This window comes from Elephas maximus, chromosome 7 (assembly GCF_024166365.1).
Source record: "Elephas maximus indicus isolate mEleMax1 chromosome 7, mEleMax1 primary haplotype, whole genome shotgun sequence".
Classification (NCBI taxonomy): Eukaryota; Metazoa; Chordata; class Mammalia; order Proboscidea; family Elephantidae; genus Elephas; species Elephas maximus.
The window spans coordinates 136,916,657-137,152,386 of record NC_064825.1 but is presented as its reverse complement, the minus strand read 5'-3'; the positions used below and the strand labels follow the sequence as shown (position 1 = coordinate 137,152,386).

Sequence of the window (235,730 nt, the reverse complement as noted above, 5' to 3'; positions counted from 1 at the left end):
GCCTCCACCCCCCATCTCTGGTCCCCATGTCCCTGTCTCCATCCTCCATCTCTGGTCCCCCACCTCCCTGTCTCCATCCTCCATCTCTGGTTCCCTGCCTCCCTGTCTCCACCCCCCATCTCTGGTCCCCCACGTCCCTGTCTCCATCCTCCATCTCTGGTCCCCCACCTCCCTGTCTCCATCCTCCATCTTTGGTCCCCCACCTCCCTGTCTCCATCCTCCATCTTTGGTCCCCCATGTCCCTGTCTCCATCCTCCATCTCTGGTTCCCTACCTCCCTGTCTCCACCCCCCATCTCTGGTCCCCCACCTCCCTGTCTCCATCCTCCATCTCTGGTCCCCCACCTCCCTGTCTCCACCCCCCATCTCTGGTCCCGCACCTCCCTGTCTCCATCCTCCATCTCTGGTCCCCCACCTCCCTGTCTCCATCCTCCATCTCTGGTTCCCTACCTCCCTGTCTCCATCCTCCATCTCTGGTCCCCCACCTCCCTGTCTCCACCCTCCATCTCTGGTCCCCCACCTCCCTGTCTCCATCCTCCATCTCTGGTCCCCCACCTCCCTGTCTCCACCCCCCATCTCTGGTCCCCCACGTCCCTGTCTCCATCCTCCACCTCTGGTCCCCTACCTCCCTGTCTCCATCCTCCATCTCTGGTCCCCCACCTCCCTGTCTCCATCCTCCATCTTTGGTCCCCCATGTCCCTGTCTCCATCCTCTATCTCTGGTTCCCTACCTCCCTGTCTCCACCCCCCATCTCTGGTCCCCCACCATCTCTGGTTCCCTACCTCCCTGTCTCAACCCCCCATCTCTGGTCCCCCACCTCCCTGTCTCCATCCTCCATCTCTGGTCCCCCATGTCTCTGTTTCCACCCCCCATCGCTGGTCCCCCACCTCCCTGTCTCCATTCTCCGTCTCTGGTTGTCTCCCTGATGTGGATGCTGAGTCTGGCCTTGGGGATGCTCTCACAGTGCCCCTGCCCTTGTCCTCACAGGGGGCCCTCACCCCTGCAGCTCAGCTCTATTTCTCCCCAACTAGCATCCCCTTGCGGTGTCTCCAGCTCCCTGTGCCCAAAGGACAAGGAGGTCACAGTCCCCAATCTGCCTGAGGGTCTGGGGGGTCCAGGGTGGGCAGGCCCTGAGATCCCCCAGAAGAGGGCTGTCCGCCTGTGATGCGGGTGGGTAACTCCCAGGGGGCTCACGAGCCGTGGGGCATCTGACACCCTGAAAGCTGCACTGTAGTCTCATCTGCCTTCCTGGCCCATGTCCAGGGTCCTGCCCTCTGTGTCCCCCTGTAGCTGTGTGCCATGGCCCCTGTCTCATGACTGACCTCTGACCCTGAGCCTCAGGCTGCGCCCCTTGTACCCCACCATCTTCTCTGCAAACTTCCCAGATGCCCTCCAACCTCACCTGATTCCCATCCCAGACAGGACGTCCTGTCACTCCTCACACCCATGAAATCACCAGGATCTCAAGAACCTGCCACGTGGTGCCCAGATGCAGCAGGTGCAGGGTCCACGGGAGCCCAAATGACTGTGTGCCATGGCCAGCACCAGAGAGGAGCTGACAGCCCCACCGACGGGGGCCAGCCTCCCTTCCATGCTATGCTGAAGGACCCTGGGTGGTGATGGGCCAACTACCCACGGTGACAGGCCATCTCTGCTCTGCTGCTCACTGGGGGCTTCACAGTGATGTGTGGGGAGGGAGGTTGGGCCCAAGGGGCTGCTGGAGGAACCGAGCCTGTGCCTGCAACCCTGCCTACAGCCAGGGCAACCGGGAGACCCACCACTCTGAGGTCCCTGGCCCATGGGCCACGCTCGGGAGGTGGGCAGGTCCAGGTGGCCCGTGACAGGGATTGGTGTCTGCCAGGTCCCTCTGCTCTGCCACGGGCACCCAGGTCCTCACACAGCCCCACAGAGCGGAACCGATGAGGGGTGGAGGTCACCCCTGCCTGGCACCTGCAGCGAGTCAGGACAAACACGGCCCCCAGGCTCTGGGGAATCGCACAGCTTGCCGACGGCACGAGAGGTTACACAACACATCAGGCTGGTGCCAGAGGGCAGCGACCAGGAGGCCTCGGATCAGCACGGATTACCAGGTTTATCTGCTTCAAGCAGCAGGCTACCGGGTGCCCCTGAGATTAATTACGGAGGAGTGGAAGCCGAAGGCTGGATCTGCTGAGCCTTGGCCACAACCTTGCAATTCCCAGAGGTTTTCCACCAGCTGCGTGCTGGGCCTGGGTGGGATCTGGCTGTGTGCGGCAGGGCAGGGACCAGACTGCGTGCAGCCCTGTGGCTTGGCCACTCTCCTTTTGTTACCCGTGGTGGTCACAGGGTACACATGTGGCCCAGTGAGCCTCGCCTGCCCCTACCCCAAGGCCACGCTCAGCGTAAGGCACAGTTGGCCGGTCCAGGGCCTGCTCACGCCCCAGCCACTGCTTCTGCTGTGGGGTGGGGGTCCCTGCGCCCCGGTTCCCGATGGCAGCCCCACACCTAGCTGGGCTGGTTTGGTGGTGAGCTCTGCACGAGTCTGCTGTGGGCATCTGGCACGTGAGCCCGTGTGCCCCCACAGCCTGGTGTGAGTGTGGCACGGACATCTCACAAAACTCACACCCCACCCCAGGCTGCATGTGGGAAAAGCCCATGCCAGACACCTTCTGGGCCTCACGGGCGAGGAGGCCGGGTCCCTGGGGCAGCCCTGTGTGAGCTGCCACCATGCTCCCAGCAGGTGTTGTGGCAGACAGAACAGATGTAGGCATCACGTGGCCATCCAATCACTCTTTAACTTAGAAAAGGAGTCTAGATCCACGCTGTGCACTCCGGACGTGGAGCCCCAGTGCAGCTCACAGCAAGTCGTAGAAGTAGTCTAGGCCCTGGCCCAGCTCCCAGATGGAGATCCCGACACCCAGCTCCTGGGCAAGGTCCAGCCGCACCTGAATAGACTAGGTGGAGAGGGGGCGTTAGCACCCACCTGCCCCCCCACCATCCACCCTCCTGAACCGAACCCATGTTCCTGGGAACCCCCTGTAAGGGCATAGGGCGCTGGCCAAGAACTCGGGGATGGTGGGGTCAGGGTCCTCACTGGTTCCCACTGCCGACCACGGCCTCGACTGAGGGCAAGGGCCACAGTGGGGAGAGTGTGGGGACGGAACTCTGAGGCTGGTAGTCAACCATGTCTCTGCCACTGGCCACAGCTGCACCCAGCCCCAATGCCCACCGGCCACAGCCACACCTAGCCCCAATGCCCAGTGACCGTGGGTGCACCCAGCCCCAATGCCCAGTGACCACAGCACACCCAGCCCCAGTACCCACCGGCTACAGCTGCACCCAGCCCTAATGGCCAGTGACCACAGCGCACCCAGCCCCACTGCCCACTGGCCACAGCTGCACCCAGCCCCAATGCCCAGTGACCACAGCCCAGGCATGGCGCACCTTTAGTGTTGGGTAGAAGACAATGTGCCTCCCGCCACGGCTCCTGGAAAAGACAAGTGGACCCATGTACTCCTGTCCCCGCTGCACCCCCAGCCCAGGACAGGGTGCCTGCCCCTCCAGCCCAGGTCTCGTGACTGGGAGGAATCACCCCTCCTGCAGTCCTCAGGGCAGCCACCTGCTGCCAGTGTGCTCAGGTGGGGCAGAGGTGAACTGCTGCCTGGCCAGAGACTGCCATCCCCGCCCCCGCCTGGCCCAGGAGGCTCACTTCTTGTACTCGAAGACGTGCTCCGAGGCCTGGCTGTCCCACAAGAGCTGCGGCCGGTGCTCCTTCAGCATCTGGACGTACCTGTGGGCAGCTGGGTGTCAGTGCCAGAGCTCCTTCACCCCCCTGGTGCCCCGAGCTGTCCCAGGAGGGGTGGGGCCCCTGGGAGGCCATCTGCTCTGAGGGCCCACTGAGCACCAGCAAGACGTGCGCACCTGCTCCATGGCCAGCAGACACCCCGCCCCAGCGGATCCTTGAGCCCCACAGGCTGTGCTCTTACCCTGCTGATGGAACCTGAGCGATGGCAGGTTTGGAACCCAGAAAGCAGACCCAGGCGGAGCCACGACCCTGGACACAGCCACTGTCCATGTGTTGTGGCTGGAACAAGCCTGTCCTCACCCCTTAAAGCCCTGAGCGAGTCAGACCCTGGCCCCAGAAGCCCCCCACTGTCCCACACGGCCCCAAGGCGAGCACCCAGGGGCAGTAGCCCCTGGACTCTCCCAGGGTACGGGTCTCCCACAGCCCTGCCTCTCCCTCCAGTGGAGAGCAGCTGTGCTCAGGGCTGTGGTGGACCCTTCCAGGGCCTCAGGGGCCAGTGGTTTGAGACCTTTCCCCCTACACAGAGAACAGGCTGTTCTCAAGATGCTGTGGGGTGGACAACCAGGATTTCCAGAACCTTGTGGAGGGGTGAACTGCACGCCGCATCACGGGAAGCATATCCAGGGAGATGGAGGACGTGCAGCCCCCAGCAGACCAGAGCACCACGAGCCACCGCTACCCGCGGCCAACGACTGTACACGTTAGTGCCTGCCACGTGGAGACGGCGCCCACACGCACCTGAGCTGCCACCTGAGGGCACAGGCAAGGCCCTGCCCATGGCCTGAGTCTGAAGGAGACCCGAGGGTGTGGTGCCTGGGGCAATATGGCAGGGACATCTGTGGGGCCCAGGAAGGTTGGGGTGGCTGAAGGGACGGCGGCTGCGGGGCAGAGGGGGATGTCTGTGGCATGCTGAGCCGCAAGTCCTAGGCCCCTTCCATACCAGAGGGCCACCTAGCGATGCATAGACGAGAACCAGACCCTGCAGACAGCCCGGGCAGGAGGTGGCTGGACAGGGCTGGCCTCCACAGTGAGCGGGGGGGGGGGGGGGGGGGGACACGGGAAGGGAGGAGGGACCAAGACAGGACCAGGGTGAGAGCTGGGGCTGCAAGCTGGCGAGTCGTGGACAGTGGGCGGGAGGGTCAGTGCAGCCAGGCGCTGTCACACAGCCACATGGGCTTCTGGCTATGCCCACCACCTCCGTAGGAGCAACGCCATGAATTAAACATGCTAGAAACATGACCCGGGGGTCCCTGCAGCCTTCCTGTCCCTGATGACGTGTCCCTACAAATATCTGCAATAAGAGTGTGAGGTGGGTGTGGCCCAGGTGCTGGCCTTCTGGGGGCTGGGGACTTGACTGGCTGGGGCCTGGGGGTTGGCCCTGATGCATCCTGTCCCCAGTGAGCCCAGCCAGAGGGGCCTGGCCAGCACCACCGAAGAGAGAGGCCTTCTAGTCCTCACGGGTCCCTTCCAGAAGTCCTCCAGGCTGGTGCCTGGTGCTTTTGGGGACACATCGGCTGCGTCAAATTCACTTGTTAAGCGTCTACATGGCACCACTCCGTATCGGGCCTAAACCCCCAAACCGTTTGATTATCTGTCATTAAAATACCGCCTCAGGTGCTGCAGCTTTCCATCTAAGGTCTGCTAAGTGGCTTTCTGTGAACAGGCTCTGGATGAGCAGGCTGGCAGATGGGGGCGCTGTGCCTCACAAGCTGAGACTGGGGCCCAGGACCCACGGGGGGCATGGCTGAGAGGAGGGACTGTGCCCCCCCGCTGGCCGGCTCCACAAGGACAGTGAGGGTCATAAGCAGCTTCCGTGGGGCCCAGTGGGGCTGCCCCTGGAGCAGGCCACACAGGTCAGAGGCCCAAGGGTTGGGGAGCCTGTGGGCCATCGTAGAGAACCGGAGCAGACAGCGAACAGCGAGGGGCAGCTACAAGGACAGAGAGGGGCAGAGGGAACAGAGTGGTGGAGCGGGAGTGTACCAAAGACCATGGAATTGTGCACTTTAAAATGACAAATTCTATCTCAAAACAGAAAGTCACAGTCCTCAGAAGGAAGGGTTTGTGACGCCAAACAGAATGTACAAGACACACCTGAGACATCAGAGAAACCAATATACCAACAACAGCCATGCGCTTGTTTCCGGGAAACATGGGTCAAGTGCGCTGGGGCACCTGGTCCCAGGGGCTGGCCCCATGGATGCCTGACTGAGAGAATGGACCCCACGGGAAGAGAAATGACATCTGGATGCCCAGACACGTGGATGCAGGGCTGGTCCACGATCTGAAGATCAGGGACAAGGAAAGATATGAGGAAGGGGCACATGAGGGAAAAGAGGACAGGACAGACCGATGACGGACGTACGAAGGCAGCTCCCTATCTGGCCTCTGCTGCCTGGGGGTTGCACGATACGTGAACACAGCCGAACAGTGGCTTCTTCCCAGGCACTGAGTAACCCATGGCAGCACCCCCACCACCAGAAAAGCAGTACAGGGAAGAAAAGAAAACCGAGTGCTGAGGTGAGCCCCCTTCAGGACACACGGACCTGAGAAACGAGAGCAAAGCTGCGAAGAGCCCGCTGAGACCTGGAGAGCCTGGGAGATGACAGTGCCACGGCAGAGGTGCCATGTGCCACAGAGGGATAATGGATGAACCAGCCCAGAAAAAAGGACAAAAGGGGGTGGAGATGGGAGCAGGCAGTGGGTGGTGCAAGGGGTGCATCAGCATGGGGGCAGAGTGGCTGCGGAGAGCCCACCAGGTGCTGGCCAGGCCAGGCAGAATAAAGGCACCTCAGGTCTGCGAGGTCTCAGAAGCTTCCTGAAGGGTGTCCCAGCTGTGGCGGGAGATCTGAGGAGGGTGCTGTTGGAAGGGATAAGGGGCCGCCAGGAAGGTGAGTGGGTGCAGCCTGGCTGCCTCTGGACAAGCTACAGGAAGTAAATGCCACCAGGAAGGTGAGCGGGTACAGCCCGGCTGCCTCTGGACAGGCCACAGGAGGCAAACGCCACCCTATGCCAAGTCAGCCAGGCACTGGGCGGGGACAGGTGTGCTAAGCACTGGTTTCCTCTTACAACAGGGTCAGCCATGCCGGCCACACCCACATGTGCTGCTGAAAGAAAAAGCCTATTTGCTGGAAACAGTGGAGCCAATAAGAGGAGCCGTCTGGGGCCAAGGCCAGGCCCCCTGCAGGCCAACACCTGGCAGAGGAGCAGGTGGAGGCTGAGGGGCAGGCAAATGGGCAGGGATGGACCAACAGAGGTGTTGTCTCGCCAAGCGCCCTGCTGGGTGGATGCTGCCTCCTGGCAGCTCACTGACCTCAAGGGAGACTCCTCTCCACGCTGCTTCAAGGCTTCAGGCCAGGAGATGGGGACACGGGGGAGGGGTGGGCCGGCCTGGGGGCAGCAGTCACTGGGGACGTGGCTTGAGGAATGGGTGCTGCTAACGGGCCTCAGGTGCAGGGCCAGGCCTGGAGGAGGGGGCCAAGGAGTGCCCTCCTGAGGTCTGCAGCCTGTGCTTTGGCCAGCAGGGCACTGTCCTCTCTAGCTCGTCCCCACCAGACACACCGAGGCCACCCTTTGGGAACCCAGCTGGGCTGAGCCCCACAGGGGGACAGGGCTGGGGCAGAGAGGCCATGGAACGGTGGGTCCCAAGGGCAGGGGAACAGGCATCACTGGATGGGGAGCTGTGCGCTCGGCTGCCCCTGCTGCTGTGGGGCCACCAGTCCCTCCAGGCACACATGGACCCACGGGATCTGCACACAGACCCACCCTGTTGGGGGACACATGTCCCTTGTGGAGGAAACCCCGGTCATCATCCTAGGGCAGACGTGGCCCATGACATCTCCCAAGCTGCTAGGAGGGTGGTTGGGCTGCTCCCTGGGTTACGGGGACCCCCGGCATGAACCTGTGTGTGGGTGTCATCCAGGAACGGCCAGCAGATGCCAAGCAGGACCTCGGGGGAATGATTAAAGGTATGTACTTGGCTGCACAGCGCCCTATAGCCATGCTGCATCCTGCAGGCTGAGGCCCAGGGTGGGTGCCACTGGTGGCAGGAGGCCAAGCTGGCCAGCGACACACCCCACCTGGGTCCTGGCTGTCTGCGGCCAAGCAGGCGGTGAGGCAGTGAGCCCCTGCTACTCTCTGGGTGACTGGACACGGGTCACCATGGCAGACCCTGTGCTCAGGGGGCAGAGACGGGGAGGGCACGTGAACCACAGAGGCTGTCAAGCTGTCACCACCATGAAATCAGATTTTAAAGAAGTGGAGACGGTCTGCGTGGCTGGTCTCCTCATGCCCTCACACCTGGGCTCTCAAACCTGGGTCTCGACCAGGACAGGGGAGGGGTGATCAGTCCAGATAGAGGGTTGGTCAGCCTGGACTGGGGAGGGGTGGTTAGCAGGGGCTGCGTCCTGGGGAGCTCACTTCTGGGGGTGTAAACATCCTCTGCAGAGGCTGTGCCCCTCCCGTTGACACCTCGGGGCCTGCAGAGAAAACCCTCTGCTCTCAGACACAGACGCTAACCAAGAGTCTCCCGCCAACACCTCTGCTGGACTTGCCTCCCTCAGGCAGTCCGCCTGAGGGGGCAAAGGTGCTGCCGGGCGGCCAGAGAGGCCCCAGTGCACGACTCCCAGCATCCCACACTCCATTCCACGCACGCTGCATCCCAGAGAGCCTGAGCCCTGGGCTCTGCTAGCCTGTTGGGGGAATGCCAGGAAGGATCGGGCTGCTGGCACGCAGTGAGCTCCAGGCACCTGGGGGAGCAGGGCAGGTGGGGAGGAAGCTAGGATAGACAGTGCTGGGGGCCAGCCCTGGGAAGGAGCAGCCCCTTGCCCCTCCCTGGCTGTGCTGCAAGGATCCCGACTGGGCTGAGTGCTGATGGGGGTGCCACCTTCCCTGAGCCCCACGAAGGGCCCAGGGTCTCGCAGCCAACTCTGAGCAAGCAGACTCAGCAGATACAGCCCTGCATGGGAGAGGAGGGAGCTCCTGCCCTCTAAGCCGTTGCTCTTCACAGGTTTAAGTTACATCTTGGAGCTTGGAGACCACCCTCTGGGGTCCCATATGCAGGCCCTCCCCTGCATTTCTTATTTCTGAGGAGGGGGGAAGAAACCACCCTTCAACTGACTCTGCAGTGTGCCCGCCCCTCCCACTGGGAGCCCCAGCCAAACCCCTCGGTGGCCCTGGGTGGGGAGAACTGACACTACTCCCCTCCCCCACCCACCTGGCACTTGACTCCTCTGCACCTAGAGCTCCTAGTCGCTCTCGACCCCTCTGCACCTAGAGCTCCTAGTCACTCCAGGCCTGGCTCACGTCTGGGGTACCGGGCTCTCTGGGGTGGTGACACAGGGCACCTGCTCTGTTGAAGCCCCTACAGCCCCTCTCGCCACAGGAGAGAGAGCTGTCAGATGACAGTGCGAGACCCCTGCCCCCCAGCTACCCTGTATGCCCTGGAGGTGTGGGAGCCTCGGCCTGCTGCCATCAGTGCTCTGCTGTCTCCACACACACACAGACACGCTGAGTCCTTGTGGCCACAACTGATCCCAGCTGCCTCACGGCCACCTGCTGACCTAGCATCTGTGTCACCCCTCAAGGTGAGGACGGTGGGCACGTCCTTCAGTGGGGCCAGCTCTCGTCCTGAAGTGATGTCAGCTATGGTATCCCTGCCCCCACGCTGCCTGGCCATGCTGTTCCCGCCCCCAAACCGCCTGGCCACGCCACCTCCACCCCACACCGTCTGGCCACGCTGTTCCTGGCCCCACCTCCATTCCGCCTGGCCACGTTGTCCCTGCCCTCACGTCAACACACCGCTGGCCTGCCCCACCCCGTGATACCCGGCCACACTGTCTCTGTCCCTGTGCCAAAAAACTGCTGTCCATCCCCACCCCCACACCGACACACCATCCTGGCCACGCCTCTGGCTGTCCCTGTCCCCATGCCAACAGGCCGCTGGCCACCTGGCCCCAGGAGAGTATAGCCAGGGCCAGGCTCCAACGCACAGTCCCACAAGCCCAGTGGGTGGAACCCTGCCCACCCTTCACCTGGTCCCAACAACAGGCTCCCGGGAGTCCTTGGAGGCCGAGTAGTCCATGCCATAGAAGTTCAGCCCCAGGAGGATCTTATTTCGCCACTTGGACTTGGGGTCCAGGACCTGGACACAGGCTCGGACCCAGGACAGAGGTGCATTGGGGCCGGGCCTGCAGAGTGAGAGGGTGGGTTCAGCAGGAGCTGCAACAGCCTGACCTCATGCCTCAGGCTGGGCAGTTCATCACGGGGGCAGTCCCCTGTGCCAGACGGGAGCCAGCGTCACCGTTCCCAGCCCGTCCCCAAGGCCACTGGAGGGGGTCCCCCGCCTGCTCACTGCTGCGCCGTGGAGTAGTCATAGGTCATGAGGCTGAAGCCATCCAGCACCGGGGCCAGCTGCTCCAATTCCTTGTGGGTGAACATGCCCACCTGGTGGGTCCTGCAACAAGGTGCACACACACGTCACGCCAGCCTCCCAGCCCCCCACCTGACACAGCATGGTGGAGAATAGGAAGAACCTGCAAGGGCCTCCTGCCCGTGTCCCCACCGTTACCTCAGCCAGAGGGACTGCCCACAGCTGAGACAGGCCCCAGAGGCATGGAGGTAGGGTGCTGGGAAGGCCTGCTGCTTCCTCCCTGAGTGGGGCCCAGGGGCAGAGCAGGCGACCCCACCCAAAAGTCCTGCTGCTTCCTCAGGGCTGGCCCTGCTGCACCCACTTGGGGGACTCAGTGGTCACCTGCCTCGCACTGCCCTGACCCCACCTGGCCCTGGCCCTTGGCACCAGGTTTCGGTCCTTATCCCCCTAGCCCCGCTGCTCACAGCAGACGCTCTGTGGGCAGGATGGACACAGGCTTGCCAGGATCCGGAGGGGTGTGGCCTGCAGGGCCTGTGGAGCACCCCCCAAGTGGGGATGGCCACCCACCTTGGCCGTGGCTTGTCCCTGCACTAAGGGAGATGACGTGCAGCTGTGCCTAATGGTGTGCCACCTGCTCTTGGGGTGACCAGAGGCGAGTCCAAAGGCTTCGGGTGGAGAGTTTCTCAATGTGCTCCCCATGTCAGGCTCAGGAGCGACCGCCACCACCGTCACCTCGCAGGCAGAGCCTGTGGCCATCGTGGGGGTCCCCTCACCTGCCTCACGCCCACACGGATGGCAGTGACAGTGTCTGCCTTGGGAGGCTGGGCTGCAGCCTGGGCTGGTCACAGGGGGCCCAGAGCCTTTGCAGCGAACCCCCTACACTGGCCTCCTCTGATCCTTGTTGCCCCGATACCCCTGCTCCGCCTGAGGCACTCACCCTGGGGTGACAGAGGGTGGGATGACCAGCACGACCAGCAGCCGGGTCTGGTGCAGGGCCTCGGCGATGTGAGTCAGCATGTGGACCAGGTCCCTGTGAACAGGAGGAGGCAGGTCAGGGTGGCCCCAGCCCCTCCCAGCCACCTGCACTGGGGACTTCTGCCCAAGGAAGCGTCTGAGGCCGGAGGCGGGGGTTTGAGGCTGGGGCAGGTATAGGGGTCCAAGGCTGGGGACGGGTGTGAGGATCCTAGGCTGGGGGTGGGCGTGGGGGTCTGAGGCCAGGGTCATGACTGGGGGTGGTTGTGGGGGGTCCTAGGCTGGGGCACGTATGGGGGTCCGAGGCTGGAGGCAGGCGTGGGGTCTGAGGCTGGGAAAGCCTGCTGTTCTTTCCGGACCTGGAAGTGCATTGGGGCAGAGCTGTACAGCCCCGTGACCCCTGCCGCCCCCAGCCCTGGCCTCACTTATGCAGGGCACATGGTGGGAGCTGCCCCCCCTCCCCCGCCCCCAGTCCTCAGCCCAGGTTGGGTGTGAAGCTGCAGCTAGGGTCAGCAAGTCCGCACACATGGGCAGGCACCTGGGCCCTCCCCACCCAGGGCAGGAGGTGAGCTGGCTCCAGTTTGGGGGCAGACCTTCCTCTGGGCCTGGTGTGAGTTCTCCCTCTTATCACCCCAGCCCTGCATACTCAGCAATGTCCCCTGCCCCCGTCTGCACCGTGATTTCCCGCCTGTGGGACACAGACCCAGAGTCACTACACTGCCCGAATGGCCAGAGCGGAGACGTAGGGCAGCCCCTGCCCATGGCTGCAGGAGTGGACGTCAGGGAGGGGGCTGCCCTTGGCCACCTGCTCCGCCACAGGAGGAGCTGCACTGGGCACAGCGCTCCCCCAGGGCAGGCACCAGAGGGAGGCTCAGACCTAGCCTTGACTCAGGCCTTAATACGTAGCTGAAAAGGGAGGAGCAGCTGATTCCAGAGCCATCCACCCAATCTGCACCCTGAGACAGGGCCAGCTAGCTCAGGTGTCTGCTGCCCGGCAGAGCCCTCCCACCCAGCGCCGGAGAGGCCGAGCCCAGCGCTGCGGTGCCACTGTGTGCAGAACCAGCTCCTCTTCCGCGTCTGGGGGCACAGCTCTGCCACCCTGGGGAGGTGAGGGGCCCTCTGGGCCTGACTCTGCTCTCTGGTGGCCTGTGGTGGCAGGCAGGGGCCAGTTCCTCTGGGCGGGGCCACCTCACTGCCAAGACCAGGGCAAGTAGCTCCCTGTGAACCTCCTTTCCTCGTCCCTCTGGCCGAGGACAGTACACGGAGAACATGCGCACGCTGACCACCTGGGGGCTGGGGCAGAGCCTGCAGGCTGGACAGCAACTTCCAAAGGACGCCGTGGTCTCCGCTGGAGGCTCCCAACTGTGCCCACCCTCATCCCCACCTCCCAGGACACTGTGTCTCCTCACTTGGTGGGACACTCCTTCTGTGTCCAAGCTCAAGTCTGCTGACACGGTCTAAGCCACCTTCCTCCCATTGAGCCCTCGTGAATCACCCGCATCACTGCCTGGGCCAGCCACGCCCCCCACCCCACCCATTCATAAGCCCCACTCACGCCTGCTTCTGGCTGAACAGCTGGCTCCAGACTTCCACCACAAAGCCGTCAAAATGCTGGTTCTGAAAGGGCAGGCGTAGGTAGGGAGGTATCACAGAGGAAAGTGCAGAGCCATGGAGCCAGCGTTGCTGCCCGGAGCCCTTGGCCTTCCACCGCCCTGGACCACCCTGGAGAGCCCTCCCCTACCTGGCTCCCCCGACCCTGCCCCTACCGCAGCCCAGACCCAGCAGCCAGCTGGAAAAGCAGGGCCCCTCTCCAGAGGGCAGCCCCCAGTCTAGCAGACAAGATGGCTCTCAGTCCTCAGCCCCAGAGGCCTGTGGCCAGATGGCTCACGCCAGCTCAGAGCTCTGGCCCCCTAGCACGTGCTGGCCCTCACCTTTGCAACTTGGACCATGGTCTTGCTGAGCTCTTCAATCTCGTCTTCACTGTCTAAGACACTTCTGAAGTCATCGTACGTCCAGTCCTCGAACAAAAGCCGAGGCACTGGGGGAGACAGACAGGCACGGCGCCAGTCACATGCAGGAAAGGGAACATGGTGAGCGACACCTGTGTGAATGACCTCTCCCCACTGCAGTGCTCCCTGACCTTTAGAAAAGTCAGGCCCACAGGTAGGGTAGCCCATCTGGAGCAGCCATGCACCGCAGCGCCTCTCTCCCTGAGGGTGAACTGGTCTGGGAATGGGGTTGGGAGCGATCACAGAGACTGGCCCCTTCTCCCCACCACAGCCCCACCAAGTCCCCAGCTCAGGGAGTGGCCCGTCTCCAGGACAGTGGCTGGGTCAGACCCCAGCTCATCCGGTTTCCAGCTGGACCACTCGCCACTGTCACCTTCAACATCGACCTGGCCGCCATGGCTCCATCGCCTGGTGCCACGGCCCCACCTGGCTCCCCCAGACCCATGGCTTGTCCAGCTGGCTGGCCCACCTCTGCTCTGCTCCATGGCCACTCCAAGGAGTGTCTCTTGACCCCGCCCTGCCCCCTCCCCAGTCTGTCATCTGGGACACTGGCATCCCCCACTAGGCTGAGGGCCACAGGGGAGTGGGGGGCTAGACTGTGGGCTGGTGCTGGCTTCCCACCTGAGCAGAACCACCTGGGTGCCATGAAGACCCCCCCAGGTGCACGCATCCCCCCCAGGGTCATGCCAGCAAGGAAGTGCTGCCCCAACCGCCCCGGCCCACTGACTCACTGATGCGCAGGCCCTTGGCATTCTTCCGGACTGCTCGCATCCACCCTATGGACAAGCAAGAGTCACAATGGGGACAGCGCAGCCATGCACAGAGCATGAGGGCTGAGGCCTCACACCCCCTCCTCCCAGCTCCTTCTGACTCTGTACCCCCGACCCCAGCCCCAAAGAGGTGTCCCGAGCTTGCCCTCCGCGCGCTGGCCGACACAGATGCCGCTGGCCGAAGACAGGCTACACTTGAGGCCGTCACCTCCTGAGAGGCCTTGGAATCTTGGCCTGTCTGGGTCTGAGGCCAGCAGTCCCCAAGAGGTCAGAGCTCCCACCTGCGGTCTCTGACGTGGTTACTTCCTAACAGTGCTCAAGCATCAGAAAAAACCGCTCCTGTCTCTGGGGCTCCAAAATGGCTGCCTTCCTGCCTTCCAGGAGTTTGCTCTTCTCAGCAGGCACCACGCCAGCCACACTCCCCGAGGTGTGCCTCAGGTATGAATGTCGTCACACTCGAGACAGGCGCTTTAGAGGACAGCAGCCCCTCACCAGACCTCCCACCTCCTGGTGCCCCCATGGTATTTCACCTGAAGCACACACTGTGAAGGGGCCAGGGGCACAGGCCGAATGCCTGACTCCACACAGCAGCTCAGATGCGCGAGGGAACGACACCCACAGACTACCCGACTGCTGGGGCTGGGCAGACCATTCTGAGAGGGTCCCAGGGGGTCAGGCCTCACTGTCTACAGCCATGACCTCTTGGGGCCGCACTTGTACACCCGGCCTCATCCAGGCTGGTGTGTCAGGCTCAGCCTTCATCGTACTCACATGCATACGCCCACCCACCACACATTCACGTGCTCTCCCACACTCAATGCCCACACACACAGCAGACCCAGCACCCCACCCATGGCACACACTGCGCACACTCACACTTTCCTCAACCTCAGCACAAACTCAGCTGAACAGGGCAGGCCAGGACCTTGGTCCACGTCGTGGAGACCTGTGATCTCAAACATCTCCCGGCCACGCCTCTTCAGCTGCAGCCAGACAGGCGACACCTGCGTGAACTTGCTCCCAAACGTCTTGGCAACGTCGTAGCCATGGCTGTTCCACTGGAGGAAAGATGCAGGACGAGGGGTGAGGTCAGCATCACCCTGCCCTCTGCGATGAGGCATTCACAACCCAGGACAGGCTCCGAGCACTGACGGCCCACACGGAGCTAATGTCGCCCGCCCGCCTACGAGATGCCCCTGCTTGGGACAGCTGCTGGACCACCACCACCACCGTGGCCTCGAGCTACGGCCACAGCATCCTGCTTCACTGGAGGGACAGGCACCTGGACATGGGCCCTATGAGCTGGGGGTGTCTGCAACATCGGCCTCTAGGGGCCCGAGGGGCAGCCCCTGAGGACCCCTCAGTGCTGTCCACCTGCTTCCTCCAAGAAGGACTCCACTGCTGTATCCCACAGCGGATGCAGCCGGCAGAGACGGAAATGCACACCTGTTGCCTCGCCTTGCCAGGCAGAGGCAGCCCCTTGCAGAGGCAACACATCTAAGCCCTGGTCCCCTGCCCCACTGGGCCCTGCCTCGTTGGGTAACGTAGTGCAGGACGTTCCCCTTGCAGAGGCCTTAAACTCATCTGAGCCCCGGCCACCCCCCGCCCCGGGCCCTGCCTCACTGGGGTGATGTAGCCCAGGATGGTCCCCTCACAGAGGCGTGCACACATCTGAGCCCTGACCCCCTACCCTCTGGGCCCTGCCTCACCGGGGTGACGTAGCCCAGGACAGCCCCATCGAAGTGCCTCTCCCGGGCCCTGGCTGAGCAGTAGCTGCGGTACTCCAGAACCACGTCCTCAGCCCGGACGTCCGTCACCACCAGGCCCCGCTCCTGCACAGGCCTGTCTGCAAGCTGTGTCTGCAGCCAGAAGACGGTGCCATGAGTCCCCTGTGCCCGGGCAGAGAGCACAGCCCCCTCCTCTGGTCCAGGGACATGTCTCTGTCAGCATAGCTGGCCAGAGGTCTCCTCAGACGTGGCTCAAAAGGGGCTCTGGCTATCGGCCCCTCCTCGACTGCCCAGGCTACCTCCCACTGCTGCTGCAGCACCTGCCCCTCCATCGGTGCCCAGGGCTGGCAATGGGCGGAGGGCAGCTTCACAGGACCACTGGGGACCAACCAACCAGGGTTGAGGAACAGGCTCACAGGGGCCTCCTTGAGGAGCTGACAACACCTGGAGGACACGTGTTTGCTCTCATAGGGAGCCTCCCAGAAGAACAGCACAAAGATCAACGCTCTCAGCCCCCACGGATGTAAAAGACCTCACCAATGGTGGGGCAGGGACTCGGAGGGGTGGGGATGCAGGTGGGGTGGGGGTACAGATGAAGTGGGGACAGGGTGGGGTGGGGTGCAGGTGAAATGGGGTACAGTTAGGGTGCAGATGCAGGTGGGATGGGGGTGCAGGTGAAGTGGGGTACAGGTGAAGTGGGGTACAGGTAGGGTGCACATGTAGGTGGGATGGGGGTGCAGGTGAAGTGGGGTACAGGTGGGGTGGGGGTACAGGTGAAGTGGGATGCAGGCAGAGTGGGGGTGAAGTTGGCACAGGAAACGTGCCATGGGTACAGAAGATGCTCACTCAGCAGCCATCCCACGTGAGGCTGCCTTGGCCTGCCCACCCAGGCCAGCATCTGTGTGACAGGTCTGTCAATGGATTTGCATCATGGTCAGCCAAGGAGCCGATAGCCCAGCCAGCCCCCTCCCCATTGGGGCCACACTCTGAGGAGGCTTCTCGCCCCCAAGCTCTGCAGGCAGGTGAAGGGTGGGAGAGTCAGGCCCCTCTGCCAGGATTCACCTTCTCCAGCAGTGTTTTTGAGGCGGCCTTCTTGGTGTCCGACTTGGACAGGGTTGCGTGAATGAAGCCACAGGCCAGGGCCAGCCCCAGCACATCCAGGAGCACCCTCATGACGGGATGTCACAGCGGAGTCCTGCCTTAGCATCCAGGGCGCTGCAAAGAGAGCAGAGCGTCTGGAAATCTCGCCCTGGAAACGCGGGCGGGGACAGTCCCTTCTCTGATGCGGGCACGTGGTCTGCCTGGCACTTGGCTTGGCCTGGGCTCCCTGGGCCAGCCCTGAGGATCGCACACAGCCAGCTGGGGAAGAAGCAGAGCCCCAGCCTGCCTGAGGGCCCTCGTCCCACCACCTCAGGGCTGCACCAACCACAACCACCCTATTCAGAAGTACGTCGGCTCCCTACCTCCCACCTCAAACCCAGAGAAATCCCGGCCAGGAGGATTTTAGTGTATAAGGACGAAGTCACTGAAGGTGCTGGAGGCTGTGGAGGCCTGAGTGTGTGTGACCTCATGGTGGAGAAGGTTCCCTAGTTTGTCAGCAATAACAGAGATCGTAAAAGAAAACACAAGTATTTATTACATGGAAACGTTAAACTTCCATTCACAGAAAAAAAAAATAAAAACAAGTAATAAACCAGGACAAAGACATGCTTGGCAACAGGTTACTATCTATAACGCACCCAGGCATGGAAAAAGCTCTTCCCAATTAGGAATAAAGACACCCCAACGAAAAACGCCCCACTAGAAAAAGAAGAGCAGGGTGTGAAGAGACGCAGTACAGAGACACCCACGGCCCAGGAAGCAGATGGCTCAGCTTCAGCAGTAAGTTGAAGTGAACACTGAGGTAGGATACCATTTCCACCCAACACCTGCAAGGGGGACAGAATGATGACAACCAGCATCACGAGAATACGGGACCACAAGCGCGTCCCTCCGCTGTTGGCGGAGGGCAGAATTCTGTGCAGGCCCCCAAGGTCTCCACCCGCGGCCACGTTCTGTATGACCCCACGCCTTCCGGGGGGGGGCCGAGCTGCTGGCGGGAATCTGCTGGGAAAGCCCTTCTGGGGGAACGTCTGGTGGAGGATACTACACTTGCCAACACCCAGCCCCCTGCCAAGTACCACCTGTCCGGATGTCATGCAGACATACGCGCACAGATATTCATTGAAGCCTTGTTTAAATTGTGAATAAACAGGAAGCATATTCCAAGACATTTATGTCACAAATATGTCTTGGATGAAGTACAATCAGAATGCTCCTTAGAAGCAAGGGTGGTGAGACTACGTCTCACATACTTTGGGCATGTTATCAGGAGAGGTCAGTCTCTGGAGAAGGACATCATGCTTGGTAAAGCAGAGGGTCAGCAAAAAAGAGGAAGACCCTCGAGGAGGTGGATTGACACAGTGGCTGCAACCATGTGCTCGAGCATAGCAATAACTGTGACAATGGTGCAGAACCAGGCAGTGTTTCGTTCTGTTGTGCCTGACTAGACGACACCTAACAACAACGTGTTCCCATCAATAGGGACACCCAGCATTCCACCCTCTGGAAACCAGACGGAATACGAGATAACACGCTGGTGACAGCAAAGGGCCCACAAGACTAGACTCAGCACGATCCCGCTGCGGTGAAGGATGCGTGCGTGCGGACATACAGAACCATGGACGAGGTGTGTGCCAGAGAGCGAGTGGGGTGGGCCATCTGGAATTACTGGCAATTTTGTTCTGCTTTGTGTGCATTTTTTTATTTTCTCACAATGAACTTTCATTAGTTACAATTTATTTTTAGGTCAGAAGAGCGTCCTGTCCCCCAACCCCATGCAATTCTGCCTTCTCTTGACTTTTGATCTTGAGAACAAGGTGACAAGTGAACAAGCATGGCCCCCTCCCCCTAGCTGTCCACACCTTCTCCACACGGCTCTAACACACAGAGGTGTGCAGAGGGGGTCCGTCAAGGGATTCACATCCTGACCAGCCAAGGAGCTGACAGCCCAGGCAGAGCCATTGTACAGGGAGAGGAGGCTGGCCAGCTCCCTCCCCACTGGGCCTGCACTCTGTGGAGGCTCAGGAGCCTGGGCCAGGCAGGACGTGCCCCTCAGCAAGAGCTGCCAAAGCCAGACCCACACGTGGTGCCACCTGGCCAGAAGTCTGCCTGCCCTCACCCCTCCAAGCCTCCCATACCTCTACTTGTGGCAGAGATGCACAGGCCGCCCCACTCTGCCCTGCTGGTTCCTGGGCAGGTGGGGGGCTCCCAGCAGACTGAGGGCACACGGTGGCCACCCCGGGGCTCCACTCGGGCACAGCCCAACACTCCTACATGGAGCAGTAAAGCACCAGCTTCGAAGACAAGCGGGAGCGCCCTCTCTACGGAGCAGGGCAGAGTGGGTTATGGGGCAGGGACAAAACACCCAGGCTGAGATGGCCCCTGCACATGTCACTGTGGCCTCCTAGCCCTTTCCCGGCCACCTCCCTCTCTGTCCCTGGGGACACATCCCAGTATCACAATCCTCATCTACCTAAGTATTAACCTTATCATCCCCACCATCACCACGCCCTGCTCCTATAGCTGGCAACTTGGGCTCAGCAGGCTGTAGCCTGGGGCTGGGGAGGGTCCTCTGGATTCCAGTTCCAGGGGAGGTGCATTCGCCCACCTGGCACAGGTGGGCAGGGCTGCTGGGTCAGCCTAGAGCTTGCCTGGTCAGGCTGTGGGCCCAAGTTGGGCAACGTGGTCAAGGAAGAAACAGTGGCTGGAACAAAGGAGCCCCCACAACACAGGGCTTCATGGGAGGAAGGGAAACGGCAGACCCAGCAGTCCAGGGCTTGCCTGCCAGCACCCCGCCCAAGCTCCGGGCTCTCTGCACCAACTCTGACCTCCATGCTGCCCTGTGACCAGCCCAGGGCTCTCATGCCCATGTCCAGTGCTCTCATGCCCACATCTGCTGTCCCACCCACTCCCTTCCTGGCTCATTTTCCTCTTGCTCCAGGACACAGAAATCTGGGTCACTGACAGGGAAGGGAGGAGAGACCAACAGGAAGGACGCCTCTGGGGAGAGTGGGCTGGCAGGAAGTGGCAGGTACCCCTCTCCTCCTGCCCACGGCCTGCCGCCCACCACACTGTTCCCACAAGTCACTGCAGGGGTGCTGCCTGCGGCCCCCTGACCTTGATCTGTGATGTCTTACCAAAGGGCAGGGAGTAAGGAAGACTGGCTGCGGGCAACCAGAGAACCAGACGAAGTATGAGGCCCGGGTGGCTGCACTGACTGCCTGCACCCACGGGCTGGCTCCAGGGTGAACTTGGACGCGGGGCTGCACACAGGTGCTTGGCCGCTCCCTCATCTGCTGCTTAACCCTGCAGACTGACTACACACATGATGGGAGCAGAGAGAACACGTGGGTCTGTGCAGGATGTGTGCAGGGGGGTGAAGTGTGTACAGGGTGTCTGCATGGGAGCCTCCCACAGCCCCTTGCCAGGACTCAACCTCCTTGGAGGGGACGGGCCTGCACAGAGCGACAAGGTGTGCTCTGACCAGTCATGGGCACGGCCTCCACCTGGCCACCCGGAGGAGTCATTTCAGATGCAAACCAGAGGACTGTCCTGACTGCTTGGCTGGGCTTGTGTCAGTGGGTTGTCTGCTTCCTGACAAGCTCAGCACCGAGAGCCCCGCTGTTCAGGCTCCACATCCCTGTGTACTGAGAGGCTCAGTTTCAGCACCACATTGGTGCAATGACAGCTAATGCTAGCGGCAACTTCAGTCTGAGGTGGCCCTCAGACGTTTGTGATCAAGACTCAGAGTAGAAATGTGGTCCACGACCTAGCCTGGCATAGGCGTGCTGCACATTTGTGACACATGGGATGTGCACGTGTGCCATGCTGCACTGTTGTGGGCGTGTTCCCGGTACAGGTCTGCATGTGTGTATGCATACAGTGTAGCACACACATGCCTGTGCGTGCATGTGTGGTACATCGTGTGCAGATGTGTGGTGCGTGTACAGTGTGCATGTGTGGTACATCATGTGCAGACGTGTGGTGTGTGTACAGTGTGCATGTGTGTGCATGTGGTACATCGTGTACAGACGTGTGGTGCGTGTACAGTGTGCATGTGGGTGTGTGTGTGGTACATCGTGTGCAGACGTGTGGTGTGTGTACACAGTGTGCATGAGATGTGTGCGCACATGTGGTACATCGTGTGCAGATGCGTGGTGCGTGTACACAGTGCATGTGTGTGCACGTGTGGTACATCGTGTGCAGACATGTGGTGCGTGTACAGTGTGCATGAGACGTGTGTGCATGTGGTACATAGTGTGCAGATGTGTGGTGCATGTACAGTGTGCATGAGATATGTGTGTGCGTGTGGTACATTGTGTGCAGACGTGTGGTGCGTGTACAGTGTGCATGATGTGTGTGCGTGTGGTACATCATGTGCAGACATGTGGTGCGTGTACACAGTGTGCATGAGATATGTGTGTGCGTGTGTGCTACATCGTGTGCAGATGTGTGCTGCGTGTACAGTGTGCATGAGATATGTGTGTGCATGTGTGGTATACCGTGTGGAGATGTGTGGTGCGTGTACACCTGTACAGTCAAACAATCCAACTGAGTCTAACTCAGCAAGATAAACTGTGAGTTTCTTTTCTATTCCGTTTAATTTAAAAAAAATTTTTAAATTGACCTTGGCATTCCGTAACTCACATGGAGAAGAGGGACCTGCATGCCCTGTCTGTTGCCATCGTTACTGGTTGGACCTGGCTGACCTTGCCATTAACAGAAACGCTGTTTTACAGCAAGTGTCACGGTCAGCTCCTGTATTTTCATCTTAGAGCCCGCAGTGTAGGAGAGTAAGGCTCAGAAGCAAGGGTGGCACAACAGCCCAGTGACGTTTACTGACCATGTACGGCGTGCCAGCCCAGCACGTTACCCATTTCTCCCCATGGCTGCAGGGCACAGGTGCTATCGTATCTCCACTCACAGGCAAGGCAACCGAGGCAAGATAGCAGCTGGTGTGCTGAGCTGAGACCTGAACCCAGGAAGCCGCCCTACACAAGGGCTTGGGGCCAACATGACCCCGACTCCACAAAACAAGGGAAAGAAATGGGTTTGAGGTCTGTCACCAACCTGCTGTCCCCTAACCTCGCTGGGCCCGTCTAGTGACCTGTGAAGGGAGGGGAGGGCAGGTCACCTTCTAACCCAGAACATCTACAACTCTGGCTGAGGAGAGGGTGGGACCTATCCTAGTGAACCCTGCCTTCTGCTGAGCCCATGGGTCACTTGCCCCACAGCCGGGGTACAACCTTGGCCAGCCTGGCCTCTTGCAGTCCAGGGACCAGGTGGCCACCACATCCAACACCACACTGACTATGGGCTCACATGCTGCACCCAGTCACTTCAGTCACACTTGCTGGCATGTTCACGCTCAGGCTTCTTCTCTCACACCCAATTCCTCACACTCCCAGGCACACACACACTCACACTTGCACACTCACCCCACGCTCCACTCACATCCTGTCCATGCCCATCCTTTCCTGCTCTCGCAGGTTCACTTATTGTCACGGATTGAATTGTGTCCCCAAAAAATACGTGTCAACTTGGTTAGGCCACATGTGGTTGTCCTCCATTTCGTGATTTTCCTATGTGTTATATATTATAATCCCTGCCTGTGGTTAATGAGGATTAGGGTGGGATGTAACACCCTTGCTCAGGCTACATCCCTGATCCAAGGTAAAGGGAGTTTCACTGTGGTGTGGCCTGCACCACCTTTTCTCTCTCAAGAGATAAAAAGAAAGGGCAGCAAGCAGAGAGCTGGGGACCTCATACCACCAAGAAAGCAAGAGGCGCAGAGCACGTCCTTTGGACTTGGGGTCCCTGCACCTCAGAAGCTTCTCAACCAGGGGAAGATTGAAGACAAAGACCTTCCTCCAGACCCAACAGAGAGAGAAAGCCTTCCCCTGGAGATGACGCTGTGAATTTGGACTTGTAACCTCTAGACCATAAGAAAATAAATTTTTCTTTGTTAAAACCATGCACTTGTGGTATTTGTTGTGGCAGCATCGGATGACTAAACAGTTATCCACACTCGCTCTTGGCCAGACCCACTCGTCCACATGCACACTCACTCGCTCTCATCTGTATTCTCACATGTAATGAACAATATCATTAACATCGCACGCTGGCAAAATCTGCTGAAGATCATTCAAAAGCAGCTGTAGCAGTGTATCGACAGGGAACTGCCAGAAGTTCAGGCTGGCTTCAGAAGAGGACGTGGAACCAGGGATATCATTGCTGATGTCAGATGGGTCCTGGCTGAAAGCAGAGAATATCAGAAGGGTGTTTGCCTGTGTTTTATTGACTATGCAAAGGCATTCGACTGTGTGGATCATAACAAATTATGGATAACACTGCGAAGAATGGGAATTCCAGAACACTTAATTGTGCTCATGAGGAACCTGTACGTAAATCGAGAGGCAGTCGTTCGAAAAGAACAAGGGGATACTGAGTAGTTGAAAGTCAGAAAAGGTGTGTGTTAGGGCTGTATTCTTTCACCATACCCACTCCATCTGTACGCTGAGCAAATAATCCAAGAAGCTGGACTATATGAAGAACGGGGCATCAGGATTGGAGGAAGACTCATTAACAACCTGCGTTATGCAGATGACACAACCTTGCTTGCTGAAAGTGAAGAGGACTTGAAGCACTTACTAATGAAGATCAGAGACCACAGCTTTCAGTATGGATTACACCTCAACATAAAGAAAACAAAAATCCTCACAACTGGACCAATGAGCAACATCATGATAAACGGAGAAAAGACTGATGTCGTCAAGGGTTTCATCTTACTTGGATCCACAAGCAACAATGAGAGAAGTAGCAGTCAGGAAATCAAACAACGCGTTGCGCTCGGAAGATGTGCTGCAAAGGACCTCTTTAAAGTGTTAAAAAAACAAAGATGTCACCTTGAGGACTAAGGTGCTCTGACCCAAGCCATGGTGTTTTCAGTCGCCTGATATGCATGTGAAAGCTGGACAATGAATAAAGAAGAGCGAAAAAGAATCGATACCTTTACAATTGTGGTGTTGGCAAAGAATACTGAACATACCCACGGACTGCGAAAATAAGGAACAAATCTGTCTCGGAAGAAGTGCAACCAGGATGCTCCTTAGAAGCAAGGGTGGAGAGACTGTGTCTCACATACTTTGCTGTGTCATCAGGAGTGATCAGTCCCTGGAGAAAAACAACATCCTTAGCGAAACACAAGGTCAGTGCAAAAGAGGAAGACCCTCAACGAGATGGACTGACACAGTGGCTGCAACAATAGGCTTAAGCGTAACAACGACTATGAGGATGGCGCAGGGGCAGGCAGGGTTTCCTTCTCTTGTATGGGGTCGCTATGGGTCAGAAATGACTTGACAGCACCTAACAACATACTGCCACACATGCTCTCCATCACACGCTTACTGATCGACGCTCGCTGGTGTCCAAAGGCACACACTCACTTGCCCACACTGTGGTCCACTCTCACTGGTGTCCACACACACACAAACACACACACACACTGACTCGCCCACACTGTGGTCCACACTCACTGGTGTCCACACACACACTCACACATACACACACACACTGTGGTCCACTCTCACTGGTGTCCACACACACACACACACACACACTTGTCCACACTGTGGTCCACTCTCACTGGTGTCCACACAAACACACACACACACACACTTGCCCACACTGTGGTCCACTCTCACTGGTGTCCACACACACACACACTCACTTGCCCACACTGTGGTCCACTCTCACTGGTGTCCACACACACACATACTCACTTGCCCACACTGTGGTCCACTCTCACTGGTGTCCACACACACACACACACACACATTTGCCCACACTGTGGTCCACTCTCACTGGTGTCCACACACACACAACTTGCCCACACTGTGGTCCACACTCACTGGTGTCCACACACACACCCACCCACACTGTGGTCCACTCTCACTGGTGTCCACACACACACACACACACACTTGCCCACACTGTGGTCCACTCTCACTGGTGTCCACACACACACACATACACACACACACTTGCCCACACTGTGGTCCACTCTCACTGGTGTCCACACACACACACACACACACACACTTGCCCACACTGTGGTCCACTCTCACTGGTGTCCACACACACACACACACACACACACTTGCCCACACTGTGGTCCACTCTCACTGGTGTCCACACACACACACACACACACACACTTGCCCACACTGTGGTCCACTCTCACTGGTGTCCACACACACACACACACACACACACACTTGCCCACACTGTGGTCCACTCTCACTGGTGTCCACACACATTTGCCCACACTGTGGTCCACTCTCACTGGTGTCCACACACACACCCACCCACACTGTGGTCCACTCTCACTGGTGTCCACACACACACACACACACACACACACACACACTTACCCACACTGTGGTCCACTCTCACTGGTGTCCACACACACACACACACACACACACTTGCCCACACTGTGGTCCACTCTTACTGGTGTCCACACACACACACACACACACTTGCCCACACTGTGGTCCACTCTCACTGGTGTCCACACACACACACACACACACACACACTTGCCCACACTGTGGTCCACTCTCACTGGTGTCCACACACACACACACACTCACTTGCCCACACTGTGGTCCACTCTCACTGGTGTCCACACACACACACACACTTACCCACACTGTGGTCCACTCCCACTGGTGTCCACACACACACACACATACACACACACACTTGCCCACACTGTGGTCCACTCCCACTGGTGTCCACACACACACACACTTGCCCACACTGTGGTCCACTCTCACTGGTGTCCACACACACAAACACACACACACACACACACTTGCCCACACTGTGGTCCACTCTCACTGGTGTTCACACACACACCCACCCACACTGTGGTCCACTCTCACTGGTGTCCACACACACACACTTGCCCACACTGTGGTCCACTCTCACTGGTGTCCACACACACACCCACCCACACTGTGGTCCACTCTCACTGGTGTCCACACACACACACACACTTGCCCACACTGTGGTCCACTCCCACTGGTGTCCACACACACACACACACACACACACACACACTTGCCCACACTGTGGTCCACTCTCACTGGTGTCCACACACACAAACACACACACACACACTTGCCCACACTGTGGTCCACTCTCACTGGTGTCCACACACACACCCACCCACACTGTGGTCCACTCTCACTGGTGTCCACACACACACACTTGCCCACACTGTGGTCCACTCTCACTGGTGTCCACACACACACACACACATACACACACACACACTTGCCCACACTGTGGTCCACTCTCACTGGTGTCCACACACACACACACATACACACTTGCCCACACTGTGGTCCACTCCCACTGGTGTCCACACACACACACACACACACACACACACACACTTGCCCACACTGTGGTCCACTCTCACTGGTGTCCACACACACACACACACACACACACACACTTGCCCACACTGTGGTCCACTCCCACTGGTGTCCACACACACACACACACACACACTTGCCCACACTGTGGTCCACTCTCACTGGTGTCCACACACACACACACATACACACTTGCCCACACTGTGGTCCACTCCCACTGGTGTCCACACACACACACACACACACACACACACTTGCCCACACTGTGGTCCACTCTCACTGGTGTCCACACACACACACACACACACACACACACTTGCCCACACTGTGGTCCACTCCCACTGGTGTCCACACACACACACACACACACACTTGCCCACACTGTGGTCCACTCTCACTGGTGTCCACACACACACACACACACACACACACACACACTTGCCCACACTGTGGTCCACTCTCACTGGTGTCCACACACACACACACACACTTGCCCACACTGTGGTCCACTCTCACTGGTGTCCACACACACACACACACACACACACACACACACACACACACACACACACACACACTTGCCCACACTGTGGTCCACTCTCACTGGTGTCCACACACACACACACACACACACACACACACACACACACACTTGCCCACACTGTGGTCCACTCTCACTGGTGTCCACACACACACACACACACACACACACTTGCCCACACTGTGGTCCACTCTCACTGGTGTCCACACACACACACACACACACACACACACACACACACACACTCGCACACACTCACTCGTCCACGCTCGCCCGCTCGCTCTCACAAGCCGCCCCGCGTCGCCCGCGCCCTCGCGCCGCTCTGTCCCAGGCGGAGCCTCGCTGCCTGACGCGCTCTCTTCGCGGAGGGGAAACTGCGGCCGGGCGAGGATGCCACGGCGCTGTGACGCGGGACTCGGACGCCTACCGGCCGGCCACCGCGGGGCTCACCTTCATGTCCGGGAGGCGGGCCAAACAGGCCTCGGCAACGGCCGGAAGACGCGCGCAAGCGCGGCCGGAAGTCCCTCCCACACACCGCCTCTCGCAGCGCCACGCCAGCCTCCTGGCGCTGCACGCTCGAGGCGGGGCGGGCCTTCCGGGGTGTGGTCTCGCCGAGGGGCGGGGCCGGGCCGCGCTGGGGGCGGGGCGGAGCCTTCCTGGAGGCGGGGCCGGGCTGGGGGCGGGGCCTGGAGGGGCGGGGCCGAGAGGCGGAGCCGGGCCGGGGGCGCCCTGGGGACCCGGGGACCCCGGGAAGCGCCGCGGCGGGACCGAGGGGCGGCTCCCCGCGCGGCTCCTGAGAAGGCCTGGCGCGGGTTCGGACGTCTGCGCCTAGCCACGTGCTGACCAGCAGGGAGCGCCCGGCCACGCTGGGTGGGCCTGCAGGCCTGCGCCCCGGCCGCGCCTCGCCTGCCCGCTGGACGGCCCTGCCCCGACTCGGGTCCCTGTCCCGCCGCGCAGCCCCACGCCGCCTGCGTTACCCCTCACCCCGCCGGAGAGCCCATCTCGGCCGGCGCCTGCAGCGGGACGCCCCGCGCTCCACCGAAACCCACGTGCCCGGGACCAGGCCCCTCGTCCTCGCCTCCGGAAACAGCGGCGCCTTTCTGTGCATTTCACCAGCTGGAACCCCGGAGGGAGACAGAACCCTCCGCCTCGGCCCCAGCAAGGCGGGGTGGCACCCCTGCTAAGGACTGAGGCACGCAAGGCCAGAGTCTTTAGGCAGGAGGCCTGTCGCGCTTAGTGAGAGCTGACAACCCCACTGTCCACAGCAGCTTCCTGCAGAAACTGCAGAGCCGTCCCCACCCTGCGCCTGCCCCTGCCCTGCACCGCCCCCAGCCCAGGACCCACAACCTGCCATTTCCCCATTTCTCCTGCCTACAAGGTTTCTCCCTGAGTTTAGCAGGTTCTTCTTTTTAGACATGTTTCCCTCTTTCTCATATTTCCTGCCAGCTGACCCCACCTTCCAGTCGCGTCCTGTACCAGCTGCATGTGCCGCTGGGCAGGTATGTTTTTCTGTCACCCATCCTCAGCAACTGCCCACAACGTAGCTTGGGGCCTGACCTGCAGGAGGTGACCCAGGTCAGGCAGAAGTCTGGCGAGGGTCCAGTTCAATAGGTAACCTGGGTCCCCGGAGGGTTGCATGGGAATCCCAGCAAGATCAAAGTCCATTGAAATGGAAAAGGGAATTAGTCCCCCTGGCATCTCTTTAAGTCAGAGGTCTTTGGAGCCAAAGAGTTGGAAAATCCACTCAGAGCCGGCCGGGGGAACAAGAGTAGGCAAAAAGGAGAGATGGGGAACTCAGTGCCAGCCCCTTTGCAGAGCCCCCGCTGGGCAGTCTTAAGGGTCCTGCTGGGTCACCAGCACAAATCAGTCAGCCTCCCAGCTGGCCTGGTTGTTGCTGTCAGTTGTCATTGAGTGGGCTCCAATGCATGGCGACTCTGCAGCAGAATAAAATGTTGGCCGTCCTGCCACCATCTTGATGACATTTATTATGTTCCTGCCCATTGCTGAGGCTGTTGTGTCAATCAATCTCATAAAGTGTTTCCCTCGTTTTCACTGGCCCTTTACTTTACCAAACACAATGTCCTTCTCTAGGGATTGCTCTTTCCTGATGCCGTGTGCAAAGTAAGCAAGACTAACTGGATTGATTGGATAAGTACGGTGAAAGGGTACGACCCTGACCCACACCTTTCCTGACTTTCAAACATGAAGTATCTCCTTGTTTTGTTCGAATGACTGCCTCTTAATCTATGTACAGGTTCCTCATGAATGCAATTAAGTGTTCTGGGATTCCCATTCTTTGCAATGTTATCCATAATTTGTTATGATCCACAAAGTCCATTGATTTTGCATAGTCAATACAATACTGGGAAACATCTTTCTGGTATTCTTTGCTTTTAGCCAGGATCCATCTGACATCAGCAATGATAACCCTTGTTCCACATCCTCTTCTGAATCTGGCTTGAATTGCTGGCAGTTCCCTGTTGATGTACTGCTGCAACAACTTTCGAGTGATCTTCAGCAAAATTTTACTTGCGTCTGATATTAATGATATTGTTTGATAATTTCTGTGTTCTGTTGGATCACCTTTCTTTGGAACAGGCATAAATATGGATCTCTTCCAGTCAGTGGGCTAGCTAGCTGTCTTCCAAATTTCATGGCACAGATGAGTGAGCACTTCCAGCGCTGCATCCATTTGTTGAAACATCACAGTTGATATTCCATCAATTCCTGGAGCCTTCTTTTTTGCCAATGAGTTCAGTGCAGCTTGGACTCCTTCCTTCAGTACCATCGGTTCCTGATCATGTGCCACCTCTTGAAATGGTTGAACCTTGACCAATTCTTTGTGGTACAGTGACTCTGTGTATTCCTTCCATCTCCTTTTGATGCTTCCTGTGTCATTTAATATTTTTCTCATAGAATCCTTCAGTATTGCAACTCAAGGCTTGAATTTTTTCTTCAGTTCTTTCATCTTGAGAAATGCTGAGCGTGTTCTTCCCTTTTGGTTTTCTAACTCTAGGTCTTTGCATGTGTCATTATAATACTTTACTTTGTCTTCTCGAGCCACCCTTTGAAATCTTCTCTTCAGCTCTTTTACTTCATCATTTCTTCTGTTTAATTTAGTCTCTCCTGACATTCATTTTTGTCTTTTCTTTTTTCATTTCTTTTTAATAACCTCTTGCTTTCTTCATGTTTGATGTCATTCCATAGCTCGTCTGGTCTTTGGTTATTAGTGCTCAATGCATCAAATCTATTCTTGAGATGATCTCTAAATTCAGGTGGTACATATTCAAGGTTGTACTTTGGATCAATCTGTATGCTGAGCAAATAATCTGAGAAGCTAAACTATATGAAGAAGAATTGGGCATCAGGATTGGAGCAGGACTCATTAACAACCTGCAACATGCAGATGACACAACCTTACTTGCTGGAAGTGAAGAGGACTTTAAACATTTACTGATGAAGATCAAAGACTACAGCTTTCAGTATAGATTAAACCTCAACATAAAGAAAACAAAAATCCTCACAACTGGACCAATAAGCAACACCATGATAAACAGAGAAAAGATTGAAGTTGTCATGGGATTTCGTTTTACTTGGACCCACAGTCAACGCCCATGGAAGCAGCAGTCAGGAAATCAATGTATTGCACTGGGCAAATCTGCTGCAAAAGACCTCTTTAAAGTGTTGATGTCACGTTGAAGACTAAGGTGCCCCTGACCCAAGCCGTGGTGTTTTCAGTCACCTCATATGCATGCGGAAAGCTGGAAAATGAATAAGGAATACCGAAGAAGAATTGATGCCTTTGAATTGTGGCATTGGTGAAGAATACTGAATGTATCATGGACTGCCAAAAGAATGAACAAACCTGTCTTGGAAGAAGTACAACCAGAATGTTCCTTAGAAGCAAGGATGGTGAAACTTCATCTTACATACTTTGGACGTGCTATCAAGAGGGATCAATCTCTGGAGAAGGACATCATGCTTGGTAAAGCAGAGGGTTGGCAAAAAAGAGGAAGACCCTCAACTAGATGGATTGACAGTGGCTGTAACGATGGGCTCAAGCATAACATGGATTATGAGGATGGTGCAGGACTGGGCAATGTTTCCTTCTGTTGTACATAGGGTCACTGTGAGTCGGAGCTGACTCAATGGCACCTAACAACAACGACTTCCCTAATAAACCCAATAATCATGAGTAGTGTTGTCTGTGAGCTCTGTGTGGCCACTGTAACAAATTGTTGAACTCAGCAAAGAAGTAGAGTGGCCCTGGGAGGGACAGATGGTGTCAGAATTGGTAGAAAGAGAAGGTGAAGAGAGGAGGCATGTCTGACCTCTGCCTTATAGGAATCAGTCTTGGGTTGTTGATCTTGATTCTCCTTCCTCCTTGTGAAGTTAGACCAGGAGGTCGGATGCCACCTCCACACCATTTTTATACCAAGTTTGCAGATGGAGCCAAACATTAAGGAGAGACTATTTAAAATGATCACTCCTTAGAAGCAAGGATGGTGAGACTTGGCTTGCTTACTTTGGACATGTCACCAGGAAAGACCAATCACTTAAGGACATCACTGCATTGTTCTTAGGCACCGTTGAGTTGGTTCTGACTCATAACGACCCCATGTACAACAGAATGAAAAATCGCTGGTCCTGCGCCATCCTCACAATTCTCATTATGCCTGAGCCCATTGTTACATCACTGTGTCAGTCCATCTCCTTGAGGGTCTTCTTCTTTTTTGCTGACCCTCTACTTCACCAAGCATGATGTCCCTCTCCAGGAACTGATCCCTCCTGATAACATGTCCCAAGTATATGAGATGAAGTCTTGCCATCCTTGCTTCTAAGGAGCATTCTGGCTGTATTTCTTCCAAGACAGATTTGTTCGTTCCTTTGGCAGTCCATGGGACATTCAATATTCTTCACCAACACCATAATTCAAAGGTTTCAATTCTTCTTTGGTCTTCCTTATCCACTGTCCAGCTTTTGCATGCACACAAGGCGATTGAAATGACCATGGCTTCGGTCAGGCATACTGTAGTCCTTAAAGTGATGTCTTTACTTTTTAACACTTTATAGAGGTCTTTTGCAGCAAAATTGCCCAATGCAATGTGTCTTTTGATGTCTTGACAGCTGCTTCTATGGGTGTTGATTGTGGATCCAAGCAAAATGAAATCCTTGACAACTTCAATCTTTTCCCCATTTATTATGATGTTGCTTATTGGTCCAGGTGTGAGGATTTTTGTTTTCTTTATGGTTGGGTTTATGTTGAGGTGTAATCCATATTGAATGTTGTGGTCTTTGATCTTCATTAGTAAGTGCTTCAAGTCCTCTTCACTTTCAGCAAGCAAGGTTGTGTCATCTGCAAAATGCAGGTTATTGAGTACTCCTCCAATCCCGATGCCCCGTTCTTCTTCATATAGTCCAGCTTCTCGGATTATTTGCTCAGCATACAGATTGAATAAGTATGTTGGAAGGATACAACCCTGACATACATTTTTCCTGACTTTAAACCACACAGTATTCCCTTTTTCTCTTTGAACACCTGCCTCTTGATCTATGTACAGGTTCCTCGTTAAGTGTTCTGGGATTCCCATTCTTCAAAATGTTATCCGTAATTTGTTATAATCCACATAGTTGAATGCCTTAGCATAGTCGATAAAACACAGGTACACATCTTTCTGGTAATCTCTGCTTTTGGCCACAATCCAAATGACATCGGCAGTGATATCCCTGGTTCCACGTCCTCTTCTGAATCTGGCTTGAATTTCGAGCAGTTCCCTATTGATATTGCTGCAGCCACTTTTGAATGATCTTCATCAAAATTTACTTGCACGTAGTATTAATGATATTGTTCGATAATTTCTTCATTCAGTTGGACTACCTTTCTTTGGAATAGGCATAAATATAGATCTCTTCTAGTCGGTTGGCCAGGTAGCTGCCTTCCAAGTTTCTTGGCAAAGATGAGTGAGCGCTTCCAGCACTGCATCTGTTTTTTGAAATATCTCAATGGGTATCCTGTCAAGTCCTGGAGGCTTCTTTTTCTTCAATGCCTTCAATGCACCTTGGGCTTCTTCCTTCAGTGCTGTTGATTCCTGATCATATGTTACCTCCTGAAATGGTTGGACGTTACCAATTCTTTTTGGTATAGTGACTCTGTGTATTTCATCGTCTTTTGATGCTTCCTGAGTCATTAAATATTTTCCCCATAGAATCCTTCAATATTGCAACTCAAGGCTTGAATTTTTTCTTCATTTCTTTCATCTTGAGAAATGCTGAGTGTGTTCTTCCCTTTTGGTTTTCTATCTCCAGCTCTTTGCATATGTCATTACAATACTTTACTTTGTATCTTTGAGGTGCCCTTTGAAATCTTTTGTTCAGTTCTTTTACTTCATCAATTCTTCCTTTTGCTTTAGCTGCTCGACGTTCGAGAGCAAGTTTCAGAGTCTCCTCTGACAGCTATCTTGGTCTTTTTTTTCTTTCCTGTCTTTTCAGTGCCCCCTTGCCTTCTTCATGTATGATGTCCTTGATGCCATTCCACAACTCTTCTGGTCTTCAGTCATTAGTGTTCAATGCATCAAATCTATTCTTGAGATGGTCTCTAAATTCAGGTGGGATACACTCAAGGTCATACTTTAGCCCTCATGGACTTCTTCTAATTTTCTTCAGTTTCAACTTGCACTTGCTTATGAGTGATTGATGGTCTGATCTGTGGTCAGTACTTGGCCTTGTTCTGACTGATGATATTGAGCTCTTCTATCATCCCTTTCTACAGAAGTAGTTGATTTGATTCTTGTGCTTTCCATCCGGTGAGTTCAATGTGTACAGTTGCTGTTTTTGTTGTTGAAAAAAGGTATTTGCAATGAAGAAGTCATTGGTCTTGCGAAATTCTATTTTGTGATCCCTGGCATCATTTCTATCACCAAGGCCATATTTTCCAGCCACCAATCCTTCTTCTTTGTTTCCAACTTTTGTGTTCAATTCACCAGTAATTATCAATGCATCCTGATTGCACGTTTGATCAATTTCAGACTGCTGAAGTTGGTAAAAATCTTCAGTTTCTTCATCTTTGGTCTTAGTGGTTGGTGTGGAAATTTTAATAATAGTCATATTAGCTGGTCTTCCTTGTAGGCGTAGGGATATTATTCTATCACGGAGGGCATTGTGCTTCAGGATAGATCTTGAAATATTCTTTTTGACCATGAATGCGACACCATTCCTCTTCAAGTTTTCATTCCTTGCGTAGCAAGCCATATGACTGTCTGATTCAAAATGGCTTATACCAGTCCATTTCAGCTCACGAATGCCTAAGGTATCAATGCTTATGGGTTCTATTTCAGTTATAATGATTTCCAATTTTCCTAGATTCATACTTCGTGCATTCCACGTTCTGATTTAGTGGGTGTTTGCAGCTGTTTCTTCTCGTTTTGAGTAGTGCCGCATCAGCGAATGAATGTCCTGAAAGCTTGATTTCATCTACATCATTAAAGTTGACTTTACTTTGAGGAGGCAGCTCTTCCCCAGTCATATTGTGGGTGCCTTCCAACCTGAGGGGCTCATTTTCTGTCACTGTATCAGACAATGTTCTGCTGCTAGTCGTAAGGTTTTCACTGGCTAATCTTTTTCAAAAGCAGACTGGCAGGTCCTCTTTCCTAGTCTGTCTGTGTGGAAGCTCAGCTGAAACCTGTCGGTCATGGGTGACCCTGCTGGTATTTGAATACCTGTGGCATAGCTTCCAGCATCACAGAAACACGCCAGCTCCCACAGTAAACTGACAGATACTTGGGGGAGAAAAAGACATCATGGTTGGTACAGTCAAGGGTAAGGGGATACGAGGGAAACACTTCCTGAGCTGGATTGATCCAATAACCACAATAATGGACTCAAACATACCCATGATCATGAAGATGGCACAGGACCGGGCAACATTTTCTTCTGTTGCATATAAGGTTAGGCCTCTCTGCCAGAGGCAAGCAATGGGTGGCCAGGCAGAGGCTCAAGCTCTGAGTGGTATGGGGCTGAGCCCTCCTCCTTGTCCCTGCCTGCCTGGGGGCACATGGGGGACAGAGAAGGGCACGGCAGTCCAGTGCGGAGTGAGTGTCTGCAGAGACAGCTCTCCTGTGCCAGCTGAGCCCCCCACCCAAGCTGTGGCAACATCTGCAAGGCCAGGTAGCCCCTCCCTGGTGCCCCTGCTCAGATGAGGGTCCCAGTCTGGGGTCATCCTCCCGACACTCATCTTAGGTTCCTGAGGGGAGCCCAGTGTGTGGCTGGCACCCCGAGAACACATGTACCAGATTGGTGAGGTGCCCGGTGAGTGTGAGGCCTCCTGGGAGCCAGATTTGTGTTCTCCTAGGGCTGATGAGGTCTCCTGGGGTGGGGGAAGGTGGAGTCTCTTCATTTGCTGAATCAGCACAAGGTCCAGCCCTTCCCAGCAGTGGCAGCCCCATGACTCCATTCTGTGTTAACGGGAGCCTTGGACAGAGGTCACCCCTAGGACAGAGACCAGGCCACTATTGCTGACTATGTCCTGTCTCTCTTGGGCCTCCAAACACTCCTGCTCGGAGGCCGGAAGCCCAGGAAGAGGGACCCACGTCAGGATTTCCTGCTGCTGGGCCCACCCCCACTTGTGGACAGAGACATCCTCCATGGGTGCTGGGATAAGCAAAGTCAAGAGAGAGAACAAGGGGGAGTGGGGCTCCCTTGTGTGCCTCGGGAACTTCCGGAAAGAACTCCAGAGTCAGCACAGCAGATTTTCTGCCTGCGGTTACGCACGTGTCCCACGTGTGACCAGGACGTGTGTGCAGGGATCTGCTCAGCTGTTGGGTGCAGCTAGAGGTGCGTTTGTGCTTTAGACAGGGCTTAATGGCATCAGCTGTGACTATTACGCTGCTCAAAATCCCGAATCCGACCCTAGAGCACCCCGATGACAAAAGGGAGAGGCAGCATGAGTGGTGTCGATAAACCCAAAGAGGGAGCATTTCTTGGTGGTACCAAAAGGCCTGATTTTCTCTTTTTTTTTTTAAATTGTGCTTTAGGTGAAAGTTTACGGCTCAGGTTATTTTCTCATTCAAAAATTTATATACACATTGTTTTGCGACAAGGGCCTGATTTTCTAGGTCAGTATGTTTTTCTTGTGAAAGGCATTCAGTGGTATAATTCTTGCCTTCCATGTGGAAGAGACAGGCTCAACTCCGGGCCTATGCACCTCACATGCAGCCGTCAACCATCTGCCAGTAAAAAGAATAAAACAAAACAACCCATTGCTGTCGGGTGAATTCCAACTCATAGTGACCCTATAGGACGGAGTAGAACTACCCCAGAGGGTTTCCAAGGAGCACCTGGTGGTGGAGGCTTCCATGTTGCTGTGATGCTGGACAGGTTTCAGTGGAGCTTTCAGAATAACGTGAACTAGGAAGAAAGGCCTGGGGACCTACTTCCAGACATCAGCCAGTGAAAACCCTATGGATCTCAGTGGTCCAATCCACAACTAGTCACGGGGACAGCGCAGGACCAGGAAGCATTTCGTTCCATTATGCTTGAGGTCTCCATGAGTAGGGGTCTAACCTGATAGCAGCTAACAACATGTTTTCCCTCCTGAAACTTTTGCTTCGGCCAACCTTAAAGCTAATCTATAATTGTAAAAATGGCATGGGGGCAGTGTCTGACCTTCTCTAACTTCACAAGGGGAAAGAAGAATTAAAATCAACAGCCCAAGGCTGATTCCTGTGAGGCGAGAGTCAGGCATGCCTCCCCTCTCCACCATCTGTACCAATTCTGACACCAACCATCCCTCCTACGGCACTCTCTACTTCTCTGCTGGGTTCGATAATTCATTGCAATGTCTACCCAGAACTCGCAGACCTTATGGGGTTTATTAGGGAAGTAATGTCTACCCAGAACTCGCAGACCTTATGGGGTTTATTAGGGAAGTAAAAAAAAAAAAGGGAAGTAACAGGTTATAATTCCATCAGGACATCCTCTTCCCAGCCGTGCTTACAGGCATGCCTCTCCCTGGCCCTTGGTCTCTGCCCAAAGGCACTCAGCTTTCTCGCTCTGTGGGCCGGGAAGCCTACTGTGCTGTCTCCTGTGGGTCTCTCCTGCCAGTCTGTCCCTCCTTGGTGGCGGTAGGCTCTCTTTCCTGCCTCTGGGGTGGCTTATTTAAAAACCAGTAGGATGGCAAAACTGACCAATCCCTTTGGTGGGCCACAATTACCCTATGACACAGTCCTGCCCAATCACTTGGGTGGGAGTTACAAGACCGTGCCGAGAAAGGCCATGAAAAAGCCATCCACCAGACTGCAATATTCTATCAGCTCACCCTGTAGGGGCCCTTAGAAGATGGAGTCAGAGCTGGGCCACATGGTGTGTGGATGCTGGGTTGGGATGTACACCCTTGCCACAACACACCCTGTTGTAAATTGAATTGTGTCCCCCTAAAGATATGTTTAAGTCCTAACCCTGTACCTGTGAATGTGACCTTGTGTTATGGATTGAATGTGTCCCCCTAAAATGTATGTCAACTTGACTAGGCCATGATTCCCAGTATTGTGTAATTATTCTCCATTTTGTCATTTTGTCCTGAGTTGTAAATCCTGCCTCTATGATGTTAATGAGGCAGGATTAGAGGCAGTTATGTTAATAGGCAGAACACAGTCTATAAGATTAGGTTGTATCTTGAGTCAATCCCTTCCGAGATATAAAAGAGAGAAGTAAGCAGAGAGATAGGAGGACCTCGTGCCACCAAGAATGAAGAACCAGGAGGAGATTGCATACTTTGGACCTGAGGCCCCTGTGCTGAGAAGCTCCTAGACCAGGGGAAGATTGATGACAAGGACCTTCCTCCAGAGCCAACAGAGAAAGCCTTCCCCTGGAGCTGGTGTCCTGAATTTGGACTTGTAGCCTCCTAGACTGAGAGAGAATAAATTTCTCTTTGTTAAAGCCATCCACTTTAGTATTTCTGTTATATCAGCACTAGATAATTAAGACACTTTGAGGAAATAGGGTCTTTCTTTGAAGTCATACCAGAGCGGGTGGGTCCTAGTCCTTGCTGAGTGGTGTTTGAAAAGGGGAGGACAGACATGCAAACAGTCACACACCAGGAGATGCCAGGGGAAGATGCATCTACAAGCTGCAAAGGAATGCCAAGGATTGCTGACAGCAGCCAGAAACCAGGAGAGGCTCACAGAAGTAACTGACACAGCTGAGACCCTGACTTGGACATCTAGCCTCCGGACTGTGAGAAAATTAATTTCTGTTCCTTAAAGCTACCCGCTTTGTGGTATTTCTTAAATACCTAAGAAACTAAGACATTAGCCTTCACCTTGCAGCCTAGGCCTGATGTTAGGTATGAATGGGGAGCCCACTTTGGCTGGTGTAACAGAGCCCAACAGCTGTGGTATACATACACACAGGAGCTTCCAGGCCAGTGTGGATGAGGGCGTGTGGTCATCCTCCAAGTCCAGGATGGAGCTCCAGCTATCAAAACCGTGTTCCAAGTAGTAGGATGGATGAGTGGTGGGGACTGGAAACCATGTCCCCAAATGCGAGTCAGCAGCAACTAACAACACCCATAGTGGAAGAAGGGTTTCCTCAGTGGTGTGTCTTAGTCATCTAGTGCTGCCATAACAGAAATACCACAAGTGGATGGCTTTAACAAAGAAAAATTTATTTTCTCACAGTCTAGTAGGTTACAAGTCCAAATTCAGGGCGTCAGCTTCTCTCTCTCTGTCAGCTCTGGTGAAGGTCCTTGTCCTCAATCTTCCCCTAGTTGAGGAGCTTCTCAGGCACAGGGACCCCATGTCCAAAGGACATGCTCTGCTCCTGGCGCTGCTTTCTTGGTGGTACAAGGTCCCAAACTCTCTGCTTGCTTCTCTTTCCTTTTATCTCTTGAGAGATAAAAGGTGGCGCAGGCCACACCCCAGGGAAACTCCCCTTACCTTGGATCAGGGAGGTGACCAGAGTGAGGGTGGTGTTACAATCCCACCCTAATCTTCTTAACATAAAATTACAATCACAAAATGGAGGACAACCACGTATGTCCTAACCAAGTTGATACACACATTTCTGGGGGGACATAATTCAACCCATGACAGGTGGCTAGGCAGGTTAAATCATTGTGAGGCCTTCGGTTCCTTTATTTACATTATATCAAAGAGTTCCTGGCATCCTGTGGTGTTAACATGGGTCACCCTGAGTCCAGGTTCCAGGTAGGCAGCCCAGTAGTGACAAGAAGGACACTTGGCAGTGTGAGCTAGCCGGCTCTGGGAATCTATCCTGCACACATTCTGCAGAGCTTTACCCACATCCACGGCAGCTCCTGCTGTGCTCGGTAGCTGAGCTGCCCCACTGGGCACGACTTTTTGTTGGGACCCTACTCCCTGGTCTTGGGAAGGGGGTGCTAGGGAATTTGAGGGGAACTGACTTTTCACTCACAAAGTAACTCCTTCAACTAATGTCATTACCAGGTCTTCTAGCACAGGGACAACTTCCTATGAGAGGGAAGAGGACTCCTCGGGAATGGGGTCCCCGGATTATCCCACTTAACCCATTCCAGTTCTCTGGGCCCTGTTGCCCCGACAAGGCTCTGGCTTTCCCGTAAGACATTGGTGAGGCAGCACATTTGTCTTCTGTGGCTATTTCGCAACTGTCAGAACCCAGCTGTGTGTGTGGCTACAAGAGGCGGGGTCTGTACAGTCCTGGACAGCTTCCCCCACGGAGTTCTTGAATTCTTCCTGCTTGTACAGCGTCCACGGCAGGAACGCTTAGTCCCCAGGTTCTTGCCTTTCCCAAGCATGTCACTCATGGAGACCATGAGTGATGGTGTGATCCCAGGGGTAGCCACTGGGTGCCAAGGACTGCCACATCCCTGTCCCCCCACACTCATGGCTGCTCAAGACCTCTAGCCACGCTTGGGTCAGACCTTCAACCTTCAGGTTGCCATCTTCCAAAAGGTTCCTTGTCTTCCACCCATTCCAGGAACACGTTCTTCATTCACCTGCCATCTTCGTGGGCACAATGGAAGCCAACTCCGGAAACCAACTCTGGCTCATTTAAGCAGGAGCCAGGTTATGGGGAGGAAACTGGGTCACTCACAAAGCAGGTGGGAGGCCCAAGCAAGAGTCCTGACATATCAAACACCACAGACATGGTCTGTTTGGGATGCCGGGGTTGGCTTTCGGTCCTGGGGCCATGGCACAAGGCTTGGGCTTGCATCTGTGGGCAGCTCCCATGCCCTCAACCTCCATGGGTCACAGGTCCAAGAAAGGGACTTATGGCTCATCCTACCCCTGGGAACAGTGTCATGACCACAGATGGCTAAAATGTGGCAGATGTCCAGTTTAGACGACATGAGGAATGAAACTGCTTCCAAGCACTGCACTCACTGAGGAGTGACAGAAGTTGGGGAGGTCCCCTTCTTCCTGGGAGCCCTTTGCTCTTCACCTGTCTGTCTTGGGAGGTTGGGACTTTGCCGCCTTGGAAGTGTCCTGTGATAGGTCCCTTGCATCAGAGTGGCCCTTGGTGGTCATCCAAGTGGCCCAGACAGCCCTCGCCCGGACAGGTCCAGGGTCTTGGTTTCCCCTGGGGGTACGGGAGGCCCAGAACCACAGTGAGATGGTCTGAGGGAGCCCCGTCTGGCTGTGCCCCCAGGATCTACCCCGATTAGCTCTCACAGGGACTGGGGAAGTGAGCCAGAGCGGGGACAAAGGTCTAGCTCCTGGTCTGGGCTGGTTCGAGGTACAGGGCTGGACAAGTCTGCTGAGGAGGCAGCCGCCTCTTCAAAGCCATCCTGCTTTGGAAGGAGAGCTGTGGGTGCCCTCTCCTCTGCAGACACACTTTCTGGCCGTCAGTGGAGGCCAGGCCCCCCCTGCAGCGCCTGCCCACTCTGGATGAGCCTACGTGGCCAGGGCCACAGGGCAGACCTGGGAGCCGTGGGGATGGCGGCAGCAACCACCGGGCGCAGGTTGGGGTATTGAGGGACAGACCCGGGACAGCAGTCACGTGGTGCTGGCATGGGTGGGGGCGGTGGGCGAGGCCAATCCTCCTCAGGCTTCAGTCTCCCAATTTGCCCGGAGGAAGGGGCTGGCTGTGGGCAGGTCCACCGAGCTCCCCGCAGACCTGGTCCCCGAGAGTACAGCATGAGTTCCAGACCCTGGGTGCCCCCGGGTCCCCCGAGCTCAGAGGCTGCAAGAGCCTTTGGCCGTGCTCCCTCTAAGTCCTGAGGTGGGGGAGGGGTACTCCTCAGACCTGGGGATCCTGGGTCGCGGGAGGATTTCCTCACTGGGGTCAGGAAGGCAAAGGTCGCCTCCTGAGGCGGCTGTCCCCGCCCGCCTGCCTGCCTCTGCCCCGCGCCCCTCCCGGCTCTGCCCTGCGCGCGTGGGGGCTCCACGCCCGGGGTCGCCTGTGCATTGCACACGACCCGGAATCGTGCAGGAGCTATCCATTCGCTCCAACTAGAAAAATAGGACATCTGGAGAACGCAGTGAAGAAAAGTCCACGTCCAGGGCCATCCCGGCAATGACGCCCGCTCTGCTGAGATCTGAGCTGACGTGCGCCGGCCGCTCACCGGTTTCGGCCGCTCTGCAGCACACGCTGGCCTGAATAATAGTAATAACAACAACAAAAGCAGCCACGCGTCGGGCTCAGTCTGCAGCTTCGCCTTCCACGGATAACGGCGGCCCCGGGACGCGAACCCGTGGTTCCAGACCACTCAGCCGCCGCGCTCTGCCCCCAGGGGGCGCCCACGCACCTCCCTCCATGCGCTTTCCGCGGCGTGCTCGTCCCCGCGCCGCCGGCCGCGCGCGCGCCGTCCACGGGGTGCCCGCCCCGGCCGTCGTCCGTCGCCGCGTGCGTGCGCGTGCGTGCGTGCGGCGCGAGCTGCGTGCGTGCGCGTGCGCGGCCCAGAAAGCGCCGCTCGGAGGCTGAGGCGGCTCCTGCTGAGGCGGGTCCTGCTGAGGCGGCTCCTGCTGAGGCGGCTCCTCCTCGGGCGGCGGCGGCGGCGGTGGTGGTGACGGCGGCGACGGCGGCCCGCGCTCCGCGCTCCCCGCTCCCCGCTGCCCGCACTCCTCCTCCCGGGCCCGCCGGCTGAGGCCGCCACCCGGGCCCGAAGATGCCGGCCGTGTCGAAGGGGGACGGGATGCGGGGCCTGGCGGTCTTCATCTCGGACATCCGCAACTGTGAGCGGCCCCGGGCGCCGTCTGGGGGCGCAGGCCCGGGGGGGGCGCCGTCTGGGGGCGCAGGCCCGGGGGGGCGCCGTCTGGGGGCGCAGGCCCGGGGGGGGCGCCGTCTGGGGGCGCAGGCCCGGGGGGGGCGCCGTCTGGGGGCGCAGGCCCGGGGGGGGCGCCGTCTGGGGGCGCAGGCCCGGGGGGGGCGCCGTCTGGGGGCGCAGGCCCGGGGGGGGCCTGGGGGTGCGAGTCTGGCGGGTGGGGGCAGGGGTCCGGGAACGCGGGGCCCGGAGGCGCAGGCTCGGGGTCTGGAATGGGGGCTGGTGGGATTGCGGGGGCTCCAGCCGGGGTGCGGCGGGCGAAGTCGAGTGTTTGGAGTTGCAAAGCTAATGGGTCCAGGCTGGGGTGCGGGTGTCAGGGATGCAGGGTGCAGATCAGGCTGTCCGGGTGCCAGCGTGTGTCCGGGGATGCAGACCTGGGGGGTGGGTAGGTGGGGGTGCAGCCCGGGGCCTGGGATGGAGCCCCCAAAAATGCAGGGGGCTTAGGCCTGGGGTGCGGGTGGGGGACGGTAGGGCCTCGGCCTGCACCCCCTCCAGCGCCCCGTCGCCTTCCCCAGTGGCCCCCTCCGCGTTGTCACCCCCGCGGGGGGCTGTGGCACCGCCGAGGGGGTTCCAGCGAAGACACCCGTCCCCAGGATGATGTCATCTCAAATGGTGTCTGCTCAGCCTTTCTAGTAACGGAGCATTTAACCCAGCGTTCCCCAAAATATTGTGGATTTTCGTTTTGGGAGTGCAGCTAGTGAAACGGGAAACAGCTATGGGACCCGGCTTCTAGAAGGCGCTTGTTACACCCTGATTAGATCTAAGCTTAAAATGATTCACTCCCTGAGGGAGCCAGAACACCAGAGCCATCAGGCCGTTACTCCAGGGGACTGCTCTGCCTGCTGCCTCCAACCAGACCCGTTCTTGCGACAGCGGGCCTCTCAGGGTGGAAAAAATCCACACCAAAGAGCCAAGGAGCCAGGAAGGCAGCCCTGCTGAGAGGATGCGGGGTGGGTGTGCCCTCCGCCACTGAAGTGTGTGTATAGAAACTCCTTTGACTCACAGGGCATCCCCTTTTATTAACTGTAGAAGCCAGTCTCTTGCCCGGTGTTTTGTTTTTTCCTTGTTATCCACCAAATAGTTGACCTTGTGATTTTTATTACCTGAGGTTTAACGTACATTTTGTGGAATTTTTATAATCTCATTTACTGGTAAGTCCATTCTCATCTCAGGCTAGAGTTGGAGACCGGGCTGGTTACCTTGGAAGGTTAGCAGACCGTCTGTTCCTCCCCCTGCCCTGCAGAAATAGGTGTGGAAACACACCTCAGATCAGTGCTTTTACAAGTAGGGCACTTTTCTGTTTTTTTGTCCAAGACAATATTATTCGTAATCATAAGATGTTTTGTAAAACTAAGTGTATGTGTGTGTGTGTGTGTGTTACTATTGAGAGGACCCCGCAGGCAAAGGCTTATCAGTTGCTGTCAGGTCAACTCCAAGTCATAGCTGCCCCACGTGTGTCAGAGTAGAGCTATGCTCCACAGGGTTTTCGATGGCTGATTTTTCAGAAGTAGACCACCAGGCCTTTTTTCTGAGGTGTATCTGGGTGGACTCAGACTTTCAGCCTCTCAGTTAGCAGCGAGCGCGTTAACCATTTATGCCACCCAGGTACTCCTAGCAGCCTTAAATAAGCTATGACTTCTGCCCCCAATTCTTGAAGATCGCGCTGCACGTGGCCTACTGCAGGACTGGGACGGTGAGCTTCAGAGTTGTTTTCCTACAGCAGATCACACGCTCATTGGATACACGTTTGTGCCAGGTCTTATCTTTGACTAGATGGTCCCTGCCACACGTGAAGTGCTTGGTACGCTTTGGTTGACTGACAGTATGTAGACCAGGCTTCCTCTACCTCAGCACTGTTGACGTTTGGGTCACCCTTTGTTGTAGGGACTGTCCTGTGGATTGTAGGATGTTCAGCAGCTCCCTGGCGTCTACACACTAGATGCCAGTGGCATTCCCTACCCAAGTGTGATAACCAAAAATGTCTGCAGATATTGACAAGTATGTTCTGGGGAGCAAAATTGCCCCTGATTGAGAACCACTAGTGTAGACCAATGAGTAAAACGATTCCTACCCTGAAGGAGCTTGAATAAGAAGGGTTGTCTGATCCTGGGGGAGCCAGGTCCCTGCTCAGCATGGCCCTTTCCTCAGAAACACTGCTGCCATCTCTCATTTCAATTACCCTGTCATAGCCATAGCACTTGTACTGAACTGCTCTCCATAGCAGTTGCCGTCAGCTCATGGGGCTACATGTCTGAGTTTGTGTCTCCTAGACTGTAAATGCCATGAGGGCAGGGACCATCTGTCTCCTGTGCCTGTCACGATGCCTGGCATATAGTGTGCACTTCTCATGGTGCCTGGCACGTGGTGTGTGCTGAGTAAATCAATAGATGAGTGAGCCAGAGAACACCCCCTTGGAGGTGACTCTGAGGTTGATTTTTGGAAACGTTTAAAGGACACTTCAGGCAGAGAGGTGGCAGGGGTAAAGGCCAGGATGTGCGTGGACAAGCAGGGAGTTAATGTTCTTGGCAAAGTGTTGGCCGGTGGCTGGAGGTGGGGCCAGAGAGTGAGGCCGGGCAGAGTTGGTGTGACTTGGTTCCTGATGCAGGGAGAGGGGTCACTCTTCCCCACCTGGGCCCCTGATTTTGTGTGCACACTGTTCAGTGATGTGGGTGAGCGAGGAATAGCCAGGCTCGCTGTGGAGAGGGCAGTGAGCTGGCCATCCAGGGGCTTGACCTTGACTCACCAGCTCCATGACCGGAAGCCAACAGCTACTGAGCCTCAGTTTCCTCAACTGACATACGAGAGGGTGGAGTTTGAGCTCAGGTATCAGTAAAGTCTGCTTCAGGTATAAAATTGCAACTCCTTTTTACCTTCCTGAACTGTTGTTGTTGTCAGGTGCCGTCGAGTCGGTTCTGACTCACAGTGACCCCACGTACAACAGAATGAAACACCGTCCAGTTCCGCACCATCCTCGCAGTCCTTACTATGGTTGAGCCCGTTGTTGCAACGATCGTATCAGTCAGTCTCTTTGAGGGTCTTCCTCTTTTTCGCTAACACTCTACTTAACCGAGCATGGTGCCCTTCTCTAGGGACTGGTCCCTCCTGATGACATGTCCAAAGTCTAGCCTTCCTTGCTTCTAAGGAGCATTATGGCTGTACTTCTTCCAAGACAGATTGGTTCATTTTTCTGGCGGTCCATAGTGTATTCAGTGTTCTCCGCCAACACCTTAATTCAAAGACGTCAATTCTTCCTTGGCCTGCCTTATTCATTGTCCACTTTTCACATGCATATGAGGTGATTAGAAATACCATGGCTTGGGTCAGGCGCACCTTAGTCCTCAAAGTGATATCTTTGCTTTTCAACACTTTAAAGAGGTCTTTTGCACCAGATTTGTCCAACGTGGTGTGTTTGATTTCTTGATTACTGCTTCCATGGGTGTTGATTGTGGATCCGGGTAAAATGAAATCCTTGACAACTTCGGTCTTCTCCATTTATCATGATGTGGCTTGTTAGTCTAGTCATGAGGATTTTTGTTTTCTTTATGTTGAGGTGTAGTCTTTCATCTTCAGTAAGTGCTTCAAGTCCTCCTCACTTTCATGGGGTTGTGTCATCTGCGTATTGCAGGTCATTAATGAGTCTTCCTCTGAGCCTGTTGCCATGTTCTTCATACAGTCCAGTTTCTTGAATTATTTGCTCAGCATACAGATTGAATAAGTATGGTGAAATGATACAATCCTGGTGGACACCTTTCCTGATTTCTAACCACGCAGTCTCTCCTTGTTCTGTTCTAACAACTGCCTCTTGGTTTATGTACAGGTTCCTCATGAGCACAGTTAAGTGTTCTGGAATTCCCATTCTTCTCAGTGTTATCCCGTAGCATGAGCAGAAGTGAACACGCCCTAGGTTTGCAAAGGTGCTCCCTGCTGGGCCATGTGGGCCTGTGGCCCTGTGGATTCCTTAGCTCAACAGTTCACTTCCTATTTAACTGACGTCAATCCAGGGGCCGCTCGCGTGAGCTCAGCGTGTGGGAGTTACTGAGGTGTCCGTTTCTTTGTTTTTAATTGACATTAAAGAAAGTTCTAGTCCTTTTATTTCTTTACAGTTTCCAACAAGAAAACCTGTATTTTGAAATAGTCATGAATTCACAGGAAGTTGCAGAGAAACGTACGGGGGGCCCCACAGCACCCTTCGTCCCGCCTCCCCCAGCGCCAGCACCTTCGGTAGCCAGCACCTTCGGTAACGACTACAGCGCCGTTTCATCGCCGGGAAGCTGACGCTGGTGCACGTACTGCGCGTAGTCGGATTTCACCAGTGTTACCTGTGCTCATTTGTTTGCGTATTTCTGGGCAGTTTCATCGTGGGTGTAGCTTGGTGTTAGCCCCACTGCGGTCAGGGTACACAACTGTTCCATCAACACGAAGCCCCTGTGCCACCCCTTTATAGCCAGCCCATCCGTGGCAACTGCTGATCTGTTTTCCCTCTGTGTAATTTTGTGATTTCAGGACATTCTGTAGGTGGAAGCATACTGTACATGACCTGTTGAGATTGGCTCTTTTCACTCAGCGTAATTCCCTTGAGGTCCATCCGGAGTATTGCGTTAATTGGGTTATATTGAAGCAATGAATTCCAAGAAAAACAACTGCTGAAAAGGGGCAATGAGGTGACCGTTACTTGTACTTATCCAGTTATTTTGGAACTCACTGTCTTGTGCTCATGTGGTCTGTCAGCGAATGGGAGGTACACATCTTTGTGCATCACTATTGATGCCACAACACTTGCGCATTAGTGAGTGTGGAGCACTGCTGAGAGTGTAGTGAGACTGAAAATCGACTGCCACAGTGTCAGGGACTTCAACGAAGGGGAGAAATTATGGGTTGTTGCGAGACACTCAAGTGGCTGGTGGGTAGGAATTGCCGTTTATCCTTCCTGTCAGTGCAGCACTGGGAGCTGGGTGTGCAGATGAGAGGATGAATTCTGAGACTTCCATCTCACGGAGGCGTTTACTTAATCCCTCCAGGAACTCAGACAAGGAAAACAAGTGGAGGGAGAGATGTAACAACCCAGCTGGCAAAAACAAATTATCCGTGTTCTCAAGAGTGCAATGCAGTTTGCTGCAGGCACAAAGATGAACCAGCAGAATGGTCACTGTGCTTTTTTCATTGTGGGTTATAGAACTTGATCCCTTCCATTTCTGTTAATTTTGTTGAATTTAGGCACTCCTCGAATTGTTCTTTAGCATGACTAAAGTTTAAAAAATGTTATTTGTTCATAAAATTCTGGTTATGAGTCATAAGTTGGACACGGAGAAATGATGAACATAGAAATTTAAATTCTGCTTGAACTTTAGTGTAAAAATTAAATATAAAATCTATACTTAATTTTCCTGACTAGTGGTAAAGGAGCCCTGGTGGCGCAGTGGTTAAAGTGCTTGGCTGCTAACCAAAAGGTCGGCAGTTCGAACCCACCAGCTGCTCTGCGGGAGAAAGTTGTGGCAATCTTCTGTAAAGATTTACAGCTTTGCAGCCCCTATGGGGCAGTTCTGCTCTGTCCTGTAGGGTTGCTATGAGTTGGAATTGACTTGATGGTGATGATTTTTTTTTTTTTTTTAGTAGTAAAGACCAGAATCAGAGTTTGTCTGTTGTGTTTTAACTTGCAAGGCTCTTGACTATGTTTTTAAAGTGCTGACTTTTTAAAAAAGAATGCTCTTCTTGCGTATCTTTTTTTGCAGTCTTATGCATTATTTATATTCCTGAGAAACTGGTTCAGGAAGCGTTTGATGAAGGGAGAGTGACGAGAGTAACCAGCCCCGGTGCCAGAGGGGAACTTGGTCTTGGCTCCAGATGCGGCCTTTGTGCCGAGTTGGTGGTTGCTTGCTTCTAGGAACTGGACACTGGCCCTGGGCTGTGCTCTCCTCTGAAGGGGGTGTTGGTCTGCTTCCCATGGGACAAGTTGCAGAGTCCCAGAGAGTGTGTTCCCATGCAGGTGCTTAGCATTCCTTCTCCTTCCTCCTACCGTGGTTTTCGTTGTTTAACAGGCTTCTGGCAACAGCATGTGTCAGAAGTTTGTAGTCACAGTTATATAGAAATGAGGCTTGGAAAGGCTATCTTTGTGGGATTAAATGGCACTTCCTTGGCTTTATAACAATCAAATAGATCCAAGCAGAGGGGAAGGTTAGCGTCCAATGTAGGAAGTGATGTTTTGGGTGTAAGATTTTACACTAATAGGAATAAGACCCAAAAAACTAAATCTGTTGTTGCTGAGTCAATTCCGACTCATAGCAACTCTATAGGACAGAGTAGAACTGCCCCATAGGGTTTCCAAGGAGTGCCTGGTGGATTTGAACTGCCAACCTTTTGGTTAGCAGCCGTAGCTCTTAACCACTGTGCCACCAGGGTTTCCACTAAATAGGAATAGAGAAGTTCAAGTAAATGGTTGTGGGCTGTGGGCGGAGATGCTCTCCTTCATGATGGCTCCTCAGAATAGACTCCATGCACTTAGTAGGTTCTTGAGCAAGGGGTCACCTTCCCTCATCTCAAATTGCAAAACTTAGAAAGCTTTGAGAACCAAAAGTCCTTTTTGCAAATCTGTGGTTACCTCATTTGGCAAAAAAGGTGTATGCAAACTGCCAGGAGGCTCCCCATGTCCCCTCCTGCGGACGCAGGTCTCACCACAGACCTGTCAGGACGCTGGCCGGTGCTGCCTAGCCCACGGTGGGTAGATGACAGGCAGCATTCCCCAGTCTGAGCACGTTGAACCCTGAAGAGATTCAGCCTGGGCTTTGGAAAAGGGGTCAGAGTAGGCTTGGTCTGGTTATGTGTGGTGCTGTGTGCAGTTAGGAGCAGTGGGCACATGGTTCCCATGGGCGTCAGAGCGAGCAGACCAGTGGGAGGTGGTCCTGTCTGTGCCTGCACCTCCTTTACTCAGGCTCCAGGTGTGGGTGGTGAGAGTCCATCAAGAGGGACCAGACAGGTCTTGGCCTGAGGAGTTCTCTGAATTGGAGGTGGGGAGACCCTAGAGGGAGAGGGCAGAGAAGGAGCAATAGTGGCCTCAGTATGCTGTGGACATCCAAAAAAAAGGAACTCCACGTTAATACTGGGGATGCTTTGTATTCTGTGTTCCTTTTCCTGTTAAAGCCTGTCTGCTCCTGCTCCGCCACACCCTGCCCGCCCCCATCCACTGTGCTAGAAAGAACGAAGAAAGGTAGGACTGTCCTCCCTCCTTCCCCTCTCACGTCTTGGGTCAGCACAGCGACCGGCCTGATTTTAAGCAGTGTCAAAGATTTGGTACTGAAATCACACGTTTGAGGCTTCTATTACCTTTGGGTGCTGTGTTTAAGTGAATAACTTTCCCCCAGTTTAAAAAATAAATGAGCTTACATAGGAAAACAGAAGTGAGCAGTTTTCACCAGCTCATGGGATGCCCGAGGTACCTAAGCTGCAAATTGTGAACCGATGTTACGCTGACTCCATCTTGACTTTGCTGTTGCTGAGTGCTGCGAGGAGCTCCGCGTGCGGGTTTATGGTGAGAAGCAGCTCAGGCAGATAGTTGCCATGGCGTCCTGTGTGGAGGTGGGAGCTGAGGCCGTGAGACGGGGTGCTCACGGAGAGGCACAGCGCAAGTAGTATGTGATGGATGCAGACCAGCTTAAACGGTGCCCTGGAGACTAGAGCTGGGATGTGGACTAGGGAGACTGTGGGGCAGCGGGGTGCCCAGCGTCAAAGGAAGAGGCTGCCCAGTAGCAACCCCTTGCTTGGAGGCTGCTGGCTTCTGATGGTCCAGGAGATAACAGTGTGCTCTCTGAGTAGCACCGTGGTCTTGCTTGCCTTCCAGACATCACTTCTCAGTTCTTCATGCTCTTTCCTCCAGCACTGTTGGCACAGAGGAACAGCGCAGGGGCCCAGTCAGCTCATAATGATGGTGTGGAAAATGGGTCATCAGGGCTTCTGTGGGAGCCCAGGGAGCCACAGGGTGGGAGGTAGGAGAGCATGGGGTACAGGGTGGGGAGGAAGGTGCTGGTCCCTGTTATTTCTCGCTGTGGTAGCAGGAAGCTACAGAGTTTTGAGAAGGGCAGTGTTGTGCTCACCTTGTTTATGGGCTCTAGGAGAGCCGGTGATTCTCCTCCCTTATGGGGTTCTTTGGGCCCGGAGTTCTTTGGGCCTGTGCGTTCACTCAGCCTCCCGGTACTGCAGTGAACCCTTGGCTGAATGGTTGACTTTCTGCTGGATGTTTGTTTAGGAAAAACTCTTGTAACTGGTGGTTTGGGTCGGACCCTGATTCTGCTCCCTTTTCTTTCCACTTCTGCAAATTGTGGCCATGAGCAGAGCCTGGACTCTTCATTTTTGCCCAAAATTCAAGCCCAGTGAGAGCTGCGGTGTTTTTGGAACATCCCTCTCCTGTGTTCAAAATGTTTCCTGTTTACCTTTCTTTCCACCTACCCCAAGATTTGATGTTCTCTGTGTACAGGATTGCTTAACAGTCTGCAGACCAACATCCGAGTTGAAATTGCCTGGTTTTTGTTTTGCATCCTGGGGCATTTTTCTAACCCTTAAAGTCTTATCTGATGACAGCACCAGAGTGTAGTGAGGATTAGTTAATTACTAGGTCTAAAGCACCCTGAGCTCCTTAGGGCCAGCGGTGCCACGCTAGGATTTCCGTTCTTTCTGTGGGCAGCTGTCCGGGATGTGATGTGGCTGAGGTAGCAATTATGTTTTCTATACAGGCATTTCAGGAGGTGGCATACGATCAGGAACCAATGGTGCTGAAGGAAGGAGTCCAAGCTGCTCTGAAGGCATTGGTGAAAAACAAGGCTCCAGGAATTGATGGAATATTAATTGAGATGTTTCAACAAACAGATGCAGCACTGGGGGTGCTCACTCGTCTATGCCAAGAAATATGGAAGACAGCTTCCTGGCCAACTGACTGAAGGAGATCCATATTTATCCCTATTCCCAACAAAGGTGATCCAATCGAATGTGGGGATTAGAAAACAACCATTAATATCGCATGCAAGCAAAATTTTGCTGAAGATCATTTAAAAACGGCTGCAACAGTGTATCGACAGGGAGCTGCCAGAAATTCAGGCCAGTTTCAGAAGAGGATGTGGAACCAAGGATATCATTGCTGATGTCAGATGGATCCTGGCTGAGAGCAGAGAATATCAGAAGGATGTTTACCTGTGTTTTATTGACTATGCAAACGTATTTGAGTGTGTGGATCATAACAAACTATGGATAACACTGCGAACAATGGGAATTCCAGAACACTTAATTGTGCTCATGAGGAACCTTTACATAGATCAAGAGGCAGTTGTTCGGACAGAACAGGGAGATTCTGATTGGCTTAAAGTCAGGAAAGGTATGTGTCAGGGTTGTATTCTTTCACCATACCTATTTAATCTGTATGCTGAGCAAATAATATGAGAAGCTGGACTATATGAAGAAGAACGGGGCATCAGGATTGGAGGAAAACTCATTAACAACCTGCGTTATGCAGATGACACAACCTTTCTTACTGAAAGTGAAGAGGACTTGAAGCACTTACTAACGAAGATCAAAGACCACAGCCTTCAGTATGGATTGCACCTCAACATAAAGAAAACAAAAATCCTCACAACTGGACCAATAAGCAACATCATGATAAACGGAGAAAAGATTGAAGTTGTCAAAGATTTCATTTTACTTGGATCCACAATCAACAGCCATGGAAGCAGCAGTCAGGAAATCAAAAGATGCATTGCATTGGGTAAATCTGCTGCAAAGGACCTCTTCAAAGTGTTGAAGAGCAAAGATGTGACCTGGAAGACTAAGGTGTGCCTGACCCAAGCCATGGTATTTTCAATTGTATCATATGCGTGTGAAAGCTGGACAGTGAATAAAGAAGACTGAAGAAGAATTGATGCCTTTGAATTGTGGTGTTGGCAAAGAATATTGCATTTACCATGGACTGCCAAAAGTACGAACAAATCTGTATTGGAAGAAGTACGACCAGAATGCTCCATAGAAGCAAGGATGGCGGACTGCGTCTTACATACTTTGGACATGTTGTCAGGAGGGATCAATCTCTATAGAAGGACATCATGCTTGGCAGATTACAGGGTCAGCGGAAAAGAGGAAGACCCTCAACGAGCCCAGGACTTAGACTCAGGTGGTCCAGCTCCAGAGGCCTCTCTCTGAACCACACTGTTGGACCAGCTCCCCGGAGAAGACCGCTCTGCAGACGGCTGCAGGCATGCTGGCCTGAAGGGGTGAAAGGGTGAGGGTATGTGGGGGTTTAGCCGAGGGGACCAGAGGAGCCACAGCTGAGGTAGGAGGAGCCCTGGCGAGATGCTGTCCTGGAAGCCAAGTGTCGCACCTTTTTGGGGGCGGGGGAGTGGGCAGGCGCACGTGCTGCTGGCAGGTCACCTGAGACAGCATTTGGTAGGAGAGAGGAATAACTGGAAAAAGTAAGTCTAACCACGGAAAAGGGAGAGAAATGGGATGGTGACTGCAGAGGGCAGCTCCATTTTCTGTTGCGGCTGCAACAACTTACCTCTCAACTCTGTCCATCAGAAGCCCTGTGTGGCCCTGCCTAGGGTCTCCCAGGACCGAAATTAGGGTGTCAGCAGGCGCGCTCCTTCCTGGGGGCTGTGGGGCTGAGTCTGAGCCCGCTCATGCTGTTTGCTGAGTGCAGTTGGTGTGGCTCTGGGAGGGAGGGGGCCCGTTTCCCTGTTGGCTGTTTGCTGCCTGTAAAGCTAGTGATGTCAGAGGTCCTCTAACTTCAGGAAGAAGTAGGAGAAGAGCCCAGATCAGCCCCAAACCGGCTGCTGTGAGGTGAAACACACTGTTTACATCTCTCCTCTGGCCAGCTCCTTTACCAGTTCTGACACTAGCCATCCTCCCCACAGCGCTTTCTACTGCTCTGCTGGGTTTGATAATTCGTTGTAGTGGCCACCCAGAACTCCCAGACCATACTCACTGTCGTGGGCTTATTAGGGAAGTGACAGGTTACAGTCTGGGATCAGGATCAAATTGGAAGTACTAGGAACAACACAGGGCAAGATCAGTTTCGTCAACCAGAACAGCTTCCAACCAGGACAGCTCTTGCTTCCTCTTGGCTGTGCTCACAGGCAGGCCTCCTCTCGGCCTCTGCCCTGCTTGGGCAAGTGTTACAGCTCTTTAGCCAGGAGACATGCCACTCTGCCAGCAAGCCTCCTGCCCAAATGTGCTCAGTTCCCTCACTCTGTGGGTTGGCAAGCCCCACCGCAGCTGACTTGCTTCAGTCTCCTGGTTCCCACCGTCTCACACCGCTGCTGCTCCTGCTACTGCTGTGCCGTTTCGTGCCATCTTCAGTGTCAGAGCGTTCTCTTTCTCCTGTGGGCTACGGGCTGATTGTTCGTAGGATAGCAGCCATCACCCCAAAGCACATAGTTAACGTTATTTTGGACCCAGTTCAAGGACCCTGGGTCTAAAGGACACGCTCCACTCCTAGCTCTTCTCGATGATAGTGAGGCCCCCCTCAAACTCTGTGGGATTGGCACTTTCCTAAGCGTACTCCTTCCATCAAGACCACGAACTGACCAATTCTCTCAGCAGGTTACAGTCACCTAACTTTCTTAGTAATCGACCAACTGTTGAAAGGGTTTTATGCTCCTTGCTTGCATAGTAAACTGTCCAATCCCATTGCAAGATGGTGGCCTAGCGAATCATTTTGGCAGAACTATAAACCCAGGGCCAGAAAGGCTCCATATAAAGAGAAACCCGCTGCCCTATAGTCTGGAGGCTGCTGCATTCCCTTGTTGCCCCATAGTCTGGAGACCGCCGGAGTCCCTCTGCACTTGCACAGCCCCTTTTGCATATCCCTGCAGATTAGAGTCTCTCCAGCATCCTCTTCTGTCTCAAATCCTGCCTCCAGGTGAGACAGATCTCACTTTTAAGGGCTTGTGTGACTAGATGGGGCTGACCTGGAGGATCCATTATGGCTTCCCTTAGTCATGTCTACAAAGTCCTTGTGCCTCATCAGGTCATATTCTCGGGACCTGGGGCCAGGTGTGGACATCTGTGGGCCAGTCTGCCTGCCACGGTAGGCCAGGAAAGTACCTTTTTTTTTTTTTTTTTAGGCTAATTCATTTGTTAAATTTACTGAGTGCCCATCTTGTGCAGTGAACAAAACGCCTGCCATCACGTGGCTTTCATTCTAGTGAGATAGACATAAAATGAATAAACATTTTATATAGTACTTTGCATACTATGTCAGGGAGAAAAATAAGCCAGCAACGGGGATAAGCTTGTTGGAGGGATCACAGTTTAGATCCTGTAGCTGAGGGGTATACCCTGAGGGCCGAGGACCATAGGGGACCCATGTGGCTGGAGGGCGTGGAGGGGCCGGGAGGGCCACGAGGAGGAAGAGAGGAAGATGGCTTATGTGGGAACCCTGGCTTCACCCCAATGGGACTTCAGTTTGAAGTCTTGCTGCTGCTGTGCAGAGAAGGGGGAGGAGCAGGAAGCCTGCCCTAAAACCAGGTGAGAGGTGGGGGCTCCCGGAGAGATGGACAAGGCTGCGAATGGCCATCAGAGGGAGGTGGCATGAGGGCCAGCTGTCCCAAGACAGGGATGGCTCAGTCACAGCATCAGGGGAAGCCGGCGCCAGGCAGATGCAGGCAGAGGAGGCGTTGTGGGACACTTGACTGACAGAGTTCTTTCCTTTTTGTTTTTTGAGATTGCCTTGATTTTTGTCTGTAAACTCTATAGCCAGATGGTTGGTGGAGATGGGGAGGGGGGCGAAGGTGGGAGGAGAATGTGAGAATATCAACTTGGCACAGGTTCAGGGCCGGGCTGGCAAAGAGCTGGCTTTAACTGAATCTGAATTGAATTCAAGGGCACGGTGGAAAGGGATGATCAGTGATCAGTATAAGCGTTTGGCAACCAGTGGTGTGCTGGGAGCATCACGCCCTCATCCCTGGAGTCATCAGGAGCCTAACTCTGCTGGGGGCGAGTGCTGTGTAGTGGTGGCTGGATGAGAAAGCAGCCCCAGTGGAGGAATATGGTTTAGTCTGCTAGTGAGCTGCTGTGCCACAGGGAGTCAGATGGGAGGTGGTGGGGAGTGTGTGGAGGTGGGCTTGAAGGTCGGACCTAGAGAAGGTAGAACAAGGGTCACTCTGGGTGGGAGGGGCAGCAAATGCGAACAGTGGAAAAGTTGGCCTGGGAGGTCATAGGGTGCAGTGGGAGGAGTCTACAGTAAGGTTGGTGGGTGGCCTGGCTGGCTGGCGGAACACACAGACAGCAGCCCTAGTCAGTTCTTGGGATCACTTGTGTAATTGGCTTCCCGAGCTAGTGGGTGAGGTGGGGAGAGCATGGGTGCTGCCTCTGGGGGTGCGCCATTGTCAGCCCAGGCACAGCCCTCCCCCGTTGGGGCTGAGGGCTGATTGTTAGTAGGGTAACAGCCATCACCCTGTAGCACAGACTTTACGTCATTTTTATAAAGTCGACTTTTAGATATTTTTGTGAAAGTAGGTATTCAACAAAATGAGCATGTGTGTGTTTTGTTTTTCATTTTTGTTAAAAAGTAGCATCTAGGTAAATGTCAGAAAAGTACAATTATATTGCTGTCTTTGACTTCTTTCTGTTTTCGTCAGGTGAATCTTTTTGATTTATATTTTTCTCCCAAGTAATTTTAAGACATAGAACCATGTAATTCTAAGCGATCCCATTTCAAAATCTGTGGGAGACCCCTGCAAAAATGGCAGTGATTAAAACACACATACCCACACACACACACAGAGAAAACAACAAATGCTGGCAAGGTTGTAAAATGGTACAACCACTATGGAAAACAGTATGGCACTTCCTCAGAAAGCTAGAAATAGAAATACCTTGGTGGTTATTTCAGCAACCCTGTTACCAGGTGTATACCCTGGAGATATAAGACCAGTGACACAAATGGACATGCACACCTGTGTTCATTGCAGCATACTTTAAAATAGCAAAAAGCTGGAAAAAACCTAAGTGCCCATCAGTGGATAAATGGATAAACAAATGTGGTACATACATGCAATGGAATAATATGCAAGGGAGCCCATGAAACATCTTATAACGTGGATGAATCTGGAGGACATTATGTTGAGTGAAATAAGTCAATCACAAAAAAGACAAATATCGTACGGTCCCACTATTATAAAAAAATCAATAATAGATACACACTGTAAAAATGGTATGGGGGGAAGCGGAGCCAAGATGGCGGACTAGATACACTTCCGGCGAGCCCTCTTTACAACAAAGAGCCGAAAAAGCAAGTGAAACGAGTATATTTGTGACAAGCTGGGAGCCCTGAGCTTCAAAGGCAAGCTTGGAAGACGAACTGAGGGGCAGGGGGAGGAAGAGAGCGTTCAGAAGCAGAGAGGGGTTACCAGACCCGAATCGTGGGGAGCCCTCAGGCACCATTCCCAGAGTGGTGGCGATGGGCTGGTACTAGCATTCGGCTGCAGTTTCCTCAGGGAGAAGCAGCCAGCCACACAGTCTACTCACAGCTCTGGAACTTGAGGAGAATGGTGCTCTTGGCAAAAGCTAAGTGCTTGCGTATATTTTAACGTCCCCTCCCCAACCGCAAACCAGCTTCAGTGGCTGAATTCCGTGGGCCTGAGATAGGCACTGTTGAGCACCTAGAGCCATCCTCCCGGCCTTGCGGAAGGAAAAAATTTGTATTTGGGGAAAAGATAATTTGCTAGCTACACTAACCAGGGGAACTCAGGACAGAAGCAGCTCCTGTCTAGGCATAAACTGTCCGTGGACTTTGAGCACCTTCCCTTCTGCATGGTCCTGTGTGAGACTATCTTGGGAGAATAGGTCCTTGTTGGCAGACTCCAACCATTTCAGCTGTGCAGTGGAGAGGTGGGTGTTTGATGTTTGACATTGCTTTGCCTATTAAACAAGGTCCTCGCCTACCCACGTCAGGGACCTAAGGACTGGTAACTCCACTCAGGTCACCCAGCCACCCGTGACAGGGGTCCAAAGATAACTGGTACCTCCCAGTCCTTGCAACCAAAAACTTTGGGTGCCCATGGTCCGTCTGCAGAACCCATCCACCTGCACGCTCTAGGGAACAGGGACGTGCTTTCCTCAGAGACACTTGGGGGTCGGTTCTCAGCCCCCTGCCTTGCTCAGAGCGTGACCGCCTGCTGCAATCACATACCAGTACATACAGCGATCACCCCTGCCCCTCTAAGACTGTTGGACAGAGCCTGTACCACATACTTGATGACCAGCTACCTGGAAACCTGAGCTGAATTCATACAAGAAAAGTGAATGGACTCCTAGACTGGTATACCTGATAACAGCTCTAGCCATCTGGAGACAGGACATCAGAGCTCCAAAGGCGAAAACAATCAAGCTAGCTCACTCAAGCAACCCATAGGGGTATACCAAAACAAAACAAAGCAAGCAGCTACGACACAGCAAGCAAGCATAAACTAATACAATAACTTATAGGTGGCATGGAAACAACAGTCAATATCAAGTCACAGAAAGAAACGGACCATGATCACCTCAACAGGCTCTCAAAACAAAGAATCCAGGGATCTTCTAGATGAAAGAGCATTCCTGGAATTAGCACATGCAGAATACAAAAGTTTAATATACAGAAATGAGATGACACGCAGAACAAGCCAAGGAACACACAGATAAAGCAACTGAAGAACTGAGAAAGATTATTCAGGAACATAATGAACAGTTTAATAAGCTGGAAAAATCCATAGAAGGCAGCAATCAGAAATTCAGAAGATTAACAATAAAATTGCAGAAGTAGACAACTCAATAGAAAGTCAGAGGAGCAGAATTGAGCAAGTAGAAGCTAGAATTTCTGAACTTGAAGATAGATCAATTGGCACTAATATATTTGAAGAAAAGTCAGATAAAAGAATTAAAAAAAAAAGATGAAGAAATCTTAAGAATCATGTGGGACTCTACCAAGAGAAATAACCTTAGAGTGATTGGAGTACCAGAACAGGCAGGGGTAACCGAAAATACAGAGAGAATTGTTGAAGATTTGTTGGCAGAAAACTTCCTTTTAATCGTGAAAGATGAGAAGATATCGATCCAAGATGCTCATCAAACTCTACATAAGGTAGATCTTAAAAGAAAGTCACCAAGACATATTATAATCAAACTTGCCAAAACCAAAGAAAAAGAGAATTATAAGAGCAGCGAGGGATAAACGAAAAGTCACCTACAAAGGAGAACCAATAAGAATAAGCTTATGAACAGTGACGGCTCTGTGAAACATTTCATAGCATGGAGGAACCTGGAAGGCATTATGCTGAGCGAAATTAGTCAGAGGCAAAAGGACAAATTTTGTATAAGACCACTATCATAAGATCTTGAGAAATAGTATAAACTGAGAAAAACACATACTTTTGTGGTTACGAGGGGGGGGAGGGAGGGAGGGTGGGAGAGGGTTATTTACCTACTAGTTAGTAGATAAGAACTACTTTAGGTGAAGGGAAGGACAATACTCAATATATGGAAGGTCAGCTCAACTGGACTGGACCAAAAGCAAAGAAGTTTCCGGGATAAACTGAATGCTTCAAAGGTCAGCAGAGCAAGGGTCAGGGTTTGGGGACTATGGCTTAAGGGGACTTCTAAGTCAATTGGCAAAATAATTCTATTCTGAAAACATTCTGCATCCCACTTTGAAATTTGCCGTCTGGGGTCTTAAATGCTAACAAGCAGCCATCTAAGATGCATCAATTTGTCTCAACCCACCTGGATCAAAGGAGAATGAAGAACACCGAGGTCACACGATAACTGTGAGCCCAAGAGACAGAAAGGGCCACATGAACCAGAGACTTACATCATCCTGAGACCAGAAGAACTAGATGGTGCCCGACCACAACCGATGACTGCCCTGATAGGGAGCACAACAGAGAACCCCTGAGGGAGCAGGAGATCAGTGGGCTGCAGACCCCAAATTCTCATAAAAAGACCAGACTTAGAGGTCTGACTGAGACTAGAGGAATCCCGGCGGTCATGGTCTCCAAACCTTCTGTTGGCCCAGGACAGGAACCATTCCCGAAGACAACTCATCAGACATGGAAGGGACTGGACAATGGGTTGGAGAGAGATGCTGACGAAGAGTGAACTACTTGTATCAGGTGGACACTTGAGACTGTGTTGGCATCTCCTGTCTGGAGGGGAGATAGGAGGGTAGAGAGGGTTAGAAACTGGCAAAATTGTCACAAAAGGAGAGACTGGAAGGGCTGACACATTAGGGGGAGAGTAAGTGAGAGTATGGAGTAAGGTGTATATAAGCTTATATGTGACAGACTGACTTGATTTATAAACGTTCACTTAAAGCTCAATAAAAACTATTAAAAAAAAAAAAAAAGAATAAGCTCAGACTACTCGGCAGAAACCAAGAAACCACACAGGCAAGAAGGCAATGGGATGACATATTTAAAGAATGAAGGAAAAAAATTGCCTGCCAAGAATCTTATATCCAGCAAAACTGTCTCTTAAATGTGAAGGTGAAATTAAGACATTTCCAGATAAACACAAGTTGAGGGAATTCATAAAAACCAAACCAAAACTACAAGAAATACTAAAGGGAGTTCTTTGGTTAAAAAATCAATAATATCAGGTATTAACCCAAGACCAGAACACTGGACAGAACAGCCAGAAGTCAATCCAGACAGGGAAATCCATAAAACCCAAGCAAGATCATAAAGAAAAATAAATAAATAAATAAGCTCAAACAGAGGTAACAGCCATGTTATTATATAAAAGAAAACAACATTAGAATAATAAAAAGGGACTGAGTAATGTAAACATATACCTTCCATATGGAGAGGAAGATGTGGTGATATAAAGAAATAAAATTAGGTTTAAATTTAGAAAAAATAGGGGTAAATAATAAGGTAACCACAAAGGAGACAAAGTATTCTACTCATCAAAATAAAATACAAGAAAAAAATAGAGATTCAGCAGAAACAAAATCAACAACAACAAATATGAAGAAAGGGCAATATATAAAGATAATCTACTCAGCACATAAAATTAAGTGGGAAAAAGAAGCTGTCGACAACACACACACAAAAAAAAGACATCAAAATGATAGCACTAAATTCATACCTATCCATAATTACCCTGAGGGTAAATGGACTAAATGCACCAATAAAGAGACAGAGAGTGGCAGAATGGATTAAAAAACAAGATCCGTCTATATGCTGCCTACAATAGACACACCTTAGACTTAAAGACACAAACTAAAAGTCAAAGGATGGACAAAAATATATCAAGCAAACAACAATCAAAAAAGAGCAGGAGTGGCAATATTAATTTCTGACAAAATAGACTTTAAAGTTAAATCCATCATAAAGGATAAGGAAGGACACTATATAATGATTAAAGAGACAATACACCAAGAAGATATAACCATATTAAATATTTATGCAGCCAGTGACAGGGCTGCAAGATACATAAAACAAACTCTAACAGCATTCAAAAGTGAGATAGACAACTCCACAATAATAATAGGAGACTTCAACACACCACTTTCGGTGAAGGACAGGACATCTAGAAAGAAGCTCAATAAAGACACGGAAGATCTAAATGCCACAATCAACCAACTTGACCTCGTAGACATATACAGAACCCTCCACCCAACAGCAACCAACTATACTTTCTTTTCTAGTGCACATGGAACATTCTCTAGAATAGACCACGTATTAGGTTATAAAGCAAGCCTTAGCAGAATCCAAAACATTGAAATATTACAAAGCATCTTCTCTGACCATAAGGCCTTAAAAGTGGAAATCAATAACAGGAGAAGCAGGGAAAAGAAATCAAACACTTGGTAACTGAACAATACCCTGCTCAGAAAAGACTGGATTATAGAAGACGTTAAGGATGGAATAAAGAAATTCATAGAATCCAATGAGAATGAAAACACTTCCTATCAGAACCTTTGGGACGCGGCAAAAGCAGTGCTCAGAGGTGAATTTATATCAATAAATGCACACATCCAAAAAGAAGAAAGGCCCCAAATCAAAGAATTATCCCTACAACTTGAATAGAAAGAGAGCGATAAAGGAAACCTACAGGCACCAGAAGAAAATAAATAATAAAAATTAGAGATGAACTAAATGAAATAGAAAACAGAAAAACAATCACAAGAATTAACAAGACCAAAAGCTGGTTTTTCGAAAAAATCAACAAAATTGATAACCACTGGCCAAACTGACAAAAGAAAAATAGGAGACAAAGCAAATAACCTGAATAAGAAATGAGATGGGCGATATTACAACAGACCCAACTGAAATTAAAAGTATCATATCAGATTACTATGAAAAATTGTACTCTAACAAATTTGAAAACCTAGAAGAAACGGATGAATTCCTAGAAACACACTACCTACCTAAACTAACACAAACAGAGGTAGAACAACTAAATAGAACCATAACAAAAGAAGAGATTGAAAAGGTAATCAAAAAATTCCCAACAAAAAAAGCCCTGGTCCGGACAGCTTCACTGCAGAGTTCTACCAAACTTTCAGAGAAGGGTTAACACCACTACTACTAAAGGTATTTCAGAGTGTAGAAAAGGATGGAATACTATCAAACTCATTCTGTGAAGCCACCATATCCCTGATACCAAAACCAGGTAAAGATACCACAAGAAAAGAAAATTATAGACGTATATCCCTCATGAACGTAAATGCAAAAATCCTCGCCAAAATTCTAGTCAATAGAATTCAATAACATATCAAAAAAAAAATTCACCATGACCAAGTGGAATTCATACCAGGTATGCAGGGATGGTTCAACATTAGAAAAACAATTAATGTAATTGATCACATAAATAAAACAAAAGACAAGAATCACATGATTTTATCAATTGATGCAGAAAAGGCGTTTGACAAAGTTCAACACCCAGTCATGATAACTCTCAGCAAAATAGGAATAGAAGGAAAATTCCTCAACATAATAAAGGGCATTTATACAAAGCCAACAGCCAACATCACCCTAAATGGAGAGAGCCTGAAAGCACTCCCCTTGAGAGCTGGAACCAGACAAGGATGCTCTTTATCACCGCTGTTATTCAGCATTGTGTTGGAGGTCCTATCCCGAGCAATTAGGCTAGATAAAGAAATAAAGTGCATCCAGATTGGCAAGGAAGAAGTAAAAGTATCTCTATTTGCAGATGACATGATTTTATACACAGAAAACCCTAAGTAATCCTCAAGAAAACTACTGAGACTAATAGAAGAGTTCAGCAGAGTATCGAGAGACAAGATAAACATACACAAATCAATTGGATTCCTCTACACCAACAAAAAGAACAATGAAGAGGAAATCACCAAATCAATGCCATTTACAGTAGCCCCTAAGAAAATAAAATACTTAGGAATAAATCTTACCAGAGGTGTAAAAGACTTATACAAAGAAAACTACAGTACACTTCTGCAAGAAACCAAAAGAGACTTAGGTAAGGGGAAAAACATACCTGGCTCATGGTTAGGAAGACTTAACATTATAAAAATGTCTATTCTACCAAAAGCGATCTATACATTTAATGCAATTCTTATCCAAATCCCAACGACATTCTTTAATGAGATGGAGAAACAAATCACCAACTTCATATGGAAGGGAAAGAGGCCCCGGATAAATAAGGCATTACTGAAAAAGAAGAACAAAGTGGGAGGCCTTACTTTACCTGATTTTAGAACCTATTATACCGCCACGGTAGTCAAAGCAGCCTGGTACTGGTAAAACAACAGATACATAGACCAGTGGGACAGAATTGAGAATCCAGACATAAATGTATCCACATATGAGCAGTTGATATTTGACAAAGGCCCCAAAACAGTTAAATGGGGGAAAAGACAGTCTTTTTAACAAATGGTGCTGGCACAACTGGATATCCATCTGCAAAAAAGTGAAACAGGACCGAGCACAAAAACGAGCTCAAAATGGATCAAAGACCTAAATATAAAATCTAAAACGATAAAGATCATGGAAGGAAAAATAGGGACGTTAGGAGCCCTAATACATGGCATAAACAGTATACAGAACCGTATTAAGAATGCAGAAGAAAAACTAGATAACTGGGAGCTCCTAAAAATCAAACACCTATACTCATCCAAAGACCTCACCATAAGAGTAAAAGACTAGTACAGACTGGGAAAAAGTTTTTAGCTATGACATTTCCGATAAGTGCCTGATCTCTAAAATCTACATGATACTGCAAAAACTCAACTATAAAAAGACAAATAACCGAATTAAAAAATGGGCAAAAGATATGAATAGACACTTTACTAAAGAAGACATTCAGGTAGCTAACAGATACATGAGGACATGTTCACAATCATTAGCTGTTAGAGAAATGCAGATCAAAACTACAATGAGATTTCATCTCATTCCAGCAAGGCTGGCACTAATCCAAAAAACACAAAATAATAAATGTTGGAGAGGCTGTGGAGGAAATGAATGTTAAATGGTACAACCACTTTGGAAATTGATTTGGCGCTTCCTTAAAAAGCTAGAAATAGAACTACCATACGATCCAGCAATCCTCCTCGGAATATATCCTAGAGAAATAAGAGCCTTTACACCAACAGATATATGCACACCCATGTTTATTGCAGCACTGTTTACAATAGCAAAAAGATGGAAGCAACCAAGGTGCCCATAAGCAGATGAATGGATAAAAATAAATTATGGTATATTCACACAATGGAATACTACGTATCGATAAAGAACAGTGAGGAATCTGTGAAACATTTCATAACATGGAGGGACCTGGAAGGCATTATGCTGAGTGAAATTAGTTGCCAAAGGACAAATATTGTATTAGACCACTATTATAAGAACTTGAGAAATAGTTTAAACTGAGAAGAAAACGTTCTTTTGTGGTTTCGAGAGGAGGGAAGGAGGAAGGGTGGGAGAGGGGTATTCACTAATTAGATAGTAGATAAGAACTACTTTAGGTGAAGGGAAAGACAACACACAGTACAGGAGAGGTCAGTACAACCGGACTAAACCAAAAGCAAAGAAATTTCCTGAATAAAGGTAGTGTAGCAGCGGCAGGGTTTTGGGGATAATGATTTCGGGGGACATCTAAGTCAATTGGCATAATAAAATTTATTAAGGAAACATTCTGCATCCCACTTTGAGGAGTGGCGTCTGGGGTCTTAAACGCTAGCAAGCAGCCATCTAAGATGCATCAATTGGTCTCAACCCACCTGGATCAAGGGAGAATGAGGAACACCAAGGACACAAGGTAATTACGAGCCCAAGAGACAGAAAGGGCCACATGAATCAGAGACTACATCATCCTAAGACCAGAAGAACTAGATGGTGCCCAGCTACAACCAATGACTCCCCTGACAGGGAACACAACAGAGAACCCCTGAGGGAGTAGGAGAGCAGTGGGCTGCAGACCCCAAATTCTCATAAAAAGGCCATACTTAATGGTCTGACTTAGACTAGAAGGACCCTGGTGGTCATGGCCCCCAGACCTTCTGTTGGCCCAGGACAGGAACCATTCCTGAAGCCAGCTCTTCATACGGGGATTGGACTGGACAATGGGTTGGAGAGGGATGCTGGTGAGGAGTGAGCTTCTTGGATCAGGCCGACACTTGAGACTATGTTGGCATCTCCTGCCTGGAGGGTAGGTGAGAGGGTGGAGGGGGTCAGAAGCTGGTGAAATGGACATGAAAAGAGAGAGTGGAGGGGAAGAGTGGGCTGTCTCATTAGGGGGAGAGTAATTGGGAGTAAGGTAGCAAGGTGTATGTAAGTTTTTATGTGAGAGTCTGACTTGATTTGTAAACTTAAAGCACAATAAAAATTATTAAAAAAAAAAAGGTGTGGGGTGCTGTCTGACTGTCTCTAAGCGCACAGGGGGGAAGGAGAATCAAGATCAGCAGCCCAAGGCTGATTCTTGTGAGGCGGTGCTCACACATGGCTCCTCTGTGCACCATCTTTACCAACTCTGACACCAACCGTCCCTCCCATGATGCTCTCTGCTTTTCTTCTGGGTTCAGTAATTCATTCCAATGGCTGCACAGAACTCACAGACAATATTCACAATTATGGGTTTATTAGGGAAGTAACAGGTTACAATTCAGTCTCAGGAACACTCAAGGGTACAGTTCTTCCCTCAAGACAGCCTCTTCCCAGCTGTGCTCGCAGGCACGCCTCTCTCTGTCCCTTCGGCCTCTGCCCTGCTAGAGCAAGTGTTACTCTCTTACCTCTGCCGATAGGTGTCCCAGAGCACCCCACTCCACCAGTAAGCCTTGGCCCGAAGGTGCTCAGCTTTAGCTCCGTGAGTCAGCAAACCTAGCCCTGCCAAGTGCCCGGAGGTGCCGTACGCTGCCAGCAAGCCTTCTGCCCAAAGGCACTCAGCTCTCTTGCTTAGTGGGCAGGGAAGCCCACCATGCTTTCTTCTGCTGCTTTCTCCTTCTGCTGTTTCTCTCTCTGCCACTGCTTCTCACCATCTTCAGTGTTAGAGCTCCCTCTTCCTCTCTCTCTCTCTCATTCTCCTGGTTCCAGGAGCTTCTCAGCACAAGGATCCCAGGTGCAAAGGATACACCCTGCTCTTGGCTCTCCTGTCTTGGTTGTGGTGGTATCCTTTCTCTGCTCTGGAATTGGATATCCTTTAAGCCTGGTGAGATGGCAAAACTGACCAATTCCATTGGTGGGCCACAATTACTCTATTTGTTACACACTCCCACCCAGTCACTTGGGTGGGAGTTACAAGGTCGTGGTGAGAAAGGCCACACAGAAGTGATCCATCGCATCACACACACAGAAAGCAAAATTCTTTGATGGTTACCAGGGATGAGAGGGAAGGGAGGGGGAATCACTTTCTAGATAGTAGAAACTTGTTACTTTTGGTGATGGGAAAGGCAGTCCCAAATATGGGTGAAGTCAGTACGATTCAACCAGGGTAAATAAAGACACTAAAAAGTACATGAGAAAAAGGGACAGTTTTGGTAAATGCTATAACATATACAATTTTGCAACAGTAATAAAAACAACCAAAAAATGTGGGTGTGGTTATATAGGCAGATATGGATATATATGTATGTTTATAGGAAGGTCTATGCGAGTAAATGCATGTCCATCTCTCGGCTGTAGGGTTGCTGTGAGGCGGGATTGACTCCACGGCGTGGGCTGGGCTTTGGTTTGGTAGGCATATGTGTACACGCGCTTGTGTGTGCTGCATACGTATCCACATATGTAACAAAACTACATAGTGGGCACAGTTACAGCGGCTTCCTAGACTTACCCAGACAACTCATGGGTTGGTTTACTGGGTCAAGGGGCTTGGGACCGTAGTCTTGGAGGAAAACTTAGTCAATTTGCCTAACAGTTTATAAGGTAATGTTCTGCATCCCAGTTTGGTGAGTCGTTCTGGGATTTCGAAAGCTTATGAGCAACCATCTAGGGTATAACTGTTGGTCCCTACTTGTATGGAGCAAAAGAGAATAAAGGAAATGAAAGGCTCAAAGAAGAAATTAGACCAGAGGACTAATAGCCCACATGAACCACAACCTCTTTAAAGCTGAGACCAGAAAAACCGGATAATGCCTGGCTACCGCTACCAACCATTCTGACCAGAGACAGTAGAAGGTCCCGGAGAGAATGAGAGACAAAGGGAGAGCAAAACTGAGATTCCTAAAAAAAGGCCAGACCTATTGGACCAATACAGACTAGAGGAACCCCTAAGGCTATCGCCCTATGATACCCTTTGAACTTGGAACTGAAGCTGTTTCCACAGGTCACCTTTGAGCCAAATAGTAGATTGGCTTATAAAGTGAACAGTATCACCCGTGAGTAATGTGCGGCCTTAAACAATTAGCTCTATGAGACCAAATGGTCAACATTTACCCAGAAGCAAAGATGAGAAGGTAAGGAGGGGAAGGGAAATTAATCAATGGAAAAAGAACGAACAGAATGGAAATAATGAGAATTCTGACACATTGTAAAAATTGTAACCAATGGCACAGAACAACTTGTATAAAAATTATTAAAGGGGAACCTAATTTGCTGTATAAACTTTCATGTAAAACACAGTAAAATATTATTTAAAAAAATGATATAGGTGAGAAATGGAAAAATGTTTGGAATGTCTTATTAACTAAAAAAATGGTTATAACAGCATATATGGCGTGATCTAATTTTTGTAGAAAAATAATGTATCGATTCCTTTTTCTAAAAACTGCTGGGAGAATAAGAACTAAAATCCTAAAACAAAACCAAAACCTGTGGGAGATTCTGCTTTGAGGAGATGGAATAGCTCTTTGGTAGGCTCCCCACTTTTAGATGCACTGAGGAGGAGGAGGAGGCAGAGGAAGCTGCATTGGCAGCGTGTGGATGACCCACCTTGACTTTCTGATTTGCTCCTGTCCCCCTGCCACCCTCATCTCCCACTACAGAATGTACTTCCTCCCTCAGCTCCCAGCTCCTCTTCTCTGCTTGAAAATTCAGGAGTCATACAGGGAGCCTGGCCTCTCGCCTCTCCTTTGTGAAGCCTCACCTCTTTAAAGTGTTGAAGGGCAAAGATGTCACCCTGAAGACTAAGGTGCGCCTGACCCAAGCCATGGTATTTTCAGTCGCATCATGTGCATGTGAAAGCTGGACAATGAATAAGGAAGACGAAAGAAGAGTTGACGCCTTTGAATTGTGGTGTTGGTGAAGAATACTGAATATACCATGGACTGCCAAAAGAACGAACAAATGTGTCTTAGAAGAAGTGCAGCCCGAATGCTCCTTAGAAGCAAGGATGGCGAGACTGCGTCTTACATACTTTGGACATGTTGTCAGGAGGGAACAGTCCCTGGAGAAGGACATCATGCTTGGCAGAGTACAGGGTCAGCGGAAAAGAGGAAGACCCTCAATGAGGTGGGTTGACACAGTGGCTGCAACAATGAGCTCAAGCATAACAACGATTGTAAGGATGGCGCAGGACCGGGCAGTGTTTTGTTCTATTGTGCATACATTCGCTACGAGTCGGAAGCGACTCGACAGCACCTCACAACAGCAACAATGATCTCACATCATTTGCCCAGTAGACAGATTGAATAAATATGGCAAAAGGATACAACCCTGATGCGCACCTTTCCTGACTTTGAACCACTCAGTATCCCCTTGTTCTGTGTGAACGACTGCCTCTTGATCTATGTAGAGGTTCCTCAGGAGCACAATTAAGTGTTCTCGAATTCCCATTTTTCACAGTATTATCCATAATTTGTTATGATCCACACAGTCGAATGCCTTTGCACAGTCAGTAAAACGTCTTTCTGGTGTTCTTTCAGCCAGGCTCCGTCTGGTATCAGCGGTGATGTTCCTGGTCGCACGTCCTCTCCTGAATCTGCCTGGGTTTCTGGCAGCCCCTGTCGATGTACTACTGCAGTTGCTTCTGAATGATTTTCAGCACAATTTTACTGCATGTGATACTAAGGATATTGTTTGATAACTTCTGTGTTCTGTTGGATCGCCTTTCTTTGATACAGGCATAAATATGGATCTCTTTCAGTTGGTTGGCTAGGTAGCTGTCTTCCAAATTACTTGGCATAGATGAGTGAGCACTTCCAGCGCTGCATCTGTTTGTTGAGGCATCTCAGTTGGTGTTCCCTCCGTTCCTGGAGCCTTGTTTTTCACCAGTGCCTTCAGTGCAGCTTGGACTTCTTCCTTCAGTGGCATCGGTTCCTGATCATGTGCTGTCTCCTGAAATGGCCGAACATCTGTCAATTCCTTTTGGTATAATGACTCTGTGTATTCCTTCCATCTTCTTTTGATGCTTCCTGCGTCGTTTAATATTTTCCCGGTAGAATCCTTCAGAATTGGAAGTCGAGGCTTGAATTTTTTCCTTCAGTGCTTTCATCTTGAGAAATGCCAAGTGCGTTCTTCCCTTTTGGTTTTCCATTTCCAGCTTTTTGCGCATGTGATTATAATGTCTTACTTTGTCTTCTCGAGACGCCCTTTGAAATCTTTAGTTCAGTGCTTTTACTTCGTCATTTCTTCCTTTTGCTTTAGCTACTCGACGTTCAAGAGCAACTTTCAGAGTCTCTTCTGACGTCGATTTTGGTCTCCTTTCTCTCCTGTCTTTTTAATGACCTCTTGCTTTCTTCATGTATGATGTCCTTGATGGCATTCCACAACTCGTCTATTCTTTGGTCTTTAGTGTTGAAAGCATAAAATTTATTCTTGCAATGGTCTGTAAATTCAAATGGTTTGTACTCAAGGTTGTACTTTGGCTCTTGTTTACTTGGTCTGTTTTTCTTCAGCTTCAACTTGAAGTTTTGTATGAGCAACTGATGGTCTGTTCTTGCTATATTAAGTGGGAAAAGGAGAAAAAAGTAAGACGTGGATTAAAAAACTTGTGGTTAAAATATACGTGATCAAAACAAGTATGTAAATTCTTGTTTTTGTTTTTATTTTATTTATGTAAAGAGTATCAGTTTTTGTTTACAGTTTTAGTAAGACTTGTTTTTCAAAGTATTTTTGAGTTCATTGGTATAAATTCCTCCCTAATCTTCCTTTATTACTCGTTTTGTGTCGTGAGGTCTATAATGGCAGACTTCAGTTCCCTCCTGGTGCTGACAGATTGTGTACTTTTTTTGTTTCTTGATCAGCTTTGCTAGAGGTTTATAAGCATATTTTAAAACTAAGGAATCACCCAGGGTGTTACTGCTGTGTAGTTTTTGCTTGTCTATATTTGCTGGGTTTTCTACGATGAACATGTATAACTTTTGAAGAAGGAAAAGTAGTTTTAACATGTTCATGGTGTTTTTACCAAAAATTCTTATAAACATTAGAAACCACTAAAAGAAATGAAAGATTTAAAAATTTATAGTGTTGTTTTCAAACCATTGTATACTATCAACATTCGCCAGGTGAGCGATTTGGCAGTTTAGGTGTTGAGAGATGCCAGTGTTTTTTTAAAATGCGTATCTGGAGTTGGTTTTGCTCTGTGCATCTGGCAGGGGTCTCACTTCACTCTTGTTGCCAGGCCGCCACCCTGTTGGACAGCTGTGCCTGAGGCCAGCCACAGTGTCTTGTTGATTCCTGAGGAATCTGTCCCAGGGCTCAGCATAGCACTGGGCCTACGGTGGCCCTCAAGAAACATTTGTAAGAGAAGGAGTGTTCACCTGGTTGGTTTCCACCCTAGTGCAGTCTTATGTTAGCTGTTGGCATAATTTAAGTTATCCCATTTCAAAGCACACGCGTTGGTTCTCAAAGAGAGCCCCACGCCTGTTCTTTGTGGGGGTGGAAGGGTCTTCACTTGAAATATAATCCTGCCTTCACCAGCAGGGTCTCCTTTTTATAGGATTGAGACCACTTACCAAGTTTAAGACTTGATGGAGGCATCTTCAGTTACCTCTCCTCCCCTTGAGGAGCCCTGGCGGTGCAGGGGTTAAAGCGCTTGGCTACTAACTAAAATGTAGGTGGTTTGAGCCCACCACCTGCTCCGCAGGAGAAAGATGTGGCAGTCTTCTTCTGTAACGATTTACAACCTTGGAAACCCTATGGGGCAGTTCTACTCTGTCATGTAGGCTCGCTATGAGTAGGAATTGACTTGACGGCAGTGGGTTTGGTTTCTTAGGTAAAATTTTGCTGAAGATAAGTCAGATACAGTTGTAGCAGTACATAGACAGGGAACTGCCAGAAATCCAAGCTGGATTCAGAATAGGATGTGGAACAAGGGATATCCTTGCTGATGTCAGACGGCTCTTGGCCGAAAGCAGAAAATACCAGAAAGGCGTTTACCTGTGTTTCATCGACTGTGCAGAGGCATTTGACTGTGTAGATCGTAACAAATTATGTATAACATTGTGAAGAATGGGAATTCCAGAACACTTAATTCTGCTCACGCGGAACCTGTACGTAGACTAAGAGGCAGTCGTTCGAACAGAACTAGGGGATATTGTGTAGTTTAAAATCAGGAAAGGTGTGTGTCCGGGTTGTATCCTTTCACTTATTCAATCTGTATGCTGAGCAAACAGTCTGAGAAACTGGACTATATGAAGAAGAATGGGGCATCAGAACTGGATTGGGGGAAGACTCACATTAAAAACCTGTGTATGCAGATGACACAGCCTTGCTTGCTGAAAGTGAGGGGGTCTTGAAGCACTTACTGATGAGGATCAAAGACTACAGCCTTCGGTATGGATTACATTTCAACATGAAACAAAAATCTTCACAATTGGACCAGTAAGCAACATCATGATAAATGGAGAGAAGATTGCAGTTGTCAGGATTTCCTTTCACTTGGATTCACAGTCAACAGCCATGGAAGCAGCAGCCAAGAAATCAAACGGTGTATTGCATTTTTTTTTTTTTTTTTTTTTTATTGCATTGGGCAAATCTGGTGCAACAGACCTCTTTAAAGTGTTGGAAAGTAAAGATGTCGCTTTGAGGACTAAGGTGTGCCTGACCCAAGCCATAGTATTTTCAGTCACCTTATATACATGTGAAAGCTAGACAGTGAATAAAGAACAAAGAAGAATTGATGCCTTTGAATTAGAGTGTTGGTGAAGAATACTGAATATACCACAGATTGCAAAAGAATGAACAAATCTGTCTTGGAAGAAGTACAACCAGAGTGCTTCTTGGAAGTGAATATGGTGAGACTTTATCTCATGTGCTTTGGACACGTTATCAGGAGAAACCAGTCCCTGGAGAAGGACGTCATGTCCGGCAAGGTAGAGGGTCAGAGAAAAAGAGGAAAACCCTCGATGGGATGGATTGACACAGTAGCTGCAACAATGTGCTCAAACAACAAAGATTGTGAGGATGGCACAGGACTGGGTGGTGTTTCACTTTGTCGTACATTGGGTGGCAATGAGTTGGAACCAACTTGGCGTCACCCGATAAAGCAAACATGAATTGGAATTCGCTTGATGACAACGGATTTTGGTTACATGTTTAAGTGTCTTTTGACTGTCTTTTGCTTTTTTAACTGAGCAAAATTTCTTCTTTATGAAGCTCTGAAAGTTTACGCTTCAGTAAACTTGAGTTTTGTTCTATGGAGCTGATAAAGTAGGAAACTCTTGCTTTGTGAAATTTGAAATCTGGTCGGTGTAGGGGTTTTATAAGCTCCTGGCCCCTGTGGCTGTGGAAAGCCACAACGGGGTGTTCTGTCCTTCCTCGTGGAGCCACAGTGCGTGAAGCACAGCTTGCTTTGGGTGTTCTTTTAGGTTCAGTTTTGGGCGTTTGTGACTTGTCAGTCTTCTAGGTTCCTCACCTCTTCTGTTTTACTTGGTTATCCCACTGATTCTTGCAGACACCTCTGTTTTTTCTGGAGTACCTGCTGCTGCCCTGGCTTCGTGCTAGGGTGCTATGGTGGGGAAGTGGGACACGCCCGCAGGCAGCTCGTAGTCATTGGAGACAGACCCAGGGCACAGGCTTTTAGAGCGACTACTGAGCGATGTGACCTGGTGTTGGCTTTGAGTGCCCCAGTGAGGACTTTATTTACTTTTGAATTTATTTTGTAGTTGTTGAGAATATACACAGCAAAATATATGTATACCGGTTCCCCAGTTTCTACATGTGTAATTCAGTGGCACTGGTTACGTTCTCCGAGTTGTGCAACCATTGTCACTCTCCTTTTCTGGGTTGTTCCTCCCTCATTGACATAAACTCCTAGGCGAGAACCTTTGCCTGAACCTGGGCCTCCTCGGTCCTCGTGGCAGGCCTGATGGTAGCGCTCTGTGCCATTGGTACCTGTCAAGGGCCTGCTGATGAGGCTGGCCTCAGACTTCCTACTCATCTGTCCACTGTGGAGCGCTTTACAGTTACAATGCGCTGTCACATTTATCCTGTTCAGCTTTGTATCTTGGTAGAGTGCTGTCATGTCATGTCAGGTGAGGAGCCTAAGGCTACCTGTCCTAGTAGTGGATTCCAAGGATAATGAGCTCCAGGGCAGCTCAGGTGCTGGACTGCTGCTCCTTTGACAGCCTGGGGCATGAGCATGGGCGCCCATAGTGTATTGAAAGGTCCCTTGTGTTGGATACTATTTCTGGCTTTGAAATTATAAATACGTAATACGTAATAGTTGCTGTTGTTGTTCGGTGCCATCGAGTCGGTCCCGACTCATAGCGATCTTATAATAATAGCTAGCACTTATATATATATTTTTTGGTTACTGTATGCTTTTACATATATTAACTCATTTAATTCTCAACACTCTGTAAGTTCCTCACTTTCGGTTGAGGAAACTGGAGCACAGAGAAGGTAAAAGTGATTCACCCGAAGTCATCTGACTGATAAGAGCCTGCCAGTCTGCCTGCAGTGTGTATCTGCTGCACTGCCTGTCTTTCTGGCCACACTGCCCACAGCCGGGCACCAGTGTAAACTCCCACCTGGAGGAAAGCAGAGCATGTGCTGGTCGCCATTGTGCTCGTCCTGTGAATGGGGTGCTCCTTGGCCATTTGAGAAACTGGGGGGATACTGCTTTATGGTTAGGTTGAAGGAGCTGTGTCTTTTGCTGTCAGAAACCTGTCCTTGTCTCTGTGTGCTGAGGCTCCCCCACAGGCTCACCATCACCGTCACCTCCTGTGCACAGACTCTCGCCTGCGTGGCTCTCCCACTGCTTCTGGTCCCCCACCCACATGACCTGTCAGTATGTAGGTTTTCAGTGGCCTCTTGCCTTTTGCTGGGATGTGGGGATTCTTCCTGGCTGTAGGGTCTGGCGGAAGGGGTCTATTGCTTCTCATACAGACTTTCAGCTCACCTCCTGACATTTGCTGCTCCCTGTGCCCCACCTCCTGGGAGACCCGGCACTTTGAATTCCTGGGCCTCTTCCAGGCTGTTTGAAGCTTGCTTCTGACTGCTCCTCCCTTCTTGCAGACAGGTGGGCCCCAATGGCTTTGCTGGGCTGAGTCAGTCACCACTTGGCCATTGCTTTCCAGCAGCCAAGATTGTGTTGACCTCTCAAGTCATACCATTCTCTCCTTCTTTATTAAGTTTTTGTCTACTTTTTCTGTGTATGGGGTTGTATGGCTTTTATTTACATTTTTTGGTTAATCATTCTTTGAGAGAAGGCCTTGAGGAAGAGTAATTTGACTTCAGTAGTTTTACTTTCTTATTATTAAATAAGATAATAATACCTGTTTTTCATTGTTAGTAAATCAGCTTTGGCTGGTGGTTATATGACACTTGTTTGGCATGTGTTTCTAAGTGGAATTTTGAGGAGAATGTGACTGACGTTTATTCTGATTCTTATCTGAAGCAAGTAAGCAGGACAGGAACCTTGTTCTCCACTAAACAGAACAGTACAGTATGTATTTTTGCAAACCTATATCTTATGGGTTTAGTTTGCAGTGCTTTGAAACCCAGAAATCAAAGCAAGGGAGACAGGTGGCTGTGTAATGGCTTTTGTTCCATAGAAATGGCCTGTGTTGTTGAGTCAGTTCTTGACAGTGATGTAATACGGTGAATGGAAATTCTCTGTAGTTCAGTCAGTAGATCCTGTTACTGGTACTGATGAGTCAATCCACAGGAGTTTGGATACCTGAATTTTCCGAAGAGTTATGTCTAAATCTTGAACTCAAACTTTTAAAAATAGAAATAATTTTTAGAATATACTTCAACATGGCAAAGAATAAAAGGGAGAGGAGCCCTGGTGGCACAGCGGTGAAGCACTCAGCTGCTAACCGAAAGGTCTATTCGAACCCACCACAGGCTTTGTGGGAGGAAGCTTTGGCAGTCTGCTTCCATAAAAATTACAGCCTTGGAAACCCTGTGGAGCAGTTTTTCACTGTCCTGTAAGGTCATTATGAGTTGGAATTCACTTGGTGGCAACAAGTTTGGTATTTTCGGTTTGGTACCTAATGTACAGTGTTCATAAAAGGCCTCTCTGAGGAGGTGACATTTAAGCTGAGTCCTGATGCTGCATGGGGCCCAGGTGGTAAAGAACTTGTTCTGTTTCAAGACCCGAAGCATAGTCTAGAGCATAGTCAGTGAGGGCGTAGTGTGAAATGAAGCCAGATTGCCAGGTGGTGGCTGGAGAGTGCTGTGGTTTGAAGGCCCTGGTAACCGTTCTGAATTTATCCTGGGGCCTATGAAGGAAGCCGCTGCAGATAAGTAAGTGAATGGCACTTGTATTAGAAAGGTTATACTGGCTTCTCTGTAGAAAATAGCTTATAGGAGGCCAGGCTTAGAAAGTCGAAGCTGTTATGGTCCAGACAAGAGATGTTGGTGGCAACGGAGATAACGAGAATTGAGCGTTCATCTGGAAGAAAAACGAACAAGACTCCCTGTAAGGAGAGGAAAAGCCCAGGTCCAGATGGCTTCGCTGGTGAATTCTGCCAAACATTTCAGGAAGAACTACTACCAGCCTTTTACAAACTCTGCCAAAAAATGTAAGAGGAAGGAACACTTAAAAGATACAAATAAAGGATGGAAAAAGCTATACCATGCAAATAGTAATCAAAGAGAGCTGGAAGGCTATACTAATATCAGTTAAAATATACTCGAAGACAAAAATTGTTGCTAGAGACAAAGGAGGACATTTTATAACGATGAAACGGTCGATCCATCAAGAAGATATAACAAATACAAACATATGTGCATCTAGCAACCAAGCCCCAAATACAAGAAACGAAAACTGATAATTGGATATCCACATGCGAAAGAATGAAGTTGGACCCCCTACTTCACACCATGTACAGACATTAACTAAAAATGAATCATGAACCTAAATGTAAGAGCTAAAACTCTTAGAAGAAAATATAGGAGTAGATCTTTGTGACTTTGGGTTAGGCAGAAGTTTCTTAGATATGACAGCAAAAGTTACAAGTGACCAAAAAAGATAAATTGGTCTTCATAAAAATTAAAAACTTTTATCCTACAAGCAATACTACCAAGAAACTGAAAAGACAACCCAAGAATGGGAGAAAATATTTAGAAATTATGAATCTGATAATTAACTTGTATCCAGAATATATAAAGAACTCAGTGATAAAAAGACAACCCAATTAAAAGTGGGCAAATTATTTGAATTGACATTTCTCCAGAGAAGACATACATGTCCAATAAGCACATTAAAAGATGCTCAACATCATTAGCCTGATATCAGGGAAATGCAAATCAAAACCACAGTGAGCTACCACTCCTCATCCGCTAGGACGGCTGTAATAAAAAGATGAATAACAAGTGTTTGTTAGGTTGGGGAGAAATTGGAAACCTCATTCATTGCTGAAGGGAATGTAAAATGGTGTTGCTGCTGTGGAAAGCAGCCTGTCACTTCCTCAAATGTTAAACATAGCATTACCACATGATCCAGCAATTCCACTTCTAGATATTTACTAAAGAGAAATGAAAACCTATGTCTGCGTTACAACTTGCACGTGAATGTTCATAGCAACGTTATTCATAATAGCCAAAATGCGGAAACAACCCAAATGTCTATCACCTGATGAATGGATAACAAAATATGGTGTATCCGTATAATGGAATATTGTTGTTGTTGTTAGGTGCCGTCGAGTTGGTTCCGACTCATAGCGACCCTGTGCTCAACAGAATGAAATACTGCCTGGTCCTGCGCCATCCTTACAATCGTTGTTATGCTTGAGCTCATTGTTGCAGCCACAGTGTCAGTCCACCTCTTTGAGGGGCTTCCTCTTTTCCGCTAACCCTGTACTCTGCCAAGCATGATGTCCTTCTCCAGGGACTGACCCCTCCTGACAGCACGTCCAAAGTATGTAAGACGTAGTCTCGCTATGCTTGCTTCTAAGGACCATTCTCACTGTACTTCTAATACAGATCTGTTCGTTCTTTTGGCAGCCCGTGGTATATTCAATATTCTTTGCCAGCATAACAATTCAAAGGTGTCAATTCTTCAGTCTTCCTTATTCATTGTCCAGCTTTCACGTGCATATGATGCGACTGCAAACACCATGGCTTGGGTCAGGTGCACCTTAGTCTCCAAGGTAACGTCTTTGCTCTTCAACACTTTGAAGAGGTCCTTTGCAGCAGATTTACCCAATGCAGTGCGTCTTTTGATTTCTTGACTGCTGCTTCCGTGGCTGTTGATTGTGGATCCAAGTAAAATGAAATCCTTGACAACTTCAATCTTTTCTCCATTTATCATGATGTTGCTCAGTGGTCCAGTTGTGAGGATTTTTGTTTTCTTTATGTTGAGGTGCAATCCATACTGAAGGCTGTGGTCTTTGACCTTCACTAGTAAGTGCTTCAAGTCCTCTTCACTTTCAGAAGCAAGGTTGTGTCATCTGCATAACACAGGTTGTTAATGAGTCTTCCTCCAATCCTGATGCCCCGTTCTTCTTCATATAGTCCAGCTTCTCGTATTATTTGCTTAGCATACAGATTGAATAGGTATGGTGAAAGAATACAATCCTGACGCACAACTTTTCTGACTTTACCCCATTTAGTATCCCCTTGTTCTGTCCGAACAACTGCCTCTTGATCTATGTAAAGGTTCCTCATGAGCACATTTAAGTCTTCTGGAATTCCCATTCTTTGCAGTGTTATCCATAGTTTGTTATGATCCACACAGTTGAACGCCTTTGCATAGTCAATAAAACACAGGTAAACATCCTTCTGGTATTCTCTGCTTTCAGCCAGGATCCGTTTGACATCAGCAATGATATCCCTGGTTCCACGTCCTCTTCTGAAACCGGCCTGAATTTCTGGCAGTTCCCTGTCGATATACTGCTGCAGCCGTTTTTGAATGATCTTCAGCAAAATTTTGCTTGTGTGAGATATTAATGATATTGTTCTATAATTTCCCCATTCAGTTGGATCACCTTTCTTGGCAATAGGCATAGATATCGATCTTCTCCAGTCAGTTGGCCAGGAAGCTGTCTTCCATATTTCTTGGCATAGATGAGTGAGCACCTCCAGTGCTGCATCGGTTTGTTGAAACATCTCAATTGATAGTCCATCAATTCCTGGAGCTTTGTTTTTCGCCAATGTCTTCAGAGCAGCTTGGACTCCTTCCTTCAGTACCATCGGTTCCTGATCGTATGCCACCTCTTGAAATGGGTGAACATCGACTAATTCTTTTTGGTATAATGACTCCGTGTATTCCTTCCATCTTCTTTTGATGCTTCCTGCGTCGTTTAATAGTTTCCCCATGGAATCCTTCACTGTTGCAACTCGAGGCTTGAATTTTTCCTTCAGTTCTTTCAGCTTGAGAAACGCCGAGCGTGTTCTTCCCTTTTGGTTTTCCATCTCCAACTCTTTGAACTGTCATTATAATACTTTGTCTTCTTGAGATGCCCTTTGAAATCTTCTTTTCAGTCCTTTTACTTCATCAATTCTTCCTTCTGCTTTATCTGCTCGACACTCAAGAGCAAGTTTCAGAGTCTCCTGTGACATCCATCTTGGTCTTTTCTTTCTTTCCTGTCTTTTCAGTGACCTCTTGCTTTCTTCATGTATGATGATATGGTGATAGAAACAATGCCAGAGATCGAATGATAGAATTTTGCAAGACCAATGACTTCTTCGTTGCCAGTACTTTCTTTCACCGATATAAACGGTGACTGTACACATGGACCTCGCCAGATGGAACACACAGAAATCAAATTGACTATATCTGTGGAAAGAGATGTTGGAAAAGCCCAATATCATCAGTCAGAACAAGGCCAGGGACCGACTGTGGAACAGACCATCAATTGCTCATATGCAAGTTCAAGCTGAAACTGAAGAAAATCAGAGCAAGTCCATGAGAGCCAAAATATGACCTTGAGTATATCCCACCTGAATTTAGAGACCATCTCAAGAACAGATTTGACACATTGAACACTGGTGACCAAAGACTGGACGAGTTATGGAATGACATGGGGGACACCGTCCATGAAGAAAGCATGAAGTCATTGAAAAGACAGGAAAATGGAATATTAGTTGGCAATAAAAAGGAATGAAGTAGATCACTGGTTGCCAGAGAGGGGTTGTGAGTGACTGCTAATGGATAAGACATTTCTTTTTAGCTTGTGGTGGTGGCTGCACAGCTCTGTGAATAGGCTAAAAGCCATTGAATTGCACAGTTCAAAGGGGCAAATTGTATGGTTTGTAAATTATGTCTTAAGCCACATTTAAAAAATCATATGCCAACTAACATTTGTAAGAGCCAATTGGGCTTGTCTTCAGTGACTTGTGAGAGTAAAAGTTTTAATATTCTGTGATGTTTTTTATCCCAATCTGCTGTTGCTGTGAATTTCTGTCCTGGGGTCCATTATTCCAATCTGTTAATTAAGAGAACATGTAGAAGACCTCTCTGATGACCTGGTAGCCACCCACGCCCCAGATGCTCTGCATCTCGAGTGCTTTCCGAATGTTGCCATGTGCGGTCCTCGTTAAAACCCTTTGATTGCTGACACTTCCATTTCAGGAAGGAGAAACTGAGGCTGAAAGAAGCCAAACCAGTCCTCAAGGTTCCGGGCTAGTAAGCCATGGAGTGGAATTGCAGCCCCGGCTTGATCTCAGAAATACCTTCAGTACAGTTTTAACGATAGTACCTTTCTCCAAAAAAAATAGGCTTTTCTTGTCAATTTTAGGCTTTTGAGTTACCTAATAAAATCATTTTGTACCAAGACTAACCCCAGGTGGCACAGATGGTTAAGCGTGTGGCTGCTGGCTGAAGAGTTGATGGTTTGAACCCATCCAGAGGCACCTGGGAAGAAAGACCAAGAGATCTGCATCTGAAAGTTAACGGCCTTGGAAACCCTGTGGCACAGTTCTACTCTGCAACACATGGGTTCACTGTGAGTGGAAATTAACTTGACAGCAGCTGGTGGTTGGTTTTAACGGTCTTTGTTTCGACCAAGTTTTATTGTCATTTCAAAGACTTAGACGGTTAAGATTTTGGAATTTTATAGCACGGTGCAATCTGTTCCCCAAACCTGTATTGTTTGTTTGGGAACTTGGACTGCTTCTGGAATAGTAACACGGTCAGTTGATGAGTTCAGCTTGCAAGCGAGAGGAAATAATTAACCGTGCTATGATTTTTTTTTTTAATTTATTTATTGTGCTTTAGGTGAAAGTTTACAGATCAAGTCAGTCTCTCATTCAAAAAGCCACACACACCCTGCCGCGCGCTCCCAGCTGCTCTCCCCTTAACGAGACAGCACCTTCCTCCTCTCCACCTGTGTTCCCTGTCCCCCTCGTCCTTCTCCTCTCACCACCAGACAGGGGTCACCTGCATAGTCTCACGAACATGCTCTTCTTGAAGAATGACCAGGGGCAGTAGTTCTCACAACCTGAGATCCTTTATCAAATGCTGGCCCCACAGAACACATTCTTTGCTACTAGTTGTTGTCGTTAGTTGCCTTGAGTCAGCTCTGACTCAGGACGACCGCATGTACAATAGAACCAAATGTTACCCAGTTCTGTGCCATCCTCATGATCATTGCTATGTTTGAGCCTATTGTTGGGGCTGTTGTGTCAGTCCGTCTCATCGAGGGTTTCCTTCGTTTACACTGACCCTCCGCTTTGCCAAACGTGATGTCCTTTTCTTGCAATTGATCTTCCCTCATGGCGTGTCCAAAATAAGTGAGTCAAAGTCTCACCATTCTCGCGTCTAAGGAACATTCTGGTTGTATTTCTTCTAAGACTGATTTGTTCCTTCTTTTGGCAGTCCACTTGTTGCTACTTGTTCTGTGCCATCGAGTTGATTCTGACTCATAGCGACCCTATAAGGTGGCAAATCTTCACGGGAGCAGATTGCCAGGTCTTTTTTTCCATGGAGCCGCTGCTGGGTTCAAACCACCAGCCTTTTCGTTAGCAGCAAGTGCTTAGCCATTGCGCCATCAGGACTCCTTTGTTGCTACTTAAAAAAACCAAACCCCTTGCTGTTGAGTCAATTCAGACTCCTAGCGACCCTATATGAAAAAAAAAAAAAAAACCCGTCGTCGTCGAATATAGCGACCCTGTACTTGGTGTAAATTGTAGCTTGCTTTTGCGAAGTGGCTATGGGCTGGTCTAGATTACTTATTAGCCAACAGAGCTCCTAAATCCGTTGTAGGAATTACCTGCTATAAGTATGGTGACCCAGTGCCTGAAGACTTGCTGTGTCTAGAGACAACTTAGAGGCAAAGACCAGGACCTTTTTACTGTGGAGCAAAGATTGGATTCCAGGAGGGCAGGGCTGACCCCTGCAGCTCCTTCCCCTCCCCAGACTTCGCCCTTTACCATCCACTTTTCAGGTCAGGGCAGGTCAGCCTTGCTTTCTCCCCATAGAGAATTCTTTATCTAAAAAGAGATAAGATTTTTTTGTTAGACCTGTTCCTAGCAATGTGGGAGGTTAAAATCCTCCCTGCGTGCTCTTGCAGGAGACCCTCGACAGGGGGCGCCAGTGTACACAGACGGCTGCTACTGGGCCACGCAGCGGGAACGCCTCTACCGCAGCATCTTAGTCAATGCAGTGTGCCCGTCTGTGTCTAGATAACCAAAAAAAAAAAAAAAACCAGTCACCCACAATTGGACCAGATTTTCTTTAAAATTTTCACTTTGATCGGCACCGTGTACCAAGAGAAGCAGATTGTTTCCTCGCGTTTTCTTTTAGACGTCGGCAGGGCATGATACTTAGTGATAGCTTTGGTCAGCTAGATAGAAAACAATAGTTGGTTCAGGGCTCTTGTTTCGGGCTGTGTTCAGGGTGCCATTCTGGTGCTTTATGCTCCTTGATCCCCCTCTCCATGTTCACACAAGGACTCTGAGGGTGAGAGGCTCCTTCCTGAATAGCTCCCGTCACAGCCTTCACAGCGGTCCCGGCAGGCTCTATCCCTCTGTAGTCTTGTCAGTGCTGGAACACATGGGTCTCCTGGAGTGGTGCCTCTGCCGTCCACACCTGTGTCTGCACGGTTTCCTGATTGCCCTTGCTGCGGGAGGGAGGGTGCAGGCCAGGGACGCCCCTCATCCCGTCCAGCCTCCAGCCAGGGCAGAGCCCTCCTGCCACCACTCAGCCCTGGTCTGTGTTGATTGGCAGCCATCCCATGGGAAATGTGCCTATGACGAGGTGCTGGTCCCAGCTCTTAAGGGCCGGGTGGCTTAGTCGGGTAGTCAAGCGGGGACAGTGAAGCAAACGCGCATGAGATTGCTGTCCCGCTCACTGTGGTGAGGTTGAGCATGGTGCTCTGGAGCACCCAACCCAGCCAGTGGGTGGAAGAGGATTTCTCAGAGTAGAGACAGTCTGATGGCTCAGCTGAAGGTGCAAAGGGAAGTGTACCAGACAGAGGAGGCAGAATGCCTGAGGATTGGGCCCGGGGGTGTTCTAGTCCATCCCTCCAAGCTTGGCCCTTAGGGAGGGGCGAACAGGTGGGCAGGGCCCAGAAAATGCAGGACCTCATACACAGGCCACACCAGGCATGGATGTCACCACTGCACTTGGAAGAGACTCAGGTTTTAAGCAGGGGAAGCCATGGTCAGATGGATGGGAGGAACCAGCAGAAGGCAGGGAGTTGGAAATCCATTGCCTCACAAGGCAGTTTACTCTTATTTTTCCTTTTTATTGTAAAATAAAACAGAGGTATAGAAAATCACAGAGTTATTATAAGGCAGACGCCCTTGTAACTACCACCCAGTCAGAAACAGAGCTCTGCCCACCACCCAGAAGCCCTTCCTTGTGGTTCTCTTCTTTTTCTAACTCTTGGAGATGTACCTGTCTTTTACAGCTGTAAATCTACCCCAGCATGGCTTTCGCTGCACCCCATAAGTTTTGGTATGTTGTGTTTTTGTTTTCATTCATTTCACGGTATTTTCTAATTTCCCTTGCTGTGTCTTAATTCCTTGTTTTTTTAATGCAGCACCTTTTAAAGACATGTTGTTGTTGTTGTCAGGTGCCATCGAGTAAGCACCAATTCATAGCGGCCCTATGTACAACAGAACGAAACTTTGCCTGGTTCTGCACTATCCTCATGTTCTTTTTTATGCCTGAACCCATTGTTGCAGCCACTGTGTCAGTCCATCTCATTGAGGGCCTCCCTCTTTTTCAGTGATCCTCTACTTTACCAAGCATGATATCTGTCACAGATTGAATTGTGTCCTCCAAAAATATCTGTCAGCTTGGCTAGGTTATGATATCCAGTATTGTATGTTTTGTCATCTGATGTGACTTCCCTGTGTGTTGTAAAATCCTATCACAATGATCTAATGAGATGGATTAGCAGCAGTTACATTGATGAGATCTACAAGATCAGATACTGTCTTAAGCCAATCTCTTTTGAGATGTAAAAGAGAGAAGTGAGCAGAGAGACAGGGGACTTCATACCACCAAGAAAGCAGTGCCAGGAACAGAGAGTGTCCCTTGGACACGGCATTCCTGGGCAGAGAAGCTTCTGTTGTCATCACGTGCCCTCAAGTTGGCTCCGACTCATAGTGACCCTATGCACAACAGAACGAAACACTGCCCGGTCCTGAGCCATCATTAAAATTCTTGCTAAGCCTGAGCTCATTGTTGCAGCCACTGTGTCAGTCCACCTCGTTGAGGGTCTTCCTCTTTTCCGCTGACCCTGTACTCTGCCAAGCATGATGTCCTTCTCCAGGGACTGATCCTTCCTGACAGCATGTCCAAAGTATGTAAGACGTAGTCTCGCCATCCTTGCTTCTAAGGACCATTCTGGTTATACTTCTTCTAACACAGATTTGTTCCTTCTTTTGGCAGTCCATTGTATATTCAACATTCTTTGCCAACACCACAATTCAAAGGTGTCAATTCTTCTCCTGTCTTCCTTACTCATTGTCCAGCTTTCACATGCATATGATGTTGAAAATACCATGGCTTGGGTCAGGGGCACCTTAGTCTTCAAGGTGACATCTTTGCTTTTCAAAACTTTAAGGAGTTCCTTTGCAGCAGATTTACCCAATGCAATGGGTCTTTTGATTTCTTGACTGCTGCTTCCATGGCTGTTGATTGTGGACACAAATAAAATGAAATCCTTGATAACTTCAGTCTTTTTTCTGTTTATCATGATGTTGCTCATTGGTCCAATTGTGAGGATTTTTGTTTTCTTTATGTTGAATTGTAATCCATACTGAAGGCTGTGGTCTTTGATCTTCATTAGCAAGTGCTTCAAGTCCTCTTCACTTTCAGCAAGCAAGGATGTGTCATCTGCATAACACAGGTTGTTAATGAGTCTTCCTCCAACCCTGATGCCCCGTTCTTCATATAGTCCAGCTTCTTGGATTATTTGCTCAGCGTACAGATTGAATAGGTATGGTGAAAGAATACAACCCTAACACACACCTTTCCTGACTTTAAACCAATCAGTATCCCCTTGTTCTGTCCGAACAGCTGCCTCTTGATCTATGTAAAGGTTCCTCATGAGCACAATTAAGTGTTCTGGAATTCCGATTCTTCGCAGTGTTATCCATAGTTTATTATGATCCACACAGTCAAATGCCTTTGCATACTAAACAAAACACAGGTAGACATCCTTCTGGTATTCTCTACTTTCAACCAGGATCCATCTGACATCAGCAATAATATCCCTGGTTCCACGTCCCCTTCTGAAACCAGCCTGAATTTCTGGCAGTTCCCAGTCGATATACTGCTTCAGCTGTTTTTGAATGATGTTCAGCAAAATTTTGATTTTGTTCTATGGTTTCCACATTCAGTTGGATCACCTTTCTTGGGAATAGTTATAAATACGGATCTCTTCCTGTCAGTTGGCCAGGAAGCTGTCTTCCATATTTCTTGGCATAGATGAGTGAGCACCTCCAGCGCTACATCTGTCTGTTGAAAGATCTCTATTGATATGCCATCAATTCCTGGAGCCTTGTTTTTCGCCAGTGCCTTCAGAGCAGCTTGGACTTCTTCCTTCAGTACCATCGGTTCCTGATCACATGCCACCTCTTGAAATGGTTGAACATTGACTAATTCCTTTTGGTATAATGACTTTGTGTATTCCTTCCATCTTCTTTTGATGCTTCCTGCGTCATTTAATATTTTCCCCACGGAATCCTTCACTACTGTAACTTGAGGCTTGAATTTTTCCTTCAGTTCTTTCAGCTTGAGAAACGCCGAGCGTGTTCTTCCCTTTTGGTTTTCCATCTCCAGTTCTTTGCACATGTCATTATAATACTTTACTTTGTCTTCTCGAGACGCTCTTTGAAATCTTCTTTTTAGTTATTTTACTTCATCAATTCTTCCTTTTGCTTTAGCTGCTCGACGTTCGAGAGCAAGTTTCAGAGTCTCCTGTGACATCCATCTTGGTCTTCTCTTTCTTTCCTGTCTTTTCAATGACCTCTTGAAGCTCCTAGTCCACGGGGAGATTGATGAGGACCTTCCTCCAGAGCCAACAGAGAGAGAAAGCCTTCCCCGGAGCTGACACCCTGAATTTAGACTTCTAACCTACTAGGTCATGAGACTCTTGCGTGTCAGTCAGTTTGTCATACTGTGGAGGCTCACGTGTTGCTGTGATGCTGGAAGCTGTACCACCAGTATTCAGATACCAGCAGGGTCACCCATGAAGGACAGGTTTCAGCTGAGCTTCTAGACTAAGACAGACTAGGAAGAAGGACCTGGCAGTCTACTTCTGAAAAGCGTTAGGCAGTAAAAACCTTATGAATAGCAGCAGAATATTGTCTGATATAGTGCTGGAAGATGAGCCCCCCAGTTTGGAAAGCACTCAAAAGATGACTGAGGAAGAGCTGCCTCCTCAATGTAGAGTCGACCTTAATGATGTGGATGGAGTAAAGGTTTTGGGACCTTCATTTGCTAATATGGCACAACTAAAAATGAGAAGACACAGCTGCAAACATCCATTAGTAATTGGAACCTGGAATGTATGAAGTATGAATCTAGGAAAATTGGAAATCGTCAAAAATGAAATGGAATGCATAAACATTCATATCCTAGGCATTAGTGAGCTGAAATGGGCTGGTATTGGCCATTTTGAGTCGGACAATTATATAGTCTACTATGCTGGGAATGACAACTCGAAGAAGAATGGTGTTGCATTCATCGTCAAAAAGAACGTTTCAAGATCTATCTGGAAGTACAGCGCTGTCAGTGATAGGATAATATCCATACGCCTACAAGGAAGACCAGTTATATGACTATTATTCAAATGTACACACCAACCACTAAGGCCAAAAATGAGGAAATAGAAGATTTTTATCAGCTGCTGCAGTCTGAAATTGATGGAACATGCAATCAAGATGCATTGATAATTACTGGTGATTGGAATGTGAAAGTTGGAAACAAAGAAGAAGGATCAGTAGTTGGATAATATGACCTTGGTGATAGAAGCAATGCCGGAGATCGAATGATAGAATTTTGCAAGACCAATGAGTTCTTCATTGCAAATACCTTCTTTCACCAACATAAACGGTGACTATACACATGGACCTCGCCAGATGGAACACACAGGAATCAAATTGACTGCATATATGGAAGGAGACAATGGAAGCGCTCAATATCATCAGTCAGAAAAAGGCCAGGGGCCGACTGTGGAACAGACCATCAATTGCTCATATGCAAGTTCAAGCTGAAACTGAAGAAAACCAGGGTAAGTCCACGAGAGCCAAAATATGACCTTGAATATATCCCACCTGAATTGAGAGACCATATCAAGAATAGATTTGACGCATTGAACACTAGTGACCGAAGACCAGACGGGTTGTGGAATGACATCAAGGACATCATCCATGAAGAAAGCAAGAGGTCAGTGAAAATACAGGAAAAAAAGAAAAGACCAAGATGGTTGTCAGAGGAGACTCTGAAACTTGTTCTTGAGCATCGAGCAGCTAAAGGAAAAGGAAGAATTGATGAAGTAAAAGGACTAAACAGAAGATTTCAAAGGGCGTCTCGAGAAGACAAAGTGAAGTATTATAATGACATGTGCAAAGAATTGGAGATGGAAAACCAAAAGGGAAGAAAATGCCCGGTGTTTCTCAAGCTGAAAGAACTGAAGGAAAAATTCAAGCCTCGAGTTGCAATAGTGAAGGATTCCATGGGGAAAATATTAATTGACGCAGGAAGCATCAAAAGAAGATGGAAGGAATACACAGAGTCATTATACCAAAAGGAATTAGTCAGTGTTCAACCATTTCAAGAGGTGGCATATGATCAGGAACCAATGGTACTGAAGGAAGAAGTCCAAGCTGCTCTGAAGGCATTGGTGAGAAACAAAGCTCCAGGAATTGATGGACTATCAACTGAGATGTTTCAACAAACAGATGCAGCACTGGAGGTACTCACTCATCTACGTGAAGAAATGTGGAAGACAGCTTCCTGGCCAACTGACTGGAAGAGATCCATATTTATGCCTATTCCCAAGAAAGGTGATCCAACTGAATGTGGAAGTTATAGAACAATATCATTAATAGCACATGGAAGCAAAATTTTGCTGAAGGTCATTCAAAAACAGCTGCAGCAGTATATTGACAGGGAAGTGCCAGAAATTCAGGCTGGTTTCAGAAGGGGACGTGGAACCAGGGATATCATTGCTGATGTCAGATGGATCCTGGTTGAAAGCAGCAAATACCAGAAGGATGTTTACCTGTGTTTTATTGAGTATGCAAAGGCATTTGACTGTGTGGATCATAACAAACTATGGATAACACTGCGAAGAATGGGAATTCTAGAACACTTAGCTGTGCTCGTGAGGAACCTTTATATAGATCAAGAGGCAGTTGTTCGGACAGAACAAGGGGATACTGATTGGTTTAAAGTCAGGAGAGGTGTGCATCAGGGTTTTATTCTTTCACCATGCCTATTTAATCTGTATGCTGAACAAATAATCTGAGAAGCTGGAGTATATGAAGAAGAACGGGGCATCAGGGTTGGAGGAAGACTCATTAACAACCTGTGTTATACAGATGACACAACCTTGCTTGCTGAAAGCGAAGAGTACTTGAAGCACTTAGTAATGAAGATCAAAGATCACAGCCTTCAGTATGGATTACAACTCAACATAAAGAAAACAAAAATCCTCACAACTGGACCAATGAGCAACATCATGATAAATGGAGAAAAGATCGAAGTTGTCTAAGATTTCATTTTACTTGGATCCACAATTAACAGCCATGGAAGCAGCAGTCAGGAAATCAAAAGACGCATTGCAGTGGGCAAGTCTGCTGCAAAGGACCTCTTCAAAGTGTTGAAGAGCAAAGATGTCACCCTGAAGACTAAGGTGCTCCTTACCGAAGCCATCATATTTTCAATCACATCATATGCATCTGAAAGCTGGACAATGATTAAAGAAGACGGAAGAAGAGTTGACTCCTTCGAATTGTGGTGTTGGCGAAGAATATTGAATATACCATGGATTGCCAAAAGAACAAACAAATCTATCTTGGAAGAAGTGCGGCCAGAATGCTCCTTAGAGGGAAGGATGGCGAGACTGTGTCTTACATACTTTGGACATGCTGTCAGGAGAGATCAGTTCCTGGAGAAGGACATCGTGCTTGGCAGAGTACAGGGTCAGTGGGAGAGAAGAAGACCCTCAACGAGGTGGATTGACACAGTGGCTGCAACAATGAGCTCAAGCAGAACAACGATTGTGAGGATGGCGCAGGACCGGGCAGCGTTTCATTCTGTTGTGCACAGGGCTGCTATGAGTTGGAACCAACTTGACGGCACCTAACAACAGCAACAGGTCATGAGAAAATAAATTTTTCTGCTTGTTAAAGCCATGCACTTGTGGTATTTCTGTTATAGAAGCACTAGATGACTAAGGTAATGTCCTTCTCCAGGGACTGATCTCTCCTGACATGTCCAAAGTATGTGAGACGTCTCTCCATCCTTGCCTCCAAGGAGCATTCTGGGTGTACTTCTTCCAAGACAGATTTGTTCATTCTTTTTGCAGTCCATGGTATATTCAGTATTGTTCATCGACACCATAATTCTAAGGCATCAGTTCTTCTTCAGTCTTCTTTATTCATTGTCCATCTTTCACATGCATATGAGGCGATTGAAAACACCTTGGCTTGGGTCAGGTGCATCTCAGTCTTCAAGGTGATGTCTTTGCTTTTTAACACTTTAAAGAGGGTCTTTTGCAGCAGATCTGCTCAGTGCAGTGCATCTTTTGATTTATTTTTTTCCCGTTTTTTAAAATTTTTATTGTGCTTTAAGTGAAAGTTTACAAATCAAGTTCGACTCTCCTACAAAAATTTAGAAACACCTTACTATATACTCCTAATTGCTCTCCCTCTAATGAGACAGCACACTCTTTCCCTGCACTCTCTTTTTTCGTGTTCATTTGGCCAGCTTCTGACTCCCTCTACCCTCTCATCTCCCCTTCAGACAGGAGATGCCAACATAGTCTCGTGGGTCTACTTGATCCAAAAAGCTGATTCTTCACCAGTGTCATTTTCTATCCCATAGTCCCGTCCAACCCCTGTCTGAAAAGTTGGCTTTGGGAATGGTTCCTGTCTTGGGCTCACAGAAGGCCTGGGGACCATGACCTCCAGGGTCCTTGTAGTCTCAGTCAGACCATTAAATCTGGTCTTTTTACGAGAATTTGGGGTCTGCATCCCACTATTCTCCTGCTCCCTCAGGGGTTCTCTGTTGTGTTCCCTGTCAGGGCAGTGATCAGTTATAGCCGGGTACCATCTAGTTCTTCTGGTCTCAGGTTGATGTAGTCTCTTCTTTATATGGCCCTTTCTGCCTCTTAGGCACATAATTACGTTGTGTCCTTTGTGTTCTTCATTCTCCTTTGCTCCACGTCGGTTGAGACCAATTGATGCATCTTAGATGGCCGCTTGTTAGCGTTTAAGACCCTGCGTCTTTTGATTTCTTGAGTGCAGCAGCTTCCATGGGCGTTGATTGTGGATCCCAGTGAACTGAAATCCTTGGTGACTTCACGTAGCTCTTGTAAAATTGCCCATGCTGTCTGTCTAGGCCTCAGTTTGCACAGCTAGTCACGATGGAGTGAAACTCAATATGGCTTAGTCTCCACCCCGTGCTGGACACATGAATGCAAATGTTTATTGACTTCATGCAAGGTTAGCGGTAGATTCAGTAGGTCGTGAACACTGACCTATGTCTTGGTCATCTAGTGCTGCTGTAACAGAACTACCACGAGTGGCTGGCTTTAACAAAGAGAAATTTATTTCCTCCCAGTAAAGTAGGCTAAAAGTCCAAATTCAAGGCATCAGCTTCAAGTGTCTGGAAGAAGGTCTTTGTCCTCAATCTTCATGTGGTTGAGGACCTTCTCAGGCCCAGGGACCCATGTCTGAAGGGCACACTCTGCTTCTGGTGCTGCTTTCTTGGTGGTATGAGGTCCCTAACTCTCTGCTTGCTTCCCTTTCCTCTTATCTCTTGAGAGATATAAGGTGGTTCAGGCCACACCCCAGGGAAACTCCCTTTACCTTGGATCAGGGAGGTGACCTGGTAAGGGTGTTTCAGTCCCGCCCCAATCCTTTTTAACATAAAATTACAATGACAAAATGGAGGACAACCACAGAATACTGGGAATCATGGCCTAACCAAGTCAGCACATATTTTTGGGGGGACATAATTCAATCCATGACAACCTGTAACATGTATAATTTATTTTCTATACCGTTTTCATACAATGGAGAATTCCCAAACTTCATTGGATAGTATAAAAGTAGACTTACCAGCTTTTGCAGGTTGGTGAGTTGCATAAGGAAAGAAAATTGGATGCATACAGTAGTTAGAACTTTATACTTCTGTTATCTGTGGCACTGAAAATCAATTTTCAGAGTAAACTGTTATCGGCTGGTAATGATTACTGTGGAAAACATTTAGCAGGTATTTTGAGGGCCTTCTCAGCCCAGAAACGTGGCAGAAAGTCATAATTAGAAGCTGTGCGGCCGAGCATCACATCCAGCCACACCTGTGGAGACAGCTGCTTTCCTGGGGAGATGCTCACAGATGTGCCCCGTCCTGACTGTCCCGTCATATGGATGGATGCTCCCGTGCTGGGCCCGTGGAGGCTGGGCCAGGGTGCGGGTCAGGGCCTCTGGGCTCTGTCATGGGCACTCCCGCCTGGCTTATATTTGGGCAGAGGGCTTCTCTCCTTTTGCTCTTCCGTAAAAGGCACTGAACCGGAGGCGTCCGGGGTCTCATTTCACCCTTAAAGCAGTGGCTGTGCCTTTAGTTCTCAGAATGTGGGCCATATCCCGAAACAGGTATTGCTGTTAGAAATCAGTTAAAGTAAGAACGTGTTTCCTTCTTTTTTAGGCAAAAGTAAAGAAGCAGAAATAAAGAGGATAAATAAAGAACTGGCAAACATTAGATCAAAATTTAAAGGTAAGTGTGTTTAACTTATTCCACGAAATGGTCTACTGTAAATTTTATATAGTAAGGACTAACCTTTTAATATTATTTTTTTAATCTCAAACCAAAGTTCAGCTGTCAGTACACAGTTACCGTTGTGGCTTTGTAGGATTAGAAAGTGTTTAAAGTCAAGCCATGGGTTATTCTTGAGTTGTTTGGTGTACATTTAATTGAGTAGCTGGCATGCCCCCACTCCCCCCCGCCCCAGGATCCCTTCTTTTCCTGGACTGATGGGTGCAGCTGTCTCCCTCCGCAGACATGCCGGGGTGGAGGCAGCTCGGACCTGATGCCTCAGAGCTCCAAGTGTGACGGAGCTGTCAGAGCGGGTGCTGCTGTGCTTTTCACTGCATTAATGCACAGCCTCTCGGCATCTGTCCGCAGGGACCTGACTGACACACAGAGGAAGACACCCCAAGAGCAGTTGTGGTGTGCTCACCTGCCCCATCTTCCTTATGTTGGAGAGGTGTAAAGGCTTTAGGGACATTTTCACAGGTTTGAGGCCTGGTTCCAGTCTCATATTCTAACCACCCGGGGGCAGAGATTGCCAGGAACGCTGTGTTGAGGGGAAGGCGAGGACAGAACCCTGGGGAACCACAGGGACAGGCAGAAGACAGCCCGTTTTAACATTTTTAAGCCAGGCCCCAGGATCCACTAGGAGGACTTACAGGTAGGTTGTTGGCTACAAGACCTGGCTGCAGCCCTGCACTGTGCCCTGAAGCCTGGGTCAGCCAGGGGACTGTCAGGAGGTAGAAGCCATGCGGCTGGTTAAGGAGGGACAGTTACTACAAAGGACTATTTGTCTCTGATCGGAGGGACTGACTACAAGCTGTAAGGAAATCCCAGGACCCCTAGGGCTGAGGGAAGCATCCCCAAGGCAGGCAGCTTGGGGCTCAGACCCTTTGGCTGTAGTTGCCAGGCAAGCTGGAAGTGGGCAAGTGCAGGCTGATGGTGTCGGCACTGGGGAGGTTTGGGGCCTCTAGGCTGCAGGTGAGCTGCAGAGTGCGAGGCTGCTGCTGCTGGCAGGAGCCCTCTGGGGCCGGCTCACGTGGTGAGGGCCACAGGAATACCATGGCCAGGCCGAGGCTACGTGGCTGGGAGCATTCCCACATCCACAGCAGCAGGCGTCACCCTGAAACTCACAGGAAGAAGACCAGGCCTTTGGTTGGCCACTCAGCATCCGGCTGAGGGTTGAATCTAAGGACTTTTCTACACTTCTCAAGTGAAAGAACCCCTGGTGTGGAAAGGAACAATGCTGGGATCTGTGTTTAGTTTTTATGGAACTTGGTTTTTTTTTTTTTTTTTTGTGGCTAGGCAATTTGTTCTGAAGCTGTTGTGAAATGGAAGTTAATTTATTTAGAGTACGTTCATCTGCCTGAGTTAGTAATAAAAGATTGACGGGCAAGTTTCAGGTAGGTGTTGTGGAATTCCATCACCTTCAGGGCTGAGGAGGGTTGAGACAGATGGCTGAGACCCAGTGAGGCATGCCTGCCCTCAGCTACGATAGCGTGGCTCTCGTTGCTGGTGTTCTCGGTTTTATCTCGGGACTGCATGGGTCTGACTGCCTCAAAGTAAGGAAATGAGAAGCATGAAGCAGAGAGTCCCCAGTGAAAGGGCAGCGGCAGCCGGGCCTCGATGGGCACTGCCTGGTGAGGGTGCTGCTCGTGCTCCGCTTAAAGGTTGCTGTGCCCACAGGTGGTCCTGCTCCTGCGGGGAGTGTTCCCCCTTGCCCAGGGTAAGCCCTCCCCCTTCTCTTCTGTAGGTGACAAGGCTCTTGATGGCTATAGCAAAAAAAAATACGTCTGCAAGTTGCTTTTCATCTTTCTTCTGGGCCACGACATTGACTTTGGACACATGGAGGCGGTGAACCTGCTGAGTTCTAACAGATACACGGAGAAGCAGATCGTGAGTACTGTGCACAGTCCTGGGGGCTGATGGTGTTGGAGGCCCCGCACTAGCTCACGGTTTCCTTCTGTTTCCTTTCCTTCTTAGTCCCATCTTTTAACACAGTGTGGGCATGGTGCAAAACACGGCACACGTAGACTGCAGGGCTTTGCGTGTGAACCCCAGGCGCCTGCACTTGGAGCTGTGGTTCCATGGCATGTGTCTGAGTAGGCCTCCCCTTCCTCACCCCTCCCCTAGCACCACAAACCAACTCATCTGAATGGCCGCCCTCAGGAAAGCCTCAGTAGTCCTGGAGGTGTTCTTTTTCCGAAAGGCTCTTAGTAAGGTAGCTGCTGCTTTTCTGGCTGCTCTCTTTGTGTACTTTGCCTTCACTGCTGGCTAGGGGAGCGTTTACCTGATGCTGCCTGGAGCCCAGCGTGTGGTGCGGTGGGTCCCTTGGGCACCCGTGGGTCAAGCTGTCCTGAGGTCAGCCTCTAAAGGGAGGGCTGGGGGGGGTCACTCCTGGGTTTCCTTCCCCACGATGCATGTTAATGCGCTGTCACAGGTAAGTGTGCCTGGCCGCCCTGTACAGCCTTTGTTTGTGGAGAGGCACTCCATTCACGTGGTTTAAAAGTCACTCGGTGCCCCAGGAAACCCTGGTGGCGTAGTGGTTAAGAGCTACCGCTGCTAACCAAAAGGTCAGCAGTTCTAATCCACCAGGTGCTCCTTGGAAACTCTATGGGGCAGTTGTACTCTGTCCTTTAGGGTTGCTATGACTCAGAATTGGCTCGATGGCAATAGATTTGGCTTTTTGTGGTTTTTTTTTTTTTTGGTGCCCCAGACACACTGGGCCCCTGGTCCCAGAGCTGGCTCCAGCTTTTTAGTGTCCTCGCTCTCTTGGAGTAATGTTATTCCTGTGTGTTTTACCCAGTGTTATAAAGTAACATTTTCTTCCATTTGTCAGAAAGTTACATAAAGTAAGAAGAAAACCCTAGGTGTTCTAGGGTTATTGGTGCCTGTTCAACTAGAGTTCATGGAGAGCTTGCTCTGGGTCAGGCAGGGTGCCGGGGACCCCTGGGGACTCAGCTCCAGAGAGAGACAGGCCTGCCCTGCCCAGTGGAGAAGGACAAGGGCATCAGACAACCCCCAGAGACGATAGCTGTGGAGTGCAGAATTCCCTGGGAGTCTGGGAGGGAGGGAGGGGACTGGGTTGGGGGAGGCTCTTGGAGGGGGTATTGAGGTGGAACCTGAAGGGTGAGCAGGAGCCTGTAGGGGAAGGAGGACGGGAGGCATGCGGAACAGAGCAGGTAGCGTACGGTGGAAGGCATGTGGCAAGAGGGCAGCTGTGTCTGGGCTGGAGGAAGGAAGGTATGGCTCTGTGGTCGGGCCAGGCTGCTCAGGCCTTCCCTCTAAGAAGACTGGGAAGCTGTGCTGGGCTCTCACCTGGGTAGTGGTAGTGAGGCTGGAGAAATACAGATTCAAGAAAGGGGGGGAAGAGAACCTGCAGGCCGGGTTGTTGGTGACATTGGATGCTCAGCTGTGTAAGCTGCGGATCAGTGAGTGGGACCGTGGGGAGGAAGGGACTGAGGGGTCTGATCCCAGTGAGACACGTGAGCAGCTTCTCGGGCTTGTCCCTGTGACAGCACTTGGTGAGTGCGTTTGCCTGTCCTGTGGTGGAATTGTGCACACAGACGTTCTTTACTCCCACGGCAGGATTAACACCTTTGTCCACGTGAAGATGAGTCTCCCCTGTCGTGCTCGTGGGCTGGTGGGTTAGTGCTGGAGGCCTCCTGCAGACAGAAGTGTTGGTGTGCTGTCGTGTGGTAGATGCTGTGGCTTATTGTGAGCTCTGTTTTCTTCTCTCTTTGGCGCACAGGGCTATCTTTTCATCTCTGTGTTGGTGAACTCCAACAGTGAGCTGATCCGCTTGATCAATAATGCCATCAAGAATGACCTGGCGAGCCGGAACCCCACCTTCATGGGCCTGGCGCTACACTGCATCGCCAATGTGGGCAGCCGCGAGATGGCTGAGGCGTTTGCCGGGGAGATTCCCAAGATCCTGGTGGCCGGGTATGTGTCTCATGGTGTGTCTCAGGTTAAAACAGTTACGATTGTGTAACTATTTAAAGAACCCGTAGAATGTACTAATTTCTTCACCTTACGTCCTAAGGAGACATGAACGGTGTACTGTTGGATGAAGAAGTACAAGTTTAGACTCCAGGTGAAGTCCAGCTGGAGTTTCTATCCTCAGGACCTTTGAGGTTTAGAAAAGATCAAGGAAAGCCAGCCCAACCTTGCCAGCCACAGCTGCCAAGAGAGGTTCACCCGCGTGCTGCTGAGGAGCATGGGCAAACAGTCCCTCTGGTGGGGTGCAGCACAGCACCCAGACTCTCAGAATTCTTAGTACCCCCTCCCCAATAATTTTAAGAGAAACTGAGTGAGGGAACAAGCAATGGCTCGGAAAGGAGTTGAGAAGCACCTGTGCCGTCCGTGCGTTTTCCAGGTGTCCTGACGGCTGGGAAGCTCATAGGTGCATGGCCTGCGAGTGGGGTGGCCTCAGATAGAGGACCTGGGTGCTCCAGAAGGACCTGTGAAGAGACCAGGCAGCATCCAGCAAGCTTCCAGCCCCTCGGGCCCAGGAAAGTGGGTGGAACACAGCCTGTAGCCTCACAGTGAAAGGGGGAGTCAGAGCAAACAGGGTTCTCAGTGGGGATGATTTTGCTTTGAGGGGACATCTGGCAGCATCTCAGGACATCCTTGTCACAGTGGGGTTGGGGTTCTGCTGCCGTCTAGTGGGTGGAGAGCTGGTCAAGGATGGCCCCAGGGCGACCAGCCCTGAGTGCCTGCAGTGCAGCAGTGGGGGAACCTGACCACACACGAGCAGCACCAAGAGCAGCAACACATCAGCCGAGCAAGCCCTGGGGCATGTCATACAGGAGACCTGACAGAGCCCCGGCTTGGGACATACCTGCAGACTGACCTATTGAGCATGGGTTCCACACATAGGAGCTCAGAGACAGGTGGACACAACGGAACTAAGGAAGCAAGTGGAGAGCCAGAAGATGGCATTACGTAATGCATAGATTAGAAAAACAAAGAGCTCCGGAGATGCCCTAGAATAAAACTGCCAGGATGGAAGAGAAGCTCTAGCTGACCCACGTGTGTGAGTGAGCGTGCAGGTGTGTCTGTGTGTGTGTGTGTGCGCATGCGCAGGTATGAGGGCGAGCGTTTGAGCGTATGTGTGTGTGCATGTGTGCGAGTGTGCATGCATACATGCTTGCATGTGTGCAAATGTGAGCGTGCGAGTGTGCATGCGTGAGTGCACTGTGCAAGTGCATGCCCGTGTACGTGCACGAGTGTGCGTGCATGTGTGGTTGCACATACGTGTGCATGTGTATAAGTGCGTGCACATGGGTGTTGTGCACGTGTGTGAGTGCACGTGCAAGCACGTGTGTGCGAGTGCATGCATGTGTGAATGTGTGTGCAAGTGTGCACACATGTGTGCAAGTGTGCACACATGCGAGTGTGTGAGCACATGTGTGAGTGTGCGCGTGTGTGGGGAGATTAAAAGCAATAAGAAGGAATGTCAGTAGCCTTGTCTCGGGGCCTCGCACTCCTGCCGCCTCCACTGAGAGTGCCTTCCCTCGATGGCCGCGCGTGCCCTCGGTCCCACCTGTGTGTCTTGCCACAGAGGTCCCTCCTGGTCTTCCTGGCCCCTCCTCGCTTACACGCTGGCATTCTCTGCCCTTTCACCACATGTATGTTACCGTCTCTGCCCTCAGGATGCAGGCTTTCTGGTCCAGAGGTAGCTGTCTCTGACTGCTGCTTTGTCTCTAGCATCTGGAGCAGTACTTGGTGCGTAGAAATGCTTGAGTAAATGAACACGAAAGCAGACCAAGGTGGTCTCTGAGATGGAGAACCCAGTAAGTGAGCCAAAGTATTCAGAAGGAGAGAGGACATTCCCTGAAACAGAAGACGCACCGCACCTGTGGGCAGAAAGGAACAGGAAGGTCAGGTCGCGGCACAGCCTGGATGAGCTGTTGGAATGGGAGGATGAGGCAGGCCATGGGGGCAGTGCTTCCAGGATATGGGGAAACCAAGTCTGGGCTGGTGCTGCTGGCCCCAGCTGAGCTGTCCTGTGAGAAAAAGGGAACAGGCGGGCTCTCCTGCGTCAGAAAGCTCAGGAACACAGCGTCCGTGAGCCTGTTTGAAGAAAACCAGCAACTTGAAATCCAGCTGGGCGATGGACGACTTGGAACTGAGGTCTCAGGAATGGAGGCCGTGGTCCGGGGCTGGCGTGGGTGCAGGTGGGAGACAGGATGGTGGACAGAGGAGCAGCGAGTGATGCAGACGGAGACACAGTGGACGTCATGTTTCAGAAATGGGGATGTTTGTTGGAGGGATGGGATATCCACTTCCCAGTCGATAGCTCTTGGGAAGCGTGGTCTTGGGTGGCCAAGAGCGCATCAGGCAGATGCCCTGCTGGCATTCTGGCTGCCCGTCAAACCACCAACATGAAGTGGGGGGGCAAAAAGTGGGGCAGGTATCCTTGCACTCCCTAGGATCTTTGCATCCAAAAGAAGACTGTCATCCAAATAAGTCTTTCCTTGGAATAGTGTGTGTGTGGCGGAGATGAGGAATAAGAAACCAGAAGGGGGCGGGCAAGTGGGAAGACAGCCCCCAAACCCTTTCTTTTTTCTAAACGGGCAGCAGTTCCGACCTAATCTCACTGAGGCCTCCGAGTGGAGTGCTGGCTATTGTTCCGGCTGTGCTGACCTCACTGGAGAGCTCCGGGGCTGTTCCTCGACCGCGCCTCGGCCACCTGTTCCCAGCTGTTAACGACTTGGCTGGCGGCGCTCCTCGGCCATCTGTTCCCAGCTGTTAGCAACTTGGCCAGGGACGCGCCTTGGCCACCTGTTCCCAGATGTTAGCGACTTGGTCAGGAATGCACCTCGGCCAGCTGTTAGCAACTTGGCCAGGAGCATGCCTTGGCCACCTGTTCCCAGGTGTTAGCGACTTGGCCGGGAGCGCTCCTCAGCCACCTGTTCGCAGCTGTTAATGACTTAGCCAGGGGCGCGCCTCGGCCGCCTGTTCCTGGCTGTTAGCGACTTGGCCAGGGCAGGGGAGGCGGACAAAGCACAGGATGTTCTCTGCACCCCACCCCCCCGCCACATATTCAAACCAGAGAGGACAACCTGACAAACGCCGCCCATCCCACGGGGCCTGGGCTGGCCCATAACCTCCATCTGTCTAGAGAGAGAGAGCATCCACCTCCAGCTCCAGGCCCTGGGCTTCTGGGTCCTGAGTGCTGCTTTTCCCCACCAGCCCAGGAACATGACCCAGCCTGGTTTGGAAGGCAGGGCGTGCACGGATGAAGGGCAGAGGGAGCAGTCACAGCTGTGTGACATCGTCATGGTGTGGCTGTGGGGAGGATTTGAGCCCCTGGCCCTTTCTGGGCACAGTAGTAGTGCCAGTGCTTTCAATGCTGTTACGTTCTCGCCCTCGTCACTGGCAGGCAAGAGGTACCTTAGCTGGAAGTGCGCATGCAGGGGGTGAGGAGAGGGCGAGGCCAGGAAGAAGGCTGCCAGGGGACCCCGGGAGGTCTGTGGTGTGCGGGTCTCTGTGCTTACAGTGATGACTGTGTGTTCAGTGAGCTGATAAAGAACAAACCAACTCGAGTTCACACGTGGTGTGCGGGTCTCTGCGCTTACAGTGCTGGTTGTATGTTCAGTGAGCTGATAAAGAACACACAAACTCGAGTTCACACACTTAATGAGGAACGTCGGTTGAATAGCATTCAGGCTGCATAGCCAAAGTTGTATTCAGCAGTCGAGAAGGATTTGAGAAATGCATTTGGAGGCAAGAATGTTAACACTTGAGACTTCTGTTGGCAAGTCCACTGTGGGCCCTGCACTGTTGGCCCTTCAGGGAAGATGGTGCCATCGCCATGGTCATGGGCAGTGAGCATGGGTGTGAGTGCACCAGACCGTTCTGATGTGGTTCAAGCCTACGAGTCCCGAGCCCGCCAAACTCAGAGCCCTGGCCCCTCTTGCCCTGACGACTCTGGGGGTCTGCGAGCAGCTCTGATGGAGGGCAGTGTGCTGGGCCTGTGTGGCAGCAGTGGGTGGTCCGCGAGCAGCTCTGATGGAGGGTTGTGTGCTGGGCCTATGTGGCAGGAGTGGGTGGTCTGTGAGCAGCTCTGATGGAGGGTTGTGGGCTGGGCCTGTGTGGCAGCAGTGGGTGGTCTGCGAGCAGCTCTGATGGAGGGCAGTGTGCTGGGCCTGTGTGGCAGCAGTGGGTGGTCCGCGAGCAGCTCTGATGGAGGGCAGTGTGCTGGGCCTGTGTGGTAGCAGTGGGTGGTCCGTGAGCAGCTCTGATGGAGGGCAGCCTGCTGGGCCTGTGTGGCAACAGTGGGTGGTCTTCAAGCAGCTCTGATGGAGGGCAGCCTGCTGGGCCTGTGTGGCAGCAGTGGGTGGTCTGCGAGCAGCTCTGATGGAGGGCTGTGGGCTGGGCCGGTGTGGCTGCTGTGAGTGGTTTGCATGCCAGTGGCGCTCATCAGGGCTGTCTCTCTCAGGGACACCATGGACAGCGTGAAGCAGAGCGCCGCCCTGTGCCTCCTGCGCCTCTACCGGACGTCCCCTGACCTGGTGCCCATGGGTGACTGGACGTCCCGAGTGGTGCACCTCCTCAATGACCAGCACCTGGTGAGTGTTGGGGTCGGGCTCCTTGCCTGTGGAGTAAGCTGACCAGCATCTGGTCAGTGTCGGGGTCGGGCTCCTTGTCCCCGGAGTAAGCTGACCAGCATCTGGTGAGTGTTGGGGCCAGGCTCTGCGTCGCCCACTGAGTAGGCTGTCTTGAAGTGGCGCTTGTGAAAGCAGCCAGTGCACTTTCTTACGATGCCCAGGGACAATGCAGGGATGTTTAAGCAAGTCTTTTGTTACACCTGCATGCTTGCTGAGCTAGGTCGTTCACATCTTCAGAGTCGATAAGTATCGTTCCTTTATCTCAGTCTTTTATATTTGTGAAAGAATTTCCATGCTTAACCAGAACCTCTTTCCAGAGATAGGTTTACACCGTGAATGGCTTTAGTTGTCCTGGGACTCTAGCAGGACCTCCCCTATGCTTCGAGTAAGACTGTGTGTACCCTGGGGTTTTCGTCTGTCTCCCCATGGCTGGCAGCGTGCAGAGGCCCCACAGGGAGGGGGCTGTGCTGCTTTGGCTTGGTGCATGTCACCCCACGGGTTCTCAGCTAGATTGCAGAGACACGACCTGGACCACATCTCAAAAAGGGGAAGGAGGATCTTTTTAAGGTACCTTTTCTACAATCTTAGTTTTGGGTAGTAAAGACTCAAATGAGTCTAAAGATAAAAATGTCATCCTCTGTAAACTGCCCCATAGGGTTTCCAAGGAGCAGCTGGTGGATATCAACTGCCAGCCTTTTGGTTAGTAGCCAGATGCTTAACCACTCTGGCACCAGAGCCCCGTAATCAGCATAGAATGACTTAAAGCAGGTGGCAAAGGCAAAGAGACAGAGGACAGACAGGTGAGAGGTGAAGAACAGTGAGAAGATAGAGAGGGCAGCACTGTAGCCATACAGGCCTCCCGGGGCCCAGAAGGGGGCTGCTGCCAGCTGCCTTACCACGCAGGGCCAGGCTAATACTGGGAGGTCCCAGTTCCAAGGAGGAGCTGGAGAGAAGAGAGCAGCCTGTCTGATCCCTCTCACCTTTGAGGACGCGGTGAGCCGGCCAGTGCCATGTGTTGGGGCCTGAGACGGCCTGTGGGCTGCCTGCCAACTTGTTGCTCTTGTTTGGAAAGTGAGTTTAAAACAGTCAGCTCCAAGTGTTTTGTTTGGAATCAAAATACGTACTGTTGTGTGTGTGTGCTACTGTTGTGTGCATGTGTTACTGTTGTGCACCTGTCTTTCCTTCAGGGCGTGGTGACTGCTGCCACAAGTCTGATCACCACACTAGCACAGAAGAATCCGGAAGAGTTCAAAACCTCTGTCTCCTTGGCTGTCTCCAGACTAAGCAGAGTAAGTGTGTTGATGGGGAGACGCAATCAGGGCTGCGTTTCTGCTGTACTTATTTAATTAGTACATTTGTTTACTCCTTTTAGAATGCAGGGTGTTTGGCCAGATTTGTAAAGGATGAAAGCTCTCTCAGCTGCGAGTTGATTGGCTTTCTTTCTAAGCTTTTGTAAACTGTGAGATGTCGTGTCCACATGGAAACGTGTACAGATCAGGGACGTCCTGACGGTGGCGTCCTCGTGTGAGCCACCTGTATCCACTGTCCAGATCTAGCAGGAGTACCTGGAAGGCCCTCCTATCCCCCAGGCCTTTTTCCTCACTCCTCACCAGAGGGCATCGCTGCCCTCACCTGGGCACCTTCACTTCCTGCTCTCCTTGCTGTGACCACCCGAGCACGCACCCCCAGCCTGCAGTTTCGCTTTGCCTGTGTTCTGAATTTTATGTAAGTGGAAATGCAGTGTGCGTTCTTTTGCGTTTGACTTGTTTAGCTCAGCATTGTTTGTGAGTCTCCTGTTTACTTTGTGTAGCTGTTGTCCCCTCAGTTCTGGTGCTGTGTGGAGTGCCATCAGACAGCCGTGCCGCAGTGTATTTGTCCATCGTGGTGTTGGACATTCAGCTCGTTTCCACTGGAGGCAGTTATGGATGACCCACCGTGAGCGTTCTCGGGGCATCTCTTGGTGTCCATGTGCCTGGATTGATGGTGGGCATAGGGAACCAGCCCTCCGACTTCAGGAAGGTGCTGACCATCTGCCTGGCGGTGGGACCCGTCGGCTCCCCAACATGCCCGAGTTCCTGTTGCTGTGCGCCGCGGCCAGCAGCTGGTTGTTGGTTTTGGAGACCCTAACCACTCTAGCGAGTGTGCAGCAGGCTTTCATGTGGTGTAAACACACACTGGTCTGCCTGTCAGTGAGCTTGAGTAGCTTTTGTCCTTGCTGGCCGTTTGGATGTCTTCTTGTCTGAAGTGCCTGTTTAAGTCTTTTCCCCATTTTTCTACTGGGATGCCTTCTCTGTTGCTTTATACCAGTTCTTTATATATTTTAGATACGAGCACTTTGTTGGTTATATTAGGTTGGTTGTTGTTGTTGTTAGGTGCTGTTGAGTTGGTTTGGACCCATAGCGACCCTGTGTAGCACAGAACGAAACCCTGCCTGGTCCTGCGCCATCCTTACAATCGTTGTTATGCTTGAGCTCGTCGTTGCAGCCACTGTGTCAATCCATCTTGTTGAGGGTCTTCCTCTTTTCCACTGACCCTCTACTTTACCAAGCATGATGTCCTTCTCCAGGGACTGATCCCTCCTTACAACATGTCCAAAGTATGTAAGATGCAATCTTGCAACCCTTGCTTCTAAGGAGCATTCTGGTTGTGCTTCCTGCAAGACAGATTTATTCGTTCTTCTGGCAGTCCGTGGTATATTCAATATTCTTCGCCAGCACCACAATTCAAAGGCATCAACTCTTCTTTGGTCTTCCTTATTCATTGTCCAGCTTTCACATGCATACAATGCTGCTGAAGATACCATGGCTTGGGTCAGGCGCACCTTAGCCTTCAAGGTGACATCTTTGCTTTTCAGCGCTTTAAAGAGGTCCGTTGCCCAATGCAATGCGTCTTTTGATTTCTTGACTGCTTCTTTGGGTGTTGATTGTGGATCCAAGTAAAATGAAATCCTTGACAACTTCAATTCTCCATTTAACATGATGTTGCTTATTGGTCCAGTTGTGAGGATCTTTGTTTTCTTTATGTTGAGGTGTAATCCATACTGAAGGCTGTGGTCTTTGATCTTCGTTACTAAGTGCTTCAAGTCCTCTTCACTTTCAGCAAGTAAGGTTGTGTCCTTTGCATAACGCAGGTTGTTAATGAGTCTTTCTCCAATCCTGATGCTCCGTTCTTCTTCATATAGTCCAGCTTCTTGGATTATTTGCTCAGCATTCAGATTGAATAGGTATGGTGAAAGGATACAACCCTGACACACACCGTTCAGTATCCCCTTGTTCTGTCTAAACAACTGCCTCTTGATATATGTACAGGTTCCTCACGAGCACAACTAAGTTTTCTGGAATTCCCATTCTTTGCAGTGTTATCCATAGTTTATTATGATCCACACAGTCAAATGCCTTTGCATACTCAATAAAACACAGGTAAACATCCTTCTGGTATTCGCTGCTTTCAGCCAGGATCCATCTGACATCAGCAATGATATCCCTGGTTCCACGTCCTCTTCTGAAGCCGGCCTGAATTTCTGGCAGTTCCCTGTCGATATACTGCTACAGCCGCTATTGAATGGTCTTCAGCAAAATTTTGCTTCCGTGTGATATTAATGATATTGTTTGATAATTTCTGCATTTGGTTGGATCACCTTTCTTGGGAATAGGCATAAATATGGATCTCTTCCAGTCAGTAGGCCAGGTAGCTGTCTTCCAAATTTCTTGGCATAGACAAGTGAGCGCTTCCAGTGCTGTATCCGTTTCTGGAAACATCTCAATTGATATTCCATCAATTTCTGAAGCCTTGTTTTTCACCAGTGCCTTCAGGGCAGCTTGGACTTCTTCCTTCCTGAACATACGCTACCTCTTGAAATGGTTGAATGTCGACTAATTCTTTCTGGCATAAAGACTCTGTGTATTCCTTCCATCTTCTTTTGATGCTTCCTGCATCGTTTAATATTTTCCCCAGGGAATCCTTCACTATTGCAACTCGAGGCTTGAATTTTTTCTTCAGTTCTCTCCGCTTGAGAAACGCCGAGCGTGTTCTTCCCTTTTGGTTTTCCATCTCCGGGTCTTTGCATGTGTCATTATAATACTTTACTTTGTCTTCTTGAGCTACCCTTTGAAATCTTGTGTTTGGTTCTTTTATGTCATCATTTTTTCCTTTTGCTTTAGCTGCTCAATGTTCATAAGCAAGTTTCAGAGTCTCCTCTGACATCCGTCTTGGTCTTTTCTTTCTTTCCTGTCTTTTCAGTGGCCTCTTGCTTTCTTCATGTATGAAGTCCTTGATGTCATTCTATAGCTCGCCTGGACTTTGGTCACTAGTGTTCAGTGCGTCAAATCTATTCTTGAGATGGTCTCTCAATTCAGGTGGCATATACTCAAGGCCATATTTTGGCTCTCGTGGACTTGCTCTGATTTTCTTCAGTTTCAGCTTGAACTTGCACATGAGCAGTTGATGGTCTGTTCCACAGTCGGCCCCTGGCCTTGTCCTGACTGATGATGTTGAGCTTTTCCATCGTCTCTTTCCATAGATGTACTCGATTTGATTTCTGCATGTTCCATCTGGCGAGGTCCATGTGTATAGTCGCCGTTTATGTGGTTGAAAAAAGGTATTTGCAGTGAAGAAGTCGTTGGTCTTGCAAAATTCTGTTATTTGATCTCTGGCATTGTTTCTATCACCAAGGCCATATTTTCCAACTACTGGTCCTTCTTCTTTTTTTCCAACTCTCGCATTCCAGTCACCAGTAATTGTTAATGCATCCTAACTGCATGTTCAATCAATTTCAGACTGCAGAAGCTGATAAAAATCTTCAATTTCATTATCTTTGGCCTTAGTGGTTGGCATGTGAATTTGAATAATAGTCCTATTAACTGGTCTTCCTTGTAGGCGTATGGATATTATCCTATCACTGACAGCGTTGTACTTCAGGATAGATCTTGAAACGCTCTTTTTGACAATGAGCGCAACACCATTCCTCTTGAAGCTGTCATTCCCAGCATAGTAGACTATATGACTGTCCGATTCAAAGTGGCCAATACCAGTCCATTTCAGCTCACTAATGCCTAGGATATCGATGTCTATGTGTTCCATTTCATTTTTGATGATTTCCAGTTTTCCTAGATTCATACTTCGTACATTCATGTTCCGATTATTAATGGATATTTGCAGCTGTTCCTTCTCATTTTGAGTCGTGCCACATCAGCATACGAAGGTCCCGAAAGCTTTACTCCATCCACGTCATTAAGGTCGACTCTACTTTGAGGAGGCAGCTCTTCCCCAGTTATCTTTTGAGTGCCTTCCAACCTGGGGGGCTCACCTTCCAGCACTGTATCAGACAGTGTTCCGCTGCTATTCATAAGGTTTTCAAGGGATGATTCTTTTCAGAAGTAGACTGCTAGGTCCTTCTTCCTAGTCTGTCTTAGTCTGGAAGCCCAGCTGAAACCTGTCCTTCATGGGTGACCCTGCTGGTATCTGAATACTGGTGGCTTAGCTTCCAGCATCACAGCAACACGCAAGCCCCCACAGTACGACAAACTGACAGACACATGGAGGATTTATTATTTATTAGGTTTATTTATTTTTTAATAGGTTGGTGGTGGTGGTTGTTAGGTGCCGTCGAGTCGGTTCTGACTCATAGCGACCCTATGCACAACAGAAGGAAACACTGTCCAGTCCCATGCCATCCATACAATCGTTGTTATGCTTGAGCTCATCGTTGCAGCCACTGTGTCAGTCCACCTCGTTGAGGGTCTTCCTCTTTTCCACTGACCCTGTACTTTGATAAGCATGATGTTCTTCTCCAGAGCCTGATCCCTCCTGACATGTCCAAAGTATGTAACGCGCAGTCTTGCCATCCTTGCTTCTAAGGAGCATTCTGGTTGTACTTCTTCCAAGACAAATTTATTTGTTCTTCTGGCAGTCCATGGTATATTCAATATTCTTCGCCAACACCACAATTCAAAGGCATCAATTCTTCTTCATTCTTCCTTATCATTATCCAGCTTTCACATGAATATGACGCGATTGAAAATACCATGGCTTGGGTCAGGTGCACCATAGTCTTCAAGGTGATATCTTTGCTCTTCAACACTTTAAAGAGGTCCTTTGCAGCAGATTTACCCAATGCAATGCGTCTTTTGATTTCTTGACTGCTGCTTCCATGGCTGTTGATTGTGGATCCAAGTAAAATGAAATCCTTGACAACTTTAATCTTTTCTCCCTTTATCAGGATGTTGCTCATTGGCCCAGTTGTGGGGATTTTTGTTTTCTTTATGTTGAGATGCAGTCCATACTGAAGGCTGTGGTCTTTGACCTTCACTAGTAAGTGCTTCAAGTCCTCTTCACTTTCAGCAAGCAAGGTTGTGTCATCTGCATAACGCAGGTTGTTAATGAGTCTTCCTCCAATCCTGATGCCCCATTCTTCTTCATATACTCCAGCTTCTCGGATTGTTTGCTCAGCATACAGATTGAATAGGTATGGTGAAAGGATACAACCCTGACGCACACCTTTCCTGACTTTAAACCAATCAGTATCACCTTGTTCTGTCAGAACAACCGCCTCTTGATCCATGTAAAGATTCCTCATGAGCACGATTAAGTGTTCTGGCATTCGCATTCTTCACCATGTTATCCATAGTTGGTTATGATCCACACAGTCGAATGCCTTTGCATCGTCAGTTTGTCATACTGTGGGGGCTTTTGTGTTGTGGAAGCTATGCCACTGGTGTTCAGATACCAGCAGGGTCACCCATGGAGGACAGATTTCAGCTGAGCTTCCAGACTAAGACGAGGAAGAAGGATCCAGCAGTCTACTTTTGAAAAGCATTAGCCAGTGAAAAGCTTATGAATAGCAGCAGAACACTGTCTGATATAGTGTTGGAAGGTGAGCCCCCTAGGCTGGAAGGCACTCAAAAGATGACTGGGGAAGAGCTGCCTCCTCAAGGTAGAGTCTACCGTAATGACGTGGATGGAGTCAAGCTTTTGGGACCTTGATTTGCTGATGTGGCACGACTCAAAATAGAAGAAGCAGCTGCAAACATCCATTAATAATCGGAACCTGGAGTGTACAATGTATGAATCTAGGAAAATTGGAAATGGTCAAAAATGATATGGAACACATAAACATTGATATCCTAGGCATTAGTGAGCTGAAATGGACTGGTATTGGTCATTTTGAATCAGACAATCATATAGTCTACCGTGCTGGGAATGACAGCTCAAAGAGGAATGGTGTTGCATTCAACGTCTAAAAGAACGTTTCAAGATCTATCCTGATGATTATGCATTAGTACAGTTAAAAAAACCAAACCAAATTCCTTTGCCGTCCAGTCAGTTCCAACTCACGGCAACCCTGTATTATAGAGAAGAACTGCCCCATAGAGTTTCCACGGAGCAGCTGGTGGATTTGAACTGCTGACCTTTTGGTTAGTGGCTCTAGCGTTAACCACTACGCCATCAAGATTTCCTTTATGTACATATAATACTTATAAACGTGTAATTTTTTTTCCATTTAAAATTTTTTTATTTTGTTGAGAATATACAGAGCAAAATATACGCCACTTCAGCCGTTTCTGCATGTACAGTTCAGTGATACCGATTACATTCTTTGAGTTGTACAGCCATCTTCACCCTAAGTTTTGAATTGTTCCTCCCCCATTTGCATAAACTCACTGCCTCCCAGGGTTCCTGTCCAATCTTTTGAGTTGCTGTTGTCGCTTCAATCTCATATATGTAGTCGTAAAAGAGCACAGTGCTCAAGGCAGACATTTTTTTTACTGGTTAAGTTAAACTATTGTTTGGTTGTAAGAAGATATTTTTGGTTTAAGTTTTAAAGACTATCTAGGAGTAATAGTTTCAGGGGTGCATCCAACCCCCTTGGCTTCAGAAAGTCTGGCGTCCATGAAAATTTGAAATTCTGTTCTATATTCCCCCTCCTTTTGATCAGGATCCTTCTATAGAATCTTCGATCAAAATGTTTAGTAATGGTAGCTGGGCACCTTCCAGTTCTTCTCGTCTCATGGCAAAGGGGGCAGTTGTTCTTGGAGGCAATTAGCCACACATTCCATATCCTATTCCTGACTCTCCTGTTGCTCCAAGCAAATAGAGACCAGTTGTCATGCCTTGGATGGCTGCTTGTAAACATTTAAGATCCCAGGCCTTATGCAACGAACTAGGAGGTAGAGCAGAAGCACTAAACGTGTTATTAGACCAATTAACTGGGACGTTCCATGAAACCATGACCCTAAACCTCCAAACCAAGGAACCAAATCTCATGAGGTTTTTGGTCGTTCATAAACAGACTCAGCAGCTCCTCTTTTTTTGTTGTTGTTGTAAATCTATCTACCACACAACTTTTGCCAATTCAGGTTTTTACAGATATACAACTTAGTGACAGCAATTACAGTAATCATCTGTGCAATTCTCCCCCTAATCAACGAGATTTCTCCGTCGCTGTTAACCTCCCTTTTCCCCTCCCTCCTGTCCCTGGTAACCACTAATAAAGTTTGGTTTCTATACGTTTGCCATTTCTCGTATTTTATATGAGTAAGATCATAGAATATTTGTCCTTCTGTGACTGATTTATTTTCCTCAGCGTAATGTCTGCAAGTTCTCGTCATACTGTAGCTTGTGTCAAGACTTCATTTCTTCTGCTGGCTCAGTAGTGTTGCGTTGTATCTGTGGACCACAGTTGTTTGTCTGTTCATCTCTTGACGGGCATTTAGATGGTATCCCCCTGTTGGCTGTTGTGAACGCTGCTGCAGTGAACGTTGGTGTACAGGGCTCTGGTGGAGACTCTTGCTTTCGAGTATTGGGTGCGTACCTGGGAGTGGAGTGGCTGGGTCCTGTGGTGGTCTATGTTTCGTTTTTTGAGGAACTGCCACACTGTTTTCTGCAATGGTTGCACCATTTTGCATTCCTAGCAGCAGTGGCTAAGGGTTTCAGTTTATCCCCACATCCTCGTGAACACTGGTTATTCTGTTTTTTTAATCTTAGCCATCCTAGTGGGAGTGAAATGGTATCTCATTGTGGTTTTGATTTGCATTTCTCTGATGGCTAATGACGCTGAGCGTCTTTCCATGTGTTTGGTGGCCATTTCAGTGTCCTCTTTAGGGAAATGTCTGTTCGAGTTCTTTGCCCATTTTATGATTGTGTTACTTGTCTTTTTGTTGTTAAGTTGTCAATGCTTTATATATATTTTGGTTATTAGATTCTTATCAGATGTATGGCTTCTAAAGATATTCTCCCATTTGGTCCACTGTACTCTCTTAGTGATGTCTTCTATGACCAGAAATTCTACATTTTAGTCAATGTATTAATCTTTTCCTTTATGGTTGTGCTCTTGTGTCCTAGTTAAGAAGTTGTTCCATCTTCTGAGTTTTCATGTTTAGATTGACGTCCACCTGGAACTGCTTTCTGTGTGTGGTGATGGCTTTTCTCATATGAGATCCAGTTCTCCCAGTACCACTGTTGAAGCCCTCCTGCCCTGCTACCTTGCCCCAAATCAAGTGGGTCTGTTTCTGTGTTCTCCACTCCCATCAGTCTGTCTGTCTGCCTGTCTTTGCACTAGTAATGTGCTGCCTTAGCTACTGAAGCTTTGCCATAAGCCTTGCCGTCTAGTAGAGCGAGTCCTCCCACCTGTTCCCCTCCCCCTCAAAAACCCTAGTGGGACTTTGATTGGAATTGGATTTAATCTAGAGGTCAGTTTCAAGAGAATTGAAATCTTTACAGTATCAAGCCTTTAAATCCATGAACATTATGTATCCCTCCACTTATTATCTGTAATTTCGTAGTGTTTCATAATCTTTTGAGTTACCTTTTGTTAGATTTATTGCTATATACTTTATTTTTTAAATGCTATTGCCAATACCTTTAAGTATTTCTTGTTTTTAATTATATGTTGGTTTATAGAGATGCAAAGGGTTTTTTAAAATGGTGGTAAATACATATGTAAGAACAATTGCCACGTCAGCATCGTTCCCACGTCAACTCAGTGACGTTAGCTGTGTTTATCGTGGTGTTCAGCCATCACCATTATCTGTTTTCAAATTTTGCAACTGATTTTTGTGTATCTTGAAATTGGAAATTCGCTAAGCTAACTTACTAATTTTAGTAATTTATACATAGATTTCTTTATGTTCAGCCATACCATCTATGAATAATGGCAGTTTAATTTTTCTCTTTTTTAATCCATATGATGGTTGTTTATATTTCCCACTTCCTGTCTGACCTGGGCCTCCACTATGACACTTGACTCTAAGAGATGACTGATGTCTTGCTTCTCATCTCAGAGGGAAAGCTTTCAGTATTTCACCATTAAGTGTGATGCTTACTGTAGAATTTCTGTTGTTGTTGGCTCTCTTTATCACATTAAGGAAGTTCCTTTCTATAATTGTTTGCTAAATGTTTTTATCATTCATTAACTGGCAAAGCCATTTGAACTTGGAGTTTTCTTTGTGGGAAAGTTTCTAATTATGGATTCAATTTATTTAATAAGTTATAAGACTACTTGTATTTTCTGTTTCTTCTTTAATCAGTAAGGTGCATTTTCTTAACATTTGCTAATTTATCTAAATATTTAAATATATTGGTGTCTTGGTCATCTAGTGCTGCTGTAACAGAAATACCACAAGTGAATGGCTAAAACAGAGTAATTTATTTCCTCACAGTAAAGTAGGTTAAAAGTCCAAATTTAGTCTAGAAGGCATTATGCTGAGTGAAATTAGTCAGTTGCAAAAGAAAAATTTTGTATGAGACCACTATTGTAAGAACTCACGAAATAGTTTGAACAGAGAAGAAAATACTTTCGATGGTTACGAGAGTGGGAGGGAGGGAACGAGAGGGATATTCACTAATAAGATAGTAGATAAGAACTACTTTAGGTAATGGGAAAGACAACACACAATACAGGTGAGGTCAGCACAACTGGACTAAACCAAAAGCAAAGAAGTTGCCTGAATAAACTGAATGCTTCGAAGGCCAGTGTAGCATGGGCAGGGGCCGGGGACCATGGTTTCAGGGGACATCTAGGTCAATTGGCACAATAAAATCTATTAAGAAAACATTCTGCATCCCACTCTGGAGAGTGGTGTCTGGGATCTTAAACTCTAGCAAGCGGCCATCTGAGATGCATCAATTGGTCTCAGCCCACCTGGAGCAAAGGAGAATGAAGAACACCAAAGACACAAGGTAATTATGAACCCAAGAGACAGAAAGGGCCACATAAAGCAGAGGCTACATCAGCCTGAGACCAGAAGAACTAGATGGTGCCCGGCTACAACCGATGACTGCCCTGACAGGGAACACAACAGAGAACCCCTGAGGGAGCAGGAGAGCAGTGGGATGCAGACCTCAAATTCTTATGAAAAGACCAGACTTAATAGTTTGACTGAGACTAGAAGAACCCTGGAGGTCATGGTCCCCAGACCTGCTGTTAGCCCAAGACAGGAACCATTCCCAAAGCCAACTCCTCAGACAGGGATTGGACTGGGCTATAGGATAGAAAATGGTACTGGTGAAGAGTGAGTTTTTGGATCCAGTAGACGCATGAGACTATGTGGATAGCTCCTGTCTGGAGATGAGAAGGCAGAGGGGGACAGAAGCTGGTTGAATGGACATGAAAATAGATAGTGGAGAGAAGGGGTGTGCTGTCTCATTAGGGGGAGAGCAACTAGGAGTATATAGCAAGGTGTATATAAATTTTTGTATGAGAGACTGACTTGATTTGTAAACTTTCACTTAAAGCACACACACAAAAAAAGTCCACATTTAGGGTGTCAGCTCCAGAGGAAGTCTCTCTCTCTCTGTCGGCTCTGGAGGAAGGTCCTTGTCCTCAATCTTACTCTGGTCGAGGAACTTCTCAGGTGCAGGGACCCTGGTTCTAAAGGACACACTCTGTTCCTGGTACTGCTTTCTTCGTGGTATGAGGTCCCCAACTCTCTGCTTGCTTCTCTTTCCTTTCATTTCTTGTAAGATAAAAGGTGGTGCAGGCCACATCCCAGGGAAACTCCCTTTATATTGAATAAGGGCTGTGACCTTAGTAAGGTTATCACATCCCACCCATATCATCTTTAATATAAAATTACAATCACAAAACGGAGGACAGTCACAGAATACTGGGAATCATTAAAAAAAAAAAAAAATCATAGCCCAGTCAAATCGATACACACATTTTTGGGTGGACACAATTCAATCCATGACAATTGGTAAAGATAGTTCTATGGGTAGGATTTGTAGTGATGTCCCCCCTTTGATTTTTGACACTGGATTTTTTTATACCTTGTCATTTTTCTTAGTCTCATCAAGTGTGTAATAATTTCCTTTCACAGTTAATTTTTGTCTTTGTTGGTTCTCTCTGTTGCAATTTTTGTATTTCATTACTTTCTGTTTTTATCTTTTTATTTTATTTCCTCTGCTTTCTTTGGATTAATTTGCTAGCCTCTTTCTAACTCTTGAAGTGAATTATTCCTTGCTTTTGAAGACACCTCGCACTGGCTGTGTCTCTGCTATGTGGAGATGGTGCGCCATGTCCCTTCTGCTTGGCACACAGTTGTTTGGGTCTCACTACTGCTGTTTGTCCCACTCAGTCTTTTCTCTGGCCAGCAGCGGAGCCCAGCTCACTGCAGGAGCTGGCTGGTGCCTTGCAGCTTAGGCCAGGTCACGGTGAGCCTCCTGATGTGTGCAGTATGTCCGGAAAAGTTGCACACGTGAGATTTGTGGGAGAAGCTGCTCTGGCCTCCCTGCCGCAGGAGACAGTGGGGGATAGGGGACCAGGTATATGCTGTGTGAGGCTGTAAGAGGTGGGGCTGCACCTGAGGATGATGTCAGCGTGCTGTCTGAGGAGCTCGGCGAGGCTGCTCACAGGTCTGCATTTGGGTGTGGAGGGAGGCAGCAGAGAATGCCAGCTTCCCCTTCTGAGGGGCGAGAGCCCTCCCTGCTGCGTTTCATTGTTTCCAGCCCAGAGAGGGCTGCAGCTCCAATCCCATTTTGTCCCAGAAGATAATTGCTATCTAGCTCATGTTCATAGTGAGCAACAAGTGGCCAGTTTGGACGCCATCAAAGCAGGCACATGAGCAGCATACAAGTGGAGCAGCTGGTGGCGCCTTCCTTGCACACAGGCTCCTGGTTGGGAAGCACAGTTGCCCTGGGGGTAGGCTGTGACGCTGTCCTTTAAAGTGTAGAAGGTGATATTGAGTACTCTTAGCATGTTGGATGTTCACGTGTGTCCGGAGCGGTGACCGCCTGTGTTGCTTTTCAGATCGTGACGTCTGCATCGACGGACCTTCAGGACTACACCTACTACTTTGTCCCGGCCCCTTGGCTGTCGGTGAAGCTCCTAAGGTTGCTGCAGTGCTACCCGCCCCCAGGTAATGGCAAGGCAGCAGAGGTGGACCTCATGCCCTGCCACTCAGGCCTGGTCATTGTCTGTCTCGGGTTTCTGAAGCCGACACTGGTGCTTGTTTGATGGGCCCTCCCTTGGTCACGTGTCTCGGCTTTTAGGGTTTTGGATCCTCAGAGCAGTACTAGACAGTCATAGTTTGGTTAAGATGTGGGGTTGTTCATGCTTTGAGATAGATCAGAAAAAACCCTTCCTAAATAAAACCTGAAGCTTTTAGAAGCTTTGTGCCTGTAAAACGGCGGCAGTAGCATTGGGACCTGTTCCAGCAGCAGCTATAATGGGAATCACTGTCAGCCCAAGGCTGGTCCCTGTGAGGCAGAAGTCAGACGTACCTCCGCTCTCTGACCATTTCGTCAATTCTGACACCATGGCACTCTCTACTTCTCTTCTGTGTTTGATAGTCCATTGCGATGGCCACACAGAACTCACAGACCATACTTATAGTTAAGTGGTTTATTGAGGAAGTTACAGGGTGCAGCTGGGGATCAACAGGCAGCCACTCAGTATCAGGATCAGGAAGCGTGTAGGCAAAGTCTCCCTTCTTTAGTACAGGACAGCTCTTTTAGCTCTTCCCTGCTGGGCGGGCCTCCTCTCGGCCCCCTGAGGGCAGGCCTCCTCTCGGCCCCCTGAGGGCAGGCCTCCTCTTGGCCCTGCAATCTGGCATTGCTCTGCCATCGGACACCTGGGCCTGTTGCTGCTGGCTCTGCCACTGGGTCCCTTCTGGGCCTCTCGCGGTCTTCAGCGTTACAGCCCCTGACCCATGTTATGCCTCTTTTAAGAGGTTCCTTGCCTCCTCCTCTCTCTCTCTCTTTCTCTTTCTCTCTATCTCTATCTCTCACTGCTTCCTTTCTATTCTTTCTTCTGTCTGCTTCCATTTCTGCATCTTTCTGTCTGAAAAACCTCTCGGGGGTTGGCTGTGTATATATACAAACTCTTTGTCAATTTCAAGGCATGGCTTATTCCAGTGGGGGCCACAAACTGACCAATCCCCTCTTGGTAGGCCACGGATACGTCATTTGCATAGTAGGTGCAGCTGAGCTACAACTAACCTCATCTGCATTGTTTGTTGGCCAATCCCTGTAAGGTGCATGCTAATCACAGGGCCTGCTGCAGCCTAGGGCTGGAGAAAAGCATCCAACCAGGTTGTGTACAGCTTACCAAGGAAATGTCAATCAACCTGGACAAAAGCGACAGACCCTCTGGAGTAGAAAAGTAGGGCAAAGGTGACTCCTCAGGGCTCGGGGGAAAGTCCCTCAAGATGTCTTTCCAAAGAACCAGAGACCACATAAAGGGAAGCATTTTACTACCCACCACTCCACCACTGCAGTCGAGTCGATTCCGACTCATAGCAACCCTATAGGACAGAGTAGAACTGCCCCACAGAGTTTCCGAGGAGCGTTTTACCGCAGCACCCTCAATTTTAACGGTCTGGGGAACCTTTATGTGTACATCAGGGTTGTCGTCTTAGGCTCCTGTCTCATTCTAAAGCATTGATGTGACTCAAAGGTAAGTCTCTGGAAATAGGATTTCTCGGTTGAAGAATGTACATTAATAGTTTCGTTAGATGCTTCCAAACTACCCTCTTAAAAAGATTGCTTTGTTGTTGTAACCTTTAAGTTTTAATCGGAGTCATTTTTCATACAGGATATTCCTTTGTTAAATTTGAGTAACTTTCTATGCTAAATACCTTTTTATACTAAAGCGCAAACACCCGTCTTACTAAACTTGCAGCTGCAGAGCCTTGAATAGGGGAGGGACATACCCATGTGGCCCCTCTGAGCCCAAGAGCAGGGCCTGCTTAGGGCCCCTCCCCCTTCATTCTTTTTGAGCCCTGGGGCTACACGGGTCGAGCCCACTCCCCATCAGGCCCAGGCCCATCAATTTGGTCATTCTGTTCCCCCTTCAGGCCAGTGTTTAGGATTCTCTCGATGGGGTCTGCGGAATCTCCTCCCTTCTCAGACTGGTGTCTCTGTCTGTAACACCGCAACGAGGCTTCCCAGCTCGGGACTAAGCCCTTCCTAGGTTCTTGCCTTCTTCTGACAAAGAATGACCAGGAGAGGCTCAGAGGTTCTGCACAAAGGTTTATTAGCGACAGAAAGAGAGTAAAGGCTTGCGAGGGAGAGACGGAGAGGGGCTTCCACCTACGCTAGCCTCCAGTCTCTCTCCGAACAAAGGGTTTCCCTGGGGTTTATGAAAGTTTTTAGGCAGGAAAAAGGCATTATCTTTATTCATTAGATGGGTGGAGATTTCCAGAAGGGGAGGGATTATGAAAATCAAATACACATGCAGTTAGAATTCAAGATGGATTTCCTCGCAGAGGTTGCTGGAACCAAGATGGAGTCTGTCACAAAGGCTTCCGGGATGTTGAACAGGACTTATTCTGGGATGTTGTGCATGCGTGATGCCTCTGGATCTTGGTTCGAGCCCTGGCGAGGGGTCCCTGTTCATGTTCGTGTCACGCGGAAGGTCATTCATAGGCCATGTTGATCTTTACTGCGCGGGTTCTGCACCTGATGGGGCCTTGAAAAACAGCTCGGGAGTCTTGAAAAAGGATTATCGGTAATTTATAGCTGGTCAAGCACGCAGGGCCTTGAAATGTAGCCCCTTATCTTATCTGAGCACCTAGTCTGTTAATCACGAGTAGTTCTCGGGTGCCAGCAGCAAAAGTTATGTGGTGGTCTGCACTTAGGTTTAGATTCCAGGAATGCTGAGTCAGAGGCTGGGTGATTCAGCCAGCCCGCCCTCCCGCCTGTCTCGGGTGGAGCTCAACTCCAGGCCGGCAGCTGCAGCACCGTCTCTGTCTCGATGCCATGTCTGCCTCAGGCTGATGCACCGCACTAGTCGGCTGGTGTCCTGGTGCTCGTGTCGCTTTCTTATTCCTTTTGGTCCGTTGTTTCCTTTCTTCTGGTTCAGATGGAACTTTTTTATTTTCCTCTGTCTTTTTATTGCTGTTTACGTTTTTCGGTTTCTGTTGGTAAAAAATCTTTTGCCCACTTGTCCCAAATTTTGTGTCGTGTGTTTTGTCCATGTCTCTGAGATTTATTTTTTCTCTGTCTGTATCCTATATCTCGGCGAAAGTGTTCTCTGTGTAGCGTGTGTTGAACAGCTTGTGTATTTACTGTGGCTGCTAATCCCCTGATTTATAAAAGCTACAAAATCCAACCATTTTCTCACACGTTTCTGTGAAGACGCCTGCCCTGTACACAAATGTGGATAAACTGTACTAAAAGTTTCCGCCAGACGTGCAGAGTGTCAGAATAAGCGGCTTGTCCCCAAGGGTAGCATGAACTGTGGTGGGGCAGGTGTACTGGGCACAGCCCGCCCTCTGACACTTCCTGTCTCGCCCAGAAGAGCCCGCAGTGCGAGGCCGCCTGACAGAGTGCTTGGAGACGATCCTTAACAAGGCCCAGGAGCCACCAAAGTCAAAGAAAGTCCAACATTCAAACGCCAAGAATGCTGTGCTGTTCGAGGCGATAAGTTTAATCATTCACCATGACAGGTGAGTCGGTGGCTGCGGCGCCCCTTCAGCTTGCCTTCTCCCCAGGGGAGCTTGGGAGATAGCTGCCTCAGACTCAAGCATGTGTGCTTCCTTGCTGGCTTTACGCCTGGCAGGTGGTGCTTGGCATCCATCCAGCAGACACTTGTGACGTTCCTCCATCTTCCACGCCGACCAGTGCATGCTCCTGTGAGACCCTTCCCTCCTTTCTCTCCCACTTTCTCTCCCTCTTTCCTTCCAGTGTTTCACACCCTTCCCTCCTTTCTCTTCGGTACCTTTCTCAGTGGTACTTTACTCTCTCCTATCCCTTCTCTTTGGTGTTTCACGCTCTCCTTTCCTTTCTCACCTTATCCCTTTTCTTTGGTGCCTCAAGCTCTCCTTTCCTTTTTCACCTTATCCCTTTTCTTTGGTGCCTCAAGCTCTCCTTTCCTTTCTCACCGGTACCTATGCTCTTTCTTCCCTTTTCTTCAGTATTTCACATTCTGTCTAGCCTCGAAGCTCTGCTGCTGTGGTCTCACTTTCTCTTGTCTCTCTCCCTCACCCAAGCTTTCCTGCTTCTGACTGACATCTCCCATTATTGTACAGAGATTAAGAGGAGTGTGCCCACATGTGTACATGTGTGTGGATATGAAAACAGGTGTGCACTCGTGTTTGCATGTGTGCACACATCTGTAGGTATGTGTGTGAGAGTGCACGTGTGTCCCGTTAGCTTTGCTGGGGCACCAGGCAGCACTTGGATGTATCCCAGGCCGTCGTGGGCAGTGGTGGGTGACCGTCTCTTACCAGGATAGCATAGTCGGAGATGTTGGGCTGGCGGAGTTTACACTCTTCCTTTTCTGCTTGGCTCTCGCAGTTGCATTCCTGTGCGTGTCCATCCTGGTGTGGGGTGGCGTTGGGTGTTGTAGAATCCAATCTCTGCGGCAGGCTGGCGCAGGCTGACTGCAGCAGGAACCTCAGTATCCTGGCTGTGCCAGGCCCGCGTCAGGGTTGTCGGCCAGCAGCGTGCTTCGTGGCATGTTCTACAGGTGCAGCCACGACCACCGCTCTCTACCACAGCACTTTGGACGAGTATGAGTCCCTGTGTCAAAACCAGTCTCAGAGTTACATGCCAGCAGTTTTGGGAACTGTTAAAATCTTCAAAGAAAACAACTCACAAAAAACCCAGATTTTCAATATCAGAGGAAACCTCTTCTCATTAAATAAAGAGAAACAGGAATTATGAGGACAAAGGAAAGCATAAGTATAGATTTAATCTAGATTTTATGGTAGCTGGCAGGTAAATATTCACTAACTTTTAGATATGTGCCAAGGGGATGAATCTGAGTCCAGCTACCTGACTCTTCCTCACAGCTCCTCTCTCTCGAGAGCCTTCCTAAGTCCTAGCTTCCTTACTGAACTGCCCCGAGGCTTCAGCTGCGTCTGTTCAGGGTCTGGTAGCTGGCTGGTGGCCTTCTCCTGTGTGGCCGGGCAGGGTGTTCCGTGGTTGCTTGGCTCTGATGGTGCTTCCATTGTCCGTGGCTCCTGGAGTGGATGGAATTCTGCAGTGTGCGTGGAATCAGTGGGCATAGGGGTTGCTGATGTGACCGTGGGTAGAACAGGCAAGAGAGAGTTCAGGACTTCAGCCTTTAGGGTAGGGCTTTCAGGCCTAGAGGCCCCTTGAGGTGTTCCCTTTGCCTACGTGATGGTGACTCAGTGTGACACAACTGTCTGCCATCCTGGCATATGGCCAGGGCTGGCCATGCTGCCTGTCTGTGGGACGTGCTGAGGACTCCTGCCCCGTCTTCCCCCAGTGAGCCCAACCTGCTTGTCCGCGCCTGCAACCAGCTGGGCCAGTTCCTGCAGCACCGCGAGACCAACCTGCGCTACCTGGCACTGGAGAGCATGTGCACGCTGGCCAGCTCCGAATTCTCCCACGAGGCCGTCAAGACACACATCGAGACCGTCATCAATGCCCTGAAGGCAAGTATGAATGCTCCCAAGTGCATGGTCTATCTGCGGGGTCTGTGCCAGCGTGGGTGCCATGGCCCACCTGTGGGGGTCTGTGCCAGCGTGGGCACCACGGCATATCTGTGGGGTCTGTGGCGGCATGGGTTCCATGGCCCACCTGTGGGGGTGTGTGCCGGTGTGGGTGCCATGGCCCACCAGTGGGGGTTTGTGCCAGCGTGGGCACCACGGCCTATCTGTGGGGACTGTGCCAGTGTGGGCACCATGGCCAACCTGCAGGTGTCTGTGCTGGTGTGGGTGCCACGGTTCACCTGCCTGGTAAACACGGGAAAGCAGCTGGTGTCCTTTTGGTGACTCGGTGGCCTGTGGCGTGTATGCTGTGATGGGTGGTGATGGCCCAGTGGGCCACGGTCTCCAGGAGCAGCTGTTGACGTGGCCGCCTTGTTTCCGTAGACGGAGCGGGATGTGAGCGTGCGGCAGAGGGCCGTGGACCTGCTGTATGCCATGTGTGACCGCAGCAATGCCCAGCAGATCGTGGCAGAGATGCTGAGCTACCTGGAGACGGCCGACTACTCCATCCGCGAGGAGATTGTGAGTCTGCAGACTAGCCGTGGGCTTCAGGGCTTTGCGCAGCCTTGGGTTGGGGGTCTGCTAGGTTCTGGACAAGAGGCCGTGTGTGTGCTTCCTGTCAACATTTGGGCAGTGTCTGTCAGCCTGTCAGCACAGTTCTGAGGAGCTCGGTGCCGGCCCATCTGCGTGAGGGGCATGCTGGCTGAGAGGACCTGAGCCGTACCTTACCTGCTGGGACCTGAGGCAGTTCCCTCACGGATGCACAGTGGAGGGTTACTGCCATGGGGAGGACAGCGCTGCAGTGTGTTGTGACTTACAAAGGAGCCAGCCCGTGTTCGCCAGCATCCCTGTCTTCCACTGAGGCTGAGACAGGACTTGACCTTATGAAAAGCTTTTTTCTTAGTTGTCTTTTGTGGGGAGCAGAATGGGATCTGAAGCTAATCGGGAGTTCTGTGGGGTGAGTGTCGCTGTCACAGTCTCCAGTGTCAGGGCTGTTCCTGAGCTGGGTCTTGAGGAGAGGAAGGACCCTGAGCACGTGCTGCACCCACGGTGAGACGGCCCAATGTCCAGGTGGTGCTCACTTCACAGGTGTGTTTCCACCCCTGTGTGTGTGTGTTCGTCACCCTTGAGACAGCATTTCGTGAGGAACAGCATGGGGCCTTCCCTTGCAGGGGGTCAGCCAGGAATGGGCCTGGGGGGGCAAGGGGGCAGCGGCACCTGGAGAAGAGGGCGGAATAGGGTGCAGTGGGCAGGCTGGGACGGTCCTGGTGGGAAGCTGCGGGAAGGCGACCTGTGGAGGGGTAGAGTTCGGGGCGGGAGGCCTGCTCTCGGCGTCTGTGGCCCGCTCTCGGCGTCTGTGGCCCGCTCTCGGCGTCTGTGGCCCGGTGGGGCCCAGGGCTGTGGTCCCCGTGATGTCCTCCTCGCTAGGGGGCAGAGACAGCAGCAGCGCACTTTTCTGTGCATTGTGGGGCTTCTGAGGTTTGCAGAGTTTGCTTGTGCTTCCCTTTAAATGTTGAGGAATGACCTCTGGTCAGGTCTAGTTGTACCAAGAGGGAGGCAGGGACAGTCTCTGAACCCCAGGATAAGTGCTCCATCCATCCATCCAGCGAGTGGGAGTGTCAGAGCCTGGGACTCACTCGGCCCGCTCAGCCCTGCACACTGCAAGGTGGGGAGGGAGGAGGCAGCCCTGTGCAGGGAGCTCTGGAGTCTCACAGGGCGTCTCATCCCACGGGAGCCAGGGAGGCTTTGGCTGGAGCCAGGAGACTTGCCAAGAGGGGACAATGGAGGTTGCTGCCAGGATGGCAGGGAGGGGCCCCAGCACGAGGCGAGACCAGGAGGGGCAGAGTGTTGAGGCCCCCAGCAGCTGGGCAGCGCTGGGAGATGGGCCAGCAGGGGTGCGGGGAGGCAGCAGTGGGAACTGGGCAGCGTGCCATGAAAGGTTCAGGCATGCAACTGTGGGCGCTGAGGGTGGTGAGGAGACATGTTTTGCGGTGTTGCTGTGGCATCGTGGAGGGTAGATTTGGGGGTGACGGCAGGCAGACTGATGGGGCAGAGGGTGTGGGCTTGAGCGGAGCTGGGCGTACTGGCCTGAAGGGCACCGGGAGGGGGCACCAGTGAGCTGGGCAGGGTGCCTGTGTGAGGGTGGGAGCGTGTCGGGGGGTGGGGAGTGGCTGATAGCTGCTCTCCTCAACACAGGAACGGGTGTCCGGCATGTGGGGAGCCCTCTGGGCTGGAACGCCAGGGCACGTGGAAGCGAGTAGATGGCATGTCCCATGGGCAGAGCAGAGGGGTGTGTGGGGCCCAGGGGTGCCCACGTTGGGAGGGGCACTGAGGAGACAGTGAGAAAGAAAGGCCTGGGAGCGCAGGTACTCTGCTGAAGCCAAGGTGGATGGTGGGCGGCGGCCATTGCTGGGTGGTACCCACATGGTCTGTGGCAGTGCAGCTGAGGAGGCAACGCCCTGCCCAGGTACAAGGGAGGGCCGGGAGCGCCCCTGCTCTCTCATGGGTCTGTGCAGCCTTCCCCATCGTCCCCCGGACTGACTTATTGTCTGTGTGTCTGGCTCTGCTTGGATGTCTTCCGTTAGTCGTGAGTCCTGAGACTCCTGCGTTGCGGGCCCTTCAGGGATCTGGAGAGCTGTGCAGTGCGTGGGTGACGCGCTAACGAGGACCTGTCTGCAGGTGCTCAAGGTGGCCATCCTGGCAGAGAAGTACGCTGTGGACTACACGTGGTACGTGGACACCATCTTGAACCTCATCCGTATCGCGGGCGATTATGTCAGCGAGGAGGTGTGGTACCGCGTCATCCAGATTGTCATCAACAGGGACGATGTGCAGGGCTATGCTGCCAAGACCGTGTTTGAGGTGGGCGCCTCGGAGGGCGGGCTGTGCCGGCACAGGGTGCTGATGAGAGCAGAGGCTGTGGGCTGGGCCACTGGGGGGCCACTCTGCTGGATAAGGGGTTCTGCAGTGGGGATTACCAGTGCCCCCCATGTCTCATTCTCTGAGCTCCTTCTCTTCCTAATTTCCGAGCCACAGGCCACGAGTGAGATACTGCCCCAGGGAGCTGCCTGGGCTTCTCGCCTTGGCTCGACACTGTGTGGGTACACGGTCAGGGCCATCCTGTTGGCGGAAGAAGGAGCGGCCATTGGGCCCTGGGTGCCCGTGAGGATGTGACGCCTACCTGCCCCACCTGGGATGTTAGCCTTGTTCCTAACATCCACTCTCAGGCTGTCCTATGCCAGGGCTGGAATTGACCAGTTGCCACCTGGAGGCCTCATGTCTCTTGACATGTGTGCTGAGGAGAGAAGGGGCCGACTGGAGTCGGGGCGTGCGGGAAGTTCTGGGGGGAAGGGTGGCGCTGACGTACAAAGTAAACTCCAGAAGAAAGTGGTCTGACCCTTTTCTTGGGCCCGTAATGACAATTCAGCCACATTCCTTAGAAGCAGGTGCCCAGGTCCCCTGGTTCTGAAGCTTGTGGGCCAGCTCTCTGCCTCCCTTGTGGCTTTGCAGGCTCTCCAAGCACCAGCGTGCCATGAAAATCTGGTGAAAGTGGGCGGCTACATCTTAGGGGAGTTCGGAAACTTGATAGCTGGGGACCCAAGATCCAGGTAAGAACCCTTGTGGAAACTGGTGTCGGAGTTTGCATTCCAATCACATCACTACGCCCCAGCCCCGAGCCTGTGCTGAAGGTCCCAGTGGAGGTGGGCAGTGTCCTCATGGGGTTGTCAGACTGCTGGGAGGTAGGAATTTGGCTCTGTTGGGAAGGAGAGCAGAACCCCGCCAACCTGAGATACATCTTTTTTTTAATTTATTTTTTGTCCATGTCACTGAGAACATACACAGCAGAATATACGGCAGTTCAGGAGTTTCTACATGTACAGTTTAGTGACGTCGATTACATTCTTCAATTTGTGCAGCCGTTCTCACCTTCTTTTTCTGAGTTGTTCTTCCCCATTAACATAAACTCACTGCTCATTCTTCTCTGATCTTTTGAGTTGCTGTTGTCAATTTGATCTAGTATAGTTAGTTCTTAAAAGAGCTTGATGCTCAGGGCACTCTTTGTTGATTAAGCTAAACGCAGTTTCATGTTTTTATTTCTTTTAATCAACACACAAAGTGAGGATTCTGAGTGAAAATGTAGAGGAGTGGTCGTAGGTAACAAGGCAGGGTTTGCAGTGCCATGTGAGAGCCTCACCTGACACACACCCTTCCTCCTTACAGGAGTAGCCCTGGTTCAGGCGTGGTGGTGGCCCCGAGCTTGTGCCTTCTACTCCCTGCCTCCTTACAGTGGAGGCTTGGGTGCTTTTGGGAGTGGAGAGTGGAGGAGGGCAGGGAGCTGGGCGTATGGATGTGCGGGGCTGTAAAGGTAAGGGGTGCCAGTGGAGGGCTGCTGCCGACCACCTGCCTGTCTCCACCCCACAGCCCCCTGATCCAGTTCAGCCTGCTCCACTCCAAGTTCCATCTGTGCAGCGTCCCCACCAGGGCACTTCTCCTGTCCACCTACATCAAGTTCGTCAACCTCTTCCCAGAGGTGAAGGCCACTATCCAGGACGTACTGCGCAGTGATAGCCAACTCAAGAATGCTGACGTGGAGCTGCAGCAGCGTGCCGTGGAGTACCTGCGGCTCAGCACCATTGCCAGCACTGACATCTTGGTAGGGAGACCTGTGCGGGGACCGTGGCCCTCTCGCCCCATCCCCTGCCCCCTGCCCCCTGCCCCGTTGGCATTGTCACTTGTCTGGGTGTTGAGTAGAGCTGAGCCTTTCCTGCTTCCTGCTCAGGCCACTGTCCTGGAAGAGATGCCTCCGTTCCCAGAGCGCGAGTCCTCCATCCTGGCGAAGCTCAAGAAGAAGAAGGGCCCAGGCACAGTGACAGACCTGGAGGAGACCAAGCGGGAGCGGAGCACCGATGTGAACGGGGGTGCCGAGCCCGCCCCTGCCAGCGCCAGCACTGCGGTGGGTCCCCATGGCCACGCTGCCGCACGGCACTGCTCCACTCCCGGCCTGAGACACAGGGCCAACCGAGCACGGCCTGTGCGGGGGCGCGTCGTCCTCGGTGGATTGTGTATACCTGGGGCCTTTGGTGGCAGCTTGCAGTCTGTACTCCCACTTCCCAGCAGTGAGCCCCCTTGAGGATGCGGTTGGCCCCCAGCTCATGTTAAGACTCTCTTCCCAGGGCTGCACGTCCTGACTTGGGATTGGAGAGAGTAGCTACTCACCCTCTTGCAGGACAGCCCTGGGTGGCTGCCCCACGCTGAGTTGGGGCATTCTGCCTGCCCACTCGCCCCCAAAGCTCTCTGTGGTGAATTGTAGCAGATTCTTTGTTGGTGTGAGGTGGTGAGAATGCACACATAATGAAAGTGTAGCCCCTGGTACGTGTTGAAAGTCGTGTTTATCTGCTTTCTTTCTCCCACTAGAGCATGAACTCCTCGAGAGCAGGGTCCTGCCACCCTGCTGAGCCCAGGTAACCCTGGTGTTGCTGGTGACCCTGCAGCCCTGACAAGATTGTGAGGGTGCTCTGTGGCTTTGCTGTGCACATTTTCTGTTTTTCCAGTGAGAGGAGTGCTGTGGGGAGGGTTTTCTTTCCAGGACGCTAGTTCAGGGAGAGGAATAAGGCTGTCCACTGGTACCTGGGTGCGTGGCCAGAATGAGGCTGGAGTGCTGTGGCCTGTGTACAGGAAGATGGCCTTGGCAGCCTGGCCCAGCTGGGTGCTTGCCGTGCGGGCCCTGACACTCCTCAGCAGCTAGCCTCTCAACAGACATCCCGTTCTACCCTTCCCCTGATGTGGTGTCCGCTCACTGTCTTCATCTGAGCCTCAGGCCTTCTCCCCAGGGACTCTTTCAGTCCTGACGCCATGCTTGAACCTCTGGAGCCTCCCCAGCGGCTGCTGGCACTATACTTTGTGGTGCGTTTTCTCTGATATTTGATGACTGTGCTTCCTGGTGTGTTGACTCAGGTAGATAGATGATGGCTGCACTTCCTGAGGTGTTGACTCAGATAGGTGATGGCTGCACTTCCTGGTGTGTTGACTCGGGTAGGTGATGGCTGCACTTCCTGGTGTGTTGACTCGGGTAGGTGGATGATGGCTGTACTTCCTGGTGTGTTGACTCAGGTAGATGATGGCTGTGCTTCCTGGTGTGTTGACTCAGGTAGGTGATGGCTGCACTTCCTGGTGTGTTGACTCGGGTAGGCAGATGATGGCTGCACTTCCTGGTGTGTTGACTGAGGTAGATGATGGCTGTACTTCCTGGTGTGTTGACTCAGGTAGGTGATGGCTGTACTTCCTGGTGTGTTGACTCAGGTAGGTGATGGCTGCACTTCCTGGTGTGTTGACTCGGGTAGGTAGATGATGGCTGCACTTCCTGGTGTGTTGACTCAGGTAGATGATGGCTGTACTTCCTGGTGTGTTGACTCAGGTAGGTGATGGCTGCGCTTCCTGGTGTGTTGACTCGGGTAGGCAGATGATGGCTGCACTTCCTGGTGTGTTGACTGAGGTAGATGATGGCTGTACTTCCTGGTGTGTTGACTCAGGTAGGTGATGGCTGTACTTCCTGGTGTGTTGACTCAGGTAGGTGATGGCTGCACTTCCTGGTGTGCTGACTCAGGTAGATAGATGAGACTTCCCTTCCTGGTGTATTGACTTGGGTAGATAGATGATGGCTGCACTTCCTGGTGTGCTGACTCAGGTAGATAGATGAGACTTCCCTTCCTGGTGTGTTGACTCGGGTAGATAGATGATGGCTGCACTTCCTGATGTGTTGACTCAGGTAGGTGATGGCTGTACTTCTCTCCAGGTGGTCTGTTCCCTACTGAGCCCTCTTAAATGGGGTTGCTTTTCAAACGCTGCCAGTGCTTTTGACCTTGCTCTATGGGTCCCGTGCCGCACCTCTGAACTGGAGCTGAAGGGTCAGGACACTGGGCATGGCCTTACAGGGCAGGCATCCAGCAGACCCCTCTCACCATCTCTCAGCGTCACTGTGTCCTGGAAGGCCATTCTAGCTCCAGAGATGAGATTGTGCTGGTAGATTGGAGCAGCAGAGAGGTAGTCTTCTGGGTGGATGGAGTGGGGTGATTTGTCTTAAACCTGCCCGTGTGCTGCACCATATGATCCCACGAGGTGGCTCAGCTTTGGAAGGAAGACACTCACTGCAAGGTGACAAGGGCATCATGCATGCTGGGCTCCTGGTTGCTGGTGTCAGTAACAGCCATGGGTTAACCTTCAGAGAAAGCCGTGACCTGCTCGTCTCTGCCGCAGAGGGACCTTGGGCCCTCTCCGTCCTCTTTCGGAGCTCTTTAAAAGGAGCAAGCTTGATGTTCAGGCCAGTGTGCCTCATCATCTACTTGGAAAGTGTTGTTGCCTCTGTATTTGTGTGTGACTTGTTTTCCTTTCTGAGTTGACCCTGAAGAGTGAGGAGCACGGTCAGAATGCAGTGCACCTGAGGGTCACATGACTCCAGGTGAACTGCGGCCCTGGTTTTGGGGCTCGCTCAGGCACTTGGTAGACAGCAAATGCACCGTCCCTGACCTCCAGCGCACGTAGAGCGGCTTGCTCTGAGAAGGCCCGTGAGGCTAAGGTGGAGCTTTGACAAGAGTTTGCATTTTGAGAAACCTCCCGTTCTTGGTGTGGGGAGGGCAGGGCCCTTCCAGAAGGCTGACTCAGTACACCTTCTCACTTCAGGTGGAAGACTCTTCTCCTTTGCAGAACTTGGATCTGGTGGACACAGTGTCTGGGAAGAGCCCCTCAGGTGCATGGGCCATCAGAGCCCTTTGAGTTTATTGGGAATATGGTTTCAGCTGCTTGGAGAAGTGCCCTGTTGTCCCAAGAGACTGCCCATGGCTCTGAGGAAAATGCTCTGAGAGGCTGTCCCACGGCTCTGAGGAAAACACCCCCCCACGAGGCTGTCCTGTGGCTCTTGAGGAAAACACCCTGAGAAGTTGTCTGTTCCATGGGTCCAAGGAAACCGTCCCTGTGAGGCTGTCATTTACTTGTTCTTGGGGCGAGTGGAGGAGTCCATTTGTTGCACTTGAACAGTCACACAGGTTGGTTCTCGTGTTTGATTACCATGCCATTGCTGTCAGAGAGGACGAGCAAGCTGTGCCATCTGGGCTCCAGGGAGGTATTGGTGGGCTAGGAGGTGTCGCCCCTGAAGAGTGGCCTGTGGCAGCTCGTGGTGGGGAGAAGACGAAAGTGTGTTCCAACTCGTGATACAGAGGGACGGCGACCACAAGGGGGTGCGCTCCATAACCTTGGCGATAGTCCAGACCCCACACACGGTGCCTCCGCATTGACAGTGTGGGTGTGGCAGTGGCTGGCGCCTGGCGAGTGGGCAGAGCGGAGCTCGGGGCACCTAGTGAGCGTGTGGCCAGGAGCGGGGAGGAAGGTAGCTCTGTTTGAAGAGTGAGCAGGAGATGGGTGAGCTACCAGTGTTTCGTGCCTCGTCATGAGGTTCGGTCGTGGATTTCATTGTGGCTTTTTTTGTGTCTTAGGCCCAAAATCTAAAAGCATCTATTATTCTTTTTTTAAAAGTCTGGTCTGCAGACTTTCCATTTGCTTTTTCTGTATGGCTAAATAAACCCTAACGATTAAATAAGGGTACACTTAATAGTTGCTTTCTTACTTTTCACCTTTCTAAAAGCTTAATCTCGGACAGCGGACAGTGGAGTGCACAGTCTTATTTTTTAAACATATGTTTCTTTTTTATTTCTTTCAGGGCAAAGGGTTTTTCAGAACTGTATTTTTCATTCAAATAACATTTGTGAAAAAAATATCGGCTGTTTTTTGAGTTGTGTGAAATTGTGACTTATGGTTTAAGCTTTAGTTTAGGCTTGACTCTGAGGTGCGATTCTGAGAAATAGTTTTCTAGGAAATGCCCGTTCACCCTGGCTGATCAGGACATCTAAAACCTTGAGGCAGCTGTCATGAGGGAGATGGCCGTGGGGGCCATGGGACGTGTCCGGGGGCCCGCGTGTGTGCTGGAGTGTGTTTGGAGTCGGCTCATGCCAGGGAGGTTCGGTGCTAATGCTTTCCTTCCTTCTTTTCCAGTCTACTCCATCGCCGTCGGCAGACCTCCTGGGTCTCGGGGCAGTGCCCCCTACTCCCGCAGGCCCCCCACCCTCCTCCGGCGGTGGTGGGCTACTCGTGGACGTGTTCTCGGACTCAGCTTCGGCGGTCGCACCTCTGGCTCCTGGCTCCGAAGATAACTTCGCCAGGTAGTCGGGTCAGCTTTGTCAGGCGGGAGGGCCGCCTCTCTCTCACATTTTGCTCTGTGATCTTCTGCTCCTGCCCCTACCTTTGTAGACTGTTGGTTTCCATTAGATAAAGACGATTTCTCAAGAAGGAAAACGAGGTCAGAGAAGCCAGCAGGTGGATGTTGGTTGTGTCTGTTTGTAGTGATGTTCTGTCGTGTTGTGTCAACTGGTTTTCTTGGAGCGTGTGATACTATCTGTAGCGGGATTTCGTCAGCCCCTTGCCCTCCCCTAGTCAGGCTGCTCTCCCTCTGTGACTGCACACTCTGGGCACTGTCCTTTCTTAAGGGAATTGTGCTCCTGTTGCTTCACCGCCAGCCCAGGCCACTAGGCCTCCGTTCTCTGCCCGCGTGCTGTCTCCTGCCCCTCTGCCCCTCCCCCAAGTGAAACCGAGGCATCAGCTGTCCTCCCAGCGCTATTCTTTCTCACTTCATTTCGTCACGTTGGTCTTGTACCCTCCTGCTTGCTGTCCATCCCCATCTGGTCTGCTTATTCATGTCCTGTGGGCCCTCCTCCAGGCCCCTTGGCGGGGAGTATGTGCAAGGTTTTGGCCCAAATTGAGACTATAAAGTCTTTAGGAAATGATCTTTTGTCTCCATTTTGTTTTTGAGATTATAGCATTCTTGTGGTTTTGAATTTTTCCTGTTTGTATTCACATTACACAGAAATTCTTACCTCGTTACTTAGAGAAAACTGAATTCGAAAGGCAGTTTGGATTGGTGTCAGTTCTCTGTGGCTGAATACAGGTGTCTCACTGGCCTTAAGCTGCTGAGTGGGGACTTGAAAGGACTGCAGGGATGCAGTCAGGCCCCTGGGTTGGAGCAGCTGTGCATCACAGGAGGGCTTGAGTCAGAGTTGGCCGGGTCCAGCCCCTGGGAGCTTGACACCCTCGGATGCGTAGCTCCAGGTAGGCCTCTGAGGCCTTGGTCTGGCTGGGCTCAGGGTGTTTCCAAGGCTTCCCAGGTGATGCAGGTGCAGCAGGTGATGCTGGCAGCTCTTGGTGTCTGTGGGAGCTGCAGCCTGGCTGAGCAGGGCCACACAGAGGTAGGACAGTGAGCAGGGGAGGCTGCTGCAGTGGTGAGGCCCGCGGAGGCACCTTCCCTTCTGGGCGCACGGTCCAGCACCTGCCCCTCCATGAGACCGTCTGAAGCTGGCATGCTCCTTGCTTGCTCCCTGTGCTGGGCAGCGTCTCCAGGTAGCTCTTGTCCTGTGTTGTGAAGCTTCCGGCAGGTGGGCTGGAGCTGGTTAGTACAGTGTCCATTTGGCAGCTGGGGCATTCCGTGTGTGTTTACAGAAGGTGGAAGGCCATAGGCACTTTCTTCACACGCAGGTCACCTGCTGCCATGCAGCCTGTGGCATAGGGAGGTCTGTGTGCTCCACGGGACCTCTAACCTGGTTCCATTTGCTCTGTGGGATGACCCAGCGTCATGTGGATGTGGGGCTGCTCCTGTCCCTGAGCAGATGGAAAACCAGTGCCCTCCCCCACCCTGTCCGTAAATGTCAGCCTCAGGGGCTGAGCCAGAACCTGTGGGCACCCACAGCCTTGCCCTGTACAGCGTGCTGGCTGCTGCTGCGGAGGCTGGATCGAACGTTGGCGGTGCTGGGGGCCGTGGCAGTGCTCAGCGTACAGCCTGGGCCTCTCGTGCAACCCTTCCTTCCTGGGCCGTGGCTGTTGTGGCGAATGCCAAGGCAGTGGCTGCACATGTTCTGTCCTGGAGTGTTCTGGAAAAGCAGTGTTTGCACTAGAGGCTTAGTGTTTTACTGTGAAAAGCATTAACCATAGCTGAGAGGATGGCGAGCTGTCGAGTGTTGTCGGAGGACGTGGAGTGAACCGGCCGTGGCCTGGCAGGGCGTGCGCTCACATGACGGCCACTGCCCCGCATGTGCCAGGCTGCTGCAGCTGTGCTTGCAGTCCCCCATGGGTGGGCCCTCCATGTGTGGGCCCGCTGAGGTCTGTGTCCACATGGAGTGAGCAGTGAGCCGGACGCCGAGGTGAACGTGAGCAAAGCTGTCCTCTCTGTACTAACTGTTCCTCTTGCGTCTCTGTTGCTGCTCCCTCTGTCTTCTTTCTGTGCTGCTTGAATTAGCCCTGACCCGGCTTCCACTGAGGTAGTTTCTGAGGAGCCCGCTGAAACTGTGCACGATGCCGATGAACTTATATGCAAGTAAGCACCACTCGCATCTGTCAGGGCGGGCCCTCGAGCAGCGTGACAGCAAAGTCGGAGGACCGAGGCAGCACCCTTGACTTGCAGTCTCAGGGTGGGGCAGCCTGCCTCAGGCGTGCGTCCTGGTGCTCCTCGGTGCCACGCAGAGCAGCCGGGCCGCGTATCGCTATCACTGTGTCCTCCACACACTGCCCTGGCTCCCCCACCTCCCAACCCCAAGCCCACCCTGAGGAGGGTCAGGGTGCCCAGCGCCCCAGCAGGACCACACACGGCATGGGGACCAGCAGGCATAGAGGCAGCCTTGTGCGTGTGTGTCCACGTGAGCCCAGAGCAGGCGGGTGCTGAGGGACAGCCCAGGACGGGCCCAGAGTGTCCCACTGGAGCACATGCAGGCCTCACACACCTGTCCAGGGTCCAAGAGGGGCCTGAGGTTCACAGTCCCGGTCCACCCGCTGCTCTCCATCAGTTCCCATCCCCAGTGCGGGCGCACCACAGATGCCTCAGGAACGCTTCTCTGCTGTACCTCCCCTTGTGCCCCCAACAGGCTTCTCTGGCCTCAGTTAAGCCCCTTTCTGGCTGATCCTTGTGTTTTCAGGGGGTGACTTCAAGTAACACATGCTGTCTCCTGTCTCCTAGGTTCGTCTGTAAAAATAATGGTGTGCTATTTGAGAACCAGCTGCTTCAAATAGGACTTAAATCGGAATTCCGGCAGAATTTAGGTACGTGTTAACTCCTTAATGGAATGGTACCTGCTTGGCTGCCCAGCCTGCCCTGTCGGGGTTGGGAGGGGCACAGGGAGTGAGGGAAAGTAGAGCGTGGTCCATCTGCCCCAGGCTCTGCGAGCAATGACGTGCGAGCTCGCAGAGTCTGTCTCCCCAGAAATCCTACTGTGAAAACACACTTGCGGTGTTTGTTCCTGATTGGGCCAAGTTCCAGAACCCTGGGTCCTGGTGGCAAAACGCTGTGCTTTGGTTTAGTTTGGAATTGTGGGAGAGGGGATGCCAAGCTGCTCGTCCTTTTCGGAATGTGAGGCTCACCCTCTACTCTGAAGTCAAGGGTTTGTTTGATGGTTCAGCGTCGTGTGAGCATGGGGAAGCCAGGCGCCCTGTGTGTACGCTGGTGCCGAGTGAGGGGCGTGCTTGCAGTGGGCAGGGGTTCCGGAGTGGACTGCGGTCCCCTGTGTGACGAGTGGGATTGGGAGGACCCTGGGGTGCCGAGTAGACATGGGGAAGCAGCGCAGTGTGGAGCTCCAGGTGCTTATTCCTGCCTAGATGTATGAGTGCACCTGTGCACCCTTGTGTACACCACATGCATGCATGTAGGTGGGTGTGTGCAAGCCCACAGTGTAAAGAGTAGGGAGGGCAGCAGCTACCTCTGAGGTAGAAGGGTGGGTGATCGTCCAACTTAGGCATGCTATCTGCAAAGCTAGACAAGTTGGTTGTTAATTTTAACGAGAGTTGTAGATTACAACCGTTTAAATTCCATGAGGGCTGGGGGGCTCTTGAGTTTTCCACTGTTGGTGTTTAGGTCAAGTGGGAAATGGTGTGTATGAAATAAACTGTTTCTTATTGTTTCCCTCTAGGTCGGATGTTTATATTTTATGGTAACAAGACCTCCACACAGTTCTTAAATTTTACTCCAACGCTGATCTGTTCAGATGGCCTCCAGTCCAATATCCTTTCCATTTCCCTCGTGCCCACAACTAGACAGAAGCTTGGGGTCCAGAGGAGGCTTTTGAAGCCGTGTTCTCGGTCTGCGTAGCATGGAGTTTCCTGGTGCTGCGGTGACGCCAGGCCCTCGTCCGTCTGTAGTGAGGTCAGCCTTCCAAGTCTGGATGAGCGACAGTGGATGAGGTGGTGGTACGTCCTGTCCACACCCACGGTGCTTCCCTAGTGGCGGGCTAGTTTGCGTCACTTTGTTCAGCTCATTTCATTCTCCTTTGAGGTTATCTCCCTTCGCTCTGAGCTCTGGTTCCCTTTTCTATGTGCACATCAGGTGCATGGGGTGGAGGGCCTTGCTGATGGGGGCAGACTGGGGTTCGCCTTGTGCTTCTGGGGCTCTTTATTCAGACCAAGTTCTTGTCATTTCATGAATATTAAAATGTTGTCAGAACATTTTCCAGCTAAAGAAAGGAGAAACTGATACCATTTTGGTTATCCAGATACCTCTTAGAGGATCCAGCATCCAGGTGCCCTTGAGTTGACTCTGGCTTGTGGTGACTCCATCTGCGTGTGTCAGAGCAGAACTGTGCCCTATGGGGTTTTCAGTGGCTGGTTTTTCAGACGTGGATCGTCAGGCCATTTTTCCGAGGCCCTTCTGGGTGAACTTGAGCCGCCAGTCTTTTGATCAGCAGCCAAGCGCTTAACTGTTTGCGCCACCCAAGGACTCTTCTCTAAGGATAGGTCCACCCGATAAAATTAGGGTGAAAAAGAGCCCCGGTGTGGCAAGGGAAGCCTGCTACATCTTCCTTCAAGCCCTTGGTTGTGGAAAAGACGTGTGTGACTGTAACCGCCTTTCCAAGCGGCCAGACCCATTTCCTCTTTTGAGATGAGGACGTTTTAAACTCTTAGACCATTAAAGCTAAGTGTTTCAGAACACTCATGTAAAACACACATGTGTAGGATTGACTATACTGAAAGTCTTGTCTGAGATCAGGAGCGGAAACCCTGACTCCTACAGAGTCCCCATTCTTGGGAGTCTCTGGGCTCTGCGGAGACAGCAGAGCTCAGCAGCTGTTGGCATGGGCACAGGGCAGGGGGTGTGCAGGGCCCTCTCTGGACCTGGCATTGGTCACTTCGACTGTTCTCCACGAAGGGTCATAGAGAAGCCCTTCTGGCGCCAGCATGAAAACAAGCCTAGTGGAACGGTGGTGAATTCTCTGTGACTCACGCATGACTCAGAGGCCTGTTCCTAGAATTCTTCCCTTTAGGTTCTCTCCCTGTGACACCTCAGGCTGCTGTCTGCTAACAACAGCTATCTGTACCTCAGTACCAATACGTAATTGAAGTGACTTTAGAAAAATGAACAGTTAATTTAGGAATGTTGTTAGCTGTCACTGAGTTGGCTCCAACTCCTGGTCTGTGAGGTCCCCTTGGTGTGGAGGCTTGCGTGCTCTTCTTGGAGGCGTGACTGATCCTGTGGAGAGTCAGCATCTCCTGGGTCACTGCCAGCTGTCCTCTGCTGTTGGTGTGGCATTGGGCATGGGCCCACACTTCTCTGGGGCCTGAATTCCTTAACGCGCACCTACATCTGAACCTTCAGACCAAGCCCGTGGACCCAACCGTGGACGGGGGCGCGCAGGTGCAGCAGGTGGTCAACATAGAGTGCCTCTCTGACTTCTCCGAGGCACCGGTCCTCAACATTCAGTTCAGGTGAGGAGCTGTCACCAGAGTGTTGGAACTTTCTGCTTCCTGCCCAGCTCCTGGTGTCTCAGGTGCAGGCGAGGAGGGTGGTCGGCGGTGGGGGTGGGGCACCATGGGACACGATGGGCCCTCAGCTTGTCCTCCAGGTCTCTGCCACTGCTCGCATGTCCAGCTCCTGGGGTTTGAGAGCGATTCTCCGTCTGCCCTGCCTGTGGGCTGTATGACCAGGACACAGACATTGAAAATAGCGGGGAACTCCAGGTTGTGTACCTTGCTGAGTTTGGGAAAATAGACCCACAAATTCTTGTTTGTTCTGTGGGTAGACTCTAATTTTTTTCAGTCTTTTCATGGGGAAAAAAAACCCAACTTAAATGATTTGGAGTTTTAGGATCTGGGTTAATGGGGAGTGAGGTGGCGGTGAAGGCTCTGAAGGAGTGACCACCAGAGGCATGTGCACGCGTGGGCTGGCAGTCATCTGGGCTGGCAGTCACCTGGGCTGGCAGTCACCTGGGCTGGCAGTCACCTCGGCTGGCAGTCACTTGAACGGGCTCGGGCCTGGTGTGCACCTGGTCCTTGGTGATACCGACCTGGAGCCGTGAGCAGTGGGCACGCTCACGCCCATGACTCCCCCATACACCTGGTCAGCCCGCCCACTTGGTCACAGGCAGAGCCTCAGTCTTTGTTTCCAGGATAGCCCCCGAGCCCCAAGTCAGTGGGATGTGTGTACCTGCGTGCACCCGCGTGCACCCTGTCCTGTTCTGTGTCGCTTTGCCAGCTTGGAGCTTGGCTGTTTGAGTTCCAGATTTCCTAACTTTGTATTTAGGTACGGGGGAACCTTCCAGAACGTGTCTGTAAAGCTGCCCATCACACTCAACAAGTTTTTCCAGCCCACGGAGATGGCGTCTCAGGATTTCTTCCAGCGCTGGAAGCAGCTGAGCAAGTGAGAGGCCTGGCATGCCTGGTGGGCAGGGCTGGGGGACAGGATGTGGCCCTGATCACGCTCACTGTCGCTGGAGGGGCAGGGGACAGGACGTGGCCCTGCTTACACTCACTGTCGCTGGAGGGGCTGGGGGACAGGACGTGGCCCTGCTCACACTCACTGTCGCTGGAGGGGCGGGGGACAGGACGTGGCCCTGCTCACGCTCACTGTCGCTGGAGGGGCTGGGGGACAGGACGTGGCCCTGCTCACGCTCACTGTCGCTGGAGGGGCGGGGGACAGGACGTGGCCCTGCTCATGCTCACTGTCGCTGGAGGGGCTGGGGGACAGGACGTGGCCCTGCTCACGCTCACTGTCGCTGGAGGGGCGGGGGACAGGACGTGGCCCTGCTCACGCTCACTGTCGCTGGAGGGGCTGGGGGACAGGACGTGGCCCTGCTCACGCTCACCGTCGCTGGAGGGGCTGGGGGACAGGACGTGGCCCTGCTCACACTCACTGTCGCTGGAGGGGCGGGGGACAGGACGTGGCCCTGCTCATGCTCACGCTCGGTGCTGTTCTACACAGTCCGCAGCAAGAAGTGCAGAACATCTTCAAAGCCAAGCACCCGATGGACACGGAGATCACCAAAGCCAAGGCGAGTGCTGGTTCCGGGCCTTTGCAGAGACAGCTCTGTCCTCACCTTAGAATGGTTCTGGGTCTCCACCATCTGCTGCCCTGGTACTCAGGTCCCGGTTTCCTTATTTCTTCTGGGCAGATTATCGGGTTTGGTTCTGCACTCCTCGAAGAAGTTGATCCTAATCCTGCAAATTTTGTGGGTGCTGGTATTATCCACACCAAAACCACCCAGATTGGATGCTTGCTGCGCCTGGAGCCCAACCTGCAAGCCCAGGTCAGGCTGCGAGAGGCGCTTCTGAGCGCACACCGGGGCCCGTCTTGGTGTGGGTGATGCACAGGGAGGCACAAGGGCTCAGTGTGCCGTGGGATGCGCTCTGTCACTGTGTGTGCCGTGGGGCCCCACCCCAGCTGTGCACAGAGCACCCTGTCCCTGTGCCCTGGGCAGTGACTGCCGGTGCCACTTGCTCGGATGTCACGTGACTGTGCTCCGTGTGCTGGCATTTGTGACCGGCACGCTTTGCTCAGTGTTGTGCTTACTTACGACATCCCCTCCCTGCTCCTCAGTGCCACGGGCTGTTCAGTCCTCCTGTGGTTTATGGCCATCTCTGGACAAGTCTTGTGGGTGTCAGTTTTCCTCCCTTGGGTGATCCCAGCCGTGGGCAGCCCACTGTGCAAGGCTGCCGGCCATCCTCCTGGCCAGGCATCCTCCTGGGCTGCCCGCCGCCCCACCCCAACAGCGTGGGCACCGTCGCCCCGCCTCCTGTGGCCTTGGGTAGTGTTGGATAATTTTGCTTCAGCTACCGACAGCATGTTAGATGCTCAGGCCCCTGTGAGGAGGGCCTCCTCTGAGGGGGGCTGCACAAGGCTTCGGGGGAGCCAGCGCTGCCCTCTGGGGCTCTCACAAAGCCATGCCTGACCTACCGTGCCCTCTTTTCCAGATGTACCGGCTCACCGTGCGGACCAGCAAAGACACTGTCTCCCAGCGACTGTGCGGGCTGCTGTCAGAGCAGTTCTAGGCCCCGGGCGTGGGCTGGCTTGTCCCTGTGCGTCCCCATCCTGACCGTCATCTCCATCACCACCCTAAAAACCAGCGTCCCGGTCTGGGCACCTCCTGCCCTCTCCAGCCCTGTCCCGGGGGCCGTGGACAGAAGGACAGGTGTGCATCTGGGAAGAGTGGCCCAACCGCAGTGCCACACGCAGGGCAGCCGTGTGTCCTGGGTCCACTTCTGCAGAAACTCAGGACACGTCCCTGGCTAAGTCTGCATATTAAAGGGAATCAGACATGTGACTAGAACTGGAATTTTCTTGCAGTTTTATAGAGCTGCCCTGCTCTGTGGTGACCATCAGCTCTGGACCTGGAGGAACAGCGCGTTTGTGGGTGGGGAGCTGGAGCCTCAGTCAGGCTGTAGCTGTTTGGGTGGCTGAGAGACCACAGGCTGGGCGTGCCGAGGTGTGGAGAGCACCGCGTGGCTAGGCATGGTCCTTGACCTTGAGTGGGAGCAGCTGCCTACAATGTTCTGTGGCAGCCAGCACCCATGGGGCAGTTTCTCTGGGGCAAGTTTTAAAATCTCTAAATCAGAAACGTTTGTGTTTTTAATGACTCTGTTAGCAAAAATGTTTATCCCGGCTAGATTTACTCCTGTGGTTTCCTCTTCCTAATACCACTGTTCTGAAAGGGCTGTGTGTTGTGTTGTTCTGACTGCTCGTTGAGTCCGTGAACTCACAGGCTAGGGGAGAGGCCTCGTGTGTGTCCTGAAGTCACGTCTTCTTTGCTGTTGATATTTGCTTGGCGGCAGCCGTGTGTGATGGGAGTCCCACGAGGGTGGCGGAGCAAGGCTATCAAAGGAATCCTGCGTCTCTCCGAGGTCGGCAGAGGCTGGTTTTCCCTTGGAGCAACTGTCCTGTCAGTTGGCAGTGCTGCAGGCCTGCCCCTGCTGGGCCTTGTGGCCCAGCTGTACGGGTAGGGGGCACACATGGCAGGCATCCTGGGCATGGGACCTACACGGACCGTAGCCAGTGGACGGCCCGAGAGACAGGGATGTGCTGAGGAAGCACGGGCACTGTCACTGCATGTGAGCCTGCTGAAGCCCAGCCCTCAACACGCGGTCTCTGGCACAGGTCGCCAAGGCTGACGCCTCAGTGACACCAAGATGGGGGGGCGGTGGGGAGCAGGGTTTAGAGGCTAAGGGTGCTAATCGTGGTGTCCGATACCGTGCTAAGGGGACCCTCCTGGAGGTGCTTAGTGTGGCGTCCAACACCGCGCTGAGAGGACTCTCCAGGAGGGGCTCAGTGTGGCGTCCAACACCGCACTGAGAGGACACTCCAGGAGGGGCTCAGCGGCGAGGAAGTGGGTGGCAGGTGTGTCTTGAAGAGCACTCTGTCGTCTTGCCACATGGAGGAGATGCCAACTGAGTGGGGCCTCTGCCACCACCTACTGCTGGTGCTTTGGAGCGCTTGTCCTGTTGCCCAGGTTACTGAGGGTACACGTGCAGACCCACAGTGGACAGCCCCTCACTGGGGCTGAGTCTCATCTGTGCCATCTGTGTGCTGGCTGTGATGTCATAGGGAATTGTGGGAGACCTAGGCACTCGGCAGAAGCTTGCGGTCCGCAGTGGGCCCTGGTCTTGCCAGGCTGTCTAGAAGCCTTTGGGAAGCACGTCCCACCTGTGCGAGTCAGCACCGCCTTGTAGTCTGTGCTGGGCTCAACGTATGGCTCAGTGATGGCGCCGGAGCGACTAGGCCCCATGCTCGCCCTGTGTCCCGTGGCAATGCTGCAATGGATGGCCGTTCTGCCCTGACACTCCGACGGGTGTGTTGGTGCATGGGTTAACTCCCTCCAGGGGAGTGCTGGCCAGCCAGGTGAGTGCCACTCTTCCATGTCCAGCTCTGCCTTCGTGTTGCAAATACTTCATGTCTGCAATATGTTTCCTCTGAAGAGAAAAATAAATGCTAGAACCATGACCCAGACACATGTGTGGTCTTTGGGGAAGAAACAGCAATGTAAATGCGAGATCCCTGGGTGTGCCAGTGGTGCAACTGTGATGACACGAGACAGGGCCAGCCCAGCTTTAAGTGCTCAGTGCCACTCAAGGTCAGGGGTCACGAAACCAAGGTGCGTTCTAAGGCAGCGTGGCTTGTGCTTGACCAAGCGAGCACTGACTGGTCGAATGCTGCAGTGTTGACTAGGGGATATGTTCTTGTGGCAGACCCTTCACACGGTCTGGCCACCCCCCATAGTGCCTGGCAGGACCGTGGTACTGGGCGGCCTTGCCCCTTGGAGCCTCTGCTCTGAGGCGCATGCAGCTGACAGCCCCTGGACCTGGGCACCAGCTGCTGCACTGCCACAGCAGGTGTCCCTGCCTCCAGCCATGAGCAGGCAGGCAGGGGGCTGGCTCAGAGGCCTGGACCCCGTTAGAGGCGAGGACAGCTATAGAGAGAGGGGCCCTGGGGTGGGCTGCCTGGAATGCTCTGGGCAGACTGGGTGCTTGGTGGCCACAGGTGCTGGTCTGCGGGCTGGGAGTGTTGAAGGGGCTTGGGCAAGACCGGAGGCAAGCCCTCATGAAGAAACTTCTCTGCGTGGACATGACTGACTGACTTTATTAGTTGTTTGTTTCTTAGTTTACACAGACAGCCCTTAGAACACAGTGCCTGGCGATGCAGGAGCTCTCCCGCGAAATGCACTCGATGGGCGCAGGCTGGGGCAGGCAGGTGGGTGGTGGGCTGGAAGCCGTTCTGTGGGTGCAGCCTGGGAGGGTGGGGACTAGGAGCTGCTGCCTTGGCCCCTGCCTTCTTTGATGTTCCCTGGTTGGGGAGCACCTCTCTGGTCTTTGGTGCTTACCTGTGCCTCTTGCCCCCCCCACACCCCCCCACACAGGTGCACTGGCCCCTTCCTCCTCCCTAGGCACAAGGTGCTGTCCTGCCACACTCCCTGCCCCCAGCCTCCCCGCTGCCGGCTCTGTGGTCTTCTCGGTTGTCTGCCCACAGAGCTTGGCTGGCTGCGTCTGAAGGTCAGGAGAGTGGACAGATGCAAGTGCCTCAGGTCATCTTCCGCACAGTCCAGCAGAGCCTGTGGTCAGGGCCCCTGATGCGTGCTCTGCTTCCGGCAGGTCTGTGGAGCGCCTCTGGGGTGAGCCATGGCCCAGGGCCATCCGAATGGTCAGGAAAGGGGTTGCAGGCAGGACAAACCAGAGGGTGGCAGGGACAGTTCCTTGGAGTCAGCTGCAGCTCCTGAACCCAGGAGTGCAGAGAGAGGCTCTGCTAGTCCCTGCAGGCCTGGCTGCTACACGCACAGCTGCTGAAGACCAGCACGGTGAGCACCAGCTGGTCCCCGGGTGCACTGGGATCTGGGCAGGGCAGCACTAGCTGCTTCTCGTAGGACCTCAACGGGTGGCAGCAGCCGCACTGTATGTCCACTTGCTTGGTGTGGATGTTGAAGCTGCAGAGGGGCCACAGGAGGGGGCATCAGGGCTGGACCAGTGCCCACTTGGTGGAGAGGGAGGGGCCCAATGTAGGATTCAGCCTCTGCTCCCAGGAAGTACTGTCCCTGGGGCTGCTGTGTCCCCGACCAACTCCAGAGGGGGTGGATGCTGAGTGCTGCCTTGACACTCCTGTCTGGTGGGAGAGCAGCCTACCCAACAAGAGCTTCCACTGGGGCACCCGTTTTATTGTAGGCCTCATGGGTGACACGTCTCGACCAGGTGTGTAGCCTGGGGCCTGTGCCCTGCCCTGCACTGTCCTGCCCTGCAAGTTGCTTTCCGCTGGGCGGACCACAGGACACTGAGCACTTGCTGCCCCACAAAGCTGCGTTCCTGCCCAGGAGGGTGCTGCAACCAGGACAGGTACTCACCTGGAGGTTGCTGTGGCTGGAATGGGTGGTCACCAGACAAGGGATCCTTCATAGCCTAGGCATTCACCTGGTTGGGGAGGCCACCAGGGCCCAGGCACTCACCTGGCTGGGGAAGCACCCACGGCCAGAGTAAACACTGACCTGGCAGAGGAGGCGCAGCTGCCCTCACAGCGGGTCATTGTCACGTTTGCTGTACACCCCAGGTACGTGATCTCCTTCTCATACTCTCTCACGCTGCAGATCCCTGGGGTCCAAGAGGTGGATGGTCAGATGCCAGCCACAGGGAATAGGTGGGGCTGGGGGAGAGCTGTGAACACAGGTTCTAGCCTGTGGCTCCCGAAACTCTCAGTGTGAAGCGGTGAGCACTGGGATATTTGGGCAGGGGGATGGAACAGATGTGCTGAGGGATGTGAACCGCATGGCGGCAGGCAGGAGGGCAGGATGGAGCAGGTACTGCCAGCAGAACATGGGCACCGTGGTTTCTGTCCTATTTGGGCCTCCAGTGTGTCACCTGCAGTAAGTCACAGACTATTATGGGTTTTCATTTCCTTTCCTGTAGCCTGAGGGAGATTGGACTAGAGAAGCCCTAGTGACTGCCAGCCCTGCTTCTGGGACGCCCAGTGGGGCAGTCATGGACAGCAGCTGGGCACAGTGTCACTGGAGCCGCCCTTGGAGTGGCAGGACTGCAGATGTGGATGTGGGGAGTGAGGCAGGCCTGACAAGTCAGGAGAGGACAAGCAGCAACAGACTTGGAGGTGGCAAAGTGGCCCCTTTGCAGGCACCTGGGCGCCATCATGGCCAGAATTGTTTGTGTGAGGGTGTACCTAGGAAAGGAGAGGAGAGAAGAAAGAGAGCTGCAAGCAGGTCAGAGAAGGCCTAGAACATGGCACGGCTTGGTGGCAAAGGAAAGGCCAAAGAGAGCTGTGGGGAAGGTGTCACTTGGACAGCTACTCCCACCCAGACAGGTGCTGTCCTTCCTAGATACTCCAAGATAGAATACTGTCCCCCTCAGGGCACAGCTGTGGACACTGAGGCATGGAGACCTGGAGTAGCATGTGCAGGTGCACACACCGGCCAAGGGTGCAGCAGGGACTTGGGCTGGTCTTTGTGCACCCGGTCTGAGCATGGCCCTAGCTCCAGCCTGCAGGCCTGGGGAAATGGAAGGCTGTAGGGGTACAAAGGAAGGAGCCGTGATGGAAATAGTCATCTTGTGAACACGGCGGGGGGGAGTAGGGAGTGGGGGCACAGTGGAGGGGGGACAGGGTGGAGGGTGCTACAGGGGTCCAGAAGTTCATCACCACGAAGCTGAACCCAGAGAGCAGAAAAGGGCTATAGGGTGAAAATGAACAGAGTACGGTAAGACAGGAGCCAGGTTGACAGCAGGCTATGAAGCTGAGCGTTGTCTGGGAGAGCATGGATGGAGGCAGTGGAGCCCTGCAGAGAGCTGGGGTTAAAGGAAAAACTTACCAGTGGGACTGGAGAGCGATGTCACGACAGAGGAAATGGAAGATCCTCGGGTGGAGAAGGATTCTGGGACAGGGATGGAAGAGCTCCCATGTGCAGTAATGGAGCTGGTCAGGACCAGGGTGGTCAAGAGCCCCGTGGTGCTGGTCTGGTTGGTGGTGAGCATTGTAGCTGGAGAACTTGGAGAGGCTGTCGCTCCCAGAGTGGATGAAACAATCCCAGGTGTGGCAGTGCGTGAGGTGAGAGGGGTGGACAGAGATGTGGACTGGGAGGAGAGGGGAGATGAGGGCACGGCACTGGGAGTGGTGCTGGAGGTGGAGGGACCAATGGCACTGCTGGCGACGGGGACAGAGGAAGTGGGGGAAGACAAGTGCAAGGTGGATGTTGGGGGAAGAGTGGAGGAGTGTGGACTGCTGGTGAAAGGAGGAGATACAGAGGAACTAAGGGAAGTTGTGGAATGTGGGGAATGAGTAAAGGAAGAAGTAGAATTGGATACAACCACCTGACCAGGAGAAGAAGGTGTGTGGTAGGCCGAGCTAGGCTGTATAGAGTGCTGTGTGGTAGGAACGGCAGACTGTGATGGGTAAGTGGAAACTGAAGCTATCGTGGAGGAAGAAAAAGATGCAGGGATGCCTGAAGAAAAGGATGAAGTACTTGTTGCTAAGGTTGAAACAGAAGGTATCGACGAAGTGCTAGGAAAGTGTGTGGAGGAGAAAGGGAGATGCGGCAGAGACACAGAGGTGGTGAAAGGAATTTGGGATACACTTGGTAGGGATGTAAAAGATGAGGAAGGGTGGCTTATGGTTGGTAATGGTGGAAGCAAGGAGGAAGAATGACTAACATGGGGACTAGTTTTGGCAGTGCTTAGGGAGCTGTGGGGAGGGCCGGTGGCACTGGTGGTCTTGGTGAGTGGTGACGTTGACGCTGTGGGCCGTGGGCCTGTGCTAGGGGCAGCTGTGGTAGGCCGAGAGGTGCCAGTGGGCCATGCACTGGAGGGGGAGGAGGTGATGGCTTCAGCGGTTAGGGTGGTGACTCGGTGAGAGGTTAGAGTCACCGAGGAAGTGGAAAATGGCGGGAACCGAGTGGAAAGCGTGGTCCTGGGGCCTGAGGGGATTGGAAAGCTGGTGGTGGTCTTGAAAGAGGTTCCCAATGGGGGGCGTGTGCTGTGTGAAGAGGAGGAGGGAGAAACAGTGGGCGGGGAGAGCGTGGTGAAAGAAGTGTGAGGTGGGCTGTGGGTGGCAGACAAGGAGGTCTCTGGCACCAGAGTCCCAGTTGTTCTACTGGTGGGCTCAGGGGTGACGGTGGGGTGAGTAGGTGGGGTGGATGCGGGAGGTGTCGTTGACGGCATGCGTGACACCGGGGGACTCGTGTTTCTAACTGTGCCAATGGAGCTGTGGGGAGGACCGGTGGCAATGGTGGTCTTGGTGAATGGTGGGGTTGAGGGTGTGGACCGTGTGCCTGCGCTGACGGCGCCTGTGGTAGCCTGAGAGGTGCCAGTCGGCAGTGGGCTGGGGGAGGAGGAACTGATGGCTTCAGCGGTTGGGGTGGAGACTGAGTGAGAGGTTGCAGTGACCGAGGAGGTGACAAAAGGCGGGACTGGAGTGGGAAGCGTGGTTTCGGGGCTTGAGGGGGTTGGAAATCTGCTTGTGGTTTTGAAGGAGGTTCCAGTGGGGGGACCTGTGCTGCGTGAAGAGGAGGAGGCAGAAACCGTGGGTTGGGAGAGTGTCGTGAAAGTAGTGTGAGGTCGGCTGTGGGTGGCAGGCGAGGTGGTCTCAGGCACCGGAGTCCCAGTTGCTGTCGTGGTGGGTTTGGGGGTGATGGTGGTGTGAGGAGGTGAGGTGGATGAGGCAGGTGCTGTTGATGGCGGAAGTGACAGTGGGGGACTGGTGGTTTTGGCTGTGCTGATGGAGCTGTGGGCAGAGCCGGTGGCACTGGTGGTCTTGGTGAGTGGTGGCGTTGAGGGTGTGGACCCTGTACCTGTGCTGGGGGCGGCCGTGGTAGGCTGAGAGGTGGCAGTGGTCAGTGGGCTGGAGGAGGATTTGATGGCTTCAGCCGTTGGGGTGGTGACTTGGTGAGAGGTTGGAGTCACCGAGGAGGTGGCAACAGGCGGGACCGGAGTGGGAAGCTTGGTCTTGGTGCTTGAGGGGGTTGGAAGCGTGGTGGTGGTTTTGAAGGAGGTTCCCGTTGGGGGACCTGTGCTGCGTGAAGAGGAGGAGGCAGAAACCGTTGGTTGGGAGAGTGTCGTGAAATTAGTGTGAGGTCGACTATGGGAGACAGGCGAGGTGGTCTCAGGCACCGGAGTCCCAGTTGCTCTGCTGGTGGGCTTGGTGGTGATGGTGGTGTGAGTAGGTGAGGTGGATGAGGGAGGCGCTGTGGAGGGCGGAAGTGACAGTGGGGGACTGGTGGTTTTGGCTGTGCTGATGGAGCTGTGGGCAGAGCCGGTGGCAGTGGTGGTCTTGGTGAATGGTGAAGTTGAGGGTGTGGACTGTGTGCCTGTGCTGGGGGCGGCTGTGTTAGGCCGAGAGGTGGCAGTGGTCAGTGGGCTGGAGGAGGATTTGATGGCTGCAGGAGTTAGGGTGGTGACTTGTTGCGAGGTTGGGGTCACTGAGGAGGTGGTAACAGGCGAGACCGGAGTGGGAAGCCTGGTCTTGGTGCTTGAGGGGGTTGGAAGCGTGGTGGTGGTTTTGAAGGAGGTTCCCGTTGGGGGACCTGTGCTGCGTGAAGAGGAGGAGGCAGAAACCGTGGGTTGGGAGAGTGTCGTGAAAGTAGTGTGAGGTTGACTATGGGAGACAGGCGAGGTTGTCTCAGGCACCGGAGTCCCAGTTGCTGTCGTGATGGGCTTGGGAGTGACGGTGGTGTGAGGAGGTGAGGTGGATGAGGCAGGTGCTGTTGATGGCGGAAGTGACAGTGGGGGACTGGTGGTTTTGGCTGTGCTGATGGAGCTGTGGGAGGAGCCAGTGGCAATGGTGGTCTTGGTGAGTGGTGGCGTTGAGGGTGTGGACCGTGTACCTGTGCTGGGGGCGGACGTGGTAGGCCGAGAGGTTCCAGTGTGCGGTGGGCTGGAGGGGGAGGAGCTGATGGTTTCAGTAGTTGGTGTGGTGACTGGGTGAGAGGTTGCAGTAACCGAGGAGGTGGCCAAAGGCTGGACCGGGGTGGGAAGCGTGGTCTCGGGGCTTGAGGGGGTTGGAAGCGTGGTGGTGGTCTTGAAGGAGGTTCCCGTTGGGGGACCTGTGCTGCGTGAAGAGGAGGAGGCAGAAACCGTGGGTTGCGAGGGTGTCGTGAAATTAGTGTGAGGTCGACTATGGGAGACAGGCGAGGTGGTCTCAGGCACCGGAGTCCCAGTTGCTCTGCTGGTGGGCTTGGTGGTGATGGTGGTGTGAGTAGGTGAGGTGGATGAGGGAGGCGCTGTAGAGGGCGGAAGTGACAGTGGGGGACTGGTGGTTTTGGCTGTACTGATGGAGCTGTGGGCAGAGCCGGTGGCAGTGGTGGTCTTGGTGAATGGTGAGGTTGAGGGTGTGGACCGTGTGCCTGTGCTGGGGGCAGCCGTGGTAGGCCGAGAGGTGGCAGTGGTCAGTGGGCTGGAGGAGGATTTGATGGCTGCAGGAGTTAGGGTGGTGACTTGTTGCGAGGTTGGAGTCACCGAGGACGTGGCAACAGGCGGGACCGGAGTGGGAAGCGTGGTCTTGGGGCTTGAGGGGATTGGAAGCGTGGTGGTGGTCTTTAAGGAGGTTCCCGTTGGGGGACCTGTGCTGCGTGAAGAGGAGGAGGCAGAAACCGTGGGTTGGGAGAGTGTCGTGAAAGTAGTGTGAGGTCGACTATGGGAGACAGGCGAGGTGGTCTCAGGCACCGGAGTCCCAGTTGCTGTCGTGATGGGCTTGGGAGTGACGGTGGTGTGAGGAGGTGAGGTGGATGAGGCAGGTGCTGTTGATGGCGGAAGTGACAGTGGGGGACTGGTGGTTTTGACTGTGCTGACGGAGGTGTGGGAGGAGCCGGTGGCACTGGTGGTCTTGGTGAATGGTGAGGTTGAGGGTGTGGACCGTATGCCTGTGCTGGGGGCGGCCGTGGTAGGCCGAGAGGTGGCAGTGGTCAGTGGGCTGGAGGAGGATTTGATGGCTTCAGCCGTTGGGGTGGTGACTTGGTGAGAGGTTGGAGTCACCGAGGAGGTGGCAACAGGCGGGACTGGAGTGGGAAGCTTGGTCTTGGTGCTTGAGGGGGTTGGAAGCGTGGTGGTGGTTTTGAAGGAGGTTCCCGTTGGGGGACCTGTGCTGCGTGAAGAGGAGGAGGCAGAAACCGTGGGTTGCGAGGGTGTCGTGAAATTAGTGTGAGGTCGATTATGGGAGACAGGCGAGGTGGTCTCAGGCACCGGAGTCCCAGTTGCTCTGCTGGTGGGCTTGGTGGTGATGGTGGTGTGAGTAGGTGAGGTGGATGAGGGAGGCGCTGTGGAGGGCGGAAGTGACAGTGGGGGACTGGTGGTTTTGGCTGTGCTGATGGAGCTGTGGGCAGAGCCGGTGGCAGTGGTGGTCTTGGTGAATGGTGAAGTTGAGGGTGTGGACTGTGTGCCTGTGCTGGGGGCGGCTGTGTTAGGCCGAGAGGTGGCAGTGGTCAGTGGGCTGGAGGAGGATTTGATGGCTGCAGGAGTTAGGGTGGTGACTTGTTGCGAGGTTGGGGTCACCGAGGAGGTGGTAACAGGCGAGACCGGAGTGGGAAGCCTGGTCTTGGTGCTTGAGGGGGTTGGAAGCGTGGTGGTGGTTTTGAAGGAGGTTCCCGTTGGGGGACCTGTGCTGCGTGAAGAGGAGGAGGCAGAAACCGTGGGTTGGGAGAGTGTCGTGAAAGTAGTGTGAGGTTGACTATGGGAGACAGGCGAGGTTGTCTCAGGCACCGGAGTCCCAGTTGCTGTCGTGATGGGCTTGGGAGTGACGGTGGTGTGAGGAGGTGAGGTGGATGAGGCAGGTGCTGTTGATGGCGGAAGTGACAGTGGGGGACTGGTGGTTTTGGCTGTGCTGATGGAGCTGTGGGAGGAGCCAGTGGCAATGGTGGTCTTGGTGAGTGGTGGCGTTGAGGGTGTGGACCGTGTACCTGTGCTGGGGGCGGCCGTGGTAGGCCGAGAGGTTCCAGTGTGCGGTGGGCTGGAGGGGGAGGAGCTGATGGTTTCAGTAGTTGGTGTGGTGACTGGGTGAGAGGTTGCAGTAACCCAGGAGGTGGCCAAAGGCTGGACCGGGGTGGGAAGCGTGGTCTCGGGGCTTGAGGGGGTTGGAAGCGTGGTGGTGGTCTTGAAGGAGGTTCCCGTTGGGGGACCTGTGCTGCGTGAAGAGGAGGAGGCAGAAACCGTGGGTTGCGAGGGTGTCGTGAAATTAGTGTGAGGTCGACTATGGGAGACAGGCGAGGTGGTCTCAGGCACCGGAGTCCCAGTTGCTCTGCTGGTGGGCTTGGTGGTGATGGTGGTGTGAGTAGGTGAGGTGGATGAGGGAGGCGCTGTGGAGGGCGGAAGTGACAGTGGGGGACTGGTGGTTTTGGCTGTACTGATGGAGCTGTGGGCAGAGCCGGTGGCAGTGGTGGTCTTGGTGAATGGTGAGGTTGAGGGTGTGGACTGTGTGCCTGTGCTGGGGGCAGCCGTGGTAGGCCGAGAGGTGGCAGTGGTCAGTGGGCTGGAGGAGGATTTGATGGCTGCAGGAGTTAGGGTGGTGACTTGTTGCGAGGTTGGAGTCACCGAGGAGGTGGCAACAGGCGGAACCGGAGTGGGAAGCGTGGTCTTGGGGCTTGAGGGGATTGGAAGCGTGGCGGTGGTCTTTAAGGAGGTTCCCGTTGGGGGACCTGTGCTGCGTGAAGAGGAGGAGGCAGAAACCGTTGGTTGGGAGAGTGTCGTGAAAGTAGTGTGAGGTCGACTATGGGAGACAGGCGAGGTGGTCTCAGGCACCGGAGTCCCAGTTGCTCTGCTGGTGGGCTTGGTGGTGATGGTGGCGTGAGTAGGTGAGGTGGATGAGGGAGGCGCTGTGGAGGGCGGAAGTGACAGTGGGGGACTGGTGGTTTTGGCTGTACTGATGGAGCTGTGGGCAGAGCCGGTGGCAGTGGTGGTCTTGGTGAATGGTGAGGTTGAGGGTGTGGACTGTGTGCCTGTGCTGGGGGCAGCCGTGGTAGGCCGAGAGGTGGCAGTGGTCAGTGGGCTGGAGGAGGATTTGATGGCTGCAGGAGTTAGGGTGGTGACTTGTTGCGAGGTTGGAGTCACTGAGGAGGTGGCAACAGGCGGGACCGGAGTGGGAAGCGTGGTCTTGGGGCTTGAGGGGATTGGAAGCGTGGTGGTGGTCTTTAAGGAGGTTCCCGTTGGGGGACCTGTGCTGCGTGAAGAGGAGGAGGCAGAAACCGTGGGTTGGGAGAGTGTCGTGAAAGTAGTGTGAGGTCGACTATGGGAGACAGGCGAGGTGGTCTCAGGCACCGGAGTCCCAGTTGCTGTCGTGGTGGGCTTGGGAGTGACGGTGGTGTGAGAAGGTGAGGTGGATGAGGCAGGTGCTGTTGATGGCGGAAGTGACAGTGGGGGACTGGTGGTTTTGGCTGTGCTGATGGAGCTGTGGGAGGAGCCAGTGGCAATGGTGGTCTTGGTGAGTGGTGGCGTTGAGGGTGTGGACCGTGTACCTGTGCTGGGGGCGGTCGTGGTAGGCCGAGAGGTTCCAGTGTGCGGTGGGCTGGAGGGGGAGGAGCTGATGGTTTCAGTAGTTGGTGTGGTGACTGGGTGAGAGGTTGCAGTAACCGAGGAGGTGGCAAAAGGCTGGACCGGGGTGGGAAGCGTGGTCTCGGGGCTTGAGGGGGTTGGAAGCGTGGTGGTGGTCTTGAAGGAGGTTCCCGTTGGGGGACCTGTGCTGCGTGAAGAGAAGGAGGCAGAAACCGTGGGTTGCGAGGGTGTCGTGAAATTAGTGTGAGGTCGACTATGGGAGACAGGTGAGGTTGTCTCAGGCACCGGAGTCCCAGTTGCTCTGCTGGTGGGCTTGGTGGTGATGGTGGTGCGAGGAGGTGAGGTGGATGAGGGAGGCGCTGTAGAGCGCGGAAGTGACAGTGGGGGACTGGTGGTTTTGGCTGTGCTGATGGAGCTGTGGGCAGAGCCGGTGGCAGTGGTGGTCTTGGTGAATGGTGAGGTTGAGGGTGTGGACCGTGTGCCTGTGCTGGGGGCAGCCGTGGTAGGCCGAGAGGTGGCAGTGGTCAGTGGGCTGGAGGAGGATTTGATGGCTGCAGGAGTTAGGGTGGTGACTTGTTGCGAGGTTGGAGTCACCGAGGAGGTGGCAACAGGCGGGACCGGAGTGGGAAGCGTGGTCTTGGGGCTTGAGGGGATTGGAAGCGTGGTGGTGGTCTTTAAGGAGGTTCCCGTTGGGGGACCTGTGCTGCGTGAAGAGGAGGAGGCAGAAACCGTTGGTTGGGAGAGTGTCGTGAAAGTAGTGTGAGGTCGACTATGGGAGACAGGCGAGGTGGTCTCAGGCACCGGAGTCCCAGTTGCTCTGCTGGTGGGCTTGGTGGTGATGGTGGCGTGAGTAGGTGAGGTGGATGAGGGAGGCGCTGTGGAGGGCGGAAGTGACAGTGGGGGACTGGTGGTTTTGGCTGTACTGATGGAGCTGTGGGCAGAGCCGGTGGCAGTGGTGGTCTTGGTGAATGGTGAGGTTGAGGGTGTGGACTGTGTGCCTGTGCTGGGGGCAGCCGTGGTAGGCCGAGAGGTGGCAGTGGTCAGTGGGCTGGAGGAGGATTTGATGGCTGCAGGAGTTAGGGTGGTGACTTGTTGCGAGGTTGGAGTCACTGAGGAGGTGGCAACAGGCGGGACCGGAGTGGGAAGCGTGGTCTTGGGGCTTGAGGGGATTGGAAGCGTGGTGGTGGTCTTTAAGGAGGTTCCCGTTGGGGGACCTGTGCTGCGTGAAGAGGAGGAGGCAGAAACCGTGGGTTGGGAGAGTGTCGTGAAAGTAGTGTGAGGTCGACTATGGGAGACAGGCGAGGTGGTCTCAGGCACCGGAGTCCCAGTTGCTGTCGTGGTGGGCTTGGGAGTGACGGTGGTGTGAGAAGGTGAGGTGGATGAGGCAGGTGCTGTTGATGGCGGAAGTGACAGTGGGGGACTGGTGGTTTTGGCTGTGCTGATGGAGCTGTGGGAGGAGCCAGTGGCAATGGTGGTCTTGGTGAGTGGTGGCGTTGAGGGTGTGGACCGTGTACCTGTGCTGGGGGCGGTCGTGGTAGGCCGAGAGGTTCCAGTGTGCGGTGGGCTGGAGGGGGAGGAGCTGATGGTTTCAGTAGTTGGTGTGGTGACTGGGTGAGAGGTTGCAGTAACCGAGGAGGTGGCAAAAGGCTGGACCGGGGTGGGAAGCGTGGTCTCGGGGCTTGAGGGGGTTGGAAGCGTGGTGGTGGTCTTGAAGGAGGTTCCCGTTGGGGGACCTGTGCTGCGTGAAGAGAAGGAGGCAGAAACCGTGGGTTGCGAGGGTGTCGTGAAATTAGTGTGAGGTCGACTATGGGAGACAGGTGAGGTTGTCTCAGGCACCGGAGTCCCAGTTGCTCTGCTGGTGGGCTTGGTGGTGATGGTGGTGCGAGGAGGTGAGGTGGATGAGGGAGGCGCTGTAGAGCGCGGAAGTGACAGTGGGGGACTGGTGGTTTTGGCTGTGCTGATGGAGCTGTGGGCAGAGCCGGTGGCAGTGGTGGTCTTGGTGAATGGTGAGGTTGAGGGTGTGGACCGTGTGCCTGTGCTGGGGGCAGCCGTGGTAGGCCGAGAGGTGGCAGTGGTCAGTGGGCTGGAGGAGGATTTGATGGCTGCAGGAGTTAGGGTGGTGACTTGTTGCGAGGTTGGAGTCACCGAGGAGGTGGCAACAGGCGGGACCGGAGTGGGAAGCGTGGTCTTGGGGCTTGAGGGGATTGGAAGCGTGGTGGTGGTCTTGAAGGAGGTTCCCGTTGGGGGACCTGTGCTGCGTGAAGAGGAGGAGGCAGAAACCGTTGGTTGGGAGAGTGTCGTGAAAGTAGTGTGAGGTCGACTATGGGAGACAGGCGAGGTGGTCTCAGGCACCGGAGTCCCAGTTGCTCTGCTGGTGGGCTTGGTGGTGATGGTGGTGTGAGTAGGTGAGGTGGATGAGGGAGGCGCTGTGGAGGGCGGAAGTGACAGTGGGGGACTGGTGGTTTTGGCTGTACTGATGGAGCTGTGGGCAGAGCCGGTGGCAGTGGTGGTCTTGGTGAATGGTGAGGTTGAGGGTGTGGACTGTGTGCCTGTGCTGGGGGCAGCCGTGGTAGGCCGAGAGGTGGCAGTGGTCAGTGGGCTGGAGGAGGATTTGATGGCTGCAGGAGTTAGGGTGGTGACTTGTTGCGAGGTTGGAGTCACCGAGGAGGTGGCAACAGGCGGAACCGGAGTGGGAAGCGTGGTCTTGGGGCTTGAGGGGATTGGAAGCGTGGCGGTGGTCTTTAAGGAGGTTCCCGTTGGGGGACCTGTGCTGCGTGAAGAGGAGGAGGCAGAAACCGTTGGTTGGGAGAGTGTCGTGAAAGTAGTGTGAGGTCGACTATGGGAGACAGGCGAGGTGGTCTCAGGCACCGGAGTCCCAGTTGCTCTGCTGGTGGGCTTGGTGGTGATGGTGGCGTGAGTAGGTGAGGTGGATGAGGGAGGCGCTGTGGAGGGCGGAAGTGACAGTGGGGGACTGGTGGTTTTGGCTGTACTGATGGAGCTGTGGGCAGAGCCGGTGGCAGTGGTGGTCTTGGTGAATGGTGAGGTTGAGGGTGTGGACTGTGTGCCTGTGCTGGGGGCAGCCGTGGTAGGCCGAGAGGTGGCAGTGGTCAGTGGGCTGGAGGAGGATTTGATGGCTGCAGGAGTTAGGGTGGTGACTTGTTGCGAGGTTGGAGTCACTGAGGAGGTGGCAACAGGCGGGACCGGAGTGGGAAGCGTGGTCTTGGGGCTTGAGGGGATTGGAAGCGTGGTGGTGGTCTTTAAGGAGGTTCCCGTTGGGGGACCTGTGCTGCGTGAAGAGGAGGAGGCAGAAACCGTGGGTTGGGAGAGTGTCGTGAAAGTAGTGTGAGGTCGACTATGGGAGACAGGCGAGGTGGTCTCAGGCACCGGAGTCCCAGTTGCTCTGCTGGTGGGCTTGGTGGTGATGGTGGTGTGAGTAGGTGAGGTGGATGAGGGAGGCGCTGTGGAGGGCGGAAGTGACAGTGGGGGACTGGTGGTTTTGGCTGTACTGATGGAGCTGTGGGCAGAGCCGGTGGCAGTGGTGGTCTTGGTGAATGGTGAGGTTGAGGGTGTGGACTGTGTGCCTGTGCTGGGGGGAGCCGTGGTAGGCCGAGAGGTGGCAGTGGTCAGTGGGCTGGAGGAGGATTTGATGGCTGCAGGAGTTAGGGTGGTGACTTGTTGCGAGGTTGGAGTCACCGAGGACGTGGCAACAGGCGGGACCGGAGTGGGAAGCGTGGTCTTGGGGCTTGAGGGGATTGGAAGCGTGGTGGTGGTCTTTAAGGAGGTTCCCGTTGCGGGACCTGTGCTGCGTGAAGAGGAGGAGGCAGAAACCGTGGGTTGGGAGACTGTCGTGAAAGTAGTGTGAGGTCGACTATGGGAGACAGGCGAGGTTGTCTCAGGCACCGGAGTCCCAGTTGCTGTCGTGATGGGCTTGGGAGTGACGGTGGTGTGAGGAGGTGAGGTGGATGAGGCAGGTGCTGTTGATGGCGGAAGTGACAGTGGGGGACTGGTGGTTTTGACTGTGCTGACGGAGGTGTGGGAGGAGCCGGTGGCACTGGTGGTCTTGGTGAATGGTGAGGTTGAGGGTGTGGACCGTGTGCCTGTGCTGGGGGCAGCCGTGGTAGGCCGAGAGGTGGCAGTGGTCAGTGGGCTGGAGGAGGATTTGATGGCTTCAGCCGTTGGGGTGGTGACTTGGTGAGAGGTTGGAGTCACCGAGGAGGTGGCAACAGGCGGGACCGGAGTGGGAAGCTTGGTCTTGGTGCTTGAGGGGGTTGGAAGCGTGGTGGTGGTTTTGAAGGAGGTTCCCGTTGGGGGACCTGTGCTGCGTGAAGAGGAGGAGGCAGAAACCGTGGGTTGCGAGGGTGTCGTGAAATTAGTGTGAGGTCGACTATGGGAGACAGGCGAGGTGGTCTCAGGCACCGGAGTCCCAGTTGCTCTGCTGGTGGGCTTGGTGGTGATGGTGGTGTGAGTAGGTGAGGTGGATGAGGGAGGCGCTGTGGAGGGCGGAAGTGACAGTGGGGGACTGGTGGTTTTGGCTGTACTGATGGAGCTGTGGGCAGAGCCGGTGGCAGTGGTGGTCTTGGTGAATGGTGAAGTTGAGGGTGTGGACTGTGTGCCTGTGCTGGGGGCGGCTGTGTTAGGCCGAGAGGTGGCAGTGGTCAGTGGGCTGGAGGAGGATTTGATGGCTGCAGGAGTTAGGGTGGTGACTTGTTGCGAGGTTGGGGTCACCGAGGAGGTGGTAACAGGCGAGACCGGAGTGGGAAGCCTGGTCTTGGTGCTTGAGGGGGTTGGAAGCGTGGTGGTGGTTTTGAAGGAGGTTCCCGTTGGGGGACCTGTGCTGCGTGAAGAGGAGGAGGCAGAAACCGTGGGTTGGGAGAGTGTCGTGAAAGTAGTGTGAGGTTGACTATGGGAGACAGGCGAGGTTGTCTCAGGCACCGGAGTCCCAGTTGCTGTCGTGATGGGCTTGGGAGTGACGGTGGTGTGAGGAGGTGAGGTGGATGAGGCAGGTGCTGTTGATGGCGGAAGTGACAGTGGGGGACTGGTGGTTTTGGCTGTGCTGATGGAGCTGTGGGAGGAGCCAGTGGCAATGGTGGTCTTGGTGAGTGGTGGCGTTGAGGGTGTGGACCGTGTACCTGTGCTGGGGGCGGCCGTGGTAGGCCGAGAGGTTCCAGTGTGCGGTGGGCTGGAGGGGGAGGAGCTGATGGTTTCAGTAGTTGGTGTGGTGACTGGGTGAGAGGTTGCAGTAACCGAGGAGGTGGCCAAAGGCTGGACCGGGGTGGGAAGCGTGGTCTCGGGGCTTGAGGGGGTTGGAAGCGTGGTGGTGGTCTTGAAGGAGGTTCCCGTTGGGGGACCTGTGCTGCGTGAAGAGGAGGAGGCAGAAACCGTGGGTTGCGAGGGTGTCGTGAAATTAGTGTGAGGTCTACTATGGGAGACAGGCGAGGTGGTCTCAGGCACCGGAGTCCCAGTTGCTCTGCTGGTGGGCTTGGTGGTGATGGTGGTGTGAGTAGGTGAGGTGGATGAGGGAGGCGCTGTGGAGGGCGGAAGTGACAGTGGGGGACTGGTGGTTTTGGCTGTACTGATGGAGCTGTGGGCAGAGCCGGTGGCAGTGGTGGTCTTGGTGAATGGTGAGGTTGAGGGTGTGGACTGTGTGCCTGTGCTGGGGGCAGCCGTGGTAGGCCGAGAGGTGGCAGTGGTCAGTGGGCTGGAGGAGGATTTGATGGCTGCAGGAGTTAGGGTGGTGACTTGTTGCGAGGTTGGAGTCACCGAGGAGGTGGCAACAGGCGGGACCGGAGTGGGAAGCGTGGTCTTGGGGCTTGAGGGGATTGGAAGCGTGGCGGTGGTCTTTAAGGAGGTTCCCGTTGGGGGACCTGTGCTGCGTGAAGAGGAGGAGGCAGAAACCGTTGGTTGGGAGAGTGTCGTGAAAGTAGTGTGAGGTCGACTATGGGAGACAGGCGAGGTGGTCTCAGGCACCGGAGTCCCAGTTGCTCTGCTGGTGGGCTTGGTGGTGATGGTGGCGTGAGTAGGTGAGGTGGATGAGGGAGGCGCTGTGGAGGGCGGAAGTGACAGTGGGGGACTGGTGGTTTTGGCTGTACTGATGGAGCTGTGGGCAGAGCCGGTGGCAGTGGTGGTCTTGGTGAATGGTGAGGTTGAGGGTGTGGACTGTGTGCCTGTGCTGGGGGCAGCCGTGGTAGGCCGAGAGGTGGCAGTGGTCAGTGGGCTGGAGGAGGATTTGATGGCTGCAGGAGTTAGGGTGGTGACTTGTTGCGAGGTTGGAGTCACTGAGGAGGTGGCAACAGGCGGGACCGGAGTGGGAAGCGTGGTCTTGGGGCTTGAGGGGATTGGAAGCGTGGTGGTGGTCTTTAAGGAGGTTCCCGTTGGGGGACCTGTGCTGCGTGAAGAGGAGGAGGCAGAAACCGTGGGTTGGGAGAGTGTCGTGAAAGTAGTGTGAGGTCGACTATGGGAGACAGGCGAGGTGGTCTCAGGCACCGGAGTCCCAGTTGCTGTCGTGGTGGGCTTGGGAGTGACGGTGGTGTGAGAAGGTGAGGTGGATGAGGCAGGTGCTGTTGATGGCGGAAGTGACAGTGGGGGACTGGTGGTTTTGGCTGTGCTGATGGAGCTGTGGGAGGAGCCAGTGGCAATGGTGGTCTTGGTGAGTGGTGGCGTTGAGGGTGTGGACCGTGTACCTGTGCTGGGGGCGGTCGTGGTAGGCCGAGAGGTTCCAGTGTGCGGTGGGCTGGAGGGGGAGGAGCTGATGGTTTCAGTAGTTGGTGTGGTGACTGGGTGAGAGGTTGCAGTAACCGAGGAGGTGGCCAAAGGCTGGACCGGGGTGGGAAGCGTGGTCTCGGGGCTTGAGGGGGTTGGAAGCATGGTGGTGGTCTTGAAGGAGGTTCCCGTTGGGGGACCTGTGCTGCGTGAAGAGAAGGAGGCAGAAACCGTGGGTTGCGAGGGTGTCGTGAAATTAGTGTGAGGTCGACTATGGGAGACAGGTGAGGTTGTCTCAGGCACCGGAGTCCCAGTTGCTCTGCTGGTGGGCTTGGTGGTGATGGTGGTGCGAGGAGGTGAGGTGGATGAGGGAGGTGCTGTAGAGCGCGGAAGTGACAGTGGGGGACTGGTGGTTTTGGCTGTGCTGATGGAGCTGTGGGCAGAGCCGGTGGCAGTGGTGGTCTTGGTGAATGGTGAGGTTGAGGGTGTGGACCGTGTGCCTGTGCTGGGGGCAGCCGTGGTAGGCCGAGAGGTGGCAGTGGTCAGTGGGCTGGAGGAGGATTTGATGGCTGCAGGAGTTAGGGTGGTGACTTGTTGCGAGGTTGGAGTCACCGAGGAGGTGGCAACAGGCGGAACCGGAGTGGGAAGCGTGGTCTTGGGGCTTGAGGGGATTGGAAGCGTGGTGGTGGTCTTTAAGGAGGTTCCCGTTGGGGGACCTGTGGTGCGTGAAGAGGAGGAGGCAGAAACCGTTGGTTGGGAGAGTGTCGTGAAAGTAGTGTGAGGTCGACTATGGGAGACAGGCGAGGTGGTCTCAGGCACCGGAGTCCCAGTTGCTCTGCTGGTGGGCTTGGTGGTGATGGTGGTGTGAGTAGGTGAGGTGGATGAGGGAGGCGCTGTGGAGGGCGGAAGTGACAGTGGGGGACTGGTGGTTTTGGCTGTACTGATGGAGCTGTGGGCAGAGCCGGTGGCAGTGGTGGTCTTGGTGAATGGTGAGGTTGAGGGTGTGGACTGTGTGCCTGTGCTGGGGGCAGCCGTGGTAGGCCGAGAGGTGGCAGTGGTCAGTGGGCTGGAGGAGGATTTGATGGCTGCAGGAGTTAGGGTGGTGACTTGTTGCGAGGTTGGAGTCACCGAGGAGGTGGCAACAGGCGGGACCGGAGTGGGAAGCGTGGTCTTGGGGCTTGAGGGGATTGGAAGCGTGGCGGTGGTCTTTAAGGAGGTTCCCGTTGGGGGACCTGTGCTGCGTGAAGAGGAGGAGGCAGAAACCGTTGGTTGGGAGAGTGTCGTGAAAGTAGTGTGAGGTCGACTATGGGAGACAGGCGAGGTGGTCTCAGGCACCGGAGTCCCAGTTGCTCTGCTGGTGGGCTTGGTGGTGATGGTGGCGTGAGTAGGTGAGGTGGATGAGGGAGGCGCTGTGGAGGGCGGAAGTGACAGTGGGGGACTGGTGGTTTTGGCTGTACTGATGGAGCTGTGGGCAGAGCCGGTGGCAGTGGTGGTCTTGGTGAATGGTGAGGTTGAGGGTGTGGACTGTGTGCCTGTGCTGGGGGCAGCCGTGGTAGGCCGAGAGGTGGCAGTGGTCAGTGGGCTGGAGGAGGATTTGATGGCTGCAGGAGTTAGGGTGGTGACTTGTTGCGAGGTTGGAGTCACTGAGGAGGTGGCAACAGGCGGGACCGGAGTGGGAAGCGTGGTCTTGGGGCTTGAGGGGATTGGAAGCGTGGTGGTGGTCTTTAAGGAGGTTCCCGTTGGGGGACCTGTGCTGCGTGAAGAGGAGGAGGCAGAAACCGTGGGTTGGGAGAGTGTCGTGAAAGTAGTGTGAGGTCGACTATGGGAGACAGGCGAGGTGGTCTCAGGCACCGGAGTCCCAGTTGCTGTCGTGGTGGGCTTGGGAGTGACGGTGGTGTGAGAAGGTGAGGTGGATGAGGCAGGTGCTGTTGATGGCGGAAGTGACAGTGGGGGACTGGTGGTTTTGGCTGTGCTGATGGAACTGTGGGAGGAGCCAGTGGCAATGGTGGTCTTGGTGAGTGGTGGCGTTGAGGGTGTGGACCGTGTACCTGTGCTGGGGGCGGTCGTGGTAGGCCGAGAGGTTCCAGTGTGCGGTGGGCTGGAGGGGGAGGAGCTGATGGTTTCAGTAGTTGGTGTGGTGACTGGGTGAGAGGTTGCAGTAACCGAGGAGGTGGCCAAAGGCTGGACCGGGGTGGGAAGCGTGGTCTCGGGGCTTGAGGGGGTTGGAAGCATGGTGGTGGTCTTGAAGGAGGTTCCCGTTGGGGGACCTGTGCTGCGTGAAGAGAAGGAGGCAGAAACCGTGGGTTGCGAGGGTGTCGTGCAATTAGTGTGAGGTCGACTATGGGAGACAGGTGAGGTTGTCTCAGGCACCGGAGTCCCAGTTGCTCTGCTGGTGGGCTTGGTGGTGATGGTGGTGCGAGGAGGTGAGGTGGATGAGGGAGGTGCTGTAGAGCGCGGAAGTGACAGTGGGGGACTGGTGGTTTTGGCTGTGCTGATGGAGCTGTGGGCAGAGCCGGTGGCAGTGGTGGTCTTGGTGAATGGTGAGGTTGAGGGTGTGGACCGTGTGCCTGTGCTGGGGGCAGCCGTGGTAGGCCGAGAGGTGGCAGTGGTCAGTGGGCTGGAGGAGGATTTGATGGCTGCAGGAGTTAGGGTGGTGACTTGTTGCGAGGTTGGAGTCACCGAGGAGGTGGCAACAGGCGGAACCGGAGTGGGAAGCGTGGTCTTGGGGCTTGAGGGGATTGGAAGCGTGGTGGTGGTCTTTAAGGAGGTTCCCGTTGGGGGACCTGTGGTGCGTGAAGAGGAGGAGGCAGAAACCGTTGGTTGGGAGAGTGTCGTGAAAGTAGTGTGAGGTCGACTATGGGAGACAGGCGAGGTGGTCTCAGGCACCGGAGTCCCAGTTGCTCTGCTGGTGGGCTTGGTGGTGATGGTGGTGTGAGTAGGTGAGGTGGATGAGGGAGGCGCTGTGGAGGGCGGAAGTGACAGTGGGGGACTGGTGGTTTTGGCTGTACTGATGGAGCTGTGGGCAGAGCCGGTGGCAGTGGTGGTCTTGGTGAATGGTGAGGTTGAGGGTGTGGACTGTGTGCCTGTGCTGGGGGCAGCCGTGGTAGGCCGAGAGGTGGCAGTGGTCAGTGGGCTGGAGGAGGATTTGATGGCTGCAGGAGTTAGGGTGGTGACTTGTTGCGAGGTTGGAGTCACCGAGGAGGTGGCAACAGGCGGGACCGGAGTGGGAAGCGTGGTCTTGGGGCTTGAGGGGATTGGAAGCGTGGCGGTGGTCTTTAAGGAGGTTCCCGTTGGGGGACCTGTGGTGCGTGAAGAGGAGGAGGCAGAAACCGTTGGTTGGGAGAGTGTCGTGAAAGTAGTGTGAGGTCGACTATGGGAGACAGGCGAGGTGGTCTCAGGCACCGGAGTCCCAGTTGCTCTGCTGGTGGGCTTGGTGGTGATGGTGGCGTGAGTAGGTGAGGTGGATGAGGGAGGCGCTGTGGAGGGCGGAAGTGACAGTGGGGGACTGGTGGTTTTGGCTGTACTGATGGAGCTGTGGGCAGAGCCGGTGGCAGTGGTGGTCTTGGTGAATGGTGAGGTTGAGGGTGTGGACTGTGTGCCTGTGCTGGGGGCAGCCGTGGTAGGCCGAGAGGTGGCAGTGGTCAGTGGGCTGGAGGAGGATTTGATGGCTGCAGGAGTTAGGGTGGTGACTTGTTGCGAGGTTGGAGTCACTGAGGAGGTGGCAACAGGCGGGACCGGAGTGGGAAGCGTGGTCTTGGGGCTTGAGGGGGTTGGAAGCGTGGTGGCGGTTTTGAAGGAGGTTCCCATTGGGGGACCTGTGCTGCGTGAAGAGGAGGAGGCAGAAACCGTGGTTTGGGAGAGTGTCGTGAAAGTAGTGTGAGGTCGACTATGGGAGACAGGCGAGTTTGTCTCAGGCACCGGAGTCCCAGTTGCTGTCGTGGTGGGCTTGGGAGTGACGGTGGTGTGAGGAGGTGAGGTGGATGAGGCAGGTGCTGTTGATGGCGGAAGTGACAGTGGGGGACTGGTGGTTTTGGCTGTGCTGATGGAGCTGTGGAAGGAGCCAGTGGCAATGGTGGTCTTCGTGAGTGGTGGCGTTGAGGGTGTGGACCGTGTACCTGTGCTGGGGGCGGCCGTGGTAGGCCGAGAGGTTCCAGTGTGCGTTGGGCTGGAGTTGGAGGAGGTGATGGTTTCAGCAGTTGGTGTGGTGACTGGGTGAGAGGTTGCAGTAACCGAGGAGGTGGCAAAAGGCTGGACCGGGGTTGGAAGCGTGGTCTCGGGGCTTGAGGGGGTTGGAAGCGTGGCGGTGGTCTTGAAGGAAGTTCCCGTTGGGGGACCTGTGCTGCGTGAAGAGGAGGTGGCAAAAACCGTTGGTTGGGAGATCGTGGTGAAGGGAGTGTTAGGTCGGCTGTGGGTGGAAGGCGAGGTGGTCTCGGGTACCGGAGTCCCAGTTGCTGTAGTGGTGGGTTTTGGGGTGATGGTGTGAGTAGGTAAGGTGGTTTGGGGAGTCATTGTTGCGCGCGGGGTTGACACCGGGGGACTTTTAGTTTTGGCTGTGCTGATGGAGCCGTGGGGAGGGACGGTGGCCCTGGTGGCCTGGGTGAGTGGTGGCGTTGAGGGTGTGGGCCGTGTGCCTGTGCCTGGGGCGGTGGTGGTCGGTAGAGAGGTCCCCGTGGGCGGCGGGCTGGAGGGGGAGGATGTCGTGGCTTCAGCGGCTGGCGTGGTGACTCTGTGAGAGGTTGGCGTCACCGAGGAGGTGGCCAATGGCGGGATCCGAGTCGGAGGCGTGATCTCTGGGGATTGTGTGCGCGTTTGTCGCCCCGTTGTGGTGCCCGTGGCGGCCGTGGAGGCGGAGGCCGCTGTGGGAGAAAGCAGCGGTGTTACTCTTGTCTGCCGTCTCCTCGGGCCACCACTTCCCAGGTCGCTTCTGTTAGTTCTTTCCTCTGAGTTTGCCAATATCCCTCTTTCTGTTCCTGCTTCTGAAGCAGCTCGTTAGCAGCACATCACACCTCATTGTGAAGTGATCCTCTGCGGGCGTCCCCCCCCATCTCCCGTCTTCCCACCTGTAGTCTTGGTTGTGTGGACTCTTGTCTGCTTTGTCTCTACAGCTTTTGGGTCACCCTCTCTGATCTCTTTGGTGCTCTGTTTCCTGAACTTGCAACCAAAGCCCCCCACGTTCTCTATGCCTTTGATCCTTTGTAAACCTACTCATCCCTCTCCAAGTTTCCTCTACTGCTGTTCAGAGCCCCGTCTCCGTCTCCGTCTTTCTCTGCGGCTCCTAGGAAGTTCCTTGAGTTCATGTGTTTCCAGCCTCAACCCCCCTGAGGCCCTCCCTGTATCCAGCTCCTCGGCCGAGGCGCAGCTCACAATGGAGGAGCTGCCCACGGGATACTCACCATGGCTGGCAGGGACTGCGCTCGTGTGGGGCCCATGTCCTGTTGCTGTGGGGTTCAGGCAGGGAGGGAGTTTGTTAGTGGGTGAGTGTCTGGGGCGAGGCCATGCCTGCTCGTCGCCTGGTGGCCCAGTTCGTCTCTGTGCTCCCGGGACGGCTTCTCCTGCTATGGTGGGGCACGGCCCTCCTGCGTTGATGGGGTGGGGGCTGTGCTTGGGGACTGCCTGCCGAGCACGCTCACCTGGCAGGATACTTGAGGTCTCTTCCAGCGCCGTTGGGGTTGCCGTAGGTGCTGTGGTGCGCTCTGTGGCCTCAGCTGTGGTCTGTGTGGCCGTGGTGGGATGAGATGCTGTGGGGTGGCTCGTGGCTTGGGTCACCGTGGGTCTAGTAGCCGTTACACGCCGCGTGGACGTTGGGGTTGGTGCAGATGTGACCCGTGGAGTGATGGCTGTGGTGCTTCGAGGTGATTCTGCAGAGGAGAGACGCCTCGAATGTCAGCAGAAACACCCCCAGCACACCCAGTAGCACTCCATGACTACCCGGATCCCCTTCTTCGTACATCCCACTGGCCCAGTGCCTTCAGTCTCTTTGTCTGTGGAGCATCGGTGGCCAGGCCAACACTTGAATTGGCCAGCTGCGTGGCCTTGGGGATAGGGTAGTGACCCTGCACTCCTGTCCCATGTCAGCTACCTGTTCCTGCCCACCTGCCCTTGATCAGCCAGGTGGCCTAATGCCCTGCCCCTGGCGGGCCTCGGGCCTGGGGGTGGTGCTGTGTGGGGGTGGGCCATCAGCCCAGAGCCGAGCCTGTCCACACGCTCTCTAGCAAGTGTCAGGTCTCAGGGAATGACTACCTTCTGTGGCCAGCTTATCCTTTTAAAAAAGTCCTGACAAAGGGGCTAGGACTTATGAGGCATGGTACCTCCTGGGGAGACAGCTGGCTTCGTGGGGGCAGTGGGGACTGTATCTGTCTGTGCAGAGGAAGGGGCCTGTGGGCTGGCCATGGACGTAGCTGGCAGGCTGGCTGTCGCCATAGGGCCCACTGGTGTGGCCCCAGGGCTCGTGGAGGGTCGGGCAGAACTGAGCAGCCCGCTGGTTCTGGGGGTCGGTGTGGCCGGTGTAGTGGGCTGGGCTTCTGTGGAGGGCCAAGCTGTGGGCACCAGGTTTGCATCATCGCTGGGCAGGGCTGGCTGGCGCATCCTCTGGGCAGCAGCCCCCTCCTGCCCACTGAGCTCGGCTGTGCCACCCCAGCAGCCGGTTAGTTTGGCCAGGGCCTTGCTTTGCATCTGAGGGCTGTCCAGTGTGGCTGCCAGGGGGACTGCTGCCTCTTAGCCTTCCACCACCCTCCACCCCCACCTGAAGCTCAGCATCTGCTGTTCTGTGCACCTGGGCAGCCTAGATGAACTCCCAACCCCTCCACCAGCCCAAGGAGCTGCACAGAGAGCAGCGAGGGGGCCTGAGGCTTGGTTGATCAGGGCGTCCAGCTGAGCCAGGGAAGAGCCCTGGGTGGGGTGGGGGAGGAAAGTGCCTTTGTCCCCTTGACACCTAGCCCGGGTGCAATCACCTGTGGTGGGTGGTGGAGGCGTGGTAGGCGGGGCTGCAAGGAAAGGAAACTGGTCAGTTGTGCTGCGGGAGGGACCACCACTGTGCCCCTCCCAGTCCCTCTATGGCCTCTACCCTGGATCCCCCCATTCCTCTGACTCTGGTCATCCCCCATCCCCCGTGGCCCCCAGAGGGCGCTGCAGTCCATGCTCACAGCCACTCTGGCAGCTCCAAGCCTCCCAGAGTTTGTTTCATGAGGACCCACCCCCTGCACCCCAGACACACCCTGGCGAGTCTGGGGGCTGGAACTCAGCTGCTCTGGCCCCAGCTCTGGCCCAGCAGCTGTGTGTGGGAGTGGCTGGGTGGAGAGGGGAGAGAGGAGGGTGGGACTGGGCTGTGTCCCTCTACTGGTCAGTCAGCTCCTGGGCCTGTGGGAGCCTCAGCACCCGGGAGCCAGGGTCCTGGTGTACAGCAGGCGTCTGGAGACTTACCACAAGGCACGCACGTGCCCTTGTTGGGGTCGAAGTACTTGTCCTGGGAGCAGTTGTAGCAGCCTAGGGCAGGAGACACCACTGCTGCAGCGCTGGGGGCCTTCCCACACCTGCCCCCTCTTCCTCCGCCCTCCTCTCCTCCCCCGACCCTTCTCCTCACACCCTCTCCTCTCTCCTCCTCCTTACCCCTCACCTCCTCCTTCCCCCGTACTTGCACTTGATATCAGGCTCTATTGCTCCTTTAGTTTGTGTTCGGGCAGCTCCCCAAGGGGGGTGTGAGTGCCTGCCGGGCAGGGCTGGCTGTCTGGTTTGCTGACAGTCCTCTTGCTAGCCTAGACTGGGCCAGCGCCCAGACAGGCTCAGGGGACGCTGGCCGAACGGACGTGTGGCACCTCGTACCTTCGATGTTGCTGTTTGGGTAGCTCTGCGGCTGGTGGGGGCAGAGGCAGGGCTGGTAGTGCCACGTGCAGTTGGCTTCCTGTGCATACTGGTACTCGCTGCTGCTGCTGCCCACCCTCGTGTGGGTGTTGTAGAAGTCACAGTAGGTGGCTGTGGAGGAGGGGCACCGGCGGTTGCCCTGGGGCCCTAGCCTGAGCCAGGCCTAGTGGAGGCCGCTCTGGCCCTGGGGGCGGCCTCAGCTGAGGCAGGGCAGGAAGCCTGCCCGTGGATGTGAGGGATGGGGCCCCTGGGGCGGCAGGGACGGCACAGCCTGGTGCCGCTTGATCCCATCCACCCCGAGACACTCACGGCAGAAGTCGGGTGACCTCCAGTCCACGCACACGCCCTTGTCCAGACAGGCCTTGGCGTAGGCGGCCACGGCGTCGCACAGACACTCACAGTCCCCTCCAGTGTCACACCCACATGTGTCCCGCACACAGGCTTCGTAGTAGGGCATGTGGTACACCTGTGGGTGGGCATCCAGGTTACTGAGGCGGGTGTGTGCCGGCCCCGCCCCCAGCACCCTGTGAGCCATGCAGACTTTCGCCACCAGGCCATTACCGCTGTCGGCCACCGGTGGTGACCGCTCTCGGAAAGGTGCTTGATGTCTGAGACCCTGTGCTCCTGGCCCCCCACTGAGGGTGGCCATAGAGAGTCCTGACCCTCCCCCCACACCCACAAAGACCCCCTGCTGGGGCCAGGGTTCAGCTTGTGACAGGGCCTCTCTGGTCTGCACTGGACCCTCTGCCCGGCACTTGCTCGTGTGAGGCTACTTCAGGCCTGCCTGGCCTCCTCCGGGGCCTCACCTGCATCTGGACGGGACTGCCCCCAGTGGACATGTGCCCATGTCTGGGGGAGCTCCTGGCATTTGATGCAGATGCCGCTGGACACCCTACAACGTACAGAACGCCCCTGCTGCAGGGCGATCTGGTCCCCATGTCTACAGAGCCCTTGTCTAGAGTGGAGTTCCAGGCGCCCTCCATGTTGCCTGTCTTTTCCTCCCAGCACATATTCTGACCTTCCCCTTGCTCACCAGTGTCCACCAGCCTGTGAGCCCCATGGCGAGAGCGCTGTCCGCCTTGGGGTTGGGACACCTGATCACTAGGCGTTAGAGGGAGCATGTGGGCAGTGAGGATGGACTCTGGGGCCTGCTGGGGGTGCAGTCACCTTATGGTGGGGGGGCTGGGGCTTTCCTCCCGTGCCTGGAGCCCGCCACTCACTGGCCATCCCCCCTTGGGCCCACTCCCCCGTTCCCTTTCCCCCTGCCTCCTGCCCGGGGCCCCCTCCTGCCCTTCACCTGGCTGTGGCAGGCTGCAAAGGTCTGGCTGTTGATGATCCCGCACTTCCGCTCGGCCCAGGAGCGGCGGAAGGTGTTGAGGCTGCACGGATCGAGCACGAAGCTCACGTCTCCGCACAGCGGGTCCTCCTTCCACGAGTTCACAAACTCCAGCTCATTGGAGGCCACGTACTTGCTGCGGGTCTCAAAGTCGTCCTTCATGTTCCCGTTATAGTTCCCGCACAAGCCGCAGAAGGAGTCCTGGGGAGGGTGGCCAAGCTCAGGCCCGGTCCCGCCTACCTGAGCCTCCTCTGCTCCACAGACCTGCTCCGGGCCCCGCCCCCGGCTCCTCTCCAGGCCCCGCCTCCACTCTACCAGGCCCCGCCCCATCCAGGCCCCCTGCCCGCGCCGGGGTTACCTGTGCGGAGGTGCGTGAGACCTTGATGAGGACCATCATGTGCTTGTTCCAGGTGAGCGTCAGGTTGTACTTGCCAGCGATATAGACTTCCAGCACGAGGTGCATGGAGCCGGGCTGCACCTGGAAGCTCACCTGGGGGTCGTGTCCACTGACCGTGTAGGTCTTGTCCGCCAGTACAATGGACAGTGCCTGCGGGGCAGGGCTGTCAGCGGCTGCCGGTGCCCGGCCCTGCCCGCCCTGCCTGCGAGCTCACAGCTGCCTCTGAGGCAGCACCTGTGGTCCACAGGACAGACCTTGGGTTCCTGCCCTCAGAGCCTGCCATCCGGAGGCTCCAGCACCCCGCGGAAACACCCCGAGGCTGAGGCTCAGGCCTCCCGGAGAAGCCTCTCCCCTCTGCACCAGCGCCTCCAGAAGACCGAATCCTGAGCGTGTCCCGGGGCGTGGAGCATGCAAACGGCCTGACCAGAGACCTGCCTCCACCCCGAGATGCCCAGGACTGTTAGGGCCCCACGGTGCCGGCTAGGCGGCAGGCCAGAAACTGGGAGGAGGGCAGAGCCTGCGGTCCTCAGGGGCCTGAGGGTCTGAGGTGGGGAGAGCCACAAGCTGCTTACCCCCAGGAAGAGCTTGATGGCCCGTGAGCACGTGACCCCCGACTTCCCGCAGATGACATTCTCAGTGACAATTTTAAAAGTGGGTTGCGAGTCGTTGGTGCTGCAGCCGTCCTGCGGGGAGAGGAGGGTACTGAGCAGGAGCCCGAGGCCGCAGCCCTCGCTACCCCCAGGGTCGGCCCTACCGTGGTCAGCGTGTACTCGCAGTTGCCGTCGAACACAAAGCGCTGCCCATCGAAGGTGATCATGTGCCCCTCCCCGTAGAGGGTGCAGGTGGACGCGCAGCTGGTGCTTTGCTGGCACACCCACTTTCCCTGCTTGCAGGTGCTGCGGAGAGAAGGGTGGCTAGAGGTGGGGAACCTTAGGTTCCTGGGTGGGGCACACATCCAGGCTGGCCCCCGACCTCCCGGGGGGCCTGCCCCCAACTGGCCCCAGTGCCGGGGTCCTGGCAGGGTCAGGTCTGCTGCCTTGAGTCCCCCACTGCCCAGACCAGCATCTGCCCTGGAGGCCCCAGGCGCCCAATGCCCAGCCAGGATGTGGCTTACCACGTCTGACAGTCAGTGTTGAGCTCAGCGCCCGTGGGGTAGGAGGCCCCCCCAAACTCGCAGGAGCAGTTGCTGGGGGGCACACACTGCCCATTGGCATCCTCATAGAGGCCCTCGGCACAGACGCAGCCAGGTTCACACTTGGTGGGGACCTGGGGGGAGGGCAGGGGTGCTCCGAACATGGCGGCCTGGACCCTGGGCCCCTTCAGGGACCCCCTCTCCAGCATTCCTCCAGGACTGCCTGGTCCTTTTCCTGTACCACCCTCACTGCCCACCCTTGCTCTGGCATCTCCAAAGAAGAAGGCCTTTATCTTAGCAGACTTGCTCCTCCTCCATCCATCACCCACACACCGTCAGCCCACCCTTCCCAGGCCAGCAGGATGCTGGGACCCACGGAACCCCACAGAGAATACATATGCCCCTCCAGCTGCTGGCCACCATGGCTGCTCAGGATGCACCCCCATACTGAGCCCGCTCCCACATCCTGGTCATGGGGATGGAGAAGGGACACAGGATGCCTGCACCGCCCCCATCTTTTCTGAGGATTTTGTGCAAATCCCTCAGGACCCTATGGAGGGGCTCCTGGGACACAGAGGCTGAGGGAGTGTCCACTGAGGTCGTCCTCTGGGGAGCGTCCACCATGGGCTCATCCTCTGGGGACTGCTCGCCACGGGGTGTCCTAAGCATATCCCCTAGAGTATGTCTACAGTGGGCGTGGTAGCCCCAACCCCCAGCCTTACACAGGCGATGCCCGTTGCCAGCATCTGACACGTGGGGGCACAGGCCGCCCCAAACTTGCTCTCTGAGGACTGGCTGCATGACTGGAAGGTCTTTGGGGCTGTGCAGGTGGCTGTGGGAGGAGGAGGGAGCCTGGGGGTCAGGCAAGTTCAGGGGAGGCCACCAACCCCCATGGCCCAGGCACGGCCTTCTGGAGCTACATACCCAGGAGCGTCTGAGCCTTGCGGGAGCAGGTCAGGCGTCCGTTGATGCAGTAGCTACAAGAGAGAGGCTGTGTGATTCCCCCGGCCCCAGAGTGTGGGGGTGTTGCAGGCTGGGATGCATAGGGCCCTGCCCACCAGGCCGCACCAGGTGGCGCCGTCGACAATGGTGGACTGTCCGGCCAAGATGAACTCGTGGCTGTCCAGCTGGCAGGGACACTGGGCCTTGCGCACACACTCTGCCTTGTGGTTCAGGTAGGTGCCCTCGGGGCAGTTGCAGCCATCAACGGGCACCGCGCTGGGGTGGCACTCGAGCGTGTGGTCCGACAGTGACATGCAAGTGCGGTTGCAGGCCTCGCTGTTGTAGCTGAATGTTGTGTTGCCCGTGCAGGGGATGGCTGTGGGGATGCACCACTAAGGTAGACCCTCCACAGGAGCCTGTGCCCAGGGGAGGGGCCGGGGCCGTGGGGTGGTCGGGAAGAGCTCGGCACTCCAGGACCCTCCCTCAGAAACACCCCTCAAGACCCAGAGACCCTCAAGACCCCTGGGGACCCTTCGTCATGACCCTGGGGCCTCCCCGATGACCCCAGGACCCTCCCTGGGACTCCGGGGGGCACTCACTGCAGTTGTCCACACTGCTTCTCCAGCCCCAGAGCAGGACACCATGGGAGGCACACAGGTGGGCGTAGGCACCCAGGGCGGCGCAGATGTGGGGGAAGGTCTCCTCGTAGTTGCACGCCTGGTAGACACACCTCTGCGGGAGAGGCAGAGTGCTGAGCTGGCGAGGGTGGCTGGGAAGCCCTGCCCACTTGGGGACCCTGGGGACCCCAGGGCCCTGACCCATCCAAGAACCCTGAGGGTGCCGAGATGCCTCCTCCAAACACCTGTAGGGGCCCTGCTCACCTTGTAGAAGGGCTGGGGGTTCACCACTGAGTGGCATTTCTCGAACACGGAGCCCTTCTTCACCAGCACTGAGCAGTGAGTCTCAGCACACACCTCTGAGGAGACAGGTCAGCCAGTGAGTCCCCTGCCCCGTGGCCCGTCCCCTCCCTGGGGCCTCCCAGAGGCTGCCAAGGTGGCCAGATGGGTGCTCACTGTTGAGCTGGCTCATGGAGCAGGGGTCAGTCTCGCGCTCAAGAGCCGTCGGGCAATTCCCCGCTCGCCAGGAGTCCACGAAGAGTGAGGCAGTGCCCTCAGTGATGCCCATGCTGGTCATGAAGTCATCAGTCGTGTCCCCGTTGTAATTGCCACAGAGCCCTGGGTGTGCCAGCAGTGAGAGGGGGGCAGGCAGGTGTGCCGCCTGTCCCCGCTCACACGCACCCCTCACATGGCCTGCTCCGCACGTGCCCCTAGACTCTGCTCCTGTCACTGCACTGGTCTCGTCCCACCCCACTCCACTGGTGCCAAGGTCTTGCTCGGCACTGGTGCCCCGAAGCTCCTCTCCCAGGTGCCTGGGACCTGGGCATGCCCTGGTCAAGAGGCTACCAGGGGCTGCACCCCTGTGAGGCTGCCCAGGTTCAGCTGGGGGGACCGTGAGCTCCCCGGACATGGAGGGTCAGCAGGGGGGAGCTTGGTGGGACCCTGTCTCCTCCCTGGCCGGGCCAAGCAGCAGGTGGTGGTGGAGGGGAGAGCTCACCTCGGGTCTGGCCCCTGAACTGGGGCTCCACGGTGACATACGCCTGGAACACCGGCTGCAGCTGGATCATGAGCTCCAGCCCAAAGTCAGTGGCCATCTGGAGGTGGGTGGACGTTTGTCTGAAGATGGTGATGTTGCCTGGAAGGAAGGCAGCTCAGTAGCTGTCTGTCGATCTCCTCCCCCCACCCACCTACCCTGGAGGCCCGGGCCTGGCGGGAAGAGCATGTACCAATTTTGTACGGCAGCCACTTGACCTCTCTGTTGTTGGTGATCACCTCGTCTTGGGAAATCATGATTTTGTCCTGGAGAGAGGATGGACTGAGTCACAGAGGCCAGGAGTAGGGTAGAAGCCCCAGGCCCAGCTTCTGCAGGTACTGGATGAGGTTGGGAGCTGGGACACCATGGACCCGTGTAGGGGGGAGCGGCACCTGCAGGATGGGGATGGTGCGTACCTGGCCGGACAGGTAGATGATAGCAACTAGGGAGGTCTCCGAGTGAGAGTAACCGGACTTGTCGTACACAGCCATGAGAGAGCCCTCTTCAGGGAGCTGGTGGCTCTGGGGAGGGGTGGCTCCAGCTCAGGTGTGAGGCTTTGGGATGCCTCCCTCTCACCCCTCTCCCTTACACTTTCTCCCTCCTCCAGCTGCCTGCAAGCTCGGGATGGCCCCTCCTACCTGGAGGAGGATGTAAGTGCAGGTGCCATGGAAGCGGTAAGGCCTGGCATCGAACGTGGTGACAAAGGAGCCACCTTCCAGAGAGCAGCGACCTGGACAGGGCCACTCCGTGCATTTCCAGAGGCCCTCAGAGCATTGGCTGGGGTGGGACGAGGTGACCCAGACAGGGGAGGGGTGTTGAAGCCAACAGCACCCCATGCTCCCCTGCAGCCCCCCGCCGTGCATCCTCCCTGTCTCTAGTTCATCCCCCTTTATGTTCCCTTTACTCCCCCACAAGCCCCCCCGCCCTGCTAACCCCTTGCTGCCCCAGCACCCACCATGTCCTGCAGGAAGATGACGTGACCTCCCCAGGGGCATAGACTGCCCCGTTGAACATGCAGGGGCACTGGGTGATGGGCACACAGGTCTGGTTTTTGGAGAGGTCATCAAGGACCATCCCTGCAGGAGAGGGGCTTCCTGGGGCTGCGTGCTGCCGACTCCCTCCCCAGCCACCCAGTCCTGCAGGACCACTTGAGGCAGGCCTGCTCTCTCCCTTCCCCTGCCCCTGCTGAGCCCTGTGACCTCACGCTGCAGCCCCCACTTGCATTCTCAGCTGCCACGGGCACCTTAGGGGCACCCTCCCCCAACTTGCCCAGACCCAGGATACCACTCCTTGGTGAGTGGCAGACCCCAGGAGGTGCCTGTGGCCAGACTGCACACTGGGTGCACTCAAACCCCACCTCCTTTTCTGCCCGTGGACACAGCCACATGCCCTCATGGCAGGGCATGGGGAGGAGGAGGTGGGGTTGCCTGCCGTTCCCTCCTCCTGGTTCATCTGTGGGTTTGGGGAGTGAAGTCCCAGGGATCGGGCAGCAGAGGCCCTCACCTTCGGGGCAGAAGCAGCCAAAGGTGCAGAAGCCTTGGGAGCTGTGCCTTGGGTTGGAACAGGTTCTGATGTGGGCTGGGCCGCACTCCTTGTACACCTGGTTGGCTGGGCACTGCCCCACGGCTGCAGGAGGCACACAGGAGAGGGTGCGGGGTGTAAGGGGGCCTTACACTGTGCTTTAGACAGGGCCGCATAGCCAGGACGAGCTGTGGGGTCGTGCAGTCCGGGAGACCCGGATCTGAGGGCCCTCAGCCCCCCTCCCTCCCGGGACTCACAGCAGAGGCCTGGCGCACGCCAGCTACTGACTGCCTGGCCGGCCATGCTGCACTGGCGGGAGAACTCGGAGAGCGTGGCACAGCTGCAGTTGCTCTGGCCAGGCTGGGCGCACGTTGCCATGTCCACCTGACAGCTCTGCACCAACGGCTCTCGAGGCACGCTGCACTCGGGCGACACCAGGCTCAGCAGCTGGGCGCAGGTCTGGGCCTGAGCAGAGGGCCGCTGGGAGTCACCAGGGAGGCCCCTCCGCCCACAGTGCGGGGGTCTGGAACGGGCTCCCCGGGGACCCCGCTGTCCCTTCCACCTACATGCTCTTCCTGTGGGCCGAGGGGCTGGGGGATCGCCTCGTAGGCACAGATCTCATTGGGGTCGTCCAGTTTCTGGAGGGCAGCATACTTGTGGGGTTCCAGGAGTTTGCCTGGGGGTGTGGAATGGAGTCAGCACCGTGGGGCCAGGAGGCCAAGCCGCCCCACCCTGCCCCCCGCTCATCCCCCCACCGTCCCCCATACCCCGCCCCCACCTACCGTCCTCACTCAGGAACTCGTTGGCCTTCTCGCCATCGAAGTTCCCGCACAGCCCGCACATCTTGCCCATGAGCTTCCTCTCCACCAGGACCTGAGGGCAGCGACAGTGCTGGCACCTGCTGTACGGCCCGGCACTCTCCCGACACCCCTGCTTCTGCCTTGGGGACCCTGTCTGCTTGCTGGGTAGTCCTCATTTTCCACTCAGGGAAGCTGAGCCGCCAACAAAGCCCAGACAGCCCAGTTCCTGGCCAAGGGTCCGCAGGAAGGGCCTGGCCACGTTGCAGGTCAAGCCCGTGAAACCCCCACTGTGTGTGCACCCACCCCCACATGGGACCTCTACCCCCACCTCCACTCAGCACCCCCGCCGTCCTCACCATGACGTAGCCGTCTGGGCCCCACAGAACCTCCAGTTCCAGCTCCAGCTGCTTGGCCACCAGCCGCACGTTCTGGCCGAAGGGCGTGATCTGGAGCCCGTTGCTTGTGTAGGGCAGGCTGACCACCCTGGGGGAGAGCACCTCAGCCTGGCTGCCGGGCCCTATGCCCGGTCCTGCCCTGCCCTGCTCAGCCACAGCCAGCCCTGTGCCCTAGCCCCGTCCCTCTGTCCACCTGCAGCCCCTACCCCACGTCCTTGACGGAGACGGCACCGCTCTGCACGGTGACCACGGAGGAGCCCAGCTCCATGATGATACGGGCTGTCGTGCCGTCCGACCCGCGCCGGAGCTGGACACTGAAGGTGGGCGAGGGGTCCTTGCAGATGGCAGCAAAGACGTAGTTGCACGTCCCGGAGAAGTTGTACACGTGGTGGTCGAAGGTGGAGAAGTGGCCGGCCCCCCACGTCGAGCACCAACCCCTCTGCTCATCTGTGGAGAGAGTGTTGACTGGCTTGTCCCCCTCTCTGCAGACCAGGCAGCTGTACTGGGGACCCCATGCTGGGCAGAGACCTGGTCTTCCCCCGGTGGTGTGGGGGCCTGCCCCCCAACCCCCACTCTGCTCTGAGCTGCAGTCTGCCTCTCACCTGTCTTATTGGAGCCCATATCACGCTCCTCCTCAGGGTCAGGTGTGTAATCAGCCCCGGGGTCTGTAAGACATGAAGCTACAACTCAGCCTGCAGGCTGGGGCAGGCAGGGGTGTGGACAGGCCCAAGCACCCAGTGACCCTCCCCTCAGGCATGGGGCCTGAGACCTGTCTGTGGCTGGACCCTTCTGTGGAGACTCTAGACTAAGGACACCTTGTGAACCTGGGGGCTGCACGTGGGAGCACGCCCAGGCTCTGGGGCCCTTCTCCATGCCTGTGGGTCCCAAACTGGTGTTGTGGTCCAAGTGGGGAAGCCATGATGGCCTAACCTGCTAGTGAGGGGTCCTTCGGCCCCCAGAGGCCTGCGTCGGCAAAGGAGACGTCACTCAGGCCTGTGTGGGTGGGACCGCGTCAGTGCTGGGGAGGCCTCCCCGCCTCTGCAGGGCTGCACAGTGCCTGCCTGGCTGCCCCTGCTGTGACCTGGCCATGGGCGCCCATGTGTTCAGTGTGGGTGCTTGGACTGGTGAGCGGGGGACCTTCATGGGCTTGGTCCTTGCTCTCATTCACTCACTCATTCACTCGTTCAGCACGTCTACATGGAGCAGCTGCTCTGTACCTGCCACAGGCTGGCACTGGAGGTGTGGTTGAGAGCAAGGGAGCCAAGAAGCCCGGTCCCATGGGGCCTGTTCTAGGTGCACTTGCCTGCGTGCACACGCACGAGAACACACATGCGCAGAGTCGTGCCAACACACATCTGCATACATATATACGCGTATACACAGACACACGCACATGAAACACGTGTGAACACATAGGTAAGTGCACACGATGCCCATGTGAATACGTACACACAGGACACATGCACACGTGTGGGCACACATGGAATGCACACACAGACACATGTGCAAACACGTGCATACGTGTACGCACACACATGAAACACGTGTGAACACACATGGGGTAGTGCACGCGATGCCCACGTGAACACATACACACAGGACACAGGCACACGTGTGGGCACACGTGGAATGCATACACAGACACATGCAAACACATGTGTGGATACACATGGACAAGTGCATATGATACCCACACAGACACTGGCACACAGGACACGTGCACGTGTGGGGACACATGGATGTGCACACACATACGCACTTGTGCAAGCACACATGTGCACACATGTACACACATGCACATGAAGCACATGTGTGAACACACATGGACAAGTGCATACACTACCCATGTGGACACATGCACACGGGACACGTGCTTACGTGTGGGCACACTTGGACACACATGCACATGTATGTGCACACACTTGCACACACACTGCAAAGCAGGAGCAGCAAGGCCACCCCTCACTCCCACAGAGCCTCTCTGTGGAGATGACCTAGGGCCACCTCAGGGTGGGGAGGCGCCAGCCCTGGGGCACTCCAGGTGAGGTGTCCTGGTAATACTGTGCTTGTTCCACTGCCCCCTGCCCCACTCCTGGGCCTGGCTCACTCCAGGCCCCTGTCCAGCTCCACCTCTGCCACAGGCCTGTCTCCTCTGCCCAGACCACCCTATCTCTCCTCGGGGTCTGTGCCCAGCAGTCTCTGCCCTGCTCTACAGCTTTTGTTGGCTGAGGGAACACCAGGATCTCCATTGTGCTTCCCCCCGCTCTTGGCTGCTGCAGGACCCTCATTCACCTTCTTCTTGCTGCCCATCCCCCTCACAGCCCCACTGTCCCCCAGCCCCAGGAACTGTGGCCCTATAACATAGGTCATGCTGCCTGCAATGGCTGTCTCAGGGACACCTGGTGGGGTGGCCCGTGGTCAGCCCTCCCCTACCACCTGGGAGAGGACAAAGTTCCAGCAGGGACTTGCTCTCCCTTTCCTCTGGAACAGGGTGTTCTGGGAGTCCTGACATCTCACCCCTGCTTCCCTGAGTCCTTGTCTGGTTGCCCAGCTGGCCGATCCTCCCTTTTCTGTCCCATGGCCATGGCCAGGTTGGGGTCCCTCCGCACTCCCCCACTTCTGCAGAGGGAGGCTTCTCACACCGTGGACTGCACGCCCTGCCCCTGGGGCTCCTGTGGGATCAGGTTGAGGTCCGAGCACTGGGCGAGCACGGGGGCTCACACCTCTCCAGCCCCTCAGGCCTTCTCTCTGGCAGGAGCTCCTGGTGTTTCGGGTGACTGAGTCCATTTAAGAAGGCTGGTAGCCTTGGCTGAGTGTCGACAAACACTTTAGCTGTGGTCCCCTTTGGCCCTGGAGATCGTTTTCGGCTCAGCTGCCCTTGGCCTCCCATGGCCCTGCTTACACTGTGTCTTTTGCCCCAGACGGGGTGTGTGTGTGGCTCATGCTGCACTGCTCACCACCTACCTACCTCCCTCAGGGTCTCAGCAGGCAGAGCAGACCCTGGCCTTGGCCTTGTCTTCTCAGGATGCACCGATGGGCTCAGGATTGTGCCTGGCAGGAGTGTCCCCCCCACACCCACCCCTTCACTTGACTAGGTGGGGGAGGGATGAGAGAGGACAGAGTGGCTTAGGGGGACAGGGTTTTGAGCTAGTGTCTCCCCTTTCCAAGATCCTCTGTGCTTCAGTTTCCCCACCTTTCAGGTGGGACGGTGGTCCTGCCCTCTGTCGTCTGTCCCCAGCCCCCTTGCCTGTGGTCTCAGTGACCCACAGGCCAAGTCCTTCCCTGTCCTCTGAGCTCAGACCTTCACACTCCCAGTGGTTCTCTCTGGGGTCCCCACTCGACAAGTGATTCCCCCCGATGAGCTCCTCTTTCTCCCCCGCTCCCTGAGTCCAGCCATCACTCCATCCTTCCTGTCCTCCACTGCATCTCCACCGTCCCACCCAGTCTTGGCCTCTGGCTCCGTCAGAACCATGACCCCCAGCCCCACCCCTCAGCAGCCAGAGGCCCGTTTGAAGTCCCTCCTGGGGTGGACAAGCACCCCCTGCCCCCAGGGGTGCTTCTGTTGCTCTAAGGATGGGGCTGGCCCCCTGCTGGGCTTGGGGCCTCCAGGGCAGGCTGTCCGCCACACCCACCCCCAGCCGGCTACAGGTGGTCACACTCCTTCTGCACTCTTGGCGGGTCCCCACCTTGCCCTTTCGGAATTAGTGCCTGCCTGGCGCCCCTCACGGGTTTTTTTTTGTTGTTGTTGTGGCGCCCCTCACAGCCCCACCTGCTCCCAGCAGGAGGGTAGGCTGGCTTCTCCCCACTTCCTCTGCCCTGCGGAGCTGGCTCTCAAAGTGTGTTTACTGAAATGATGATAGGAGCTCAGACCCCCACAGCTCCCAAAGCCTGTTACCCAGCCGTGGGGCCTCAATCCTCGCTGTTCCTCCCAGCCAACACCCAGCACACAGCCGGCTCCAGGACCCCCTTGCCCTGGCCCTGGGTCTGTGAACCTCCAGGGCTGGGGAGGGAACCCAGGGAAATGGCCTGAGCACTGTCCCCAGGACCTGGCTCTGTCAAAAGACAAGCCCTGCTCCAGAGCCCTCTGTCAGGGAGGGCCCTCTTCAGACCAGGAGGGCATCTCAGGCCCTCAGGTCACCCTGCCACGGAAAGGTGGTGCCTGAGTGGTGAGGGAGGGGCTTTGTGGGAGAGAAAGGGGCTGGACTCAGTGGGGAGGGGCCGGGTGAGGCCCATGGCCCCCTAGCGCCTTGGCCCAGCACCAGGGGCATGCTTCCTCCAGCCAGGTCAGCTCCACAGGACTCCCGGGTCTGAGGCCACTGATGAGGGCAGAGGCCGAGAATGAGAGAGGAATGCGCCTAGGCTGGTGGGCACAGCAAGGGTGAGTCAGCCCCTGCAGAAGCCTGGGCGCTCAGCAGGCCAGGTAGAGCAGACACTAAGGGCCTGAAGCTCAGTCAGCAGGAAGGGCTTTACATAGACCCATCGGGCCGGCTGGCCGCCCAGTGCCCAGGTGGGGAGGGTACAGGGGAGAGCCATCTCAGGTGGCACTGGGATCCATGCCTGGGGTGGGGGCAGTGGCTCTGGGCACATGGCGGGGGCTCAGTGAGGAGGACAGCAGTACTGCTTTCCCCACCGTCATTGCCTGGGCCTGCGCTGATAGGGGTCCGCGTGCCTACTCTACATCCTCACAGTAGCCACGTGAGGTGTGATGGTGCCCCTGCACTTTCCAAGACAGGGAAACTGAGGTCCGCTTTGTGGCTGGCCCCACGTGCACCTCTGCCCAGGTCTTTTGGCTCCAGGCCCAGGCTCCAAGCCCTGAGCCCCTTCGGCCCACACAGCCCCTCCCCTGGCCGCCTCTTGGGACACCTGCAGACCCCTGAGGGCCCTGGGCCAAAGCTGAGAGTGCGAGGGCTGCATATTGGCCTTTGGCCACCAGGCTATCCCACCCTGTAGTACCCCCAGGATCCGTCCCCCCGGCACTCCCAGTCTCTACCGTGCCCAACTACTACTACGGAGACTGTGCTGGAGGCTAGACAGCTCCGCTGCCGGCTCCCATGGAGCCTCCTTCCTCCCTGGCCATTGTGCCCGGCTCACTGGGAGGTGGACCCAGCTAGCTAGAAGGTGGACAGAGGGAACAGGTGCTGCGGCCCAGCTGGGGTGCTTGGCTCCCCTGGCCCTTGTGGCATAGTGTGGAGCAAGGAGGGGCCTTCCTGGCCTGGCCCCCACTCCTTGCCTCCTATTCATTGATGTCCATGTGGGCTGTCCCCTCTGGCGAGGCATGGAGGCCTAGGCAGGTGCTGGCCCCCCTGCGAGGACCCCTGGGTGCAGCCTGGCCCACTCACCAGCACCGAGCAGGGCTCCCCCGCAGGACAGCAGAAGCAGCAGCTGGGGTGTGAGCATGACGCTGCTGCCGCCGAGAGGAAAGGCCACCGCTGGACCACCCCTCTGCTGCTGGGCACTGGGCAGTCTTGCCACTTTTGGCCAGCTGGGATGGATGCCTTATAAAGGGCATAGCCCTGCCCCGCCACACCCACCGTGCCCCACGCTCGCAGTCCTGTAGCTGCTGCAGCTGGCTGGGCACAGAGGTGGCCAAACAGGATCCTGGATGCCTTATCAGGACATGGCGCTGCAGCCTTGTTGGAAAGTCCTGGGTGGCAGGGCCCCACTGTCGGCGCCTCCCACTGGGGGCTGGCACACCCCTGCAGAGCCCTCAAGCAACTCCTGTTTTTGCACCACCATGTGAATGGGCGCGATTGTCCGAGGCATCCTGGGGGACCAGCATGGGCACCTTCAGCCACCAGTGGGTACCTGAATAGGGCTGCCCAAGGGGTCTGGGAGAGGCCTGGGACCCCTGAGGTTGGGCAGGCTTCAGTACTATGACAACTCCTGGGGGACACTGCACCACCTGGATCCCAGGACCCCGCAAAAGCTCCAGCTCACCACGCCCCCCTGCCCCGAGCTGTCTGCCTGGGAGGAAAGACCACCCTGTGAGAAGGCCCCCTTCCGAGGGGCTGGGCAGGAGCAGGTGAGCACAGGGCGAGCTCATTCAGACCCCTCAGCCGAGGTCATGGGTATGGCTGCAGCACTCTGTGGCCCTGCCCGCCCCCCGTGAGGGCAGCTCCAAAGTACTATTTTTGTCCCCGCAAAATTCTGAGCTTGGGACCCTTGGTCACTGCTCATCATGGGGGCACCCCATGTTGCTATGCCAGCCTGAGGTGCCCAGTGGGTGTCAGCAGCCAGCTTGCATTCTCTGCTCTGGTCAGAGAAATAGGCCGGTACCGCGCACCAGTGCGGGCGGACGTGTTTCCTGTGGACATCTGGGGGCAGGGGGGCAGGCCGGCCAGCCCAGCAGTTCCTGTCGCTCCTTGTCCATGGGTGGGACACGTCTGGGCATGAGACGGTTACAGCCAGGGTCAGGGCTAGGATGAAGGTGAGGGTGGGGGCAAGGGTCACGGTCAGGGTGAGGGTTAGGGCTGACTGGGGCTGGCTGGGTGAGGCTCCCCTCACAGGTTGGGGAGAAGATGAAGAGGCTGTCCTGGCTCAGGGCAGACACAGGAGGCCTCGTTTACTGACCCCTAGCACGTACTCGGTGCCACGTGGAACTTTCTTCACCCTGGTCCACTGCCTGCAGCCACGATAGGGAGGTTGGGTGAGGAGGACAGGGCAAGGTGAGAGGTGGTTGGGGACATGGGGTCTCAGGGCTGAGGACAATTGGGGACACCACACATGGGCTCTGGGATGCAGGGTAGCTCACGTGGCAGAGAACCTAGTCCTGTGTCCCCCACCCCCAAACCGGCCCAGGCCCCGGGCTGCCACGGCGATGGGGTAGTGACCTCTCAGCTCTCATCCCAATAGACAGGAAACTTCACCCTGTCATCCCTGCTCGACACCTGCCTTCTCCAGGTTCTGACCACATGTATGAACAGACGGGCAGACAGACTGCAGGTGCCTGGGACGCCCAAGTGGTGCTGCCCCCACACTGCAGGGGAGTCGATCTCCGTCTGGAGTGGAGGCCCCACACCTGCCTCAGCTCTGTCGCCTTCTACTCCTCTACCTTGCACACCTGGGGAAAGCCCCCGCCACGGGGGAAGCAGGCATCTTAAAAGGACAAGTGCCTTCTCAATGCTCTTCGTGAACTGAGTTTATTACGAATTGTTTTAAATTGAGAGAAAAGAACTAACTTGTTGTAAGAGGAGGTTGTCCCGGTAGCTGGCCCCAGGAGCCTCCATGCAGTTAGGGAGCACCCTGGAAGGTTCCAGTTGCCTTGAATGTTCGTCCTCAGTCTTTGGCCCCTCAGTGTGAGAGGGGAAACTGAGTTCTGGGATGGGGGGCCCTCGCCCAGGGCAGGCCAAGAGGCTGGGGCAGAAGTGGGGCTGAGGGACATCAGCACATGGCCAATCGGACAGGCTGGTCCAACCCTCTGTCCAGGCACCTCTGTGGAGGATCACCCTGCCCTCTGGGGCCCCTGTTCTTACACGGTTCTCTGGAGCTCGGGATGTGAGGGCAGGGTGGGGGGTGGGGGCCGCTGGACTGGAGGAAGGTCCCTGTGGGGCCTGGGGTGCTGGGGGACAAGTGGGCAAGCCCTCCCTGGGGCCCCAGCCCCTGCCTGCATGGGGAGGTGACATTATCAGCTCACAGGATAAGCGGGTGAGGAGAGGCCTGGGGCACGTACTCGGTGGAAAAACACACCTGACTGCCAGCCGACGGTGTCTGCTCCGAGGGGCCAGCTCTGGCTGCCTCCTGCCAGATAAAGCCACCTTTGGGCCAGGTGAAACCCAGGTGGGGTGCGGGGGTGGGGGTGAGGAGAGGCTGCCCTAAGGGGCTGTACTCCAGGTGGGGCCAGGGGCCGAGGAGGGGGTCCAGCCCCCTGGGGTTGTCACTGCTGAGCTGGGCTGGAATCGCCCAGCTGGAATAGCCCCCAAACTCCGTATTCTCTCCCTGCCCCCATTCTGTTCACCAGCAAGAACCTCTGGAATTGCCCCCGCGGGTGGCCTGCCTGGGTCCCTGCAGCCCCCGTGGGTAGACCTGCCCCCCAAGGCAACGCCCATCATGGCCTCCTCACCCATCCAGCCCCATGGGTTGACTGCCGCCCTCCAACAGCACACTGACCACAGGACCTTGGCACGGACAGATCTTTGTGTCCCCAACACAGTCCCTGGATATTCCTTAGCTGCCTCCCTTCCTCCCTGCCACCTATCTCCTCCACACATGACTAAGTTCTATAAGCCCGTGTACTGGGGTGGTGCCCATCTCCCCGACAGTCACCCCCCGACCCCAAGCACAGGGCCTTGTTCTCCTCTGTGTCCTCAGCACCTGGAGGGGCCGACACCTGGAGGTTCCCGGGCACGTCAAGGATGGACTGCTCTGGGAGGGAGCACAGATGTGGCCCTGGAGACACTCTTGGGTCCGTGGCTTCCAGGCTGTGAGTTCCAGGGTGGGGCTGTACTGGAGAGGGTGGTGTGTGGGGCGGGGGAGTTGTGCCGTGGAGGGTGGTGTGTGTGGGGGCCTGGAGGTCGCTAGGCCGGGTGCAGACTTCCTCAGTTAGGCCCTCTGGGGTGTGCCCTGTGTGTCTTCAGCTGGGGGCCTGAGCACTGAGGCTGTCCTCTCTGATGTCATGCGGCAGAGGCCCCACCTTTGCAAAGTGTCTGTGATTATGAGTGGAATGGGGGGTGGGCTTCTGTCCGAAGCCACCTGCCCTGCCCCTCGGATGCTTCCTGGGTGGGGCCCTAGTGGGCTTGTGGCAGGCAAGGGGTCCCCATGTTGGAGGACCCTGGCATTATCCCTGAATCAGGAGACCCCTGGCAGCTCCTGGGGCCCAGACGTGGCCAGGGGGCTATGGGGGTGAGGGAAGACAGGGTTGATGCCCCTGGCCTGTGGATGGGCAGAGGAGATGGCCTGGCACCGTGGCTGGGATTTCCTGGAAACTGAGGTGTGGCATGGTGTTCCAGAGCCTCCCACAGAGGGTGGCCCGAAGGTGACATCTCTTCCACCCGTGTGGCTGGATGACCCTGCCTGGGCCACACCACCAAGCTGGGGGCCTCCCAAGACGGCTCACTTCACGGAAAGCTCTGAGACTGGCAGGTTTGTGCCTCCCGATGACTGGGGGCACCGTGGGCTGAGCAAACTGCGGGCAGCAGATAAGCTCAAGGCCTTTGTTCACCAATCTCTCGATAAGAGGTTGCGCCCGGCCTTGGGGAGCAAAACCGAGGCTGGACAAGTGGGCGATTGTCCACATCTGGAGGGGGGCAAGGCTACAGCCGAGGAGTGACCCACACACCCAGCCCAACCCCTGCCTCCATCTGGGCCCACCTGACTGCCCGTCTGTGTCGGCCCTCCAGCCCAGCCCTGTACCATCCTGGTCCCTCTCCCACCCACCTGGGCCAACTTGGGCTAAACTCCCCCACTCCTTTCTCCCTTCTCTCCCCCACCTGAGCAGTCTCTCCTGCCCTGTACCAGCCCCTCCATGCCTGGAGCCCTGCAGGTCCCTCAGGAAGGGGGCCCTGGGTGGGCCATTTTCAGCCTCCAGGCTCAAGTATGAGGATGGGCACTGTTCCCTAAGGCAGGCCTGAGCTGTCCTTTGCTTGGGGCTGAAGGCCTGGACCAGGACACTGGCATTCACCCTGCCGGTCCCGGAAGGTCTCGGAAGGGGCTTATTGCCTAGCTCCGGTCAGTAATGGGCAAGAAGCCCGTAAGCTGTGGGTTTGGCTCTGGCTCTTGCCTTGTTTTGGGAGGCCGTCCACCCCGCCCACCCTTCATTGGAGGGTGGCTTGGCCCCCTGCCTGCTGGCCCCCTGCCCCATCCTGGCTGACTAGGCCCACCTGCGTCAGGTGTGACATTCCTTGGGGGAAGAAAGTGAGGCCTCACCCCTAGGCTTGGCCCAGCTAATGGCCATTGATCACAGGGCTGACACCTGTGGCTTTGGTGCTTTTTGGAAAAGGATTTTGACAGCAGAACAGACTCCAGAGAATGTCAAGGTGGGCGGGTGCCATCAAGAGAGCCTTGGACAGGGTGACCTTCCTTTTTCAGCTTCTGACTTTGCTCAACTCCCCAGCCATAGGATTGTCATGCCCCTGGCTTCTCCAAAGACCTGTTGCTCCTCCTCCCGGCAGCCCCCAGCCCACCCAGCCAGGCTGTCCCCCTCCCTGGTCCACAACCCCAATGCTGACCACAGCCCACAGCCCATTGTGTGGCCTAGTGGACAGAATGTCATGTCCACTGGTGCAGGAACGGTCCTGGGGGCTGCAGAGGGCCGAGGGGATTGAGGCTGGGGCTGGGCTGGGAGGGGCTGCAGGGGGCCGCCCTCCGCCCAGCCTGGGGCATGATGAAGGAGCAGCTCAAAGTGGGAGGGGGGTGCTGCCCAGCATCAGGCTCCTGCCTAGACGTGGTGGAAATGTTTTCCGGAACAGCCGGGTGGGGTCCCTGCCCGCCCCTCCATGGTGGAAGCCTGAATCCTTTTAGTCCATTTGGGCATTTTAGGTGCCTGACCCTGTGCTGGGGGGCGGGCAGGGACACCAGACGGTGGGCAGTGGGAAGAAGGAGGACCCCAGATGGTAGGGGGTTAGTGGGGAGAGGGCAGGAGAGGGTGGGCCAGGGCCAACCAGTGGGGGTGAGGGCTGGGCTCAGGGGCAGCCTGAGCCAAGGCCAGACTAGGGGAGTGGCCTGGGGCTAGGCACACACTTACTGCCCAGGCAGCCCCTGAGGGAGGGGGCATGGGCCTGCAAACCTGCCCCTCCCCGTCAGCAGGCGACTTCACTGGGGGAGCTGTCCTGTCGGCCTGTCCTTCCCAGGAGGGTAGTTGCCAACTGTCGAAATGCACCCCTCACCTGTCACCTGTGCTTGACAGAAACCAACCTCAGGGTGGCTACCGTGCCCCACTATCTCCCTGGATGAGACCAGCAGCCCCTCCAAATGCTCCCTTCAACTCCACCCTTGCTCCTTCCCCACAGAGGGGCTACAGTGGGTTATTCCATGGGATGGGGCACCCGCATCAGGAGGTGGGGACACTAGGCTGGCAGATCTGGGGAGCTGTTGCTCCCAAGGCTACCCCCTACCCCGTGAGGCCCTGGGCCCCTTGGCTCAGACACCCGTGATGAGGCTGGGCCCTGATGCCTTGGGACCCTGCCATTTACCCTTCCTCCCTTATGGCTCCGGGTCTCAGGCTTCAGCCCTTGTGAAGGAGACAGAGCCAGGCCAGGCCCCTATAAGCCTCAGCCCCCCAACTCCAAGGGAGGTGTTGGGGTCCTGAAGGCTGGGCCCCCCCCAATCCTGCAGACACGTTAATACACTTTCCTGAATGCACAGAGGACTCAGCCCTGTGTGGGCAGGAAAGAGTGCCCAGTGGACCTTCCGCCCTGCCTGCCCTGGGGCTCCCCTCCTGGCAATCTCAGCGGATGTTGAATGGAAAGCAAACAGATAAGGTGGCGGGATGTTGGGCCCGAGCCCCGCTGCTGCCCCAGGCCGGATGTGAGACCCACCGCACAGGGCTTATCTGGGTTGCCTTTGCCCTCCAAGCCTATGTAGCCGGAGGGCCGGTTATCCAGTTTGCTCACCACGGTGGCTGGCCAGGGGCTTGGGGAGGCTGGGAGGAACTGAATTGTTAGGTTTCCTGAGTGCTGAGGCCCCTCGGCACTGGCTGAAGGCTGTGTGCGCCTGGAAGCTGGTGGTTAGGTGGCCACACGATAGGGATGGGAAGGGTCAGGATGGGAGCCAGCAGAACCCCTGCAGCACAGTCATCAGCCCCAAGAGCAGCCAGGCAGCTCAGTCGGAATGGAGGCTGCCGGGAAGGCTTCCCAGAGAAGCTGGGCTTAAAGGAGGGGCAGCCAAACCCTTGGGACCACCCTTGGGGCCTAGAGCCAGAGTGGCATGGGGACCCAGAAAGGAGAGGCTGGTCAAGCCTCAAAGTGCCTCTACCAATGTAAGCCAGCTCCTGGGAGGGTCATGGCCTAGAAGGAGAGATGGGGAGACTGAGGACAAGAGCTGGAGGCTGGTTCAGGAAGGGCCCTGACCTGACTGGGAGCAAGGGGTGTCGTGGGTTGGCTGTCCTTGTCACGGAGGCCTCAAGCCGGGCCTTGGCAGAGAGGGATGGATTTACATCGTGAGCAGGCTGGGAGAGGACATGATCCACGGCTTTGGGGACACAGATCCTGTTGAGAATGTGAAGAAAGTCCTGTGGGCATCAGCCAGACCTGGGTCCAACTTGGGGTTCAAGTCCAAGGCCCTTGCCCAGGAGGTGGGAAGGGGTTAGCAACAGCTGGCAGGGGCCAGAGGTAGCACTGCAGGGACACAGTGTCCCAGCCTCTCAATTCTGCTTCTTGTCCCATGACCCTCTCGTTTGGCCCCCGACCTCTGACTGGCCCCAGTCTGACCTGGGGGAGCCATTTCCACGGGGAGTCCCATAGCCCAGACGTAGGCCTATCTTAACGTGTTTTACTCTGTTCAGTAATGTGCCTGTCTGGCCATTGTTGTAGTTGTTGTTAAGCGCTATCAAGTTGGTTCTGACTCATAGCGACCCCATGCACAACAGAAAGGAACACTGCCCCGCCCTGTGCCATCCTCACAGTCATTGTTGTGCTTGAGCCCATTGTTGCAGCCACTGTGTCAATCCATCTCCTTGAGGGTCTTCCTCTTTTTCTCTGACCCTCTACCAAGCATCATGTCCTTCTCCAGGGACTGATCCCTCCTGATAACATGTCCAAAGTATGTGAGATGCAGTCTTGCCATCCTTGCCTCTAAAGAGCATTCTGCTTGTACTTCTTCCAAAACAGATTTGTTCATTCTTCTGGCACTCCATGGTATATTCAATATTCTTCGCCAACACCACAACTCAAAGGCATTGATCCTTCTTAGGTCTTCATTATTCATCGTCCAGCTTTCACATGCATATGATGCGATTGAAAACACCATGGCTTGGGTCAGGCACACCTTAGTCTTCAAGACACCTTTGCTTTTTAACACTTTAAAAAGGTCTCTTGCAGCAGATTTGCCCAATGCAATGCGTCTTTTGATTTCTTGACTGCTGCTTCCTTGGCTGTTGATTGTGGATCCAAGTAAAATGAAATCCTTGACAACTTCAATCTTTTCTCCGTTTATCATGATGTTGCTCATTGGTCCAGTTGTGAGGATTTTTGTTTTCTTTATGTTGAGGTGTAATCCATACTGAAGGCTGTGGTCTTTGATCTTCATTAGTAAGTGCTTCAAGTCCTCTTCCCTTTCAGCAAGTAAAGTTGTGTCATCTGCATATCGCAGGTTGTTCATGAGCCTTCCTCCAATCCTGATGCCCCGTTCTTCTTCATATAGTCCAGCTTCTCAGATTATTTGTGCTTCACACACAGATTGAGTAAGTATGGTGAAAGGATACAACCCAGACGCACACCTTTCCTGACTTCAAACCATGATGAATCCCCTTGTTCTGTTCGAATGACTGCCCCTTGATCTATGTACAGGTTCCTCATGAGCACAATTAAGTGTTCTGGAATTCCCATTCTTCACAATGTTATCCGTAATTTGTTATGATCCACACAGTCCAATGCCTTTGCACAGTCAATAAAACACAGGTAAACACCCTTCTGGGATTCTCTGCTTTCAGCCGAGCTCCATCTGACATCAGCAATGATATCCCTGGTTCCACGTCCTCTTCTGAAACCGGCCTGAATTTCTGGCAGTTCCCTGTCGATATACTGCTGCAGTCATTTTTGAATGATCTTCAGCAAAATTTTGCTTTCGTGTGATATTAGTGATATTGTTTGGTAATTTCCACATTCGGTTGGATCACCTTTCTCGGGAACAGGCGTAGATATGGGTCTCTCCCTGTTGGTTGGCTGGGTAGCTGTCTGCCAAATGTCTTGGCACAGACGAGCGCTTCCAGTGTTGCATCCGTTTGTTGAAACATCTCAACCGGTATTCTATCAATACCTGGAGACTTGTTTCTTGCCAGTACCTTCAGTGCAGCTTGGACCTCTTCCTTCAGTACCATCAGTTCCTTATCACATGCTACCTCCTGAAATGGTTGAATGTCTACCAAGTCTTTTTGGTGTAGTGACTCTGTATTCCTTCCATCTTCTTTTGATGTTTCCTGTGTCATTTAGTACTTTTCCTGTAGATTTCTTCACTATTGCAACTTGAGGCTTGAATTTTATCTTCAGTTCTTTCAGCTTGAGAAATGCCGAGCGTGTCCTTCCCTGTCAGAGAAGGAAAACTCAAATATTTTCCTCTAAAACTAGTGATAGAAAAAGTGGTAAGACTGCACCCCGTCAAAGGCAGTAAACTTGTGAGACCCAGAAAAACAAGGCAGTCCTGTTGTGTTCTGGCTTTCACAGGGTTTCACTGTATATATATATCCGTGAAACCATCACCCCCAAAAGTGTTCTCATGCCCCTTTGTAATCCCTTCTCCCAGACCTCCACAAGCCCCTCCTCCCCACCCCCAGGGCAACTACAAATCTGCTTTCTGTCGTTGTAGATTACGTTAACTGCAATTTTGTATAAACGGAATTATTCTGTATGTATTCTTTTTTTTGCCTGCTTTCGCTATGAGTTGGAATCAACTCGATGGCATTAGGGTTTTTTTTTTTGTTTTGTTTCTTTCACTTAGCTTTTTGGGTGAAATTATTTTGAGATTCATCAAGGTTATGGTATGTGTCTTAGGTTAGGTTCTCTAGAAAAGCAAAAGCCCATTGCCACTGAGTTGATTCTGACTCATAGTGACCCTATAGGACAGAGTATAACTGCCCCCATAGGGTTTCCAAGGAGCACCTGGTGGATTAAAACTGCCCACCTTTTGGTTAGCAACCAAACTCTTAACCACTATGCCATCAGGGTTTCCAAGGGATAAATTTGGTTCTTCACCTGGTGGGGTGGCCCAAATCTGCATTCCTGAAGGGACGGGGCCATTAATAGTCATGTCGGAATTGAATTGCAGTAGTTTTCCACTGACTTTAGTCACAGGACATGGTAGTACTAAGAGACACCCTAAGGGATCTCCTGCATTCCAGGCATACCCTTCTTTACCTCCATTATGTAATATCAGTCTGATTTCCTCTCGGTAATCAGGATCAATCACACCAGCCAATATGGTAACTCCCTTCTTTGCCTGTTGATTCAGAGGCATAAGGAGCCCAAAGTGGCCAAGTGGCATTCTTAATGTCCAGTTCAGTGGAATCAGTGATGTGTCACCTGGTGGGAGCATTCCTCCCTTTGGAACTGAGACCTCTAGACCCACAGAGCATAAGATCATGGGGACAGAAAGTAAAAATTTTGCAGGTGAGTCAATAGGGGTAATAGTGTGTGGTGCCACTCCCATTTCTACCCATTTGATTCCTGGACCCAAGAATCCTGGCTATGGAAGATACAGCACCATATATTAGATGCTGTTTTAGAGCATATACAGCTTCCTGGAGAACATTGCCACAACCCTGAAGCTATTGTCACCTAGCTGGCACTGTAATTGTGTCTTTAGAAGGCCATTCCATCTTTCTATCAAGCCAGCTGCTTCAGGACGATGGGGAATATCGTAAGACCAGTCAATTCCATGAGCGTGGGCTGATTGCTGCACTTCATTTGCTGTGAAGTGAGTCCCTTGATTCAAGGTGATGCTGCGTGGGATACATGACGGTGGATAAGGCATTCTGTAAGTCCACGGGTGGTAGTTTTGGCAGAAGCATTGCCTGCAGGGAATGCAAATCCATATTCAGAATAAGTGTCTTTTCCAGTAAGGACAAAATGCTGCCCTTTCCACGATGGAAGTGGCCCAATGTAATCAAACTGCCACCAGGTTGCTGGCTGATCACCTTGAAGGATGGTGCCATATCAGGCACTCCACGTTGGTCTCCGCTGCTGGCAGATTGGGCACTCAGCAGTGGCTGTAGCCAAGTCAGCCTTGGTGAGTGGAAGTCCATGTTGCTGAGCCCATGCATAACCTCTATTCCTGTCACCATGGCCACATTGTTCATGAGCCCATAGAGCAGTGACGGGAGTGCTAGTGAAAGAGGATGACTGGTTTCCACAGAATGTGTCATCCTGTATACTTGATCATTAAAATCATCCTCTGCTAAGGTCACTCTTTGGTGAGCATTCACATGAGACGAATATCTTTGCTTCTTTGGCCCATTCAGGGAGGTTTATCCACATACCTCTTCCCTATACCTCCTTGTCTCCAATTTTCCTATCATATTCCTTCCAAGTCCCTGACCATCCAACCAAGCCATGGGCCACAGCCCACGAATCAGTACAGTATGGCACATCTAGTCATTTCTTCTTCCAAGCAAAGTGAACAACCAGGTGCACTGCTCAAAGATCTGCCCATTGGGAGGATTTCTCTTTACCACTGTCCTTCAGGGAGCCCCCAGAAAGGGGAAGTAGTGGTGCCGCTGTCCACTTTGGAGTGGTGCCTGCATATCATGCAGAACCATCCGTAAACCAGGCACGAGTTTTCTCTTCCTGTCCACCGATTGTAAGGAACTCCCCATAAGGCCATAGGTGCAGGCTGGGTGATGGGAGGTAATGTGACAGGAGTGGAGACCATGGGCATTTGGACCATTCCCTCATGCAACTTACTGTGCCTTCAGGTCTCAGGCCCAATCTCATATAGACCACTTTCATTTAATGATGGAGTGCTGCTGTGCACATCCAACTTTATGACCTGTGGGTCAGACAACGCTCAGTTCATGATGGGAAGCTCATGCCACATAGTGACTTGGTGGCCCATGGTTAAGACTTTAATCTCTACTAAGGCTCCGTAACAAGCCAAAAGAAGTTTCTCAAAAGGACAGTGGTTATCTGTAGAGCTTGGCGGTGCTTTGCTCCAAAATCCTAAGGGCCTGTGCAGTGATTCACCAATAGGAACCTGCCACAGACTCCACACAGCATTTCTATCTGCCACTGACACTTCAAGCACCATTGGATCAGCCAGATCATATGCCCAAGTGGCAGAGCTGCTTGCACAGCAGCCTGAACCTGTTGCAGAGCCTTTTCTTGTTCTGTGCCCCACTCCAAACCAGCAGCTTTTTGAGTCACTTGATAAATAGGCTGGATTAGCATACCACAATGCCTCCAAAATCCAAAGAAGCCCACTAGGCATTGTCCCTCATTTTTAGTTGTGGGAAGTGTTAGATAAAACAACTTATTCTTCACTTTAGAAGGAATATCTTGACATGCCCCACACCACTGGACACTAGAAATTTCACTGAGGTGGAAGGCGCCTGAATTTTTGTCTGATTAATTTCCCACCCTCTAGCATGCAAATGTTTTACCAATAAGTCCAGAGTCAATGACACTTCTTCCTTACTAGGTCCAATCAACATAATGTCATCAATGTAATGGACCAGTGTGACATCTTGTGAAAGGGAAAGGTGATCAAGGTCCCTGCAGACTAAATTATGACAAAGAGCTGGATTGTTGATGTAGCTCTGAGGTAGGACACTGAAGGTGTACTGTTGGTCTTGCCAGCTGATGGCAAACTGCTTCTGGTGGTCCTTCGAATCAGATATGGAGAAAAAGGCATTAGACTGATCAACAGCTACACACGAGGCACGAGGAGATGCATTGATTTGCTCAGGCCATGAAACTACATCTGGGGCAGCAGCTGCAATTAGAGTCACCACCTGGCTAAGTTGTCAATAATCCACTGTCATTCTCCAAGCTCCATCTGTTTTTTGCACAGGCCAAATAGATAAGTTGAATGGGGATGTGATAGGAATCACCACTCTTGCATCCCTCAAGTTCTTGATGGTGGCATTAATCTCTGCAATCCCTCCAGGAATGCAGTATTGCTTTTTGTTTACTATTTTCCTAGGTAGGGGCAGTTCCAGTGGTTTCCACATGGCTTTCACTACCATCAGAACCCTTACTCTGTTTGTCAGGGATCCAAGGTTGGGGTTCTGCCAGTTGCTGAGTATATCTATTCCAGTTATGCACTCCTGAACTGGGGAAATCACTACAGTATGGGTTCGGGGACCCACTGGACCTATTGTGAGATGGACATGAGCTGAGACTCCATTAATAACCTGACCTCTATATGCCCCCACTCTGACTGGTGGGCCACAGTGACATTTTGGGTCTCCTGGAATTAGTGTGAGTTCAAAGGCAGCATCCAGTAATGCCCGAAAAGTCTGATTATTTCACTCTCTTTTATAAAAGGCTATAGATCCTTTTGGGGAAGCCTGAGAGAAAGATTAACAGTATAAGTTTTTGACAGTGTAGCGAGGTCCTTTCTTGCTCAAGTCTGAGAATTGATTGAGGGGCCATGACTCTCTATTCTGGCAACTTGAGTTAGACTCCTGTTCACTTGACCCAGAATTCTTCCACTTGTACAGACAAAGTAAATGTTTAGTACATTTCCTATGTATTTCACTCCTAGGGACACCATGACTAAGCCAACAGCATAAGTCCATATGAGTCAGACTATTCTGTTTACTGCTTTGACTCAGCTGTGCATTATGTTAATCATGGCCACCTTGTCTTTGTCCATTGAGTGCCACCACTTGGCCCCTACCATGATGGGGCCCAATCATCCCCATTGTAGTTGTTGTTGTTGTTAGGTGCCGTGGAGTTGGTTCCTACTTATAGTGACCCCAGGTACAACAGAATGAAACACTGCCCACTCCTGCACCAACCTCACAATTGTTTCCATGCTTGAGCCCATTGTTGCAACCACTGTGTCAATCCATTTTGTTGAGGGCCTTCCTCTGTTTCTCTGACCCTCTACCTTATCAAGCACGATGTCTTTCTCCAGCGACTGATCTCTCCTGATAACACATCCAAAGGAAGTGAGACATAGTCTCGCCTTTCTTGCTTCCAAAGAGCATTGTGGTTGCACTTCTTCCAAAGCAGACTTGTTTGTTCTTTTGGCAGTCCCTGGTACATTCAATAATCTTCATCAACACCACAGTTCGAGGTGTCAGTTCTTCCTTGGTCTTCCTTATTCACCGTCCAGCTTTCACATGCGTATGAGGTGACTGAAAACACCACGGCCTTGTTCAGGCGCACCTTAGTCTTCAGGGTGACATCTTTGCTTTTCAACACTTTAAAGGAGTCTTTTGCAGCAGATTTGACCAACACAATGTGTCCTTTGTTTCTTGACCGCTGCTTCCATGGGTGTTGATTATGGATCCAAGTAAAATGAAATCCTTGAGAACTTTAGTCTTTTCTGTGTTTATCATGATGTTGCTTATTGGCCCAGTTGTGAGGATTTTTGTTTTCTTTATATTGAGGTGTAATCCATTCTGAGGTTGTAGTCTTTGATCTTCATTGTGTCAAATCTACTCTTGAGATGGTCTCTAAATTCAGGTGGGATATACTCGAGGTAGTATTTTGGCTCCCGTGAACTTGTTTTAATTTTCTTCAGCTTCAACTTGAACTTGCATATGAGCAATTGTTGATCTGTTCCACAGTCAGTCCCCAGCCTTGTTCTGATCGATGATAATGAGTTTTTCCATTGTTTCTTTCCACAGATGTAGTCGATTTGATTCCTGTGTATTCCATCCAGTGAGGTTCATATGTATAGTCACCATTTGTGTTGTTGAAAAGAGGTATTTTCAAGGAAGAAGTTGTTGGTCTTGCAAAATTCTGTCATGAGATCTCTGACATCATTTCTTTCGCCAAGGCTGTATTTTCCAACTACCAATCCTTCTCCTTTGTTTCCAACTTTCTCATTCCAATTACCACTAATTATCAATGCACTGTGATTGCATGTTCAGTCAGTTTCAGATGCTGATAAAAATCTTCAATTTCTTCATCTTTGGGCTTAGTGTTTGGTGCATGAATTTGAATAATAGTCATTTTAACTGGTCTTCCTTTTGGGCATATAGATATTATCCTATCACTGACAGAGCTGTACTTCAGGATGGATCTTGAAATGTTCTTTTTGTTGATGAATGCAACACCATTCCTATTCAAGTTATCATTCTCGGCACAGTAGACTACATGATTGTCCAAGTCAAAATGGCCAATACCAGTCCATTTCAGCTCACTAATGCCTGAGATATTGATGGTTATAAGTTCCATTTCATTTTTGACAAATTCCAATTTTCCTAGATTCATACTTCGTACATCCTGGATTCTGATTATTAATGGATATTTGCAGCTGTTTCTTTCCATTTTGAGTCGTGCCGTACCAGCAAATGAAGGTCTCGGATGTTTTACTCCATCCACGTCATTAAGGTTGACCCTACTTTGAGGAGGCAGCTCTTCCCCAGTCATCTTTTGAGTGCCTACCAATCTGGAGAGCTCATCTTCTGGCACTATACCAGACAATGTTCCGCTGCTATTCATAAGGTTTTCACTGGCTAATTCTTTTCAGAAGTAGACTACTGGGTCCTTTTTCCTCGTCTGTCTTAGTCTGGAAGCTCAGCTGAAACCTGTCCTCCATGGGTGACCCAGGTGGTATCTGAATACCAGTGGCATAGCTTCCAGCACCACAGCAACATGCAAGCCCCCACAGTACAACTGACAGACATGTGGGGGAATATATACATACAGGGATTTATATTAAGGAAACAGCTCACTTGGTTCTAGAGGCTGGAATGTGGGTCAGGCTGGAGGCTTCTCCTTATCCACGTAGCTGCAGGGGCTGGTGAACCCAAGATTGGCAAATCAGATAGCAGGGCTCTGGCTCACAGGCTGCAAAGACCAAAAAATCCCAAGATCGGCAGGCAAGACCGCAAGTAAGCTGCTAGGTCAAGTTCCAAGAAGCAGAGGTCAGACAGACAGGAGCCAGCTGTGGGACCCAGTGTAAGCAAAAGCCCATGAGCCTTGCCAGAATGGCCACTTATATTGGATGCATGCCACACCTCCATGGACACTCCCTTTCAACTGATTGGCTACTTGCAGCAGACCCCATCATGGAGGTGATCACATTATATTAAGTCTCATTTTGGAGGTGATCACATCTGCCAAACTACACCATAACTGCCAAACCACTGAGAATCATGGCCCAGCCAAGATGACACACAACCTTAACCATCACAAGTGCCATGTGTACTTTGTAGCATATAGGCATGGCATATCTTTTATCAGATGAATCTCTAAGAATTTCATATTTTTAATACTGTACATGGTATTTTTATTTTTGAATTTCAATTTCCAATGGCTCATTCCTAGTATGTAATACAATTGATTTTGACTCTTGATCTTGTACCCTCCAAATTTGCCAAACTCACTTATTAGTTTCAATAGCTTTTTGGTAGATTCCATCATATTTTCTAGAATGGGAATTCCAGAACACTTAATTGTGCTTATGAGGAAACTTTACATAGATCAAGAGGCAGTTGTTCGGACAGAACAAGGGGATACTGATTGGTTTAAAGTCAGGAAAGTTGTATGTCAGGGTTGTATCCTTTTACCATACCTATTCAATCTCTATGCTGAGCAAATAATCTGAGAAGCTGGACTATGTGAAGAAGAACGAGGCATCAGGATTGGATGAAGACTCATTAACAACATGCATTATGCAGATGATACAACCTTGCTGCAAAGGACCTCTTTAAAGTGGTGAAGAGCAAAGATGTCACCCTGAAGACTAAGGTGCGCCTGACCCAAGCCATGGTATTTTCAATCACATCATATGCATGTGAAAGCTGGACAATGAATAAGGAAGACTGAAGAAGAGTTGATGCTTTTGAATTGTGGTGTTGGCAAAGAATATTGAATATACCATGGACTGCCAGAAGAATGAACAAATCTGTCTTGGAAGAAGTACAACCAGAATACTCCTTAGAAGCAAGGATGGCGAGACTGCATCTCACATACTTTGGACACGTTGTCAGGAGGGATCAGTCCCTGGAGAAGGACATCATGCTTGGCAGAGTACAGCGTCAGTGGAAGAGAAGAAGACCCTCAGTGAGGTGGATTGACACAGTGGCTGCAACAATGAGCTCAAGCATAACAACGATTGTAAGGATGGTGCAGGACTGGGCAGTGTTTTGTTCTGTTGTGCATAGGGTCGCTATGAGCTGGAACTGACTTGATGGCACCTAACAACAACAACATCATATTTTCTACATAGATGATCATGTCATTCATGAAAAAAGGTAGTTTTCTTTTTTTCCTTTCCAATCCGAAGATTTTTTATTTCTTTTTTTGCCCATTGCTCTGGCTAGAACTTCAAGCATGTGGACATCTTTCAAGAATGGCCATCCTTGTCTTGTTCCTGGTCTTGGGAGAATATTCTGTTGTTACCATTTAATATAATGTGCCATTGAGTCAGTTCCAACTCATATTAACCCTATGTACAAAAAAAACAAACAAAAAAACTGCCCGGTTGTGTGCCATCCTCACAATCATTGCTATGTTGAGTCCATTGTTGCAGCCACTGTGTCCATCAACTTGAGAACCAACTTAGAAAATTTATCCTTAAAATTTTGTTTCTCTAGAACCACTGTCCTTACCAAATGTCTTAGGCTGGGTCCTCTAGAGAAGCAAAATGGCTCACGTGGTTGTAGAGGCTGGCAAGCCCCAAGTCTGTGGGTAGAGCATCAGGTTGGAGGCTTCTCCTGACTAGTGAATCTGCAGGGGCTGACTAATCCAGATTTGGGGGTAAGATGGAAGGCTGCTGGCTCACAGGCTGTGAAGGCTGATGAATCCCAAGATTGGGAGGCAAGATGGCATGCCACTGGCTCAAGCCCCAAGAACTGGTGGTCAGATGATGACAAGCCAGATGCAGAATCCAGAGCAAACAAAACCAGTGAACTTTGACAAAATGTCCATATATATTGGATACAGGCCATACTCACAAAGAAATTCTCCTTACAACTGAGTGGCTGATCACATTATGGAGGTGATCACATTCTATCACAAAAAGGAGGATAATTACATCATTAAATAACTGCCAAACCACTGAGAATTGTGGCGCAGCCAAGTAGACACACAATCTCTTTTTCACTGTGCTTTAAGTGAAAGTTTACAAATCAAGTCAGTCTCTCATACAAAAAATTATATAAACCTTGCTATATACTCCTAGTTGCTCTTCCCGTAGTGAGACGGCACAATCCTTACCTCCACTCTTTATTTTCATGTCCATTTGGCCACCTTCTGACCCCCTCTGCCCTCTCATCTCCCCTCCAGACGGGAGCTACCCACATAGTCTCATGTGACTACTTGATTCAAGAAGCTCACTTTTCACCAGTATCACTTTCTATCCCATAGTCCAGTCCAATCCCTGTCTGAAGAGTTGGCTTTGGGAATGGTTCCTGTCTTGGGCTAACAGAAGGTCTGGGGACCATGGCCTCCCGGGTTCTTCTAGTCTCAGTCAGACCATTAAGTTTGGTCTTTTTAATGAGAATTTGGGGTCTGCATCCCACTGTTCTCCAGCGCCCTCAGGGGTTCTCTGCTGTGTTCCCTGTCAGGGCAGTCATTGGTTGTAACCGGGCATTATTTAGTTCTTCTGGTCTCAGGCTGATGTCGTCTCTGGTTTATGTGGTCTTTTCTGTCTCTTGGGCTCATAATTACCTCATGTCTTTGGTGTTCTTCATTCTCCTTTGCTCCATGTGGGCTGAGACAAATCAATGCATCTCAGATGGTCGCTTGCTAGCGTTTAAGACCACAGACACCACTCTCCAAAGTGGCATGCAGAATGTTTCCTTTTTTTAAAATTTTTATTGTGCTTTAAGTGAAAGTTTACAAATAAAGTCAGTCTCTCACACAAAAACTTATATACACCTTGCTACACACACCCAATTTCTCTCCCCCTAATGAGACAGCCTGCTCCCTCCCTCCACTCTCTCTTTTCCTGTCCATTTCGCCAGCTTCTAAACCCCTCTACCCTCTCATCTCCCCTCCAGGCAGGAGATGCCAACATAGTCTCAAGTGTCCACCTGATCCAAGAAACTCACTCCTTACCAGCATCCCTCTCCAATCCATTCTCCTGTCCAATTCCTGTCTGAAGAGTTGGCTTTGGGCATGGTTCCTCTCCTGGGCCAACAGAAGGTCTGGGGGCCATGACCACCAGGGTCCTTCTAGTCTCAGTCAGACCATTAAGTATGGACTTTTTATGAGAATTTGGGGTCTGCATCCCACTGCTCTCCTGCTTCATCAGGGGTTCTCTGTCAGGGCAGTCATCAGTTGTAGCTGGCCACCATCTAGCTCTTACAGTCTCAGGATGATGTAGTCTCTGGTTTATGTGGTCCTTTCCGTCTCTTGGACTCGTAATTACCTTCTGTCCTTGGTGTTCTTCATTCTCCTTTGCTTCAGGTAGGTTGAGACCAATTGGTGCATCTTAGATGGCCACTTGCTAGCATTTAAGACCCCAGACACCTCTCTCCAAGGTGGGATGCAGAACGTTTTCTTAATAGATTCTATTATGTCAATTGACTTAGATGTCCCTGAAACTATGGTCCCCAAACCCCTGCCCCTGCTTCGCTGGCCTTCGAAGCATTCAGTTTATTCAGGAAACTTCTTTGCTTTTGGTTTAGTCCAGTTGTGCTGACCTCTCCTATATTGTGTGTTGTCTTTCCCTTCACCTAAAGTAGTTCTTATCTACTATCTAATTAGCGAATACCCCCTCCACCCTTCCCTTCCTGCTCTGTTTCAACTATTTTTTGAGTTCTTATAAAAGTGGCCTTTTACAATATTTGTCCTTTGCAATTGACTAATTTCACTCAGCATAATGCCTTCTAGGTTCCTCCAAGTTATGAAATGTTTCACAGATTCCTCACTGTTTTTTATCAATGCATAGTATTCCATTGTGTGAATATACCATAATTTATTTATCCATTCATCTGTTGATGGGCACCTTGGTTGCTTCCATCTCTTTGCTATTGTAAACTGTGCTGCAATAAACATGGGTGTGCATATATCTGTTTGTGTAGAGGCTCTTATTTCTCTAGGGTATATTCCAAGGAGTGGGATTGCTAGCTCGTATGGTAGTTCTATTTCTAGTTTCTTAAGGAAGTGCCAAATCGATTTCCAAAGTGGTTGTACCATTTTGTGTTCCCACCAGCAGTGTATAAGTGTTCCAGTCTCTCCACAACCTCTCCAACATTTGTTATTTTGTGTTTTTTGGATTAATGGCAGCCTTGTTGGAGTGAGCTGGAATCTCATTGTAGTTTTGCTTTGCATTTCTCTAATGGCTAATGATTGTGAGCATTTCCTCATGCATCTGTTAGCTACCTGTCTTCTTTAATGAAGTGCCTGTTCATATCCTTTGCCCATTTTTTAATTGGGTTACTTGTCTTTCTGTAGTTGAGTTTTTGCAGTATTATGTAGATTTTAGAGATCAGATGCTGATTGGAAATGTCATAGCTAAAAACTTCTTCCCGGTCTGTAGGTAATCTTTTTACTCTTTTGGTGAAATCTTTGGATGAGCACAGGTATTCAGTTTTTAGGATCTCCCAGTTATCTGGTTTCTATTCTGCATTGTTAGTAATGTTTTGTATGCTGTTTATGCTGTGTATTAGGGCTCCTAGCATTTTCCCTATTTTTTCTTCCATGATCTTTATCGTTTTAGATTTTATACTTAGGTCTTTAATCCATTTTGAGTTTGTTTTTGTGCATGGTGTGAGGTATGGGTCTTGTTTCATTTTTTTGCAGATGGATATCCACTTAAGCCAACACCATTTGTTAAAGAGACTGTCTTTTCCTCATTTAACTGACTTTGGGCCTTTGCCAAACATCAGCTGCTCATAGGTAGATGGATTTATGTCTGGATTCTCAATTCTGTCCCACTGGTCTATGTATCTGTTGCTGTACCAGTACCAGAATGTTTTGACTACAGTGGAGGTATAATAGGTTCTAAAATCTGGTAGAGTGGGGCCTCCCACTTTGCTCTTCTTTTTCAGTATTGCTTTACTTACCCGGGGCCACTTTCCCTTCCATATGGAGTTGGTAATTTGTTTCTCCATCTCATTAAAAAATGTTTTTGGAATTTGGATCAGAAATGCTTAGTATCTATAGACTGCTTTTTAGTAGAACAGACAGTTTTTACAATGTTAAGTCTTCCTATCCATGAGTAAGGTATATTTCTCCACTTATGTAAGTCTCTTTTGGTTTCTTGCAATAATGCCTTGCAATTTTCTTTGTTTAGGTTTTTTACAGCTCTGGTAAGATTTATTCCTAAGTATTTTGTCTTCTTGGAGGTTACTGTAAATGGTATTGATTTGCTGATTTCTTCTTCGATGTTCTTTTTGTTGGTATAGAGGAATCCAACTGATTTTTGTATGTTTATCTTGTATCCCCCCCAAGTGTCTGTCAGTTTGTCATACTGTGGAGGCTTGTGTGTTGCTGTGATGCTGGAAGCTATGCCACCAGTATTCAGATACCACCAGGGTCACCCATGGAGGACAGGTTTCAGCTAAGCTTCTGGACTGAGACAGAGTAGGAAGAAGGACCCGGCAGTCTACTTCTGAAAAGCATTAGCCAGTGAAAACCTTATGAATAGCAGCAGAACATTGTCTGATATAGTGCTGGAAGATGAGCTCCCCAGGTTGGAAGGCACTCAAAAGATGACTGGGGGAGAGCTGCCTCCTCAAAGTAGAGTCGACCTTAATGACGTGGATGGAGTAAAGCTTTTGGGACCTTCATTTGCTGATGTGGCATGACTCAAAATGAGAAGAAACAGCTGCAAACATCCATTAATAATCGGAACCTGGAATGTACGAAGTATGAATCTAGGAAAATTGGAAATCGTCAAAAATGAAATGCAACGCATAAACATTCATATCCTAGCCATTAGTGAGCTGAAATGGACTGGTATTGGCCATTTTGAATCAGACAATCATATAGTCTACTATGCTGGGAATGACAACTCGAAGAGGAATGGTTTTGCATTCATTGTCAAAAAGAACGTTTCAAGATCTATCCTGAAGTACAACACTGTCAGTGATAGGATAATATCCATACGCCTACAAGGAAGACCAGTTACATGACTATTATTCAAATTTACACACCAACAACTGGGCCAAAGATGAAGAAATAGAAGATTTTTATCAGCTGCTGCAGTCTGAAATTGATCGCAGTCTGAAATTGATCGAACATGCAATCGAGATGCATTGATAATTACTGGTGATTGGAATGCGAAAGTTGGAAACAGAGAAGAAGGATCAGTAGTTGGAAAATATGGCCTTGGTGATAGAAACAATGCCGGAGATCGAATGATAGAATTTTGCAAGACCTACGGCTTCTTCATTGCAAATACCTTCTTTCACCAACATAAACGGCGATTATACAAATTTTTATTTATACACATGGACCTCGCCAGATGGAACACACAGAAATCAAAATGACTACATCTGCGGAAAGAGATGATGGAAAAGCCCAATATCATCAGTCAGAACAAGGCCAGGGGCCGACTGTGGAACAGACCATCAATTGCTCATATGCAAGTTCAAGCTGAAACTGAAGAAAATCAGAGCTAGTCCACTAGAGCCAAAATATGACCTTGAGTATATCCCACCTGAATTGAGAGACCACATCAAGAATAGATTCGACGCATTGAACACTAGTGACTGCAGACCAGACGAGTTGTGGAATGACATCAAGGACATCATCCATGAAGAAAGCAAGACGTCACTGAAAAGACAGGGAAGAAAGAAAAGACCAAGATGGATGTCAGAGGAGACTCTGAAACTTGCGCTTGAGGTCGAGCAGCTAAAGCAAAAGGAAGAATTGATGAAGTAAAAGAACTGAACAGAAGGTTTCAAAGGGCGTCTCGAGAAGACAAAGTAAAGTATTATAATGACATGTACAAAGAGCTGGAGATGGAAAACCAAAAGGGAAGAACACGCTCAGCATTTCTCAAGCTGAAAGAACTGAAGAAAGAACTCAAGCCTTGAGTTGCAATAGTGAAGGATTCCATGGGGAAAATATTAAACGACGCAGGAAGCATCAAAAGAAGATGGAAGGAATACACAGAGTCATGATACCAAAAAGAATTAGTCAATGTTCACCCATTTCAAGAGGTGGCATGTGATCAGGAACCGATGGTACTGAAGGAAGAAGTCCAAGCTGCCCTGAAGGCATTGGTGAAAGACAAGGCTCTAGGAATTGATGGAATATCAATTGAGATGTTTCAACAAACAGATGCAGCACTGGAGGTGCTCACTCATCTATGCCAAGAAATATAGAAGACAGCTTCCTGGCCAACTGACTGGAAGAGATCCATATTTATGCCTATTCCCAAGAAAGGTGATCCAACCAAATGTGGAAATTATGGAACAATATCATTAATATCTCACATAAGCAAAATTTTGCTGAAGATTGTTCAAAAATGGCTGCAGCAGTATATCGATGGAGAACTGCCAGAAATTCAGGTTGGTTTCAGAAGAGGAGGTGGAACCAGGGATATCATTGCTGATGTCAGATGGATCCTGGTTGAAAGCAGAGAATACCAGAAGGATGTTCACCTGTGTTTTATTGACTATGCAAAGGCATTCGACTGTGTGGATCATAACAAACTATGGATAACACTGCGAAGAACGGAAATTCCAGAACACTTAATTGTGCTCATGAGGAACCTTTGCATAGATCAAGAGGCAGTTTTTCGAACAGAACAAGGGGATACTGATTGGTTTAAAGTCAGGAGAGGTGTGCGTCAGGGTTGTATTCTTTCACCAGACCTATTTAATCTGTATGCTGAGCAAATAATACAAGAAGCTGGAGTATATGAAGAACGGGGCATCAGTATTGGAGGAAGACTCATTAATAACCTGTGTTATGCAGATGACACAACCTTGCTTCTGAAAGTGAAGAGGACCTGAAGGACTTACTAATGAAGATCAAAGACCACAGCCTTCAGTACGGATTACACTTCAACATAAAGAAAACAAAAATTCTCACAACTGGACCAATGAGCAACATCATGATAAATGGAGAAAAGGCTGAAGTTGTCAACGATTTCATTTTACTTGGATCCACAATCAACAGCCATGGAAGCAGCAGTCAAGAAATCAAAAGATGTGTTGCAGTGGGCAAATCTGTTGCAAAGGACCTCTTCAAAGTGTTGAAGAGCAAAGATGTCACCTTGAAGACTAAGGTGCACCTGACCCAAGCCAGGGTATTTTCAATCACATCATATGCATGTGAAAGCTGGACAATGAATAAGGAAGACCGAAGAAGAGTTGACGCCTTTGAATTGTGGTGTTGGCGAAGAATATTGAATATACCATGGACTGCCAGAAGAACGAACAAATCTGTCTTGGAAGAAATACAGCCAGAATGCTGCTTAGAGGCAAGTATGACGAAACTGCGTTTTACATACTTTGGACATGTTGTCAGGAGGGATCAGTCCCTAGAGAAGGACATCATGCTTGGCAGAGTACAGGGTCAGCGGAAGAGAGGAAGACCCTCAGCAAGGTGGATTGACACAGTGGCTGCAACAATGAGCTCAAGCATAACAACGATTCTAAGGATGGCGCAGGACCGGGCAGTGTTTCGTTCTGTTGTGCATAGGATTGTTATGAGTTGGAACCAACCTGATGGCACCTAACAACAACAACAACAACAACAATCTTGTATCCTGATAGTCTGCTGAACTCTTCTATTAGTTTCAGTAGTTGTCTGGAGGATTCTTTAAGGTTTTCTGTGTATAAGATCATGTCATCTGCAAATAGAGATACTTTTACTTCTTCCTTACCAATCTGGATGCCCTTTATTTCTTTTTCTTGCCTAATTGCTCTGGTTAGGACCTCCAGCACAATGTTGAATAAGAGTAGTGATAAAGGGCATCCTTGTCTGGTTTCCGATCTCAAGGGGAATGCTTTCATACTCTCTCCATTTGGGGTGATGTTAGCTGTTGGCTTTGTTTAAATGCCCTTTATTATGTTGAGGAATTCTCCTTCTATTCCTATTTTGCTGAGAGTTTTTATCATGAATCGGTGTTGAACTTTGTCAAAGGGCTTTTCTGCATCAGTTGATAAAATCATGTGGTTCTTGTCTTTTGTTTTATTTATATGATGGATTACATTAATTGTCTTTCTAATGTTGAACCATCCCTGCATACCCAGTATGAATCCCACTTGGTCGTAGTGAATTTCCTGCTCTTTTTTGATTGTTGTTTGCTTGATATATTTTTTTTCCATGGTTTGAGTTTTACTTTTTTGTGTGTGTCTAAGTCTACGGTGTGTCTCTTGTAGGCAGCATATAGACAGATCGTTGACACACAATCTTCTGTCTTGCAAAACAGTGTTCCCAGCAGTGGACACACTCTTCTAGCTAGGCTTCGCTTCCTATGGCCTGCAGCCTCTGCTGCACTCAAGCATCCCCTCCCTTGGGACCACTCTGAGGGTAAGAGGCACCTCCTTCCTCACCCCAGTCTTGGTGTCATCAGGAGGAATGCCACGCCCTCCTAGGCCTGGGCCTTGCCGGCTGAGTTGGCCCTCAGCCCTCTGCCCCATGGCCTAATGGGGCACTCACAACCTGCAGGGCCTGGGTGAGTGTGTTGTGATGGATGGCTTTTATATGGCCTTTCTCACCATGGTCTTGTTACTCCCACCCAAGTGATTAGGTGAGATGTTACAAATAAGGTAATTGTGGCCCACCAAGAGGGTTGGATAGCTTCCTAATAATTCAAATAGAGTTTACCGCACTTCTGTGGGGCTGGGAGCATGCAAATAAAGTCTATGAAATCCTAAGGAAGGGATTGGTCAATTTTGCCATCTGCTAGGCTTAAAATCAGCCATCCCAGAAGTGGCAAGAAAGGATCTCACCACCACCAAGAAAGAAGAGCCCAGAGCAGGGTGTGTCCTTTGGACCCAAGAAGCTCCTGGAACCAGGAGATCCCGAGAGAGCTGTAACACGGAAGGTAGTGAGACGCGGTGGCAGAGAAATGGCAGTGGGAGAGGCAGGAGATGGCACGGTGGGCCAGGAGGCCATGGAGTGAGGAAGCTGAGTGCCTTCAGGCAGGAGGCTTGTTGGTGTGGTAGGGTGCCTCCGGGCACTTGGTGGAGCTAGGTTTGCTGATCCACTGAGCTAGAGCTGAGTGCCTTCCGGCTGAGGCTTACTGGCTGAGTGGGGTGGTTTGTAACACCTGCCTGAGCAGGGCAGAGGCTGAGGACCAGACAGAGGCACGCCATTTTTACAGTGAGTTTTTTTTTTCCCTGTAATAACAATAAAATAGGAATGGCAGGCACTACGGTTAGCACTCATTGACAGGTGCGTCTGAGGCTGGCTATGCCTACAAGACTCACCTGGGCCCCGAGCCAGGCAGGGCTGGCCCCCAGCATCTGCCCCGAGAGCCCCGGCCCTACCCCAGTGCCTCCTGCCCTGCACAGGATTGACAGGGGCAGCAAGGTTCTGCTTCAACTGCTCCCGGTGAGGTTTTTGTTGACTCTTCTGCTTGGCCAGCATCCTAATCTGCTGGTGAAAAGGCTGTGTCCGCTTCCTCAAAGCTTACGCATGTGGCCCAGGGTGGATGTCCGGTCCCTGCTCCTGTAGCACTGTGTCACCAACCCTGGCCCTGTGTCCAGTTCCTCAGGTATCCTAGCTTTGGAGCTGTAAAAACAGTGTGGGGGTGGTGTCTGAGCTCCTTTCTTTTCGCAAGAGGGAAGGAGAATCAAGATCAACAGTCCAAGGCTGATTCCTATGAGGCGGGGTCAGATGTGCCTCCTCTCTCTGCCATCTTTACCAGTTCTGACACCAACCGTCCCTCCCATGATGCTCTCTACTTCTCTGCTGGGTTCGATAATTCATTCCAGTGGCCACACAGAACTCACAGACAGTGTTCATGATCATGGGTTTATTAGGGAAGTCACAGATTACAATTCAGGCTCAGGAACACTCAAGGGTACAGCTATTTCACCAGGACAGCGTCTTCCCGGGGTGCCTGCAGTTATATCTCTCCTGGCCCTCAGTCTCTGCCCAAAGGCACTCAGCTTTCTTGCTCTGTGGGCTGGGAAGGCCACTGGGCCATCTCCTGCAGGTGTCTCCTGCTGGGTCTCTCCTGCTACCGCTTCTCAGTGTCTTCAGGGCTACAGCTCTCTCTCTCTGTCTCTCTCGGTCTCCTGCTTCCAGGAGTTTCTCAGAGAAGGGACTCCAGGTCCTAAAGACATGCGGGCTCCCTGGCTGTTCTTCCTTAGTGGTGGTGGGGTCTTCTCTTTCCCACCTCTGGGATGGCTCATTTGGGATGGCAAAACTGACCAATCCTCTTGGTGGACCACAATTATCATATCTACACAGTCCTGCCCGATCACGAGAGTGGGAGTTACAAGACCATGGCTAAAAAGGTCACACAAAAGTAATTTATCGCACCGGAGGGGCCCTGGGGCCTCTCAGTCTGCAGGAAACCAAGCACATAGGAGGTGCTCCCGGCAGAGTCCGGGAGGTCTGTGGATGCTGTGTCCAGGGGGTGACAGGCTCCCTTTCTCCAGCAGGAGGCCTGGTGGGGTATCCAGCGGTCGGCAATGTAGCCGGGCTCCAATGCCCACTTCCCAAGTGTCCTGGGACCCTTGTCCAGCCCCTGTGGGGCTTGTGTGTCCCTGTGTAACATGTGCCCTGCCCCAGGGACCAGCCACCTCAGCCCACCCCTCTGCTGACTTCCCTGCAGGGTGCCCCAGGCCCCAGATAGGACCTGGGAGCCTGGTAGAGGAAAGGCTTTGAGATGGCAGCTGGTTGAGGCCTCAGAGCCCTGACTGCACCCTCTGCAGCAGGCAGAGCCCCAGCGGGCCTGGGTGGGACTGTCCCCTCCCCTCCTAGGAAAGAAGGAATGAAGGAGTGCCACCTTGCCTCTGGCCACTTCCCTTTGAAGGATTTCCTCCAGCGCCCCTCTGGCGGGCAGATCTTGTGGGCACAAAGTCAGAGGCAGCAGTCCCTCCGAGGGGCAGGGGCCGGGCAGGGAGGATCCAGGGCCGGGACTGAGCTCCCACCCCTCAGAGATTCTCCGAGCAGAAGAGACCCGAGGCGGCGGGGAGTGGGTAACCGCGCTAAGGCGCTGTGCGCTTCCTCGCTCGCTGTGCCGAGGGCCCTGCGTGCGTTTACTGCAGTGGAGACTGCTAAGATCCCCATGCAGAGACAGGAAACTGAGGCACAGGGAGGCGGAGTGACGTGCCCAAGGTCCTGGAGGAGAGGATGCAGTGCTGTTGCGCGCATCAGGGCCCCTGTGTGCTGTGGGGTGGCCCCATGCCGCCCTGCAGCCGGGCTCCCAGACCGCTTGGCCCAGCCCATAGGCTGGTGTGGAAATACACTGGCGGGGGGCGGGGGGCGGGGGGCGGGGGAGACGGGACATGCTCCAGCAGCTGCGGCTCCAGGGATTGCGAGTTTGCACGTCCGCCCTGACGAGGCGGAGATGCAGGACACCGCCAAATGGTAGGAGGAGACACATGGAGGGGGAGGTGTCGTGAAATGAAGTGCGCGCTCAGGGGGGCGGGGCTCCCCCACCGCAGGGGCCGATCTCACTGTGGGCAAGTGGGCCTAGGGCAGGAGGTCACAGTCGCTCATTCATACCCACACTCTTCCGTACAAGTGCCTACGCACACACACACTCATGCACACGCCCATTCATGGGGGGGTCAGACATAAGCATACATGCTCACACACTTGAGTGTTCTCACACACATGCACGGACTCACACATACACTTAAGTGTGCGGGCTCACACATGCTCACAGTCACGTGTGCAGGCTCACACACGTGGGTTCACACATGCTCGCACTCATACATGTGTCCAGGCTTATACACTCACGCGTGGGCTCACATAAGCTCACATTCACACACGTGTGGGCTCACACACACTCATACGGGCTCACATACAGGCCCACACCACAACTCACAAACACACTACCGCGCACCGCACAGGTTCGCACCCTGGTGCGCGCACGCACGTCGTCTTAAGATACAACCCGATGCACCAGCGTGCCCGGCCCTTCAGCGCGCAGCTCTGGGATTCTCACACCTACACAGCCCCACCACCAGCACCCAGCTCGGACGCAGGACTTTCTGCGCCCCACCCCCACTTTTGACTTCTATCATGTAAATTTGTTTTGCCTGTTCTGCAACATTCCCTAAAGGGAACCAGGGGTGCACTCTGCCCAGCTTCCCGCGCTCCCCATAAGGCCTGAGATCGCTCAGCACCTGCACACGTAGAGGCGCGCGCGTCCGCGGACACGCCCATCACCCTCTCTGACCCTGACCCCGGATCCAACGATGGGATGGTAGCGGGGGAGAAGCCTCGGGCGTCACGGCCCAGGGCCCCACCTGCCGGTGGGTGTCGGCATCCTGGTGAGTCACCCCGCTGGAAGCTTCCAGGGGCCGGTCAACAGGTGGCCTGTGGCCTGGCTGAGGCCGGCTCCGGCTAGCGCAGGGCAGCCCGTGGCTGCAGACCCGCCTAGGGGTCCACGCGCCGCGGGTGGGTTGGGCACTCACTCCAGGACGTCGCGGCTGGAGGAGCCCCACCTCCCGGAGGAAACACAGGGCGCAGACGGTGAGGGACACGTGTGGGCAGGGTGAAGGGGCGCCTGGCCCTAGTCCATCACTGGCCCACTTCTGTCTGCCCTGGAGAAGCTGGACAGGCCGGTCTCCCTTGCCCTCTGCCCTCGGCAGAACTTTGGTGGGGCTCCAGGAAGGAAGGGGCGCTCGGTCCCATTGAGCCCTCTTTTTTTTTTTTAATTAACTTGCAAAAGAGACATCTCCCTGAACCCCCAAACACCGGAGGCCGGGAGTAGGAAGTTGGGGCCTCCGAGCATCTTGTTCCACGTCAGCGGTACCTCCCGGCTGCAAGGCCGCGGCCAGGACGGGACAGCTGCCTGAAGGTCAGGCGCAAGGCCCCATGGTTGCCCCGCCGGCCCCCAGCCCCCAGGCCGTTGGGGACCCTGCTTCCCCAGCATCTGTCCAGGAAACCAGGGGGCATCCTGACCCCTCGCCCGCCCCAACCCTAGCACGATCCCCAAGTCCCATCGTTCCTCTCCACCTCACTAAAGGCTCCTTCTGCGTGGTTCCTCCTTCCGGACTGTCTCCACCCTCCGCCATCTGATTATCCCCCCGGGGTAACGTCCAGGCTGCTAACCGTGCCCTTGGGGCCCGCATCAGCTAGCCCCCAGACCCACCCTCCTGCCCCCCCTCCCATGAGAGAGGGCACTGTTGGCGGGGCCGCCGTGTGTTGCCAACCGCACACGCCCCGTCTGCCCCCGAGATTTCCGCACCCGTGGCACCAGGAAAATATGCAGATTCCCAGGCTCCGCGTTCGGGGTCGGGGCTGGGGCCGGACTTGGCGTCGACCGATGCCCAGGGGAGCCTGCAGCGGGCGGAGGGCGGCCTGGGCAGCTGCGTACCGCCCCCTCGCGGCAGCCGGAGGAGACGCGGGAGCGGCCGGGGCGCCCGGGCCTGGAAGCTCGCTCCGCCCGCCTCTCGGCTCGCGGCCGGCTCCCACGGTCCCGGGCACCGCCCACGCACGAACGAGCCCCGCGTGCCCGCGCTGCGCAGACCCAGCGGGGGCAGAAACGCCGGGCGAGGTCGTGCGTCTCGACCGGGTGGGGCTCCGGCTGGTGGGCGGGGCTCGCCGAGGCCACGCCCCTCCCCTGCGCGCCCCCCGCGGAGGGCGCCCAGCTCCCCTCCTGCCCCCCTTGCTGCCCGCTCCTCCCGGCTCCCTGGACAGCTCCCTGTGACCCCAGAGCCCTCCCCAGGCCAGGCCCTGCCGCCCCTGAGGGGGAGTCCCTCCGCACAAGGGACCCTCAGGCTCTCCAAGCACCCGGCCCTGGGCCCCTGCGCTCCCCACTTCTCGCCCCGGGCCCTGCCCCGTGGGAACCCTTGCCAGGGAAGGCGGGCTGGGCTCTCTGCGGCCGCAGCCGGGCCCCCATGGGCTTGGGCGGGGGTGGCGCGCGGTCTGTGAGCTGTGGTGGAGGAGACCATCTTGGCCCCTTCCCGCCTCTGCCCCCGGGGCGGGGTGAGCCTCAGTTTCCCCGCCCGCAACCTGGAACGAGCCACACCGTGGGTGCGGGGTGACCGTGAGCTCCTGTACACAAAGCGCCCCTCCCAGCCCTTCCCTATCTTCTTCCTCACCTCCTCCCCCTCCCCTTCCTCCTCTTCTCACCTCCCCCTCCCTCCTTTCCACCCTTCCTCCCCTCCCTCCAGGAAACCCTGGTGGCTAAGAGCTCCGCTGCTAACCAAAAGGTCTGGAGTTCAAATCCACGAGGCACTCCTTGGAAATCCAGTTCTACTCTGTCCTATAGGGTCACTATGAGGTCGAACTCACTTGAAGGCAATGGGTTTGATTTTAGCTCCCCTCCTTCTAGCTCCCTGGCCATTTGGTGCCCCTCCCAGAGTGCCCGCAGGGGAGGACAGCGAACATGGACACTGCACCCCACCCCCAGCCCATAGCTGGGTCTGGTGGAAATGACTTCCCCAGGTGACCTTACCTGTGGGCCTCAGAGGTGGGCTCCAGCAGAGGACAGCCTGGGCGCTCCCTACCTCTGCCTGTCAGGGACCCAGCTGGTGCTCCCTGGACATGGGACCTGCCTAGCTGTTGAGATGTCTGGCAACCCCACCCCAGCAGCTCTGGGCCTTTTCACTGGGTGGCCTGAGGGTGGCTGGGACCCATGGGGGCTGCTGGGGCCCTGGCTGAAAGGGGTAGTGCTGGTAGTGGGTGTCCTCTGCCCACGGGGAAGGATCCTGGGCCTCCCCCCTCGCTGACCCCCCTCTCGCTGACCTTAGGGGGTCCCCAAAGGCACAGGAGTGGGTACCCAGTTGTTGGGCCAGTCTGGGCTCCCTCCCTAATTCCCACCCTCATATCAACCCTTAACTCCCCACACCCCAGCCTACTCTTGCCCTAAATTCCCACCCCAAGCCCTCACCCACACCCCTGGCTCTTACACTGTAGCCCTCAGAGCCAGCCCTAGACCCCAAGCCCAAACCCCCACCCCCACCCTAACCTCCCTGACCCGAAACTGCCCAACCAGACCTCTTGGGGCTCATCCCTCAAACACATCCCTAACCCACAGCCCCAGCACAGCAGCAGAATGGGGGCAGCCCAGAGGAAGCACCCAGACTGCACCCAGAGCACACAGGCGCCCCCTCCCCCTGCCACATCTGTCTTCCCTGAGATGTCCACCGAACGTTCCCCCTGGGCCAGACAGCAGCCATACTGGGAGTCTGGGGGCACTTTTTCCTACTTCATGCTCCATCTTGCTGCCCCCAGCTCCTTGCTCTGACCACTGGCTGCCATCTCCCAGCTCCTGGAGGTGAGGTGAGAACGCTGTTTCCCAGAAGACGCAGAGGAGGAAGGGCGGTGGACCTGGACTGTGCCCGCAACAGGATGTGGCCATAAACCAGTTGGGCGGGGGCCGGTGGACAGCACCCCCCCTCCAGGACTCCCCTCCAGCCTGGCCAGCAGCTGTCAGCCCTTTGCAGGAACTGGTGCTTTTGTTTGTTCCTTGAAGGAGCTGGGCGGTGGCTCCTCCAGGCTGGCGTGGGGGGGTGGGGGGGGTGGGCAGGTGTGGGGTCCTGGCTCTTCTGCCACACCACGGCCAGCGTCCAGCACAGCGCCTGCTCCAGCACCCAGGGCTGAGGCCCAGCTCCCACCCACCTGATGGCAGGGCCAGACCTGAGAGGCCACCTGTGACCAGGCAGGAAATTGAGGCCCAGAAAGAGCAGGGCGAGAATGAGGCTCATGTGAGAACAAGGGTCAGGGGGCTGGTCTCCAGGTGGGCCTCTTCTACCACCGGCCTCATCTTGGCTGGAGGAAGGTGGTGTCAGAAATGACCACTTTCTTTTATTTTAGTTTTGAGAGGGGCTGGGTGAGCTGACAGCATTTCTCCCAGCTCACTGCCAATCTTTGCATGGTGACGCTGATCTCAGGAGATAAACTGTCTCAGCCACTCTTCAGTCACAGCCCCCGCATCCCTGGGGTCCCCGAGACCCTTTCAGGGGGGCCCAAGACCCTTTGAGGAGCGAGAACTCTAAGTTTGTGATTACGCTGGGGAAAGTTTGCCTTTTCCCCCTCTGCACAGAAGGTGCTGTGTCCACGCAGACCCCCGGGCCTGGCTGACATCTTCTCAAAGATGAACGAAGGACCATCACGTCCAGGAAGACAGTCCACTGTCTTTGTGGAAAATCAGAACTTTGGAAAACTTGCCCTGCCACTGCCAGCCAGAGGCTTCCTAGTCCTTTGAGTCCTCGACGCTGAGCCCAGTGGCGACATGAAGGAATGTGATTGGTGATACTGATAACGGAGCTCTGCACAGCTCTGTGTTTCCACAGGACCCACGCAGATGTCACCCAACCCGCTGTGGGCTGAAGACCCACTCACAGCACGAGAGCGACAATTCTACGTAGCCGGGTGAGATGGGCACAGAGATGTTGGAGCTGACTTTGACGGAGCCACGGCTTGCTGGGGTTTGGGGCCACGCCTGAGAAGGGCCACAGTGATCCGAAAAGGCCACTAGTGTCCTCCCTTTCCAGCCACAGCCTCTGTGAGGCTGGACTTTCTTCAGCCAAACAACCTGTGGCAACAGATGGAATGCAGACGCATCTGTGGGAATCCAGTTGTCTTCTGCGAAGCCTGGCATCAGAGAAGTTTGCAACCACGTAAAACCACACAACTCTTCCCAGGACATTTTCTTTTGTTTTGTAAAGCGTTGTTATTTTTCATAAAAATGTTATTTGTGTTAACATGTAATGTGTTCGTTATTGTTATTTTTAAATAAAATAACGCATATTTTTAATTTCTCAGTTTGAATGCCTAGTGTGGTAAGTGGTGGTAGCTGTCACCCACACACCGGGGCTCTGTGGGGCCCTCGGGGCTTGGCACCAATGTCAGAGGGTCCTGAGATGGAGCGACTGTGGACCGTTGATGTGTTTCTGTCACTGAGCAAAGGTGGAGGCTGAAATCTTCTGGTCCTGCTGGGGATGGCCCTCTTGCCAACTGAAGTGGATTCCTGGGCTCCCTGACACTGTCTTGGGGGACACAGATCATGGACAGCAGCATGGTTGCCCCCATGCTGAGGTGTGGAGCCGCCCAATTCCCTGTTCTGGGTCCCCCTTGGGGTTGCAGCTCAGGGGCTGGCTGCCCCAGCCTTTTAGTTTAGGGGTGAACCCTGAAGGCCCCAGGACCTGGCCTGGATGAGGGAGCCTGAGGTGGGCTTGCTGTCCAGTCCATTTGCCCCCGTCAGACCCCCCAGGCTCCTCACTCTCCCAGGGAACCCTGTCCCTGCTGCTGAAGGGGGCTGGGCTGTGCCTGCCCGGGGCTCTCTGCCAGGGCTGGCCTGTCCTGCTGCCTCCTGTCCCCACAAGGGCCCCCTGTGTGAGTGTCTCCATGCTGAGGCCAGAGGCTGGAAGATCCAAGGGACTCCAGTGCAGCCCCCAGACCCCAGCAGGCTGGACCCCAGACGGCCGTCCATGCCCTGGGCTCCATGCCAGCTGACGCTGGCTGCTTTTATGGCTTTGTTTTTAATAATATTTTAGGGGTTTTAAGTGACAGTTTACATAGCAAATTAGTAGCATTGATTACATTCTTCACAATGTGTCAGTGTTCTCATGTTCCTGTTCTGTTTGTTTCATTTCCATTAATCTAACTTCCCTGCCCCTCCTTGCCTTCTCATCTTTGCTTTAGGGTAAATGTTGACCGTTTGATCTCATGTGGGTGATTATTTAAGGGAGCACAGTGCTCATGGGTGATATGGTTTATTTTGTAGCCAATCTATTGTTTAGATGAAAGGTTATCTTGGGAGTGGTTTCAGTTCCAAGTTCAAAGGCTATCTTAGGGCGATAGTCTTGGGGGTTCCTCTAGTCTCTATTGGTTCAGTAGGTCTGGCCTTTTTTAGGAATTTGAGTTTCGTTCTACATTTTTCTCCCATTCTATCCAGGACCTTCTATTGTGTCCCTGGTCAGAATGGTCAGTGGTGGAAGCTGGGCACATTCTAGTTCTCCTGGTCTCAGGATAGGTGAGGCAAGGTTCACGTGGGCCATCCGTCCCATGGACTAGCTTCTCTGCTCTTAGGTTTCCTTCATTCTCTTTTGTTCCTGACAAGTAGAGACCAATAGTCATATCTTAGATGGCTGCTCGCACGATCTGAAGACCTCAGACTCTACTAACCAAACTAGGATGTACAGCATTAGCTTTATGATTTATGTTAACGCCAATTATGGCCCTGTTTTTTATTGTGCTATTTGGTTTTATTAAGATGGTGCTGGCCACACAGGAAGCAGGAATTTATGGCCTTCGGGTGGCCGGGAGCGTGCCTGGCCCTTTCCATCTTTACTTTGTGGGACGGTGCCTGCGTCAGCCACAAGCCCAGGAGCTCTGCCCTTGCTGGTGGAGCAGGGACTTGGGGAGATGCCAAACTTGGTGCTAGTTTCCTTCACATGAACCATAGATACTCATTATGGGAAAATATAGAACATAGAAGAAAGAAACCTACCTCTGCCGTTGGGGTTGTCTGCTGAGCCCTCATCTTCCACAAGTTCCCTCATGGTCCCTTCTGTGTGGTTCTGGTGTTTAACACCACGGCAAACATTCTTAGGGACGGTTTTGTACCCCAATTCTTTTCATGAGATTGCATCAACTTCTTCAAATATAAGGCAGTTCACATGCATCAGAGACATGTGTAAAATGCAGAAACAGATAAAGAAGGAAGGAAGCTCTAAGTCATGGCCCCTACATCAAGGTCTGGGGTCAGCGGCCTGGTCCTCCTTCCAGACACCACAGACCCTGGGCTGCAGGTGGGGCCTGGAGCCGAACACCTGGGCTCACTCTGCTGAGTGCCCTTTTGACACTGAGTTTGAGCTCCCCCTAGACGTGGGGTACCAGTGCCTACTCGCTGTTCCCCTAATGATGGCCTGAGAAAGCCTGGCAAGGGATAAGGAGTGGCTGCTGGCCCAGGCAAAAGGGTGGAGGCGGCAAGGCCCCAGAAGAGCTAGGACCCTATACCTGCTCGGCCCCTCCAGCCCAGAGGAGCCACCACCCAGCTCCTTCCGGAAACAAACAGACATGTCAGTTCCTGCAAAGGGCTGGCAGCTGCTGGCCAGGTTGGAGGGGAGTCCCGGGAGGGTGCTGTCCACCTAAGCCCATACTCCTGTGGTCCACCTAAGCCTATCCTCTTGCAGTCCACCTAAGCTCATACTCCTGTGGTCCACCTAAGCCTATACTCTTGCAGTCCACCTAAGCTCATACTCTGGTGGTCCACCTAAGCCCACACTCTTGTGGTCCACCAAAGTCCATACACTTGTAGTCCACCTAACCCATACTGTTGTGGTCTGCCTAAGCCCATGCTGTTTTTTTTAAAAAATTTTTGTTGTGCTTTAAGTGAAAGTTTACAAATCAAGTCAGTCTCTCATACAAAAATTTATATACACCTTGCTATATACTCCTAGTTGCTCTCCCCCTAATAAGATAGCAGCACACCCCTTCTCTCCACTTTCTATTTTCATGTCCATTCGGCCAGCTTCTGACCCCCTCTGCCCTCTCATCTCCCCTCCGGACAGGAGCTGCCCACATAGTCTCATGTGTCCACTTGATCCAAGAAGCTCACTCTTCACCAGTATCATTTTCTATCCCATAGTCCAGTCCAATCCCTGTCTGAAGAGTTGGCTTTGGGAATGGTTCCTGTCTTGGGCTCACAGAAGGTCTGGGGACCATGACCTCCAGGGTCCTTTTAGTCTTGGATCATTAAGTCTGATCTTTTTACGAGAATTTGGGGTCTGCATCCCACTGCTCTCCTGCTCCCTCAGGGGTTCTCTGTTGTGTTCCCTGTCAGGGCAGTCATCAGTTGTAGCCGGGCACCATCTAGTTCTTCTGGTCTCAGGATGATGTAGTCTCTGGTTGGTCTTTTCTGTCTCTTGGGCTCATAATTACCTTGTGTCTTTGGTGTTCTTCATTCTCCTTTGCTCCAGGTGGGTTTAGACCAATCGATGCGTCTTAGATGGCCGCTTGCCAGCATTTAAGACCCCAAATGCAATTCTCCGAAGTAGGGTGCAGAATGTTTTGTTAATAGATTTTATTATGCCAATTGACTTAGATGTCCCCTGAAACCGTGGTCCCCAAACCCTCGCCCCTGCTGCTCTGGCGTTTGAAGTGTTCAGTTTATTCAGGAAACTGCTTATGGTTAAGTTCAGTTGTGCTGACCTCTCCTGTATTGTGTGTTGTCTTTCCCTTAACCTAAATTAGGTCTTATCTACTGTCTAATTAGTGAAAACTCCTCCCCCTCCCTCCCTCCCCCCCTCATAACCATTAAAGAATATTCTCATCTCTGTTTAAACTATTTTTCAAGTTCTTATACTAGTGGTCTTATACAATATTTGACCTTTTGCCGCTGACTAATTTCACTCAGCATAATGCCTTCCAGATTCCTCCATGTTATGAAATGTTTCACAGAATCATCACTGTTCTTTATCGATGTGTAGTATTCTATTGTGTGAATATACAGTAATTTGTTTATTCATTCATCTGTTGATGGGCACCTTGGTTGCTTCCATTTTTTGCTATTGTTAACCGTGCTGCAATGAACATAGGTGTGCATATATCTGTTTGTGTAAGGCTCTTATTTCTCTAGAATATGTTCCAAGGAGTGGGATTGCTGGATCGTATGGTAGTTCTATTTTTTATTTTTTTATGGTAGTTCTATTTCTAGTTTAAGGAAGCGCCAAATCGATTTCCAAAGTGGTTGTACCATTTTACATTCCCACCAGCAGTGTATAAGTGTTCCAGTCTCTCCACAAGCTCTCCAACATTTATTATTTTGTTTTTTTTTTGGATTAATGGCAGCCTTGTTGGAGTCAGGTGGAATCTCATTGTAGTTTTGATTTGCATTTCTCTAATGGCTAATGATCGCAAACATTTCCTCATGTATCTGTTAGCCAACTGAATGTCTTTTTTAGTGAAGTCCCTGTTCCTATCTTTTGCCCATTTTTTAATCAGGTTATTTGTCTTTTTGCAGTTGAGTTTTTACAGTGTCATGTAGATTTTAGAGATCAGACGCTGATCAGAAATGTCATAGCTAAAAACTTTTTCCCAGTCTGTATGTAATCTTTTTACTCTTTCGGTGAAGTCTTTGGGTGAGCATAGGTGTTTGATCTTTAGGACCTCCCAGTTATCTAGTTTCTCTTCTGCATTGTTAGTAATGTTTTGTATACTGTTTATGCCGTGTATTAGGGCTCCTAGCATTGTCCCTATTTTTTCTTCCGTGATCTTTATTGTTTTAGATTTTATATTTAGGTCTTTAATCCATTTTGAGTTTGTTTTTGTGCATGGTGTGAGGAATGGGTCTTGTTTCATTTTCTTTGCAGATAATATCCACTTATGCCAGCACCATTTGTTAAAGAGACTGTCTTTTCCCCATTTAACTGACTTTGGCCCTTTGTCAAACATCAGCTGCTCATAGGTAGATGGATTTATGTCTGGATTCTCAATTCTGTTCCACTGGTCTATGTATCTGTTGCTGTAGCAGTACCGGGCTGTTTTGACTACTGTGGAGGTATAATAGGTCCTAAAATCTGGTAGAGTGGGGCCTCCCACTTTGTTCTTCTTTTTCAGTAACGCTTTATTCATACCAGGCCTCTTTATATGAACTTGGTGATTTGTTTCTCCATCTCATTAAAAAACGTCGTTGGAATTTGGATTGGAATTGCATTGTATGTGTAGATGGCTTTTGGTAGAATAGACATTTTTACAATGTTAAATTTTCCTATCCATGAGGAAGGTATGTTTTTCCACTTATGTAGATCTCTTTTGGTTTCTTGCGGTAGAGTCTTATAGTTTTCTTTGTATAGATCTTTTACGTCTCTGGTAAGATTTATTCCTAAGTATTTTATCTTCTTGGGGGCTACTGTAAATGGTATTGATTTGGTGATTTCCTCTTCGATGTTCTTTTTGTTGGTGTAGAGGAATCCAACTGATTTTTGTGTTTATCTTATATCCTGATACCCTGTTGAACTCTTCTATTAGTTTCAGTAGTTCTCTTGAGGATTCTTTAGGGTTTTCTGTGTATAAGATCATGTCATCTGCAAATAGAGATACTTTGACTTCTTCCTTACCAATCTGGATGCCCTTTATTTCTTTATCTAGCCTAATTGCTCTGGCTAGGACCTCCAACACAATGTTGAATAAGAGTCGTGATAAAGGGCATCCTTGTCTGGTTCCCGATCTCAAGGGGGATGCTTTCAGACTCTCTTCATTTAGAATCATGTTGGCCGTTGGCTTTGTATAAATGCTCTTTATTATGTTGAGGAATTCTCCTTCTATTTCTATTTTGCTGAGAGTTTTTATCATGAATGGGTGTTGAACTTTGTCAAATGCCTTTTTTGTATCAATTGATAAAATCATGTGATTCTTGTCTCTTGTTTCATTCATATGATATATTACATTAATTGTTTTTCTGATGTTGAACCGTCCCTGCATGCCTGGTATGAATTCCACTTGGTCATGGTGAATTATTTTTTTGGTATGTTGTTGCATTCTATTGGCTAGAATTTTGTTGGGGATTTTTGCATCTCGTTCATGAAGGATATAGGTCTGTAATTTTCTTTTTTTGTGGTGTCTTTACCTGGTTTTGGTATCGGGGATATGGTGGCTTCATAGAATGAGTGTGGTAGGATTCCATCCTTTTCTATGCTCTGAAATACCTTTAGTAGTAGTGGTGTTAACTCTTCTCTGAAAATTTGGTAGAACTCTGCAGTGTATCCCTCCGGGCCAGGGCTTTTTTTTGTTGGGAGCGTTTTGGTTACCTTTTCAATCTCTTCTTTTGTTATGGGTCTATTAAGTTGTTCTACCTCTGTGTTAGTTTATGTAGGTAGTGTCTTTCTAGAAATTCATCCATTTCTTCTAGGTTTTCTGATTTGTTAGAGTACAGTTTTTCGTAGTAATCTGATATGATTCTTTTAATTTCCATTGGGTCTGTTGTGATATTGCCCATCTCATTTCTTATTGGTGTTATTTGCTTCCTCTCCTGTTTTTCTTTTGTCAGTTTGGCCAGTGGTTTATTAATTTTGTCAATTTTTTTGAAGAACCAGCTTTTGGTTTTGTTAGCTATTTCAATTCTTTTTCTGTTCTCTATTTCATTTAATTCTGCTCTAATTTTTATTATTTGCTTTCTTCTGGTGCCTGAGGGCTTCTTTTGTTGCTCTATTTCTATTTGTTCAAGTTGTAGGGATAATTCTTTGATTTTGGCCCTTTCCTCTTTTTGGATGTGTGCGTTTATTGATATAAATTGACCTCTGAGCACTGCTTTTGCTGTGTCCCAAAGGTTCTGATAGGAAGTGTTTTCATTCTCACTAGACTCTATGAATTTCTTTATTCCATCCTTAATGTCTTCTGTAACCCAGTCGTTTTTGAGCACGGTATTGTTCAGTTTCCAAGTGTTTGATTTGTTTTCTCTGCTTTTTCTGTTATTGATTTCTACTTTTTTGGCCTTATAGTCAGAGAAGATGCTTTGTAATATTTCGATGTTTTGGATCCTGCTGAGGCTTGCTTTATGACCTAATGTGTGGGCTAGTCTAGAGAACGTTCCATGTGCACTAAAAAACAAAATATACTTGGCTGCTGTTGGGTGGAGTGTCTTGTATACTTCTTTAAGGTTGAATGGGTTGATTGTGGCATTTATATCTTCCGTGTCTTAATTGAGCTTTTTCTGGATGTCCTGTCATTCACCGAAAGTCGTGTCTGTGGAGTTGTCTATCTCACTTTTCAATGCTGATAGAGCTTGTTTTATGTATCTTGCAGCCCTGTGATTGGGTGCCTAAGTATTTAATATGGTTATATCCTCCTGATATATTATCCCTTTAATCATTATATAGTGCTCTTCCTTATCCTTTGTGGTGGATTTAACTTTAAAGTCTATTTTGTCAGAAATTAATATTGCCACTCCTGCTCTTTTTTGATTGTTTTTGGTTGATATATTTTTTCCCATCCTTTGAGTTTTAGTTTGTTTGTGTCTCTAAGTCTAAGGTGTGTCTCTTTTAGGCAGAGTATAGATGGATTTTTTTTTTTAATCAATTCTGCCACTCTCCGTCTTTTTATTGGTGCATTTAGTCCACTTACATTCAGCATAATTATGGATAGGTATGAGTTTAGCACTGTCATTTTGATATCTTTTTTTGTGTGTTGTTGACAGTTTCTTTTTCCCACTTAATTTTTTGCGCTGCGTAGTTTATCTTTATATATTGTGTTGTTCGTTGTTGTTGATTTTGTTTCTGCTGAGTCTCTATTTTTTCTTGTATTTTATTTTGATGTGTAGGATTGTTAATCTCCTTTGTGATTACCTTAATATTTACCCCTATTTTTCTAAGTTTAAACCTAACTTTTATTTCTTTTATCGCCTTGTCTTCCTGTCTATATGAAAGATCTATGACTACATTTCTTAGTCCCTCTTTATTGATTTAATGTTGTCTTCTTCTACATAATGACATCTCTGTTTCCCTGTTTTGAGCATTTTTTTATCTTGATTTATTTTTGTGATTTCCCTGTCTGGGTTGACATCTGATTGCTCTGTCCAGTGTTCTTGTCTTGGGTTGATATCTGATATTATTAATTTTCTAACCAGAGAACTCCCTTCAGTATTTCTTGTAGTTTTGGTTTGGTTTTTAAAAATTCCCTAAACTTCTGTTTATCTGTAAATGTCCTAATTTCACCTTCATATTGGAGAGACAATTTTGCTGGATATATGATTCTTGGCTGGGATTTTTTTCCTTCAATGCTTTATATAAGTCATCCCATTGCCTTCTTGCCTGCATGGTTTCTGCTGAGTAGTCCAAGCTTATTCTTATTGACTCTCCCTTGTAGGTGGCTTTTTGTTTATCCCTAGCTGCTCTTAAAATTCTCTCTTTATCTTTGGTTTTGGCAAGTTTGATTATAACATGTCTTGGTGACTTTCTTTTAAGATCTACCTTATGTGGAGTTCAATGAGCATCTTGGATAGATATCTTCTCATCTTTCATGATATCAGGCAAGTTTTCTGCCAACAAATCTTCAACAATTCCTTCCGTATTTTCTGTCGTCCCTCCCTGTTCTGGTACTCCAATCACTCGTACGTTATTTCTCTTGATACAGTCCCACATGATTCTTAAAGTTTCTTCATTTTTTAAAATTCTTTTGTCTGCTTTTTCTTCAAATATATTGGTGCAAAGTGCTTTATCTTAAAGCTCACTAATTCTGCCTTCCACTTGCTCAATTCTGCTCCTCTGACTTTCTATTGAGCTAATTCTGTAATTTTGTTGTTTGTCTTCTGAGTTTCTGATTGCTCTCTCTTTATGGATTCTTGCAGCTTGTTACATTTTTTCATTATGTTCTTGAATAACCTTTTTAATTTCTTCAACTGCTTTATCTCTGTGTTCCTCTGCTTGTTCTGCATATTTCCGGATCTTCTTCCTCATCTTGTTCCTGATGTCTTGAAGAGTTCGGTATATTAATCTTTTGTATTCTATATCCAGTAATTCCAGGAAGGCACCTTCATCTAGAAGATCTCTTGATTCTTTGTTTTGAGAGTTTGTTGAAGTGATCATGGTCTGCTTCTTTATGTGATTTGATATTGACTGTTGTCTTGGAGCCATCTATAAGTTATTGTATTAGTTTATGTTTGCTTCTTGTATCCTGGCTTCTTGCTTTGTTTTGTTTTGATATGCCTGAATAGGTTTCTTGAGTGATTTAGCTTGATTATTTTTGCCTTTGAATCTCTAACATCCTGTCTCCAGGTGGCTGGAGCTGTTATCAGGTGTATCAGTCTAGGAGTCCATTCACTTTCTTGTATGAATTCAGCTTAGGTGTCCAGGCAGTTGGTCATCAAGTGTGTGGTACAGGCTCTGTCCTACAGTCTTAGAGGGGCAGGGGTGATTGGTGTAGGTACCGGTATCTGATTGCAGCAGCGGATCACATTCTGAACAAGGCAGGGGGCTGAGAACCGCCCCCTCTGAGTGCCTGTGAGGAAAGCACATGCCTGTTCCCTAGATTGTACAGGTGGATTTGTTCTGCAGACAGACCATGGGCACCAAGTGTTTTTGGTTGTAAGGACTGGGAGGTACCGGTTATCCTTGGACCCCTGTCATGGGTGGCTGGGTGACGTGAGTTGAGCCACCAGTCCTTAGACCACTGATGTGCATAGGTGAGGACCCTGTTTAATAGGTGAAGAGGTGTCAAACATCAAACACCAACCTCTCCACTGCACAGCTGAAACAGTTGCAGTCTGCCAGCAAGGGCCTATTCTCCTGAAATAGGCCCACTCAGGTCCATGCAGGGGCAAAAAGGTATTCAAAGTCCATGGACTGTTTATGCCTGGACAGGAGCCATTTCTGTCCTGAGTTCCTCAGGTTAGCAGAGCTGGCAGATTATCTTTTCCCGCAGTTGTGAATTTATTCCTTCTTCAATGCCAGGATAACGGCTCAGGACGCTCAGCAGAACCTGTCTCAGGCCCAGGGAAATCAACAGTCACTGAAGTTGGCTTAGGGGCTGGGGCCATGGTAAAATATATGCAAGCACTTAGCTTTTGCTGAGAGCGCCGTTCTTCTCTGGTTCTGGAGGCGTGAGTAGGCTGTGCGGCTGGCTGCTTCTCCCTGAGGAAACTGCGGCTGAATGCTACCACCAGCCTGCTGCAGACGCTCCTGGGGATGGTGCCTGAGAGTTCCTGGCGATTCAGGCTGGGCAACTTCTCTCCACTTCTGAACTGTCTATCCCTTCCCCTGTCGCTGAGTCCATTTTCTAACTTTGCTTTTGATATTCAGGGCTCCTAGCTTGTCATAAATATAATCGTTTCACTTGTTTTTTTTGGTCTTTGTTGTAAGAGAGCTCACCGGAAGAGTCTGACTACTCCACCATCTTGTCCCCACCTCATAATCCCATAGTCTTGTGGTCCATCTAAGCCCATACTCTTTTTTTTTTTTTTAATTTTTATTGTACTTTAGATGAAGGTTTACAGAACAAACTAGTTTCTCATTAGACGATCAGTACACACATTGTTCTATGACATTGTTAACAACCCCAGGACATGTCAACGCTCTCCCTTTTCAACCTTGTGTTCCCTATTACCAGCTTTCCTGTTCCCCCCTGCCTCCTAGTCCCTGCCTCTGGGCTGGAGTGTCCCTTTAGTCTTTTTTTTTTTTTTTTTTAATGGGCCTATGCAATCTTTGGCTGAAGGGTGACCCTCAGGAGTGACTTCATTACTGGCTAAAAGTGTATCCGGGGGTGATACTCTCAGGGTTTCTCCAGTATCTGCCAGGCCAGCAAGTCAGATCTTTCTTTTTGAGTTAGAATTTTCTTCTACATTTTTCTCCAGCTCTGTCCAGGACCCTCTATTGTGATCCTTGTCAAAGCAGTCAGTGGTGGTAGCCAGGTACTATCTAGTTGTATCGGACTTAGTTTGGTCGAGGCCGTGGTAGATGTGGTCCATTAGTCCTTTGGAGTAATCTTTCCGTTATATCTTTAGTTTTCTTCATTCTTCTAAGCTGATACTCTTGCTGTCCATCTAAGCCATACTCTTGTGGTCCATCTAAGCCCATACTCTTGTGGTCCACCTAAGCCATAGTCTTTTCGTTGTATCAGACATTTTGCAAACAACAAATATCTTCTTTAAAGACTCCAATTCTAGAACTTTGAGGAGGTTTTATTCAAACTCCTGGACTAGCTGTTGCAACCTGCTCTGTGACTACTTTCCCTTTCCTCCTGAGGGTGTCGTTATTTAGATTGCCTTATTATTTAGACTGCCTACAAAAATTGACTTTACAACCTCCTAACAGGGGACCTCTGCCTCAATGTCTACATCATTGGCTTTTGTCAGTCACAAACAAGGTAATTTATCAAGCCACCAGCATTTATTGACTGTGTAGCATATTGCTTAAAGGGGTGTTGAGAGAGTTGAAAGAGTTCACATATGTAATGGGAAGTGCCTGGCGTGGCATGATCATTCAAAGCTCTTTCTTCATGGTAGGCATCGTGTTTCCAAATTGTTTCAAGTTTATTTATTTGTTTATACTATAGACATGAAGGTGGTTAACAGCTCAGCTGTTAACCAAAAGGTCAGCAGTTTGAATCTACTAGCTGCACATTGGAAACTCTTTGGAGCAGTTCTACTCTGTCCTATAGAGTCACTATGAGTCAGAATGGACTTGATGGCAATGGTTTTTTTTTTTTTTTTTTTTTAATAGTTGTGATGAGCATGGATATTCAAGCCAGATAGACCTGATTCAAAGCATAACTCTTTCCCTTACTGTCTGTGTGGCCTTGGGCAAGCTACCTAACTTCTGCATACCTCAATCACCTCATCTAGAAAATAGAAATAATCATCTATCCCATAGTGCTATTATTGTTGTTGTTAGGTGCTATTGAGTTGGTTCCGACTCATAGCGACCCTCTATGCACAACAGAATGAAACACTACCTGGTCCTACACCATCCTTAAAATTGTTGTTATGTTTGAGCTCATTGTTGCAGCCACTGTGTCAATCCACTTTGTTGAGGGTCTTCCTCTTTTCCACTCACCCTGTACTTTGCTAAGCATGATGTCCTTCTCTAGGGACTGATCCCTCCTGACAGCATGTCCAAAGTATGTAAGACGCAGTCTCACCATCCTTGCTTCTAAGGAGCATTCTGGTTGCACTTCTTCTAAGACAGATTTATTCATTCTTTTCGCAGTCCGTGGTACATTCAATATTCTTCGCCAGCACCACAATTCAAAGGCGTCAATTATTCTTCGGTCTTCCTTATTCATTGTCTGGCTTCCACATGCATATGATGCAATTGAAAATACCATGGCTTGGGTCAGGCGCACCTTAGTCTTCAAGGTGACATCTTTGCTCTTCAACACTTTAAAGAGGCCCTTTGCAGCAGATTTACCCAATGCAATGCATCTTTTGATTTCTTGACTGCTGCTTCCTTGGCTATTGATTGTGGATCCAAGTAAAATGAAATCCTTGACAACTTCAATCTTTTCTCCATTTATCATGATGTTGTTCATTGGTCCAATTGTGAGGATTTTTGTTTTCTTTATGTTGAGGTGTAATCTATATTGAAGGCTGTGGTCTTTGATCTTTATTAGTAATGCTTCAAGTCCTCTTCACTTTCAGCAAGCAAGGTTGTGTCATCTGCATAACACAGGCTGTTAATGAGTCTTCCTCCAATCCTGATGCCCGGTTCTTCTTCATACAGTCCAGCTTCTCGTATTATTTTCTCAGCATACAGATTGAATAGGTATGGTGAAAGAATACAACCCTGAAGCACACCTTTCCTGACTTTAAACCAATCAGTATCCCCTTGTTTTGTCTGAACAACTGCCTCTTAATCTGTGTAAACATTCCTCACGAGCACAATTAAGTGTTCTGGAATTCCCATTCTTCACAATGTTATCCATAATTTGTTATGATCCACACAGTCGAATGCTTTTGCACAGTCATGAAAACACAGGTAGACATCCTTCTGGTATTCTCTGCTTTCAGTCAGGATCCATCTGACATCAGCAATGATAGCCCTGGTTCCATGTCCTCTTCTGAAACCAGCCTGAATTTCTGGCAGTTCTCTGTCGATATATTGCTACAGCCATTTTTGAATGATCTTCAGCAAAATTTTGCTTGCATGTGATATTAATGATTTTTTTGGCTTATAGTGCTATTAGGAGGAATAAATGAAATGATGTATGTAATATGTGGCAGAGTGAGGGCTCACTAACGATTAACTATGATCTGTATGATCACAGTGCACTAGGCTTGTGTGTGTGTGTGTGTGCGCATACATGTACACCTGGTTGCAGGTAGATACGAGGGGTTCCTAGTCTATGGAGTGAGACAGAAACATTAGTAAATAAATATAACATCAAATAAATGGATGATATGAGAAGGATGCTACAGGGAAAATATTAAACGGCGCAGGAAGCATCTAAAGAAGATTGAAGGAATACACAGAGTCACTGTACCAAAACAAACAAACAACAAAAAAGGAAAGGTCCATGTTCAGCCATTTCAGAAGGTGGCATATGATCAAGAATTGATGGTACTGAAGGAAGAGGTCCGAGATCACTGAAGATATTGGTGAAAAACAAGGCTCCAGGAATTATCAGAATACCAGTTGAGATGTTTCAACAAACAGATGCAGCACTGGAGGTGCTCACTCGTCTATGCCAAGAAATTTGGAGAACAGTCACTGGCTAACCAACTAGAAGAGATCCATATTTGTACTACTTCCAAAGAAGGGTGATCCAACAGAATACGGAAATTATCAAACAATATCATTAACATCACACACAAGTAAAATTTTACTGAAGATCATTCAAAAGTGGTTGCAGCCGTACATCAACAGGGAGCTGCCAGAAATTCAAGCCAGATTCAGAAAAGGATGTGGAAAAAGGGATATTGTTGCTGATGTCAGAATGATCCTGGCTGAAAGCAGAGAACATCAGAAAGATGTTTACCTGTGTTTTATTGACTATGCTAAGGCATTTGATTGTGTGAATCATAACAAATTATGGATAATATTGCAAAGAATGGAAATTTTAGAACACATAGTTGTACTCATGAGGAACCTGTACTTAGACCAAGAAGCAGTTGTTTGAACAGAACAAGGGGATACTGCATGGTTTAAAGTTAAAAAAGGTGTGTGTCATGGTTACACCCTTTCACTGTACTTAATCTGTATGCTGAGCAGATAATGTGAGAAACTGGACTGTATGAAGAAGAACAGGGCATCAGGATTGGAGGAAGACTCATTAACAACCTGCAGTATGCAGGTGACACAATCTTACTTGCTGAAAGGAAAGAGGACTTGAGGCACTTGCTGATGAAGATCAAAGACCACAGCCTTCAGTATGGATTATACCTCTACATAAACAAAATCCTCAGAACTGAACCAATAAGCAACATCATGATAAATGGAGAAAATATTGAAGTTGTCAAGGATTTCATTTTACTTGGATTCACGATCAATGCCATGGAAGCAGCAGTAAAGAAATCAAAGGATGTACTGCATTAGGCAAATCTGCTGCCCCTTTAAAATGTTAAAAAGCAAAGATATCACTTTAAGGACTAAGGTGCACCTAATCCAAGCCCCAGTGGTGTTTTCAATCACCTCATATGCATGTGAAAGCTGGACAATGACTAAGGAAGACCAAAGAATAGATGCCTTTGAATTATGGTGTTGGGGAAGAATATTGAATCTACCAGGGGCTGCCAGAAGAATGGACAAATCTGTCTTGGAAGAAGTATAGCCAGAGTGCTCCTTAGTAGAGAGGATGGCAAGAATTCATCTCGTGTACTTCGGACATGTTATCAGGAGGGACCAGTCCCTATAGAAAGACGTCATGCTCGGTAAAGTACAGGGTCAGCAAAAAAGAGGAAGACCCTCAGCCAAATGGATTGACACAGTGGCTACAACAATGGGCTCAAGCATAACAACGATTGTGAGAATGGTACAGGACTGGGCAGTGTTTCATTCTGTTGTACATAGGATTGCTATGAGTTGGAACTGACTTGATGGCCTGTAACAACAACAACATGTGCTATTCAAACATACCCAGGGAAGGATAAATGAATTTCGAGAAGCAAAACAAATAGTATTTTGGAGTAGCATTTGAACTTGAAAAGAAAGAATGAGTAGAACTCATACAATATGGGGAGAAAGAGAATTCTGGGCAGAGGGAAAAGTATGAGCAAACCATGGATGCAGAAAAATTACAGATGTTCTTGGGGTCCACCAGGAGGTTGGGGGGCTGGACAGGGAATGTGTGTTCACCCACACTTGACATCATGGTTTGGGGAGGGAGGGATGGAAAGCCAGGCTGGGACAGATCTTGGAGGGCTTTGAATGCCATCCGGAGGAATTTAGACTTCATTTTATCAATTCTGTGGAACTAGCAACAGTTTTTGAGCAGAGTGTTAAGATGAAAAAACATATTTCTGAATGTTTTGCTTTCAAATGACCTATGATCCCCAGTCTCTTTGAAAGCTCATGGGTGAGTCATTGAGGCCAAGACTCCTACTTTTTTCCTAGATTTTATTTATTTTGTTGTTGTTGAGGATATACATAGCAAAACATACACCAATTCAACGGCTTCTACATGTACAACCTAGTGACACTGATTACATTCTTTGAATTGTGCAACCATTCTCATACTCCTTTTCTGAGTGTTCCTCCCCCCATTAACAGAAACTCACTGGACCCTAAGGTTCCTATGTAATCTTTTGAGTTGCTCTTGTCAATTTGATCCCCTATGTATAGCTCTTAAAAGAGCATAGAGCTCAAGGCAGACTTTTTTTTTTTTTTTTACAAGTTAAGGTATTTTTCAGTTTTAAGAAGCCTTTAGGGAAATTTTTGGTTTAAGGTTTAAATTACCTCAGGGCAATAGTTTCGGGGGTTCATTCAGCCTCCATGGCTCCGGAAAGTCTAGAGTCCATGAGAATTTGAAATTTTATTCTGCAATTTCCGCCTTTTGATCAGGTTTCTTCTATGGAATCTTTGATCAAAATTTCAGTAATGGTAGCCGGGTACCATCCAGTTCTTCTGGTTTCATGACAAAGGAGGCAGTTGTTCATGGAGGTAACCAGCCACACCTTCCATATCCTCTTCCTGTTCCTGACTCCCCCTCTTCCTCTGTTGCTCCAGGTGAATCGAGACCAATTGTGACTTGGAAGGCCACTTGCAAGCTTTTAAGACCCCAGGAACCATGCAATGAACTAGGAGGTAGAACAGAAGAACTAAACATGTTATTAGGCCAATTAACTGGGATGTCCTGTGAAACCATGAGCCTAAACATTCAAACCAAGGAACCAAATCCCATGAGGTGTTTGGTTGTACATAAGTAGACTCAGTAGCTACTCTCTACTCTATTGTTGTTGTTGTAGTAACTATATCTATCATACAACTTTTGTAAATTCAGCTTTTTACAGGTGTACAATTTATTGACAGCAATTACAATAATCAACTATACAACCCTACCCTTAATCAATGTGACTTTTCCATCTCTGTTAACCCCTTCTTTCCTTCTCCCTCCTGCCCCTGGTAACCAGTATTAAATTTTGCTCTCTATAAGTTTGACTTTTCTTGTCTTTTTATACAAAGGGGGTCATACAATATTTGTCCTTTTTTGATTGGCTTATTTCACTCAGCATAATGTCTTCAAGCTCCATCCATACTATAGCATTTATTAAGACTTCGTTTCTCCTGCTGGCTGAGTGTTGTTGTTGTCAGGTACCATTGAGTTGGTTCTGACTCATAGTGATCCTATGTACAACAGAATGAAACACTGCCTGGTCCTGCTCCATCATCACAATTGTTATGCTTCAGCCCATTGTTGCAGCCATTGTGCCAATCCATCTCATTGAGGGTCTTCCTCTTTTTCCCTGACCCTCTACTTTACCAAGCATGATGTCCTTCTTCAGGGACTGGTCCCTCCTGAAAATATGTCCAGGGTATGTAAGACAAAATCTCACCATCCTTGCTTCCAAGGAGCATTCTGGCTGTACTTCCTCCAAGACAGATTTGTTCATTCTTCTGGCAGTCCATGGTAGAGTCAATATTCTTCCTCAACACCACAGTTCATTGGCATCAATTCTTCTTTGGTCTTCCTTACTCATTGTAATTGAACTAAATGAAAACACAATGTATCACAACTGTGGGATGGCTATAGCTGCTTTTAGGGGAAGGTTATAGCACTAAATCCCTACATTAGAAAAGAAAAAAAGAACAAATTAAACCGAAAGTAAACAGAAGAAAGGAAGTAAATATCATTGATAAAACAGAGTGGAAAACAAAACAAAATGATAGAGAAAAATCAATGAATCTAAAAGCTGGTTCTTTGAAAAAAAATCAATAAAATTGATAAATTTATAGTCACAGTTATAGGAAAAAAAGGAGAGAAGACACAAACTACCAGTATTAGGAATGAAAGAGGTGATGTCACTACAGACTCTACAGATAATAAAAGGATAAAAACAAATAACTTTATGCCAGTAAATTTGACAACTTAAATAAAAGACAAATTCCTTGGAAGACAATAACTACCAAAGATCACTCAAGAAGAAATAACTCAGATAGCTCCGTATCTATTAAAGAAATTGAAATTGTAGTTAAACAACAATTTTCTTCCCACAAAGAAAATTCAGGTCCAAATGGCTTCACTGATGGATTCCATCAAACATTTAAGGAAGAAGTTATACCAATCCTACACAACTCTTCCAGAGAAATGGAAAAGGTAGGAATATTTTCCAACTCTTTTTTTTTTTTTTTGAGACCAATATTACCCTGATACCAAAACCACAATTATAAGAAATGAGAACAATAGAACAATATTCCTCATGAACACAGATGCAAAAATTTATCACATTGAATCCAACAACACACTAAAACTATGACTAAAAAAAAAAAATAGGTTTATTCCAGGAATGCAAGGTTGGTTTAGAACTCAAAATCAATTGATATTAACAGACTAAAGAAGAAAAATCATATGATCGTTTCAACAGATGCAGGAAAAAAACATTTGACAAAATCCAACAGCCGTTCCTGATAAAAATGCTCACCAAACTAAAAATCAGAATTTACTCAAGCTGATAAAGGGCATCTACAAAAAAACTTATAGTTAACATCGTACTTCATGGTGAAGACTGAATGTTTTCCCTGAAATGGGAATGAAACTAGTATGCTTGCTCTCATCTCTTCTAATCAACACTGTGCTGGGAGTCAACACAGTGCAATTAGGAAGCCAAATAAACAAAAGATGTATAGATTGGGATGCTGCTATTGTTGTTAGGTGCCATCAAGTCAGTTCCGACTCATAGTGACCCCACGTACAACAGAACGAAACCATGCCTGGTCCTGCGCCATCCTTACAATCGTTGTTGTGCTTGAGCCCACTGTTGCAGCCACTGTGTCAGTCCAACTCATTGAGGGTCTTCCTCTTTTTCCCTGACCCTCTACTTTACCAAACATGATGTCCTTCTACAGGGACTGGTCCCTCCGGATAACATGTTCAAAGTATGTGAGATGAAGTCTCACTATCCTTGTTTCTAAGGAGCATTCTGGCTGTGCTTCTTCCAAGACAGATTTGTTCATTCTGGCAGTCCATGGTAGATTCGATATTCTTCACCAACACCATATTCAAAGGCGTCTATTCTTCTTTGGTCTTCCTTAGTCATTGTCCAGCTTTCACATGCATATGAGGCAATTGAAAACACCATGGCTTGGGTCAGGCGCACCTTAGTCCTTAAAGTGACATATTTGCTTTTTAACACTTTAAAGAGATCTTTTGCAGCAGATTTGCAATGTTGATTGTGGATCCAAGTGAAATGAAATCCTTGACAACTTCAATCTTTTCTCCATTTGTTGTGATGTTGCTTATTGCTCCAGTTGTGAGGATTTTTGTTTTCTTTATGTTGAGGTGCAATCCATCCTGAAGGCTGTAATCTTTGATCTTCAACAGTAAGTTCTTCAAGTCCTCTTCACTTTCATCGAGCAAAAGTGTGTCATCGGCATATCACAGGTTGTTAACGAGTCTTCCTCCAATCCTGATGCCATGTTCTTCTTTGCGTAGCACAGCTTCTCAGATTATTTGCTCAGCATACGGATGGAATAAGTATGGTGAAGGATACAACCTTGATGCACACCTTTCCTGACTTTAAACCATGCAGTATCCTTGTTCTGTTCAAAGGACTGACTCTTGATCTATGTACAGATACCTCATGAGCACGATTAAGTGTTCTGGAATTCCCATTCTTTGCAATGTTATCCATAGTTTGTTATGATCCACATAGTCGAATGCTTTGTGTAGTCAATAAAACACAGGTAAATGTCTTTCTGATATTCTCTGCTTTCAGCCAAGATCCATCTGTCATCAGCAATGGTATCTCTGGTTCCATGCTCTCCTAGGAATCCAACTTGAACTTCTGGCGGTTCCCTGTTGATATACTACTGCAGCCACTTTTGAATGCTCTTCAGTAAAATTTTACTTGTGTGTGATATTAATGATATTGTTTGATAATTTCTGCACTCTGTTGGATCACCTTTCTTTGATACAGGCATAAACATGGATCTCTTCCAGTCAGTTCGCCAGGTAGCTGACTTCTAAATTTCTTGGCGTGGATAAATGAACACTTCTAGTGCTGCATCTGTTTGTTGGAACATCTCAATTGGTGTTCTGTCCATTCCTGGAGCAGTGTTTTTTGCCAGTGCCTTCAGTGAAGTTTGGACTTCTTCCTTCAGTGCCATCAGTTTCTGATCATATGCTACCTCCTGAAATGTTTGAACATTGACCAGTTCTTTTTGGTATAATGACTCTGTGTTGTCCTTCCATCTTCTTTTGATGCTTCCTGTGTTGTTTAATATTTTCCCCATAGAATCCTTCAATATTGCAACTTGAGGCTTGAATTTTTTCTTCAGCTTTTTCAGCTTTAGAACTGCTAAGCATGTTCTTCTCTTTTGGTTTTCTATCTCCAGGTCTTTGGACATGTCATTATGATATTTTACTTTGTCTTCTTGAGGTGCTTTTTGAAATATCCTGTTTAACTCTGTTTCTTCATCATTTCTTCCTTTTGCCGTTGAACATTCGGAAGCCAGTTTCAGAGTCAACCCCTGGCCTTGCTCTGACTGATGATGTTGAGTTTTTCCACCACCTCTTTCTACAGATGTAGTTGATTTGATTCCTATGTATTCCATCTAGTGAGGTCCATGTGTAGTCACTGTTTATATTGTTGAAAGAGGTATTTGCAATGAAGAAATCATTGGTTTTGCAAAATTCTGTCATTTGATCTCTGCCATGGTTTCTATCACCAAGGCCATATTTTCCAACTACCAACCCTTCTTCTTTGTTCCCAACTTTCACATTCTAATCACTAGTGATTATCAATGGAGAAGTTGGTAAAAGTCTTCTATTTCTTCATCTTTGGCCTTAGTGGTTGGTGTGTAATTTGAATAATAGTGGTATTAACTGGTCTTCCTTGTAGGCATAGGGCATCATCCTATCACTGACAGCGTTGTACTTCAGGATAGATCTTGAAATGTTCTTTTTGACTACGAATGCAATGCCATCCCTCTTCAAGTTCTCATTCCCAGCATAGTAGACCGTATAATTGTCCCATTCCAAGTGGCCAGCACCAGCCCATATCAGCTCGCTAATGCCTAGGATATTGATGTATATGCATTCTATTTAATTTTTGACAGTTTCCAATTTTCTTAGATGCATACTTCGTACATTCCATATTCTGATTATTAATGGATGTTTGCAGCTGTTTCTTCTCATTATGAGTCGTGCCACGTCAGCAAAGGAAGGTCCTGGAAGCTTGACTCCATCCACGTCATTAAAGGTGACTCTACTTTGAGGAGGCAGCTCTTCCCCAGTCACGTTTTGAGCGCCTTCCTACCTGAGGGGCTCATCTTCTGGCACTATATCAGATAATGTTCTGCTGCTATTCATGAGGTTTTCAATGGCCAATTTTTTCAGAAGTCAACTGACAGGCCTTTCTTCCTAGTCTGCCTTAGTCTGACAGCTCCACTGAAACCTGTCCACCACAGATGACCCTGCTGGCATTTGAAGTACCGGTGCCATAGCTTCCAGCATCAGAGCAACACGCAAGCCACCACAGTATGACAAACTGACAAGCCAGATTGGGAAGGGGGAATCAAAACCGTATTCATTTGCAGATGATATGATCATCTATGTAAAAAATCTGACATCTACAAAAAAGCTACTATAATTAATTAGTGAGTTTAGCAAGGTTGCAGGACACCACAGGATCAATATTAAAAAATTAAGTGTATTGCTATATAGTAGTAACAAAGAAAGGAACTTGATACACACAACAATGTGAATGAATGTCAGAATAATTATGCTGAGTGAAAGAAGCCAGACAAAAAAGAAGCCATAGACACTGTAGATTCCACTGGCATAAAATCCTAGAGAGTGCCAGCTAATATAGAGTGACGGAAAGCAGATCAGGTACATGGGAAGGAGAGATTTCAAAGTGGCATGAGGAAACTCTTAGGGTGATGGGTATGTTCACTATCCTAATGGTAGTGGTTTCATAGATTATACTTCTGTCAAAATTGATCAAATTGTACTTTAAAGTTGTGATGTTTATTGTATATCAATTATACCTCAGTGTTTTGTCTAAATGGATTTACTATTGAAGCTTTAAGAATTCTTTATTCATTTCGTTGTTGTTGAGAACATACACAGCAAAAAATACACCAATTCAACAGCTTCTACATGTACAGTTCAGTGACATTGATTACATTATTCAAGGTGTGCAACCATTCTCACTCTCCTTTTCTGAATTGTTCCTCCCCATTGATGTAAACCTGCTGCCTCCTAAGGCTCCTGTCTAGTCTTTTGAGTTGCTGTTGTCAGCTTGATTCCATATAGATAGTTCTTAACAAAGCATAACGCTGAAGGAAGGCTTTTTTCTAGTTAAGCTAAACTATTGTTTGGTTTTAAGAAGACTTCAGGGAGATATTTTTGGTTTAAGGTTTAAAGATTATCTCAGGGCAATAGTTTCAGGGGTTCATCTACCCTCCATGGCTCCAAAAGTCTGGAGTCCGTGAGAATGTGAAATTCTGTTCTGCGTTTTTCCCCATTTGATCAGGATTGCTTTATGGAATCCTTGACCAAAATGTTCAGTAATGGTAGCTGTGTACCATCCATTTCTTCTGGCCTCATGGCAAAGGAGGCAGTTGTTCATGGAGGCGATTAGCCACACACCCCATACTCTCCTCCTATTCCTGACTCTCCTTCTTCCTCTGTTACTTCAGGTGAATAGAGACCAATTGTTGTGCCTTGGATGGCCACTTGCAAGCTTTTAAGACCCCAGACACTATGCAGTGAATTTGGAGGTAGAACAGAAGTGCTAAACACATTATTAGGCCAATTAACTGGGATGTTCCGTGAAACCATGACCCTAAGCCTCCAAGCCAAGGAACCAAATCCCATGAGGTGTTTGGTTGTACATAAGCAGCCTCAGCAGCTAATTTGTTGTTATTGTTGTAAATGTATCTATCACATAACCTTTGCCAATTCCACTTTTTACAGGTGTACAACTTATTGACAGCAATTGCGATAATCAGCTGTGCAACCCTACCCTTAATCAACGTGATTTTTCCATCACTATTAACCCTCTTTTCCCCCTTCCCTCCTGCCCCTGGTAATCACTAATAAACTTTGGTCTCTATACATTTGTCTTTTCTTGTATTTTTATATAAGCGAGGTCATACGATATTTGTCCTTTTGTAATTGACTTATTTCACTCAGCATAACGTCTTCGAGCTCAATCCACATTGTAGCAAATATCAAGACTTCATTTCTTCTACTGGCTGAGTAATATTCCATCGTATGCATGTACTATATTTTGACTGAAGAATTGATGCCTTTGAATTATGGTGTTGGGGATGAATATTGAATGTACCATGGACTGCCAGAAGAATGAACAAATCTGCCTTGGAAGGAGTACAGCCAGAGTACTCCTTAGAAGCAAGGATGGTGAGACTTCATCTCACACACTTTGGATATGTTATCAGGAGGGACCAGTCCCTGGAGCAAGATATCATGCTTGGTAAAATGAGGGTCATCTAAGAAGAGGAAGACCCTCAATGAGATGGATTGGCACAGAGGCTGCAACAATGGGCTCGAACATAGCAATGACTGTGAAGAGGGTGCAGGGCCAGGCAGTGTTTTGTTCTGTTCTACAAAGGGTGGCTATGAGTCAGAAGTGACTCCACCGCGTCCAACAACAACAGCAATCATATTTTGTTTATGCATTCATCTATTGATGGGCTTTTAGGCTGTTTCCACCTTTTGGCCATTGTGAATAGTGCTGCAATGAACACTGGTGTACAAGTCTTTCAGTCTGTGCTTTCAAGTCTTTTGAGTATTGTCTAAGTTATCTAGTGCTGCCATAACAGAAATATCACAAGTGGATGGTTTTAACAAAGAGAAATTTATTTGGTCACACCCCAGTAGGCTAGAAGTCCGAATTCAGGGAGACAGCTCCAGGGGAAGGTTTTCTCTCTCTGTCAGCTCTATAGGAAGGTCCTTGTCATCAATCTTCCCCAGTTGAGGAGCTTCTCAGTGCAGGAACCCCAGGTCCAAAGGACATGCTGTTCTCCTGGCTCTTGATTCTTGGTGATATGAGGTCCCCGTGTCTCTCTGCTAGCTTCTCCCTTTTACATCTCAAAAGAGATTGACTGACGACTTAATCCAGTAGATTGAGTCCTGCCTCATTAACGTAACTGCTGCTAATCCCATCTCATTAATCTCATAGAGGTAGGATTTACAACGCAGAGGAAAATCACGTCAGATGACAAAATGGGGGACAATCACACAATACTGGGAATCATGCACTAGCCAATTTGACGCATATTTTTGGGGGGATACAATTCAATGCATAACAAGTATATACCTAGGAGTGGAACTGCTGTGTCATATGGTAGTTCTAGTCTTAGTATTTTGAGGAACCACCACACTGTTTTCCACAAAAGCTATACCATTTTGCATTTCCACCAGCAGTGGATAAAGGTTTCAATCTCCCCACATCCTCGCCAACATATGTTATTTTCTTTTTTTTAAATCTCACCCATCCTAGTGAGAGTGAAATTGTTTCTCATGATGGTTTTATTTTATTTGCATTTCTCTGATAATGATATTGAGCACATTTTTTATGTGTTTGGTGGCTATTTGAATGTTATCTTTGCTGAAATGTTTATTCAAGTCTTTCACCCATTTTACGATTGGATTATATGTCTTTTTGTTGTTAATATTTATCAAAGTTTTATATATATTTTGGTTATTAGATTCTTATCAGCTGTATGGTTTCTGAAGATATTCTCCCGGTTGGTAGCTTGCCTTTTCGCTTTTTTGGTAAAGTCTTTTGGTGAACGAAATGTTTTAATTTTTACGAGGTCCCATCTATTTATGTTGTGTTTTGCTGTTTGTGCTTTTGTTTTAATATTAGATAATCCATTGTTGAAAGCTAGGCCTGACAGCATTGCCCTTACGTGCTCTTCTAAGAATTTTATGGTTTTAGTTTGCACATTAGGTCTTTCATCCACTTTGAATTTTTTCTGGTGTATGGTGTGAGGCATGGGTCCTATTTCATTTTTCTGCATGTGGAAGTCCAATTTTCCCAACACCATTTATTGAAGCTTAATGAAGCTTTTAGACAATACTGTGCCCTGCACTTCTCAGAACGGTAAACCATAAGCGTTTTCCTTATTGCAGCATAAAATCATGCCCCAAATTTGTAAAGGTGCCATGATATCATTATATTCTAGATTATTTTTGTCTTTTACAGACTTAAAATTAGTCATAAAAATATATTCAAAGGCAAAACCATAACAATGGTAAAAAACCAATGGCTGCCAGGATTTTGTGGAGGAGGAGAGGAAGGCTGAATAGGTGAAGCACAGGTTTTTTTTTGGGGGGGGTGGGGGGGTGGTGACACTATTCTGTATGATAACATAATGGTGAATAGGTGAAGCTATGTGTTGTCAAAAACCATAGAACTTTATAGCACCAAGAGTGAACTTTAATGCATGCCATTAAAACCATTGTTTAGGAGATGGGGGATCCCAGGATGGAATGCAGAATGTGACAAAATGATATAACTATATCACAAATGTATAAAACCACCTCACTGAAGGATGCCAGGGAAGAAGTTTTCCCCTTAGTAACTAAGTTACTCAGTAACTAGAAATGAGTGGAGACCATAAGAATAAAGGCAAAAGAGGCTGTACATAAGTGCTGTGCTCTACTGGATAAAGTTGTTTCACAAGTGGGTGTGGGTTAGCAATTCTGACACTTCAATAGATGTGTGCAAGTAGTCCTGGTGACGCGGTGGCTAAGGGCTCTGTTGCTAACTAAAAGGTTGGCGGTTCAAACTCATCAGTCACTCTGCGGGGAGATGTGGCACTCTGCTTCAGTAAAGATTTACAGCCTTGGAAACCCTATGGGGCAGTTCGACCCTGTCCTATACAGTCACTATGTCAAGTTGTCAGAATCAACTTGACAACAATGGGTATACATGTGTACTGGAATTGAACAATTAATTAAATGGGTGGTTGATGAAAGGAGCCAGGTTTCTCACTGTCGGAGTGAGAGTTTACAGCTAAACAAAGGGAGGAAGTTAGAATGTGTCATGTGGTGAAGGATTAGAGTTGGAGACATCAAGATGAACTCAGATGGCTACATATATACGTAGTTATAGAAATGTATATGCATAGGTCAGTGTACACACATATATCTCCTTGCTCTGTCCTCTGAGAGGGTAGAGAAGCAACTGACACCCCAGTAACAATGAGCACACCCAGCACCCAGATCTTGGTCTCTATACTCTTCTCCAGTAAAGGAACCAGGGCTCCTTGGGAAATGTCTGATTCTAGGGCTGAGGCAGAAAATACACAAGATGAGCCTGGAACATCTTGTAGTGACAGAAAACGAGGAAGTGCTTAAAAACAAAACAAACAAAACAAAATCCACATGATGGGATATGTCAAAGCGGTACCTGAGTTAACTAAAAGAGCTCCCAGTGGCCAAAGTTGGGACAATTTGATTAACAAAATACATGAGGTAGTACTGGGTTATAACCCAAAGTATAAAATGAATATCCATGCACCCATATTGACATAAACAAATGTTTGAATAAATAAATACTCAGGGGAGAAGAGACAAATCTCCCGTGCAGAAGAATTCCAGGTCATTTATATGGATAATCCACCCTAAGGAGGGGGAGGGTAAGTCCTCAGTCCTCGAGTCTGGGCTGCGCAGAGTGACTTCCAAAAACGACAGTGTATAAGGGTGTGGGTGGGGTGGGAGGAGTAACTTTATGGTGGAGAAGCCTGGTAAGGACTCCCTCAGACAAGGTGAGCACCCACAGTGGGGTCATGTGGCTCGCCCATGCCCTTCACATGTGATGTGAGGGAACTTACCTCTGGGGTCTTCCTCCCATACACCTGTAACCTCAGTCTAACTATGAGAAAAACACCACATACATCCCCATAGACGGACATCCTACACAATTCCTGATCAGTTCTCCCCAAACTGTCAGGGTCACCCCAAACAAAAAAAGTCTGAGAAAGTGGCCCCACCAAGAGGGACCTAAGAGGACAGGACTTCTCGCTGTGATGTGGAATCCTAGGTGGATCCTGGGTCAGAAAAACGACATTAGGCAAAGCCCAAGACAACTGGAATGAAGCGTGGACATCAGTTGATAACAATGTACCCACACTGGTTTATTAAGGAACAAAGTAGAACAGT

The 235,730-nt window shown here is 51.7% G+C and overlaps 3 protein-coding genes across 6 annotated transcripts; 1 reads left to right on the top strand and 2 right to left on the bottom strand.

Moving 5' to 3' along the window:
• Positions 1–2,744: 2,744 nt before the first annotated feature.
• Positions 2,745–27,275, bottom strand: CHID1 (chitinase domain containing 1). Of its 3 annotated transcripts, XM_049892922.1 has the most exons (15): positions 27,166–27,229; positions 23,777–23,901; positions 17,091–17,213; positions 16,690–16,842; positions 15,610–15,759; positions 14,826–14,958; positions 13,862–13,906; positions 13,053–13,159; positions 12,677–12,738; positions 11,087–11,179; positions 10,132–10,233; positions 9,812–9,967; positions 3,687–3,767; positions 3,422–3,464; positions 2,745–2,931 (listed from the first exon to the last, which is right to left on the bottom strand). In XM_049892922.1, the coding sequence occupies exons 4-15, from the start codon at positions 16,798–16,800 to the stop codon at positions 2,833–2,835; spliced, it is 1,182 nt and encodes a 393-aa protein (XP_049748879.1). In that variant the 5' UTR covers positions 16,801–16,842; positions 17,091–17,213; positions 23,777–23,901; positions 27,166–27,229; the 3' UTR covers positions 2,745–2,832. The 3 variants fall into 3 exon arrangements, with proteins under 3 accessions (XP_049748879.1, XP_049748878.1, XP_049748877.1); XM_049892921.1 differs by lacking the exon at positions 17,091–17,213; XM_049892920.1 differs by lacking the exons at positions 17,091–17,213; positions 23,777–23,901 and having other exon boundaries at positions 27,166–27,275.
• Positions 27,276–41,689: 14,414 nt separating this feature from the next.
• On the top strand, positions 41,690–137,979 carry AP2A2 (adaptor related protein complex 2 subunit alpha 2). 2 transcript variants are annotated; one of them, XM_049892918.1, is made up of 22 exons: positions 41,690–41,882; positions 91,058–91,126; positions 92,913–93,055; positions 94,911–95,104; positions 99,609–99,738; positions 100,965–101,066; positions 113,021–113,129; positions 116,513–116,660; positions 118,448–118,616; positions 119,055–119,192; positions 121,350–121,532; positions 122,181–122,278; positions 123,093–123,324; positions 123,451–123,624; positions 127,713–127,879; positions 130,717–130,799; positions 131,663–131,754; positions 133,330–133,451; positions 134,266–134,382; positions 134,944–135,013; positions 135,134–135,268; positions 135,933–137,979. In XM_049892918.1, the coding sequence occupies exons 1-22, from the start codon at positions 41,816–41,818 to the stop codon at positions 136,008–136,010; spliced, it is 2,820 nt and encodes a 939-aa protein (XP_049748875.1). In that variant the 5' UTR covers positions 41,690–41,815; the 3' UTR covers positions 136,011–137,979. The 2 variants fall into 2 exon arrangements, with proteins under 2 accessions (XP_049748875.1, XP_049748873.1); XM_049892916.1 differs by having other exon boundaries at positions 116,510–116,660.
• Positions 137,980–139,189: 1,210 nt separating this feature from the next.
• On the bottom strand, positions 139,190–205,290 carry LOC126080710 (mucin-2-like). Its single transcript, XM_049891889.1, has 49 exons — positions 205,252–205,290; positions 204,803–205,000; positions 203,875–204,020; positions 203,477–203,629; positions 180,816–181,005; positions 179,750–179,929; positions 178,930–179,053; positions 178,384–178,451; positions 178,170–178,300; positions 177,876–178,050; positions 176,974–177,011; positions 176,229–176,267; positions 176,037–176,101; positions 172,911–173,096; positions 171,628–171,690; positions 171,300–171,362; positions 170,904–171,144; positions 170,659–170,785; positions 170,285–170,375; positions 170,069–170,178; positions 169,760–169,967; positions 169,485–169,607; positions 168,937–169,057; positions 168,620–168,758; positions 168,398–168,502; positions 168,175–168,247; positions 167,946–168,083; positions 167,405–167,566; positions 167,213–167,307; positions 166,931–167,063; positions 166,458–166,707; positions 166,314–166,366; positions 166,112–166,221; positions 165,372–165,523; positions 165,012–165,153; positions 164,830–164,940; positions 164,219–164,407; positions 163,822–164,061; positions 162,834–162,990; positions 162,486–162,635; positions 162,087–162,149; positions 161,618–161,650; positions 160,976–161,359; positions 160,298–160,525; positions 142,566–159,523; positions 142,359–142,467; positions 141,308–141,569; positions 139,982–140,095; positions 139,190–139,429 (listed from the first exon to the last, which is right to left on the bottom strand). Exons 1-49 carry the CDS (start codon positions 205,288–205,290, stop codon positions 139,252–139,254), a joined length of 23,607 nt encoding a protein of 7,868 aa, XP_049747846.1. The 3' UTR covers positions 139,190–139,251.
• Between the last annotated feature and the right edge of the window lie 30,440 nt (positions 205,291–235,730).

Bases quoted from the DNA above. Each gene is read 5' to 3' on its own strand.
- CHID1 (XM_049892920.1), bottom strand. From the start codon at position 16,800: ATGAGGGTGCTCCTGGATGTGCTGGGGCTGGCCCTGGCCTGTGGCTTC. The intron at 13,160-13,861 runs GTGAGTCAGTGG...TGTCTCCCCCAG, and splicing joins TGCCAAGGGCCTGCGCATCA to TGCCTCGGCTTTTGTTCGAG. The intron at 3,768-9,811 runs GTGAAGGGTGGG...AGCTGCCCACAG, and splicing joins GAGCCTGTTGTTGGGACCAG to GTACGTCCAGATGCTGAAGG.
- AP2A2 (XM_049892916.1), top strand. From the start codon at position 41,816: ATGCCGGCCGTGTCGAAGGGGGACGGGATGCGGGGCCTGGCGGTCTTC. The intron at 91,127-92,912 runs GTAAGTGTGTTT...TCTCTTCTGTAG, and splicing joins CATTAGATCAAAATTTAAAG to GTGACAAGGCTCTTGATGGC. The intron at 135,014-135,133 runs GCGAGTGCTGGT...TCTTCTGGGCAG, and splicing joins CGGAGATCACCAAAGCCAAG to ATTATCGGGTTTGGTTCTGC.
- LOC126080710 (XM_049891889.1), bottom strand. From the start codon at position 205,290: ATGCTCGGAGGCCCCAACTTCCTACTCCCGGCCTCCGGT. The intron at 181,006-203,476 runs GTGGGAGCTCAG...ATCATGCCCCAG, and splicing joins GCTCGGAGAATCTCTGAGGG to GCTGGGCGGAGGGCGGCCCC. The intron at 164,941-165,011 runs GTAGGGCCGACC...CTCTCCCCGCAG, and splicing joins GCGAGTACACGCTGACCACG to GACGGCTGCAGCACCAACGA.